At 41.2% G+C, this 246,858-nt stretch overlaps 1 protein-coding gene and 1 long non-coding RNA gene across 8 annotated transcripts; one reads left to right on the plus strand and one right to left on the minus strand.

The window, feature by feature from the left end:
- Positions 1-4,488: 4,488 nt before the first annotated feature.
- Positions 4,489-10,758, minus strand: LOC119565744. 2 transcript variants are annotated; one of them, XR_005224578.2, is made up of 4 exons: positions 10,623-10,758; positions 9,755-9,869; positions 8,380-8,483; positions 4,491-7,726 (listed from the first exon to the last, which is right to left on the minus strand). It is a non-coding gene; the product is annotated as an uncharacterized LOC119565744 (long non-coding RNA). The 2 variants fall into 2 exon arrangements; XR_005224577.2 differs by having other exon boundaries at positions 4,489-8,483.
- A 21-nt stretch (positions 10,759-10,779) lies between these two features.
- Positions 10,780-225,043, plus strand: MBOAT2 (membrane bound O-acyltransferase domain containing 2). 6 transcript variants are annotated; one of them, XM_007053183.3, is made up of 13 exons: positions 10,780-11,149; positions 41,454-41,599; positions 49,695-49,772; positions 136,689-136,784; positions 142,528-142,583; positions 164,762-164,816; positions 173,883-174,066; positions 191,290-191,482; positions 198,608-198,711; positions 199,121-199,185; positions 201,340-201,472; positions 215,571-215,722; positions 217,613-225,043. In XM_007053183.3, exons 1-13 carry the CDS (start codon positions 11,078-11,080, stop codon positions 217,836-217,838), a joined length of 1,560 nt encoding a protein of 519 aa, XP_007053245.2. In that variant the 5' UTR covers positions 10,780-11,077; the 3' UTR covers positions 217,839-225,043. The 6 variants fall into 6 exon arrangements, with proteins under 6 accessions (XP_007053245.2, XP_037750036.1, XP_037750038.1 ...); XM_043542276.1 differs by lacking the exon at positions 10,780-11,149 and adding an exon at positions 38,154-40,114; XM_037894108.2 differs by lacking the exon at positions 215,571-215,722 and having other exon boundaries at positions 10,886-11,149.
- The last annotated feature ends 21,815 nt before the right edge of the window (positions 225,044-246,858 follow it).

The raw sequence follows: 246,858 nt of genomic DNA on the forward strand, positions 1-246,858 counted from the left end.
CAAAAAAATTAATCACGATTAATCACACTGTTAAACAATAGAATACCAACTGAACTTTAATAAATATTTTTGGATGTTTTTCTACATTTTCAAATATGTTGATTTCAATTACAACATAGTCTACAGTGCTCACTTTATATTATTTTGATTTCAAATATTTGCACTGTAAAAATGATAAAACAATAGTATTTTTCAATTTATCTCATACAAGTACCGGAGTGCAATCTCTTTACTGTGAAAGTGTAACTTCCAAATGTAGATTTTTTTTGTTACATAACTGCACTCAAAAACAAAACAATGTAAAACTTCAGAGCCTACAAGGCCGCTCAGTCCTACTTCTTGTTCAGCCAATCGCCTACTTCTTATTTACAATGTCACCAGAAAGTGAGAACAGGCATTTGCATGGCACTTTTATAGCCAGCATTGCAAGGTATTTACGTGCCAGACATGCTAAACATTTGTATGCCCCTTCATGCTTCGGCCAGCATTCCAAAGGACATGCTTCCATACTGATGATGCTTGTTAAAAAAAAAGTGTTAATTAAATTTGTGACTGAACTCCTTGGGGGATAATTGTATGTCTCCTGTTTTATTGTACCATTCTGCTATATATTTCATGTTATTGCAGTCTCGGATGATGACCCAGCACACGTTCGTTTTAAGATCACTTTCACAGCAGATTTGACAAAACACAAAGAAGGTACCAACATGCGATTTCTAAAAATAGCTACAGCACTCAAGGTTTAAGAATCTGAAGTGCTTCCAAAATCTGAGACGGACAAGGTGTGGAGCATGTTTTCAAAATTCTTGAAAGAGCAACACTCAAATGCCAAAACTATAGAACCTGAACCACCAAAAAAGAAGAATCAACCTTCTGCTGGTGGCATATGACTCAGATGCGTAAAATGAACATGTGTCAGTCCGCTCTGCTTTAGATCGTTATCGAGCAGAACCCAGCATCAGCATGGACGCATGTCCTCTGGAATGGGACATATGAATCTTTAGCGTATCTAGCATGTAAATATCTTGTGACGCCGGCTACAACAGTGCAATGTGAATGCCTGTTCTCACTTTCAGGTGACATTGTAAACAAGTTTCAGAGTAGCAGCCGTGTTAGTCTGTATTTGCAAAAAGAAAAGGAGTACTTGTGGCACTTTAGAGACTAACCAATTTATTTGAGCATAAGCTTTTGTGAGCTACAGCTCACTTCATCGGATGCATTCAGTGAAAAATACTGTGAGGAGATTTATATACACACAGAACATGAAAAAATGGGTGTTATCATACACACTGTAAGGAGAGTGATCACTTAAGATGAGCTATTACCAGCAGGAGAGCGGGGGGGGGGGGGGGGGGGGCGGGAGGGAAATGTTGGTGTAGAGGGCTTCTACATCCATAGTGGCCAAAAAGCCATTACCCTCTGATCCCACTGAGAGTTACCAAAAGAAACTACACCATTTGCTCAAAAAACTCTCTGAAAAAGCACAAGAACAAATCCGCACAGACACACCCCTGGAACCCTGACCTGGGGTATTCTATCTACTACCCAAGATCCATAAACCTGGAAATCCTGGACGCCCCATCATCTCAGGCATTGGCACCCTGACAGCAGGATTGTCGGGCTATGTAGACTCCCTCCTCAGGCCCGATGCTACCAGCACTCCCACCTTTTTCGAGATACCACTGACTTCCTGAGGAAACTACAATCCATCGGTGATCTTCCTGAAAACACCATCCTGGCCACTATGGATGTAGAAGCCCTCTACACCAACATTCCACACAAAGATGGACTACAAGGCATCAGGAACAGTATCCTCGATAATGTCACGGCAAACCTGGTGGCTGAACTTTGTGACTTTGTCCCCAACTGTGAAATAGTTATGGGTGAGGACAATGTATAACTTCAAATCAGCGGCACTGCTATGGGTACCCACATGGCCCCACAGTATGCCAACATTTTTATGGCTGACTTAGAACAACACTTCCTCAGCTCTCGTCCCCTAATGCCCCTACTCTACTTGCGCTATATTGATGACATCTTCATCATCTGGACCCATGGAAAAGAAGCCCTTGAGGAATTGCACCATGATTTCAACAATTTCCATCCCACCATCAACCTCAGCCTGGACCAGTCCACACAAGAGATCCACTTCCTGGACACTACAGTGCTAATAAGCGATGGTTACATAAACACCACCCTATACCGGAAACCTACTGACTGCTATTCCTACCATGCCTCCAGCTTTCACCCAGACCACACCGCACGATCCATCGTCTACAGCCAAGCTCTACGATACAACCGCATTTGCTCCAACCCCTCAGACAAAGACAAACACCTACAAGATCTCTATCAAGCATTCTTACAACTACAATACCCACCTGCTGAAGTGAAGAAACAAATTGACAGAGCCAGAAGAGTACCCAGAAGTCACCTACTACAGGACAGGCCCAACAAAGAAAATAACAGAATGCCACTAGCCATCACCTTCAGCCCCCAACTAAAACATCTCCAATGCATCATCAAGGATCTACAACCTATCCTGAAGGATGACCCATCACTCTCACAAATCTTGGGAGACAGGCCAGTCCTTGCCTACAGACAGTCCCCCAACCTGAAGCAAATACTCACCAGCAACCACACACCACACAACAGAACCACTAACCCAGGAACCTATCCTTGCAACAAAGCCCGTTTCCAACTGTGTCCACATATCTATTCAGGGGACACCATCATAGGGCCTAATCACATCAGCCACACTATCAGAGGCTCGTTCACTTGCACATCTACCAATGTGATATATGCCATCATGTGCCAGCAATGTCCCTCTGCCATGTGCATTGGTCAAACTGGACAGTCTCTACGTAAAAGAATAAATGGACACAATCAGATGTCAAGAATTATAACATTCATAAACCATTCGGAGAACACTTCAATCTCTCTGGTCACTCGATTACAGACCTAAAAGTTGCAATATTACAACAAAAAGACTTCAAAAACAGACTCCAATGAGAGACTGCTGAATTGGAATTAAGTTGCAAACTGGATACAATTAACTTAGGCTTGAATAGAGACTGGTAGTGGATGGGTCATTACACAAAGTAAAACTATTTCCCCATGTTTATTTCCCCCCCACCGTTCCTCAGACGTTCCTGTTAACGGCTGGAAATGGCCCACCTTGATTATCACTACAAAAGGTTTTCTCCCCCCCCCCCGCCCCCGCTCTCCTGCTGGTAATAGCTCATCTTAAGTGATCACTCTCCTTACAGTGTGTATGATAACACCCATTTTTTCATGTTCTGTGTGTATATAAATCTCCTCACTGTATTTTCCACTGCATGCATCCGATGAAGTGAGCTGTAGCGCACGAAAGCTTATGCTCAAATAAACTGGTTAGTCTCTAAGGTGCCACAAGTACTCCTTTTCTTATTGTAAACAAGAAGCGGGCAGCATTATCTGCTGCAAATTGTAACCAAACTTATTTGTCTGAGCGATTGCCTGAAGTAGGACTGAGTGGACTTGTAGGCTCTAAAGTTTACATTGTTTTATTTTTGAATGCAGTTATTTTTTTGTACATAATTCTACATTTGAGTTCAACTTTCATGATAAAGAGATTGCACTACAGTACTTGTATTAGGTGAATTAAAAATACTATTTCTTTTGTTTTTTACAGTGCAGATATTTGTAATCAAAAATAAATATAAAGTGAGCACCGTACACTTTGTAGTCTCTGTTGTAATTGAAATAAATATATTTGAAAATGTAGAAAACACCCACAAATATTTAAATAAATGGTATTCTATTATTGTTTAACAGCATGATTAATCGCACGATTAATTGCAATTCATTTTTTTAATCGCTTGACAGCCCTGATTAAAATATGTGCATGTAATATAAACAGAGGAACAAGATGTGTATATGATAAAGCATGTCATAATCTTTCAAGTTGTAACCCTTCTCCTCACCATATCCTTTCCTTGTTATCCTATCCTGTCTAATTTAAGGATTGTTCCTGCAAAGTGACGAGCATCCTCAACTGTCACTGAACTAAATGCAATTTTCAGGAAGCACTCAAAACCTTCTTGGATTGGGCCCACAGGGTGATTGTAATCTCTTTAGGGTTGGTACTTGCTGTTAGGGTTCGGATCACAGAAACCCCCTGGGAGCTGCCAACTGGTGTGCCAAGACTACTTCTGCCCCTGCTTTCCTGCCCAGTCAGCTTAGGACTTCGGTGCCCTGCCTGGTTTGAGCCTGCTGCAAACCCAGACCCAGGTCTGAACCTAACAGCTGTAGGCTTAACTGAAAGCAGCTCACAGAAGTGTTCCTGTCCTTGACACTCAGATACCCAACTCCCAATGGGGCCCAAACCCTGAATAAATCCATTTTATACAGGGTAAATTCATAAATTGTTCGCCCTCTGTAACACTGATAGAGAGATATGCACAGCTGTTTGCCTCCCCTCCCCCCCAGGTATTAATATATACTCTGGGTTAATTAATAAGTAAAAAGTAATTTTATTAAATACAGAAAGTAGGATTTAAGTGTTTCCAAGTACTAACAGACAGAAGAAAGTGAATTATCAAGCAAAATAAAATAAAACCCGCAAGTCTATGTCTAATAAAACTGAATACAGACAAAATCTCACCAGTTCCAGTAAGCTTCCTTTTACAGACTGATCTCCTTCTAGTCCGGGTCCAGCAATCACTCACACCCCCTGTAGTTATTGCCCTTCGTTCCAGTTTCTTTCTTGGGGGTGGAGAGGCTCTCTCTTTAGCCAGCTGAAGACAAAATGGAGGGGTCTCCCACGGGCTTAAATAGACTTTCTCTTGTGAGTGGAGACCCCCTCCTCTCTCCTGTGCGAAGTCCAGCTCCAATATGGAGTTCTGGAGTCACCTGGGCAAGTCACATGTCCATGCATGACTCACAGTTTTTGCAGGTAGAAGCCATTGCCCACATGGTATCTTGAATGTCTCCAGGAAGACTTCTTATGTGGATTGGAGCATTCCAAGATGCATTGTTCCTTAAGTGCTTCTTGATTGGGCACTTAACTTTGCCAATTCCTTTCTCCAGGAACTGACCAAATACTCTACTAAGGTTATTTAGAAATCAAGCCAGTACACGGCCAATATTCATAACTTTGCATACAAAAATGCTACACGCATACAAATAGGATCAATAGATTCAGTAGATCATAACCTTTACATAGATATGTTACATGGCATATGTAGCATAGAACATATTCTAGTTATGTCATATATATTCATAAGCATATTTCGACAAAGCCTTATGGGGAACACCGTCACACTTGCCTTTATATTTTTCTGTAAAATGCTAATAAACACCTATGGCATGGTAGAAAGTTAAATAATAATAGTAGCACACTGGCAGAGGTTTGTGTTATACATAGTTATTTTCCTGGAATTAATCAATCAGCATAAATCTCTCTATGCACGACACAGCTTTTTATCAAAGAGGGCTTTTGGTGCACAGATCTTTTCCCTAACTGGACATATAACTGTTATAAACAATTAAATAAAATATACCCTTTTCCCCAATTTGAGAGTGAATGTAATGCTTGTGGAATCGATTGAAAGCAAAAGCCAAATTTCCCAGGCTTATCACTCTGACCACATCAGTCTGCTCTTTTCAGGAGTCCACTGGTTTCCCCTTGTTCCCTAAATCAAACGCACAATTTGTTTATGTCTTTAAGTCCCTTCAGGATTTAGCCTTGCCATACCTACTTGCTCTACTGATTTTTTGTGATGTCAACTACCACCTTTGCTCTACCAAGGTTCTCAGCTTCTCCCTCAGATACGTTGCTGCCCCCTCCCCCCTGGAAACTCCTCAAAAACATCCTAAAGCCATCTTCTTTCAAATCCCACCTTAAGACTCATTTCTGCTGTGATGTCTGCAAAAACTCTGTCCACTGACAATGGGTAGACAAGTAGAAAATTGTTACTTCTCTTTCTCATTCAAAATGTGCTTGTTTCGCTGTAAACCTTGTGGGCCACTCACACCTGGTGTGTCTTATTATGAACCTAGAATGTAAGTTATTTGGGGAAGGGATTATCTTTTTACTTCACGTAAACAGAACAACCAGTTTCTCTGGTTAGGTGCAAGGCACTATTGTTCTGAGACTTGTAATACACATTCCTGTAACTCCTGTCATAAGATCCCAGCCCAATTTGGTGCTGAAACATACTTTTCATACTTTCTGAGTACAGATAGAGCACATATACTGACAGAAGAGTATAAACTTATTTTTATATTAAAATTACAGGCTATTAAGGTACCTCTCAAAATGGCACTTTTTGCTGTGGCATGGTGAGTTTTCTCAAAGAAAATTTGAGAGTAAGAAATAAGGGCTACATTCATTGGGTAAATTATTTGCTATGAATAGTTTATGCATCATGTAATAACTATCAACACTTCTGTAGGTTTTCATGTACTGGAATAAACACTGACTGCCACTAGACAATGACTCAGAGTTAGCGAAAACTGTCTCTAAAGCAGTCCTTCTGAAACTTTACCCCAAAATCTAACTAAGATTTCTAAAGAGTTGTGTTTTAAATAGCTTGATCCCAGTAAAAAATAGAAACTAAGGTCTCAATCCTGTAGACACTTACACCTGTGCTCCCTTTGACTTTAATGGGATAATTCACATTTATAAAGTTTAGGTGGGATTAGAATGTAGGTGTTCTTGGCTTCTAAACCTGTACTCATTTCTGTAAACCACACTGCATCTGCCTCACACTTTATGTAACTTGTTTCAAAGTTCAGAATTTTTATCATCACTAATTTATAGCAGTAATAACCAGGCATCAGACCTAGTTTGTATGACAAAGGTACATTTGGGTCTACAATGAGTGATTGTACTTTGTTACCCGATACAGTTGAAAGCTATGAGTTTAAAACCAAATGAATTTCTCAATAGAATCTGCCTTAGGCTGCAGGAGAAATTAAGTAAAATATGAATGCAAAACCCAGGGAGGCATGTTGGGTCAATTCATCCTTGGTATAACTCCAATAAAATTCATGGAGTTACATCAGGGATTAAGTTTTACAAATTTTTCCCTAAGTGTTAAAGGTTAGCAGTTGGCACTTTTGTCCATATGGTATATGTGTCAGTGAATATTATGATGCTTAAACAGTCTCATTACTTGTTAATACTTTTTAGAAGAACTAATCTCTGTGCAATATGATGTCATGGAGTATATTTTTGCAGTAATTGTGCGTGTGGCCTGAAGTCATGTTTCCAGATATACAACCAGCAGCACAAAACACAAAGGAACATGCTTGAAAGAGCGAAGTATTCTGGTACTAGCAAAATTATATACCTTTTAAAAAGTCTTGTTGCTACTCTAAAAAACGTGTAATTTGGCTCTGAAATTAGATACTCAGATACTATATTGATGAGTGGTATAGAAATAAATGGATTCTCTTATTATGGATCAAATTATGCTCATCCTACTAATGCACGTACTCCCAAAGACTTCAGACTAACTACTTTTATGAATATGGTAAACATAATTATAGTATTTTTTGAATAACATGCAACCATCACTAGCTTACTTGATTATAGCTCCCAGAAGGAGAGATAGTACCTCCGAAAATCAGGACAATCACACTTTTTGAGTGGTTCTTTTTCACTGGTCCTCACTTCTTATCCAGCTTTTACCCATGGCTCCAAATAGTTGCTAGTATGCAGTAGCGGCCACGTATTGGGACACTGGTGAATTAAACCAGGTAGACATGAGAGGAAATGCCTATTCCCAGCATACTACGTCTGCTTTGGCAGATGAGGTGAGGGATACCTCTTGGACCAACAGATGGAAAGGTATTGCAACACCATACTGTAGAATAAATAATGCCTGACAAGGCACAAAAGATATCAACAGCTATCCACTGCAGCTAATGATGTTCTCAGTCATTGTGACCTTACATGCCACTGGCCTTTGACTCCAGCAGGTAAGAGAGTGAGATTGTCCTTGTGCAATGGTGGTCTTACTTAAAACAAACCCCTCACACCCAGGCATTCATGCATCATTAAGAAAGTCCTGCAGCAATGGTCGAGTGGTGTACATCACGGGTTCTCAACCTTTTTCCTTTTGAGGCCCCCCTAACATGCTGTAAAAGCTGGCATTAGGGGGTAACAAACAGGGCAATTGCCTTCGGCCCCAGACCACAGGGCCCCCCCCAAAGCTACATTGCTCAGGGCCCCAGGCTTCAGTCCCAGCGGTGGGGCTTGGGCTTTCTGCCCTGGACCCTAGTGAGTCTAACACTGACCCTGCTTGGCAGACCCCTTGAAACCCACTCACGCCCCCCAGACCTCTGGCTGAGAACCACTGGGGTAGATCAACACTGGGGGTCACACTCACAAACCTGCACATAGGTAACCTGAGACTCTGGTTGCTCATCTTTGAATCATGGGCAGCAAGGATGCCTGACAACAGCCCAGGTGACTGAGTAGCTATTTTTCAACGTTTCTAGAAAGGAAAGAGGATAGAAAAGGTGCCCTAAATATTGCCTATTTTAATCAGCCATATTCACCATGACTCATGTGCAGTCAGGTGGTGACATCAGTTGCCACTGCAAACCATTAGCTGATGTGGGGCGTAACACCTTGTGCCTTACTCCAATTGTTTGCACTGGTCATTGACTATGTCATGAGGAACATAATTGCACAGGGCAACTGAGGAATTTTATGGACAAATGATAAAGCACAACTAGATTACTTCTGTCATAAATATAAAGCAAAGGGTAACCACCTTTCTGTATACAGTGCTATAAAATCCCTCCTGGCCAGAGGCAAGACCTTAAGACACAAAAACAGGAATATACATTTCATCCAGCACAGCTTATTTTACCAGCCATTGAACGAAAGGAAATCTAACGCATTTCTAGCTAGATTACTTACTAACTTAACAGGAGTTGTAAGGCTGCATTCCTGATCTGTTCCCGGCAAAAGCGTCACACAGATCGACAAACCCTTTGTTCCACGCCCCCCTTCAGATTTGAAAGCATCTTGTCCCCTCATTGGTCATTTTGGGTCAGGCGCCAGCGAGGTTATCTTAGCTTCTTAACCCTTTACAGGTGAAAGGGTTTTGCCTCTGGCCAGGAGGGATTTTATAGCACTGTATACAGAAAGGTGGTTACCCTTCCCTTTATATTTATGACAACCTCATTTTTGCTGATGACACTGTCCTGCTTAGTTCTACATATTGCTTTGGGGGGGGGGGGGGGGAGGAGACCAAGCTTTTGGCAGATGCACCCAGAACAAGTTGGTTTGTTTTCAAAAAGGGAAAGACAAAATATATGCCTATCAATGTCCCAAACGCAACCACCAGAGTAGATGGAGAAATACTAGAAGAATCAAGTCATGTTACCGATCTAAGGAACGAGATGTTCAATGATGGTGACACCATACTATATGTCAAGCAACAAATATCAAAAGCAGCAAACAACTTTTATAAACTTGAAAAAAGATTTAGAAAAGTAGTATGATTGGCACCAATACAAAAATATGAATTTCAAACATCAGCATCATATCTGTACTCCTTTATGTAAACCTACAACAGAAATTCCCCTAGGCTCTGGGGTGGTGCTGGGGCCAAGGGGTTTGAAGTGTGGGAATATCAGTGTTGTTCAATGGGAACAGAGTCCCCTTTGCCATCTTTTTACAAGTCTTTTTCTGAAAATTCTGTTACAATGCACTTTGCTCGGCCATCGTATAACATGTAAACGTCCAAAATCTTACCACAATGATCCACTAATGTCTGCTTAACCATCGAGTAATATTCCTTCCTGTGGAGCGCATAAACTCTTGGGTGTTTGAGAGAAGTTAGGAGAAGAAGAGGCACATTGCTCCTGCACTGTTGGAAAAAGCCAATTGTTTATATTCCTTAATTATCTCTGGTACCTTGTCCACCTTTATCACATCCACATGCTCCTACAACAAACAGTTTTGTAAACCTCCACCATAGTAGCACCCACTGTGATTTTCCTAGCCCAAACTAGGCCAATAGCTATCAGGGTAGCAGTTAGGTTCCTCAGGCAACTGCCATTCCCTTTTCAGTGAGGACCAATACTCTCAACCTTTCTAATGCTCTGGCTCCCCAGCTTTTCCCATCCCATTTTGTCAAGGTGCAAACTCCTGGCAAGTGCTGATACCAAAGTAATCTTTAGGGTAGGTACTACCCTCTATCTAGTGCTGCTGCCCCAGCACTCCCAGACTTGAACCCCTCAATTGGCCCCATCAAGTGCTGATATCCTCCACACTTCAACACTACCAAGCACTCTCCTTAATTTACTGTCCCTTCCACCCAGTGCTGGTGACCCTCATTAACTTTGCTATTGCTGGTAGAGGCCCATTAACCCCACCATTGCCAGTACCACTCCCAATGCACAAGCTTCCCCATAACCAGCCCTCTCCATTACCGGTACCCTCCTCCAATGCTGAGGCATCCTCATTAACCCCTCCCCCCATAGCCAGCACCCCCCCTCCCCAAATGCTGGGGTCTCCTCATTACCTCCCCATTGTCAGTGCCCCCTCTCCAGTGCTGGGGTGAGGCCCCCATTAACCCCCCATTGCCACGCCCCCCCCAATGCTGGGGTCTCCTCATTACCCTTCCCCAGGCATTGCCGTGGCCCCCTGTTCTGTTGACCCTTCTCCATTGGGAGTCCCGCAGCCACTCCCCAACAGCAGGCGAAGGGGAGTCACCATAGCGACAGTCCCTAACCCAGCCCAACGGCCCCTGACCCGGTCCTGCGGCCCCCATCGGAGCCGAAGGGGAGGTGACGACTGTCGGCTTTGTCCCGCCCTCCTGCTGGGCGGGGATTGGGAGCCGCCGCCTGTCACTCAACCGCTTGGCCGCGTGTGGAGTGGGCAGCGGGACTGTCACTCCGCGGTGGGCCGCTCCCGCCACCTCCTCCGGCCTCTTGTTGTCACGACGTCGCTCGGGCTCTTCGCGCTGCTGCCGCTGGTGTGGGGAGACGGGAGGGAAAAGCGGCTTCTCCTCCTCCTCCTCCTCCTCCCCCCGACCAGTCTCCGTTCTCCCGGGCCGGGGGCGGCGCCCTCGCCATGGCCACCAGCACCACAGGCTGCACGCTGCTGGAGCCCCTCAGCAACGCCGTGCGGCTGCCCATAGACCAGGTGAGGATGGGGAGGCGCCCACCCTGCTCGGCTTCCTGTGGGGAGAGGGGGCTGGCTGGGTTTAGCCCCCTCCACGCCATCCCATCCCCCACCCCTTCCCTCCTCATCCTAGCCGTGGCACCTCTCCCTGCATGCACCCCGCACCCCCCGGCACGTCTCTGTGTGTGTCTGGGGACAGCCCCCGGCACCTTCCCCCGTGCGTGCCCAGGCAGCGGGGTGCCTGTGTGCATAATCCAGCCCTTTGTGTGTGCAGGAACGCTTGTGCCTGCATCCACCCATCTCTGACACTAGTGTGTGTGCAAGATGTGATGAACATGAGTATGCATCTGGTATGAGAATAGGCGACAACAATGCTATTTGTGCAGGTGCACATGGTGTACCTCAGTGTTTTGATAAATGCAAAAGCATACATCAGATGGTATTTTTAATTGCAACGCTTGTTCTAAATTGTATTACAGAAGTGTAATAAAATTGTGTACATAATATAGTTATATGTGTATTTACAAATAGTTATGGTGGTGGTTGACCCCTGTGCGTGTGGGTCAGTCGTTATACCAGGGGACTGGTAGAAGCCATACGTTCTTTTCCTGGCATTGTAATTACCTCTGTATGGCCTCGGGGAAGACATTTAATCTCTTTTTTTTTTTTTTTTTTTTTTTTTTTTCAGCTGGAAAGGGGGGATAATATTGACTTGACCTCCCAGGGGTGTCATGAGTGTAGTTAATTTCTGCAATTCATGGAACACACTTACTCTGCATTTATGTATTATTTGTTTTGTGCATATATGTATCTGTTTATATAAACAAAATGTTTAATAATTAATATATACCTGTGGGCACTGCACTTCCCTAGTGCCTTTTATCTCAGGATGTGTAAATACCTGATGCCTTATGTCTCTCACTACATGTAAAGTAGAAAGTGTTATCCCTAGCTTACAGATGGGGAAACTGCGATGTACAGGTTGAGTGTCTTACCCAAGGTCATATAGTATGTTTGTGAAAGAAAAGGAAATAAAACTTTTACAAATATATATGTAATGTTCATAAAAAATGTAGTGATACTGTGATGTATGGGCAGAGAGACAATTTTAGAAGGAAGAATAACAAGAAAAACCATGTGTAAATGTGTAAAGGCTGATTTGGGGCAGAGCATCTAAGTTTCTAAGGTGATAGTATGCAAATAAAGGAAGCAAGGTAAAGAAAATAGAAGAACTCCTATTATATGTACATAGAGGGAGTTTTGCATTTAAGGGGTGTAACTAAACCAAACTTCACAAGTAAAAATCAGTGGGGACTAAATATTGAGGAAAGGAAACTCTCTAGAAAAAAGAGTTTTAGTTTTAAAATTTTCTACTCCACTAATACAAGAGGCTAAAAATATCCTAATTCTGTGGCTTCTAAACATATATGGCTGTTATAGAAGCTCCCAAAAGCAGGCAATTCTAGTGAATTCTGACACCAGGAGCTAGATACTATGTAGAACTTCAGTTGATTCAGTATGCATCTCATACTGGTAGCAAGGGGAGTATATGGCCTAGTATCTGAACTCTCTTATTTCTAGATTTTAAACTCTTAAAGCAGGAACCACGCCTTCTCTATTTCTGTAAAGCACCTAGAACTCACTTGGATGTTGTAAAACAAATAATAGATAACTCCTCATTTATGGCATGATTCCAGGATGTTGGCATTCATTATAACTTTCATCACTTTGTGGCATATGGTCACTTGTTCAAACTCGTTTTTATAAATATTGCTGACACATCATTTAAAATGATTTATCCAAGAGACTGGAAGGCCTCCATCTAGAATCTTAATCAATATACGGATTATAACCTGTATTGTTCTAGTGTTCTGCAACAGATGCTTCTGTAAGATAGGTGCTTTATGAAAAATACCTTGCCCTTATCTAGCAAGCTACATGGAAGCTTCCAGGGCAATTTTGATGAAAACTGTGTGTGTAGTTTAGAAGGTCTGTAACAAGAACATTAAAATACTTCCCCCTCCGCTCATTTTTATATTGCCCTGCCCTATGGACTATTAATGTTGATACATAGATGTGTACAAAGGAAAGTTGCTGTGAATTTTCATTAGCCATGATTTAAGCAATAGTAATGTTGATTAGAGTATGGTCAAGGCTTTGTGAAATTATACAACTCTGTAAGAAGTTGTATTTATTGGAGTACTTTAAAAAAAACCTTTAAAGCTGAGATTTTTGTATAACAAGTCTCATCACAAGACAGATGTATAAAGAAATGTTTAATTAGGGAGAGAACATTGGTGTTGGATGTAATCAAATGGGATGAAGCAGTGGAGGGAAAAGACTAAAAGGAAACAGAAAGTGTTCAGATAAATTGGTGTATGTGCAAAGGTTATGTATGCCTTTCAATAATATTGTACAAACACTAGGGATTATAAAAAGCAGATCTGGCTGAACAAGGAAGTACAAAAGGAGTAACTATACTGTTACAGTTAAAGCTACACAAATCCCTTTTGTGGGAGTTGTACCAGTTTGGCTGTGTCTTCACTGCCAAGAAAGGTGGGTTTTTACAGTGAGATAGGTAATGTGTGTTTGCTGTAAAAATCATAGTGGAGACAAGGCTCTGTAGTTTTTACAGTGATGTAGCTAGGTGAGATTAAACTCAGATGGGGGATATAATGTTGACTTCGTCTAACTATACTTTAGTAAAAACCTCTTGTGTTTTGTCTCCACTAGAATGTTACAGAAGTATGGCTAACACCTGTTGCTGTTTAAAATAAATGTAAATAAAAATATTTTTTGTCTGTGAAGACAGCCTAAAACTTTGATTAAGGGTATGATTTTTTACAGACATAGTTATATGAAAATAGGCATGTAGACCAGGCTTTAAAATGGCTTTAGAGATACTACTTAGAAGAACACTCAGTACAGCCAAGGCTTGAAAAATTAACCAAGTACCTACTAGCCAGAGTTATATCTGAAAGACAGGAAAGGATGGATCCACCTGAGAGTTTCAAAGTCAACCACTTAATGAGAGGACCAGTCCCCCTATTTTCCTCAGCTGTGGTGAAAGGGGGGAAAGCTGTTGTGACAGACATGGCAATTTCCTGCAAAATCCTTGGGAGACTTTATTGAATGAAGTTTATTTGGGGTCCATTTTATTAAATTAATGGTTTACGTATAGGGCCCCACCAAATTCAGGGCCATGAAAAATATGTCACGGACCATGAAATCTGGTGTGTCCCCGTCGTCCCGGCCACCCGGTGAAATTGGGTCTTTTGTGTGCTTTTACCCTATACGTTACAGATTTCATGGGGGGAGACCAGCATTTCTCAAACTGGGGGTCCTGACCCAAAAGAAGGTTGGGGGGGGGGTTGTTTGCAAGGTTATTTTAGCAAGGGTTGTGGTATTGCCACCCTTATTTCTGCACTGCCTTCAGAGCTGGGTGGCCAAGGAGCATCAGCTGCTGGCCAGGTGCCCAGCTCTGAAGGCAGTGCTCTGCCAGCAGCAGCCCAGAAGTAAGGGTGGCAAGACCATACCATGCCATCCTTACTTCTGTGCTACTGCTGGTGGCGGTATTGCCTTCAGAACTGGACTCCCAGCCAGCAGCTGCCGCTCTTCAGCCATCCAGCTATGAAGGCAGCACCACCGCCAGCAGGAGCGCAGAAGTAAGGGTAGCAGTACTGCAGCCCCCCCTACAATAACCTTGCAACCCTACCCGCAACTTCTTTTTGGGTCAGGACCCCTACAATTACAACACTGTGAAATTTCAAATTTAAATTTCTGAAGTCATGAAATTTATGATTTTTAAAATCCTATGACCATGAAATTGACCAAAATGGACCATGAATTTGGTAGGGCCCTATTTATGTATTACTGTGGGCCAGGATTGTATGGACCCGCTCAAGGGTGGGAGATGTGACAACTGTCAGACCTGGGGTTTCAAAAAACTACATTGAACAATGTGCCAGACAAGAATGGACTCGTGGAACAAAAAGTGTTTTTTTCCTGAGGAATATCTAGTGGGAGGTGATTGCAAATTCCCCACCGCTGGTTATGCAAAAACACAGCCTTATGAAGCTATGCCCTGTGGAGTGGACTGTTGTTTGCTGATCCTCTTACTTGAGGCCAACATCAAAGACCCAAGCCGTATAAAGGAAAGCCTGAATTATTCATGGGTGTTCTGGTTCTGAATCTGAAACAGTTACAAACTTGTAACCATGATGAAAACCCTATTGTGGCTTTTAAGAACTGACACCTACCAGAACCCAAGGTTGGAGTTGGGGTCTCTAGTAAGCTTTTTAACATGCGTGTAGGTTCTTCTGTTGTCTTTAATATTTTTTCTCTGTGGTACTTTCACCTTATGAATAAATGTACTTGCTTATAAAGAGCTGTGTGGTAAAGTTTGTGTCTGGCAGTTACAGTTGTTCATAGTCTTTGGAGAGAAAGTAAAGAGCAGCCTCTGACCTATTAAGGCATTCTGGCTTTCTGGGGAACTCACAGTGTAGGCAGAGAATTGTGCACCCTGAAAAAACCCTGATCAAGAGGGAGAGAGATGCGGGTCTCCTCCCAAAATGGATGACTGAGGGGCTGGGAGCCTAGACTGGGTGCCCTTGTTGGACCATGTGGGTGAAATACAGATGCATTACCCCTGAACTGTGACAGCTGGGATTTTTATAAATTTGAAGTTCCAACTTCTCTGGTTGTTGGAAGGGTCAGCTTTCTGTTTCTTTTCCCCCAATCCCATACATAGCCCCCTGATATCAAGGAGGGGGGATTTCTACTGCGCTACCTCTCCCTAAGGCTCTGTTTTTAAGTCCTCCTGCTCTGATTTACTGAAGTTGCTACTTCAGAATGCTAATGTGTTTCTTGATAGTTGCACAGCTCCGCAAAGGGTTTTGGGTATCAGAAGAGAACCTGAGCAGAGTTTTTTCTAATTTCACTCTGGTGGTGCTTGGCAAAGTTCTGAGCAGTGGGAAAATCACCAGAGCTTTCTCTCTACAGATTTGGGAAGACAATTCGACATAAGTCATATATGAAATAAGGCATAAGGATCTGCATGTAGAAAGTTATAATTGCAGTCTAGGAACTAGAAATGTAACTATTAAAAATAAAAACTTAAATTCTGCAGAAATTGATAGTGGAAGTTCCCATATTCGTCTGGGAGAGCTTCTCATTGGCCACTGTTGAGTGAACTTTCAAGTCTTGAAAATTTACAGAATTAATTTGAATACATAAAGATACCAGGGCTTTATTTTAACTTTTGTTCAGAGGGTTTTTGCAGCCATCTCTGATAGACCTGCAAATAGGTGTGGGAAGGGTGAGAATTTAAAAAAAAAAATCTGGGAGAGAATTTAATATTTGAGGGGATCCAATTTTCAGTACAGTAACTCCTCACTTAACATCATCCTGGTTAACGTTGTTTCTTTGTTACGTCTCTGATCTATTGGAGAACATACTCATTTAAAGTTGCGCAATGTTTGCCTATAACATTTGGCGGTAGGGGCTTGGAACCAGGGTGGGCCACCAGCCCTCCATCGGACTCCCCTCCACCGCGTCCCCCCCCCCCCCAGTGCCACCCGCCTGCTGGCAGCCCTGAGGATCAGCAACTTCCTCCTCCCTCCCCACGCCTCCCGCCAGCAGTTATCAGCTGTTTTGTGGCCTTCAGGAAGTTCTGGGGAGGAGAAAGGACGCAGTGCGCATCCTCCCTCTTCCCCCCCCAAGAGCCTTCTGAATGCCGAGAAACAGCTGATTGCTGTGGGTGGGAGGTGCACAGCCTCCCTTTCTGCACCGCCCGCCCGCAGCAGTCAGCTGTTTCGCAGCATTCAGGAGGCTGGGGGAAGGGGGTGGAGCAGTGGTGGGAAGAGGTGGGGTGGGGCCTTGGGGGAAGGGGTGGAGTGGGGGAGGGCCTGGGGCAGAGCCGGGGGTTGAGCACACCCCGGCACTTGGAAAAGAACAGCAAGAGGAACAGCTGGATGATCTACCCTCTTTCACCCTCTGACTCCACCACCTCAACCAAGCTTCACAATCATCATTGCTGAGTACAGTATTACATTGTTTGTTTAAAATTGTGTAAAACTTATTCTGTATATGTATATAATGTCTTTTGTCTGGTGAAAATAATTTCCCTGGAACCTAACCCCCCCATTTACATTAATTCTTATGGGGAACTTGGATTCGCTTAACATCATTTCGCTTAAAGTCGCATTTTCAAGAACATAACTACAATGTTAAGCGTGGACTTACTGTATTTACCTTCTTTCTCCTACAAGTCTGTGTTCCCTTTTTCATTGGCCTTGCCTCCACTGTGCCATCCATACCCTTTCCCCTTGTCTTTGCTCATGGAAGGAGCTCCTGTATTGATTCTAGGTCTCTATAGGATGACACTTTGTCTATTCAAGGCATAGTGCCTGCTCCCTCTGCCTCCCCCAGTGGCAGATAAAGATGACTTGTGGCATTTTTGCCTTTGTTGCTATAGAAACAGGCAGCAGTGGCAGAGGAGATGGCAGGAAATATGGAGATGAGCTATGTGGTAGTTGGGAAGGTCAGTGGGGCAGTGGAGGCAGAAGGAGAAGCCACTGGGCCTCACATGGATTTAGCTACCCAGAAGGACTCATGAGTCCAGCACAAACTGGGTATGAATGGACAAAAGTTCCTCTGAGGATCATGGAAACAGAGTAATGTAGGGCTTGAAGGGACCTCAAAAGGGCCTCAAATCTAGCTCTCTGTACTGAAGCAGGATAAAGTAAACCTGAACTATCAAGTGTTTGTCCAGCCTGTTTGTAAAAACCTCCAATGGTGGGAATTCAACAGCCTTTCTTGGAGGAATATTTTGGAGCTAACTATGCCTTCACTTATCTTGAATGTGGGTATGTGGGTCTTATGACCTCTTATGAACTTCAGTCCTCTCAAGGAGAGGAGAGCTCTTCTGACTGGCTGCCTCCCTCGCAGCCCTGCCGCCTGGGGAAAAGCAGCTGATCAGTACTGCTGCAGAAAGCCTGAAGAACTTTCTCCCCTCCTTCCTCCTCTCAGGAGCCCAGACTGTTCTAATAGGAAAGGTGGGTAGGGAGGGAGAAGAGAGAGAGCCCAGCAGCTCTGCTCCATCCTCCCCTTCTTATTCAAAAATTTGTAGATTCTAAGGCCAGAAGGGGCCACTATGATCATCCAGTCTGACCTCCTGTATAACACAGGGCAGAGGATTTTCGTGAATTAATTCCTGTGTGAACTCGAACAAATCTTTTAGAAAGACATCCAATCTTGATTTTAAAATTTCCAGTGATGCAGAATCCACCATAGCCTTTGGTAAATTGTTTCAATGGCTGATTATCTTGTTTCCGGTCTGAATTTGTCTAGCTTCAACTTCCAGCCACTGGATCTTGTTACACCTTTTGTCTGCTAAACTGAAGATCCCATTATCAAATGTTGGTTCCCCAAGCAGCTACTTATAAATTCATCAAATCACCCTTAAACCTATTCTTTGATAAACTGAATAGATTGAGCTCCTTGTGTCTCTTACTATAATGCTTGTTCTTTAATCATTCTTGTGGCTCTTCTCTGAACCCTCTCCAATTTATCAGTATCCCTCTTAAATTGTGAACACCAGAGCTGGACACAGTATCCTAGCATTAGCTGCATCAGTGCCAAATACAGAGGCAATATAATCTCTCTGCTCCTATTTGAGATTCCACTATGTATGCATCTAAGGATTGCGTTAGACCTCTTGGCTCTAGCATTGGGAGGGGAAGTCTCGGAGTTCATGTGCAGCTGATGATGCACCACAACCTCCAAATCTGGTTGAGTCACTGCTTCCCAGGATAGAGTCCCCCATCCTGTGAGTATGGCCTGTGTTCTTTATTCTTTGGCCATATTAAAATGCATATTGTTTGCTTGAGTCCAGCTTACCAAGCCATCCAGATCGCTCTGTATCTGTGACCTGGCTTCATTATTTACTACTCCTTCAATCTTTGTGTCCTCTGAAAACTTTATCAGTGATGATTTTATATTTTCTTCCAGGTCACCGACAAAAATGTTAAATAGTGTGGAATCAAGAATTGATCTCTTCACGATGCCTGTGACCAAAGGGATGGCTTCTCTTCCACTCCTCTCTCCCTCCCTGCAACATCATGACTAGTAAAGAGCAGGGAGAGAGGAGTGAAGAGCTCCAGAAGGAGTGGAAGTGAGGTGGTGGGGAGCAGAACTGATGAGGGTAGAATTGATGGAGAGTTAGGGGCAGAATTAATTGCTGGGTAGGAGGAAGGACTGATGTAGGGGTGAGAAGTTTGCAGCAGGAGCCAGTCACCTTAATAAACTTGCAAGCATTGGCAACACAAATTGTCACTGTCATATGCATTGGAGGGAGGTGAGGGGTTCAAAAATCAAGAAAACCAAAACCAGGATATAATTTTTATTTGGCCCAAAAATCATGGTGTGTGGTGGTGGTTTTTTTTTTTTTGTTTTTGTTGTTGTTTTTTTTTTTTTGTAAAAATCTCATGATTTTTGGAGGTCTGACTTGAGCTTTTTGAAACTTAAGGTTGACAATACTGAGTTACAATGCTACGGCTATCCCGGTGTAATTATACAGCTATATTTCTGCCAGTCGGTTTTCCCAAGTAGACAAGTCCTTCAGGTGCTTTTTTTCTGGTTTTATTTAGGCAGCATAAACTAAACCAGAAAAAGGCACTCTTATTCTGGAAGAAGTGTGTCCACACAGGGAGCAATAGCAGAATACTCCTAGTGATAAGATGCCAGTAAATTTCCCTGTATAGACATGTCTCTGGTCTCTCTGACCCACCTGTTTGCTGAGTCTTGATCTTAAGGCTTCCTGTCTCTCTGTTAAAAGAAGCAGTAAGGATTAAGAGTGGCACCTGTAAAAGGGGGGCTGAAGATCTGAGTACAGCTTGTAGGTTTGCCAGAATCTATGGTAATGTGCAGGAAAGGTGATGTGTATGGCCCCTTGCCAGTTGTGGCATCAAGTTGTATAAAGGGTCTAGCCTTAAACTACAGGGACAAGTATGTGTCATTAAAGGTATGGACATAGATTAAGAATCATATTCAAAAATACTGTTACTAAAACCTTGGATTATGAAAATTGAATTCATTGTGTGTGAAGGTTATGCGGGGAGAAACAACCTAAATAATTTTCTGTTGCTTCTGTGGTTTGATTTGTTTTTTTCATTTCACTAGGATGATGGTAATAAACTATTTATTGCAGGGATATTGTGTGTGACTGATTAACAAACAGATCTCATCCCCAGGGAACAAATACTTCAGCAAGATCATTTTAAAAGGATAAATAGAAGGATGCTATTTTACAATAGAATAGATGGGGTCTGTGTTGGGGGCAGAGCAGTGGAGCAGGCTCTTATGGACAAGCCTGAGTAAACTGTCTGAGTGTGGGCATGTCAGGCATAGTCTTAAGTGAATTTCTGAAGCTAGTCTATTCAGCACACTTCATTCTATGGCTTCTTAGCATTAGCACAGTTGTTCAGTACTTGAATCATAGAATATCAGGGTTGGAAGGGACCTCAGGAGGTCATCTAGTCCAACCCCCTGCTCAAAGCATGACCAATCCCCAATCAAATCATCCCAGCCAGGGCTTTGTCAAGCCTGACCTTAAAAACTTCCAAGGAAGGAGACTTGGATTGCAAACACTTTTATATGGAATGTTGAAATGATAAAAACAACAAATGCTCTTTTTCATTGAAAGTGTAAAAACCCATTTCCATTTGATTTTTTGTAAAACCACTTTTCTTTTGCCTAGACCACTTAACATCATGTCCTTTTAATTTAGCTGTTAGAGAGCTTCCCTATTTTTTTCTTGAGACAACAAACCTGTTGAGAATTACAAGGACAAAATGAATAATTAAAAAAATATATAAATGACTCGGTATGGAAAGGATAAAAGCTTTATAGGAAAATCTTCATATAATTACAGCTCTCACAGAACTGGATTTTTTTTTTCAATATAAACTAAGAACTATATCACTACATAACTCAGTAAGTAGTGCCATCTATAAAACTTGCCAGGTGTTAAATTAATTATTGGAAGGGCTCCTTGGCTGCAGCTGCAGTAAATGTATAATTACAGGTAAGCAAAGTATAAACATGTAACAAAGCATTTAATATAAGTACAAATAAGTATATTAAGAGAATGTAGATGCAGAATGGTTAAGTACCCGAAAGACAGGAAATTGCAAAGTTAGGGTTGCATATAGAACAATAACTTTCCCTTTTGTGCAGTTAATTTACATGTAGAGCTTCACTGTTGACATTGCTTGCCTCTTGGGTCTTGCCTCTTAACTATTCAAATGTAAGATTATTAATGTAGCTTTCATACTGATTCTCATAATTTGTTGGAGGCTTATACATAATCTGAAGGTGGAAGAAGGCATTTCTTGCCACTGTTACTTCCTAGATGTCCAGAGCTAGCAAAGAGTCCACCAGAAAGTAGGAGACAACTGAGGTAGATGGAAAGTGGGTGGGCTGGGAAAAACAGGAGGTGAAGAGAGATGAGGGGATGGCAGCAATGGGGAAGAGCAGTAGTCAGTCAAGGGAGGGGAATAATTAAAATGCCTCTCTGTAATGGAGTAGGGAAAAGGAGAAGTCAGGTTCTGCATTTTAGGATCAGGATTGTGTCGAACACCTTTTTGCTGCTACACGTATCTTGTATGAGTTTGACTTTCAGGTTCTCATGCATTAGTAGTGTGTGGCAATATTCACATCGCAAACATTGAAGGAGGAATGTTAATTTATTACAGGATTTAAAAAGGATAAAAGAATATTTCTGTAAATACTAAATTTTGTATAAACTTATTTTACAAAACCTAAATTTTGGGCCAAATTTGATCTGACAGTTTTCTTTAATTCTAAATTTCTTCCTTTTTTGGATTTGTTAGAATTTTGTGCACTTTAAAATAATAGGTTCTGATCCTGAAAATGGATACTTGAGTGACTTTTCACATCAGTGGCATACCTATGTTGAAGTGTTTGCAGGATCAGGGTCCAAGTAGGTACTTCTTTGGTAGACTTATTCAGGTCTGCTAGACTTGTTCATGTAGATTGTCCCATAGAAGCTGTTGGGGCAGCTTGCTTGAAAAGTTCACTTGTAGGATATGGCCCAATGTAAACACATAACTAAGCCTTTTTTAAAAACTGCAATGTTAACCAGGTAGCATAAATCTATATTTATGGAGTTCATGTATAGTACAAAGTATCTGGACAAACTGCTACATCAAGGCCTAGTCTAAGAAGGAAAAGAGACTATGAAATAAACATCATTGATATTTTTTTCATGATACATTTTATCTCTGTTTCATACTTAGTGTTTAATGTAGTCACTGATGAAATTGTGGGCTGAGGAAATAGAATAAGAAGTAATCTATGAACTACAGGGAATAAGAAATGTAACTGTCAACTGGCTATGTGCCACTTCATACTCTGGACATATACAGTCAATTATGTTGAGGAGTATTGAAAATATAACTTTATTTCTCTAGCTTTCAGTAATTAACTTCTAGTTGTATATGTTTCTGCCCACTAGTCAATAACTGCCCACAAATGTCACTGTCTGATTTACACTGGTAGTTGTAGGTTTTGCATGTGGAAATAGATTTGCCTGACATAGAGGCTTGTTGAACACTTTGCCCTTAATGTAAGCTGATGTAGCTTTTTTATAATCTAATTGATGGGGTTTAGTCAAATCATGGTTTACACTTTACACTGCAGTAGTGGTTGATGCAGGTTTGTGCTCTCAATTGGCTACAGTATGAAGAGCCATAAGGTCAGAATCACCCACAGGACTATCATTAGAGCGAGGCTATGTCTACATTACAGACCGTACAGTGGTACTGCTGCAGCTGCACCACTGTAAGGTCTCTCTTGTAGCTGCTCTATGCCAATGGGAACGTTCTCCTGCCAGCATAATTAACCCCCCCCTTCCCCCCGCAATGAGCAGCAGTAGTTTTGTCGGTGGGAGAGCATCTCCCACCTGACATGGCGCTGTCCGCACAACTCCTGACCAACAAAAGTTTTACCGACAAAAGTGCTATTGTAGGCATAGCTTGAGAGACTCTAGGAACACCTCAGGAAAGACACATCCACTTAGTAATAATTTTATTAAGCAGATAATGAATGTGACAGTCAGCGAATCCTAACAGAAGAAAGTGAGATAATAATGAACGTCCAGCATTAATACTTGCATTACACATTTCCATTTTGGGAACCCCAGAGCCTGGGTGATCATCAGGTGATGGTCAGTTGAGCGTCTCCTTATGTTTCTTCCCCCTCCCCCGCTCACAGGCCGAGGGACACCTTTTATGAGGTATACTAATACCCACTGAGGTTCATATCTCTGCATAAAGATTTCCACCTCTTTTCCTTGTTTGTACTTCTAGTTTAATGTTAATTCACGGATGCCCTGTTTTTACATAGGCTAAGTCATCAATTCCTTTATGTTCGTTAACATTTACATCAATTAATCACCATAGCAACTTGCAGTTAGCATATTGCTAACACCCTATTTTTACAAAAATCCCCCAAATGATACAGCTGGCTTTATTATGATTTGGACTGGTACATTGCAGTACATTTTTCCTAAACATCAGCACTCAACACATCTGTTTACTGCAACAGCATATTTTATGGTACAAGGTTTTTCATTGGTCATTGAATCATGTCGACCTATTCTCAGGCCTGAGCCCTTATTTGGCTAAGCTAAATATCACATAGGAAGAACAGAGTTGGTAGGTGGCTCAGTTGTATGCAAGAATTAAAAGACGTTACCTGGCTGAACAGTAGTCCAGTATAAACTGCTGATACTTGTTTTGGTTCTTGACAAACTGAAACTTTAAATCACTTTGGGAAGCCTGCACTTGTTAATATCTGTACCCTATTAGACTTTACAGTCTTTCTTGTGGTTAATGCAAATAGCCTTCCAAATGCTGCATGTGCATCTAAGGTTATAGAAAATGGTGCCGTTCCTTTGTATATAATATTGTAGTATTTTATCAAATACTATGTCACACAACAACTGTTGTGTGATAATGCAATCAGTGTGTTGATGGGACCTCAGAAGATTCAAAGGTTAATTTTCTTTTTTTGATGTGGTCGCACGCTCAGATGAGCACAACTGGTATGAGCTTCCCCTTCCCCACTTGATACTGTATTAACAATCTTTGTAAGTGAGTAAAACAGGTCTGTCAGCCTGCTGTGTACAAGAATCTTTTTGGTGGAAAGGCCTCTTTTGGACAGCAAGGTTCCCTATGCTGCCTCATCAGTTTGCCTAAACTCTAGCAGGAAGAGAAAAGAGTCAGCTGCTATGGATTGGGGCCTTCCATTGTCCATTGCAAATAAGGATTGGGAAAGATGGGCCAATTGTACTCAAGGTTATGAACAGTAGCAGTTAGTAGGAGACTTGAGCTAGGAATAAAATCATAGTTTTCTTGGACTAAGTTTTAAAAAAGGGACAGTTTTTTTTATTGGAAGCAAAACAAAACAAAAAAGTAGTCTCCCCCCCCTCTATCCCCACTCCCAGCAGCCGGAGTCTGGGGAAAGTTTTGACGCACTTCTGTCAGCATGTGGTAGGGTTGGGCCTGCTACATTTTGAAATTAGAATGCTCTTGGGCCTGTCTGGCAGTGATTTTACAAGGTACATGGGGCTTGGATAATCCCAGAAAAGATACATTTTCGGCTGTTGTGCCATTCTCTTCTTGCCTCCCCTGAAACTGTGGATTGTGTGCCATTTGGAGCTTTTCAGACTCTGTATATTCAAATGGGTCTCTCAAAGGATATACCTAAAGGGGAGCTGTGTTGACAGGAAGCGGAGGTTGCTTCTTTCCTTTGTAACTCTTGCCTTTACTCCCCCTGTCATAAATATAAAGGGAAGGCTAAACACCTTTAAAATCCCTCCTGGCCAGAGGAAAAACCCTTTCACCTGTAAAGGGTTAAGAAGCTAGGATAACCTCGCTGGCACCTGACCAAAATGACCAATGAGGAGACAAGATACTTTCAAAAGCTGGGGGGAGGGAGAAACAAAGCCTCTCTCTCTCTCTGTCTGTGTGATGCTTTTGCCAGGGACAGAACAGGAATGGAGTCTTAGAACTTAGTAAGTAATCTAGCTAGATATGCGTTAGATTCTGATTTCTTTAAATGGCTGAGAAAATAAGCTGTGCTGAATGGGATGTAGATTCCTGTCTTTTTGTAACTTAAGGTTTTGCCTAGAGGGATTCTCTATGTTTTGAATCTGATTACCCTGTAAGGTATTTACCATCCTGATTTTTACAGAGGTGATTCTTTTTACTTCTATTAAAATTCTTCTTGTAAGAAACTGAATGTTTCTTTTATTGTTCTTAAGATCCAAGGGTTTGGGTGTGTGTTCACCTATGCAAATTGGTGAGGATTTTTATCAAACCTTCCCCAGGAAAGGGGGTGTAAGGTTTGGGAGGATTTTTGGGGGAAAAATGTTTCCAAACGGTCTCTTTCCCAATTATATACCTGTTAGACATTTGGTGGTGGCAGCGATAAAGTCCAAGGGCAGAAGATCAGATAGTTTGTACCTTGGGGAAGTTTTAACCTAAGCTGGTAAAAGTAAGCTTAGGAGGTTTTCATGCAGGTCCCCACATCTGTACCCTACAGTTCAGAGTGGGGAAGGAACCTTGACACCCCCCTCCCAAAAGTAGTACATAACATCCACATGATGCATGACATCTATGTGCAGCTCCCATTCCCTTCTTAGACTGGTTAGTGTACTGTATGTGCCAACCACATGTTGGCCAGCAACTCTTTTGGGTCTCCCCATTGCTCTTCTCTGCCTTACTCTTCTGCCGTGCCCACTGCTCCTTTCTTTTCTTCTAACTCCCTCAGGTACCTCTGATTAACTAAACCAAAGCCTGATAAGGAAAGAAGGGGTTATGCTTGATGCATAAGTGTAAGAGTTTAAACAAGCTCTGAACTTTCTTTATACCAAGTTGGTAAGTTTAGTTGTCTTAATACTGTGTTAATAAGGTTTTCACAGGGAATTTCCTTGGGTTTAAATAAAAGTAACAACTGCCCAACATCCTCCTCCCTCCCCCTCTAACAAATTGCCTGTATCTCTATGCTAAACCTCCCAATATGAACAATAGAGATGAGGCAATAATGTAGCCGGAGCTGCAGGGAAGTGTTCTGTCAGAGAGGGAAATAATTGCTGCAATCAGTTTTTAAGATAGGATCTGTGGAAGGCATCTTTTGGAAGTTTCCCATCCATGACAGATGCTTTTTGTTAATGTGTTTTCAGGATCTGGCAGCAACAGGATTGTTCACTTTGGGATTTGTGTGTGGTGGGCTACTTTGTTCATGGATCTCCCCCTGCTGGTATAGAGAAGGAGGGAGTGCAATCTTCATGGCACAGTCCATCATCGACTTTAAGGTCAGAAGGGACCACGATGATCATCTAGTCTGACCTCCTGCACATTGCAGGCCACAGAACCTCACCCACCCATTTATTCTTCATTGCAGAAGTCCGTTTGCTGAGACCCTTGGAAGGTTTAGAGCAGAGGAACAGTCATGTTTTGTGGCACTGCTACCTGCAATCTCACTGGATTTCTGTGTTCAAATCAAATTGGGGCTGAATGCTGGTCAGAGCTTAATTTCCCCTGTGTCCCCTCCCAAGGCTGCTATCCCTTCTCCTCAGAGGGATAATTTGCAGAGACTTCTGGGAGATGCTTCTTACTAAGTTGTCCTGCCGTGTCCTGTGCAGAATGGGGCTATCTGGCCTAATGTACTGTGTATTTTCTCCTTGCCTTTGTGGAGAAAATTTCTAGTGGACTCCATTGATGGATTAGCATGGGCATATCAAGCAGTGAATTTCAGAGGCAGAAGAGCTGACATCTTTTGGTGTTGTGCAGGGCTTCCTTCATACTCCCCAAGACAGTAAAATCAAATGTCTTTCTATCCTTTTATTTTCTACACCCATGATTTGTCATCAGTAAAACTGTCCTTTTTAAACTTAGTCCAAGAAGAGCATTTTTTTTTATTCCTGGCTCAAATCTCCTTCTTGCGGGGGGCCTGGAATATATTTTATCAACTCTCTACCTGCCTCTCCATTCAAGTAATGATAGAAATTCTAACAAACATTTTCTTCCAAGTGTTCATCAAGCATAGAAGTAAAGTGCATGTTGATGTGTTTTTTTTTTTTTTTAAATCACTTCCCATCTCAGTTGCTCCCCTTTACGTCTCTTGTATTTACCCCAACATCTCTATTTTGGAAGACTATAGTTCTATTTTGAGAACTAGTGAAGATTTACATTTCTAATGTTAATTTTGTTTTAATGAACCTTTATGTATAAAATGGCAAAAAAGTCACAAGTTCATCTCCCCCCCTCCTTCAAGTCACCCTTGTAAAAAAACAGGTTAATATGGATACAGTGAGTCTGTATTTCATGCCTAAATCTTTTTAAAGTTATGGTATAGTTAGGCTTGGCAGAATTTAATTTTTAATAATTTTTATGAATATCAGTGTTTAAGCATTTTTTTAATTTTTTTATTTACATTTTCAAAGTTGCAGGAAATTTATGGGTGAAAGGGGGAATCAGACAATAATTATTTAATGACAGTAGCCATTGAGGTTCAAAAAACCTTTATAAGTATTAAAACACACATTGTATATTTTGACATGATAATGATAAAGTAAATATCCTTAAATCAAATTCTAATAAAAGTTCTCAAGCAGTGTTTTCCTCACTTTTCCTATCTGTAAACTTCTGTTACTATAGAGGGAAATATTTTTTTGTTGGTTTGTGTGTGTGCAGTGATATTAGATGTTTACTGAAATTTTATTTACTAATTCTTCCAAGCCTAAAATGGCTGGGAGCTGATTTATGCCATGTTATATTAGATAGACAAAGTAGGACCAATTTCTGTTGGTGAGAGGAAACAAACTTTTGAGCTACACAGAGCTCTTTTCAGATCTGGGAAATGTACTCAGAATGATCTTGCATTTAGCTGTGACGAACAGATAGTTTAGCATAAGTAGTTAGCACATATTATAGGGGATCGTTCGAGATGATGTGGCCCCTTAATACCCCTGTAGTCATAGGACAAAAAACAGGGTTAGTGGGTTACAGATTGTTGTAATAAGCCGTAAATCCAGATTCTTTATTAAGACTCATGATTTTTAGTGTCTAGCAGAATTGTGAATTTAAGCTCCCAGGCTCGTCTTCTGAAAGTGCTGTGCAGGTTTTCTTTGAGGATGAGGATTAATAGGTCAGATATAGAGTGATCACTTTGTAAAAAGTGTTCACCCACAGGTGATACAGTGTTTTTAATCTTTTCCTGTGCGAGTTCATTCGAAAGCATAGTGATTGTTAGGTTTCACCCACAAAGTTGTTGTCGGGGCATTTAATGCACTAGATGAGGTGCGCTACATGCTGTGAGAGACATGTAGGACACAGGGATCTTGAAAAGTATGCCATGTGGGATATTGATCATTGTAGTAGTGGAGATACGTCTGCAGGTTTTGCATCTGTTGTTCTGGCAGGGTCTGGTGCTGCTTTGAGTTGGTGTGTCCTGGTCTGTGGAGAGCTTGCTTCTGATGATGAGGTTGTAGGGTTGTTTTGAAGGCCAGAAGTGGGGGTTCAGGAAAGATTTCTTTCAAGATAGGGTCCCCATCGAATATAGGTTGTAATTGTTTGATACCCTGTATGGGTTCCAGTGTGGGGTAGTAGGTGACAACTAGGGGTGTGCGGTCGGAAGGGGTTTTATGTCTGTATATCTCATGTTCTTTTGGGGTATTTGGGTGCTGACTTAGCAATTATTACTACTTATTATCATTAGTTTACCTCCCTCCTCATTGCCTGCCCAAAACCCCCACAACAGGTAGAAAAGTGTTTGGCAAAGGGTTTAAGTGATATTAATCAGTTGTTTAAAGAATCCTAATATATAGGCTGCTAAGCAAGGATAAAATGGAAAAAAAAGCAGTGAATGTTAATTAAAAATTACTAAGTACAGTATGTCTGCATTGCAGCTAGGAAGCTGCTTTCCAGAGCCAGTAGACAGATGTGCTAGCTGTACTTGAGCTAGCACACTAAAAATAGCAGTATGGCTGTGGTGGCATTGCCAATGGCTTAAGCTAGCCACCGAAGTACAAACTTGCCTGACCTCCTGGGTACACCTACTTGGGTGTCTAACCTGAGCCACTGTGGCCACAGACATTGCTATTTTTAGTGTGCATCTATTACTGTGCCAAAAAATAAAAAATTCTGCGCACAGTATTTTAAAATTCTGCGTATTTTGTCAAAATAACACCATATAATCACATCGGTTTCAATTATTTTGGTAATTAATTTATTTCAAAATACCTGTCAACAAGTATGTCCGTGACAATATGGACAATGAAAAAGATTCAGGAAATGGTTTTTGACAAATAGATTCCTTACTAGGTATATTAATACAGAACTCTGAGTAATTCATTTAAACTACAATACAGAACCGTATTTCCCGCATCACTCAGAAACAGTGTAAAGGCTTGGGGGAGTCGGGGGTAATGAAGGAGCTGAGGGAGAGGGATGTAATTGCTGGGAAGGAGCCAGGGTGTGAACTTGAGGGTTGTTGGGTGTGGGTGGGAGAAGTATGGAACAGGTTTTTTTGGGGAGTGGGGAGGGATTGTTAGGGAGCCTCTCCCATGCAGATCCTGTCTGACTCCTAGCCTCTCCTATTCAGTTAGGCTCATCTGCCCCCTCATCCCCATGTGGCTCTGCACCCCCCACTCAGCCATCCCTCCTCCCCTCATCCCAATGTGTCCCTGCATCCTCACTCAGACATCCCATGTGTCCCTATGCACCCACTCAGCCACTCCCTGCACCCCATGTGGCTCTGCACCCCCATTCAGCCAACCCCCTCCCCTGCCCATCCCCTGTCTCCATTTGGCCCTGCACCCCCACTCCCATTCAGCCCCTGCCTCTGTCTGTCCTTCCCCAATAGCCCTTTTGAACCCCAGTCTGTGACACCCCCCCCCGCAGCAGCCCCATGTGCCCCACACTGTCTATCCCCCATACCCCCAGCTTCCTGACCTGGCCCCACTGGCAGGGTGTTGCCTTCTTTTTCCTATCAGCAGCTGGGGCTGGCTCGGGAATGTCTGCTCTGTTCTAGTCCCACCGCAGCCCCTAGTGGGCAAAAGACATAACCGCAGCACCTTTCCAGCAGAAGTTATTTTCTGGGGGAGGGGAGTGTGGAAATCTGCTCAGCACATGAATTCTGCACTTGCGCAATAGTGTAGAATTCCCCCAGGAGTAATCCGTCTATCCTATGCTGGAAAGCATGGTCTCACTTACTTTGCAGACATACCCTCAAAGTCTTTCTTTGTATCATACTCTTGACTATCAAAATGAGTTTGGGTTAGGCTTCTGTACTAGAAAGTTCATTTGTATCACAGTATTAAGGAATCCTAAAAAAACATGTCTTTCAGTTACTATAAGTTAATATCTATAAGGCCTAATAGTGAGTGAGTTGTTAAATACATAATTTTTTCCGTGGCCATTTGACTATTCTGATCAAAATGTAAAATAACAATTTTCAGTATATTGTTTCTCAGTGAAATTCCATAACTTGTTTCTGTAGGTGACGGAACACATTTCTGTCTGTGAATTCAGTAGTTAAATTTCGTTTTGCTTGGAAATGCATCTTGACCGTTTAAACCCAGACTCGTTTGTGTATTGAAGTTGTAAATGTTTTTCATTTGCAGTTTGAGTTACCGAGCCCTTAACTGGCCAAACCAGTTTCCTTTCAGAAAAAGCTCTACCATAGGTCATGTTTTTCTTCTGTCTCGTTATTGTTTTTAAAAAAGCATCAGCATTCTTATTCCAATTCCACTTTTAAACCAAATCGATTTCCTAGAGTTTGGCTGTTCCTGTGCATAGGTAGCTGCATGGAGCCACAAATGATTGCTGAGAACCAATGATGCTGAGTCACTGAGAGAATGGCTTACTGATCAGAGTTATTACCTTCTGCTTGAATCTCATCTCCCCCAGTGAGTCTGAATATTGACTTGTTCTCACTCTGAAAATCTTTAAACCTACTTTTACTCAAAATGACACAACATTTTAAATCCTTAGTTATACATTTTTTCTTTCCTTGCAGTGATTTTGAATAAAGACTTAGGAAGCCCTATTTAAAAGGCTCATTGGATTTGATGCTCATTTATTGCACCAACCAGATTATTAGCGCCTAGATCGTATTCTTCATTACTTGTTCCCAGCATAATTAAATAATTATTTGCAAAAATTGAAAAAGTTAACTAGAAATATATAGTTAACAAATTGTCTGTTTTTGCCGTATACTGTTTTGGCCTAAAATCAGCAAATACTGGAAAAGAAGCATTCAGAATGTGAATGAGAATGGCTAGTGGTCCTGATGACTGTCAACACATTTATTTTAAAATGATGGGGTTTATTATTAGTTGGACAAAAGAAGCTGCTGCCAGTCTTGGTAAAGTTGAGCAAGACTAATGGTGACTGCAGATCTTAAAATAAAAATAAATAAAATAATAGCTTTTTAATGATTAAAGTAGGGCTCCAAACCCAAACTGAAATCGAGGGGGGTTTCCCATCATGCTGGGCGCTGCACAGATACCTGGCAAGATAGTCTTTATCTGCAAAGAATTTAGTCTAAATAATTGGTTCAATCTCTTCCACATCTGGACCCCCACAATCTAGGAAAGGCAGGGTATTTGCAACCCACTGGCATCTGTTTGTGACCCTCCAGATTGAGAACCTACACCATATATTTCATCCTTGGAGAGAACCTTTCAGAGCAAGCCAGTGATGATCAATGAAGTGTTCTGCAAGGACAGAGACATGTACAGTAAGGAAAATCCTTGCTTCATCTCTGAGCTTGATCACATGACTTTAAAATTTGCCTAATTAAATCCAATGAATTCTATTTTGGAAGGACTGCTGACTTACACAGTGAGTGTAAATACCAATACAGTGATTGCAGACACCTTTCTTCAAGAGCCAGTTGTTATAAAGCTTCAAATATCTTTTTTTCCTATAGCGTGTTCTATCAATCAGACCTCATGTATGGCTCCTTCCAACTCATGCTGGACAAATGTAAAACATTGAGTGGAATAAGACATACTCATGGTTTTGTCCCATTCTGTGGAAAACTAGTGGTTCTCCTGATTTTTAAACATCTGTTCACAAATATCTGCAGCCATGTCATGAATTCATCAACTGACTACTTGATTGGAGAGGAAAATTGCATTGACTTAAATGACAGCAAGAGATCCCAATCTAACACTGATATTTGAGAGAAAAGTCAATGTTTCCTGAATTATAATGTGGCTTGGCAGTTTTTGTTATTTACAGTGTCACTAAATATGATGCCATTAATGAATTGGTTTCATGGGTTTACATCATTGGAAGTTTTTGTTTGAAGAATTCAGTGGCTTTCTTCAGAAAGACTGCTTGCTCTACAAATGGCTTAGTGCCTCCTTCCTTTTAGTGGCCATGTGCGTGCCACGTAATTCTTCATCAGCTGCTTCAGAAAAGTTGTTTTGATATCAAGGCAGCTGATAAGTATTCTGAGGCATGTTTTGATGAAGTTTACCGAGAGGAAAGGCAGGCTGCAAGCAGGGGATCCACAAAAGAGAAATCAAGGGTGTGTGCCTGGCCAGCGGCAACCCACATAAATGCCCAGCACCAGAGGGCACGAGAGCTGGCCCAGCGGATACCACTGAGGGAGAAATCTCCAGCAACGGTGCACGCGACGTGCACGCACCTAATGTGGAATGGACATGAGCAACACCTCTCGAACAACAGTTAGGAAAGGTTAGTAACCTTTTTTTCTGCTGTTACTGCCAAGCTGTTAACTACAGTTTTGCTGCTGTGATATTGCAGGTCCCATGAGAAATGTACCCTCTACAGTCTGGGACCCTTAATCTGTACCATCCAATTAACAACCATGTGTACCAGTAAATTTACTTTATTTTATTTTTCTCAGTTGGGCAGATGCCCCAATGGTGATTCCTCCATTCTGAAATAGTATGGGAGATTGGATGGGTTTCCAGTATCTCCTGGCTACAGACACACTGGGTAGCTACTGTTGAGAGGATAATGAGTCTAAACTCTTAGGCTTGGTCTACACGACAGAGTTAGGTCGATGTAAGGCAACTTATGTCAACCTAGCTCCATCAGTGTCTAAACTACAATGTTGCTCCCACTGATGTAAGTTGCCCGCTATACCAATCTAATAACTTCACTTCCGCAAGAGGTGTAGTGCTTAGGTTGATGTAGTTAGGGTGATGTGGTGTCTGTGTAGACACTGTGTTACTTACTTTGCCTGTTTGGAGTCTGGCCACCCTGCTCAGGCTGTCAGCCCCGGGGCAGGAAGCGGAGGGGGTCCAGTTGTCAGTACCCCACACTTAAGTTGGAGGAAGTACTCCTGGTAAGGACACAAACCACCAACTGAGGTGCCGTAATGTGGACGTGAACCACCGCAGTAATTACTGCAGTGGCTGTACGTCGACTTTACTTAGGTCAACTTAATTTTGTAGTGTAGATGAGGCCTTAGTTAAATGAAAAAATTAAATATAAAGTACTTAATTCTCCTACATCTTTGTTTTTAATAATTATAAGGCTTTCCTCCTTATTGGTCTTTTAACACATGGAACATTTAGTTTTTCCTTCTTGGACTGATAAGGATCTAGTTTGTTGGAGGATGTGTGGAGACTTTTAGCTGAACTCAGATTTCTTCATGAAATTCTTTCCAGGTGGTGAGAAAATCTTCAAAGCAAAAGGTGCCTTTTTTTCTTGTTCTCCTAGGATTTAGACAGCAAAATGTTAAAAGTGAATGCTTCCTCAAGGATCGTAATATTTAGTTGATAAGAATCTTCATATTTTTCATTAAGAATAAAAAAAAATTAGATGTGACACAAAGAAAACTAAATGGTCTATTAGACTTTTATGCTAAACCTCCTACAATTTGTGCAAATGGCACATTGATTTTTATATAACCGCAATGTATTCTATAGCAAGACAAGTTTGCTGGCGTAGAAGCATTTGTAGATCTAACATTAAACTGTAAATCAGCGTTTCACTCTTTAGGGTTCCATTTACCACAAAAATCTGTTTCTAAATTAGATTGGGATGCTTCCAACTCTGCACCGAAAAGTAAGTGTGTGTGTGTGTGTGTGAGAGAGACACATACACATACACACACATATATATATATATATATATACACACACACACACACACAGAGGCAATCCTTTTTTTTTTTTTTTTTTTGACAAATGGGTAAATCATGGTTCAGGTATCCTTATGCTATACCATCACCTTAAACATGGGCTGAAATTACCCTATACAGAAATAATTCTAAACTAACAAATTATCTACATACAGTATATGTGGTGTTGCATATATATTTGTATGTATGTATGTGTAAGTATATCTAATACAGTTAAAGTACCTCTTAGTGTGCACTCACTCATTCAGTAACCATAAATGTACTAAACATTTAGCTTTGTGATTGTAAGTTTTTTAGTGGAGTGACTGTCTTTTACTATGTGTATGTACTAGGGCTACCAAGCAATTAAAAAAATTAATCGCGCTATTAATTGCACAATTAAACAATAATAGAATATTATTATTTAAATATTTTTGGATGTTTTCTGTGTTTTCAAATATACTGATTTCAATTACAACACAGAATAAAAAGTGTACCATTGCTCACTTTATACTTATTTTTGATGACAAGTATTTGCACTGTAAAAAAAAAAAAAAAAAAAAAAAAAAAAAGAAATAGTATTTTTCAGTTCACCTAATACGAGTACTGTAGTGCAATCTCTTTATCATGAAAGTTGAACTTACAAATGTAGAATTAGGTAAAAAAAAACCTGCATTCAAAAATAAAACAATCTAAAATTTTAGAGCCTGCAAGTCCACTCAGTCCTACTTCTTATTCAGCCAATCGCTAAGACAAACAAGCTTGTTAACATTGGCAGGAGATAATGCTGCCCGCTTTCTAGTCACAGTGTGACCTGAAAGTGAGAACAGGTGTTCGCATGGCATTGTTGTAGCCGGTGTCACAAGGTATTTATGTGCTGGATGCTCTAAAGATTCATATGTCCCTTCATGCTTCAACCACCATTCCAGAGGACATGCATCCATGCTGATGACGGGTTCTGCTCGATAACAATCCAGAGCAGACCGGCGCATGTTCATTTTCATTATCTGAGTCAGATCCCACCAGCAGACGGTTGATTTTCTTTTTTGGTGGTTTGGGTTCTGTAGTTTCGGCATCGGAGTGTTGCTCTTGTAAGACTTCTGAAAGCATGCTCCACACGTCGTCCCACTCAGATTTTGGAAGGCACTTCAGATTCTTACATCTTGGGTTGAGTGCTGTAGATCTCTTTAGAAATCTCACATTTGTACCTTCTTTGCATTTTGTGAAATATCCAGTGAAAATGTTCTTAAAACGAACGTGTGCTGGGTCATCATCCGAGACTGCTATAACATGAAATATAAGGGAGAATGCGGGAAAAACAGAGCAGGGGACATACACTTCTCCCCCAAGGAGTTCAGTGCAAATTTAATTAACACAGTAATGTTTTTAATAAGTGTCATCAGAATGGAAGCATGTCCTCTGGAATGGTGGCCGAAGCATGAAGGGTCATACGATGTTTAGCATATCTGGCACGTAAATACCTTGTAATGCCGGCTACAAAAGTGCCATGCAAATGCCTGTTCTCACTTTCTCTTGACATTGTAAATAACAGGAGGGCAGTTTTATCTCCTGTAAACAAACTTGTTTGTCTTAACAATTGGCTGAACAAGAAATAGGACTGAGTGGACTTGTAGGCTCTGAAATTTTACAGTGTTTTGGTTTTGAGTAGAGTTGTGTAACAAAAAAAAATCTACATTTGTAAATTGCACTTTCACGACAAAGAGATTGTACTATGGTACTTGTATGCGGTGAATTGAAAAATACTATTTTATAAATTTTTACAGTGCAAATATTTGTAATAAAAATAATATACACTTTGATTTGAATTACAATGCAGAATACAATATATATGAAAACATAGAAAAACATCCAAAATATTTAATAAATTTCAATTGGTATTCTATTGTTTAACAGTACAATTAAAACTGCGATTAATGGTGATTAATTTATTTGAGTTAATCGTGTGAGTTAACTGTGATTAATCCACAGCCCTAGTATGTACACTGCCTTGCACAACAGAACCTTAATATCTGTTGGGACCTCTAAGTGCCACTGTAATTATAGAGGGAGATGTTCGTGCTGCCTATAGTTAGGGTTGCTTGTTGCTTCCCAGTATAAGGCCCTGTTTTAGTTGCTTATAACCTTGCCAAACTTTAATCAGTTTAATCAAACTTTAACCATGCTAGATGTGAGCCTCAGGCAGATTTTTTTTATTTCCAGAATGTTTCAGCTAAAATAGTTTGTGTGCGTGTGTGTGTGTGTGTGAATCTGCAACTGTTTCATTGAGACAGTAGAGTTTGTGCATGCTTTGAAGTGGGGACTCAAAATTTTCTGGGCTGTTGGGGGTGGAGTAAGAGCAGGAGGTCTCCATGGTGCCGATTTAAAAAAAAAAAAAAAAAATCATCCACCCAAATTTGGCCAAGTTACTGGCATCCATTAAAAAATTTCTGTGCTCACATTCTCATTGAGCCTTATTAGTTTGGCAGCTAAATTCTCCAAAGATAGTCTTTACTGAGCATACTGCATTCCCACACAGTTCGTATATACCAACTGGGCACATGGGTCATTCCCGCAGAGCAATTGGAATTGTGCTTTGACATATAAAGTGTTAATAAAAATGCTAAGTACTCTGAAAAAATCAGGTCCTAGGTGTCTCAAGTTGGGCACCCAAAATTAGTAGACACTTTGGTCTTAATCACTCTGTACTTCAGATGCCCATCTGTAAAATTGGGATAGTAGCACCTAATTTTACAGTGGTGCTATGAAGGTGAATTCATTGTTTGTGCAGCACTCAGTCTGGTGAGAGCTCCATGGAAATGAGGGTTGAGTGATGTGTATTTAAATAAGGCCTGAGGACACACAGAAAGAGAAGGAAGAAACAGTAAATCAACTAATTGTTCACTGAATGAGGCACAGGTTTGGGGAGGGGGAAGTATTTGGTTGTGTAGTTAAAGACAATATCATAATGTGTATGCCCAAGAAGGGTGAATTAAGGTTGCACAGGCAACCTTAATTCTGGCATTTCCTAACTTTTGATTGCTGCATTTTGAAAACTTAAGGTTCTTTTTAACACAGACATGCTATAATTAACTACAGGTACCTTAAAAACACAGTCTCTGCCCAGGAGAGCTTGTAATCTAACCAATCCCTGCAACAAACCTGGTCACCAACACTGTCTGCATATCTATTCAAGGGACACCATCATAGGACCTAACCACATCAGCTACACCAGCAGGGGTTCGTTCACCTGCACATCTACCAATGTGATACATGCCATGATGTGCCAGCAGTGCCCCTCTGCCATGTACATTGGCCAAACAGGGCATTCTCTATGCAAAAGAATAAATGGACACAAATCAGACATCTAGAATTATAACATTCAAAAACCAGTCGGAGAACACTTCAATCTCCCTGGACACTCAATAACAGACTTAAAAGTGGCAATTCTTCAACAAAAAAACTTCAAAAACAGACTCCAGCGAGAAACTGCAGAACTGGAATTAATTTGCAAACTTGACACCATCAAATCAGGCCTGAATAAAGACTGGGAGTGGATGGGTCACCACAAAAACAAATTTCCCTCTGCTGATACTCACACCTTCTTGTCAACTGTTTGAAATGGTCCACCTTGATTGCATTGACCTCATTAGCATTACAAAAGCGATTTCCCCTCCCTCAACTGTTGAGAATACGCCACTTCCACCTTAATTGAATTGGCTCGTTAGTACTGACCCCCACTTGGTAAGGCAACTCCCATCTTTTCATGTGCTGTGTATTTATACCTGCCTACTGAATTTTCCACTCCATGCATGTGATGAAGTGCGTTTTAGCCCACAAAAGCTTATGCCCAAATAAATTTGTTAGTCTCTAAGGTGCCACAAGGACTCCTTGTTGTTTCTACTGATACAGACTAACAGGGCTACCACTCTGAAACCTGTAATCTAAGTGTCAGATAAGATGCAGTGAGGTATGTGTAATGAACAGTTCAAAGGAAACACAAGGTTGTGTACACATCTTGATTCCATTTTTGGGTGCATATATGTGAATGTTTGTGAACTTTAGGACATATACAGCTAAATATGCTTACTGTGAATTTGACTAATTTTGGGTAGTTTTTAAGGAATAAGTTGAACAATGTAACATTGGTAACAGGCCTACAACTCTGCGCTTGGAACTTAATTGGCACCCTGTGCAACATCATTGTCTTCATTTAGGGTTGTGCAGGTGTTGCTGATAACATAATTTAGGGCTGTGGGGGTTGCACAGCTTTATATGAGCACTTAATTTAAAAAGACTGATCCTGGCAATTTACAATCCCATAACTCCTAACTACTTTCTCTACTAACATTGTGTTCCCCTGCCATTTTCTATTTTATTATATCTGCAGGATAACGTTAAATGGTTTTATAAAGAACATATTATGGCAGTCAAGTTTTGTGTGACTTTGTTCAGTTAAAAATTAATTGAAGGAAAGCAATAGATGTAAATTCAAATTTTATAACATCTTAGCGATAATAAACTTTGCACTTACATAAGGTCTCAGTGTGTCTTACAAAGGTGGGCATTGACATTTGTAAAAATGGAGAATCTGTGATACAGATTAAATGAGGGTTACAGAGGAAGCTGGTGGTATTCAATTTCTACTTGAAAAACTAATCCAAATTAATTTAATAAATGCACTGTCATAAATTGAAAACTAGCTGAATGGCCATAAGTACAGGGTCCTTACAAACTTTATATTTTGTTGTCAGAGGTGTTTAGTGTGGTATTCCAGGCGTCCATGTTAGGCCTGTTTTTATGAAACATTTTTAATCTGTTTTATCTGGATTGATCTTGAGTCAACTAGATTTAATTCAAGTATTTTTCTGTGCCAGACTGAAAAAACTGAGCAACTCTCCGTCTGGGTCTGGAGAAACAGAGATGTAGAGAAAGTGTCATCAAAAATACAGATGGTTTTGCAACCCACCCACTCTTATGTATTAATAATATTTGCACATGTATATTATCATGGTGCCAAGTGGCTTCAACCAGGTTAGTGGCCCATTGTGCTATGTACTGTACAAACATATAGTACGACAGTCCCTTCCCCGAAGAGCTTAGAGTCTAAAGACATTGCAGGTGGAGGAAACAAAGACATGGTGATGAGGAAGGGGGTGGACAGAGGGAATAGGGTACAAAAATAATAGAACGTTTTAGCAAAAACTAGCTTTGACCATGAATTGTGTAAAATTGGTAGCAGTAATGACTACTCACTGCTTTGCTAGCTGTCGTCAGATGGCACTTTTGAAATGAGTTTTACTGGGGTACTTGAAGATGGATGTGGGGTTGGCTTCCCCTGTTTAATGGGAGAATGCATGGAGGCACTTATGGGTGAAATAGACAAGCTGGTGATTGAGGCTGGCACTGATGTTGGAGTGGAGGCTGGGTAGCTGTTGAAAAGTTAAAATGCAGTATTTTGAAATAAGATAAGAGAATGGATAAATGTGGATCAGACTTTCTTTTGTTGGCTGATTGTTGAGAGGAGGGTGATGCACCTGAACCCTTCAGTACCACTCTTGAGAGAAACTTTGGGGCAAATGGACAGACTCTCAATGCTGTCTTCTGCGGCTTCCCAGAGAGGAAGAAATGAGCCAATCCAATGCCACCCTGTCATTTCCTGCCAGGAAATATCGACAAGACTTCCATGTTCAGTTGAGTCTCAGGTTTCTGGAAGACCTGAAAGTCTGCATGGATATTTGATCTGTGTATGTCACCAGGAGATTGTCTAGCAACAAGACCAGAGCAAATTAAAAGGTATTAAGGAAGTTTTGAGGACTCTGGGTACACAGTTGCTGTGTTGTGCTGTAACGTGTTCCATAAATTTCCCAAAAAAGGAAGACTACAGAATGTCAACAACAAGTGAAATGGCTTAACAATTTCTCATGTGTCTGATGTTGGTACCATGTTTTCTTGAAGGAAAGAACAATAGTCTCCACCATTAAGAGCAGTGAATCAATGTAAACTTCAACAATTTTTATGAAAAGGAGGGGCATGTGTCCAAATTTCAGGTTGCAGATTGAAGCTACCCAAACACCTACAGAAATAGTGAATAACTTGTGTGGAAATGTAAATAGAGAAGAGACTACAGTTCTCCCCAGCCTGAAAATGTTCAGCTGATATAAAAATAGATTTGGAATAATCTGGTCTGCAAAATAGACGGAAAATTTTGTGACGGTTAGAAACATTCTATTCTGAGTAAAGAGAACTCAGTTTATCAGGCTATCCATAGCCCAAGACAGTTCTGCTGGCAAGACTCCGTGATTGCTATGTTAGAGGAAGAGAACCACTTCATCACAGCCTTGGCATAAGACTTTGAAAACTCTTCTTGCCACAATCAGTTTGACTCAGAATGTAACTTCTGTTTCCAGTGCTATAGCCGCCTTCCTAATCATTTCACCTACAGCAGAATGGCAGGTCACCTGTATTATAAGTCAAGATGCCAGTGAGGACAGCACAGTAAAAGGAAAGGGGTCTTTAGGATGTCAAAGAACATAAGATAAACACAGTATCCCGCCATGATTTTGATGTGAGGATCTGGCTGCACAACAGTCTGCCTCCTGTTCAGTTCCAAAGCTTCCGTTGAAATGAGCTGTAGTTCATGAAAGCTTATGCTCAAATAAATTTGTTAGTCTCTAAGGTGCCACAAGTCCTCCTTTTCTTTTTGCGGATACAGACTAACATGACTGCTACTCTGAAAACTTCCACTGGTTCTTTTAGATCTGAGGACAGACTATCAAACTAGGTTCTCTGCCCTGATGGGAGCAGAGGTCAGCTCTAGTCTCAGACTAAAGAAGGCCACATTCTAAAAATGATCTCTCAATTCAAAAACAAAGTTAACAGACATGGAGGAATGGCTTTGTGGTTAAGGCACTGGTCTGGGACTTATGTTATTTTGGTTCAGTTTCTGGATCTGTCACAGACTTCCTCTGTAATCTTCATGAATCAGCCTCTCTGTTCCTTTTAGTTTTCCATCTGTAAAATGGATATAGACTTTCCTACCTTAGGAATGTGGTGTGAAGATTAATTCTTTAAAATTGTGAGATGCTTCAGTGTATGATGATTGTGTAGGATAACCGCTGTCTTTTCTCTGCAGGTCAACTTTGTAGTGTGCCAACTCTTTGCCTTGCTTGCGGCTATTTGGTTTCGAACGTACCTTCATTCAAGCAAAACTAGCTCATTTGTAAGACATGTTGTTGCCACGCTTTTAGGCCTTTATCTTGCACTTTTTTGTTTTGGATGGTAAGTAACATTTTATCTTCTTTTTCAACTGTTTCATGTGTTTTGTTACATACATTTTGGTATTTAGTGCTACTGAAGTTTATTACAGTTAAATTTACTACTTTCTGTGTTCTCTTTTGGTTGCTGTACACAAATGTACAGAAAGAAACAAAGTAATATAGGCTCCACCCAGTGTAACTGAGATGGAAAGTACTCCAAATGCCCCATTATTTAATTCTCTGAAAGTCTTTTCAAAGGATTGTGTCTTGCAGCTGTTTTTGGGAGGAGAGGTGGGAAGAGCTAAAATAAAAACTAATTTTGTGACTTGTACAACTTGTGACAAATTTGTGTAACATACTGCTCTGAGTAGGTGTTGCAGAAAGTATATATTTTTTTATAGCTTCAATGGATAATATCTGTGTCTATTTTTTCTGTTTTTATTGATTTAAATTTTCACAATTGCAGGAAATTATTTAATGACAGACTTTGAGACTAAAAAATTAAAGCTCTATAACTGTTAAAGTGCAAACTGTCACTATTACAGGTCAAAGTATACAAAATAAGTATCCTGAAATCAAACTCTGATAAATTCTCAAGCTGTATTTTTCTTTCTTTGCTTGTCTATAAATTTTGATTATCATTTATGGACATAATTTGTGTGTGTGTGTGTGTGTACAATGAAATCAACATTAACCAACACTTCTCAATAAAACTAGTATGTCCAAGCCGAGCTATAAGGCAATACTAAATTAATCACATGCCTAGATACCACTTCTTAATCTCAAATTAGCTTGCTCAATTAGCTTGCATTGTTTTTTGTTGAATACTGAATACAGATTTGAATACCAGGGAGAGGGGAGGTGAACAGAATTGTTGATTGTTTCTCTGGCACCAGGGAGGGTCTGGAAGGAAGGTAGACTCCGGCAGGTGTCATTTTAAGATTCAGTTGTGACTGCTCTTAGAATATCCCAATATATGATATTCTATATAGGTTCTTCTGCCATATACTCTTCACCATTGTATATACTCAAGCTGTAACTGGCCAGAACAGCAGTAGGGGCAATACAAGAAATGCATTTACTTTTATGTAGGTAAATTACACTACAGACTGAATAATGTAGTTTTTTCAGTGCAGTGTGGCTCAGTACTTATCAGGCTAGTTCAGGATGAAATAAGAGGGAGTTGTCTTAGTTGGTGTGTGGCACAACAACGAGTCCAACTTTCTCTTGAGGCACCGGTATATATTGGCCAAGGCATTTTCTTAATTGACTAAAATATTCTGGCAATGTTTTAAAAACAGTAAGAAGATAGGTTGAGCTAATGCCACTCCCCCTTCCCTTTCATAGTTCTTGGATTCTGAACTACAATTGTGGCCCCTATATTCAGTTTAGCCACACAGATGCCCGAACGTCTGCTTGCTGCAGACATTGCTTATAGATTCAGGAAATCAGAAAGTTAGGCTTATTCTTAATTAATGTTATCTTTCAGTTTTATGTGTATAAGTTTGCAGTTTATTATTTATACACATGCACATAATCATGGAAGTCTGGAAGGGACCTCGAGAGGTGATCTAGTCCAGTCCCCTTCACTTAAAGCAGGGCTAAGTATTATCTAGACCATCCCTGAAAGGCATTTGTCTAACCTGTTCTTAAAAATCTCCAATGATGGAGATTCCACAACTGCCCTTGTTACTCGTAGGGTTCTTTCAACCCAAAGCTCTTGGTAGCTTTATTCTGTGCCAGGTGGTGTCAGGAAATAAATCAATGGAGACATGGCTGTCTGACCGATAGATGACTGGCACAAACAGGACAATACAAGAATGCTCTCACTTAAAGCTATACTTAACTTAGTGTCAGGCACTTACACATGTCCACAACAGATTAGTAAAACACCCCCAACCCTCAATAATTACTGAAGTTGGGTGTGGCTCTCCAGTGGCACAGCGGCAGCCTTCTGATGGCCAATCTTGTGTCTGCCGGTGAGACCCTCAAGATGTGTCCAGAAGAAGAGTCCCTGAAGAATCCAGCTACCCCAAACTTTCTTCCCTTATTTATTCATTAGTATTACAATAACACATCACTCAAATAAAACTTGTTAAGCAAGCAATTTCAAAGGTTAAGCAAGAGAATTCCCTCTGATTACTAATTAGCCAGATGTGTTTTTGCAGAGTTTGCGTGCCTTGAGGGCTTGACAGACACATCCCTGAGGGCACATATAGATAAGCTTCTTGCTTTTTCTTAAACGCATACCTCAGCAGTTTCAACAGAGATGTTATCAGGAAGGACTCTGGGTCAAGCTGTCCTTTGTGGTAGTTCAAAACCCCTCCCCTCCTGACTCGGTCATGCTAAGGCTGCAGCATAGGCTCACTTACGGCCTGCTGGCTTGGTTAACGTTGGCAATAAGCAGTAGTGGTCTGTGCACTTTACCGGTCTGCCAAGATCTCCTATGCAATCTGTTCCAGTGCTTAACCACTCTGACAGTTAGGAGGGCTTTCCTAATGTACAATCTAAACTGTCCTTGCTGAATTGAAGCCCATTGCTTCTTGTCCTATCCTCAGAGGTTAACGAAAACAATTTTTCTCCCTCCTCCTTGTAATAACCTTTTATGTACTTGAAAATTATTATCATGTCCCCTCTCAGTCTTCCCTTTTCCAGACTAAACAAACCCAGTTTTTTCAGTCTTCCCTCATAGGTCATATTTTCTACACCATTAATAATTTTTGTTGCTCTTCTCTGGACTTTCTCCAATTTATCCACAAATGAAATGTGGCACCCAGAATAATTCTCCAATTGAGGCCTAATCAGTGAAGAGTAGAGCAGAAGAATTACTTCTTGTGTCTTGCTTACAATACTCCTGCTAATACATCCCAGAATGATGATTGCTTTTTTTGCAACAGTGTTATAATGTTGACTCATATTTAGCTTTTGATCCACTATGTCTCCCAGATCCCTTTCCTCAGTACTCCTTCCAAGGCAGTCATTTTCTGTTTTGTATGTGTGCAACTGATTGTTCCTTCCTAAATGGAGTACTCTTCCAGCTTGGCTGTGAACCACTGATAACTACTGTCTGGGAAAAGTTTTCCAACCAGGTATGCACCCACCTTATAGTAGCTCCATCTAGGTTGTATTTCCCTAGATTGTTTATGAGAACTGTTTTTCCTCTAAGACTTGCTTCCCATGGAATCTTACCTAACAATTCCGTGAGTTTATCTGCCTTCTGCCAATCTGCCTTCTTGAAATCCATTATTTTTATTGGGCTGTTTTCCCTCCTACCATTCCTTAGAATTGTGAACTCTACTATTTCATGATCACTTTCACCTAAACTGCCTTCCGTTTTCAAATTCTCAACCAGTTCCTCCCTATTTGCCAAAATAAAATCTAAAACAGCCACTCCTCTAGTAGCTTTCTCCACCTTCTGAAATTTAAAAAAAGTCTTCAATACAGTCCAAGAACTTGTTGGATAATCTGTGTCCTGCTCTGTTGTTTTCCCAACAGATGTTTGGGTAGTTGAAGTCCTCCACCAAGTCCTGTGCTTTGGAAGATTTTGTTAGTTGTTCAAAAAAAAGCCTTCTCCACCTCTTCTTCCTGATTTAGGTGGACTGTAGTAGACCCCTACCATGACATCACCCTTGGTTTTTTTTTTGTTTTTTTTTACCCCTTTTATCCTTACCCAGAGACTTTCAAGAAGTCTGTCTCCTTTTTCAATCTCAACCAAACTCCAAGTGTATACATTTTTAATATATAAGGCAACACTGTCTCCCTTTTTACACTGCCTGTAATTCCTTAGCAAGCTGTACCCTTCTCTACCAATACTCCAGTAATGTGGAATATGCTGTACACTTAGGGTTGCCAACCCTCCAGGATTGTCCCAGAGTCTCCAGGAAGATTATGTTTTGAAATCTCCAGGAATTTGTCCAACCAAAGTTGGCAACCCTACACTTACTCTCCTTTTATCAAATACGGCAAACATATAGTGCAGTGATATGGTGTTTTTATAACAAAAAGATAATTCACACCTCTCCTTCGAGGAAAAGTAACAAGATTATTTCAAAATAAATGAAAATATATTGTTCCTTCTAAATTTGGATTTCTAAAATTTACTGTTAGACAGAAAACTACACAATAAGTACAGAACTGAAGATTTGTGGAAACCCTTCATTGGCAATTTCATCCAGACTGATGAATTAGGGTGTCATTGGTTTTGACTTGACTTTACTGAATGTGGTCCTAAGTAATTATCTCTTGATTTAGAAAATAAAAGTTTTATAAAGGAAGCCAAAAAAAAAAAGCCTAATAAAATAGAAAAAAACAATATCTCCTCCGTAATTCAGAGATTTTTAAATAATTTGCAATCTGAAATGCTGGATATGAGGTTTGTCTTATGCATATCCTGATAGTTTCCAATAGTTAAATATGAATAAAATAACTTCATCTTTTTCCAAGGCAATATGTAAGCATATTAGATTACAAATTTCTGCTGCCTCGCATCTCAGTCAAAAACATTAGTCCTCTCTTAGTTTAGGAGAAAAAAGCAACTTTTTCTTCTGTCTTTGATCTTTTCTGTCAATCCACATGGTTTGGTATCATTCCTGCCTGCAAATGGAGACAGTACAGAAAATCTCTTTGCTTATGTCATCACCTATATACAGATTAGAGAGAACCTTACATATTATCTTCTACAGTGTTTTTACAGTAAAATTCAAAGACTCTCAAAAAACCAAATTACATTTTAAAATGAATACAATTCCAATACACTCAAATTTCACTTTAATAAAATCTACCAACCTCCTCTCCAGCTACTCAGTTGTCTGATTAGATGGCAGTGTATAGTAAATCCAGCTCCAGACGGAGTAACTCTTCTTTTTTCTGTCCTGAATCCCCAATTTCACTCTGAGACTCCAAATGCAGGGAATAGTTTGGAATCTACCATCCTCCGCGAATGTACTTAACTAATAATATAACCTGCTTGCCTCAAGTGAACTCCACAGAGTATTAAATCACCTTTATCACACTGGCATGGTGATTTGGGGCACAAAGAAAGGTCATAGTGTCCTCTTTGAAAGTAAATATTGAAGCACCCTTAGAATGTACCTAGCACATAATGGGTTAATTTAAAATATTTAGGTTTTTTGTTTTCTATTCATTTGAATGCTCTTGTAATTGAATTGCATATGACTCAAAGATCAATCACTTTGCTAGTATTACGTTTCTGTTCTTGTATAAAAGAATTAATACTTTTAGAGACTGAGTGTTAACTTGCTAATATGGATTGCAATTCCACCACAAAGCATGCTTTTTACAGTAAAGTATTTGTGGGGTTTCTTGAAGATGCATAATCTTGTTCCTGATCTTTAGCTTTTGAATTAAAAAAAAATATATAGTTACGGAATTCATTGTAACTAATAAGGACTTGAAATAGAAAATAGTATTGATAATTTTAGCTTTCTTAAAAATAAATGCTTTTCCTTCTTAGTATTAATTGCCATAAAATGAGATGGATAAGTGGATAAAACATCTTTACAATACTCTTAAAATATTCAGTGTAGCATTTATTTCTTTAAAAAAAGTTGAAACAGTGTTACATCAAAGCCAATATGAATATTAGCCTTCTTATATCTTTAATAGGCTAGCTTCTGCTGATGCAAGGATCTTTTTGTAATCATGAAGATCCATGTGAATTGGACCTGCTTTTATATCAAAAAGACCAGGCAGTTTTTGAAAGAAATGAATGACCAAGGTTTATAGGAAAACCTGCCTTATAAATGTCTGTGATAACTGAGCTGAAGGTGACTAGCAACAGCAGCTGATTTTTAGGCTGTATTTGTATGGGAAAGAAAATTTCCAAATAAATTAGTGGTATTTTAACCATTTGATCTCTTTTGATTAAGACGGTCCCAAAATGAGAGTTTGCCTAGTGAAGATCAAACACATTTTCCTCATAGATAACCTGTTGCCCCCACTTCAGGGAGCCACCTGATGTACTGGGGTCCCACTGAGCCCACCCATTCTACCAGCCTGGGTTCCCTCACCCTGCCTTGCTGTTCCAGGCCCTCAAGCCTCCTCTAATACACACACAGAGATAGGACCACACTCAGCTGCAAAAGGACACAGACACTGAAATCAGCACCGCATGGGAAAGCTTTGGCTAGAGAGTTGCCCAGCACCCAAGTGCACACCGTGTCTGGAGTGTAAGCCCCAAATTGTGTCATCTTGTGCTGCACAGAAATCTGTACAGCATAAGCTCATGAAAATCACCCCCTCCCTCAATGTGGAGGAAGATATGCACAGCTTTTTGCCCCTCCCCCCCCCCCCAGTTATGAATTGCACAAACTGGTTTATAAAAAACAAAAACAAGTTTTATTAACTACAAAGAACAGATTTTAAGTGATTATAAGGGATAGCAAACAGATCAAAGTAGATTACTGAGCAAATAAAGCAAACACGTAAACTAAACTTAATGTACTACTGGCTACAAGTAGTAATTTCTCACCCTAAATGTCATTTTAAGCAGGTTGCAGAGAATCTTGAAGACAAACTTTTCTTGCTTGCAGCTTAGAATTCCACATATTCCTTTCATGGGCCAGACACCTTATAGCCTTGGTCCAGTTCTTCTCTTCCTGAGATCAGTCTTAGGTGTTTCCAGCAGTCATCTTGGGTGGGGATTCAGTAAAGAACCCACCCTGGTTACCTCACTTCACTGCCTTAAAAAGAATTTATATATGGTGGGAATCCTTTTCTCTGAGTGTCATTCTCCCTCCCCTCCCCCAGTGAAAAAATACTAGTAGTCCAAGATGGAATCCAGTACCAGGTGACATGATCACACGACTCTGCAGTCTCACAGCAACATCCCAGGAAACTTCTCAGGAAGGTGAGGGATTAGCATGTTTAAAGTCCTATTGTTCTCCCTAATGGCCCATCCAGACTGATTGCTTTCTGTCTGGTGGGCGTTCCCCAGAACACTTTTATAATTGATACATAGTTAATATTCCTAACTTCAGATACAGAAATGATACATGCATACAAATAAGATAATCACATTCAGTAAATCATAACATTTCCAATATCTCACATGACCCATCTTGCATAAACTACATCTTAGTTATGCCATATTCATATCATAAACATATTTCTTTGAAGAATATGGGGTGTAGTGTCACAAATACTATTAAGAGGGAAATTTGTTACCAATATCCTACTTTCCTGTTGGAAAAATGACTTTCTACCACCATGTTATGTAAAAACAATGAAGAAAATGTACAGATCGTCAAAACTGTTTTAATCACTGAATCTTCACCAACTGATGGTGATTTGGTTGCCAGTTTGAAATAATTTGATGGGAGTGGCCCGGTCCTCACCACTTCCCGCAGCTCCTATTGGCCAGGAATGGCGAACCGCGGCCACTGGGAGCTGCGAGCGGCCATACCTGCGGACACTCGGGTAAACAAAGCATCTAGCGTCCCACCAGGGGCTTACCCTGAACAAGCCGTGAACCCCCTGTCCTGATGGGCTGCGTGCCGAAGGTTGTCGACCCCTGGTCTAGGAAAACATCATTGTTCTTGCCATGCTGCACCTCTTCTTTGGATAAGTAGAACATTAGTCTCCACGACTGTTGGTGTGGAACTTCAGTTGTCATATTTGCCCTTTATGTGACAAGTGAACTGCAAAATGTGAACTTTACTTTCATCCTCTACTGTTTGTGTATGATGTGCGAAGACTAATTCTCACAACTCAAGCTGCCAGCATGCTCTTCTTCCTCAGATAAGGGACAGCTCCACTCGGGTTATAGGCTTGTGTGAGACGACTGCTCAGATAATTTAAAGATGTCAAGGGCCTCTGTAAAAGAGAGTGGATAAGGGACCTGATATTTTGAATGCAAAAAACATTGAAACAGATACTTCTATAAGAAAATACTAAAGGGCAAAAGTTGGTGGGTTTTTTGCTTTTCAGTTACCTACCTTAAAGTAAATTTAAAGGTGATCTTGTTAAGCATGTAACAACAACTGATGGATTAAAAAATCTAACTATCTTTTCATTTCAAGTAAGGAAAACATATGTATGTGCTAGACTGTTGGTAGTGGAAAATGATTGCCTGGAGTGACTATTATAATTTTTTCTAGGTATGCCTTACATTTTGTTGTACAAAGTGGAATTTCCTACTATATCATGATCATAATAGGAGTGGAAAATATGCACAAGTAAGTATTAGGTTTCTTTATTTAAATTTAAAGTTATTTAAATGAAGACTATATAAACAGTTATTTAGAAAGTTGCTGTATAGCTGTTTATAAGAACAAATAAGGTTTATATCTGCGTACATTTCTCTTACTGACACGCTTTATTCTTGTAACTGTGCCTAGTATGTCATGTTGCTATTGGCATTAGAATATCAAAACATTTCAGTATTTGAATTACGCTAAAGATGACTTGTTTATATGGAAAAACACCACCTTTTTTATCTGTTTGAAATGCCAAGCACTTATCTCACTGTCTGCAGGAAGAAATGCTAAGGCAGCATTGTAATTCTCAATGTACAGCTATTAATACGTTTCTCATTGCTTCATCATAAATTGTCTTAGATTGCAAATACCTGATTAATCCATATTAATACAATTTTGTAGCTCTCAATACTAATGGAAGGAAAAGATCCTGGGATGAGAAGAGGGTTTGTGTGATGAAAGTGAATATTAATTCATTTAAAATGCCATCATTTTTTGTTTGCTCTGTTTTAAAAAAGGAAAAGAAACATGAAAAGGTATTCACATTAGGACACAATTTTAGTCTGATAATAATAGAATCATAAAAATGTAGGATTGGAAGGGACCTTGAAAGGTCATGTAGTCCAAACCCTTGCACTGAGGCAGTACTAAGTATTATCTATATCATCTCTGACCGATATTTATCTACGCTGTTCTTAACATGCTCCAGTGACAGAGATTCCACAACCTCCTTAAGTGATTTATTTCAGTGCTTAGCTACTCTTACAGTTAGGAAGTTTTGCCAGTGTCTAACCTGAATCTCCTTTGCTGCAATTTAAAGCTAAAATAGAGACCTAACTATGTAATAGCATTTACATGGTTTTTTTGGTTTTTTTTTTTTCCTTTAAAGGAAACAAACAAAAAAGGATATTTTAAAAATGAATTATATGTATACATTAGATAAAGGCCCCAACTGAGTTTAGGGCTCCATTGTACTAGGCCCATACAAATGCATACCAAGAGACTTAATTCCCTGAAGAGGTTACTTAAAAAAACAACACAGGCAAAGCAAGGGAGGGGAAACAAAAAGGAGATGTAATTTTGGTTTTGTACTGCTGATGTGTCTCAGTTGCCCCAGATTATCTCTGAGGGAGTGGGAGAGTCTAAGTGTTCAATTCCCTAGGGAGGGGGTGTGTGTGTGTGTGTGTCTCTCTCTCTCTCACAGGCAGACACAGACAGACACACACACACACGCACACCTGCATGTGCACTTTATATTCCTGTGTTGGAGTCAATGGAATCCACCTAGTTCGATTTAGCAGCAAAAACTCTCTGCAAGATTTTAGAATCTGGCATCCTGTTAACCTATTACACCTTCTTATTCCTGACCCTCACACAGGAAGGGGGTTCCTCTGTCAGAGCTCCAAGGTTCCTCAAAGTTCAACTCTCTGGTTTCTTGCCCCAACTCATTGTCAAAAGGATGGAATGGAGATCCCTGGAGAGCCAATCAATAACGTGTCCAAAACAGTTGCCATGTCATGCAGCACAAGAATCTCCCTTCCACTGTGGGCTGCATACATGTACCCTGTACCATTTACTGCCACTGCCGTAGTGGGAGGGAGAAACCCATATTTGATTTAGCGGTCTTGATCTCGATCTCCTGCATGACAGGTGCAGGTGTTTACTAGATTACAATTTAGATAACACCGGGCAGCTTTTATCTTTTAATTTAAAAATATTAATTTCTGCATATGAAATCCTTTTTTTTTTTCAAAGCTGATGCCAAAGGACAAAAGAAATATGCAGTTAATGTTTCATCTTAATATTTTTTGTTCATAAAAAGCTGTCAATTGAAATAAATCCCAAAGAGAATAAATTTGAAATAAATAAATGGAAACATAAATTATTTTAGTATTGAAACATAGCTTCCTTTAGTTAGCACAAATGCTGAAGGATTAAAGGAAAAATATTCAATCAGTATTTTTGTTTCAGCACCCTCTTATTTTAATTACCATGATTAATTTAATTGTATGCACCCTAGTGAATCAAGTTCATCCCTAGCATAAGGAGGCACAACTCCCTTGAAATCAGCAGAGTTGTGATAAATTAAAACCGGGATAAATTTGACCCAGTGCGATGGAATACCTTCACTGTATTAGGGCAATAAACTACATCAGTCTGCATGTGGAAATCAGTATTTGGACCTTAGAGTCGGTAGCCTTTAAGTGTACTAAAACAGCAGTACTATAACAGATTTAAAGCTAAAACCTGAAACATACTTGCACATCTTGTTTAGTGTCTAGAATTATTGAAATGGTTAAGCTTCTGCTAAAAGTAAAAGACTATTAATGAAACACCATGGTTGAGATTTTAAACACTCAGGAGTGTGGAAGTTCAGTTATGGGGTTTCCTGCAAGAGGAAGTTGTGTTTTATTCTGTAATGCTCGATAGGGGAGAAAAGGAGTTGCTTCTGTCACCAATGCTTTCAGCCTTTAATGCACATAAGATGCCCTTGTATTTAAAAAAATGCCCCTGGGTGTTGTACAGCTGTTTTCAATACTGGTCCAAGTTTATCTTCTCAGGGTAAGCCTGCTTCCTCTGCCTGCTGGTGGTTGTCTATGCTAGTGTAACACCAATATGGATGGCGAAACACAGGTGTTGAAGCCACACCTTGTGGTCCTCCCCAGTGCAGTCCAACAATGCTGCTTCCCATGCTTCACTTTAATGGTCATTCTGTTAGTGAACTGGAGCAGCATCTGCAAGAGGTATCATATTACATAAATAGATTACAAATGAAGCCTCTGGCAAATCCCTATTTTTCACCTTTTCTGGTAGAAGTACAGCTACAATCAGCACCTGAGAAATCTGTACAAATAGGCTTGGTATTGAATGAAATCGGAGTCCTGCAACATCAATTTCTTATTGTGGATATTGTGTGGGTGGGGTGGGGTGAAACATGTGGGCTGTTAAATTTTTTTAAGTGGACAAAGGCACAGAAAGACAAGGAGAAGGAGGCTGGAGATAGTGGTCTAGATGGACACACTTCTGTAGGTAGGTCAGAATAAAAATATTTTTCCTAGGTTTGTTTCTTGTAATCTTTTTTTTTAAAATTTGGCATTAGAATATTATATTACCCAGCTCAAAGAGCAAAATTACAGTCAGTGAAAGATTTTTAAAAGTCTTGGAGTACACAGAAAAAAATAATTGTTTAATGCCTAAAGTCAGGTTAAGCTGAAATAAGCAAAAGCCTTGTTCCTCAATTTGAATGAGCTCACTTAGTAAGCTAAATGAGGTGTTTATTGAACATTTGACTGACAAATTTCACTAAATGTCATGGGCTCAATGACAGACAAGTTTAACTGTAGGATAGAATATAATTTGAATTGCTGTGAAAGCTAAGATGGGAGTGAAATTTCTTTTTTCCTAGGTCATACTTGGAGTGAAATATAGAATGGGCCAAGCAAACATTCCCAGCTTTGATTAAGGAAGTGATAAGATGCCAAAAAAAAAAAAAAATCCCAACAGCTGCAGGAGGAGAAAAACATTAGAAATCTTGGCCTCTTAGAGCATGTTAAACAAAACAAAACCTTTTTGTGTAAAGCAGATACTGTGCAGTTAGGGTCAAATCGTGATCATATATAGGTGGGAAAAGTTCACTGCCTTATAAAGCTCCTAAGGAATCTCACAAAGATAACTGGGGAACGTGACTAAGATGACACGGGCTATAAATCTCTGGCTGCCAGGAAGAAGATGGAGATACTTTCTAAAAAAACAAGATTATTTTTCCCATGAACATCAGGAATTTGATCTGTGTTAAATGTGCAGGAGCTTTTACCAGTTAACTGTACTTTACTGGAAAAAAGATCTGAAATAGCCTTGCTGTGCCCCCCCAAGTTGCAGTTATTTTCCTCCTCCTATGACCCTCAGGTATTTGGATCAATTTGCAAGTCAAGATTTTGGTGCTCCCTGGAGCAACATACTGGCACAGGCATCAGTGTTCCTTCTGTTCTTCCTCTTTTAAGATTCAGATTTCTCTGTCACCTGGACTCTTTAAAAAAAAAAAAAAAAAAAAGCAGCCATAATGTTTGAAAGTATTGACACTGAATTGGGTCTCTGCTTAGCAGTTTTTCTTTTGTCATTATGACCCTCTGACATCTGTCAGCAGTCTTTGATACCATTGACCAGATGCCAATCTCATTTTCCCCTAAAAAGGTAGAAACGCTCTTGGTGTACCTTTAACAGATCAACAGCAAGACTATCTCAACGACTATCTCTTGCCTTTAGAATTTACTTCCCTTGTAGCTGGCCAAATCTTATATGTGGTTCCTTCAGGGCATGATGCAAGGCATTATCATTGGATTGTGGGTGTGCATGTTTATTAATACTTAATGTTTTCATCTTCAAAGCTCTTTATTAACATACTAATTGATTGTCAGTTAGTTCTTTATCCCTTATTCCTGACAACATAATTGCTTCTACTTGAATAGCTGGCAGTAGAAGTTGGCAATTGGGGCTCTTAAATGAGGCTCCACATGGGTTAGTTCTGTCTAGTTGATGGTTTTTAATTTAGTATAAGTACCTGATTACTGTGGCAGTACATACACTACAAAGTAATACTATGTTAGTGTACTAAGCAAGTATAGCAGTTGGGAATGTTTGTGTTTATTGCTGAATAATTTTTTTGTTTTTTTAACTTGACTCTATTATATAGAGTTCAGTCTTTAGGATTGTAAAGTATGAAAAATATATTTTTCTGTTAGGAAAAGGACTTATGTGTATTGTTGTAGCACCTAGAAGCCCTAGTCATGTACCAGGAACATTGTGCTAAGCACTGTACAAATGAAGAACAAAAACGATTTGTCCCTGCCCCAAAGAACTTAGTATAATACTAGAGGCAACTGCTGATGGATACAGACAGATGGAGTAGGACAAGGAAACAATAACACAATGCTGGTCAACTTGATCAGAAGTGGTCTTAGCATACCAGCAGTCTAGCTGCTGTCCAGCTTTCATGGAAAAGGAGAGAGTTAAGAAGAGTTTAGAAGGAGGATAATGAGGTAGCTTTGCAGATGTTTACTAGGCACTCCTTCCAAGTGTGAGGGGAGCACAGGAGAAAGCACAAGGGTACTTTTTTGAAAATTTAACATGTGGATGATGGAGGCTGGTATCCTTGGCTGTTTGGCAACAGGAGTCAACATCTCAAAAGTGATTTGAGAGACTGTGAAGGGTGTAGAAAGTGAAGACAAGTTATTTATTAGATGTGATAGTGAAGGGGGAACCGGTGGAGAGATTTGAAGAAACAGGTGACATGGTCAAAGTGATGGCCTAGGAAAATGATCTTTGCAGCAGCATGCTGAATGCACATGAGTGGGGCAAGATAGCATTTGTCAAGGCCAGAAAGAAGAAGGTTGCAATAATTGAGATAAGAGTCTGGAGAAGATTTTTAGTTGTGTGGGTGAATAAGAAAGACCATCTCTTAGAGATGTTACACAGAAAGAATCAGTAAGATTTAAACATAGCCTGGATATGAGGGCAGAAAGAGAGGTCTGAATTGAAGATGACATCCAGGTTACATGTCTGAGTGATGAGAAGGATGGTGCAGTTTTGTTGATGATGGCAGAGAAAGGAGGTAGTAGGAGCAGAGAGGAACATGAGACAGTCTGTTTTTAGCCACGCTGAGCTTGAGCTGATGACCAGACATTCATGAGGAGGCGTCTGAGAGTCAGGCTTATATTTTATTTTGGAGAAGTAAGGAAGTAAATCTCTAAATTGTCAGCATAGAGATGGTAGTTGAATTTGTGCTTGTGCATGAGGTTCCCCACAGGTAAGATATAAAGGGAGAAGAAAAGTGGATCCAGGATAGCTCTGAGAAATCCCTTCTCCCAAAAAGTTGAGGGGGGGAGGAAGATCTTCCAAAAGATGTGCTGAAGTAGCAATTAGAGAGATGGGAGGAAAACCAGAGGACAGTCATTGAAGCCAAGGGAGGACAAGATTTCAAGAAGAGCAGCTGACAGGTCACAGAGGATGAGGATGGAGTACTGGTTCTGAGCTTTGGCTAGAAAGAGGTTATGACGGGTTCCCCTTCCGGGGAACCACCTGGAACTGGGGCACCACTGAGCCCCTGACCTACCACGCTGGGCTCCCTCTCAAACCGTGCTGCTGAGACAAGCTGCAAAGTCCTCTAGCTTTCACTTTTACCAGCATATATGCAGGTAGGGACACCCCCAGCTTCAGTTACATGGAGACTTTCTGACCAGCCCTTGCATCGGAAGGCTACAGCTAAGGCTACTCTCAGCTCCCCAGGTACACATCCCTTCTGGAGTATAAACCGAAAATTATATAGTCTTCCACTGTACAGCGTAAGCTCATAAAATTTGCCCCCTCCCTCAATGTGGAGAGGAAAATGCAACAGTCTTTACCCCTGAGTTATGATTCCCACACACTTCGCTCCAACTCACTGCTTAAATAAAGCAAAAACCAAGTTTATTAACTACAAAAGATAGATTGTAAGTGATTCTAAGTGATAGCAAACAGATAACAGATTAACTAGCAAATAACCAAAAAACACAAACTAAGTATTAATATACTAAATAGATTGGATATGAATAACAGATTCTCACCCTAAGAGATGATATAAGCAGGCTGCAGATTCTTAAGGGGCAAGCTGCACTTGCTTTACTGCTTTAAATCCCCATGTGTTTCATTCACAGGCTAGAAATTCCTTTAGCACTTCCCCCCCGTTCAGTCTTTGTTCCTCAGGTGTTTCCAGGAGCCCGCTTGTGTGGGGAATGAAGAACACGAGATTGTCACTCCCTGCCTTATATAACTTTTGCATATGGCGGGAACCGTTTGTTTCAAAGCTCGGTTTCCAGATTAGTCGGTGGAAAAATACTGACATCCCAAGATGGAGTCCAGCATCATGTGGTCTGATCACATGTCCTTGTAGAGTTATAGCAGCTATTACTCAGAGACTGTTTGGAGTGTTCTCAGGAAGGCACACCAGCTAGGAGATAAGCTTTTCCTAAGGCCTATTGTTTTTACCTAATGGCCCGTTGCCCCGAATAGGCTCTTCCCCACCCACTATCTACATTGAAAGCATTTTGTCTAATGGGCGTCTATGGGTGTAACTGTATTTGAAATACAGATACATAGTCAATATTCATAACTTTCTGTACAAAAATGATACATGCATACAAATAGGATAATCTTATTCAGCAAATCATAACTTTTCCAATGACATCTCAATTGACTTATTTTTTTAAATATATCATAATTATGTCATAATCCTAATAATATCACTGTGAAGAATATGGGGTGCAGTGTCATAGAGGTCATTCGAGACCTTGGTGAGAGGGGCTTCAGTGAGGTGCAAGCAGGGAAAAGCTAGATTGGAGGGGGTCTGGAATGGAACTGGAGGAGAGGAACTCTGCACAGGGATTGTAAACAGCATGTTCAAGGAGTGTAGAGATGAAAGGGAGATGAGGTGGTAGCTGAAAGGCAAGTGGGGTCAACTATAGGTTTTTTAAGATGAGAGAGACTAGAGCAGTGGTTCTCAAACTAGGGCCACCGCTTGTTCAGGGAAAGCCCCTAGCGGGCCGGGCCGGTTTGTGTACCTGCCGCGTCCACGGGTTCAGCTGATCGCGGCTCCCACTGGCCGCGGTTCGACGCTCCAGGCCAATGGGGGCTGCGGGAAGCGGCACGGGCCAAGGGATGTGCTGGCCGCCCTTCCCGCAGCCCCTGTTGGCCTGGAGCGGCAAACCGTGGCCAGTGGGAGCCATGATCGGCTGAACCCGTGGACGTGGCAGGTACACAAACTGGCCCGGCTCGCCAGGGGCTTTCCCTGAACAAGCAGTGGCCCTAGTTTGAGAACCACTGGACTAGAGCATACTTGTGAAGGAAGAGAGGTTAAGGAGAAGGTAGGGAATGGGAGTGAACATGAGAGACATCAGGAGATGAGATGGGGTCACTGGGGTAAGTGGAGGGTTACAGGTGGAAAGAAGATGAGAGACTTTGTGTCTGTGACAGGGGAGAAGGAGACCTAGAGAGTTGTCGGAAGGGAAGGGACACTGAGGGGAGGGGGAAGATCGCACCATATTTTGTCAATGTTCTCTTGGAAGAATTTGGGGTGGTCCTGTGTGGGGAGAAAAGTGGAGTCAGAAAGTAGAAGAGGGTTTAAGGAGTGAGTCAAAGGTGGGAGTAAGATTCAACTAATTTAGAGAAATGGAGTTGTTAGCTAGGAAGATAACAAATTTGTAGTGGAGGAAGTCAGTCTAGTCATGGGATATCTGCCGAAGAAGCTCGGCAGCATGAGAGGAAGCTAATGCTAGCAGTGAACCAGGGCTGGGGGTTGGCAAGACAGATCTTGTGATGGGAAAGCGGGGCAAGAGAAGGACAAAGGGAAGAAGAGTGGAGGAGAGTTTTCATAGGAATGAGTAGCTGTACTCACTTTTCCCATCTCTACTCATCCAACAAACAGAAACTTTGTTCTTATGTATTACTGATTAGAAAGGCTCTGACGTTCAGCTGGAACTAGCTATGGAAATGCCTTTGGGCTTGTGGCCAGTGGAAGGAGGGAAAGTGTTACATTCCAGGGACTTTCTGCTATCTAAGAAGGTGCAATGGTGGGGAATCGTGCCTCCAAGGACCTGAGACATCAACTAATGGGTTTCAGAAGAAAAGCTCAAAATAGAATGTCTGAGAGAGATTTTCTGCCTCTGCGAAAAAAATTGTCAGGATTGCAGGAGAATGGAGCCATTTAATCTGTCTGCATGCAGTTAATTATCAAGAGTTAGTGGCTCAGCAGGAGTTCCTGTGGGGGAAGGCTAATGACAACAATCCTGTTCTCCCCTGGGAAGGCTTTTAACTAACAGCGGTGAGGTGTTTTAGATAAAGAAATCTTGAAAAACAAACAGGTAATCCTTTTGCTCTCTCAACACACCCTGGCTGAAGAAAGAGTGGGATGCTCTAGTGGGATGTCCGAAGATGTCTCTTTAAGGTCCCCCTTCCTCCCAGTTATACGTATGTGGTATATTAAAATGACACAATCAATTTAGAAGCTGAATCAGTTTTAAAAAAGGAGGAAGTAGTAGTTTCAGCTGCTACACCTACTCCTGAATCCCCTGGCTAGTTTTTGTGTATCTTCCATAGTTTCCTATTTTAAATTGATATTTCTCTGTGTTGCTAGGTAAACTACTTGCACAAACAGAAGAAACTGATTGCACAGAATTGTTGTAAACTACACATACTAGAAATATGGAAAATAAACCGTCTTTGATCTTTCAATTAAAGTAATCTTGGATGTTACTAGTTTTATACACACGTTTTATACATAAGTGATGTTTGTTATAATGTTGAAAGCATTCCCTTATTAAACTGCACTGCCCTAGTTAAGTAGATTCTTTTATCTCGCTGTCATCATTTCAGCAGACCTGTCTGTCAGTTTTCAAAATATTTCTCAAAGCTAAGGCTGACTCTCCATCTTTATCTTAAAATATTGTGCTCTCTCATATACCTGCCCAATGGCATGAGTTAAGGACAAGTATCAGCCTCAGCTTTTGAGTTGCATACATTTTGAAAAGAAGAGTTAGGTGTGTGAGTAGAGGTATTAAACTTTCAGTCCCCACATGGTTGGCTAAATAAATACACTAGTCATACATGTAAATGTTCTTGAGTAAATAAGGGTTGCAACTCTGTTCTTTGTATTTGTGATAAGTCAGTAGTTGTAAGTATAGTGTGGGTGTGTGGCAAAAGTGAAATGCTTATTGATTGACTCAACTATAGGAAATATTCTGATGAGCTGCAGATTCAGTCCAGCTAAATTTTTAAAAAGAAAAGGAGTACTCTTGGCACCTTAGAGACTAACAAATTTATTTGAGCATAAGATTTCGTGAGCTACAGCTCACTTCATCGGATGCATGCAGTGGAAAATACAGTAGGGAGATTCTATATACACAGAGAACATGAAACAATGGGTGTTACCCCATCACTCTCGTTACAATGTGTATGGTAAAGTGAGCTATTACCAGCAGGAGAGAAAAAAAAACCTTTTTGTACAGGTTCTTGTCAACTGCTGGAAATGGCCCACCTTGATTATCACTACAAAAGGTTTTTTTTTTTCTCTCCTGCTGGTAATAGCTCACCTTACCCGATCGCTCTCGTTACAATGTGTATGGTAACACCCATTGTTTCATGTTTTCTGTGTATATAAAATCTCCCTACTGTATTTTCCACTGCATGCATCCGATGAAGTGAGCTGTAGCTCATGAGAGCTTATGCTCAAATACATTTTTTAGTCGCTAAGGTGCCAAGAGTACTCCTTTTCTTTTTGTGGCTACAGACTGACACGGCTGCTACTCTGAAACCTAAATTTTTAAACTTCTTAACCCTAATAAGTCATAATTCAACTGTTATGGATTTGTATTTTCATTTTAAATGTTTTCCCTTACTGTTACCTTTCCCCCCAATTCTATCCTACTTTCTCCACACTCAGTTATCTCTCCTTTATCTCTCTGTTCTATCTATCCAGTTTCCCCTCTTGTCATTTCCTCAGCCTCTTGCCTTCTCCTTTTTGCAGATCCTTTCTCTCTTCCCCCTGGCTTTTTCTCCACCAGCTTATTCCTCTGGTTTTGTTTCTTTGTTTTTGTTTGTTTTTTTTTCCCCCCAGTCTACAAATGGTTAGTTGGCAGCCTGTGAAAAATTTTGCTAGGGGTAGGTCATATAATAATGAGGGCGGATGGGACTCAGAGGATCCCAACAAATGGACAATTCTTTTGGTAGTTTGGTGTTTTTAGGCTATTTTCTTACAAGATACCTGGAAAAGTCAGAAAGAAATCAACCCAGATTGATGCAAGTACACCTAAAATCTCTCCAGTTGTCACCAGAACATTTGCTGGCTTGAAACTTATCTCTTGAAAATAGTATTGCTTTCCTTACTACCTTGTTACAAGAGAGACAAGATGGGTATAGTAATATCTTTTATTGGACCAACTTCTGTTGGTGAGAGAGACAAGCTTTTGAGATTACACAGAGCTCTTCAGGTCTGGAAAACTTAGGCTGCGTCCACACTACACTACTTAGAGTGGTGCAGCTGGCCCAGTGTAGCACTTGTGGTGCAGATGCCCTAAGGCGACGGGAGAGTTGGTTATCTACTTTGGTGTAATTACTCCACCTGCCATGAGAGGTGTTATCTGTGTTGGCAGGAGAAGGTCTCCTGCTGACATAGCACTTTTGACACTGGCGTGTAGGTCGGTATAACTTAAGTCACTCAGGGTGTGAATTATTTACACCCCTGAGCAATGTAAGTTAAACTGAAATAAGTTGTAGTGTAGGCAATGTCTTAAAGTATCACAGCTAAATACAAGGGGGAACAGATTGTTTTGCATAAGTAGTTAACACATATTTCAGAGGACCATTCAAGATGAAGTGGCTCTAGTCATAGGGAGGAAAGGAAGGAAGGAGGCGGAAGCATGTCTTGGGGTTGTTGTATTAAACCATAAGTGTCTATTCAGTCCATGATTTTAGTGTCTAGCAAAGTTATGAATTTAAGCTCCCAGGTGTGTTTTGAAAGTGTTGTACAGGTTTCCTTTGAGGATGAGGACTGATAGGTCACATATAGAGTGATTGCTTTATGAAAAGTGTTCACCCACAGATGATGTGGTGTTTTTGTTTATCATTTTCTTGTGGGAGTTCATTCAAGAGCATAGTGATTGACTGGTTTCACCCAAATAGTTGCTACTGGGGCATGTAGTACACTGGATGAGGTACACCCCATGTTGTGATAGGGATATGTAGGATAAGGGATCTTGAAAAGTATGGTGTGGGGGTGGGGTGGGGTGGGGGTCATTGTAGCAGTGGAGATACAGCTGCAGGTTTTTCATCTGTTGTTCTAGCAAGATTGGTGCCACTTTGAGTTGGTGTGTCCTGGTCTGCAGGGAGCTTGCTTCTGATGCTGATGTGACCAGGGTCCTAGTGGGGGCCAGCTCTGGTCACTCAATTTGGGTAAACTTCAAAGAATGGGGCAGCCAAAACCCCCAAAAACTGGTGGATATTCCAATACTTAGATTCACCAAGCCAGCATAAAACAGCTTCTTTAATACCTTACTGGTTACTCAGAAGTCCAAACAGCACAGTTCCCTTAACGTGATCCAGCGTCAGGCTTCCATCCAGGTACTCATGACAGATATGATGAAAATTTTTGTAAATCTTATTTCATCATATAAAAGAAAAGGTTCTACGAGTCCCAAAGGATCGGAAACAAAGGTTTCAGATCTTACCCAAATACACACGACAGCCCATTCTTATTAACTAAACTAAAATTTATTAAAAAACGAGAGGGAGAGAGAGTATGGTTAAAAGATCAATATACATACAGACATGAGTTCATTTCATTGAGGTTCAGATTCACAGCAGAGATGGTGAGCTTTGTAGTTGCAAAGAGTTCCTTTAGCATTCAGTTCACAGGTCATAGTCCAATGTCCAAATCTCGTATTCAGGGTATAACAGCGTAACTGGGACCTTATACTTGACTCAAACTTCCCCTGATAAAGTCTAAGCAGATCTGAGATGACGGAATCAGGACCCAAGGATCTTTTATACAATTTCATGTCTTTTGACAAGTTGGGATTTTCTCGGGGAACAAAAGGTAATTAGGATGACTTTGAAGGAGGTCCATCACTGGTACTTAGCTATACGAATTAACAATAGGCCATTTGCTTTTTCCTCCACCATTCACAGTACATTTCAAAGAGAGATGAATACCGACACATCCCGTGTTTACAATTCATTTAAATACTAGGATCTTCTTTTGACCTCTGAATTATCAGAATACAGCATAGACAGGGACTGTTGATTACATTGTTCACTCTACTCATACATATGTAAATACACAAGAACACAAACATTATCTCCCCACATGTCTTTTGAGGGATATTTATTTTGCAGGATTTTTAACACTTTCTAGCCATGTGTCACACCCCCAGGGCGAGACTAGTGTGGAAGGGCAAAATGTGAGCTCCTGCATACACCTTAAGGACCTTCCAACATTGATATGAGCTGTATTTATATTGAATTCTTTGTAAGGCCAAATTATTGATGCATGCTTTAGCCCTAGCCAAAAACTTCGTCCATACTTTGTGAAACATTTTAGTGATTCCAGGGTTTAGTCTGTGTTAACTTAACATAGCCATTAATGTTCTTCAGAGAGCACTTACTCTGGTATTCAGGCATGAAGGCTGTGAGGTTTCCCTTTGTGCACAGCAATTCAAGGTTGTAGTGATTTTTCTGCTGTGGGAAGTTTTAGAAATAGTGTATGCATTAGCTGTGAAACCTCAATTATTATGCTTTTTAACACAAAGTGTGTTCTTGTTGAACCCAACAACATAATCCTAAGGGTTTCTGTTATGTACCACTCTTAACATGTTCAAGGGCTTTTCCAAAAGACCATGCATATTGTACATTTTTACAGTTCTTAATATCAGTAACAAGTTAGTTACAGTCATTAGCAATAACATCAGTTTTATCACAAGTGTACATTTACAGTTATTTTTGTCATGCCAAGCCTTTGGTTTAGACAAATCGTTCCTTAGATTCAATATCCCTTTTCTTGACCTCAGGGTCTTCCTTAACATAGGCTTTCAGTTTAACCACTTCCTTGGGGTTTTAGGGTTAACCTGTGGCTTTTGTCTGCAAGGTTTAATCCTTCCCTTCGTCCCTGTCCAGTAGGGTCAAAATATGAACTCTTTTTTGTGTAACAGAATCCGTTGGCTGGTTGGGTGCGTCCTCTTCGCTATAGTCAAGTCTTTCTCCCCCCATTCTGTCAGGTAATTTGCATCAACACAGACACTAGCTTGTTTACTAGTTTTCAAATCCTCAACCTTTACCAATTCCAAGGCTGGACTCTGTCTTAAAGAGATTCCATCCATTTTCACTAGCATGTTGAACTCAAGGTTATTTTGTGCTTCCCTTACCAACCTCTGTTTCCACATGGAATCAGATGTCAAGTACACTAAGAGGTCGTCTACACTGGCAATCTTAAAGCGCTTTAACATGGCTTGTGTAGTTGCAGCAGAGTGCTGGGAGAGAGCTCTCCCCGTGCTCTAAAAAAACCCACCTCCACAAGGGGCGTAGCTACGAGTGCTGGGAGTGTGGCTTCCAGCGCTGGTGCACTGTCTACACTGGCATGTTACAGCGCTGAAACTTGGTGCGGTCAGGGGAGTGCTTTTTCATACCCCTGAGCGAGAAAGTTGCAGTACTGTAAAATGCCAGTGTAGACAAGCCCTGAGAGACTACAAGACCTATCCAGAATATCTAGAGATGAGTTTGTCTGCTCTCCCCTGCATCCTTGTAACCCAATCTTTCCTCAGTACCTGAGTCACAGACTGCTTACTTAAAGAATCAGCATGGAAACATTCATGTTCCAACAACATTGTCTCCCCAACAAGCTGGTTAAACTTATAGGGCTGTTTAAATTCCTTAACAATTTTTATTTAATTTGAAACCCTTTCAAAGTTATACACACTGAGTCTTTCTAAAGCAAAGTCAGTGGATTGATACACCTCACAAAGACCGGCAATTAGGAACCGGAACAAGTCTCCCAAACAAACAGTTGCTTTCTCAGTGATTCACCCTGAGTTAACTTAATCAAATCACTTCCACACCCATCAGTTGCAGCAAACTGCTTGCAAAAACTACCCTGAAGATTTTTCTCTTCAGGAATCTTTCTAAGCAACAACCCATTTTTCACAGAAATTCTGCCCTTACCCTTTTCACCTAGGGCTTGCTTTAAAGGAACATTTTCCTGAGCAACAACAGACTCTTTCTGGGTTTCTGGGTTTAAATCCAGAATCACCTCTTTCCCATCAGGAGGATTTTCACAAAACCCCCATTCAGCTAAACTGCTAGACTTCATAGTCACAAAATTAGAAGCATTCTCTTCCTTGTTACAAGTTTCCACACTGTCAGTGGGTAACAGAGTCAGATCATCTTCATGCTTTCCTTGTGCCCTGGCTACGATATCACCCTGATCAGACAAGGTTGTCATATCTTTACCCAGCAACATACTAGAAACAGGCCAAATAGAAGCACCAGAATCGCTTGGTCTCTGGGAGCTATTTATGACATTAATTGGATATAACCTAGTTACAATGTCGTCATCCCTAGCAGACACAAATTCAGGACCACTTCCTTCCTGTGCTTTAGTTGTATCCAGAATCAACTCTGGATCAATCGAAAATTTTTAAACCATCATAGGCTGACAGGCTTTTTCTGTCTGCTTTAGACAGAAAAGAGCTGGAGAAACATTCCCCTTTAACAGAGAAACAGCTTGTGATATCCTTCCTTTGTCCCTGCACACATGGCTGTTCATTGACAATTGCTTGAAGATTGGGATACCTCTCTTCACAGGCTAGTCATTATCCCTAACAGACACAGGAACGTATCCTTCACTGTCCCAGTTCTCCACACTGGTAACAGGTAAGGTGTAGGGATACTCATGTTCCACTAACCTTGCCTTCCCAAACTTCTGATTAGACAAGGCCATCAGCTCAGAAGGCTGCCTATGGTCATCTAAACTTTCCTTGCCTTCCCCTCCCTTAACAGATAAGCTGCTGTTTTCCACAAAGAGTGTCTTATTACGATGAGCTACTTTAAGCACATCACTTTTACCTGGGTCAGGCTTACTTTCCCAAGCTTTACTAGCCAACATTCCATCACCCGTAAAAAATTTACCCTTTTCTTCATCAATTAGGGCTTTAACCTGATCACCAATTTTAATTTGCTGTAGAGAAACATCTTTCTGAGCCTTATCTATTGCCAGATTCACTTCTGAGATACCAGACAGACAATTAGGAATTTTTTCCACATATGCATTGCTTCTTTGCACAGATAAAGAGCTATCTTCCTCATACAAACATTTGGAGAAACCCTCCACAGGCAAATCCTTGTTCCTAGTAGACACAGGTTCAGGACTATTTCTTTCCTGTGACTGGCTTATGTCATCAACTTGACTGAACAAAATTTTAATACCATCCCCAATCAAAAGATCTTAGGTGATAACTTCCTTGTACCAGCTATAACTTCATGTTAAACACCATTCCGTTCAAGAGGGATTCTGGCTAAATGCACACTTACAGTAAACTCAAAGGATTACAATATTCACACTCTGATTTGGTAAATAATCTTCCTCTTTGACAAAATCTGTTTTAACAAGACTGATGTTAGAAGCTGTAATTTGCCCTAAACAGCTTTTACCATTGACTTTTACATTCTCTGCACAAGTTATGGGGTTACCTTCACCTGAGCTCACAGTAAAAGTATTTGCTTAAAAGGTGGCAGTGTTGGGGTAAATTTGGTTACACACAGGCAACTGCTTAGAGTCAAACAACATACCAACGTTGTTACAAACTGGATAGATTCTACCCCCATCTTTGCTGTTGTGAGGAACTGGTTTTTCAGAATGGTACAGTTCCTGTTATTCCTTTATTCTTCTGAGTTGGAGCTTAAGTCTGTCCAGTTTTGCCTTAGTTTCTAGTTCCTGCAATCAAATATATGCCATTTTTTTGTTCTTGTTCAAAACACAGGTGTTCTCTGTCAGCCGCTTCTCCTTCCATATCAGCAATTTTTTGCTTTTGTTCAAGTTCTAGCTGCTGGTTTCTCACTGCAAGCATTTTCGCTGGGTCTGCTTCCTTATCACTGGCAATTAACAGATTTTTCAGTTCCTGCTCTGGGGCCTTTTGCTTAAAATACAACCACCTCTGTAAGCACAATTCTTCCAGGCTTTTTCTGTCAGGATCTTGATCATGAGTCACTCACTGTAACTGATTTTTAACCCTTAAACTCTCCAATATCAAAATTAAATTTTGACAAGCACGTGGTTCTGATCCAAAAGCCCAATTAACCTGTGGTAATGTGTATCCAAGCATGACTACACCACTGTGACCGGGGTCCTAGTTGGGGCCAGCTGTGGTCACTCAGTTAGGGTGAACCCCAAAGAATGGGGCAGCCAAACCCCCCAAAAACTGGTGGATATTCCAATACTTAGATTCACCAAGCCAGCATAAAACAGCTTCTTTAATACCTTACTGGTTACTCAGAAGTCCAAACAGCACAGTTCCCTTAACGTGATCCAGCGTCAGGCTTCCATCCAGGTACTCATGACAGATATGATGAAAATTTTTGTAAATCTTATTTCATCATATAAAAGAAAAGGTTCTACCAGTCCCAAAGGATCGGAAACAAAGGTTTCAGATCTTACCCAAATACACACGACAGCCCATTCTTATTAACTAAACTAAAATTTATTAAAAAACGAGAGGGAGAGAGAGTATGGTTAAAAGATCAATATACATACAGACATGAGTTCATTTCATTGAGGTTCAGATTCACAGCAGAGATGGTGAGCTTTGTAGTTGCAAAGAGTTCCTTTAGCATTTAGTTCATAGATCATAGTCCAATGCCCAAATCTCATATTCAGGGTGTAGCAGCGTAAATGGGACCTCATACTTGTGACTCAAACTTCCCCTGATAAAGTCTAAGCAGATCTGAGATGACGGAATCAGGACCCAAGGATCTTTTATACAATTTCATGTCTTTTGACAAGTTGGGATTTTCTCGGGGAACAAAAGGTAATTAGGATGACTTTGAAGGAGGTCCATCACTGGTACTTAGCTATACGAATTAACAATAGGCCATTTGCTTTTTCCTCCACCATTCACAGTACATTTCAAAGAGAGATGAATACCGACACATCCCGTGTTTACAATTCATTTAAATACTAGGATCTTCTTTTGACCTCTGAATTATCAGAATACAGCATAGACAGGGACTGTTGATTACATTGTCGATCCTACTCATACATATGTAAATACACAAGAACACAAACATCATCTCCCCACATGTCTTTTGAGGGTTATTTATTTTGCAGTATTTTTAACCCTTTCTAGCTGAGCTTGGTGAGGTTGGGGGTTGTTTGAAGGCCAGAAAAGGGGGTTCAGGAAAGACTTATTTCAGGATGGGGTCCCAATCAGGTATGGGTTGTAGTTGTTTGATGATACCTGGTATGGATTCCAGTGGGAAGTGACAAGAGAGGTGTGTGGTCAGAGGGGGTTTTATTTCTATATTGAAGCAGGTTCTCTCAGGATATTTGGTTGTGACTTGTAACAAGATAGGAGAAATGAGTGTGTCTACTCTTTTAAACCTTTGCACCTTGTTTCAATCAAATCACTCCTTAAAACCGACTTACAATTTAACTTTCAACACTGACCCCACCCACTCCTGCACAAATTTTAAAACAAGTAGCATGTTTCATATATTATGCATACAGCTAAGTATTTTGTGACCTTCATCCATCTTTGTTCTCCCCTGTGACTGTTATCTCTCTAAGCCATTGCTATCTTGATCTGTATGATGAACAGGATAGGGACATTTCATGTTCTATTGCAAAGTGTCATGCATATCTATGGTGCTGTGTAAATACAATCCTTGTAGAAATGTTAGCTTCCTGCATATTCCTATGTAATATAAAGTACACCTCCCTTTCAAAGGCATAAGACATTTTAGGACCTTTCTGTTCCAAAGGCCTACCTCTAAAATTCATTTTGGTCCAGTTGCTACTTGTTCATTGTTTTCAATCTCCTAGTCTCTAGAAATAAATCTGTCTCTGGGGTTTATTTATATACCCAACTGTTTGACTTCTCTCATAATTTTTTCTATATCTTTATTATCTTTTGCATCATATAATTCTACCAGACTCCCCTGTTTACTCCTACTGTTATGAATGGAAGTGCTCCCTAGCAACAGGCAGAGCTCCCCTGTACCCTGCACGTGAATAATCATGTGAATACACAGGTGGTCTTGATATGAAATAAAGCACATGATCCAGTAAATAGCTATGCAGTAGTTTCCTGATAATCTTCAGTAATTTCTCTTGAAACAAGTGAGGTATCAGAAATATCTGTTACAGGTTTCAGCCACTTTGTTCACTTCCTTTAACTCTTCTGAATGTATTCTGGTGATTGGACTTGGTGCTTTGTATAGATTCACAGATTCCAAGGCCAGAAGTGGTCATCTAGTCTGACCTCCTGTATAACACAGGCCATAGAACTTCCCCAAAATAATTCCTAGAGCAGATCTTTTAGAAGAATATCCTGTCTTGATGTAAACATTGTCAGTGATGGAGAGTCCACTATGACCCTTGGTAAATTGCGCCAATGGTTAATTACTCTCACTGTTAAATTTATGCCCTCTTTTCAGTCTGAATTTGTCTTGCTTCATTTTCCAGCCATTGGATCATGTTATATCTTTCTTTGCTAGTTGCAAGAGCCCATTATTAAAAATGTATTCCACATGTAGGTGCTTGCAGACTGTGACCAGGACCCCCTTTATTCTTCTCCTTTTTGTTAAGCTAAATAGATGGAGTTCTTTGAGTCCATTGCTGTAAGGCATGTTTTCTAATCATTTAATCATTCTCATGGCTCTTCTCTGAACCGTCCCCAGTTTATCAGCATTCTCCTTGAATTGTGGACTCCAAAACTGGACACAGTATTCCAGCAATAGTCGCACCAGTGTCAAATAGAGATGAAATAACCTCTTGAGATTCCTGTGTTTATGCATCCCAGGATCACATTAGCTCTTTTGACCACAGGATCACACTGTTTAAATTAAATGCATGTAGCCATTTGTTATCTGTGGCACTTAGTTATCATTCTTGTCCAAATTGAACTGACTTGGATATCTGCCCCATTTCTCCATAATGACAGGAATAAAGTAGTGGAACAACTTGATTTCCTTATTCACTGGTATAAAATCACTCTGCTCTCAATTTTCAGTGGTTAAATAGATATATTTTTGAACACATGAAAAAAAATATGGAAAAAAATCCTTATTGGTTGAAACTTTCTTCTATTTCGCAATCATTTCATCTGTTTTTCTATGCATTCTTGTAAAATTGGCCTTTTTGTTCCCAGCTCTTATATTTTAAGTGTCCTATATCGCTATTTATATTTGGTTTTATATTTATCGTTCCTTTTTCTATTCATTTTCATGTGGCTGGAATGAATTTTGGTTGTTGTATCTTCTAAAATACTCTAAATTTGTTAGGTGTTTCCTCTCTTTCTTTCTTAACCTTAAATTGATACCATTCAAGCCAAGTAATCCCCAGAAGGATACTCATCTTCATAACATTGCAGGCAAAATCCAGAAATACAGTATAATATCCTATAGGCATCCTTGAGAGAATGCAAGTGACAGTTACTAGATTTCTTTTTATGATGTGGGTGTAAATTAAAGGTATCTAAAATGTTAACTTAAAATGGGTTTTCGTAGTTCTCTAAACTCTAAGCAGGTAGTTTTCTTCCTACCTTTTCAGAAATTTTAAATAGTGCTCAACTTGTATGTGTATTTAGACTGTGTTCCTCCATGAACAGAAACACTTTTTGGAATGAAATGAAAAGTGGCAATGAAAAGTGGCTGTACTGAAATCCATCTGATCTACTGTACTGAGTGCATATCACTCTTTAGTCTTTGGTGCATCATCTTCACAGTACTTCTTTTGGCACAGTACCCAGAAATGCGACCAACCGGCCTCAACAGGGCCTGGTGCTGAAAGGGGACAGCCCCAGCAGGAGGGAGGGAGATCCTCTCTGAGGGACACCAGATAGCTCCTCTCCTCTCCCCACTCCTCACCCCCATCGTATTGGAGTATCCGGCATCCATTGGCCAGATAGGGTGAGGGGTGCTGATTGGCCAGCATTACCCAGCTCAAAGAATTTAGCCTGGAGTTGGGGTGGTATGGAGCCTCTTTTGGTTCCATTCCAACAGAGGCAGAAGATCTGGGATTTTGGTGATGGTCCTTGGGCTTGTGGGGTAGGGTAAGAGCTGGTGGCCCTTGCAGGCTGAGATTATCACCTTTCTGCACCCTCTGTCCCCTTCATAGGGTAGTGATGGTGGTAGGACTCATTGAGCCGAGTCCTTGGGTTGGGGAGCAGCCTGAGGAGAACCTACTCTGAATCACGGGTTATATGGTAGAAGATGCCTTGTAACCCCCAATTTAATAAAAATTGCAGCCTGCTGCTTAAAATCCATCCATGTGTCTGTCCTCATTTTGCTTCTGTGTCTGGATCAATAAAGCTGTGCTTTTAATCAAGCAAGAGAAAACTGCAAGCAACTTTAGAAGAGAAAAGTCATGTTTTCTGGACACTGTTTATTCAGTAATCCTTGAAAGCCAGAACATCCACTGATACTTCAGCAAGGCACATTACTTCTCCTGTCATGTTGCCAAACAACTTGACTGCAAGCAAATGAGCTCTGAGTCATGGTATCACTATTGCATGCTTTATTACTCCAACAAACTATTGCTGTCAAATAAATCAGACACCCTACAAAACGAAGTGGCAGCATAAGTTGCACCTAGGAGAATTCAATAAAACTTTTATTCCTCTTCAGCATCCTTATGGCATAGTAGTACTGCTAATAAGATTTGATTAAAAATTCTGGTCGTACACCATTGTGAATGAACTAAATCAGTGCTACTGTTAGGAATGGTGGGGGTAATACACTTACTGTTTTGATTAAAAGACTTGACTTTGTTTGAGTTTGACAGTGTCAGCTAATATTTGCTAAGTGGGTGTTAAACACTTTTTATATTCTTTTGTAGAGTAACTTTTAGTTGAGACAAGCTTCGTTTGACTTACTGAGTTGGTCATCAGGAGGCATCATTTCAGTTTCTGTAGTAAAGCGGCTGAATGGGAACTATAACTACTTTCTGCGACTGTTGTGTGTGTTGCATACAAAATATCTGGCTGGAGAGTAGGGGACTCTATGTGCGTAAATCTCATTTTGTGTCTAAGCTGCTGGTTTGCAGAGAATAGTATATTTAGATGTAGAATATATTTAATTTTAAATGTGTATTAATTGTCTGACATTAAACTACTAAAACAAAAAAAAATCAACTCATCCTGTTGCTATCCATCTTTATCTTCTATGTGTTGTCCTTAGGAATGGCAGGATTCTCAGATATATATGTTGCTTTATATTGTGTGTGGCAAGTACCTTGCCTTGATATTCTATACTAAGGGTGGTGTTGTGCCCTTCATTTAGAATTTCCTGTGACTTTAAATTAATCAAGCTGTGTTTTGAAAATTGTATTTAATAATTATTGTAAGGTTAAACTTTCAAAATTCTAGTTCTAAGTTGCACCACACACACACGTGTACAAATCAAACCCTAGTGCACCACTAATTCTGCAGACTCCAGATTTTCTCTCAGGAGCAATGTTCTTCAGTTGCGTGGAAAATTAATTTGCACTTTCCCAGAATCTCAACTAATTAAAAGGCAGCTAATATGTGTAGAATATCTTCCTGATATTGTTGTGGTTACCAGATGGATGTTATAATTGTGCAGACTATTGCTGTTCCCATTCACAATCATGGATAGAAGCCGAGGTGGTTCATGAGCCATTCATTCTGTTAAGATGGGATCTACATTACAATAAGTATGAGCAGTGGTGCTGAACAATTTTTATAGCAGGGGTGCTGAAGGCCAGATCCATGTATTTTGGTGGTTGTTACTACTTCAAGCCAGGGGCTGTGGCAGCACCACCAGCACTCCTAGTTCCAGCACCTGTGAGTACGAGAGCTCCTGTTCTAGGAGGAGGTACTTTATTCCTCCAAGAAGAAAATTGGATGACTTTGTAAATCTCTTTGAACCGTTATTACAGTTGTATCACCAGCCCCACAGACAATAAAATCTAGACACTAATAATAAATTATATATTTATAAATTTATATAAATCATATATTATAATAAAGCACTCTGCACAGAAAATTTGCAAAGGACAAAATATTGAAATATTTATATTTAACATCTCTCTAGGTTAACTGAACCTTTTAGTGTGACATAGATTGGGTACTGAATACTAAAACACTTTTATCAACAGGTTTTGTTTTTGGGAATATTGTTACAATATCCCATTTTTTTCCCCTGATATAATAATAAACAAAAATTTACTCCTAAAAAATCTTGGGTGAAATCCTGACTCCATTGAAGTCAGTAAGAGTTTTGCCTTTGACTTCAATAGGCCCAGCATTTTACCTTTGATAGAAAAGCTTTGGATTCAGCACACAATCCTTAGAGTACTGAACAAATTTTTGTCATTTTATAAAATCTAGAAAATATCAAAGGATCCCTTTACATGACCTTTTTTCCATATCAAATCAAGAAAAACATAAAGTTCTGCAAGCCTTACAATTAAACTTACATTAACCACCTACCAGCATACATACAAATAAATTAACTCCATAAGCCTTGGGTATTTAAATTAAGATGGTGATTTGCTTTAGCCAGCAGATGGTAAAAATGAAAAACTCCAGAAAAGCCTTTCTTCGCTCAAATGACACCTAGGAATGTCCCCTTATCCTACCCTCAAAACCCTGTCAAACAAATGGCTTTTGCATTATGCCCAGAAGGCCAGATTCAATAGGCTTGGATTTAGTGACTAAGTGGGAGGGAGCAAGTTCCAGAAAATGTAAGGGCCATGCTGGTAGATTCCTTTCTTTTATACTAAAATTGATTCAGTTTGAACACTTCCACTGACTGCAGTTGTGGCAAGTCTCTCATTAAGAAAGGGAACAAAATAAATAAGGTGCTGGGAAAGCTTGGGTTTTTAAAATGCAATTTAAGTGGGAGCAAACAAACAAAAACCATGTTTTGATGCTCTTAAGTGTTTTTAAAAGAAATAAAAAGCTTGATACTTTTCTTTTCAAAATGTTATTTATGTTCCCTTGGACTAAGATCATGTATCAAGTCACAGTTAAGCACACACTAAAATGGAGTAGTAATAAAAGCCTCAAATAGTGTTTTTATTGAAAATGACAACAAACCCTTACGGATGGTCAGTTGAAATATTTTGCAGATAAAATAGCTTTGTGGAGGAGCAAAGCTGAAACTTTAGACCTCCTTACTATTGCTATCTTGAAAACATAATTCAAGTGCAGTACATATACTGCACAATAGACAGTGGATAACAGAGGAAGTGTCTAATGGCTTGGAATGCTGCCACCCACGTTGGTGGGCGGATGTTATATGGGGTAGTGATGGGCAAGTATTTTTGAAAATGATTAGAACGCTATGGTGTCAATTCAGAAAAGCACTTACAATGTAAACTAAGCACATACTTGTGCTTAAGTACTGTCCTGAACAGAGATGCTTTCCTGAATTGGGAATCATAGCACTGGAAGGGACCTTGAGAGGTCATCTAGTCCAGTCCCATGCACTCACAGCAGGACTAAGTACTGAAGGAATAAACAGAAATATTAGAACCACTGAAAACTATTTTTAAGTAGTAATTGGAAAAAAAGTATGGTTCAGGAGCGGGTCTTTCCCGGGTCTATCCCCTTAGGATACTCTTCAGCCTCAGGTCCACATCCCGTATCTTAGCACCTGGCAGACAGCACACCCTTCTGTTCTCTGGATTAGTTCTTGTTACAGGCCTGTCTGTCCTTCTCAGTAAGGAGTCCCCAGTCACATAGACCTGCCTTTTCCTGGCGATGGTGCAATTCTCCAGTCTATGCCCTGTTCCCTCTGGCCGCAAGTCCTCTCGATTCTTATTGTCCCTTGCAATCCTCTGCAACCTATCCCATATCCTCCTGGGGCTCATATTTGGTGGTGTTACCACCATTGACTCTTGCCCTCTTCCTATGGGACTAGCTGCTCTTCTCTTCTTCCTTGCCCTCTCACCTTGAGTGACCACCTGCTGTGCCCCTTCTTCATTTTCCAACTCCGCAAACCTGTTCCTGAGCTCTGTTTCTCCTTCACTAGCCTGTCTTTTCCCCTGCCTGGTTCTGTTTAGTCACATGCTTCCACTGTCCACTTTCCTCACACAGCAGCATTACCTCAGAGTTCTTCAGTCCTGCTTCCATCTGCAAGTCTGAGCTTTTCCCTTCAGCCTCCTCATATATACAAATACCTTGGAGGATAGGTTTAAAATATACTGTGATCTTGAATTGCAGAAATGGGTTGAAATCAATAAACGAGAGTCAATAAATAGTTATAACATTGTTTGCATAGTAAGTGCTAATCAGATACACCTATTAATAAAGCATTATGATATTTACCCATTTAGTTATCACACATTAGAATACCCACAGCTTCCTTAGTAATTCTATTCTTTAGTTGTGTATCACATTGTCAAGGTTCCTTCCCCACTCTGAACTGTAGGGTACAGATGTGGGGACCTGCATGAAAACCTCCTAAGCTTACTTTTACCAGCTTAGGTTAAAACTTCCCCAAGGTACAAACTATTTTACCTTTTGCCCTTGGACTTTCGCTACCACCACCAAACGTCTAACCGGGTTTATTATTGGGAAAGAGTCGTTTGGAAACATCTTTCCCCCCCGAAATCCTTACCAAAACCTTGCACCCCCCTTCCTGGGAAGGTTTGATAAAAATCCTCACCAATTTGCATAGGTGACCACAGACCCAAACCCTTGGATCTTAAGAAAAATAAAAGAAACATTCAGTTTCTTACAAGGAGAATTTTAATAGAAGAAAAAGTAAAAAGAATCACCTCTGTAAAATCAGGATGGTAAATACCTTACAGGGTAATTAGATTCAAAACATAGAGAGTCCCTCTAGGCAAAACCTTAAGTTACAAAAAGACAGGAATATCCATACCATTCAGCACAGCTTATTTTCTCAGCCATTTAAAGAATTCAGAATCTAACGCATATCTAGCTAGATTGCTTACTAAGTTCTAAGACTCCATTCCTGTTCTGTCCCTGGCAAAAGCATCACACAGACAGACCCAGACCCTTTGTTTCTCCCCCCCTCCAGCTTTGAAAGTATCTTGTCTCCTCATTGGTCATTTTGGTCAGGTGCCAGCGAGGTTATCCTAGCTTCTTAACCCTTTACAGGTGAAAGGGCTTTTCCTCTGGCCAGGAGGGATTTTAAAGGTGTTTACCCTTCCCTTTATATTTTTGACATACATGCAAATTCACTATGTAAATATATCAAATATAATTGAACAACAAGCTCATGAATCACTCTCCCTCCCTGTTGTGTTGCTCATTTTGGGATTGGCTGGGTTGTTTTCTTTGAGCTACGTCTGGCACAGTCTACTTCCTCAGGGAGTCTTCAGGCTTAATGTCTGATCAAGTTTGTTTCTCTTGGATCAGTTTATTTTTCCTCATGTCACTTGATTGCTGGTATCAATGTGCATTAAGGAAAGGAAACAAGACTGCCAAACTCTGAAAATATAGCTAATGCAGTGAATTATTTTGTAGGATGATATTTAATAGACTGAGTCCTATGCTGGACAGAATAGTGAGCCACAGGGATTACTTCAGGACATTCTGCCATATAAGAATGTACAAGGATTTTAATTTGGGGGGCATTTTTTTATGAATAACATTACCATAATACAAACTTGATAAAATAGCTGTACCTAACACACTTGTAGTGCTTCAGTCCAACATAAGTGAAACGTGTCAACTTTAAATGGAACAAGGATAAGTATTTTAGGAAGCTTGTAAATGCCTCCTATTGTGTTAGGTCAGGTTTACACCTATGTTCCCTGTAAGCTGCGCAGCAACCTTCTTTGCGCCACACAGGCGCTCAGGGAACCCGCCTGGGGACCTGCTGTGGCCAGGGGAAGGGCACATCTCCCCCGCCCCCAACCTAGCCTGGCCCCCAACCTAGCGGCCATGTGGCCTGGACCTGCCGTGGCTGGGGCGCCCCTCCCCCAGCCATGACTCTGTCACGGCCGAGGCGCCCGGACTGGCCAGGGTGCACCTACCCCAGCCTGAACCCAGCTGCAGCTGGGGCACCCTTACCTTGACCTGAACCCAGCCGGGGTGGCCCTGCTAGGCCTGGACCCAGCCGCAGCTGGGGTGACCCGAACTGAGCCCCGGCCTAGACCTGCTGTGGTGCCCCTCCCCCGGCATGAACCCAGCTCCGGCCCAGACCTGCCAGGGGAGGGGCGCCTATCCTGTGGCCCCAGCCCTGGATCTGCCATGGCGGGGAGAGGCGCCACCGCTCCCCTCCCCCCCAGCCCAGGTGCTGCTGCAGGGAGAGAGAGCTACTGGGAGTCCCCTCTCCTTGCTGTAGCCCTGGAGCACCCTCCTGTACCCCAAACACCTCATCCTGGGCCCCACCCCAGAGCCCACACCCCCAGCTGGAACCCTCACGCTCTGCACTCAACCCTCTGGCCCAGCCCTGAGCCCCCGCCCACATTCCAAACCGCTCGGCCCCACCCCACCACATCAATTTTACATGCACCAATATGAAGCTGATGTGTCACACATCACCTCCATATTTGGTGCACATGACAAAATTCATTCCGCACATGGGTGGAAAAAATTAGAGGGAACACTGGTCTACACTACCATTTACTTTGGTATAACTTACCGTCGCTCAGGGGTGTGAGCGACGTAAGTTACACTGACCTAAGTGCCAATCTGGACAGCGCTATGTCAGCAGGAGAGCTTCTCCCACCGACATAGCTACCGCCTCTCGCGGAGGTGGATTTATTATGTCAACGGGAGACCTCTCTCCCGTCAGCTAAGATCATCTTCACCACATGTGCTACAGCTGCATCGGTGCAGCTGCGCTGATAGAGAGCACTTCTAACGTAGACTAGTCCCTAGTGCTAAATGGGGAAAGACAGCTTGTCCTACATCATAGTTGCTAGGTGAGATGATGATCCATTCACTGTGGTAACTTTCCCACATAATTGCTGAGCTTGAATACTTTTGGGTAATTGTATGTAGCATAGTTATAGCCATGTTGGTTCCAGGACATTAGAGACAAGGTGAGTGAAGTAATATCTTTTATTGGACCAACTTCCGTTTATGAGAGTGACAAGCTTTTGAGCCACGCAGAACTATTCTTGGGGTTTTGAAAAGGTATTCTGGGAGTCCTAGCTAAATGCAAGGTGGGACAAATTGTTTAGCATAAGTTGTTAGCGCATGTTCTAAGGGACCGTTCAAGGTGAAGTGGGCAGTTAACAGCTCTGCAGTCATAAGACAAAAAGAGGGGTTTAGTGAGTTCCAGATTGTTGTAATAACATAAATCCAGTGTCTTTTATTAAGACCATGATTTTTAGTGTCCAATAAAGTTATGAATGTAAGCTCACAGGCTCATATCTTTTCAAAGTGTTGTACAGATTTCCTTTGAGAATGAGGAATGAAAAGTCAGATACAGAATGACTGCAATCTCCTGGCGCCCTTACGTCTGTCCTCGGTTCCTCCCTAGAACATCTGGTCCGGTGATGGCCTTCACACTTAACTTCTAACACACACATTCCTCATTCACACACAAAACAGGATTGATTTACACAGAGCATTTGAACAGAAACATTAAATTACAATGCAGGTGAAAACAATCATAAAATCAGCATTCTTTTACTTATTTTAAAATGCTAAACCTACAACAAAGTGGTGACCCTAAAGGTCTGTCACTGCCTTAAAATCAGCTCCAGACACAAATTCTGGCTAATGCATCTTTACCAATGGCCCATTAGGCCATTCCTTTCTGCTTTCAGAAAGGGTAGCTGGCAAAATATGTTCAAACCTTACACTAATACACTTAATACATGTTACATTATTATTATTTATTCTTCATTTTAAATTATACAAAACACACACACAAAATCCTACTACTACAGTTGTGGTGGAAATCTATGAGGATGTTTAAGTTGTCTGTCCAGAGGATGAAAATATCATCAGTGTATCTCAAGTATATCATTGGTTTCATGGTCCATTTGTTCAGAAATTCCTCTTCTAGGTGGCCCATGAAGAGGCTGGCATATTGGGGGGCTGTACCCATGGTTTGGGCAAAGTGTTTGTTGAATGTAAAATTGTTATAGGTGAGGAAGAAATGGATGAGTTTGGCAATGTGTTGGGGCTAGATATCTGTTCATCGTCTTGTAAATATTTGAGACAAGTATCTGATCAGACACCCTAGTTTTATGATTTACTACAACAATCTGCAATCCACTAAACACCTCTGCAGTCAGAGGACAAAAAAAAGCGGTAACAGGCCACTCTACTGTATCTTCAATGGTCCCTTAGTATATATGCTAGCTACTTACGCTAAACAATCTGTTCCACCTTGGAGTTAGCTGTGACACTGAGTACCTTTCCCAGACTGAAGAAGAGCTCTGTACGACTCGAAAGCTTGTCTCTCTGACCAACAGAAGTTGGTCCAATAAAAGATATTGCCTCACCCACCTTGTCTCTCTGGATAGTTGGTCAGTCTCTGTGTAGGATAGGTTTGTTTATAGAAATATTGGTCTGTTGAATTTCAGAATGTAGCGTATTGTAGAATTTCCTCTGTATCTTAATTCTTTGCTTGACTGTTGCCAATGTTAGTTTTTTCTCACCTTAATAAAATCCAGAACTACAAAATTAACAAATGTTTGAAAGCTTATTATGTTGTTACTGTGGATAGCTTGTTTTGTGATGTGATAGATCCTATTACTGTAGCACCATAACATGCAAAAATTCACTGTCTGCTGCTATTTTATTAAACTCATTTATGTCAGTTGTCAGGATTTTCATGATTAATATCAATGTTACTTTTGTGTTTTCATTTCAAAGTTCTTTATAATTTACTGAACCTTTTAAATGCCTCTTGTAAGACAGGGATGAATAGTTTGATAAAATGAGAACTGGCCTAAAACCTTGCCCATCTAAGAACTGCCATTTTAATGGGAATTGGGATTTTTGGTAATGCTTAGTAGTCTGAATAAGAATATCTGACAAAATCAGGCAAAGGCACATTCCACTTGTGCATGTTGTGACCAGTTGCACCCTTTTTTGTTTTGTGTTGTTTAGTGATATTAATCAGTTTTTTTATTCAGTTGGAGACAGAGCCCCAACAGTTCTGGCTTTCAAAAGATCTTTTCTGGAGACATGAGCAAGAATTATCCTGAGCTCATTCCTGTGTTTTGAAATGGGCTATTCATGTAAAGTTTCAGCTTTACAAGTCTGATTTAAAATGTTCTATATTGTTGCAGTGACTTCTGCAACTTTATTGGAGAAATCTCATGTAGTGCTTGAATATAAAGGAGCTATCCAAGGACAACCCTGGGAGATACTCACCTGACTAATGTAGATTCAGTTGCCCCAGAAACAAGCAGCTAAGAATTTTACTGTCCACACAGTGGCAAAATTATTTTGGTCAATGCAAAGCTGAAGTGATAGAGGCAATCCCCTGTTGTTAGGGTCTAAAGAATTTACAAGACTGGCCTCACCGGAAAGATCCAGGGACAAAGTTTTAGTGAGAAGTCCAGCCCCCGCACCCTCATTACCACTAGCTGCTGGGAGGTAAGGGTGACATTAGCACACATTTTGTAGATAATATAGCAAAACCATTATCTGATTCAACACCACCCACATCATGTCATATCCTCCAAGTATGATGCATCCTAACTTAAGTATGTGAGATGGTATTACCTCTTGTTCAGAGGGGCAATCCCTCCTCACTCCACAGGCTTAAATCACAGCTACCTTCTGATAAGCAAGTTGGAACAAACACTTTGAATTAAACTTGAGTTCTGATTCTGGCTTTGCATTGACTTCATGGCCTTGGGCAACTCAATTAACTTCTCTGGCGCTTTTCCCCACCTGTGCAATTGAAAAGATTAGTTAATGTTTCTACAGTACTCTTACGATGTAAAGCACTGTATATGTGCTAATTAATCAATAAAAACATTATCTAAGCAAAAAAGATGCTAAGGCACCCTGTAGTTAAACTACCACTAGGAACAAATTGATCACCAAAAAAATAAAATAAAATACAATTTTAAATCAGTAGTTGGCATCACGTGTTATTACTCAATGCATACTTTTATAGATCCTGACAGGGTCTGTTCTAGGTATGTATACTCTCAGCATCCCCATCCTATAAAATGGAAGCTGAGATACAGTGTGTAACAGACTTGCCCAAAAACTCACAGGAAGCTGGACACAGGACTTTCAATCCAAGTGTAGTGTGTTTAACATAGAACAATCAATTTCCAAAATCCTATGAGAGTAATAAATATTGATGTTCTGTATCATGAAGCAGATGTCTTTTTATGAATATTAACTTCTTCCTCCAAAGGTACACAGCATGGGCAGTTGTAGAAGTAATTGTAGGTGCTGGGATGTTAATTTCATCCCTGTTACAAAGGGAAGACGAGCACCACAAACTAGTGTTTTTTAAAAGAAACAAAACAAAAAACCCACATGGACTCTACTTTAAATAGAACTCTTCTGCTTGTTCTGTTCATTCCCGTTCCTCATTTTAGTTCAGTTCATCTCCACAGGAACAAGAGCATCTTATATGTCCTTGGAGTGTTTCCCAGAAAGTTGTTCTTGAACTATGCACTCAGCATCCATTGTTTGGAATAGCTTATCAGAGCAGTAATGCTGTGTCATGAAGTTTGTTTGTTATAAAATGCAAACATATAGGAAGACAAGGAAGGAAATAGTTATCTGGTTAGCTATAATGATACCTCTTCACGAACATCCTAATCAAATACTTGATTCTGTTTCTTCAGGTGACAGATTCTCCTACTGCCAATGGTGAAGTGAAGACATATGAACAATCAACAAACCATTTCATATCTGTTAACAGTTGTACTTCCTCCATCACAGACATTGAGCAGACATTTCTATAAACATACGTAATAGAGAAAAGTGAGGTGAATGACTGCATAAATATTGGTATTGTTTCACAGGGTTTCTCAAACAGCATGGGAATTCAAGGAGGTAGCATGTAATTGTCTATACATCCGATGAAGTGGGTTTTAGCCCATGAAAGCTTATGCTCAAATTAATTTGTTAGTTTCTAAGGTGCCACAGGTACTCCCTGTTCTTTTTGTCTATAATTGAGTTTCATCAGGACACCCAGGCAGATACCTGCCTGACCCATGTGGCTTAAAATTAACATCTTTGTCTAACCAAGAAGTCACCTCCTGCAGGCTGTGTCTAGCAGTGTAAGAAGTCTGCCGTTGATATTTTCATAAAGATCAATGGTTATTCATAATTCTATTCCATGAATATAGGGTTGGCCCCTGGAATCCCTTGGTGGCTCTTCAAGAGATTTTCCTCATGGATTCCACTCTTGGTGAACATGCGCGCTATGGTCACAAGATCAGATTCTTTTGGCCATAAGTATCCACTGGGATTGTGCCTAGATGTCCTCATGACTCCACACTTGAGGGCATAAAGGGCAGAGTGAGCCCAAATGTCCCTCAGTTCCCTCTTGTCACCAGTGACAGCAAGACAGAAGTCTTACAGTGTCTGCCTGCTTCTCTGTGACTCTGTTGTGATTAGCATTAGTGATTAGGTAGTTAACTTTTAGTTTGCCTGTTGGCTTACAATATTTTTTTAATTTGTTTTTACTAGGGCTGTCTATTAATCACAGTTAACTCACACAATTAAATAAAAAAATTTAATTGCAATTAAAAAAATGAATCACGATTAATTGCACTGTTAAACAATAGAATACCAATTGAAATTTATTAAATATTTTTGGATGTTTTTCTACATTTTCAAATATATTGATTTCAAGTACAACATAGAATACAAAGTTTACCCTGTTGATTTTATATTATTATTTTTGGTTAAAAATATTTATACCATAAAAAAATAAACAAAAGAAACAGTATTTTTCAATTCACCTCATACAAGTTCTGTGGAGCAATCTCTTCATCATGAAAGTGCAACTTACAAATATAGATTTTTTTTTTGTTACATAACTGCACCCCCCCCCCCCCCAAAAGTAAAACTTTAGAGCCTACGAGTTCACCCAGTTCTACTTCTCGTTCAGCCAATCGTTAAGTCAAACAAGTTTGTTTACATTTACAGGAGATAATGCTGCCCAATTCTTATTTACAATGTCATCAGAAGTGAGAACAGACATTTACATGTGACTTTTGTAGCTGGCATTGCAAGATATCTACATGCCAGATATGTTAAACATTCATATGCCCCGTTCGTGCTTTGGCTACCATTCCAAATGACATGCTTCCATGCTGATGACACTCATTAAAAAAGTAATGCATTAATTAATGCATTGTTACTGAACTCCTAGGGGGAGAACTGTATGTCTCTGGCTCTATTTTACCTGCATTCTGCCATATATTTCATGTTATGGTAGTCTCAAATGATGACTCAGTACATGTTGTTCATTTTAAGAACATTTTCACTGCAGATTTGGCAAAAAGCAAAGAAGGTATCAATGTGAGATTTCTCAAGATAGCTACAACACTTGACCCAAGGTTTCGGGTTGGATCACAGAAACCCCCTGGGAGCTGCCAATTGATGTGCCAAGACTATTTCTGCCCCTACTTTCCCTGCCAGTTTGGGACTCCAGCACCCTGTCTTGCTGAGCCAGTCTGCTCCAACATAGACCCAAGGTCTGAACCATGTGCCCCACAGTGGCAAACTTAACTAAAAGCAACTTAAGAAGTGTTCCTGTCTTTAATGCTCAGATGCCCAACTCCCAGTACAGTCCAACCCCCAAATAAATCAGTTTTACCCTGTATAAAGCTTATACAGGGTATAAGAGATTGCACTATAGTACTTGTATAGTACTATAGTACTTGTATTAGGTGAATTGAAAAATACTATTTTGTTTTTTACAGTGCAAATATTTGTGATCAAAAATAAATATAAAGTGAGCAGTGCACACTTTGTATTCTATAAAAAGAAAAGGAGTACTTGTGGCACCTTAGAGACTAACAAATTTATTTGAGCATAAGCTTTCGTGAGCTACAGCTCACTTCATCGGATGCATTCAGTGGAAAATACAGTGGGGAGATTTATATACATAGAGAACATGAAACAATGGGTGTTACACAGTTGGCAACGGGCTTTGTTGCAAAGATAGGTTCCTGGGTTAGTGGTTCTGTTGTGTGGTGTGTGGTTGCTGGTGAGTATTTGCTTCAGGTTGACAGAGCCAGAAGAGTACCCGGAAGTCACCTACTATAGGACAGGCCCAACAAAGAAAATAACAGAATGCCACTAGCCATCACCTTCAGCCCCCAACTAAAACCTCTCCAACACATCATCAAGGATCTACAAACTATCCTGAAGGACGACCCATCACGCTCACAGATCTTGAGAGACAGGCCAGTCCTTGCTTCCAGACAGCCCCCCAACCTGAAGCAAATACTCACCAGCAACCACACACCACACAACAAAAACACTAACCCAGGAACCTATCCTTGCAACAAAGCCCGATGCCAACTCTGTCCACATATCTACTCAAGGGACACCATCATAGGACCTAATCACATCAGCCACATCATCAGGGGCTTGTTCACTTGCACATCTAGCAATGTGATATATGCCATCATGTGCTAGCAATGCCCCTCTGCCATGTACATTGGTCAGACCAGACAGTCTCTACGCAAAAGAATAAATGGACACAAATCAGACGCCAAGAATTATAACATTCAAAAACCAGTCGGAGAACACTTCAATCTCTTTGGTCACTCGATTACAGACCTAAAAGTGGCAATTCTTCAACAAAAAAACTTCAAAAACAGACTCCAACGAGAGACTGCTGAATTGGAATTAATTTGCAAACTGAATACAATTAACTTAGGCTTGAATAGAGACTGGGAGTGGATGTGTCATTACACAAAGTAAAACTATTTCCCCATGTTTATTCCACCCCCCCCACTCCCCACTGTTCCTCAGACTTTCTTGTCAACTGCTGGAAATGGCCCACCTTGATTATCACTACAAAAGGTTTCCCCCCTCCCCCCCACTCTCCTGCTGGTAATAGCTCACCTTAAGTGATCACTCTCGTTACAGTGTGTATGGTAACAACCATTGTTTCATGTTCTCTATGTATATAAATCTCTCCACTGTATTTTCCACTGAATGCGTCTGATGAAGTGAGCTGTAGCTGACGAAAGCTTATGCTCAAATAAATTTGTTAGTCTCCAAGGTGCCACAAGTACTCCTTTTCTTTTTGCAAATACAGACTAACACGGCTGCTACTCTGAAACCTTTGTATTCTGTGTTATAATTGAAATCAATATATTTGAAAATGTGGAAAACATCCAAAATATGTAAATAAATGGTATTCTATTATTAACAGTGCGATTAATCGCAATTCATTTTTTTAATCACTTGACAGCCCTAGTTTTTATTCTTATAAGCTTGGTCTTCCAGGTACAGAACTCAAGTCTTGATGGTGGAAGCTAAATCTTCAAGTTTTCATACTTTGCCACTCGACGATGGGCATTCTAAGTGCCTTGTAGTTCAGATGAAGGGCATATCCCTGACCATGGCTCTGTCTGCCACTCTTTTTCCAAGTGGACTCAGAAGAATAATGACGCCTACTTAAAATTAATTCTTCTGGAATGCTATATGAAAGCCTCCTTGGACACAGAGAACAAGGGAAGTAGCTAAGACTCAGTCCTTCCTCCAGTCCCTCTCAGTTAGTCGCCATGAGTCCATCATGAGGTCCAGAGCTGAGATGTGTAAAAGACCCCACTTGTCAATATCAAAACATGTGCTGATCCTTCAAGAAAGAGTAGAAACCATTGCACCAGAGATGAGACATAGATCTCCCTCCTCTGGGATGCTCAGAAACTTTGACGCAAGAGTTGCCATGTGTTACACTCTTCTCAAGCTCCACCACGGAAGGGCAGCTGTTGGTCTTAGATGGAATCCCTCTGGTGCCTTGATACTGGCTATGATGAGAGTTCCTGTGGTGCCAGCTAAATCTGCTGACTACCTTTTCCTCTGGCACTGATTCTCAAGTACAGACTCTTTCAGTACTCAGTACCTAGGGTGCCCAGCACCTTGGTAGTTATTTGTAGGGTCACTTGTTGTAGCAGCTGTTCAGGAAAGAGCCAAGAACCAAGGACCTCCTAAAACAAAAGTAAGGAAAAAGGATCCTAAGGCCTTGTCTAGAAAACTTAAGTCAACCTAGCTACATCGCTCAGGGATGTGAAAAATTTCACAGCATAGATTGGTCAACCTAACCCCCACGTGTACACGCATAGGTCAGCAAAAGAGTTCTTCTGCTTACCAGCTCTCGGAGAGGGGGATTTGCTACAGTGACAGAAAACCCCCTACTGTCCCAGTTGTTAGCATCTGTGCTACAGCGGCATAGCTGCAGCACTGCAGCTGTGCTGTTGTAGTATTTACAGTGTAGACATACACTAAGAGTGGATCTGTTTTGCAGAAAAGTCTATGCCTCTGCCAGTCTCCGTACGCACATTGCCAGCTAACGCACACTTCTGGCAAAGTGTGATTATCTGCACCTGGGACAAAGTGTATCAGTTTATGGAAAGATTCCCACAAGAGCATAGGGAATTTAAAAGCCCTAATGCTAAAGGGAAAGCTCAGAGCTAGAATTTCCTGCAGGCTGCTTTGGATGCATCTGATACTTCTGTATGTACCCAGGACATATTGGTGTTGGTGTTTTCTCTGGTCATTGGGCTTAGACCTCTTCAACTAAAAAACCAACAAGACCCTCCACTCATTAAAAGACGGTTGAGCCACTTTGTGTCCCCTGGGCTTGAACACTCCAGCCCTCAGGATGAAGCAAACCAGACTTCAAACCTCCTTCAGACAGTGTGTGTCTCTTTCAGACCATTATAGCTACAGATAGTATCCAAGCCACTGAGTGAGAAGCAGAGGTTTTTAACCCAGGCAACCCAGCACCTCTTCTTCAGTTATGGTACACTCAGTGTCTTCCTCTCAACAACAAGCTTTGCACAACAGTCAAGAGCTGACAGAACCATTGCGGGATCTGTTCCCTTTCCCTCCCACACTTTTGACAATTGCCTTTCTTATTTTCTCTTTTCCCCCTTGAAGCCAGGATTGGGATCACTGTGGACCACCGGGTTTTGGAGATTGTCACAATGGGTACTTCACACAATGCCAGTCCCTTCTTGCCTCCCACCCACTTTTCTCATCCCTCTTCAATGATCCCGCTCACAAAATACTTCTGTAGCAAGAGGTGGACTCTTACCTACATCTCAGCAAACTGGAAGATGCACCTTTAGAGAAAGGGGACAAGGGGTTTTAGTCCTAATATTTCATTTCAAGGAAGGAGAGGGGCTGCTGTCCTATTCTGGACCTTTGACATCTCGACAGCATAGTTCTGGCTTATAGAAACTGCCTCAGGTTCCTAATAGGAACATCTTATTTACCAGTACAGGGTCCTGCTCTTTGGTCATTCCACACTGAGGATGTTCACCAAGTACTTGACAGTCATAGGAGCTCATTTAAGAAGCCAAGAGTTCCAGGACTACTCTTATCCTGCCAACAAGTTAATGTGAGGAAAATCACCCCAACAGCAGATCAACTTGGTTCAAGTAATCTTAAAGCTTTCATCACACTGGACCTCAAAGTCATCAGAGAAGAATCTGTACTTATTCTGACTCAAAGCATAGAGTGGAGATCATTGGATGTCCAGATCAGTGAGAGCTTATCTTCAATGAGAAAGATTCCAAACTATAGTGGACTTGATCCACCCTCTTCAAGGGTGTTCACCCAAAGACCTCACTAAGAGCATGCCTTAAACTTCTGGGATACATGGGTTCATCCATCTGTGTGGCGGTTTGCCAGACTTCACCTCCACTTCATGCAAGGTTAGTTGAAATCAAACTGTATCTATCCAGCAGACATCACATAGACATGAGATCATAGTCTCACAAAAAGTCCCCTGCCTGCTTCTTTGCACTTCTGGCTACCAAGACTCTGATGAACATCTCTGCTCAAGGATAGGAAGGTTGTTTATATCAACACGGGGCCTATGGAAACTAGTCTGCACATAAATGTCCTAAATTTCACAACCATTTACCCAAGCATGCAAAACTTTTCTGCCTCTGTTCCAGTGACTGACAATTTAAGTGCTAGCAGACAACTCCAACTATACATTATGTCAACAGGTAAGGAGGCGACCAGGTCATCTCAGCTTTGTCAGGAGGCATTTGCCTCTGGACTCACTGTATTTGTCACAGTATCATGCTGCTGGCCCTGCATCTTCTGTGTTCAGAACTCATTAGCGGATAAATTCATCAGACAGTTCCCAGTTCTAGAACTCTGCCTGGTGCTTCATTTGCCGTTTTATACATGTGAACTGATGTTTCCTGAGTTAATTTTTTCTGCACAAGAATATTGTACTTTGTAGTTTCATAATTGTTTTAGAGATTACTGTCTCTAGTACATATCCTTAGGTAAGCCAGAAATTGCCTTGGATCCACCTGTTGAACCGAATAGTTGTACTTGGGTAATTCTTTTTAATATCCCCATTACAGTTTTGAAGAGAGAATCCTTGGAAATAGCCATTTATAAACCCAAGGATTTTGTTTGAATACAGATCTGGGAAACTTAAAGCTGTAACCTTTTAATGATTTTTATTTATAAATAGAAATATTAGTAATATATACAGTTATTCAGCAACTCTCTGAGTAGAAAAATCCATCTAATCAGTTCACTTAGGTAGTGTGCATCCTTAACCAGGTGTCCCCATGACCTTGAAAACATCACAAATCATTTGAGCACTGTCCTGGTTTGAACAATCTTTAGCTACCAGTATCCCTGACAGGATTAAGATACAGGAAATATTGCAGCTTCTAACTGGGCAGTTGGTACAGTACAAATTGTTCAAGAGGTCAATAAATAAAGAATAAGGTGGCTGTAAATGGTGGCTAGTTTCAGTGTTTACACAGTTGTAATAATTGTTTTCTCCGTCCCTTTGTTTATTTTTAACATGTTAAAAACATTAGATTTTATTTTTAGGGGCAAAAGTTATGGGCCAGGTCTTACTAAGGTAAAGAATTGCAGGGATGGTGGAAGGGGCATAAGTGGATTATTACTATTATTTATTATTTATTTTTTATAGCAAGAAACTTGTCTCTAGAGTAAGTTTGTAAAACGTAATCACTGGAAGTTGCTTTCTCCATGCTTTCTCTGTTGAGTTTTGATAAAAAGTTGGAGGGAATGATAAAAATCTAGGTTAAGTAATTTTTTTTAGATTTTAAAATGAAGGTAATGGTTGTTCAGAGAAACTGGGAAAAACAAATTTTCTGTTTAACATTTTTCTAATCTTGTTCTGAGTTTCCTGAACTATTGTTCTGGATGATCTTCAGAGTACTGATACAGTGATTGAAGAAACAAGTGAGGCTGTGACTTTTTTGTCATTGTAAAAAGCATATAATAATTGCATATTTTCCAGTCTTTAAAGTCTAACTTTTTCTTGAGCCTGCAGAACTTCTCAGGGCAGTTACTCATGGCCTGAATCTCAGCAGTATTAGAAGAAAACCAGTCCCAGATGCATGAATCCGCATGTGCATGTGTGTCATGGAGTGTTTTTGGTTGCATGGCAGCTTATCAAGTATTTGGAGTAATCCATCAGAGGTTACTCAGTAGTTCAGTGCTGTACAAAAAAGATAACTTTTTATAACTGCTTACAAATGCTCAATTCTACATGCTTGAAGACTCATACTGTGAATAGTCCCATTGTCTTCAATAAGACTTATCACAGTGCAGAAAGTTTAAACGTGGAAATACTACTTGACAGGAGGGGCCCAAGTTGTGCCTGATAAATGTGGTACTGATCATATTCAGCACAAAATTATTTAATTCAATTTAAAAAATCTGCTATGTAACATTTTTTTCAAATTTAAATATAAAAAACTCATGATATTCAAAGCTATTGTGCCCACCGCCACCATAACATGCTTCCCCAAAGCATTTATTGAAATGTCATGTTTTTTAATCAATACTTATGTTTACTGCAGAGTAGGTTTTTTAAGGAATGGAGGTGGTTGTGAGAACTGTATTTCTGTGTATTGTGAGTCTGCATATCTAATTGAAACAAATGTGGCTGCGTATTTTTGTCGGTAGACTACACCTAATGGTAGTGAAATTGATAAAGAAAATGAAATGAGCCACATGCATAGTGTACTACTAACAATGTACTGTCACTATTCTACTAAATCCATTTTCAGTCTTAGTAATGCTTGCATTCCTCTTGGAGGTCCTGTATATGGCATGTGCCACATTTTTGAAGCTTAGAACAAAGCTGTATTTTATGTAATATATAAAATCTGTTTTTGGGGAAGCAGACAAGTATTACTATATCTCAATAATTACAAGGAGCTCAAATCCCAAACTCAGGTGAAAAGTCCACTAAACCACCATAAGGATAAAAAGGAAAAACTCTAAGCAATTTAAAGACCAGATCAAAAGGTTCTTATTTATTTTATATGCTAAAATGAATATATTAAATCAGTTTACCATTAATGGTGACAAATATCCATAGTCAGGTTACATAACTATCCAAAATTTCTTTCTCAGAATATACATCTTCCTTTCAGTCTAATTATTTTAATAGGAAGACTTTGACATTGTTTCAGAGTAACAGCCGTGTTAGTCTGTATTCGCAAAAAGAAAAGGAGTACTTGTGGCACCTTAGAGACTAACCAATTTATCTGAGCATGAGCTTTCGTGAGCTACAGCTCACTTCATCGGATGCATACTGTAGAAACTGCAGAAGACATTATATACACAGAGACCATGAAACAATACCTCCTCCCACCCCACTCTCCTGCTGGTAATAGCTTATCTAAAGTGATCATCAAGTTGGGCCATTTCCAGCACAAATCCAGGTTTTCTCACCCTCCGCCCCCCCCCCCCCCCAAACTCACTCTCCTGCTGGTAATAGCCCATCCAAAGTGACCACTCTCTTCACAATGTGTATGATAATCAAGGTGGGCCATTTCCTGCACAAATCCAGGTTCTCTCACCCCTTCACCCCCCTCCAAAAACCACACACACAAACTCACTCTCCTGCTGGTAATAGCCTATCCAAAGTGACCCTTTTGGATAGGCTATTACCAGCAGGAGAGTGGGGTGGGAGGAGGTATTGTTTCATGGTCTCTGTGTATATAATGTCTTCTGCAGTTTCCACAGTATGCATCCGATGAAGTGAGCTGTAGCTCACGAAAGCTCATGCTCAAATAAATTGGTTAGTCTCTAAGGTGCCACAAGTACTCCTTTTCTTTTTGACATTGTTGTATTTTAAAAAAAGAAAACAAAAAAAGGGGGGTGGGGAATGGTGTCTTCTCCCCCCCTGTTTAATAAATGTCTGTTTTTGCATACACCTCTAGGAAGCTTGAAAATCAGTAACAAAAATTTGAGGACTAGTACCAGTCTTTTTGTTAGACTAAGTTGCTAATTGCAGAAAAAATAGGTATTTTAACCTAAAATATTTGTCTTGCTATGCCTCATTAATTATTATAGTCATGTTTTTGGTCCCAATGATGCATGAGTCATTGTAACTATTTCAGTTGAGATAGATGAGGCAAACAACTATTTAACTGGGCTAAAGTTCTGAGGTATACAAAATACCTCTAGAACATGTAGCAAGACAAGGTGGGTGAGATAATACCTTTTATTGGACCAGCTTCTATTACCTCACCCACCTTGTCTTGCTACATGTTCTAAAGCAGGGGTCTCAAAGTCCCAGCCCGGGGCCATCTGTGGTCTGAGAACCTCCCCACTGTGGCCTGCGGAGGAGAGACGCATGCAGACATGCTGTCCAATGTCTTCTGCAGGAGCCGCCCCCCACAGCTCCCATTGGCTGGGGGAGAGGGATAGCAATACCATCACTAGTTGCCGGGCAGAGTCAGGCATGGAGGCAGCGTTACTTTTTTCCACAATGAATATAAACAAGTCAAAATACCAAACACAACTATTTGATGCACACCTTGCTGCAATCCTGAAGGTTTCAACTGCTCAGTCACTAAGGCCAAACATCAACAAACAGACAGAACTGAAACGTTGCCAGGTGTCTGGCAAACACTAAAAACTCTTTGGCAGATGAAGAATTGTATAAAGTTGTATGATAGTTTTATTATTTCTAAGATATTCAAAATAAAAAATACAATATAAACATTTTCTTTTCTGAACGCCATCTTCAGTGACATTATTGGCCTGCTGGGAGGATTTGGGGACTGGTCCTGGCCCTAAGGTAAATTGAGTTTGAGACCCCTGTTCTAAAAGTATTTTGTGTACCTTGGAATTGTAACCCAGTTAAATAATTGTTTGCCTCATCTATCTCAACTGCAGTAGTTACAATGACTTGTGCGTCTCTATGATAAAAAACATGACTATAATAGGTGATGTGAAGAAGAGCGCTGTGTAAACTTGAAAGCTTGTCTCTCACCAACAGAAGTTGGTCCAATAAAAGATATTTCCTCACCCACCTTGTCTCCCACCTTGTCTCCTGGGACCAACACTACATATTTAGGATATGTAGTATAGGTCACGTTTTGTAAGAGAATACAATAAACAGGTAACTTACATTAATATTTCTTCCCCTGCCAGAGTTATCAGATGATAGGATCTACTAAGAATTGTAGGTAAAGCTTTTCATAAACTTAATTTTCCAATGTACAAAAGCATTGTCTTTAAATAAAACTTCTTCTAGAGATTTAGTACTCCCATTTTGCTCCTGTACATCATTAATGTTTTCTTAAGGTATGTCTGCATTGCAGTTAAAAACCTGCAGTTGGCCTGTGCTGGCTGTGGGGTTCAGGCTAAGGGGCTGCTTAATTGCAGTGTAGACGTTTGGGCTTGGTCTGGGGTCTAGGAACCTGTGAGGTGGGAGGGTCCCAAAGCTCAGGCTGCAACCTGAGCCCAAACATCTACACAACAATTAAGCAGTCCCTTAGCCTGAGCCCAGCAAGCCTGAGTCAGCTGGCATGGGCAAGCTATGGTGTCTAACAGCTGCAGTGTGGACATACACTTTTTGATTTGATCAAAATTAGATCCATTTTAATCAAATCAGCTATAGAATGTGTGGTTGGAATAGCTGCCAAATTGTTTCTAGTGAAGGCAACAGTTCTTTCAGTTTTAGGGTGTAGGTCTCTGAAAAGCAGTAATGCCTAGCACAGGCCATGGAGAGAAATGGGAAAGCACAAAAAATGTCTTCCATCATTAGTTCCTTTTGGTGTTGTGATTAAGTTAGCTAACATGAATTTTTCTATTGCTCCTCCCTCCTTGACTCTCTGATTTCTTGAAAGAAACCTAGTGGGGTGAGAGAGCAAAGTCTTCTGGTGCACAAGAATGCATAGTAAAGGAGAAAAATTCCCCATAGACACTAGGAAAATCTTATGGTGGGATCCACTGGAAAATTGGCCCTCAAACATAAACAAGGAAAGAGGGAATTTTATGAATACACGACTAGTGACTTACAATCAGAGAAAACTGGTGCAGCAACAGTGTACCAAAGTTTTGCCCCCCTTTCCACTTTCTTGAAATCTTTTCCAGATTCTCACAGGATAAGATCAATGAAAATAAAACAAATGATATGACTGCATTAAAAGAAGGAAGAGAGTCAGCTCCAGCATAACCAGACAAGAACAAGGCTTCCATGAGCTTTTGATGCTCTGTGGTCACAGTCAGAAGAGGCCACGTGGAAAGAGCTTTGCTTCCTGCAGCAGCTGTGAAAAGTAGTTACTGAAACTTATTATCTGTGCAGAAAACAGTTATGGAGAACATCATTCTAAAGGAAAAGTTTTCTGAAAGTTAAAACTGCCTGAAAAACAGTGCTGAAATAGAAAAGCCCCTTTAACCACAATTATAGTAGTCCTATAAAAAAGATGTTTATTGAGAACAGCCACATACCTGGTAACTTTCTACAGATTTTGTACCAAAGTTGTTACTTCATAAGAACAGCCATACTGGGTCAGACCAGTGGTCCATCTAGCCCAGTATCCTGTCTTCCAACAGTGGCCAGTGCCAGGTGCTTCAGAGGGAATGAACAGAACGTGCAGTTGTTAAGTGGTCCATCTGCTGTTGTACAGTCGCAGCATCTGGCAGTCAGAGGCTAGGGACACCCAGAACATGGGATTGCATCTCTGACCATCTTGGCTAATAGTCATTGATGGGTCTATCTCCCACAAACTTAACTGATTTCTTTTTTGAACCCTGTTTATAGTTTTGGCCTTCACAACATCCCCTGGCAATGAGTTCCACAGGTTAACTGTGCATTGTGTGTTCTTATGTTTGTTTTAAACCTACTGCCTGTTAATTTAATTGGGTGATCCCTGGTTCTTGTGTTATGAATTGGAGTAAATAACGCTTCCTTATTCACTTTCTCCACACCATTCATGATTTTATAGACTTCTATCGCATGCCCCCTTAGTCACCTCTTTTCCAAACTGAAAAGTCCTACTCTTTTTAATCTCTCCTTATATGGAAGCTGTTCCATACCCTTAACCGTTTTTGTTGCCCTTCTCTGTACCTTTTCCAATTCTAATGTGTCTTTTTTGAGATGGGGCAACCAGAACTGCACACAACATTCAAGGTGTGGGAGTGCCATGGATTTATATAGTGGCCTTATAATAGTTTCTGTCTTACTGTCTATCCCTTTCCTAATGATTCCTAACATTCTGTTAGCCTTTTGGACTGCTGCTGCACATTGAGCAGATGTGTTTAGAGAACTATTCACAGTGACGTCAAGATCTTTCTTGAGTGGTAACAACTCATCCCATCATTTTTTATGCATAGTTGGCATTATGTTTTCTGATGTGCATTACTTTGCATTTACCAACACTGAATTTCATCTGCCATTTTGTTGCCTAGTCACTCAATTTTGTACGATCCCTTTATAGCTCTTCACAGTCTGCTTTGGACTTAACTATCTTGAGTAATTTTGTATCATCTGCAAATTTTACCATCTCACTGTTTACCCCTTTTTCCAGATCATTTATGAATATGTTGAACAGTACTGGTCTCAGTACAGATCAATGGGGAACACCACTTTTTGCCTCTCTCCATTCTGAAAAACTGACCATGTATTCCTACTCTTTGTTTCCTATCTTTTAACCAGTTACTAATCCATGAGAGTCCCTCTTATCCCATGACTGCTTACTTTGCTTAAGGTCCTTTGGTGAAGGACCTTGTCAAAGGCTTTCTGAAAGTCCAAATACACTGTACCCACTGGATCACCCTTGTCCAGGTTTGCTGACCCCCTCAAAGAATGCGAATAGATTGGTGAGGCATGATTTCCCTTTACTTCTGCGTATTCTGAATGAGTAAGGAGAAGCACATCTTAATCTTGGTGTTAACCTTGCTACTGAACTTCTCACTTCTTCATCTGTGTTCAGTAGAGTAGGTCATGTTGTAAATAACTGATTACAGTGAATAGATACAAAACCTTAGTTTTTTCACAATTAAGATTTAACTTGGGAGGACTTTATTTCCTTAAAATCTCGTATTTTCATGAACTTTAAAAAATAAATATTTTGGATTCTCCCTAAATGTTCAACGAATTTAGTAAAAGTTTCTTTTTGATAAATATTAGATTTGAGTTTCTAGAAGAATAAAATGAACTGCAATGAGAGATAATCCATTACCTTTTTTAGGCCAATATTTCTTAGTGGGAAGATGAGTCAGATGTACGTGGAGATTGCTTCAGATAAAAGGCTTTATTTTAAATAGATTCCTGCAGTTCTAAGTCTAGAGTACAGTGAAGTGGAACAAAGTTATTCTTCATATACAACCAATGCTAGCAGTTATACCAGAAAGACTTCATTTCATGATGCAATCAAAGATAATGTTCTGGAAGAATTCATAATTCTGAAATTTCTCAGCTAGTTGCTGTTTGTTCAGACAAGCCCTAGGATATTCTAAACTGCCTATTTATGTTGCCTGTATCATTGATATACTGACCACATTAGTAGGCATATTTATTTTGGGGGGAGAAGGAGGATGAAGGTCGTTCTGTCTGCTCCTCCCATTTTAGCTTGGCAGACATTTCTGGGTTCTTCTGACTGTCCTCTCTCATCACACTCACATTGGGGATTTTCTTGAATTGTAGCTCTTTGAAAGTACAGCAGCTTGTTTTCAGCAACAAGTTCTGCTTTTTCCCTGTTGAGATTATTTCTTATGATCTCAACAGGGGACAGTGGATAGTAGGAGTGGTACTAAGGATGCCATTAAAATATCTGATGTAAATAAACCAAGATCATGTGAACATTCATTCTGATGTTCCCTTCTTCAGAGTGAGGATCAAAAATACATTGCATTAAACAGCTTTACTTTCAGCGTTTGAAGCAGTTAACCACTTTAGGATTGTAGTTGCAGGGTTCCAATAAATGTCTGGCAAGAAATTATTGGCTAAATCTTGTTGATGGACCATAGCTGTGGCCGGAAAAGTGTTCATTTCTAATCATACTACTTTTGTGTTAACACTTCTCTCAAAGAGAAAATATAATTTAAGAAATATAAGGAATGATTTTCTCTGAAGACTGGACTCAAATAATCTTTTGCATTTTTTAAAATTGCTTTCCATTTAGCTACCTGTACTTGAATTTCTTACATTTTAAAGGTTACAGGAATAAAATTTTCTAGGATTATCTTCACAATGAGGAGAAAAGTAATATATACACTTTAAAAATTAACATATGCTAGAATATCGCTGGTGACTGAGAGACACATTATGAATGTGAGTGACTAAATTTTGCCAATTAATGTAGACTCCAGTTGTGCAAGGTACTAAGTGTCCCGCAAATTCTGACATCAACTGGAGTTCAGTGTTCTACATCTTGCAAAATCAAACCAAGGCATAACAAAGTGTTTTGTTCACTTACTGTTGTAATTATACCTTTTAGTCTTAATGTGATATTTCATAACGTGCTAATAAATATTTAATATGAATTATAAAATTAGTCTTAGAGACACCACTAAATTGGGACTCCTCTTAAACGTTTGCAGCAAAATGGGGACAATGCCTCATTTTTGTGAAGATTATAAATTGTACAGATTAGCAAAATACAGATTAGAGAAATTCTACTGTATTTGACCCACATTTCAAAATAAACCCTTTCTATAATCACAGACACTTTAAAATAAATTTTTTGCATATTGTGCACCCTCTGTGTTATGATAAATGAGTATCTCCCCTTGTGAAACTAGCTTGCTGCAGGTAATCCTGACCTAGAATATTGGTATAATTAATGGACTTCCTTCTTTGTGATATGCCTTAGGGAAAGAAAAGGACAGGAAGAGTTCAAATATATACATGAACTGTTGTGTGCTTCTCTTAAAAACAAATAAGTGATTAGATCAGACTGTTTCCTCTAAAGGCTAATCTCTATTCAGACATGAATAGGGGTTCTGAGAAAGCAATAGTGGGAAGTTTATACTTTTTTGAAAAAAATTGAATCTCCGCATCTAATCTTACCTACCATCCTTCTGCAATGAAATCAAGGAGATTTAGTCCAATTTGATGGATAAATAATATCAAGCTCTAGTCTTATTTTTGACATGGGGTCTCTCTTCTGCTAGAGATCTGAATGTTTCCAACCACATAAATGTATAATTCTCATTAACATTGAGATTTATGTGCATCTGTCCATTATTTTGATTTACAAGCAACTGAAGCTTACTGCCTTCAATGCCCTATGAGATGCTAATCTCCCTCCATAATGCCTACATTAGAGTACCACTTTATCACAAAATGATTTTTAAAAATACATTTTGAAAGGGCTGTTTAATAGTTACATAACAAGCTTTCAAATAACATTTAATTGAATGAAGTAACTGTAGTAAGAAGCTGTAATCTGAAGTGTGCCTTTCCAAAATAAATAAATAAAAGACACTATGGACAGTAACCACTAACTTTCTCCCACTGTTTTTATTGAGCTAACTTCCCCTAATATCTTTAAATATTAGCCTTTAAAATAAAGAGTTAGCCAAAGCTTCTAGCTGTGTCTGTAGTTACATGGATTCTGTTTATTCTCCTGTGAGCTCTTCGTCAATGCTGGTCTTGTCACAGCTTTCATGAATACCTCTGGAACAATTCATGCTTTTTTTTTTTTTTTAAAGTTTTCCAATTTAAAGACAACAACACCTTTAACATAGTCATTTATGGATTCTGTTCAGCAATGTAAACCAGCAACTTTGTCCCTATAAACGTTGTAGTGATTTGCTTTTTTAGTAAAGAAAGCAATCTTATACAAGTGGCTCAGATTACACTTCATGCCATGTGTCATAGGGAGAAAACTGAAAGAGCAAATTTAAGTCCCGTGGGCAGACCTCCATTGACTTCAGTGAGGCTCTGCACAGCGGTCCACTTGGAATGAGATCATCTTGTCTTAATTCATTTTCTTTTTTAAAAAACATCTAAGATTTCAGAAAGGGAAACGTATTCGGAATATTTAAAGCAAATTAATCATAATATGTTCCTGCTCTGAAATTTGCAGCTAAGAGACTGACAGTAGAAAATCTGCTCAGTATGTAGCTATATTTTGTAAAACATATACATTGAAAGGTTTTTGTTAGACAGGCCCCTAGTTACTGACATTGTCCCTCTAAGTTTCAGCAGCCTCCCTGGGTTGCCCAGTGGATCACAGCGCTGCTTGGAATGTCCACACTGTTGTCTGTATCAAGCATGCTATCTGAATCTCCACGTGCTATGGCCGGCCTGTGGCACATTTCTCCCACCCTTAGCATGCTATCTTTGCCAGGACTTGATGGAGTTCTCAGAAGGCAGCCTTAAGTTTGTCTTCTTCAGCAGCTGCACCAGGGAATCCTCCTCCAGCTAGAAAGTGGGGTTTTTAGAGCTTCTTTATGTGCTGCTCTTATGCAGCATAAAGGGACCTGTGTCAGGGTGAAAATCTCACCCATTGTGTTGCCTTTGTACCATCTGGAACTTCCCTTGTTCTCACTTCCTGTTTTCTGTTTTGACTGCAGTGGTTCAGAGTAGGCTTTTGGCGGATAAAATATCTTTTGAGAGTGCCATGACACTGACAGACAGAGAGATTTCCAATGTAGCGGGGTTCTACCTGCTTGTTGCAAGAGCTTACCTCCCGCAAAGAAAAGTTCAGCTACCAGCTTCCCACTAGAGTTTTCACCTCTCCAAACAGGACAGTATCATTGCAGAATCTAAGAGAATGGCATGGCAGCTGGTGGGTTGAAGATGGTTTCATCCCAAACCCCTCCTCCAGCAGGCATCACGAGAATGCAGCCTAAGCTTAACTCCAGCATTATCAAAATATTTTTTTCATTGGAGACTCAGTGTAATGAATCTCACCCTTCCGGATGGGAATATATGTAGGATTGTTGTCCCTCTCTTCTTCAAATTGTCTGAATGGGGGAAACTCTCAAAATCCTTTTATGTCTAAAGAATTAGTCAAACACCGCTTTATTATACGGAATTCTTTTCTCTCCTCAAATTAGTTGTTGATAGAAGGGAGTGTTACCAGATGTGCCCGTTACTTTGGGGTATGCTTATTTATTAGGGTTACTTTTCTGGGGTGGGGAGGTCTGTAATTCTATCAATGTACTGATTGTGTCACTTGTGTTTTCTTGTGGAGCTCTATTTCTCCCTTCTGCAAGTCCCCTCCCAATGGAGCTATCCTGCAGGACATAAATTCCCCAGGGCTGGGTTCCTCCAGCCCCAAAACCGGATGAATGGACACACACACACACACACACACACACACACACACACACATACGTTAACAGAGCAAGTCTGAGTGGACTGGGTCAGTCAGCACTTTCGAGCTGACCCCTTATATGTCCCTGGACTCAGTGGGCTGGGTCAAGCAGCACTTTTAACCTGCCACTCTTATGGGCCACAGGTACCGCACCGGAATAGAGTAAGCCTGAGCACTTTCAGGCTGCCACCCTTATGTGCCCCTGGACTCAGCAGACTGAGTCAAGCAGCACTTTCAAGCTGCCATCCTTATATGCCCCTGGATTTAGTAGTCTGGGTTGAGCAGCACTTCCCCGCTGTCACCCTCGTATGTCACAGGTTCAGCACATCCCTATCCCCACTTTCACGTTACAATTGTACTGGTAGTAACCCATTTGATGAGCAAACCCTGCAGTATTTTGGGGCGCTACAGGGATCTTCAGCTTAGGTAAGAGAAGCATTGCTGCAGAGTGAATGGGGAAGCTAAAAACACGAAAGAGTAAAGTTTGGAGAGAAGACACCAGCTTCACCATAAAAGTTACTTATTGAATAATAGTGATAACTACACAAGGAGAGCCTAAACCAACATAACAGTTACATTATTAAAGGTTACAAAAGTAATGTATAGAAAACTATACCTGATCAAACAAGTCAGGGTTAGAAAGTTATACCTGAGGTAGAAAAGAAAACAGAGAGAGAGAGAGATCTCACCACTTCCATGAAGTTGCACTGGTCAGGGTTCCCAGGTGATGGTGGTAGCTCAGGGTCCTGAGTGCTGGAGACGGGCAGAGCCCCCAGCACGATCAGTCAGGAGAAGATGAAATCCCAATGGAACTGATACAGAGTTTGGATCCATGCATCAGAACACTTACTGGAGTGTGGGTAGGGTCTTTTTTTGTAGGGAAACAACAATGGTTCAAGGGAAAACACAAGATTTGTTTATGGGTAAACTGATGACTCTAGGGTTTTCTTTAGGCTAGATAATAGGAGCTGATCACTCTTGGCTATGGGTGGTGTTCCTTCCAGGGAACTCACAATGCAATTAGGCAGCTTCAGTATTTTGGAATAGAATTGATCTGATAACTGCTGGGCTGGGTGTGTGCAGGCGTAGGTTCGTTAACATCTGGAGCAGAGATCCCCCAGGATGCAGTGCTTCCCTGCTTTTCTGGTCCCAGAGTTCAGTGCAATTCTTGCCTTGGAATCTCCGTTCTTCATTCTGTATGCTAATGGAGATGCCTCCCTGTCCCATCTTTGATACAGATGAGGCTAGGGGAGTTGCCTTAATCCTATCACCCTTTTCAGGAGGTGTCTAGGTGTGTCTCCCACCGCCTTTCACTGCTCTCTGCAAGGCTTTTCTCTGATCGATTTTGGTTCAAGCAGAGGCTGGGGTGCCCTTCATGAGTTAGGCAGGCTGGATACTGCACCCTGGTTTCCCAAAAACACAGAGCTGACTGGTATCAGGAGGAGGAGTCTATCTTACAGTATCCATTATAGGACAAGGCTTTTTCTCTTAAGAATATTGACTTTCTTCACGTAATATATCTCAACCCCAATATAACGCAGTCCTCGGGAACCAATAAATCTTACCACGTTATAGGTGAAACCGCGTTATATCGAACTTGTTTTGGCATCGAACATTTCCGTTATTAATAGTCAGCAAATCATTTTTGTTAGAACTAACAGTGTATGCAGTAAATAAATCTGTTCTACAATGGTTAAATTGTATCTCCTTTCTTTAATTACAACAATTATTTTATAAGCTTACTTAGAAGATACAGTGTATTAACAATACAGGTACTAAACACTGCTAAATGCAACCATGTGAGCTAGGTTTCATCATACATCAATCGTTTGGTCTGCGTGTAATGCTTAGGAAAATGCAAAATTCACATAAAATATCAAAAAATGCTTTTAATTACACATCCTTACAAATTGTTGTAAAAAGGATTTTGGTATTTTAGCAAATAGGAGCTGGGCCACTTTGTCACTTAGCCAACTGTGTTAAATGTAGATTGTTAAGTAATATGAACTGTTAACTATTAAATAGTTTGAAAACATTTTGGAGATGGGAGTTTTTACTTATAGAAAAGGTTAAAATGAAGCTGCTCACGAAAGCTCATGCGCAAATAAATTGGTTAGTCTCTAAGGTGCCACAAGTACTCCTTTTCTTTTTTTAAAAAAGGTAAAGTAATCAAGTTTTAGAGACCTTGATAAAATGGTAAATACCTTTTTTTTGGTGTACAAGATGTTTTCTTATTTAAGATGCATCCCTTAATTTTTTTTTAATTTTAAAAAAAACTTGTTATACTTTGTTGCTTCATGCTAATGCAAGCCGCCTTCTTCACCAGGTCAGTTATGGATTTTAACTGCAGTATTTGCAGTCTATCCACATCCTGGCTTTCTAGCCACTTATGACCAATCTCTAACCCTACAACTGCATCAGCAACTTTGGGGGGAGGTTCCAAGGGTTCTTCATCAGGGTTAGACGCATTTTCTGAGGCACCAGGTGGTTGAGGGGCAACATTATGAATTATATCTACATCTGTAAGTCATTCATAGGCTGGACACATAGCATCCACCTCCATCCACTCTTGAACATCAGCTATCCCACTTTGAGCCATAAGTTCCCTGTAGACTCATTCTGCCTCCATGGCCTCTTCTTCTGTAAAACCTTCAAAGTTGTTTTCATCTTCGTCTTCTTCCTCATCTTGGTTGTCGTCACTTTCAGTGATAAAAGCACTTTTGAGACCATGATGCCAACATTTTGCTATCATTGACGGAGTGATTCCTAGCCAGGCTCTCGCCTAAGTTAAATACATCCAGCAAATTCAATTTGTTGATTACATCCGTTATGCTACTGTTGTCCTCAACAATTTTCTTTACTAAGGCTTTATGATAGTTCATTTTAAATGTGTCTATAATGCCTTGATCGAGGGGCTGTATTTTGGACGTCATGTTCTTAGGAAGGTAGCTCACCTTTATCTTCCCGTCTTTGCTGGTTAAGGTCTCAACTCTGGTTTGGCGGGACAGTTGTCAAGTAGGAGTAATGCCTTTGGCTCCAGGTTTTGTCTATGTAGGTGGCTCCAGACAGCTGGTACAAAATATTTATTAAACTATTCCTTGAAAATATCCGATGTCATCCAAGCATTTTCTGAATGGCGATAAATTAATGAAAGCAAATCCATGTTCTTATGGTGGAAAGCCCTAGGTGACCTGGATTTGCCTATGCACAGAGCTTTAAGTTTATGTGAACCGGTTTTATTCACACAGAAAAGTATTGTCACTCTCTCTTTTATCACCTTAAAACCTTCGGCCTTTTGTTCTTTGGTCCTAGAAGCAAGTGTTCTATCCGGCAGCATATGGTAGCATAAGCCGGTTTCATCAGCGTTATAGATTTGCTCTGGAGCATAGCCACCCTCAATGATGATCTCTTGTAACTTTAACGGGTATTCGTTGCAAGCTTTTATATCTGTGGAGTGCATCTCTCCTGAAATTGTGACTTGCCGAATGCCATGATGTTTTAAAAAACGATTAAGCCATCCACTGCTAGCTTTAAATTAGTTACCTTGATGTGCAGAAGCGTCCTTGCTCGAGTGTCTAAAATCAAGATCCTTCTTCTATTTCTCCGCTTGTTTCCTTATAATGTCACTGAAAATTGGCGTGCCGTCAGAGCGTTCTTGGGTAAACCACGTAAATACTGCTCTATCTAGTTGGTTATCCTGGGCAGTTTTTAGGCGCTTCCTTTCCAGGCTTTCACTTTCATCCAGTTCAGCTAGCATTGATCATAATTTTTCCTCATCTTTGATCCACCCTCTTAATGTTGATTCCCCCACTCCTAGTTCTTTTGAGACCTTCGCTTGGCTCATTCCTGATTTCAGTCTGTCCAAAGCTTCCCATTTTTATTTGACTGTCCATGCCTTTCGTTTCCATGGCTGTGAACTGCTTGCCATCACGTCAATGGTATTTTAATATTAATGCTAACAATTTTTTTTAATTGTTCAGCAAATGTCAGCGCAGAGTTACAATGTTTCCAAAATACAACTAGTGAGACAATTTAAGCTTAGTCTATACTGCACACAATTTAGAAATGAGATTAAAATAGTCAGGAGAGATGAGAACGCCTAATGGGGCCATGGGCAGGCAACATACGTTTACCCCTGCCTTCTCATTGTTGCACATTCGTCTCACCACTTTGATACATGCACATTTGCACAGACAATGTACTGTATGTATGTAATTTGATACAAGCCACATTTTAAGAACCGAAGCGCCGACCATGGATGGTTTTGTAACAACTTTAAACTGGCAAGGCGGCAGCAGGTTAGTCAACGTCGAAGTTAGACTGAACTCTCCTTTTGGATAAATTAGTCATGATTATAAATACAAAGGCCGGTTTTGTTATAACAGCCGTTGAAAATTAGCTACCACCTCGCACATGGTTTTGTTTTCCACAGAACAAATTTAAACTTTCAATGGTTTTAAACTATCAACAGATTTAAACTGTCAATGTTATAAATTTAATTAAGACTTACAGACAGGACTGTTTTTTATGCAATGAAGATCAGAGTGAAAGTTTAAAAATGCTGTAAATGCGCTCGGCTTTGTGTTTCGACTTTCGATCCAAGGCAGGCTTGTAAAAACATACATACTGAATATGTATGCGGTAATCATTAAATGTATAAACTGGGGTTAAACAGAATAGAAGTGCTGTGTGTTGTAGACGAGACAGAAAACCATTTTTGCTTTACTGCGTTATATCCAAATTCATGTTATATCAGATCGTGTTATATCGGGGTCGAGGTGTCCAGTAAAAATGTTGTAGATAAGTACAAAAACAATAAAACACAACTATTTTGCATAATTTCATATTTGACAGTTTTAAAGGTCCCAAAGGCTGCGGTGGAGACCAAAAGATTGGGGTGTGGGGTTTTTTTTGTTTTTTGTTTACTTTACTAAACTGTATAGAGGATGGGGATGCTTTGGCCAGACATGCCTAGGGCCTGGTACCATACCAGCCACTTCTGTGGCTCTATTTGATGCACTGGGGGATGCCCCCATCAGTCAGATCTTCTCACTGACATGTTGTATGGGTAGATCCCCTCTGGCGGAGCTTTCTCTTGCCAGTACCGAGAAACGTGTGACAGTTGGTACTGGGCTCACCCCAACCTGCTCTGGAGCTGGAGCTGGTCCTGGTATTGCAAGAACAGCCTTGGAAGCTGTCTCCTTTGCTTCTGCTTCATGCTTCCCCCTCATTTCCTGATGAGGCTGTGATACTGGAGGCATCATCCCCGGTACCAGATGACTTTAAGGCATATCAAGAACTTCTCAGGAGAATGGCACCTTCTTGGAACATTCAAATGGAACTAGTGGAAGAGAATATCCTCAAGCTCATTGACGTTCTCCATTCTACTGTGACAGAAAAGGTAGTGTTGCCTATAAATGAGACTTTTATGCAGCTGGCCAAAACACTCTGGCAAAGCCCTTCCTATGTTCCACCTGTGGCAAAACGAACAGAATGTAAATATCTAATTCTGTTCCAGGTGTTTGAGCAATTTTATTTGTTCCCCATGTTTAGCTTATTAGTTGTGGCGGTGGTGAATGAGAGAAGCCCTAAGGGTCGGACTAAGACTACCCCCGAAGACAAAGCACTCAAAGAAGAAAATACACTTACTCACCTTCTTGTAAGTGGTGTTCTTCAAGATGTATTGCCTATGTCCATACATGACCCACCCTTCTTCCCTGATGTACCATCAGCTTTTGGTGTGAAGGAACTGAAGTGTGTGTGTTGCGGGGGGGGAGAGGGTGGCTCTGCCCATGATACCCTCTGTTCGGAGCATGAGGAGCCAGGGTGTGAGGGGGGCTTCCCTGACAGCTACTATTAGGGAAAACTCTCTGGCACCAGTGCATAGGACATGGGTATAATGGGAATATGCAGCACATCTCGAAGAACCGTAGTTATGAGAAGATGAATAATTCTTTTTGAATCACACCTGCCTAAATTTCACTTGTAGAAAAACCCATTAAGTTACAGAATGACCATGTTTGTTGGAGAAATACATTTCACAGGCAAGAAACTGGCTTTTTCTTGTCACAGACTTTAACTTTGTGATGGCCACAGATATAGAAGAGACAAATAATAGTTACCACAGAAAGGAGAAAAGCACCTGAAGTACTTTTTTTTTCCTCCAAGTGAGTGGCAGCTGTTTCTACGTTAAGGGCTGTGTGGCAGTGGGTATTGGATTAGACCTTTCTTACCTGTGCACCAAATCTCTCCTTCCTTGATTTTTTTCAAAATCAGAAGTTATAATACACACCAGTATCTATCTGGCCAGTGATTATCAGATCACTTCAGTTGATCTGACCTGACTTTCTAAATTAGCAAAATAGTCCTTTGGAAAGTAGCTTCAAGATAAACAACTTGTGTCCTTCAGTGTAATAGAATTACAGAACGTTATGAAACCAAAGCTATTTTCACTTTGAAGGACTGATTTAGAGCATGGGAAGTCTGAACTCTGGAAACTAAACTTTTCTGTTTTGGGCTTTAAAATGATTCAGAACTTTTATTTTAATTGCCTTATCAAAAAAAGTTCATTTTTTTTTACTTCAGATTTCTCACAGAAATTGTGTTTTTATCCTGAGGTTAATAATGAAATTGAAGACTAAAGGAATTTTTTTATGAAGATCAGGTGGTGGTATTGCTATTTAAATATATGCCCACATAAGGGAAGCCAGCTTGTACTCTTGTGGCTTGTCTATATGAATGCTTAGTTTGTGGTGAGCTGGGATGTAAATCTACCTCTCATTAGCATGCCACCCACTCACTATCCATGTTGAACTTGGTGCCATGCCTAAAATTTCACTAGTACACTTTGATCTACCCTGCTTTGAAATGGAGTAGATTAAAGCATATTAGGGACATTTTAACACACAGTACTAGGGTCCACACAGACAGTTAATGCGTAGTGGGCTAGTGTCAGATAGATTTCCTCCCCAGCTTGCTCCAAACTAAGTATTTGTATAGACAAACACTTATGCTGGGGACCATTACTGTGGTCCCATAATATGAAACATTCTACTGTTATAGGAACATAAGATAAAAACCCTTTTAGGAGAAGAAGCCATCATAATCCAGTGTAGGCATGCTGTAGATAGATATGAAGATGCTGACAAGGATGTAGCTAGCTTTTGAAATGAGTGTGCAGACCTATTTTATGTTGCCATCCAGCTTTTCTTCAGTGCCATGATATTTCTTCCTTCCCTCAAGAGCTCCTTCTCTAGGCCCTATCCTGTTGCCAGTTAGAAGGGAAGTGCTCTCTCTAACTGGATGAAATGTGAGTGCCATAGCATATGCTTTGCTACACCCTGTATACTTGGCTAAATGGACCATTGATGTGTTATAATATGGCACTTAGTATTTTAAAACTACTGTACACTTGTCACACGCACACAGAGCTTGGTAGAGCTCTGTCTTGTTTGACACTCACCAAGGTGTTGTTTATAGGCCCCACCTCAATGGTTCCCCTGTGCTTTAAACCTCCTGAGTCTCATCTGTACAAGTGCTGTTGCTGATTGGTGTCTCTAGGCATGCTCTCAGGGTGCAGATTGACTGTCCTAATTATCCCCTTCTGAAAGTTCAGACCCTGTGTTCTTGCTGCCTAGCTATTAGGACTAGTGCTGACCCCTCCGAATTTCCCATGGCTCCAGCCATGTGGGTTAACTGGGTTTATAATTTACCACTTCAGGTATATGTGATAGGGAAGGAAATAGACACAGAGACAGGATTCCAAACATAGTTACTCTTTAGTTATCATCAGAAATACACAGTTGTAGACAAAGTAATCACACACCTGTATACATTTCCCTGCCTCAGTTTCCACACCACTCTGGAGAGTTCTTTGGTCTTAGGACAGAGTCCTCTGGGGAGTCCAGATTTCCTCTTCTGCACATGGCTTCTCTTCAAAATTATGGTTGCTCTCTCCCTCTTTTTCACATTTGGGTCAGTTTCCTTACTTTCTACCTTGGCTGGTCCTTCAGTTAACAGAACACCCCTGCTATGAAAGCTTGCACCTCTCTCCTGCCCAAGCTTTATCCTTGTTTCCTTGAGTATTCACTGACTCACACAGCCGCTGTAGTTTTTAAACACTGGCATCAACACATAGATTTCTTTGATCAGCTGCTAAGAATTTTCCACTTTCCACTTCACGAGCCTCCTGCAGAGGATGAACTGGTTTCCCTAGGCTTCAGCCAGCCCATTACCCAAAGGTTCTTCCATCTTAATAGGTGACCAATAAAGGTCTAACTACCCATTGTTGTACCTGGTCTGAGATTGGTTTGCTAGAGCTGTTACAGCATAACTCCATATGCACATTGACACATTCCATGATACAAGAATTTCATAACGTCATAACATCAACCACAATTTGTAAGCTGTACATAGACAGATTCAGTAGGTTGTGACAGCACAGGAAAAAATAGAATATTTAAACAGTGACTTTGAAATAGAGAACAAACTGTCTGCATTAAAAGAAGGATCAGGAGGGAAGAAGATAACTTCTATGCTTTCTGGTACGATTTGGGAAGTAAGATTAGGGAAATATACATATGGATACAGTTAAAGTTGGGATTTTATCTGGCGTGATGTTCCCAGTCTACCATATTGCTGTTTAACGTTCAGCTGAGCATTGGGCCTCATGAGGGGCTTTAGGTTGTATGGTTACTTCCGAAGAATCATACACATTTTGTTTTTTATTGCTGAAATAATTTCCTGTAAACAAGAATTTTAATTAATACTACTTATTAATAACTGTTACTGCCAAGCAGATGTCAGTGCTAAGATCATACATTTTTATACACAAACACACATTCAGACTCAGCATTAGACAGATTGTCTAGTAATAACAGAATATTAATGACTGCTATGTCCTTTTTTCAAATTACATAACATTAATTAAAATGCACATTAATATACATGAAAATGGTTCCCCTGTTTGTTCCTTTACATTCTGTATTCCTTTTATTGTCTTTGGTTTCTGGGATTTATTGCAAAGGATCTTGTCCAATACTGGTTTCTATATTAATCTGTGAACTAAAGGGGTCATGGGTAATCTCCCTTCTTCGTACTAGCATTTTTGCATATCACTAGTGCCACAGTCTCATTCTCACTTGCGTTCTAAAATGAAGTAATCTTTAAAATAGAAAATTCAGCCACTGATTACCTGCCTTCACAATGTGACTGACCCTTGCTACTCTTATCTATAGCAAACACTAATAACTTTTACTGTTAGTACGTAAAATAGTTGGTTAAATATAAATGACTACTTAGTGCAATATGCAAAGACTTTGCAGGATATTAGGCCCTCAGATTGAAATGATGATTAAAAACAAATCTGAGTTGTCTGAAGATCTGGTTCTTTCTCTGCGGTGTAAGATCCAACTGTTCTTTATTGCATGGCCTGTGTTTTTTATTCCCATCAATTTTCTTCAGCGTTGTTCTGCCAGTTTCCACAGTTTGGTCATCTTAATTGCCCTTCACTGTAGCTTCTCCATCTTAATAATATATAAAAAGCTAAATTAAAAATTTTTTTTTTCCAGATGTTACCTCACCTACATACTGTATTGAAATATCATTGCTGACTCAATTTCAAGTTGGGCCATACTTAGCCGAATGTGTACTGGTTGACTAAGGACACTTAAACATTGCTCTCATTTTCTGCTGTGGCCATTTGCTCCAAGTTACAGTGTCACCTTTAAGAAGTGCTCAGATACCGCTGTGATGGATGTGGTATAAAATCGAGGTGGTTCTGTTACTGCGTTGGACTCTTCAACTGAAACATTAGCATATAATCTGAGTCACCGGAAAAGATGCCCCCATAAGTATCATTCATCTGAGAAGTTGAAATAGTAAACAGTTTTGAATATGTGCACAACTGTAATGAAGATAAATTCAGTACATTTCAGTTTAATTTTCTCACTTTTTCTCAGGGGGAACTGCCCCGGATGGCCTTCTGATAGAACTGTTGCTATCTAAAATATTTTTCTTTTCTGTGCTTTGTTTACTCGTTCTAAGAATTGTGTTAAACTTTTTGTTAGGATTCTCTGCAATGAACTAGAACAGTTATCTGGTCTTTTGGCATTTATAGAATGACTTTTGAGGATATATTCTCTTCTTGGTCATGGGGTTTTTTTGGGAAGAGGTGTCCCCAGTTACCTGCACATTTGTTGTTCTAACTTCTCCATATCATTCTGCATTTAGTTGCTCTCTTTAATATTAACTAACCTTCTTTCTGGTGGTTTTTTTGCTGTTCAGAGTTCACTTCTTACTGCATGGATCCTTCTGTTTTGTTAGTGTATGCAGCAAACAAAATTAGAACTAACACTAATACTAGTTGCACTCCTCTTGATACCTCTGTATGGCTACAACTTAGTATAATGTTCTTTCGTGATTGGGTAGTTCTTCATACCTCTTTGCTGTGTGTATTGACTTTACAGATACTATTTTGGTTCTTACCCTAACTAGAATGATGTCTGCAAAGAGAAATGGTCTCACTAATGTACTAGAAATCTTTTAATATATCATTATAGTAATTAATAAAAGGTGAAATGGTGAATCATAATTTATATAGACTTTTGAAAGGCCTTTGACAGAGTCCCTCACAAATGGCTACCCCAAAATATCAGCAGTCATAGAGTGAGGCAAAGTGTCGTCATGGACTCAAAAGCATATGAGAGATGGGAAACAAATTGAGAGAGCCTAATTTTCTTCATGGCAAAAGATTAGTAGTGGGGTGCCTTCATGATTCATACTAAGTCCAGTGTTATTAAATATATTCATGATCTAGAAAAGGGGCTTAGTGGCCAGGCAACAAAAACTGTAGATGCAACGAAGTTGTTGGGTTAGTCAAGACTAGGGAAGCCTGTGAAGAACTTCAGAAGGACTTAATCAAGCTCGGTAAATGAGCAGCATGATAGCCGATGAAGTTCAGCTTTGATAAATGCTAAGGAATGTGCATGGGAGAGAAAATTTGAACTACTCTTATAACCTACAGGCTTCTAAATTAACTGGATTAACTGAGGAAAGGATGCTCTGAGCATCACTGTGGACAGCTCAGGGAAGACTTGTAAAAACAAACAGGATGCTAGGATGCATAAGTATGGATTGGAGAATAAGATGGAAAATATTACAATGCAGTTACACAAATGGATGGTGTGGCCTCTTCTAGAATACTGTGTGCAGTACTGGTCATCCCATCTCAGAAAGGATATTGTAGAATGAAAGGGGATTTAGAAAAAGCCACTGAGAATGAATGATTAGGCAAGGAAAAACTTTCATGTGAAGAGAATTTGAAAAGATTTAGAATCTTTATGTTGAAAAGGAGACTATTAAGAGGGTTAAAGAGAAAAAGAGACTTTTAAGACTTTTAAAATATATATAATGAATGAATGGTATAGAGAAGGTAGTTTGAGCTCTTTTATTCTCCCTTTGACACAACAAAAGAACAAGGGGACATTAAATTAAATTGAAAGCTAGTAAATTCAAAACTGATAAAAGGAAATACTTCTTAATTCATGCATTTGGGTCACAAAATCATTGCCACATTGAGTCCAAGAATTTGAATTCAAAGAAGGAATTTATGTTTGGATTTTCTTGATATCCATGTACTGTTACAACAGGTAATAAAAACAAAGAGTTTTAGAAGTTACATAAACATCATGTTCGATGCTTTAAACCCCTCTCTAACTATTCAGGATTAGGATGAAACCTTCATGGAGGCAGGTTGGATTAATGGATTTTAACACAAGAGGGACCATTAGATCATCTAGTCTGACTTCTGTATAACAAAGACCATAGAGCTTCACCCCAAATACCTCTCATAATGAGCCCAGTAACTTATGTTTGGCTAAATCATATCCTCCAGAAAAGCATTCAGTCTTGATTTGAAAACATTAAGACATACCAAGGGAAGTGGTGGATTAGTTACTTTGTTCCAGTTGTTAATTAGCCTCATTGTTTCAAAAATGTGCCTTACTTCCAACTTAAATTTGTCTCATTTTAAATTCTAGCCATTGTTTCTTCTTACACCTTTTCCTGATAGATTAAATAGCCCTTTGGTACCTGGTATTTTCTCCCCATAAATTATTTATACACTGTGATCAAGTCACCTTTTGATCTTGATTATCCCAGATCTACCTACCCGTGGGGTTCTTTCACTTACCTCTGTGTCATTCCACGCTGGCAGTTGTCAGACAGCAGATAGGACTACATGAACAACGGGTCTGATCCAGTACGGAAAATAGGAATTGGTTAAATAGTTCCAGAATATCTTTTGGGATTTTAAGATTTTAGACATAAATTTACCTTGATTAGGTGTCTACTTTTTTTTATGTTTTCCTCAACAGAAGCTTAGTGAATATTTCGAGCATAACTTGTCTTTCTGAGAACCAGCGCAAACCATCTTTTATCTGTATTCATTTCTCTCAAGAGCTCCTCTGTCACATCTCTAATTAGAATTTCCAGTATCATCTTTTTATGAATCTGTGACATCTTTAATCACATTTTATGTAAGTGTTTTTGCACGTTCTCTAATCTGTCTTCACTGCAATGCTATAGTTAAGGATGAGATGACACTCTCTCATTTTCACCTCTATTTTTCAAATGTTCCTTTAGGGCTGAAATATCTCAAGACTGTGTTCTGGGGAGCAAGAAAACAAGCCTAAGACTTAGAACTGTGCTTGTAGAGCAGTGGTCTCCAACCTTTTTATGCACAAGATCACTTTTTGAATTTAAGTGCAACCCAGAATTTATCCTGCCCCTTCCCCAAGGCCCTGCCTCTACCCCAAAGCCCTGCTTCCTGCTCCCTCCATCCCTCTCTCCCTCCATTGCTTTCTCTCCCCTACTCTCACTGACTTTCACCGGTCTGCAGCAGAGGGTTGGGGTTCAGGAGGGGGTGTGGGCTCTGGGCTGGGGCCGAGGGGTTCGGAGTGTGGGAGGGGGCTCCGGGCTGAGTCTGGGGCAGGGGTTGGGGTGCAGGAGAGGGTGAGGGGTGCAAGCTCTGGGAGGGAGTTTGGTTGAAGGAGGGGGCTCTGGGCTGGCGCAGAGTGTTGAGGTGCAGGAGAGGGTGAGGGATGCAAGCTCTGGGAGGGAGTTTGGGTGAAGGAGGGGGCTCCAGTCAGGGGCAGAGTGTTGGGGTGTAGGAGGGAGGTAGGGGGTGCTGGCTCCGGGAGGGGGCTCAGGGCTGGGGGTTGGGGTGTGGGCTCCCGCCGGGTGGCACTTACCTCGGGTGGCTCCCGGGCGGCAGCACAGTGGGACTAAGGCAGGCTGCAGTTTCCTGTTCCTGGCCAATGGGATCTGCGGTGGCGGTGCTTGCAGGCAGGAGCATCACATGGAGACCCCTGCCCACCTCCAGGGGCTTCAGGGGTATGTTGGCTGCTTCTTGGAGCAGCGTGGGGCTGGGGCAGGCAGGGAGCTTGCCTTAGCCCTGCAGCACCACCGGACTTTTAGCATCCGGAGATATGTGATCGACTGGCAGAGGCTCCAGGATGAATCAGTTGATCGTGATCTATGGTGACCACTGTTGGTGACCACTGTTGCAGAGTATGTCTCACAATCTCTTTTGCATCGTCTGTCCTTTCCAGAAGCAAATTTGCTTGAGAAATTATAAATAATCCATTCAGCCTTTCTTGACGATTTATGTTTGTAGTTAAAATTGGTTTGGATTTAAAAGTTCACAATAGATACGTATGTACTGTTCTATAAACATGGTGTGCTTTATCACATTTACACAAAATTATCTGGGGAAAATGTCTACTGTTGGATAAAATTACCTGTTCAGGCCTCACTGTTCTTATTTGTATATAAAACTACACCCCTCCTGATACTACACCATAACTCCTACCAATATAACCCAGGTTTCAGAGTGGTAGACATGTAGTCTGTATCAGCAAAAAACAACGAGGAATCCTTGTGGCATCTTAGAGACTAACAAATATATTTGGACATAAGCTTTCGTGGGCTAAAACCCAATATAACTCTCTTCACCTTGGAACCTATTTTCCTCCAGACAGAGAGAGCTTTCAGTTTATTCTTATTGAACTCTTGGCCGTTTGGAATCTAGGACAGAAAGATGAGGCTCCTGAGGAGGGTTGTCATAAACATACAGCTAAGGCTAGCATAAAATCCCTCCTGGGTAGCTGTACTGAATCTTTACCTGTAAGGGGCAAGAAACTCAAATAACCTAGTTGGCACCTAACCAAAAGGGCCAATGAGAAAAGAAGATACTTTCAAATCCGGGGGGAGAGGGAAGGGGGAGAGAAGGGGCGGGTTTGTTTGTTCCCTCTCTGGATGGAGAAAGAGACCAGGCTGGAAAAACATCTCCTGAAAACATACCTGAAATGAGCACCTAAGATTACAAAAATTATTAGTAATGGCAAGGAAATGCATTAGATTATTTTTTGTTTTAGCTTTTGAATTTTCCCTATGCTAAGAGTGAGTTTTATTCCTGGTTTGTTTGTTTTTTTGTAACTTTGAAGCTGAGCTAGAGGGGAATCCTCTGTGTTTTAAATCTTTTTATTACTCTGTAAAAAGTACCTTCCATCCTGATTTTTGCAGGTGTGATTATTTTACTTTTTTTTTTTAAATAAAATTCTTCTGTTAAGAACCTGATTGATTTTCAGTGTCCTAAAAACCAAGGGGTTTGTTCTTTGCTCGCAATTGGTTAGGATATTATTCTCAAGCCTCCCCAGGAAAGGGAGTGAGGGGACTTGGGGGAATATTTGGGGGAAATGGGGACTCCAAGTGGCCCTTTTCCTGAATTTTTGTCTAAATCACTTGGTGGTGGCAGCAATACCGTCCAAGGACAAGGAAAGTATTTGTGCCTTGGGGAAGTTTTTAACCTAAGCTGGTAGAAATAAGCTTAGGGGGTCTTTCATGCGGGTCCCCACATCTGTACCCCAGAGTTCAGAGTGGGGAGGGAACCCTGACAAGGGTTAATTCCTTTTTTAAAAGAAATGTGTAGACATAGACTCAAGACATTTTGTCTGTCTTTTCTTTTATATATAACCTCAGTTTTTGTTCACTTTGACAGATGCAACCCAAAGCTTATTCTGTAGTTTCTCGAACTTCATACCTCCAGCAAAACACAACTCTCAGTTCATAGATTCCCAGGCCAGAAGGGACCATTTTCATCATCTAGTCTGACCTCCTGTGTAACACAGGCCATAGAACTTCCCAAAAATAATTCCTAGAGCACATCTTCTAGAAAAACATCCAATCTTGATTTAAAACTTGTCAGCGATGGAGATGCCACCATGTTTGTTGTTAGTATGTTTTAATTAAATTTATTTTAAAAATTTTTCATGTCATGCTTCTAACGCTGTTCCTTATTGCTTTCTCTCAGCATTAACCCTGTTCCAAATGTAACACTTGCTTTCCCCTCAGCCAGACAGTCTCATGTCCATTTGGGAGCAATCTTCAGTTGGAGTCTTTTAGTTTGGTTCTTCCAGAGAAGGGAACACACCCTCTTACCATATATGAAAAGGAGCACTGGCTTTAAGGCTCTAGGTTTGCCTATGAATATATAAGAACGTCACTCAAGTATCTCTTAATGCTTTTGTGCTGGAAGTAGCTGCCTTACATGTCAGTCAGATACTGTTTTCAATAATTAGCTTTTCTTGCTACATTTGCCCTAATACTATTAACTGGATGTCCACCAATGTGCAATAGCCTACAAGTAACCCACTGAGAGAACTGGCAGAGAGGAAAATCTTGGCCCTTTCTATTCGATTATATGTGGCTTTGTGCCTTGAAAAAGAAACACAAACAACCCTTTAGTTTTTTAGTATTCAAAAAACATTTATTTAAATTATTTATTTTATTACCATTATATTAAATACAACTTTTTAGTTCAGCAGGTCAGCAAAAGAAACCACAAAGCAATGGGTTTTGCTGTGGTAATTCTGATAGTCGAAATCACTTCCCCAGCCATAGCTCTAGCTTACCAGTGCTTTTTGCAGTAGTTTCATGATGATCTGGACAGTGATGAGTAATTGTTTTTTATAGATATAATCTGCACTCTGTCCTCTACCTTGCAATCACTGCTTTCAGCAGAAGCGCCAACAGCTTATTCCTGCTTATTTTGCTTATGTCAGTGGAGATTTTTTGCTTTCAAAGGTTTTATTGCCTCATTGTTGAAGTCATTCCAGAAAGGGAAGTTAGTGGTAGAGGTGGAGCTCATCCATATCTAGTCTCAACAGTGAACTTGGTCCCAACGACATACTGTAACATGTCATAATTCCCTAATGGTGTCTCTTGCTTTTTTGGCATAAGTAAAAATAAGTAAAGAGAATGCTGCTATTTTTTGGCAGTGGCACAGTTTTTAATTTATTAGTGGCTAAAGCTGCCATAGCTGCTGCTTCTATTATTATAATACAGATTCTGATGATATGACTAATATAGCATAGCTTCCTTGTAGGTTGTGTGCAGTACTTCTACAAATACTACAGTAAACACAGTTGAAAAATTTAGGATTGTTACAGCTAAATTCCTGTCACGGAGAGTGGCAAAGGTAGTGCCCTGTTATCTTTACTATTAGCTTTGGGTGGTGCTGTCTTCTAAACTGCCTCTCGTAACCTTGAAAGTGGTATCTTGGGCGTTGAACTTGTTCTCTTCTCTCCTGCTTGTCTTCCCCAAGATGGATCTTATTCACTTTCTCTTCTCCCTCCACTCACCACTCTTTCTACCCTATTTGTTGTATCTTTGTCTTCAGAAGCAGAGAACAATATAGTTGTGTTAAGTCATAAAGGAAGTTGTGCATAGCCATGAGGTGGTGAATACGTCCTTGATTCCATGCGCTAAATATTTCTCTCTTATGTCTGAAATATATAATTGATTTGAAGGGATTGGAAAACATGCCTTATAGAAAGACTCAGGAGCTCAAATCTGTTTAACAGAGAAGCTTAAGGGTTGATTTGATCACAGGAGTAAAGATAAATTTCCCCTTGACACCAGGCATCTACAATTAGTAGCATAGCTAGTCCTAAAACATTATATTACAGACAAGGTTGGTCATGTGATTAATGAGGTTAATAAGCAGAATCTAAACATTAATTTTAAAATAATTATGGTTGCGAAGAGAGTATTCCACACATCAAGTAAATATATGAATTAATTTAATGAATGGGAATGGGAACTTGATGCGATGGGAATCAACTCAGTTTCTTGATGTGGAAGAATTTAATTGATTTGATTTAAGGGAGAATGAAATGGAGGTGGGAGGAGGAGTTTGTGATAGAACAGTTATAGGAAATGGGTGAGGGAGAAGAAAGAAGAGACTTGGAGAGTCATAAGCAAGTTTGAAATTCAGTGATTGGGGTTGGTGTATGCATATTGACAGGATGAGGTGTGAAAAGAGAATCCCTGTGGGACAATAATGAAAGTGGATAACAGGAGTGAATGATAGCAGGAGAGAGGGAAAAGTAAAAGTGTGGAGGGGGAGAGAGGGAGTGAGAGAGAAGCTTCAGTGTGTAGAATTGAAACTTATTTTCTTCATATACGGAATGGCAGCCTCTTCCATGAGGGCCTGGCTCAGCAGGAAAGTGTAAGGGAACCCAGACTGGTGGCATAGGTGGGTTCAGTGGTACCCCAGTATATTATCAGGTGGCACCCTGTGGGGGGGGGGGCAACCCGTTACAACATCTACTTAAGATTTTCTGATAGTAGGCATTATGTTTGGTGAATTGTTTTAAAAATTGTTTCAATTGCTGCTTCAGTGTAAAGGGACAGTGTTGTGGTTATGGGGTGTGGCTTCTCTACAGAGTTGACTTGGGTGATTGGCATTTGGTTGTGGGAAGCCACACTGCAAAGCCTTACCCAAGTTCCTGTGACCTCACCGGCAATGCATAGTGGTCTGGGGGGAAAAAAAAGCAGTGAGGGGGATTATATCCCCAGACAAAGTAAAACTTTTTGCACTTAATATAGATAATTCATAATGCTTTATACATATATTACATAATCACATTAAATTTTTATCTCATTAAGCTATTTATACTTATTTATTATTGTTTTTAAATGAAGCAACAGGCCTCATTCACATTATTAAAAGAAAATACATCCTGTGAGTTGGGGGGATGGGAGTGTTTGGGGGCTTAGTAAAGTTCAGTATGGTTGGGGTTTCTCTAGGAACAGGGGGCTGAGGTGTACTGAGATTCAGTGGGGTTGAGTGGGAGTGTCTCTGGCATTCAGAATTTCTGGGATTAGGGGTGTCTCTCTGAGGATATGGGATCAAGAGGATGGTGATATTCAGTGGGACTGGGGGTCCCTCAGGCTGGAGAAGAAGTGACAGTGGTGTTGGGGTACCTTTGGAGCCAGGGTGAAGTGATAGTGGGGTTGGGAGACTCTTGGGAATTGGGGAATGAAGTGACAGTCAGTGAGGTTGGGAAAGTCTCTCTGGTGGTGCAGTGAGTTCCTGGGGCCCATCACTGTGGTGCTGCTTCTCTTTCCACCCTACCTCATCCCTGTTGCTCCCTGCCCCTCATACAGACACTTTAAATGCACCTCACTGGTGCTGCACACACCCACATTTGTTGTTATGACTCATGAGGGCATCTCCCATTGTTGTTTGTCCTGCAATTCTTTCCCAGTGAAATGTGGAAGAACTTGTATGTCCTTGTGGGTACACAGGGAAACTATGGGAAAAGTATTGGAGGACCATCAGCACTCAGTGATTTAGTCTACATTCTCACTGCAAAGTGGGCTGTTTACCAGCCTATGTGAAAGAAGCACTGGGTTTTACTCTACAGCCCCAGATGAGCCAGCTAGTTAAGGGGAGGAGGATTAGGGGCAACACCTGAATAAAAATCTGAGTTAACTCTGCAGTGAATATATATGTTTACTGATGAATTTCTAGGGAAGTTAAATGTTGCTTTGAATCATTTCGTGCGTACTTGTGTTTAATGTGTGATGCTTGTGTGACTGTGGGTGTGTCTACACTGCAAACCACCCCACCCCACAAAACAACTTGCAGAGCTCACATATACAGACTCAGACTCACAGGGCTTGCACTACAGGACTAAAAATAGCCATGCAGATGTTCCCGCTCAGGCTGGAGCTTGGTCTTCGAAGCCTGGGGTGGGGAAGGGGTGTTACAAAGCCTACGCTCTGGACTAAGCGGCTATGTCTACATGGCTATTTTTAGTGCCGTAGCATGAATCTGAGGTTATAGACCTGCGCTCTGAGACTTGGTGGTGGTGGTAGATTTTTTGCAGTATAAACTAACCCTGTAAGCCACATGATTTTTGATTGTCATATTAGTCTTGATGGGCAAATTGATGAGGGCTTGTTACATTGACTATAGGAATGAAAAATGTTTGTGTTCTTTCTTTATTTTGTTTCTCATCTATATACTGGGGAGGGGGAACGGTTGTCCTGCCTACTCGTGCCTCCACAGACTTTTCTTATTCTTCCTCTGAAAATTAGTAAGACTACTACTGACCACAAACGACTGTTTTGTCAGAGGCTCACCATAGAGTTATTCCTCTCTGATCCTCACCAGTCCCTGTATGGAATCTTTCAAACCTGGGCACTTAGCCAATTGATGCTTTTTCTTCTGTCTCAGAAAAAAAAATGTTATGATATAGGAAGGGGGATTCTCAAAATGAGACTTGTTCTGTCAGGGACTGGTAGTGTCATTTAAGACCAGCTTGCAGGATGGAGTCACTGACGGTTTTCTTCCCTCTCATTGGAATCCCTGGCTAAGAGGCTGAGACCGCTCACTTCCTACGACTAAGTGTGACTCCATACTTGCCCAGCATAGATTGATATTCCTATGTCACAGACATCTCCCTTGAATAGAGAATATTTTGTCTCTGCAAATACGCAGTTTAAGGGAAAATGCAACTGTGTTAACACAAATGGTACAGATACCACAAATGGTATTAAAAGAATACATCATTTAACATTCATATAACAGAGGAGCTAAGTGGTGCATGTGGATGTTTCAGACTTTGTTACTGTAAGTAGCTCTGATCTTCCATTTTGTAACATCCATTTTGCAGTATGTAGGATGTCTTTTAATCTTTTCACTTCCCTCAATGCACTTTTCTGACCACAAACCCACTCAACCTCAGCAGGTCAAATTCCATACATTTCACAGCTGCTGCCCTCCTCCACACATGCAAAAAATGTCTCTCCTGTTGCCTGAAGTTGAATTCCAGCTGACTTCATCCCTGGCTTTTGGTAAATCTTCCCCCTCACTCCTAACATTGCAGCAGCAGTCTCCCTCTGTCCCAAAAGGGCTGCTGTGTATCTGTGTAGAGGGAAGAGTGTGGGTAGTACTAGAATTCAGGAGTGGAGTCAGCTGGGATTCCTATTCAAGCAGCAGGAGAGAGAATCCCAGCCTGAGTCAGAAAAAGGCAACAGCTGTGATAAGTGGAATGTGTCTGGGTGTGAACGTGGGTGTGTGGCCAGAGCACAGTGAGGAGCAGGTGAAGGAAAAGTATCAGCTCGCTTTGACTTTAGTCCTACAGGCTGGTACTTGTTAAAAAGATTTTGGCTTTTTAATGTGAATGCTTGATTTTGGTGGAGTTTTGCTATCAGAGAATTTATTCCACTGTATTTATATAAGATCTTATGGCATGTTGGGCCAAAATTATGTTTAAAAATTAACTTTGTTACTCTTCACTCATACACCTTTTTGATATTGTGCCCCATACCAGTTTCAGATCAGATTTGCTGAGTCAGTAGGGGTGATAGAGCTTTGATACATTTTTTTAAAATGCTTTCTTTATGCAAGCATGGTGTTGTCTTTGTAGGTAAGGTAGCATGTACATAATGAATTTTGTGTTAAGTTTTTAAATTCCTGCAGAATACGTGTTTTCTGTTTTGTTTTTCATTGACCAATATACTGAGGTCCCAAAAGGAGAGGGCTAATATATCTGACTTGCTCTCCAGCTGTGCAGTGTTCCTCAACACTCTGCTAGTTTGCAATGGAGAATGTTCCTGCGTAACTGTTTGACTACTACATTTTTCTGTTTGTGCCACTCAAATGTCATGTGACTAAAGAAAAGGGAGAATAAAGCACTTGGCTGTTATGGTGCTGGCGGTGCTGCGTAAGTAGGTAGGCAGATACTGTAGGTAGAAATATGGTGTGAGCAAAATGCTTCGGAATTCTAGGATTATTTCACACACCAGTGTGAGCAGATTTTTGTGAATTACAAAATGGCAGATTCCAATTCTCCATTATGATACTTCACCTCCGTTGGAACAGTTGAAAACATCTGCCATTCAAAAGCAATCTCTGAAGTCAGTAGAGAATAATGCCTCAGAAATGCTACACACTGTAAAATGAATAGGGGATTTGTGTGTGTGTGTAGGGTGATTTAAGTACTGCTGAAGTACTAAAATACAGCAATTATTATTTTTTAAAAATTCTAAGATCAAATTTTATGCTAATATAGGCATGGCTGTTTATGCTGTTTCAAGTGATCTGAGAGATAATGGTTATATTTACACATAGTAATGTTTTAATTAATAAGCTCTTTCTGTTGCTGTTCTGAACCTTGGAAAAAGCCTTATCCTGGCCGAGGCTGAGAGCCCGACCCTGACCTAGACTGATCTCTCAGCCCTCCACCCCAGCCAGGGCCATGTGCGGGAGGGGCCGAGCTCTCAGCCGCCCTCCTCCACCCTGGCTGGGGCCACAATATGGGGCTGAGAGCAGAGGGCTGGGGTGGGGCCTTGACCAGAAGAGGCAGGGCCTCAGATGGAAGAGGTGGGGGAGGGTTAGCCTCCCCAAGGGGAAACTTCACCCGCTGCCTATGAAGATGAATATTTTCCTCAATTCAGAGACTGATCAATTGAAACACAAAAAGGCTTGTGATTTGCCCGAGATCACAAGTTCTTTTCTTGACTCTGCTGCTGATTCACTCTGCTCTCCAGAATTCTTGTTTCCTGCTTCAGTGGCTACAGTTGCTGCATCTCAATATTGTATCCATGGTAGAATTTATGGCATTTTAAAAGGTGTCTCCCAGAAGTGTAGCCAGCATTGGTTGGTGCTAGTTGACTCATGGCATGAAAACAAAATATTAGTCAAAATTATAAATATTTATTGGAATATGTATTGATTTATGCTTGAAGACTGTCATTACAGTTTAGGGTGAGTAATGACAAATTATTAGCCTCACTGGTTGTCTTGAGTACATAGGGTGTTTTCTCCTTTAGGTAGGGTGAAGACAAATATGTGACAAATAAAGTACTCAAAACATTTTTCAAATATCTTTTATTAATAATCTGAACCATGAAATTTAGTTATGATAATTAGAATTAACACAGTTCATGTGTATGCATATTACTACATATTCAGTTCTGCCCTTGGAGACAAGAATTTGTTTTCTAATAAATGTGCATTGGCACACACACTAGAAGAAGCAGCAGCATTTTGGGCACTGAAGTGGAGCATCAGGGGTACTGGCATGAGCAAATTATGCTGAGGCCATTCAGCCTCATTTTCTAAAAAATTCAAAGCAATTTCATGTTACACTGTGGTAGAGGCTGCCTTTTTAAGTAGAATAACTTAATATACATAGACATTAAGATTCATGCTGTGGCCTTTATATAACAGAAGAAGGGGCTCTTAATACATAGATGTGAAATCCACTTTCAAATACAAATTCTGTAGAACTATGCCCACCATTCTTCAGGCAGAATATTATACAGTTGTCCTGCCATTACACAAAATATGTAGCCACCCCTACCCCCTACAAGAAAAGTAAGTTACTTAGTTGCAATGTTTATAGTTTGGTAGAGCTCAGGTGCCCTGATTGGGTTTGGAGCCCCATTTTGCTAGGTGCTGTCCATAGACATAGATGTGGTCCTTGCCCTGAAGAATGCACAATCAAAGAAGGTGAGCAATACATGAAGAGTGGTGGAAGAGCAGGAATCCCACAAGTTGTTCATAATTTACATATATATTTTTATAAAGCAAATAACACCCCCCACTCCCTAAGCGGTGTAGAGTCAGGGTCGACGTAGTTAGGTAGACGCTGCCTTACTTACGTCAACCATTACTGGCCTCTGGTAACTGTCACACAATGGCCCATGCTGACCGCTTTAGTCACCATTGTGAACTCTGCTGCCCAAGGGCTACATAGACTGAAAGCCCTCCCCCTCCCCCTTAGAAGCCCCTTGTATTTTTGAAATTCCCTTTCCAGCTTGGCAAGCAGACCTAGCAGCTCTCTGTGGTTGAGTGCAACTGCTCAGGTGACCATGCCAGCTACATGTTCCAGACGTGCTCCTGCCTGGACTAGATGGGAGATATTGGATCTCCTGGGCCTGTGGGGAGAAGAGACTGTGCAGACACCACTTTGAACCAGCTATAGAAACATGGACAGCTATGTGCAGATTGCTCATGGGATGCAGGAGAAGAGCTATGATGGGGACCAGCAGCAGTGGTGTGTCAAAGCAAAGGATCTGCGGCAGGCATACCGGAAGGCCAGAGGGGCCAACAATCAATCTGGTGCCAAGCTGCATGCCTGTCGCTTTTACAAAGAGCTGCATGCCATCCTTGGCAGAGACCCCCCCAACCCCCGCAAGAGCACCGTGGATTCTTCCAAGGAGTCCGAGTCACAGGACCCTGCTGTGAACAGTGAGGATGAGGAGGTGGATGAGGAAGAGGAAGAGGAGTAGGAGTAGGGGAACAGACGACTGGGAGATCCAGCTGCACAGTGAGCCAAGACCTGTTTTCGACTTCACCGCAGTCCTGCCATTCCTACTCATTGAGCACGTGTGAACCCGGTGCAGGGGAAGGAATCTTGTCTAAGTATGTGGTTTGCTTTGAAATTATAGGGATGGAACCCCCAGTTAGCAGGACACATATTTCGATTACTCTTTTATACTTGTGCTAAAAGAAGTAGTGGCACAACCAAGAGAGGTTTTCATTCCTATCTGGCGTTGCAAGTTTCCACAATGCAATCACCACTCACTTCTCCGCTGTCAGTGTAGCTCTCGTGTTGGTGTCCCTGCGTTGGAAGGCTGGGGTGAGTTTGGCATGCAGATCCAAGAATGTAGCTTTGCACATCCAAAAATTCTGCAGCCACTGTTTGTCATCCCAAACCTTCATTACAATGGAATCCCACCAGTCAGTGCTTGTTTCTTGGGCCCAGAACCGGCACTCCACCATCTCCAGCTGCTTTGTGAACACCACCAATAACCTTGAATTACTTCTTTCTATGTCCCACGGCAATCTGGCCTCCAAGGAATCATCATGTTCCCGATGGCTGCTCTTACAGCTGTGAAAATACTGCAGGATCATGCGCCCTGTGCTTGCAACGCTCATGACAATAGTGCAGAACTGAGCAGGCTCCATGCTTCTTTCAGAGATGGCAGACACCGAGGAGGGACATGCGGGTTTGTGGGATTTTGAAAAGAAGGCACAAAAAGTATGTGATGCAGATGGAATTATGGGATGGAAAACAATGCATTATGGGAAATTGACCCCATGCTCTCAGTCACCTCTGCACAACTTCACCAAGCATGCAAAAACTTCGCAAAAGATGCTGCACTGGATGGTGGCAAGTTGCACAGTGGGATACCTACCCATGGTGCAGTGCACTCTGCATTGATACAAGCACTCCTGGTGAGTACATGCACTGCCAACACAAGGAGCAAAGTATGCATGCACACAAGTGATGTACTAACTGCGGCAGCTGTATGCCAATGTAACTTGAGTTGACATACGTTTGTAGTGTAGACATGGCCTAATAGGTGGAGGGGATTCCTAGGCACAACCCACTAATTTGTCAGTAAGAAGGAAGTATATTCAAATGGCTTTATGGAGAGGCTTTTATGGTATGGAAGTGCATTGCAGCATCTCTCTTGGGATGGGAGCAAAAGGCCAGGTTGCCTCTACTAAGAAGGATGTGGTTTGTGTTTATTTTTCTCCCCGTTATGAGGGCAGACTAAAAAGATTTATTGTCCCTTCCACCAAATCTGCTCTTGCCCCGCCCCTTTCAATGTTTGGGTCCCTGAATCAATCATTGGAGTCCTCCAATGATGGTTACCCAAACACACATTTTCCAAAGACAATACAATACTATAGTAAAATTAAGCAAATGGTCTTGACTTTTTGGTGCTAGCCTGGAAGGATTGTGTACCCATTTGAACTCCAAAGTGATCCAGGAAAAAACCGCATCCATTTCCCAAATGTGCAGCAGTATGTTATGTTTGAAGGGAAAACCTTTTCCTGGTCAGAACAAAGCATATTCTATTATGCTTGGCAACGCCTCTACTGTGGCATACTTTAACAAAAATTTGGGTTGAAATCTGCCTCACTGAAAAAAGAAGCCAGTCTTCTGTTTTCATGAGTGTAGATGCATCTTTTATCCATCAGGGCAAGATTAATAGCTTACAGACTTGGGAGCTTGTCTACATGGTGGGGTAAAGCGCCCTAACGTGTTACACATTAATTGGTCTGTGTAGGCACTTCTGTTGTGCATTAAAGTCTCCTTAGTGTGTTTTAACTTACACCATCAGGGGCTCGTTCACCTGCACATCTACCAATGTGATATATACCATCACGTGCCAGCTGTTTTCAGGCGTCATCAGTGTGGTGCTTTGCTCTGTTCAATGTTGATAACAGTCATCTGCATGCATGTGTGTTCTCCCTGTGTGCTGTCCCTGCTCTGCACAGATAGCTGGCACAGCAGATCTCGAGCAAACCGCCCAATGACCACAGATTCCGATAAGGTACGAAGGCACCCGGCCAGGCTTATTGCCAAACAAAACACAGTCTCTAACTCCCCGGATCAGATGTCTACAGTTCTGCTAGTACATATATGCTCCCTGACAATGGACCAGCTCAGTCAGTGGTGGGATTCTCCACTGCCCCCTAGGCCAGACAAAGATATCCACTCAGGGATGCATTCTTATACACAAGTACAAACAAGTTACACATCACTCCTGACATATTGAGGTACAACCCCTCTACGTAGTAAGGTGCCGCCTCTCACCTTGCACATGTTGGTTCGAACAAAACAACTCTATTCATCATATTACCTTTTTGCCCCTGTCTTTAGGATGGATCCGCCTGTTCTTTATTATCTGTGTGTAATGTGCAAGTATTGGAGTGTTCTGGTATCATCCTGGCATATGTTTATATCTCTAGAGTCTAGTACCTTTTAGGTACATGTATTTTTGCAACATCAGCCCTTTCTTTGCCAGCTTCTGTGAGCAGGGCCTGCCTCTGGCTCACAGTTTAACTTTGCTTTATGTTAGCAAAGTCTTGAGCATTACTTTAGTTCAGGCCTCATACCGGGCCTCTGATACCAAGGGTTTATGTTTCAGGGCCTCATCTTACTACACCAGCAATGCCCCTCTGCCATGTACATTGGACAAACCGGACAGTCTCTATGCAAAAGAATGAATGGATACAAATCAGACATCAAGAATTGTAAAATAGTAGGAGAACACTTCAATCTCCCTGGTCACTCAGTAACAGACTTTAAAAGTGTCCATTCTTCAACAAAAAAACCTTCAAGAACAGACTTCAATGAGAAACTGCAGAACTGGAATTAATTTGCAAACTTGACACCATCAAATTAGGCCTGAATAAAGACTGGGAGTGGCTGGATCACTACAAAAAATAATTTTCCCTCTGTTGATACTCACTCCTTCTTGTCAACTGTTGGGAATAGGCTACATCCACCCTAATTGAATTGGCCTTGTTAGCACTGACCCCCACTCTTGGTAAGGCAACTCGTATCTTTTCATGTGCTGTATATTTATACCTGCTTACTGTATTTTTCATTCCATGCATGTGATGAAGTGGGTTATAGCCCACGAAAGTTTATGCCCAAATAAATTTGTTAGTCTCTAAGGTGCCACAAGGACTCCTCATTGTTTTAACTTAGTACTGTTTCAAACAGCACTACCAGCAGGGTCTACATGGACTAATTAATGCACAACACTTCAGTCTGATTTAGAAATCACACCCCATTGCGCACATTTCCACACTGTGTAGAGCAACCCTTAACAGGCCATAAAACAGTCAAAGTAAAATCTGTATAGGTGAATATTCTTCATTATGAGAGAGAGGATAAACTGGTGATAGATCTGTTCGCATCAAAACTTAGCAACGAGATTCGTGTGTTTTTCACATGGCTGGGGGGGAGAATATCAAGATGCATCGAGGGATGCTTCTCCTGTCCCAACCATGGTTGAGGATTGTGCTTATATATTGTTCCTCTTGCCTCCACCCTCAGTTTCACCTTGTCAGGTGCTGTTCAGATGGTGAGGAAAGAAGAAACAGGCTTACGCTCTATAGCACCACATTGGCCAAGAAACCCAAGTCTCAGAATATTGCAGCACCTCCCCTTACCCTTCTTCTGAACAGACAGGATATTTTGTCTCAGGGGCTCAGTGTTTCATCCATGTTAAAACAGATTGATTTTTCACTGCCTGGTATATGAACAGGGAAAATTAATAAAACAGAGCTACTCAAAAAAGGTAATATATCTAGAACTGTGTGGGAACTGGAATTTTCGTTTTACTGGGAATTCTGTGATTTTGAAATTTTTTATTCCAAATAAAAACAAAAGGAAAAAAATTGAAACTTTCTGCAAAATGAAATTTTTGAAAAACCTTCATTTGGGGTCAATTGAAACATTATATTGTGTTAATATCAAAACATTTTCTGATTTTGACTTTATTTTATATAACATATATTATAAAATTAATTTCAAAACTGTCTGATCCATGAAAGAAAAATTACAGATAACAAAGGGTGAGTGAAAATCTGGTCCCGTTAAAGTCCATGGCAAAACTATTTACTTCAGTTGGGCTAGGATTTCACTGAAAATATTTGTTGTTAAAAATATCAGTTCTTCATTCCTTTCTGTTTGCTAAAGGATATTCCACTTCTCCTTTAACCCTAACATATGCTCTTCATTGCATTGATGCACCTGCATTCTCCAGGGTGCACAAGAGTTACCAGTGTTAATTTAGTTCTGCCTGATGAGGTGTGACATACGCCTTTTTACCAATACAAAGGAAAAGTTGAATGGAAAAATATGCATAGATTTCTGTTCAGGTGGCCAGAAAGAAAAAAGAAAAAATCATGTCATTTGAAAGGATTGGAGCTTTTTTGTGGAAAAATCTGTAGATCAAAAACTCAAAGATATTTTTTCAACCAATGTAACTTGGCAAATGAATTGTTAACCAGCAATGATATCGTAATGCAATACGTATGTGTAGCAATGAGAAAAGAAGTCTTAGTTTCTTTTCTAGTCCCTGTAAAATTAATTGCCTTGATGATCAACTAATGTGTAGTAGAATATTGCTGAGGGTTACAGATTGGCCAAAGTTTATGCTTTTAAAAAACTTGTAATAATGCAATTTAAAAACTTTGGATGGTGTATTGACTTGATAACCTTGCTTTGGGAAATACAAACTTTGGAAGGCACTAAAACCTAATATGAGAGACTAGTACAAAAATATCAGCAAACTTATAGGAGAATTAATAAAATATATATCACAGCTTCTTAAATTATTTATGTCCCTGCTGATATACAGTACCTTCTATTTAAATATACTGTTGCACATGTCAATTCTATCTTTGCTTTACTGTGCTGTATGATTGGAACTTCACCTGGACTAGATTGACTAATATATGTAGATGCACTCAGTTGACAGATAAAACCGGGTTATCTTGACAAAAAAGTTTTGTGAAATAATCCTAGATGTGTTTGCCCAGATATATTCTAAATTAATATGCCTCTTAACTGTTTGTTATAAAAGATTTAATTTGTAGAACTGTTGAATAAGTAGTCACATGCCAGTTTTTTCTTGAAATTTATCTGTAAAATAAATATTGACTTTACCTTCTGGTAGCCCACATTTAGCAGTTATAGATGAGAAGGTAATTTCAGTTCTGAGTAGGGTTGCCAACTTTCTAATCACACAAAACCGAACACCGTTGCCCTGCCACTTCTTTGAGGCTCCGCCCTACTCACTCCATCCTCCCTCCCTCCGTCACTCGCTGTCCCCCACCCTCATTCACTTGCTCATTTTCACCATGCTGGGGAGGGTCCCTTTTCAACCAGGTGTTCCGGTGCTGGGAGGGAGGGGAAGGAGTTGATCGGCAGGGGCTGTAGGTGCATGGGAGTGGGGGGAGGGAAGGGAGCTTGGCTGTCGGTGCGTGCTGAGCACCAGCTAATTTTTTTCCCTGGGTGCTCCAGCCCTAGAGCACCCATGGAGTCAGTGCCTATGGTTTTAAAAAAAAAGATTTTAACTACTAAGAAAGATAATGCTTCTAGGTACTTATACAGCACTTTTCATCTTCAGAGTGATCTATTCGGCCTCAACTAAGTGCCATCACATCCTTCATTAATGAGCCAATTTTCATTTAACCAGAAAGTTCAAGATTATCACATGTTTCTCTCAGTGCAGTTTTAACGAGCTCACTAGAGTTTGGGCCACTTCCTCATGTACAGTGATCAGATACTTTGATGCAACTTTCTGATGGTTTGTTTGAATTCTTATGCAAGTCCATTTTAGAGCAGCTTTATTTTAACAAGTTAAAAGCCAGTATCAGAAATGTTTTTCACACACTCCAACAACTAAATTAACTCTTTAGATCTGTCCAAAAATTTACCATCTTCAGCACAAAGTCCCCTTATCCACCCTTTGTCATAACTGATTAAAATATTTTCATCTATCAAAATTACTCCTTGCATTAGGAGAGTAGAGTTTTTTAGAGCTGAACTACATGAAGTTTAATTAAACTATGACAAAATTCAACTATGAACTGCAGAGAAAAAATGTGAGCCAAATGACATTTTCCCTCCAGCCAAGTGAATTTGAAAGCAGGGTCTAAAAACAGCAGCATTCAGGAGGGTTGGGAGGGTGGGGGAGGAGCAGTGTGCAGGAGGTGTTGCAAGGGAGGGGGAGGAGCAGGGATGGGGCGTGCTTGGAGTAAGGGGAGGAAAGAGGCAGGGAAGAGGTGGGGCGGAGCAGGGGTGAGAGGAGGCGGAGTGGGTGCGGCCTTGCAGGAAGGGAGGGGTGGGGCAGGAAGAGGTGGGCAGGGTGGAAGCTTGGGGGAAGGGGGCGGGGCCTGGGGTGGAACAGGGGTTGAGCACCCCCAGGGAAAATTAGAAGCCTGCGCCTGTGTTTTGAACTATTTTCCTATTAATGTACAGTTTAGAATTACTCAGTAATTTAGTGGGGAAAATAGGTACGTACAGTAACTCCTCACTTAACGTCCTGCTGGTTAACGTTGTTTTGTTGTTACGTCGCTGATCTGTTGGGGAACATGCTCGTTTAAAATTGAGCAATGCTCCCTTATAACATTGTTTGGCAGCCGCCTGCTTTGTCCACTGCTTGCAGGAAGAGCAGCCCGTTGGAGCTAGCTGGTGGGGGCTTGGAACCAGGGTAGGCCGGCAGCCCCCCATCTGCTCCCCTAAGTTCCCTGTGCAGTAGCCGCCCAGCTGGCTATCAATTGCTGGGCAGTTCAGGTGTCCCTCCCCCACAGCCTTGTGCTGCTCCCGCCCCCTGCCTTGGAGCTGCTCCCAGGAATTGCTGTGCAGGGGTGGGAGAAAGGGGGGTGCTGATACCTGGGTGTTTCCCCCTTTCCCCCCGTTCCTGCCCCCCCACTCCTGTACCCCATCTCCACAGAGCGGGGGGAGGGGGGAACACACGACAGGACTCAGGATGGAGGGAGCTTGCTGGCAGCAGCTGCTATCTCAACTTTCTGATCTACTTAAAAAGGCAGTGTACTTAGAGTGGGATCAGCATATGTAAAGGGGCAATGTGCCTCTCTCTCTCTCAGACACATACACACACACAGTGTGTGTCTCACACACACACACACACATGCACCCCCCCCCCCCCCGGCACTTTGGAAAGCGGAGGGAGTAGTGCGCTCCAGTGGGATAGCATGGGTTCATCATCACTTTCAGTTTCCGCAGGGAATGTTTGTAGCCACTGCCATGCATTTATTGTCTCCTCCCTCCATTTGTTCTGCCTTGTAGAGTGTGAGGGTACATTAACAACAATGTTAATTGCGATAACATGCAATAACAACAACGTTAATTGAGGGCTCAGCCGAATGCTTTTTCATCATTTAGCAGCAAGGCATTCCCTGGGAAATATCCCACCCTCTGACTCCACTACCTCAACCAAGCTTCACAATCCTCATCGCTGTGTACAGTATTAAATTGTTTGTTTAAAACTTATACTGTGTGTGTGTGTGTGTGTGTGTATATATATATATATATATATATATTTCCCTGGAACATAACTCCCCATTTACATTAATTCTTATGGGGAAATTGGATTTGCTTAACATCGTTTCACTTAAAGTTGCATTTTTCAGGAACATAACTACAACGTTAAGTGAGGACTTACTGTACTGAGTTTTCAGGTAATATAAACAATATTGAGGCAAGATCAGTACTATATGTATGAAGGTAAGTTTTGTTTTAGACCATTGTTTACAAAATTTAGACATTATTTTGCTATACTCATACAGTCTAATTACCAATAGGTGTCATTTAAGATTTTAAAATGCATACAGATATTTGCACAAGAAATGTTATCACACAGGTTATGATGGTTAGCATGTGTCCAGTTGGTTAGCCAAAAATACTTTTCTTGCCTGAGCAGATTGTTCTGGTACATCAAAACTAAGAATACTGTGCTCTGTTAGCATGAAACTGGGAAATGGTGGAACGTGTAGTTATCTGTTTTAATATAGGAGTTTCATACAAGAGAGTTGTATGCAGTGTAGTTGTAGCCGTGTCAGCCTCAGGATATTGGTGCAACAAGGTGGGTGAGGTGAGGTAATATTTTTTATTGGACCAACTTCTGTTGGTGAGAGAGACAAGCTTTTGCACTTACACACAGCTCTGCTTCAGGTCTGGGAAAGGTATTCCGAGCATCAGAGCTAACTCCAAGGTGGAACAGATTGTTTAGCATAAGTACTTAGCACATATTCAAGATAGACTGGCCCGTTAACACCTCTCCAGTCACAGGACAAAAAAAGGGGGTTAGTGGGTTACAGTAAGCCATAAATCCAGTGTCTCTGTTCAGTTGATGATTTTTAGTGTCTAGCAGAATTATAAATTTAGGTGTCCAGGCTCGTCTTTTGAAAGTGTTCTGCAGGTTTCCTTTGAGGATGAGGACTGATAGACAAAGCCCTGGCTGGGATAATATAGTTGGGGTTGGTCTTGCTCTGAGCAGGGGGTTGGACTAGATGACCTCCTGGGGTCTCTTCCAACCCTAATATTCTATGATTCAGATATAGAGTGGTCGCTTGTCTCTCTCACCAACTGAAGTTGGTCCAATAAAAGATATTATCTCATCCATCTTGTCTCTAATACAACAAAGCTGTGAGATGAAACTCTGCCCCTTGTGGCTGGTGAAATCAAGAGGGATGGGAGCGAGGAATGTTGAGACCAGCTTCGATAGAGATTAGTATCTTCCTTGAGGTCACTGTGCCAGGAAGGCATCTGTTTTAGAATCTATTTCTAGACATTGACAGTCTAGGCAATGAACATTCTAACCTGCTCTTTAGAAGAAGATGATTGAGCTAAGTTGTGGCAAAGCAGTGCCATCTGGTGTCTTGTAATTTACTTGACCTTTTAATCAGGCACCTGTTCTAGACATGGAGATTGCAATAATTTCACTGGTGGTTGATCAATGACTTGGTGTTGCCAAGAGATCAAGTGTGTATGCTTATCCTCCCCAAATCTCTGAGATGACTTCTGTACCATTGACTGTGAGGTTTTGTTGAGCTGCTTGTGGACCCTGACAGGCTGCAAAGGCGTTTCACAACAGTTTCTCAGATTTTTCCTTTCTGTGGGATCTGAAAATGTGGTGTTGGACAGTTGCTTACATGCTCTCAGGGCTGAAGTGACATCAATATTTAAAATTCCATTTCTTTTGTCTCCTTGTATCTGGATGGTGTCATTTATTTGCCTTACCAGGGTTTGGTTGGCATGTTGAGACTTGAGTGACTGCTTTTGGGCGGGTAGCATCTAGAGTGTGTAATATTGTGATTATATCGATCACTGAAGGAGGGGTTACACCAAGCTTTGTTAGTGAGATTCTTGACCGCTCATGAATGCTCAGGTAATGTGATGACCAGCAGTTCTTATTTCCATCTGTCTTTGACCAGGAGGTTGAATAATCTTGGATGGTTTTGGTGACTTCGTTACATACAGACAAGGCTTCCTTTGAAGAACACTTGCAAGCTTGTCTTCATGCACATTCTGCAGGGGAGCATGTGATGACCTCTTTGCTGGGGGGAAATGTTACTCTATTCTTTCCCACTTATAACAATTGGCTTACTACAAAACTTGCAAACTAACCATAGGATCATAATATTTCCTGACAAACTTAAATTAAGAATTTCCAAACCTTTACATATTTAAGAGTTGTACAGTAACTAAGATGTTCTATTGCTGATTAGAAAGTGGGAGACAAAGTTAGTATCTTTACCTCCTTGAAATTAACAATTTTTCTTCATTAATTATGTTTTCAGGAATGACCTTAAAGAGAGAGAAATGAAGGGACAGGTGATAATGAACTACATAAGAACTCTCAGTTTTTTTGGTGATTTCTCTTAAAGCATCCAGGAAAGGGTATAGGCAAAAGTCTTCCCTTACTGATGCTATTAAGTGTTACTCTCTGCCAAATAATTTTATTTTTACATATTGTAGCCTTTTATTCTATTTAATGTTAATTATACTCCAGTGGATTCTGCTCTGGCAGCTACAGTCTTAAGTTCAACAAAGTTATCTCTGTTCTAGATCTAGAGCCCATAGGAACACATGAAACCATAGGCAAATAACATACAATTACAAGAGCATTTATCTTTAGTAGTTTTATTAAAGTTACCAACAAAGTTATAAATGTCACAGCATATACATTTCCTAAAGATAAGTACAATGTACCAGTTATACCTACAGACATATTCACATCCTCCTAGATGGTGTTAGAGTCTGTTGGCCCTCTCATGGATTGATCATCAATATGGGAGTGGTTCCTACTGGAGTTTCCCATAGGAAGCTCAATTTTCCTGCTCTGGGTACCTTTTCTACACTGTGAGTCTGTCTATACCTACATTCTGCACATGTACATGGAAGTGTCAAGCCTCTCTTTCATATTGGTCTGTGTCCCTTAGAAACACAAGTGACACCAAATTTTATAGGCTGTATAGGTTCTCGTTGACGGACCACCTTTATCTTACTGTTAAGGCACATGTTAGAGACAATATTTGTTGTTGCAGCATTTTATAATTTAACTTTCCGAGCTACACTTTCACGATATTACCAGTTGGTATTTCTTTTCCCATAATTTTTCGGGTTATTTCTCGGTCATTAATTTATGCCAACATTTCATGTCTCCAAGGTCTAAAATAGCTAAGCCAAAGTCTTACATACCTCGGCCCATGGTTTCTTGTGTTTCAGCTTCTCTTACTCATGTCTACTACATAATTCCTCTAAATACCGATCAATCTTATTCTTTTGTAATCCTATAAATCAACTCTAATTAACATACAATGAATATATATGGCATAACATATTGATTAATCATAACATCACACAATAAATGGATAAACTAAAATCATTGGCTACAATATAATTCCTCTAACTACTTGACATATGTTTAAATTTTGGTACATGCAGCCAACCTTAAATACTAGATAGTGCTTAATTTTATAAAAATCTCTATATGGTTTAAATATTTCTGTCATGTTGCTACCTATTTGTTTTAAGTCAATTAATTGGTCTCTTCATACCATTTATTATCTTAGTTCAGGGGTGGGCAAACTGTGGCCCGTGGACCACATCCAGCCCATCAGATCTTTTAATCTGGCCCTCGAGCTCCCGCTGGGGTTTGCCCCGCTCCGGTGCTCCAGCCAGGGAGCAGGGTCGGGGGGTTTGCCCCGCTCCGTGCATGCTGTGGCGCCGTGCGGCTCCCGGAAGCAGCGACATGTCCCCCCTCCAGCTCCTACACTTAGGGGCAGCCAGGGGGCTTTGCATGCTGCCCCTGCCCCAAACGCTGCCCCCACAGCTCCCATTGGCTGGGAACCGTGGCCAGTGGGAGCTGCAGGGGCAGCGCCTGTGGATGGGGCAGTGTGCAGAGCCACCTGGCCAGCGCCGCGCCTCTGTGGAGGAGCTGGAGAGGGGACATGCCACTGCTTCTGGGAGCTGCGGGGACCGGGCAGTGCACAGAGCCACGTGGCCGTGCCTCCGCATAGGAGCTGGAGGAGGGACATGCCATTGCTTCCGGGAGCTGCTTCAGGTAAGCACCGCCCAGAGCCTGCACCCCTGACCTCCTCCCACGCCCCAACCCCCTTCCCCAGCCCTGATCCCCCTCCTGCCCTCTGAAACCCTCCGTCTCAGCCTGGAGCACCCTCCTGCACACCAAACCCCTCATCCCCAGACCCCGCACTCCCAGCCAGAGCCCTCACACCTCCAACCCCCCACACCCATGCCCCAGCCCAGAGCCCTCCCTGCACCCTGAACTCCTCATTTCAGGCCTCACCCCAGAGCCCGCACCCCCAGACGGAGCCCTAACCTGCAATTTTGTGTGCATTCATGGCCTGCCATACAATTTCCATACCCAGATGTGGCCCTCAGGCCAAAAAGTTTGCCCACCCCATCTTAGTTGCTCTGTGTCATGTTGTCTCCAACTTTACTAATAGAAACAACCCATAAAATACACAATTTCTATATCAGCTTAGGTATGTAACACTTTACAATTCAAAGAAAAAAATGCTGAATTATTTAATTTATCCTGTTTGTGATCATAACATAATTTAACTATATATACAAATAATTCAACATTTTTCGTTGAATTGTAAGGTGTTGGGTACCTAAAATGATAGAATCCCTTTAGTTAATCTAATCTATTAACTTGAAATCTTGTCACTTTAAAATATTGGTTAAGCGTTTCAAGTACTATGTGTTCCCCTGATTTTTATTGCCTCTTTAAAAAAAAAAAATTGTTTTTTCTCTTTAATCCCATCCCCCCCCCCCCCCCCCCCCCAAGTCTTGCAGCACAATATTTTTGTCTTTTCTTGTAGGTTGTCACCTTAGGTGTTGTAACAATAGTGGGTAATATTTTCAGACAAGAGTGTGAACTTTAAGTTTACAGAGTGCATTATGTAATTTTTTTAACCCATTTTTTCCTTGTTACCTATTATGTGTAATCTGTGTACATTCTATCTAAGGATTTACTATAATGTCCATTACTCTGGTATCTAATCGCTACCCTATTTCTTCTATTCTCTCCCTTCTGTTTTGAATTTCCTGGTTATGCTGTGTATGATTTTGATTTCAGTTAGACCCCTATGTCTATCAAGAACCTGTGTCACGACCTACAGCCCTGATCTTGCAAACGTTTATGTGCATGCTTAACTTTACTCCTGTGATTGTAACAATGGGACTACTCATGGCAGTGAAATATATGCTTAAGTGTTTGAAGGATCAAGGCTTAAGATTGTAAGCTGTTGGTGGTCCTCCTGAGGGCATTCTGCACCAAAAAAATTAAAATTCTGCACCAATAAAATAAAAATTCTGAGCACAATATTTTAAAATTCTGAAAAATTCTGCAAATTTTATTTGTCAAATAAATGTGGAGACTCCAGCATGGCATTGGGGAGCACAGGGCATGCTGCACAGAGGTGGGAGATCACTGTGCAGCTCACCCCCCAACCCTACTATAAAAGATGTTCTAATGCCGCCACATGCAATGTGTCAACATTTATGTAAAATGTGTTTGTTATACATCTGTGGTTTCTTATATCTCAATTCTAACTTGAGACATAAATGCACTGTTTTTCAATAAATGCACTAATGTGCTTGTTTGAAACAGAAGTTAATTACCTGTTCTAATCCCTGCCAGAACAGCTGCAGTGGATGTACAGTGCTCAGGTTTTGCGTGTAGTAGAATCAAGGAATCTCACTGAGAAGGAGTTTAATATATGAATTAACAGAATGTTTGTGTATCACTTTTTTTTTTGTTAAACTTTAAGGGAGATGAAAAGGGTAAATGTTGTTGACTGGATTCTTTCCATTGTTATAGCACTTGCAGATTTTATAACAGCAGTTTGAATTACGGTTGCATGTATGTATATGAAGGTACCTACACTCTCTATAAATTGCCACAATAGATGCTTTCTGTGATATGTTTTGCACACCTATGGAAAATGAACCAATGTTTGTCATAGGGTAGCAAATTTTTAATGGTATTGTGGTACTATATATAGAATTTGGGTGCATTAAAACTTGAAATTGTGTAATACTTGCCAAAAATGTATGAAAAAATGAATCTATTTAACTAACTGCTCTGCCATAATAGATAAAATGTGAATGTTTTTAGTCCAAATACAAACTGCAAGTGACTTGGAACATTGGAGCAATATGTTTTCATTGATTGATAGCCTTTTTGGAGTAACTAAATAAAATATAATTGTTTTTCCTTTTCAGATATTGCTTTGTTTTTGCTTTGGGATACCTCACTATGTGCCAAATTACTAGAGTCTATATCTTTGATTATGGACAATATTCTGCTGATTTTTCTGGGTAAGAAAAAATTATATACTCCATTTCCCCCCACCCCAACAACAACATGTAGTAGAGCTTGTCTGTCTGATGTGAAACTGTATTTACTCTTACAGTAAATTGTTGGATGATACAATAACTCGAATTTCAATTACTAAGTTTCTGTCACTACCTGCAATGTTTGGGCAACAAAAAAATCCAATAAGTGGTTTTACAGCAAATCTATTTTTGAAAGGCACAGCTTTAAAAAGCACTAATTCAATGGTATTTACATACTAATTTGATTTAAAAGTGGAAGTTTAAAAGTCGAAGGCCATATTCCCTAGTGGAGCCCTGGATTGGAACTCAGGAGATGTGGGTTCTGTTCCTGGTTCTGTTGGTGGCCTCTTGGGTGACCTTGAGCAAGCCACTTACCTGCTGTGTGCCTCAGTTTCCCCATCTGAGAATTGGAATTATGATACTGGCCTCCTTTAATTGCTTTGAGATCTACTGCTGAAAAGCACTATATAAGAGCTAGCTGATATTATTTATTATGCTATTTTTCATACCAGACTTCTGGACTTGAAGTCAGAAAGCAAAAGGGAGCACACAGTGTATTAATATTAAAAAATTATGTCAGGAAATATAGAATTTATACTAAATAGTTCAAATAGTGCCATTTGCCCACCATGAATAACTAACTAACTTCCTTCAGGTATATAAATGCTCATCCAAAGCTCATTGAACTCAATGAAAGCCTCCCATGGAAGTGAACGGGTTTTGGATCAAATCCATAGAGTAATGGTTTGGGAATACTAGTGGAATCTGAAAAGTGACAAGCATTTTTTGGCATAATTTGAATTATTTACAGTAGCTTCTGATTAAAATGTGAAAACTTATCAAGAGCTTCAGTAGTATCTGAAGTGCTGGAGACTACTGTTGTATCCTGTATTCTACTGTGATAACTGTTGGAATTTGAAGCACATTGATTTCAAACTCAAGATTTACTGAGTTTTACCAGATTCACAAATGTATATAGTTCAACATACGTTTTCTGGGAACTGGTAAGTTGGTGGAATGTTCCATCAGAAAAACATAGCGAAAAGCACGTCTTTTATTTCAAGAAATAGCACTAAAACAAAAAATGAAAAGAAGTTATCATAAGCAGGACAGGAAACAAAACTTTGCAACTTGGGGTCCACCCTAGTCCAATGATTCCGGATGTAGAGCGTGACCTTCCCAAAGGCATCCTCCTCTTCTTCAGCAACCAATTTATAAAACGTCCATGAGCATCTGTGGAAGCTGAATTGAGACCCCTTGTTCACCAGCAAGTGCCTCAGTGCTCTGTCATGTGAATTTTATAGACTAAGAAATAAGATTTTGGGGTGCTAAAGCAAAGGATCTGTTTCAGCGTTGAGAGTGGCAAAGACAAAGACTGTTTCTTGGGAGGAAATGTTGAGGTTGTTACAGTGTTCTTCCTCCTTATCAGATCTGTGATATCCTGTTGGTATCTGCTTTGCATAGACTCTTCTGCCAGATCAATGGTTGTGGGTATAACAGAAGATGAGAATGAGAGGGACTTGTATTTCGCAAGACACAGCTGAAAAAATTCTTAGTAGAAGACTGATTTAAACATTAATTGTTATGAGGGGAGGTAAAAGTAGAAAGACGATGAAGAATGGGATCTAGTGATATAGCTATGGAGCTCTTGCAGGGGGCTGCTGCTAGAGTCATCCAATTTAAGGTAGAGATGGGACCAGTATATCATATAGGAACTGTAGAGTTAGTTTCCAAAGAAGCAGAGTCTCGCAATAATAGGTGTTTTTTCCCCTTAAAGTCCCAGCTCCTGGTGAGAGGTGATTACATGATCATCTTAGTTTACTTTTTTTAAGACTGAAAGCTTCTGGCTCTCATGACTATGGAGAAAAGCTTAAAAATGTGAATTCTAAAGGCTCACAAGGCTCAAAACTCACAAAGGCAAATATAAAATTTATTATATTTCAGATCTTATTATTTTAAAGCCAGGCTTATAACTTCAGGGGATCTGACTTGTGTTATGAATGCTCGGGTTGGCAATACTGAGATTCATGTACAGGCAAAAAACATACTAAGCCATTGGTTAGTTGCAGTCCCATAATTTTTTTTTTGTCATCAATTATTTAGTCTCCAAAGCAGATGTTGATGTTACTTGGTACAACGAATAAGAGTTTCAAATAGAGTTTGAAGTGTGATAGAACAGAATAGGCCAAATTTATTTCAGATTTAACTCCACTGAAATCGGTGAATTTATATCGGAAATTAATTTAGGCGCAGTATATTTGGTTGAAACAAGTAGAAATTCCACTTATAGTTGGACATAGGCCCAGATGTATTGTAGTCTGTGTCTTTTAAAAATACATACTTAATAGAAGGGAATTGCCCAGTCCAATTATTTCTTCCAACTCTTTCTTAACTCAGGTGGTGCTTTCCTGTTCCTGTGCAATTATTGTATTTTGTCACTTGAAGGCCAGGGACTTTAACCAATTGCTCATATTCCTGTTCTGTAAACTGTTACCTTTTGTGTGTCTGTGAATTTCCAAACCTGTTCTAGCTGCACAGACTTTTTAAAAAGAAAAGTAATAAAAAAATTCACACAGTAAACACTTGGACCTACTAAAACATAAGAATTACTGGCAGGGCTACACAGTGATGGATAGGGCCAATGAACTGCCGACTAAGCTGCCTTGAACAGGGGCACAACTCTGTAAAAAGTGGAACTGGCAGTTGCAGGAAAATACCCATATATATTGCAACATTAATTTGACATGTGGTTTACCTTCCAGACTCTTAGTTGTTTGGGGATTGGTGGCATAATCATGTAGGCATCTAGCTACCATGTGATGGGCATACTAGAAATGCTCAGTAGATATTCAGTACCAACAGAATACAGTATAAGAAAAATACTACAGTTCAGAACACACAGATTAAAAAATATTACAGACTGGGCATAATGTAGAAGATGAGTAGGTTGCAAGTTACTATTACTAAGATTGCGACTGTATACTAAATCTTAAGTCACCATGACCTAAGCAGCAGCTAACTTCACATTCCTACTGCTCTTTGAAAGGGCATTCCTGGGCATATAACAGCTAAAAGTCAAATGATTCAAGTATATAAACAGAGGAGGAATAATCACCAGTAGTGCTTTAACTCATGGAGCAGGTCCTCAAGGAATCAATTCTGAAGCACTTAGAGGAGATGAAGGTGATCAGGAACAGTCAGCATGGATTCACCAAGGGCAAGTCATGCCTGACTAATCTAATTGCCTTCTATGATGAGATAACTGGCTCTGTGGATGAGGGGAAAGCAGTGGACATGTTGTTCCTTGACTTTAGCAAAGCTTTTGACACGGTCTCCCACAGTATTCTTGCCAGCAAGATAAAGAAGTATGGGCTGGATGAATGGACTATAAGGTGGATAGAAAGTTGGCTAGATTTTCGGGCTCAACGGGTAGTGATCAATGGCTCCATGTCTAGTTGGCAGCCGGTATCAAGGGGAGTGCCCCAAGGGTCGGTCCTGGGGCCGGTTTTGTTAAATATCTTCATTAATGATTTGGAGGATGGTGTGGATTGCAGCCTCAGCAAGTTTGCAGATGACACTAAACTGGGAGGAGAGGTAGATATGCTGGAGGGTAGGGATAGGATACAGAGGGCCCTAGACAAATTGGAGGATTGGGCCAAAAGAAATCTGATGAGGTTCAACAAGGACAAGTGCAGAGTCCTGCACTTAGGACGGAAGAATCCCATGCACCGCTACAGACTAGGGACTGAATGGCTCGGCAGCAGTTCTGCAGAAAAGGATCTAGTGGTTACAGTGGACGAGAAGCTGGATATGAGTCAACAGTGTGCCGTTGTTGCCAAGAAGGCCAATGGCATTTTGGGACGTATAAGTAGGGGCATTGCCAGCAAATCGAGGGACGTGATCGTTCCCCTCTATTCGACATTGGTGAGGCCTCATCTGGAGTACTGTGTCCAGTTTTGGGCCCCACACTACAAGAAGGATGTGGAAAAATTGGAAAGAGTCCAGCGGAGGGCAACAAAAATGATTAGGGGACTGGAACACATGACTTATGAGGAGAGGCTGAGGGAACTGGGATTGTTTAGTCTGTGGAAGAAAAGACTGAGGGGGGATTTGATAGCTGCTTTCAACTACCTGAAAGGGGGTTCCAAAGAGGATGGATCTAGAATGTTCTCAGTGGCAGCAGATGATGGAACAAGGAGTAATGGTCTCAAGTTGCAGTGGGGGAGGTTTAGGTTGGATATTAGGAAAAACTTTTACACTAGGAGGGTGATGAAACACTGGAATGCGTTACCTAGGGAGGTGGTGGAATCTCCTTCCTTAGAATTTTTTAAGGTCAGGCTTGACAAAGCCCTGGCTGGGATGATTTAGTTGGGGATTGGTCCTGCTTTGAGCAGGGGGTTGGACTAGATGACCTCCTGAGGTCCCTTCCAACCCTGATATTCTATGAACTCTGAATTTCCTGGGTTTGTAACGTTTTTTTGGGACAGCTGCAACATCTCTGTAACTTGCTTTTCTAAATCTGTAACGGTATGTCTACACTGCAGTCCGAGGTGTGTTTGTGGAAGCATGTGCTACTACACTGCTATTTTTGGCTGTGCTAACGTGAGTAAAACTAGTGCAGGCATATGTACTAATGCTGCCGTTACACCTTGAACTGCAGTGTGGACATACCCTAAATTATCGATATGTACTTTCAACCTTCACTCTATATTAATAAAAGGATAAATAACCAAAGTAAAAACAAAATAAAAATAGTAACGATAAGGTCAAGAACAACATAGTTTATGTAACATGCCTGCAATATGACTTCAGAAATCATATCAGCATGAACTATTGCAAACTTCTTTAGTAATGTGATCATCTTTGAAAGCGTAGTGTACATACTTCTGATTTTTGGTTTCTAAACATTAGACACCCGTGAAAATGAAAGGTGGTTTATTAAGTTAAAAGTTCCAGCTTGTTGTATTTTCTTTTGAATATGGGAAGAAAAGCTTTACAGCTAGTCAATAGAATATATTTACAGTAAAATCTTTATATAGAAAAATTAGATGTACCAAGATATCCTTAGATAGCCAAAATACATAGTTCTCTGTTTCATATCTTGTTACTTCTTTATTACATCCAAATAAATTACTTGTTTTTGTTGTGAATATGTGGCCAAATTAATTCTTGAGATCTGCTGTCCTGGATTTTGATTTCAGCTGAGCTTCTTAAGGGAATTATAGCCATCTATTCACTTCAGGGATTGCTATTGTCCTATGCATACTGCTGCTGTTGCTAATTTATAACAACGAAATAGTCTTCTGTGCTTTTCGCCCCTTACTCCTCCCTCTTAAAATATATAAATAACAGCCCCCCCATTCTCTCTCCCCCCCCAGTGAATTTATATTTTCTTCAGTTAAATTTCTGGAAATTTTCTCTTATTTATTTAAACATTTAGGGCCCAATTCAGAAAAATATATGCATTGCTTTACCAAACTGTTTAAATCCTGGATAGTTATAGATCTTGACTCTTCGGTGGACTGACCTGCTGTATGTAAGGAATATTTTCTCCTCACTGTGTAAACGTAAGACCAAGAAACTTTTACAGATCTAAGCTCCAGTGGTTAGACATTTTGTCCTCTTCCAGTGGGGATTGCTAGTTTAACCTATTCCCAATTTTAAATGTGAAATTAAAACGTGGATATTCTTATTTAAAATGTCTTTATTTTTTCCCTTGTAACAGCCCAATGATGATAATTACACAGAAGATCACTAGTCTGGCTTATGAGATTCATGATGGTAAGACTTTTTGCACTGCATTCTTTGACTTTAATTCTTCACAAGTATATTTTTTATAATTTCCCTTCAGTTTATTTTTTCAGAAAATTAAACCATGAGTTTGTGCTGTGAATTTTATTATCCCACTACACATTTTGGCGGGGGCTGGTGGGAGAGATTTGTTTTGGTAACTCAATTGTTGGTTCTTTAAATATTTGCTAAGGGACCAATTCAGCAAAAATCATGGTAGCCTGCACAGAATGCAAGCTCTGAAAACAAGTCTCATTGTTCAGAAGATACCACGTCACCAAAAGATTGGCCTGCCGTGCTCTCGGCCCCTTTTGGGCTGGGGCATGGATCCCTAATGAGTTAGCAAAACAGAATCTCCAAATTCAGAGATCAGCGTTGGATTCACAAATTTGTAGAACAGGCACTAGTTGCTGTGACTTTACATGACATAAATACCACTTTTACTAAAAAGGGAGTAAGTAGAGAAGAAAGACTTTATACTTTTTTCTCCTTTTCCTAATCTTGTTCTATGCTATGTTTAATTATTTTGTATAAGACTCTGTGAATTTTAATTTTTTAGTGGATATAATATGAACAGAACTATAATATGTCAATTGTATATTACTAACATGTTTAGGCATGAACAAAGAGGCTGCGTAGTTATATATGACAGGTTTCAGAGTAACAGCCGTGTTAGTCTGTATTCGCAAAAAGAAAAGGAGTACTTGTGGCACCTTAGAGACTAACCAATTTATTTGAGCATGAGCTTTCGTGAGCTACAGCTCACTTCATCGGATGCATACTGTGGAAATTGCAGAATACATTATTATATACACAGAGATATACATGGTATACATATATTATATATACAGAGATATACATGATATACATATACATATACATGGTCTCTGTGTATATAATAATGTATTCTGCAATTTCCACAGTATGCATCCGATGAAGTGAGCTGTAGCTCACGAAAGCTCATGCTCAAATAAATTGGTTAGTCTCTAAGGTGCCACAAGTACTCCTTTTGTTGTAGTTATATATATATCTCAAAAGGTTAGAGAAAAGTTGACAGGAGGTGAATTGTCCCAGTGTGTGACAATATATATAAGTGAATCTTAAGGGTGGGACTGAAAGAAACGATTGGTATCAGGTTATTTTATGAGCTAGTTTGATTTCTTGTTTCAGAGTAGCAGCCGTGTTAGTGTACTGCAAAAAGAAAAGGAGGACTTGTGGCACCTTAGAGACTAAATTTGTTAGTCTCTAAGGTGCCACAAGTCTTCTTTTTCTTTTTGATTTCTTGGTCACTTTGAGAAGTAAGAATGATAGTGTGGACCATGAAAAAGACTGACAATGTACCTTCCACTCAAACTACTTTAATCAATTTTAAAGTGCTTAGAGACCAGATTAAATAATGAAAGGATGACTTCTGGGATTATAGCCACAAGCAGCTGGGGTAAATTTACCTGTTCCATTGAAACAGGTTTAAGAAACTTCTGATCCACTGTTTTTAAAAGCCGTGTTTGTGTAAAATGAACTGAAATGGTGGCTAGACAATCCTCTGTTATTTCAACTGTTGTGCATTATATTGTTTGTGTCGCACTGAAGTATGCTTGAATAAGCTCTGTGATTGTTTCCCCTTGGAAAATTCATGAAAATGTGATGTATATCTCATGAGACTAGTCCAGTGAGAAAATTTTTAAATAAATGCATTTGTTGTAAAATAATTGGGGTTTGTTTTACAAATATATAAGTCAAATTTTCCAACTGTCTATAATGGTGTCTTCCAGTCTCTGTTGTCTGGATCCATTTTATTTATTGAATTGTAGAATATCAGGCTACAGGAATTAAATGTTATTGCTTCAACCCCCTCGATTTGCATGTCTCTTTACATGCATAAGGATGGGCCTCTACTCTAAGGGTATGTCTACACTTACAGAGTTTTTGCACTGTAAAGTTCACCGGTGATAGGGAACTGGTGAAAGTAAAACGCTGGTTTGTGTACTCACTCAATTCCTCAGGCATCAGAGAGTGTTTACACTACCAGCACTTCCATCGCCCGATGAGAGCAGCGTTGTAGGGCAGCTATCCCACAGTGCAGCTCTCTGGATAGGTCTTGTGGGAAGGCGGGCTGAGTGGAAGGCATTCTGGGTCCCTGCTCAGTGCCCCGTGCTGCCCTGCTTCATGTCTCAGGAGCCCCATTACTTCCTGGTTTCTTCTGTGGCATTTTTTTTTAAAACCTCCTGCTCTCTGGCTGCTTTCCCCACCACATCTACAAACAAAGGGAAAGGGAGCTTCAAACTTCCCGGGGCTTACAGAGGGAGGGGTGGGCATCAGAGCAGCGGAGATGCTGGCCAAAGTGGTCGCTTTTGGAACTGTGGGATATCCTCTGGAGGCCAAAGGGTGTTTACACTGCTAGAACGTGTCTTCACTTTCACAGCAGCGCAAAAAGGACAGAGCTGTATGCCTCTTGTGAAGGTGGTTTTCTTTTTGCGGTGAAACTTCTTAGTTTTACTGCAAAAAGTCATTAACAAGTGTAGATGCTCCCACAGTTTTAGCACAAAAAAAGGGACTTTTTGCACTTTAAATGGTAAATGTAGACATACCCTAAGTATCTGGCAATCTATATTGAACACAGCTAATGTTGACAATGTAGGAGGGAGAGGAAAGAATGACAATGACTAACTGGGCCTCTCTTCCGTTAGTTCTGTGCCTTTGCCCCTCCCATTCACTCAGTCGTAACTGGTGTCACACCTATTACTGTTTCACTTCAGAGTCTCTCAGATTTCAAAGAGACTAATTCAAAGAGATGATTGTGTAAACTATTCTTACATCTATTACAGCCCTTACAACAAGTCAGTACCTTTTAAAATGTCTATTTTAAAGATTACAGTTTGAAATTCCAAAGTTCCACAGATTTGTTTTAGAAGATTCAAGTTAAGATATTCACTGAATTCCCCTGCATCTTAAACCGTGCTGTGTCACTCTGTCAGTGACTTTCTCTCACTCTGTCTTTGGCCTCTCTTTGCGCAAAGGTTAATTTTTTAAATGGTCCCCACTGTAGCAGTATCGGGTTTGCACTGGTGTGTCGAGATTAGCTTGTCACACTTTCCTCTTCTCCTTGCCTCTAAATTTTAAAATTTATAAAATAGTCAAACATTTGCTCCAGGCTGAGATATGACACAGAATATCTCAACTCACTACACTTTCTTTCAATACCATGTTTTTATAGGGGAAAAGAGAAGTTGAGCTCTATTCAGTCAAGGGGAAAGAATGCAAAGTATATACAATAGATCAGAGAGGGTGGTGGTTAGTTGAACTGTTTCAGAGGAAAATACGTTCAAAAGTACAGATTTCACAGACTATAATAATGATTACTAAATACCCAGGGTTTTGGAGTCACTTATTACTCTAAAAAAATTGTTGTGATCCAGGGACCCTTTGTTGCCAACTGGCTGAGGGCACAGTGGGTGCATAGGGTTTTACAGGGATCTTTTGGATTGGATATTTGCACAATAGTTGACTGAACGGTGGCATGTGAAGTCTCTACTGAGAGCCAGTATTCCACTGGTTATTGTAACCGTTGCAAAATGTATGGATGGATAATATTAAAAAAGTTATGTATCAATACTGAAAATTATGTTCTTAATGTTTTGGAATTAAGGCAGGCCACCGGAGGTGACATACCTTGGAAATGTTCCTTCCAGGCAGGAGGTAACAGGCATTATATGCCTGACAGTGCATGCTTATTTGTGTACTTAGCCAGGGGCTAAATAAGAGATCACAAAATATATAAGAGAGGAAATCTATCGGAATAAATAAACAGCAGGAGGGTGTTCTGTTTATGAATAAAGACAAGGGATTGTTCCAGTATATCTTGGCATGCAGAGGAACACATGGAATCCTTAACCTAGGATGCAAGCTAACATTGTGCTTGTCTCAGAAAAGGAGAGCCATAGCCAGCCAAGCTGCAAAGCGTTGCAAGGATTTTGGGTGAGCAATACTTGGTTAGAGATGAGAGAGTCTTGTTAATTAAGTCTAGGCTCTAGAATTCCCGTTATGATTTTATTTTATATGTAACCATTTGTTTCCAATATGTTCACTTGCTACTGTTTGAATCTGTATGCTTTGCAAAAAAAAAAGTATACATGATTTCACTATAAACATATCTAAGTGTTGTGTGTTAAGTGGAGCTGTGATCTGAGGTGGAACTGGTAAACTGGAATGTGCTATTTCTTTGAAAGCAGCAAATCTGTGAATACTGCGAGTGTCTCATGGAGCAGGGTCTGGATGCTCCAGGGAGAAGCTCAGAGGTCTTGAGGTTTGGAGTGTGCCACTCGTTAATCTATAGAATGACAGCGGGTCCTGCAAGGCCTAGAGGGAAGTGCATGTGTTGCCTATAGCTGGTGGAGTTGGGGAGCTGACCCCCGGCAGATACAGACAAGGCTTCCTCATGCTAAGGGCAGGTGGTAGCGAGGTGCCTCACAACCCTGGGTACCTTGGGAAGCCTCACACTGATCATTTTAGTATCAAGGTTAGCAGCAAGTGAAAGTCTTATTTACTAACTTTATCTTGCTAAAGAAATGAGGTGTTTTGAATTCATCTGCATAATGCACAAATGGTGGGGTACATTATGCAATAAACATGGGAGTGCTGATTAAGTGTGATGGCAAGCATGAAAATTTCTCACTGAGTGTTCATTAAGGTGTACAGTTCTTTGCAGTTAAATAAGTAATGTAAAAATATCTGGTGAACATGTGTCACAATTATGGGGTTAGCTGCACCTTTGTCCCCTATCTGGTCTCAGGTGGAATGTTGTGATCCTTCTGCTCTTGTACTGGGACCTGAGTACACTATTGAGCAGTACTATGGCAACAAAAATGATTAGGGGACTGGAACACATGGTTATGAGGAGAGGCTGAGGGAACTGGGATTGTTTAGTCTACGGAAGAGAAGAATGAGGGGGGATTTGATAGCTGCTTTTAACTACCTGAAAGGTGGATCCAAAGAGGATGGATCTAGACTATTCTCAGTGATAGCAGATGACAGGACAAGGAGTAATGGTCTCAAGTTGCAGTGGGGGAGGTTTAGGTTGGATATTAGGAAAAACTTTTTCACTAGAAGGGTGGTGAAACACTGGAATGCGTTACCTAGGGAGGCGGTGGAATCCCCTTCCTTAGAAGTTTTTAAGGTCAGGCTTGACAAAGCCCTGGCCGGGATGATTTAGTTGGGATTGGTCCTGCTCTGGGCAGGGAGTTGGACTACATGGCCTCCAGGGGTCCCTTCCAACCCTGATATTCTATGATTCTATGATTTATCAACTGCTTATTGTGGCAGAATATACCCATGTTCACACCCTACACACTTTTGTAATAATGTACATATAAGGTATGCCTTGTAAGGTATAATTTGAAAACGCATACTTTGCTAGCCAGTATTATCCTGATTAAATATGTGTGGCAACGCACTATGTGGAGATTCCCCTGTATGATGATGTTAATGCAAGTTCCAAACCAACAGCCCTGCCCAGGCAGAAGTCAGGTCTGTCCTAAACAGAGGAAGGAATGTGTGCTTGCCTTATTTGCATTTAAGAGGTAAATGGAGTCATAAAGAAGTGGGGCTGGGGCGGGTGGGCAAAGGAAATTCAAACAGGTGAAAAAAACAGCAGAGAATATCCTTTCACATAGACTTTCTGTCTCCTGGGTCTCAGTTGGAAATGTTTTTCAAGAGTGGGACTGGAACCATAAAAAGGAGGGACAAATACCCCAGGTACCTGCCCCACCCTCATCCATCACATTCATTATAGCTGAAGAGACAAAGGAAACAGCCTTTGGACTCCTGGGAGAAATCCTCCTGACCTAAAGGGTTTGGTCATTAAAACTGCTGAAAGCATGTGGTGAGAAAACTTTGCTATGAATCTAATGTAGTTTCAGTTAAGCATTAGTAAGTGTTTGTTTTATTTTTACTTTCCTGGTAACCATTTCTGACTTTTATGCTTTGTTACTTGTACTCACTTAAAATCTCTCCCTTTGTAGTTAATAAACTTGTTTTATGGTTTTATCAAATCCAGTGTGTTCAAGATGAAGTGTCTGCGTAACTCCATTTAGAGTAGCAAGTTGTGTGCATATTATTCCCTTAAAGGAATAACAGACTCAGTATATTTGTGCTGTCCAAGATTCTGAGGCAAAATCTGGGACGGGGAGTGTGTTGGGGTGATTCTGAGGTAGTCTTTAAAGCTGGTAAGCTGCAGCACACACGGACAAAGTTGGGAGTGACTTACATGCTGGAGGCTGTTTGTGAGCATTCCAGGCTCATGGCTACAGCAGCAAGGTTACAGGGCAGGGGTGACACAGCTACTCATTACTTTGGATTGCACCTGGTATGTCACACTTATCACCATGCAGGTGCAACTGGGTTTTGGACGCCTGCGCTTCCTCCCTTTAGGGACCTATGACCAGTGATATTGGCCAATAACTTTCTTCAAACAAAGTATTTTTATGTAGTAGTTGGAACAAAGTACTAGAGGGGAAAGGTATTTAAAACAAGTAACGTTAACTCTCATCTGATCTGATGCTTCACTACAATATAAGTTAGATAGGCTTTTCTTTTAAGTCATCAGAACAGAACAGAACTAGCTTCTCCTAATGAATCCAGATCCTCCTATTTATCTCCCAGCTTCTTGGAGAAGTCATCATGATAGAACTTTGAATTCTGGATTTTCGTCTTGAAATCCTGTTCCTTTCTACCCGGAACCAAGGTGTCAGGCCCTGGCCATCTGGTAGTATCCTGGGGATATGTCTTCCTGGCCACATTCCAATCAAGCAGAGTTCTGTACTAGAGCAGTACAAATGCAGCTGCTGGAAGCACTGTGTTAATGTGAGTTCCAAAACACTAAATTGACCTATATGAACTGGTAAGTGACTTCCAGATCGGAAATAAAGAATAGGTAGATGGCAAGAGAATATGGTCCCAGGGAATTGTGGGAAGACATCGGAGAATTGGTCATATTTGAGTGGCACTAGCCACTCCTCCTTAGAATGCCATATTAGAGATGACTAATTGTGTTAGCTCAAGCTTTAGCCTATGCCACCTCTCAGGGCAGCCAACTTGAGTTAAAAGCACCACCACCACTGAACTGGAGTTGAAGGGTTTCTGTGTGTTGACAGGACTTGAGTTATAACTCAGGTTACCTTTGCAGTGAAGACAAGCTCTTTGGGATTCTCAGTCGGGATCTGTCAGTCTGCCTGTCTTGTTCAAACTGCTTTCATTATTCCCCACCACCACCACCAGGGACAGCAAGTTAGAATCACTCAGGCTACTCATTCTAGCATTATCTCTGAACAATCCTTCAGTGTAAGTTATATGATTATTAGAAAAGGCCTTTTTCCCTAGATAGTTAGGTTCTGCTATCCTGTCATACCCTGAGGGTGAAATATCCATTCCCATATACAGTACAGAAACATCACACCAGTGACAGAGACAGATACCATATTAATGATTATTAAAGAACATTGCTACATTTGTTACAATCTATATTTCCTTTCTGTGGGCCTAGTGTGCATTGTTTTAAAATGAAGACTCTGTGTGCTAATTTTGTAGGGGCAAATTCTAACCTGGCTCCCATTCTATGCTTCTCTGATTTCAGTAATATTGCATGTTGTGACGGGTTGGATCACAGAAACCCCCTTGGGGCTGCCAACTGATGTGCCAAGACTACTTCTGCCCCTGCTTTCCCTGCCAGCTTGGGACTCCAGCACCCTGTCTTGCTGAGCCAGACACACCAGTCTTCTCCAACACAGACCCAGGATCTGAACCACGTGCCCCAAAGCTGCAGACTTAACTGAAAGCAGCTTAAGAAATGTTCCTGTCTTTGACACTCAGATGCCCAACTCCCAGTGGGGTCCAAACCCAAATAAATCCGTTTTACCCTGTATAAAGCTTATACAGGGTAAACTCATAAATTGTTCGCCCTCTATAACACTGATAGAGAGAGATGCACAGCTGTTTCTCCCCTCCCCCCCAGGTAATACATACTCTGGGTTAATTAATAAGTAAAAAGTGATTTTATTAAATAAGGAAAGTAGGATTTAAGTGGTTCCAAGTAATAGCAGACAAAGTGAATTACCAAGCAAAATAAAATAGAACATGCAAGTCTATGTCTAATACAGTAAGAACTCTGAATACAGATAAAAACCTCACCCTTGGAGGAATTCAAGTAAGCTTCCTTTTACAGACTGATCTCCTTCTAGTCCAGGTCCAGCAATCACTCACACCCCCTGTAGTTATTGCCCTTTGTTCCAGTTTCTTTCTTGGGGGTGGAGAGGCTCTCTAGCGAGCTGAAGACAAAATGGAGGAGTCTCCCACGGGCTTAAATAGACTTTCTTTTGTGGATGGAGACCCCCTCCTCTCTCCTATGCAAAGTCCAGATCCAAGATGGAGTTTTGGAGTCACCTGGGCAGGTCACATGTCCATGCATGACTCAGTTTTTTACAGGCAGCAGCCATTGCCCACATGGTATTGTGAATGTCTCCAGGAAGACTTCTTATGTGGATTGGAGCCTTCCAACATCCGTTGCTTGTTAAATGCTTCTTGATTGGGCACTTAATTTTGCAAATTCCTTTCTAAAGAAGCTGACCAAATGCCTTACTAAGGTTATTTAAAATCAGACAAGTATACAGTCAATATTCATAACTCCGAATACAACAATGACACATGCATACAAGTAGGATGAATATATTCAGTAGATCATAACCTTTACAGAGATATATTACATGGCATATGTAGCATAAAACATATTCCAGCTATGTCATATATACATTCATAAGCATATTTCCATAAAGCTTTATGGGGGGCACCATCACACATATATTGTAAATTAGCATAGAACTTTGCACATTATGATTAAGTCTTAAACTTCATTCTGTTGCACCTTGGGTATGACGCACTTCCCTATTTAAAAGTTTGAGTACCTTGGGAAACTGTGTTCCCATTCATACTTATTCTTTGTTGCTTGAGGAAGACTTAGATGAACCGTGTGGCGGGTTTTTGTGTGCTTGGGAAGAAAAGGGCAGCGCAGCCTTAAGGGCAGAGTTTGTGTGTGGGAACAGGTGACTGTATAAATGGACTGACATCACAAACACAAAAATAGGAAATCTGGCTTGTACAGTGTCACAGACCTGAGTTATATCAAATGATTTATTTTGGTAATATGCAAAACAATCAATACATTGAATAAATGAATTACAATTGCTTTTTGGTAACACAAGGCCCATTATGAGGGAGACAGAAGAATGTTTTCATTTTCATAAAGTGGCTACAAAAAATGGCAGAGATTTAATTTTTTAAAAAGCATCTCCTATATAAAGTAAATGGTAGAATGGAGGATTAAAATTCTTTAGGGGTGAGTGTAAGTTCTAAGAGAATAATTGGTAACACAATCTAGAAATGAATAAGTAACAGACTGGGCTGAGTGAGACACTGTGAGTGGATATGTGGGTGGCTAGCTGCATAGATGGATGAATGTTAGCATGGGTTAAAGTTGATTCTTCTTTATGCCAAAATGTTTCTCATTTTGCTGTGTAATTTTATATGATACATCAAATATATGTAAAAAAAAAAAAAGGTTCTCTCTCTCTCTGCTCCTAAAATGAAAACAAACATCTATCATTGACAAACAAACATAATACCATTGACATTAAGGTTTTTATAAGTTGGGAACCCTGGATATTTGCAAAGCACTCCTTAGTGTGGATGCAGCCATACTGGTGAAGCTGTGCTTTGTACCAATGTCATAAAATCACCCCCACGAGTGAAATAAACTGTTTGCACAGTGTCTAGCACAATGGGGTCATGGTCTATGACTTCACTGCCCTCCAAGTTCAGGAAAAGTGCTGCAAGCAACATCCACCTCTGTACATGGCCTTCATCGACCTCAAGAAAGCATTCGATTTCATCAGTGGTGGAGTGGTGGTCTTCAGGCTCTGGGGAGAATTCTTTAATTTGGATGCCTGCCAAAATTTGTTGCCATCCTCTTACTCCTCCATGACAACATGCCTGTGATGGTCACCAGCAATGGATCTGAAATGGAGCCCTTCCGAGTACAGACAGGATTTAAGCAAGGCTGTGTCATTGCTCCAACCCTTTTCTCCATCTTTCTTACTGTCACCCTCCTTCTCATGGCTGACAAGCTCCCCTCCAGACTTGACATTCAATATAGAATGGACAGCAAGCTCTTTAACCTCATTTGTCTCCAATCCATGATAAAGACTATCACCAAATCAGTCATTTAACTCCAACATGTGGATGACTGTGCTTTGTGTGCCCACTCAGAAGAAGATCTTCAAAAAATAGTGGACATTTTCTCTGGGGCCTACAACCAACTCGGCCTCAGACTCAACAACAAGAAAACTAAAGTACTCCACCAACAGGTTCCAGATCACCACGATCCTGCTCCTGTAATTCAGATCAATAAAAAGACCCTGGAGAATGTTGAGCACTTCCTTTACCTCAGCAGCTCTCTGTCACAGAAAGCTGACATTGACGAGGAAATTCAACACTGCCTTCAATGTGCCAGTGCAGCTTTCGGATGCTTGAGAAAACATGTCTTCGAAGATCATGGCATCAAGAATCAAACCAAGCTTCCTGTGTACCAAGCTGTTGTTATCGCTGCCCTGTTGTACAGTGCCGAAACCTGTGTCATGTACAGTAGATGCCTCAAGATTCTTGAACAGTAGAATTAACGCTACCTCTGCAGGATCTTCCAAATCAAGTGGGACACACCAACATCAGTGTTCTGTTCCAAGCCTAAACCTCTAGCATTGAAACTATGATTATCTACCACCAACTCTGTTGGGCTGGTTATGTTCTTTGAATGCCAGAAAATTGATTCCCAAAGCAGGTCATGTTCTCACAACTGAGCCATGGTCAATAGACAAAGGTCAGGCAAAAAAGGCGCTTCAAAGACATCCTCAAAGACAACATGAAGAAGTGCAATATTGACATAAACTCATGGGAAACCCAAGCCCTTGACTGACCAAAATGGAAAAGGATCTTGTGGCAAGGATCCCAGTATTTCGAGAGACAACAGGAAATGGAGAACAAGGAAAAGCAGAAAGAACACGCTGCTGTCCAACTCAACAATCCAGCTCTACCCTTTCCATTGGGAAATATCTGCCTCAATTGTGACAAGATCTGTGGATCCCAGGTCTCATTAGCCACCTGCGGATCCCCCAGTGGTCATTTTATGGAAGACAATCAATCGAGCTGCAAGGAATCGCCTATGACAAGCACAATGGGGTCCTGATCTATGACTGGGGCCTTGGTCTATGACTAAGGCTTCTAGGTGCCATGGTAATATAAGTAATTAATAATATACTTGTAAACTTGTGGTTGTCCTTGGATAACTGCATCTCCACTAGGGGGTTTTGCTAACATGACTAAGTTGGTCAAGAATCACACCTCTTCACAGCCCTGACTGACATAGCAAAACTGGCAGAAGTCTGTAGTGTAGACATGGCCTAACAAAACTGGGTGTACAGGAGCACAACGGCAGAGAAATGTATTGTTGACAAATAAAAGGTAATGCACATGGGGAAGAATAATTATGGAGTTGTGGTTGGATAAATACCGGTGCAGAGATACAGAGATACTCAGTGGTGTGTAAATAGGGTAACCAGGCCTTTCTATTTACCCTCTGTCATAATACAGGAACCTCCAACATACAAAGGAATGTGCAATGAAAGTGAAAGGCAGTGGCTCAAAAGCTGGTAGACAAATATTTTTCAATACAATGCAATGCCGTTAAACTGTGGAACTCATTGCTATATGACATCATTGAGGCACGGAGTTTACAGAAATTTGAGAATGGATTAGACATTTATATAGGTTACAGCCATATTTATCAATCCTGGACAGTCTAATGGCATCTTCTAAAGACGAGTTGCACAATAAAAACTATGGAGATAGCTCAAAGGGAAAAAACAAATCATAAACATAGTACAGTTCACATTGGTTGGTAGCAGCCGGAAATTTGACTAGCTGCCCACCCAGATTGTGGTGCATAGTACCATATCAGATGTACTTGTAGCAGTAGTTCTGGCAGTCATTATTAATTCTCATAAACTTAAGTTCTGACGAATGTTTCTTTCCATATTGGTATAAATAATTCCCTCTATTTTTGTTTATCTTGAGCCTTTCTTCACCCTCTTCTTTTCCCAACTGCAAACACTCTTTGTGTTTAGTAAAAGAACTCTAGCACATCATTCAAAACCTTCAAATACTTTTATCACTAGTTTAGCATGTCTTAAAACCCAGGAATCCTATAAGTAGCCCTCCATCCATTCACTTGCTTTTTAAAATATAGGTATTTTTTAAAAAAATTTAAAGATCATAATGAAAATTTTAGAAATTACATTTTGTTTTCCAAGTCTACTATTTATTACATCTCTTTTGTTCATGGACCATCATGACAAGATGAGTTCCCATTTAATAAATGTTAGCAGGTTCACAACAAAAAGTAGCAGCTGTTTTCCCAGGACTGTGTTTCTCAAATGCACCTGCTCTATTTCGTTTGGCTTTAAATAAGTCAGTGAACCTAGATTATTTTTTAGTAACTTGACACTTCCTCCTCTTGGAAACTAGGGATTATTTCCTTTCTTTTAGTGCTTCTTGATCTATAACTTATTTTGTAACTCTCATGCAACTTTTGCTCTATCGATGACAACATTTTGGTTAATGCCTTAGTATCACTTTCAAAAGAGTAACTTCATGATTACAATACATGCCTGTGCTATTTTATTCAACTGACATCTGTGTTCTGTTTGCTTTTGTTGCTGCCAATGCCAGACTGACAACAAAAACTGTTATCTCCTGTCTTTTCTTTTGGACTATAATGTATAATATTTTACAAACAGTAAGGATTTGAGATTACAGTAAACTCCCCATTATCTACATAGCAAGGGCAGAGGTGGATTAAGGTTTCCTGGGACCCTGGACCAGAGCAAGTGGGGGGGCCCCTCCTCACCCCTTCCGCCTGCGATCCCACCCCTCATTCTGCCCCTTCTGCCTGCGGCCCCACCCCTTTTTGTCCCTTCCCTGGGGCCTGCCCCTGTTCCAACCAGGGTCCCCCCATTCTGCCCTCACTGCAGCCCCTGCAACTTGTTTTCTCCTTTCTGCTCCTCCCCTCCTCCGGGCCCCCAAGACTGGAGAAGCTCTGTTCCCGCACCATGGCCTTTCGGCCACAACGGGGAGTGAGAGCTCCTCCAGTCCCGGGGCCGCAGTGGGGGTCTGGGTGTTGGGGCTTCCCCCCGGCATCCTCTACGCTTCTGCAGGGGACCACGGTTGGGGCGCTGAGGCTTCTCCCACCACCCCGTGGCTTCTGCTGCAGATGAGCCACATGGCTTCTGACAGGGTTCGGGGGTGCTGGTGGCTTCCCCTCACCACCCAGCGGCTTCTGCCTGGGTCAGGGAGTGCTGGGGTCTTTCCCCACCCCGTCTGCCCAGCGTTGCTGATGGGGAGCAGGGTCGGAGTGCCAGGTCTTCCCCTACCTCACCCGCTGCTGCTGCCAGGATGTGGGAGCTTCCCCCCATCCCGCCCGCCCAGCACTGCTGCCAGGGCTTCCCCTGCCCGCCCAGCACTGCTGCGGGGGAACAGGGTTGGGGCACGGGGGCTTCCCCTGCCCTGCCTGCCTGCCCGGCAGCCAGTGCTTCAAGCTTCCACCACCCAGCATCAGATTTTTTCCAGGCCTTCCAGTTGACTGGGGCCTCTGGGCAGGCCCCATTGGCCCAGTGGCTAATCCACCATTGAGCATGGGAGACCTGGGTTTGATTCAGATAACTGGGAGTTCGAATAATTCTGAGGGCAGGACCCGCAGCACAGGGAGTCCTCTGTAGCTCCTCTGTCACAGCCCTCTCTCACTCACTCCCATGACATCAGAGCTGCATAGGGCTCCCTGGGCTGCCACAGGAGTCATTTAGCAACAGGATGGACTCCCCCATGGCTGGGGATCTCTGCTCTGTTATCCGAACTTCTGCATTATCCAAGCATGGGGGAGAAAGAAAGGATTCACATAATGCAGAGGTTTGGATAATAGGATTTTGGAAAATCAGAAGTAGACTGTAGTTGGAGACCCATTTGAGCACCTCAAACTGAAATCCTTTTTAGGTCCAGCTCAGCCTGTGATATGCTCCCCACACTTCCTCATGCTTAACTGTTTTTCAGAAATGTGACTATTCTGAATGACTGTATCACCAGATTTCCTTGAACACATAAAGGTGAAAACTTTCAAGCAGGCTAAATGGGAGGCTGGTAAGTATCTCTTTGTGCTGCAGTGAGGGGAACTCAAAGACCAGAAAACAATCCTGATTAGAAGTTTGGTTTCCTACCCTAGCAGTGTCATGGAAGTGAAGCTGACTGCTCCATAGAGGATAGGAGTGCTTAATGCGGCTGCTGTTGCTGTGCTTTGTTCACGGGTTTAGAAGAAGCTGCTTTGTGTGAATCAGCTGCAACAGCTGCACGTTGGAGAGGGACAAGGTTGCTCACATTGGATCTGTCAGTGATGGCTTCACTGTCATGCTGATGTGAACCCCTGTAGGGGATCAAAATATTTTCAGAACCCAAATATGCATTATGAAATGACCACATTAAAATTTAGTAATAGTTATAATATCCATTTACAAAGAAGGGTAAGTATTATCCTCACTTTACTAATGGAAAAACTCAGGCACAGAAGAGTGAAATGATTTGCCTAAAGTCACATAGCGGGTCTCTGCCAGACATGGGAATAGAAGCAAGTTTTCCTGACTTTCAGACTAATGCTCTGTGTTTATATCCCAACTATTCTGGGACCAGGATGATAATTCCTGAATGACCCTAACCTTTCGAACGTTGATGAAACCACAGGAGGTAGCCACACAGTCTTCGTACAGTCAATAAGGTGTATAAGTGAAAAGGGGTCGGGTCTTGATCCTGCAAGCACTTATGCACTTGCATAACTTCGTGCTACGTGTAGCCACAGTGAGTTTAATGAGACGATTCCTGAGCATAAAGCTAGGCACATGTGTAAAACCTTGCAGGACTGAGCCCTAAACTATTTATATCTCTGTTCCTGGGCTGAGGTTGCTGTTGAGGGTCTTTTACTGAATGAATAAGATCACTTTGGTACAAACATGAATGTTATATTAGGAGCCATGCAACGAACAGAAAAAGGCCAAAACAGGCAGTGTGTGGGAATTCATAACATTGTGAGATAGCATTTGTACTTCTGTGAGACATATGCACCACACTTCTATTAGCAGTGTTTGAATGCAAAAATAAATGTGGTTGTTAAATATATTGCAATTTCTATATAACATACAAAATTGCACAATAAACCCAAACTCATCAGAAATGTGTAGGAGCTAAAGAGAAACAGAAGTGTGGACATGGATTTTAGATTTATTTATATTGCAATAGTGCATAGGATCCCCAGTCATGGAACAGGACCCCATTGTGCTAAGCGCTGTGCAAATGCAGATTAAAAAACGAGTGTTACTGCCTTAGAGTTTACAGTCTAAGGCAAGAGAGAACTGGTGGATACAGACAAACAGATAGGGAAGCACAAAGAAACATGAGATGGTAGTGGTAATTGAGATAGGCAGCAGCCTCCACATAGCAACTGCCTAACTGGGAAGAGAAACTATTTGAGGTAAGTGGTAGGTCCTTTGTTTTGTCACTTGACCAAATGTGGGGACAGAACAGACCAGGAGTGCATGAGTAGGTGAGGTAAGCTCAAGACCACTGAAGTAGAGCTGTGTAAATAGTTTGCATAGATCAGGGAATTCATCTGAGAGCATGGTTATTAGCATGTGTTCCCTCCTTCTGCTGCTGTATTGTGTGTGTTGGTTGGGAGGCACTTCCTGTCCCCTTCCTCCACCACAGATCTTTTTTCAGACTGAAGGAGACACTCGATGGCTCCCTGAAAGATTGTGACATGTAAGACGTGATTGGGGAGGAAAGGCCGTCTGACGCTCCCTCAGCATGTAAAGAAGGTAGTGGATGGGGCTGCCAAACCCCATTAGGCCTGACTAGGGGAAAAGAGAAAAGTCAGTAACCCTTCTGAAGACCAAAGATAACAGGGAAGTCCAGTGGGAGAGGGTGGGTGGAGGAATGTCTTTTTGAAGATGGAAGTGGGAATTCTTGAAGGGCTGTTGTATGTAGTATATCTGAGGAAATAGGCATCCTGCCCTATCAGTCATCCAGGCCATGATTAAGTCACTGCTAATAAATATACAGTTAAAGCCCTGTTTAACATGCATGGACTACCCCAAGAGGAGGTCCTTATAGCAGTGTGTTTATTTCCTTCTCATTTTGGTTTTGATTGTTGACTTGTTGCTCACTGTGTAATCAGATTCGTTCATTGACCAGCCGTAGCCTTTTTCCCCCCTTAGTTAGTCCTGTGCTGTACTAGCCCATTATGACAGACCTAGCTGCTGCTGCTGCTTTCTGTTGTTCTATCTTGAAGAAAAATGAGTCAGACCAAAAGTACAGTATGTAATATTTCAGAGACCAGTATTCTCATAAAAGAGTCTGACGTGTGTGTTTTTAAGGGTTCAATCTAAGGCAGTGGTTCTCAAACTTTTTTTTCACGGACCACTTGACAATTGCTGAGGGTCTCGGTGGACCACTTAATGATTTTCCCAAACATTGTTTGTACCATTAGCTAACTGTTGTAAAATGCTTTGGATAAAAACACTATATAAAAAAAAAAAATAATAAACTATTTTGTCCTACAAATAAAAGCACACAACGTATATTTTACTATCAGTACTCTTACCTTTCTAATGCAATGGATGTGCCCTCTCTCCCTCACTGCGGCAGCCCCCGAGCTGGGGCTGGGAAGGTGTGGGAGGGTCTCTTCCCTGCCACAACAGCCACAGAGCTGAGGCTGGGAAGGAGGGCCATTTCTCCCCAGCAGCCACAGCCCTGGAGTTGGGGAAAGTCGCCTCTTTCTCTGGCCACCGCAGCCCTGCATGTCCCAAATTCCCTCCATCCCCTCTTCTCACCCCACTGCCCCCTCCCACATACCCCCTATTCTCCCCAAGGCCACCACCTCATCTTACTTGTGCATCTTCTCCAGGTCCAGGCACCTAATTAGTGGAGCCACGCCTGCATGGCTCCACTAATTAGGTGGGTGACTCTTCATTTTCTCGTGTGTGGCCGCCCAGGCGCGCACCTTAGAGGGAACTATCCATGGACCACCTGAATGGAGCTCACGGACCACAGTGTGAGAACCTCTGATCTAAGGGTTCAATTTTAAGGGTTCAGTCAGTTGCATACATACAAAATGGGAAGGAGTACTGCGGAAAGGGATCTGGGGGTCATGGTGGACCACAAGCTAAATATTAGTCAACAGTGTAACGGTGTTGCAAAAAAAGCAAACATAATTATGGGATGTATTAGTAGGAGTATTGTAAGCAAGACACGAGAAGCAATTCTTCAGCTCTATTCCGCGCTGATTAGGCCTCAACTGGAGTCAGGGCCAACCCTAGCCATTTTGATGCCCTACGCAGCCCGCCGGGGCTGTGTGGGGCCCCAGGCCTTCTCGGGGGAGCGGGGGGAGCTGGACCTAGGCCTCCAGCGGGGGGAAACTGGCTCCTTCCTGCGGGAAGTGGAGTGACCTGGCTGGGAGCGGCGCGGCTGGGAGCCAGGGGAGCAGAGCAGGCTGGGGCTGGATCGCTCTACTTACCGCCACCAGTGAGTGCAGGGAGCCCAACCCCTGCTGCAATACTCAGGGGAAGGGCTGGCTGGAGTGGGGGCAGGGCTGCATTGGAGCAGGGGCAGGGGCCACGTGGAAGAGGCGGAGCAGGGGCTGGAGCAGCATTCAACTGCATAGGGCACCAGGAAATTTGGTGCCCTGAATTTCCTGGTGCCCTACGCAGCTGCGTACTTTGCGTATGGGTTGGGATGGCCCTGACTGGAGTGATGTGTCGAGTTCTGGGTACCACATTTCAGGAAATTAGAGAAATTAGTGGACAAATTAGAGAAAGTCCAGAGAAGAACAACAAAAATGATTAAAGGTCTAGAAAACATGACCTATGAGGGAAGATTGAAAAAAATGTGTTTGTTTAGTCTGGAGAAGAGAAGACTGAGACGGGACCTGATAACAGTTTTCAAGTACATAAAAGGTTTTTACAAGGAGGAGGGAGAAAAATTGTTCTTCTTAACCTCTGAGGATAGGACAAGAAGCAATGGGCTTAAATTGCAGCAAGGGTGGCTTAGGTTGGACATTAGGAAAATCTTCCTAACTGTCAGAGTTCTTAAGCACTGGAATAAATTGCCTAGGGAGGTTGTGGAATCTCCATTATTAGGGATTTTTAAGAACAGGTTGGAAAAACACCTGTCAGGGATAGTCTAGATAATATTTAGGCCTTGAGTGCAGGGGACTGGACTAGATGACCTCTTGAGGTCCCTTCCAGTTCTATGATTCTATAACCGTACAGGCTACTCTCTTATGTACATACGATAGGTACTATAAGTATAAAAGTCTTTCCACATCAAATTTTTATTTTGGTTTGGTTGTGGTGAATTCAAATTAGGTTCAGTTCCTTGTGTGGGATTGGAAGTCACTTTTGAAAGTTCAGAGTCACTTTTGAAAGTTCACTCCTCCTATGGCTGTGTTCCAGTGTGGGTCTGTGTGATGCAGCACCTGTGTCTCTGCTAAAGTGTCGGGACAGAGGTGAGGTGAGATTGTGATGGTGGGAAAGAGGAGGTGCCACCTGGCTGGTTCCCCTATTTAGTGGTGATGTGAGGACTGTGGGATGCCATCTACTCCTTTCAGCTCTTCATTTGGATGTTGGAAGAAGTGACTTTTGGCAGCTTCCCATTCCAGTGTGAGGGTCAGGACCAAGATAAGGTATTCTCACAGGTCTGCTTAGAAGAAAGAAATGGGGCTGTGAGAGGCTGCCCCAGTCATGGTCTCTGCTTCATCAGAGATTGGTGGTGGAATTCACCATGCATATAAGTGGTTGTAAAGACCCTACTTTAAATAAAGCCGAAGTAAGGCATAGTCACTACAGACCTGTTCTTAGAACCCCTGCTCCTAGAGTCTCATGGAGACAACAGAATTTGATCTTTCATTTTAAAAAAATAAGTGTCCAGCTCTCATAATTTCAAAGAAGAGTTTGAAAATGTGAACTAAGTTTGTTATGCAACAATATCTGTCTGAGTCTGCAGACAGTCTGAGCTCACAGCCCAGAGATTTGTGAACTGGCCTTGCTTCTTAGTGGGATGTTAAAGCCAAGATCCATTACTCAAGGAGCCCCCTGCCAACATCACCAGTAAAGGGAACCGTGCGTGGCAGGAGGGTATGAGCACTCATACAGATATATGTTGGCTCCTGAGGTAGGATTAGAGGGTCCCTGAATTGCCGACTCTGCTTCTTCAAAGGGCTGGGGACACCTGTTGTTGCTCCTAAAAGAGATTAAATGGATCTATGATGCTGCCCGTCTCACTGCCACTTTAAGTTGGAGTGAGACCGTAGTGCAAGGGTGGTACTGCACTAGGCCCCAGTCATGCCTTAATCTGTCTCTGACTGTACAATTTTGTGCTTCAAATGTGTAATGAATAGCAGTCTTGAGCAGTGTAATGGCATGATAATGTACTTCTGGATGTGGATCAGAGTTTAGGTCTGATCTCTCTGGTTAGCAAGATTTTTGAGGAACTGAGAAACTATAAAAAAGAAAAGGAGTACTTGTGGCACCTTAGAGACTAACAAATTTATTTGAGCATAAGCTTTCGTGAGCTACAGCTCACTTCATCGGATGCTCACGAAAGCTTATGCTCAAATAAATTTGTTAGTCTCTAAGGTGCCACAAGTACTCCTTTTCTTTTTGCGGATACAGACTAACACAGCTGCTACTCCGAAACCTGAGAAACTACATTGGATCACCAAGGAGTGACAGATGTGGCAGTTTGTCAAGGTTCCTCCCCCACTCTGAACTCTAGGGTACAGATGTGGGGACCTGCATGAAAAACCTCCTAAGCTTATCTTTACCAGCTTAGGTCAAAAGTTCCCCAAGGTACAAAATATTCCACTCTTTGTCCTTGGATTGGCCGCTACCACCACCAAACTAATACTGGTTACTGGGGAAGAGCTGTTTGGACACATCTTTCCCCCCAAAATACTTCCCAAAACCTTGCACCCCACTTCCTGGACAAGGTTTGGTAAAAAGCCTCACCAATTTGCCTAGGTGACTACAGACCCAGACCCTTGGATCTTAAGAACAATGAACAATCCTCCCAACGCTTGCACCCCCCCTTTCCTGGGAAATGTTGGATAAAAAGCCTCACCAATTTGCATAGGTGACCACAGACCCAAACTCTTGGATCTGAGAACAATGAAAAAGCATTCAGTTTTCTTACAAGAAGACTTTTAATAAAAATAGAAGTAAATAGAAATAAAGAAATCCCCCCTGTAAAATCAGGATGGTAGATACCTTACAGGGTAATTAGATTCAAAACACAGAGAACCCCTCTAGGCAAAACCTTAAGTTACAAAAAAGATACACAGACAGAAATAGTTATTCTATTCAGCACAGTTCTTTTCTCAGCCATTTAAAGAAATCATAATCTAACACGTACCTAGCTAGATTACTTACTAAAAGTTCTAAGACTCCATTCCTGGTCTATCCCCGGCAAAGACAGAATGTAGACAGACACACAGACCCTTTGTTTCTCTCCCTCCTCCCAGCTTTTGAAAGTATCTTGTCTCCTCATTGGTCATTTTGGTCAGGTGCCAGCGAGGTTACCTTTAGCTTCTTAACCCTTTACAGGTGAGAGGAGCTTTCCCCTGGCCAGGAGGGATTTCAAAGGGGTTTACCCTTCCCTTTATATTTATGACACAGTTTCCTGCAGTATTTTTGGGAGGCCTTATTGAATTAAGTTTAAGTGTGTTATGGGGCCCATTGTATTAAATCAGTGGTTTTCAACTGTTTTTAATTTGCAACCCCTAAAAAATTTTGCATGGAGGTGCAGACCCCTTTGAAAATCTTAGACAACATCTATGGACCCCTAGGGATCCGCAGACCACAGGTTAAAACCCACTGTTCTATGGTAACAACACCCTTTCATGGACTCCTTAGACATAGTCTGCAGACACTGACCCCCCTGGGGTCCACAGACCATAGGTTGAAAACCACTGTATTCAATGAATAGTTTATGTATGATTGTGGGCCAGGATTGTATGTAACTTCTCTTCGGGGAGGGATGGGCTGTGAACCCTGGGAAGTGTTATGAAATTCAAAGGACTATATTGAACAATGTGCTAGACAAGAATGGACTTTTGGGACTAACAGCGGCAAATGGTTTGCTTGGGGAATCTCTCAGGGGAGGTGAATGCAAATTCCCCATTTCCAGTTATGTAAAACCCAGCCTTTTGAAGGTACACCCTGAAAAGGGGACCATTGTCTACTGATTACATGTTCCCAGCATTTCAAGATCAAAAGCTCAAGCTGTAATAAAGGAAAGACTAGCCTATGCATAGGTGGACTAATTCTGAGCTGAGGCTGTTATGAACTTGTAACCACAGAAAAACCCCGTTGTGAGGGTTGAAGGACTGACTCATACCAGAGCCCTTTTTGGAGTTGTGGGAGGGGTGATCTCTGGTAAACTTATTAGCATGAGTGTAGGTTCTTGTATTGTTTTTAATATGTTTACTCTGTAATGTTTTCACCGTAAAAATAAAGAAGCTCGCTTAGAAAAGAGCTGCATGGTAACTTGTAACTGCAGGCCCTTAGAGAGAAAGCAAAGTGCAGATGCTGGCCTGTTTAGGCAGTCTGGCTTGCTGGGAATATCATGATGTGGGCAGGAAATGGTGCAGCCTGGTAAGCTCCCGGTCAGGAGGCAGAGGAACGTGAGTGTCTGCCTAAGAGAGCAGAGGTGCTGGAGCAGTTTTAATAGTGGGAGTGCTGATGATGGAAACCATGTATGTGGCGTTTGTTATTATTACTTCAAGCAGCACTCCTAGTTTCAGCCCTACTGCAAAAGAGCTGATGGCTGGGCAGCCGGGAGCATAGAGTGGGTGCCCTCGAGGGACCACAAAAGGAGGGGGGGCGGAATACAGGTACAGTTGCCCTAAACTGTGACACAAGGAAACCCCATTCTCTCTGGTAAAGAAATGATTAAGTAGTGCTTATTTCTTCCCTCTTCTACAGGAATGTTTCGAAAGGAAGAAGAATTGACCCCATCACAGAGATGCTTGGCTGTAAGGTAGGCTTTCTTATGCTTATGAGTCTAGTTTCTGTTTTGGATGCTTTGCATGGATTATGAAGACTTTGTAGCTCTGATGCAGTTGATACATAAGATGTCCAGTTATCTAAAGCTGGCTCTAGTTTAGATTGCATGTACAGTATATTTGTAATTTAATTTCATGTGGGTTTTTTTGCACTTGGAAGATATCTACTGAAATAGACCTTACATTTTACTTCCGGGGCTTTTACTAAAACAGACAATTTCTCATTAAAGTTTTTTTTCTTGATAATGAAAAATAAAAGCATGTACTCTTTTGTCAGTGATTGGTAATTGCATAGTACATGTGAGTTACAGCCATCAAAGAAACAAAATGCTTTTCTCTGATTTCTCTTTTAAGACTTTTAGTTTGATTCTTTCCTCCTTTCTTTATTTGGAAGACTTTTTAATATATGTCAGTACCCTAGTTTATGCCACAGTGTCTGTCCAATCAAAGAAGTACACAAGTGCTTTGGATTACTCTATTTGACAGTGTAGTTATAGCTTTTGAAGGATTTAAGTATCTAACATCTGAAGTCGAGACCATTTTTGTGGTGGACAAATCAGCTAAGTGGAGAATTTTTGCTCTTCAGAAATCATTTTCTTTTTAGTACCTGTTATTTCAGAAATCTTAATGGCATGAAGATAATTGGACTAAAAAACCCCCAGCAACTTTAAAAAAAATTAATTTCAAATTCCTTATTATTTCCCTCACAGAAAATGAAATGAGACAAGAGAAATCCTCTTGTTATAGCATTATGGGAAGATGAGTCTTGGAACACTAAAAGGAAGGAGGGCATTCTATTGCAGCATATTCATGCTGACCACATTTGTCATTAGAATGGAGTATAAAACTTCTTCAAATGCTAGCACATATCCATTCCAATGTAGGTGTGTACACGCCCTGAGCCCAGTTGCCAGAAATTTTTCTCTCAGTGGTACCCGTTGGGGTGGCTTGGGTGCCCTCTGGTGCCACACACTCATAGCGCCGGTTTAAAGGGACCAGCCAACCCCGCGCCCCCTCAGTTCCTTCTTACCGGCCATGACGGTTGCCGGAACTGTGCTTCTTGCTACAGCAAGCCTTTTGAGTGGACTTCATTTTTCTGATAGTTTTTATAGTTAGTAGTTGTAAATACTGTAGTTAATTAGTCTTTGTTAGTATAGTTTGTGTTTCTCTGTTCGTTAGCAGAATTTCGTCTGTACTCGGTGCCAAGTCATGCCTCGGTCACCAGGCTTCCAGCCTTGTGCCTCCTGTAACAAGGCTATGCCCCTGAGCGACCAGCTTTCTAGTTGCCTAAAGTGCTTGGGTGGAGACTCACGTCGGGGATCGTTGTCAGATTTGCAGGGACTTTAAACCTCGTATGAAGAAGGATCGGGAGGCCAGGTTGAAGTTCCTGCTTATAGAGGTGGTGCTGAGACCTTCCTCCAAGCCAGTCGGACTTGGCACCAAGCACCTTGGCGTCGGTGAGGAGCACTCCTTTCACCAGGCAAGATTCCTAGCACCGTTCACCATCCCCAGTGCCGAGGAAGAGGCATGAGAAACTGAGGGGATGTTCCCTGATGCCAAAGGCCAGACACAGGGAGCAGAGCGGAGTTCGACCTAAGTCAGGCCACTCCTCTGCCTCAGCATCACAGCAGTCAGCACCATAGTCTAGTACCGGATGAACCATTAGCACCTGAGGGACAGTGTGATACGTGTGCTATTGCAGTGCCATCCACACCGGAGGTATTTGCTGCAGCCAGAGACCTGCTATCGCTGTCGGTACTGGCATCACCGGCAGTACAGGAGTCGGTTGTATTGGTGCTGGAAGGCAGGAGGGAGCACATGGCCCCTAATTACGGTTTGGTTCCAGGGCCCACTGTACCAGCTAATGGGAAACTGACCACGCTGGCCCAAATGCAGGCTTTCCCACCTTGGCACTCGTCTCCAGCACTGGTGGGAACTGCACTTCCCTGGTCACTAGAGGGAGGCTCATTGTCGCTGGAATCAGAGGTTGAGTCAACACTCCTCTCGTCCGAGGAGCCGCCCCCGCTATTCTTTCAGTCATACCTATCCTGCCATGGACCTGGGCACAGTAATGCCATTGAGTGCTTGGCCTAGTGGGCCATGACCCTTTTGGAACCAGTGGACCCCATTCGAGACACTCTTATTCGGTGGCCTCCAAGAGAATGGCACCTCCGTCTCATTGGGCAGCATCTGACCAGGATTCCAGTACCAAATCCAGTGCCAACTTTCAGGAACCAGCTTTGGGGGAATCCTGTCAGCACAGAAGGAGAAGAGGAGTGCCCTCAGCCAGTGCTGGCCTCCTCTCCAGACAAGGCTATGTTGGGGAGGGCATGTCGCCTTACCACTGTGATTATAAGGCACACCAGAATTTACTGATGAGGGTGGCCTTAAATTTGTGCTTACAGGTGGAGGTAGTAAAGGAGTCCTCCCATAGTCAGGTTGACATTCTGACCATGGCGGGTCCGTCAAAAGTAGCCCTGTCTCTCTATGAGGCTAACATGGACCCTGTGAAAGCCTCTTTGCAGACCCCCATATCTCTTCCCCCTACGTCAAGGAGAGCCAAGAGGAAATACTTTGTTCTTTCCCAGGGTTATGAGTTCCTGTACACTCTTTCCCATCCAGCCCCCAGGATCTCTGTTGGAATCTGCTGCCAATGAAAGGGAAAGGCAGTGTCTGCATGGTGCAACACCTAAAGCAAAGGACTCCAAAAAATTGGACTTATTCAGTAGAAAAGCCTACGCTACTGGGGGTCTGCAGTTCAGGACTGCTAACCAGCAGGTGCTTCTGTGCAGATATGACTTAAACATGTGTGACTCCATGTTGATGTTCAGAGATTTGCTGCTGCAAGAGGCCAGGCTGGAGTACTTCTTGCTGGTAGATATGGGGAAATGCATAATGAGGGCTTCCCCACAAGCTGCCTTAGATGCAGCAGATTTGGCGGTCAGGTCCAGGCTTCCACAGTAGCCAAGCATAGTAGTTTTTGGCTGTTGTCCTCTAGCCTCCTGCAGGAGGTTCCAGCAAACCCTCCAAGACCTTTCCTTCTAGGGAGCTTAGCTCTTTTCGGAGCAGACCGACGTGAAAATGGACTGATGGACTCCAGAGTGACCCTTATGTCCCTGGGATTGTATACCCCTAGCAACTTCTAGGAAGCACTACAGACCTCAGCAGTTCTCCCAGTACTCCACCCCATGGCCCCATCAAGACCCACAGAGGAAAAGGAGCAGGGGCTTTAGGAATAGATCACCACCCCCTTCTACCTCAGAGTCAATGTCTGTCCCATCCAGACACCCAGGAGGTTCCAAAAAGGCCTTTTGATGGGATGCTCGAGGATGCTGTACCAGGTTCCATGTTTCTGGATCCTGTTTTCCCTTTATTTGCAGACTGCCTATCCCACTTCATCCGTGCATAGTCTCTTGTATCACTACAGACCATTGGGTGCCGAACATGGTGGAAGTGGGATATATTCTCCAGTTCATTTCTACCCCTCCTTCACACCCTCCCTCCCTGTCCCTCTTCAGGGACCCCTCTCGAGCAACTTCTGGCTGAGAAAGTTCAATGTCTTCTTCAGGTGGGAGTGGTGAAAGAGGGTCCACAAAATCTAATGGAGAAGAGGTTCTACTCCCATTATTTCTTAATCCCAAAAGCCAAGGACGGTCTCAGACCTATTCTAGACCTGTGCCAGTTTAACAGCTATCTCAAGAAATTAAAGCTCCTCATAGTCTCCCTGGCTTCTATTATTCCCTCCCTGGATCCCGGGGATTGGTATGCTGCCCTCGATTTAAGAGACACTCACTTTCATATATCGATCTTCCAAGGCCACAGAAGGTTCTTTACATTCGTCATGAACCACACGGACTACCAATTCATGATACTCCCATTCGGCCTGTTAGCAGCTCCACAGGTTTTTACAAAATGTATGGGGGTAATGGCGCCCTTCCTGAGGAGGTGAGGGGTGCAAGTTTACCCGTACCTGGATGACTGGCTAGTCAGAGGCCGGTCTAGGGATCAGGTAAAGTCCAGCATCCTCCTCATCCAGTCGACATTCCAGGCCCTGGGCTTGCTAATAAATGAACAGAAGTCTACCCTCACTCCGCTACAGAGGATAGAGTTTATTGTAGTGGTGCTTGATTCTACCCAGGCCAGAGCTTTCCTCCCAGATAGTCAGTTTCAGACAATCACATCCCTGATAGTACACCTCAAGGGCCACCCAATTACAACAGCCCTGGACTATCTGATGCTTTTGGGCCACATGGCTTTATGTACGTATGTAGTGCAGCATGCAAGACTACACCACAGACCCTTTCAGACATGACTGGCCTTGGTGTACTCACCAAACTGCCACCATCTGGACTCTGATCTCACAATACCTTCCCCGGTCCTCACCTCCCTCAACTAGTGGCTGGACCCGCTGGTAGTTTGTGTGGGCATTCCCTTTTCAGGGCTTCAACCATCGATATCCCTGATCTCAGACGCATCAGTGCTAGGCTGGGGAGCTCACCTGGCTCCCCTCAGGACTGAAGGCCTTTGGTCTCTGGAAGAGCTCTCACTAAAAAGTCAGAGAGCTTAGGGCAGTTCACCTGGCCTATCAGACATTCCTGCCTCACATTATGGGGAAGAGCTTGTTGGTTCTTACAGACAACACTGCAGCCATGTTCTATCTCAACAGGCAGGGAGGAGCTTGCTCTCCCCCCCCCATGTCGAGAAGCAGTTCAGCTATGTGAGTGCTGCATGGCTCACTCAATCCACCTCGAGGCTTCTCACCTTTCAGGAATGCAGAACGAGTGGGCAAATCACTGCAGCAGGTCTTTCTCCAGTCATACAAGTGGTCTCTTCGCCTGGACATTGCAAGAGACATTTTCCAGCAGTCGGGAACTCCCTGGGTAGGTCTGTTTGCAACCAGGCACAGCAGGAAGTGTCACCAGTTCTGCTCCCTGCGAGGTCTCAGCCTGGGATTGCTCACGGATGTCTTCCTACTCCTGTGGACAGGTCACCTATATTACGCTTTCCCTCCTATCCCACTCATGCACAAGTTTCTGCTCAAGATCAACTGGGACCGGGCATGGGTCATTCTAATATCTCCAGCTTGGCCACATCAGCATTGGTTAGCCACACTGCTAGGATTCTCCATGGTGACTATGATCCTGCTTTCTCTACATCTGGACCTGATCTCTCAGCATCATGGTCGTCTGCTCCACCCGACAGCCTGGAATAAATGCCATGGCTAAATCACAGAGAGCTGGCTTGCTTGGCGCAGGTTTGTTAGGTCCTATTGTTACTGTGATTCTAAAAACCAAAAGCTCTTGGTAACTATTACTCTTGATGAGGTAGTGGCAGGAAATAAATCACTGAAGACAACAGCCATCTGACCGATAGGTGGCTGGCACAAACAGTATAATACAAGAGTTCTTTCACTTAAAGCTGTGCTTTATTTTAGTCTCAAGCACTTAAACACATTCGCAACAGGTTAGTAAGACACCCCCAAAATCAATTATTACTGAAGTCTGGAGGGCTCATTGAGTGGTACAATGACAGCTGTCCAATGGCCAGTTTTTCAGCTGCTGTTGGGGACCCTAAGCTGTGTCCATGAAGTGTCTCTGAAGAGTTCATCTCCCCCATATTTTCACTCATTATTTATTTGGGTTAGTGTAACAATAACATGTCAATAAAAAAAATCTTAAGCAAACAATTTCAAAGTTTAAGCAAGAGGTTTCCTCAAACCATTAATTAGACAGATGTGTATTTGCAGAATCCACATGTCTTGAGGGCCCTGACAAATGCATCCCAAAGGGCAGATATAGATAAGTTTCCTGTTTTTCTAAAACACATACCTCAGCAATTTCAATAGAGATCTTATCAGAAAGGACACAGGGCCCTCTCCCCTCCTGGCTTCTTGCTAGATATGGTAAAGCCATTGCAGAAGCCTGCTAAGACCTGCTGATTTAGCTGCTTTTGGCAATAAGCGTGACAATCAATATTCCAGTTATTGATAGTGGTACAGACATTTTGCTGGTCCGCTAAAATCTCCCTGTACACTAGTAGGTAGCAGGAAGCCATCCACCAGGGCTACTTAACTTTCAAAGTGGAAGCAGTTCTCCATCTGGGCTTCCCAACACAGAGTCTCGCCCATGCAGTCGTCACTTCAGGACATTCTCGAGTTCTTGTTACATCTGAAACAGGAAGGTTTAGCGATCTCCTCAATCAAGGTTCACCTTGCAGTAATATCTGTTTTCTCAAGGGCCTCGAAAGACTGTATCCCCAAGTGCAAGAACCTGTCCCTCCGTGGGACCTAAACCCGATCTTATCAACGTATGAGTCCCCGATTTGAACCTTTGGCAACGTGACCCTTGTTATACCTTTCACGGAAGGTGGCTTTCTTAGTGGCCATTGCTTCTGCTAGAATGGTCTCAGAGATCTGCACCCTCACATCAGACCATCCGTACACAGTCTTCTTTAAGGACAAGGTGCAGCTACACCTCACCCTAGTTTCCTCCCAAAGGTGGTTTCCGAGTTTCATAGCAATCAGACAACCTTCCTACCCGTTTTCTGTCTGAAACCACATGCAAGTAGAGAATTACAGCAGCTTCACTCATTGGATGTTAGACATGCCCTAGCATTCTACATAGAAAGTACCAAACCATTCCATAAATCCACCCAATTGTTCATTGCGATAGCTGACAGGATGAGGTCTTCTCGTCTCTGGTCAGAAAATTTAGTCTTGGATCGCATTGTGCATTTGCACGTGTTATGAGCAGATGGTGTTCTACCACCAGCTATCCTGACTGCCCACTCCACGAAAGCACAAGCATCATCAACTGCATTCTTAGCTCACATCCCTATTCAGGACATTTGCAGAGCAGCGACTTGGTCATCAGTACATATGTTCTCTTTTCAGTACGCCCACAGTCTAGGGACGATGCCAGATTCGTTTGAGCTGTTTTGCAGTCAGCATGTCCATGAGCTCCAATCCCACATTCTATGCAACTGCTTGGGAGTCACCTACAGTGGAATGGACATGTACAAGCACTCGAAGAAGAAAAAACGGTTACTAACCTTCCTGTAACTGTTGTTCTTTGAAATGTGTTGCACATGTCCATTCCATGACCCACCCCCCTCTATGTCGGAGTTACCCGGAAAGCAGAAACTGGTGATACAGGGTCACTGGGCCCTTCATACTGGCACCATGAGCATGCAGCACCAGAGGGCGCCCAAGCTGCCCTGATGGGTATCATCGAGGGAAAAATTTCCATCGACTGTGCTTGGGGCACACACACACACACACACACACCTACAGTGGAGTGGACGTGTGCAATACATCTCGAAAAACAGTTACGGAAAGATTAGTAACTTTTTTTTTTTTTTAACTCTTTCTGGTACCTGTTCTGAGATTGAGGCCAGGGGCAGATCCTCAGCTGCATCTTCTGTAAAAGAAGAGTATGCTATATTATGTTTAAACTCTTCAGAATTCTCTGTTTTGATCAGCTGACTACTCCAACTCTTGAGTTATGCACTAAGGGAATTTGAACTGGTTAAAAATATAGAGATTACTTTTCTGTGGCATAAATGAAATAGTCGCAGGTGGAAAACTGTCTTTGGGAAATTTGGTCACGGATTCCAGTGAGAATTGAACTGCAGGTGACAGTGTGTCTCATTTTGGATAAGGTTTTAGTATTCCTATCTTACCTTCGTTGGTGATAGCCACAACATGTTTGCTGTAAGAATAATTTAAAAATATGTAGATTGTGTTTGTGCATGAAGTTAATGAAGTTGGGAATTGAATTTAAGTCTAAATGCAAGATGTTCTGTGACCTAAACTCTAGTAGACCAAGAAGTCAACATATCCTGGTGTTTATTACACTGGAAAAATCATACTGATGAAGTATATAGGGAAAGTGTGAAGTAGTACATTCATTTGAATGCATTGATTTTAGGCTTCCTGTTATCATAAATTTGAGTCCTGATTGAACTGAAATCTTCAAAATGACTTGAGTGTGGAGTAGAAATCATTCTCAGCACTTTAAGTTACTGAAAGATTACGTTAGCAGTTCTTAGGGAAAGTAGTTGGTATATAGTGTGATTTTCAAAAACTGAATAAGGGAACATCACAATTCTTTTTGATACTCATTTTATTATCACTGAAATAATGGTTCAGTGACTGCTACTGAAGAATTGAGTGCCTCCCTTCTCTTTTAAAAAAAAAATCAGGGGAGAAATAAATATCAACTTACAGAATGGGAGGACCTATAATTTATGTGAGGTGTTGACATTTATGCTTGTAACTATGTCCTTTCGAAAAGAAATCCCAAGTGGGGGTTTTACAGGCAGTTCTTATTTATTTAAATATAATTTTTGTACCATCTATTAGGACATGCAGGTAGAAAATGTACTCCTTTATTCAGTATTTTTCTATTCTTCATGTCACTTCCATAAGATAAACCATTTGGAATTCTTTGTCAATTTCAGAAATTTTTACCACAATTTTGACAGAGGACCAAAGCTGTTCTATTTTTTTAAGTATGCTTTTTTGTCTGTATTATTGTACTTCGGGTGGTGCAGAAGGGTGTATGTGCGCCTGTACACATACATACGTATATACTATATATATATAAAAAACCTGTGCTACCGTGAAAGATCCTTCAGTCTCTCACTCCAGTGAACTTCAGCTGATAGTACCCTAGAGACAAACTGAATTTAGACTGACAAGAGCCCTTTATCTAATTGCACAGTTATATTATATCACTGATTTTTAAGCAAAGTTTCTCATTGATCACAGTGGGGAGATCTACTTAAAAACTGATGGTATGATTTTGGGCTTTGAGAAAGTCCCTGTGGGTAGGCAAATCAGTCTGGAAACACTCAATATAGACTGATGAAGAAACATTCATTTATATTTTAAATTATCGTTATAAAATGTAACTAGACTGCTTCACTGTATGTGTTTTAATTGGAATTAGAATAAGTAATAAAATAAATGATTATTCCTACAGTGGACTGTTTTAAAAGCATAGAGTACCTCTCACAAGTTGCTTGTCTTTGAATTACAGACGCATGCCAAGTCTACTGGAGTATTTAAGTTACAACTGTAATTTCATGGGTATCCTGGCAGGCCCATTATGCTCTTATAAAGACTATATTACTTTCATTGAAGGCAGATCATACCAACTGACACAGTCTGATGCAAATGGGAAAGAAGATGTAAAATATGAACAAACAGATCCCTCACCAAATGTAAGAACTATGATTTTTTGCAGTGCTGCTATATATATATATATATAGTCATTGCATGAAAAGCTTGGTTTGCATTATTCATTTACAGGCATAACTTCTCAGATATATCTGGAGTTTATTCAATGGTACAGTTCTCTCTTTAAAAAAAAAAAAAAAAAAAAAGTCTTTTTTCCTGAAAGGTAGGTGTTCTGCATAGATTCCCACTGTTGGGTCTTCTGAACAAAAGAAAATAATCTTGGAGCTGCCTAATAAGCTTATATGGTAAAATACCACCTTCAGATGAAGCAGTTCATGTGCACTTCCTTACAAGCATATTAGTCTGTATGAACTGCTTCTGAAAATGAGCGGGAAATAATGGGAAAAACTGCACGCATTTTGTCCATGGAAATTGAATGGAAGATTTATAGGCTACTTCAAAGTCTCTTAATTTTTTTTGTTAGCTTCTTTCTGTATTTCAGGCTAAAACTGCACATTTACATGTAACAAGCCTCTCTGATCAGGTCTTTCTTAGGGGAGAGAGAGCTTTAACATGTTTATAGGAACTTTTTCCAGTCTTAATTTTTTTTCATTTCTTTATTCAAATGAAGGACAAGTAAACAGATTGTTTGTTGTACAGATGCAATTCCAGTGACATACTTGTAATCATTATCATACCACACTGCACCCAGAATCCATGCACATTAGGGTATGCTAATTTTATTTGCTCCCTTATCAGAGTGGAGGTCCAGACACATATGAATGAAAGGCCTGTTGATCATCTGTTGCAAAAGATGCACATATGATTTGAATTAAGACCAATGACTACTGACATTTTGTACATTACCCTTTTTAAAAACTGATCAGTTTCACATTAAGGATGCTAAACATATTTTTCCATCCTCCTACACATGAATTGGTCTGACTATATATATGTACACATTTGAATTTTAGTCCAAGATACAGTTATCACCTCAAACAGATAACAGACTTAAGTTATTGTGAAAGAACTGGAGATCTCCAAATATATTGCCTCCCCAAATCCACCTCCAACTTACCTTTTCCCTGCTTAACTTTGAATCTTATTTCTGAGCAGGTAGTTGGGAAGTGAGGGTGAGGCCTGTGTGCTTGCCTCATGTAGATATGCTTGTGCATATGCCTCAAAGTGGTACTAAACTTTACCACATAAACTTGCTAGTACGCTCTCAAGCATCTGAAGGTCACAAGGCCAATATATGTGTGAATCTATAAAGGATTCTACCCTCAAAATACTCTAGCTGCAGGTAAGCAATTTCCCTTAAATTGTGTTGCTCATACAGTGCTTGATTTTTTTATTTATTTTTATTTTTTTGTAATTTATGCTGCATTAGCTTTTTGACATTAAGATTAAGATAAACTGTCTGTGCTCCTGATACTTCATGTCCCAACTGGTGTTAGACAAATTTGGCTGCATTTTATAACACCAGTGAGTATTGCGTGCTTTTGAAAAAAATGTGGATTATATATTTGTTTACTGCATTTGCTGTATCAGTTACAACCTTGATTGTTTTGTTATGACTCATGTTCCAGTCCTGTTATATTACTAAAACACTTAGCTTTTCTTAGATTCTCATATTAATTTTATTTTTTAAAGAAAATAAAATTAGGTAACTCATCAAAATAAGAAACTTAATGAGGATCAGCAAATGTTAATATCTTAGATGAAAGAATCTTTCAGCTAAATTTACTATAAGCTTCTTTTCATGTCAAATTTTATTTCTATAACATCAAATATTCATGCCAATCTCCTCCTGTACACTTGTGTTAAGTGCATGACATGAATCTAGTCTAGTATTTTACTGTGTTAATTGCATGTTAACTGAATCTAGTCAACATTTTTAAATGATTTATTTCATATCTCCCTCCTGTTATGCCTTTTTACAAGCTATCATTTGTTGGTGCTCAAAGTGGTGTCAACAGTCAGAAATTAATATCTATCTTCGTAAGTTTACTTTTATTATAGCTATTAGTTATCCTTAAAATACAGGATTCCTGTGGAAAAAAGTCCCCCTGCTTTGGCTTTTTCTTAGACTGACTATTTTTAGATGTTGAAGCTCTTGCTAATTGCCTGTAGTTTTTAACTAACTGATTGTTTAGTAATCTCACATGTAGTAAGCTTTGTTATAGTTCATTAGTTTACTGAATGAATTTTTGTTTGTGTAGCACTCAAGAAGATTTAAACACGAATCCATTCCAATAGAAGTCTAAAAGTTTGCCTGGAAGTTTTAATTGCTTAAGGCCTGATCCAAAACTCAATGAAGTCAGCAAGATTCTTCCTATAGACATCAGTGGGCTTTGGATCAAGCCCTAGGTGCTGAAAGGATAACAAGATTGCCCAACAGAATTTTTTTGTCAGGCTTGGTGATCTCATTTTTCCAAATTCATAATGAAATAGAATTGTGAGATCCCGCTTGGTTGGTCCATTACTTAGTATGACAGTTATCAGTCGGGTACTGGAGCTGTAAAGACCATAGCAAACTGAAACTTTGTGGAGATCAGGGCCAAGGACTACAAAATTGACTGGAATGACTGAACATCTTTCAAGTATGATATTGATACTTATGTAATGTTGTGTCACCATGAAGTTATGGCAGTGTCTGACCAGCAAATACGGTCTCTTAAACTGCTTTGTGTTTGGGTAACGAATAGATCAGATAAATGTTTTTAGATAAGGGTATTTCTGGTTTATGCTGGAAAAAAAGCAGCTTTCCTGTTATATAGAGACTTTTTAAAGTGGAAGGTTTGACAAACATTTGTAAATGGCAGAAGCTAATAGCAACATCTCATCAGCCCTCCTCTAAATCAGAATTATAAGTTTTAGAAAGGACTTTACTTGTTATATGCTTTGACAGGCTACCTGGATAACATGAACTGGTTATTCTGATACTCTTAAGTGAAGTCACATTTTTCAAAAGCACACTTATATAGGAAATTGAGTTGCAGCTTTTGTGATCTTGGGTGAGGATCAATATTCTTCTCACACAAACTAATTCAAAATCTATGTGCTATGAGTTAACCTCAGATTCTGTTAGAGGCAGGGACTGTCTGCTCCTGTGTTTGTAAAGTGCTAGAATAATGGGTCACTGAACCTGACTGGATCTCTGGGGTTTACTGTCATACAAGTAATCATAGAATCATAGAATATCAGGGTTGGAAGGGACCCCAGAAGGTCATCTAGTCCAACCCCCTGCTCAAAGCAGGACCAAGTCCCAGTTAAATCATCCCAGCCAGGGCTTTGTCAAGCCTGACCTTAAAAACCTCTAAGGAAGGAGATTCTACCACCTCCCTAGGTAACGCATTCCAGTGTTTCACCACCCTCTTAGTGAAAAAGTTGTTCCTAATATCCAATCTAAACCTCCCCCATTGCAACTTGAGACCATTACTCCTCGTTCTGTCATCTGCTACCATTGAGAACAGTCTAGAGCCATCCTCTTTGGAACCCCCTTTCAGGTAGTTGAAAGCAGCTATCAAATCCCCCCTCATTCTTCTCTTCTGCAGACTAAACAATCCCAGCTCCCTCAGCCTCTCCTCATAAGTCATGTGCTCTAGACCCCTAATCATTTTTGTTGCCCTTCGCTGGACTCTTTCCAATTTATCCACATCCTTCTTGTAGTGTGGGGCCCAAAACTGGACACAGTACTCCAGATGAGGCCTCACCAGTGTCGAATAGAGGGGAACGATCACGTCCCTCGATCTGCTCGCTATGCCCCTACTTATACATCCCAAAATGCCATTGGCCTTCTTGGCAACAAGGGCACACTGCTGACTCATATCCAGCTTCTCGTCTACTGTCACCCCTAGGTCCTTTTCCGCAGAACTGCTGCCTAGCCATTCGGTCCCTAGTCTGTAGCGGTGCATTGGATTCTTCCATCCTAAGTGCAGGACCCTGCACTTATCCTTATTGAACCTCATCAGATTTCTTTTGGCCCAATCCTCCAATTTGTCTAGGTCCTTCTGTATCCTATCCCTCCCCTCCAGCGTATCTACCACTCCTCCCAGTTTAGTATCATCCGCAAATTTGCTGAGAGTGCAATCCACACCATCCTCCAGATCATTTATGAAGATATTGAACAAAACGGGCCCCAGGACCGACCCCTGGGGCACGCCACTTGACACCGGCTGCCAACTAGACATGGAGCCATTGATCACTACCCGTTGAGCCTGACAATCTAGCCAGCTTTCTACCCACCTTATAGTGCATTCATCCAGCCCATACTTCCTTAACTTGCTGACAAGAATGCTGTGGGAGACCGTGTCAAAAGCTTTGCTAAAGTCAAGAAACAATACATCCACTGCTTTCCCTTCATCCACAGAACCAGTAATCTCATCATAAAAGGCGATTAGATTAGTCAGGCATGACCTTCCCTTGGTGAATCCATGCTGACTGTTCCTGATCACTTTCCTCTCCTCTAAGTGCTTCAGGATTGATTCTTTGAGGACCTGCTCCATGATTTTTCCAGGGACTGAGGTGAGGCTGACTGGCCTGTAGTTCCCAGGATCCTCCTTCTTCCCTTTTTTAAAGATGGGCACTACATTAGCCTTTTTCCAGTCATCCGGGACTTCCCCCGTTCGCCACGAGTTTTCAAAGATAATGGCCAAGGGCTCTGCAATCTCAGCAGCCAATTCCTTCAGCACTCTCGGATGCAACTCGTCCGGCCCCATGGACTTGTGCACGTCCAGCTTTTCTAAATAGTCCCTAACCACCTCTATCTCTACAGAGGGCTGGCCATCTCTTCCCCATTTTGTGATGCCCAGCACAGCAGTCTGGGAGCTGACCTTGTTAGTGAAAACAGAGGCAAAAAAAGCATTGAGTACATTAGCTTTTTCCACATCCTCTGTCACTAGGTTGCCTCCCTCATTCAGTAAGGGGCCCACACTTTCCTTGGCTTTCTTCTTGTTGCCAACATACCTGAAGAAACCCTTCTTGTTACTCTTGACATCTCTTGCTAGCTGCAGCTCCAGGTGCGATTTGGCCCTCCTGATATCTTTCCTACATGCCCGAGCAATATTTTTATACTCTTCCCTGGTCATATGTCCAACCTTCCACTTCTTGTAAGCTTCTTTTTTATGTTTAAGATCCGCTAGGATTTCACCATTAAGCCAAGCTGGTCGCCTGCCATATTTACTATTCTTTCGACTCATCGGGATGGTTTGTCCCTGTAACCTCAACAGGGATTCCTTGAAATACAGCCAGCTCTCCTGGACTCCCTTCCCCTTCCCCTTAATACATAAGAACAATAATGAAACAGTATTATTAACATAAAAATCAACATAATAAGCAAAAACATAATAAAATTATGACAAGTTGTCTTCTTACTGAGACATTTATCCTAAAACGTACAGTGTAAATGTAATAAAATATTTAAACAGAATAATTTTTGGACACATTATTTTCTCACAATTGTAGATCAAAATCACCAGCTTCCTAGTTTTATGCTTTGGATTTTAAGAAGTGAACTTAGTTCCAGCAAAACTCCCAATGTTATCTACATTTCACATTAGACAGCATCTACTACATAGCAGTCACATCTTGAAATAGGAACTTTTGTTTTCCTTGAAGGAGTCACTACACTTCTTCTATGACAAGGACTCCCCACTCATCCAGAAGAAAAAAAGTTAAAATTCTCCATAGAGAAACCAAGTATTGCTTAGAGTAAGAAAGACAGAGTCCAGCCTATAAGAGAGAAAAATATTCATTTGATTTGAGAAGTAAGGTTACTTAGCTCAGAAGGATGTTGAAGCTTAATTAATGTTGTGAGAGCACTTTGAGATCTTGAATGAAAAACACTATACAAATGTAAAGGATTAATATTGTTACCAATTCATAAATTATAGCTACTGTCTCTTACAGTAAAGAGTGAATGCCCGTTTTTCAATTATAGATTGGATTTTCAAAGTTAAGTGATCACAACTGTCCATAAATTTGTGTGAGTACAAATGCCTTGGATTTGTGCCCATGTATTTGCACTAACTGTGTGCACATGCAAATAAATGGTTTGTGTGTAGAGATTAGGTATTTGTTTATGTAAATTACACATGTACCAACATTTGTGAGTAACTTGTGGAAATTCAGCCCTTTGTTTACATCCCCAGAGAACAAGGGATTAATGCTGTTCAGCTTTTCCCTTCCCTTGAACAGGAACTCAGGGGAAGGACTAGAAGAGTGGCTGAATGGGAGACAATGGGAAGAATACTTTTGGGAAATTAAGGCTCCTCACCGAGAAGTCTCAGGATGGAGTTGAACATTAAAAAGGTTTTTTTTGCTGCTTACTTTCTGATAATTATTTTACTTTCGTGATAAACACCAACCCTTAAGGAAGAAACCTTGCTGACTCCAACTGCTTTTCTGCTGAATTATCCAAGCAGTTTATTTAATTCTGTTGAATCATTTCATTATCTTGCTTTAAAACCTTTTTTGAGACAATTCTCTCACACAGTTCTGTGATATGTAAAAGTCACTAACCACACCCCCTCAGTGCTCCCTCTGCTTACCATCTCCCTCACCACCAGAAAGCGCAAGAGCTCATGTGAAACACTTAACATTTATGCAGATATGCCAATATCTTCAGTAATCTAATCTTAAATCTTTGACAACATGAAGGATGTAAGAGTCACTTAGAGGAAAGGGATCACATGGCAGTTTTGCAGGTTTGGTTACTTAACATTTTTTTAAGGATTATAAATTTGAAATATTGAAAGTCTGAAGTATTTAACCGGTATTCTTGGCCACTGTTCTACATAGGTTTTTATACTACCTTCATCACCATGGTATCTGAGCTTACCTTCCAGTAGCACATTAAGCAACATAACTAATTTCTGACACGTTTGTTCTTTCATCCTCTCCCCAGAAGGAGGTGTATGCGTGCAGTGGAATGTATTGTTTTGGTAGGGTTTATTATTATTATTATTATAATTATATAAACATACCTGATGCTATGTGTTTTTGTTAAAGAAAGCAAGGTGGCTTGTAGTTGGAGTGAAAGGTAGTGAGGTTTGTGAAGTTCCTTAATTCCTGGGGGAGTTCGTAACACAGTCTTGGACAGTCCTGGAGAAGGTTTTGTCTCCCACATAGACAAGCTTTACTTTTATTGTTGAGAGTTCCATCGCTCCACAGGAGCAAAGTTGTCAACCACGGTCTTTGACCTGGTGGTTATGTGGCCTTTTAGGTATCCTGGACCCAAGACATGGAGCATTTTGAAGATAAGGACCGAGACCTTGAAATTGATTCTAAATTCAATGGGAAGCCAGTGTAGAGAGCGGAGGACAGATATGATTTGTTCACAAATATTTGAGTAGCCTGTTTTGCACTGCAACATTTTGTAGTTGTTGGAGTTTTCTGAGTGCTGGCGGTTTCAGGCCCAAGTATGTAGCACTGCTGTAGGCCAGCCAAAAAGTGAAGAAGGCATGAATAACTGAGGCTCAGTCTCTGTTCACCAGGATGGGAAGGAGACTCCTAGCCAACCAGTGCTTAGAGTCAGTGAGGAGTCCAAGCGTACTCCTAGACTACAGACTGAATTGACCAATGGTGGATGTGAACATTCTGCCAAAGGAGACAGCATCATGGCTGAAAATTTTTCAGAATACTTTCCTTTCTGCCCACCATCACCTCGGCTTTCCTTTGGCCAACTGTTCTTCATTCATGAGCTGGTCTCATTCAAGCACGGCCATCTTGGTTGTAGTGATGCAATCACATGTGGTGAAGGGAAGGTAGAGTGGTGTGTCATCTGCATATTGGTGACACTGGAGTCCATGTTGTCTGACCAGTTCAGCTAGTGGTTGCATATAGATCTTGGAAAGGACCAGAGAGAGAACTGATCCTTGTAGAATTCTACAGATGAGGGGGTCTAGTAATGGAGGTGCAATTTCCTGTCACTACTTGTTGGATATGCCTGTAGGAAGAACCCAAATAATTTTAGTGCATCACCTTGGATCCCTGCCACCTCTCAGATGATACAGCCATATCTCATGGTCAAAAATATGAAGCACTGCTTCTGTCTGTTGACAGGAGGAGATATCCATCAGTGCCACTAAAGCAATTTCATTTTCATGTCCTGGCCTGAATCCAGAATGCATCATGTCTAGAATGTTAGCTTCAATTATATCTGCTTGTAGTTAGACTTTTGCTAGCTATGAGCTTGTAAGGAATCAGAAGTTTGACACTGGTTGGGAATTGGGTAGGACTGAAGTATCCATGATGGGTTTCTTCAGTGTTGGTCAGATTTCTGCTTGTTTGAAAGAGGAAGAGAAGATTCCTTCTCTGAATGATGCACTGACCTCATGGCGGAGGAGACTTTAAGAAGGGTTTTGAAGGAGTGACTTTGCAGATGTTTGCAGATGTTTACAGGGAGCTCATCTCATGTATTAGGAGCAGCATACGAAGGAGCATGAAAGTACTTATTTGAGAACGTAGTAAATGCGTGAAGGCCAGCTGGCAAGAACAGGAGCAGCAGTCAGCATCTCAGTAGTGTATAAGATATGAATAGGTTGGGATAGGCCATGAAGGACCTTAAAAGCAAAGATCAGTAGTGTATTTAATATGCTAAAGAAGAGGTGGGCAAACTACGGCCCGCGGACCACATCCAGCCCATGGGACCATCCTGCCTGGCCCTTGAGCTCCTGGCCGGGGAGGCTAGCCCTCGGCCCCTCCCTCGCAGCCTCAGGTTGCCATGCCATCAGCGCTCTGGGCGGCATGTCTGGCTCCTGCCAGGTAGCACAGTGGTGCAGCTGCTAGTCCTGCCACTCTGAGTGACATGGTAAGGGGTGCGGAGCGGGGGGGTTGGATAAGAGGCAGGGGTCCCAGGGGGCAGTCAGGGAGCAGGGGGTGGTTGGATGGGGTGGCGGTTCTGGGGGGGTGGTCAGGGGATGGGGAACGGGGCGGGGGGGTTGGATAGGCATGGGAATCCCCAGGAGCCTGTCAGGCAGCGGGAGTGTAGATAGGGGTCGGAGCAGTCAGGGGACACGGAGCTGGGGGGGTTGGATGGGGGTAGGGTCCTGGGGGGGCGGTCAGGGGACAAGGAGCAAGGGGGGGTTGGATGGGTTCGGGGTTCTGAGGTGGGCAGTCAGGGGGCGGGGGCCAGGCTGTTTGGGGAGGCACAGCCTTCCCTACCCGGCCCTGCACACACAGTTTCGCAACCCCGATGTGGCCCTCAGGACAAAAAGTTTGCTCACCCCTGTGCTAAAGGGTGGAGAACACAGAGAGGGTGATGTGGTAAAAACAACAAGCCAGGAAAATATTTGCAGCAGCATTTTGAATGGATATGTATGGGACAAAATGGGATGTGTCAAAGCCAGAGAGTAGGATGCAGTAGTTGAGATGAGTGCTTGGGAGAAGAGATCTAGCTATGTGGTCAGAAAGGAAAGGCTAGATCTTAGAGATATTAGTTAAGAAATACAGAATTCGTACATGACCTGGATATGAGGCTCTAGAAGAGACCAAAATGAATAGAATGCCCAGATTACATGCCTGAGTGACAGGCAGGGTTGTGGTGATATCCGTGGGGTCTGAGAGGGAGGGAGTGGTGACTGTTCTGGAGTGGGAGGAAAGATTAAGAGCTCTGTTCTGCTCATGTTGAACGTAACAATGACGTACCCTAAAATCTCTCTTTCTGAGATTTCCTTGTGTATGTCTACCCTGCCCATGTTACAGCGCGGCTGTGGCCACGTCACAGCACTGCAGCAATAGCATTGACAGTTTAGATACGCTTTATCATGTGGGGGAGAGCACTCCCAGCCATAAAAAACTCCACCCTGAATGAGCGGTGGTAGTTTTATCACCGGGAGTGCAGCTCCTGGCGATAAAGCACTGTCTGTACTGGTGCTTTTCAGCGCTAAAACTTTTGTTGTTCAGGGGTGTGTTTTTTTCACACCTGTGAACGACAGAAGTTTTAGCACTGAAAGTGACAGTGTAGACACAGCCTTAGTCTGGGCAGAAGGAGATAGGTCCAGAGTAGAGAGAGAGAGAGAGAGATCTGAGAGAGATATCAGCATAGAGTTGATAGTTGAAATGTTTGCAAATGAGACTGCCTAGAGATGAAGTGCAGATGGACAAGAAGAGGGGGGCAAGAATGGAGAAATGTGGAACCTCCTAGAAAGTTGGAGGGTGGATGAAAAGGAACCTTCTAGCGAAATGAGAGATTAGAGGAGAGAGTAGGTGGATGAGCAGAAAAGGACAGGATCCGGGAAGACAACATTTCATGAAGAGCCTGGTCAACTTGTGTCAAAGACAGACGACAACTTGAGGAGGAAGAGGGTGGAGCACCTATTCATCTTTAAGTGGCTGCACACATGTATTCCATTCAGAGATGTCCATGCCCAGTGTGCCAGAGCCAGAGAGTTTTCTGAAGCTGTACGTTTTGGGGCAGTGCACATGCCCTGCACCTCCTTGTGGCCCCTCCTGAAAATTATATAAAGGCACTGCCACCTTGTTCCCCTTCAGTTTCTTCTCTCACCACCCATGGCCTGAATCAGAGCTCTCCGGTAGCTTACCTTAGTCTTTTTTTTAAAATGTGCAGTCAGCATGTTCAGCTCTCCTCTTTTCCTGTGAATAACTAGTTAGCAGTTAGTACCCAGTAGTTAGGCTTCTTTTATTGTTTTAATTTTTTTTTAGTTAGTTAATAATTAGTTTTTGGTGCGAGGCACTGTTGGCATGCAGCGGTCACTGGGCTTTAAGTACTGCCCATCATATGAAGTGTTTATTCCAGTAGTAACACCCACCCACTCACATGCTGCCTTTTGTGACTCGACAAGGGGCACATTAAAAAGAGAGGTGAAGTATCTGCCGTTCTTTCAAGAAAAGAATGCAGATTTCCAGGGATCTGCACCTCAAGCAATACCTCCTGGAACAGGCTATGAGACCCACCTCAGCTCCAGGGCATTTGACTGAATGCTTTGCCTTCTGCAAACACTAGGCCAGAGAGACTGCAGTGGTGTCATGCCAGACCCTTAGTTTCACACTCTTCTCAGAGAAAAAAGGGGTTGGGCTTCCTCTGCAGGGCTTCCTCAAAGGAGGACCCATTAAACAGACCAAAGAAGCATTCTTTTTTTTTTCAAAGGACTCAGAACCTCACCAGCACTCCTTGAGTACTCATGGTAGAGGTGGGCCATTGACCTGTGTCTCCCAGTACTACAGAGGGAAGATACTAGTACCATGCTGTTGACTCCGGTACCATCTGTGAGACAGCTATTGAGTCCAGTACCAACAGACACTGTTTCAGCACCAGCATTATGAGTACTGATGACCTCACAAGCTTATGAGGCTGCAAAGGCCATTGCGTTGGTGGCGCCTCCTGCTCTTCCCATCCTGTCCCAATCTTTGGCTCAGATACAGAGACTGTGAGTTGTACCAGAGTCAGTACCTGCTAAGCAATACAATAAAGTCTTTATCCTGGCATCTATGCACACCAGTCGGAACTGGTATGATCTTCTGCCTCTGCACCTGTGGCTTCAGTACCATGATACTGAGATGGTAGTCAGAATGGCCACTGACCATAGCTTACCCTTTGGCACTGACTACAAAAATATTTCCTGGTATCAAGTCTCAATGCAATATCCTCCACATCTTGGAGCACATTTGTGGTACGACTACCATGCCAGCATTGGTTCTGATACTGACCTCTTCACAATGGACTACAGATAAATCAGATCACCTAAGGCCTCATCAGGATTGGCATACTCGATGCCTACTGATCATTATTCAGGTGGTTCCTCATAGTTGGGTTCAGAGTATCCACCATTGACATCCCTACCCAGGCACGGTTGGTCTAGCAAGTCTTCTACACCACTCCCAGAAGGAGAGCATTGGTACAGGGAACAGGACCATTCATATAGCTGGTCCCCAATGTCTTGATCACTGGTCCACTCAAAAGGGACTATTTGCTATGCACCTTCCAAAGCCAGAACTGATTCGGGATGAATCAGAGGAGCTGGTTCTGCCACAAGTGATCTGTCATCTTCCTTGCCTCCTGACTCAGTGACCCTGGATGACTCCTCTCCAGTTCTGGAGGATTTTAAATCTTATTGGATCTGCTGAGGAGAATGGCTGCGGCCTTGGGTATGCAAGTTGAGCTTGTGCAAGAGAACACTCACAAGGTTTTGGACATTCTCCAGGCGGTGGCCCCTGGACGGGTAGCCCGTCCTATTAATGAGGCTCTTTTAGAACCTGCAAAGACCTTATGTCACACACCAGCCTCCTTAGCTCTTGCAGCTAAGTGCATAGACAAATGATACCATGTTCCAGTGCAAGGCTTCAAGTGTTTTTATTCCCATACTGCCCCAAATTCCGATGTGGTCCCTGCTGCCAATGAGAGGTCACATGATAGAATCATAGAAATGTAGTGCCAGAAGGGACTTTGAGAGGTTATCAAATGCAGCCCCCTGTGCTGAGGCAGGACCAAGTAAATCTAGACCATCCCTTCCAGGTGTTTTGTTCAACGCTTTCATAGAAACCTCCAATTATGGGGATTCCACAACCTCCCTTGGAAGCCTGATCCAGGGCTTAATTACCCTTATAGTTAAAAAGCTTCCCTAATATCTAATCTTAATGTCCCTTGCTGCAGTTTGTCCTACTTTCAGTGGACATGGAGAACAATTGATCCATGTCCTCTTTATAGCAGACCTTAAGGTATATGAAGATTGTCATCAGGTCCTCGTTTAGTCTTCCTTTCTCAAGACTAAACATGGTTTTAACCTTCCCTCATAGGTCTGGTTTTCTAAATGTTTTATAATTTTTGTTGCCCTCCTCTGGACTCTCTCCAGTTTGTCCACTTTTTTCCTAAAGTTTGGAGCCTAGAACTGGACACAGCTGTACAGCTGAGTTCTCATAGTGCCAAGTAGAGTGGGACAATTACCTCCCTTGTCTTACATATGATACTCGTGTTAATACGCCCCAGAATGATATTAGTTTTTTTGCAACTGCATCACGTTGTTAACTCATATTCAATTTGTGATCCACTATAACCCCCAGATCTTTTTCAGCATTTCTACCACCAGCCCAGTTAGTCCCCATTTTGTAGATGAGCATTTGATTTTTCCTTCCTAAGTACTTTACACTTATCTTTATTTTTCATCTTGTTGATTTCATAGCAATTTCTCCAATTTGTCAAGGTCATTTTAAATTCTAATCCTGCCTCCAACCTCCAGCTTGGTGTCTTCTGCAAATTTTATAAAAACACACTGCTCCATTATCCATGTCATTAATGAAAATATTGACTTGTAGTGGATCCATGACTGACCCCCTGAGGAATCCCACGAAATGCACGCTCCCATTTTGATAGTGAACCGTTAATAACTACTCTTTTAGTATAGTCTTTCAACCAGTTGTACATCCACCTTATAGTAATTTCATTTAGACCATATTTCCCTATTTTCCTTATGAGGATGTCATGTAGGATTGTATCAAAAACCTTACTAAAAATCAAGATATATCATGTCTGCTGCTACCTCCTGTCCATTAGTAACCCTGTCAAAAAAGGAAATTAGGTTGGTTTGGTATGATTTGTTTTTGATAAATCCTTTGGCTATTCCTTATGAACCTATTATCCTCTAGTTGCTTACAAACTGATTAGTTAATAATTTGGGGAGGGGAGATTCAAATCAACTCCGAAAGAAAAAGAGTCCAAGAGACTTGATTTGTTAGGAAGTGGAACATATTTTTCTCCCTTTCTCCTGGTGCGTAGCTTACCAACAGGCGCTGTTAACTAAATATGATTTTGTATATCTGAATTTACTGACAAGCTGCTGGAAGATGCTTGGGAAGAATTTAGGACTTCTTCCTGGTAGACGACCACTTGGTGGCCACTCCAGTGTGCGCTTGATGTGGCAGATACTTCTTGGGTGATAGCCTCTGCAATAAAAATGAGGAGAGCTTCCTGGTTACAGAACTCTGGTATAACCTCTGACAGCCAGCAAGTCTTAGATGATCTCCCTTTTGATGGACAGTTTTTGTTTTCGTACAAAACTGATGAGACTTTGCATTCATTTAAAGGCTCCATTTGTTGGGGGCATATTTTTCAGCCCCCAAAGGTGTCAGTATAGGGCACTGCAACAGTGCTCCCAGCAATATTGTAGACAACCTGGATATCCACAAAGGCAACAAGACTTTGAGGAGGAAGCAGAAATCACAGAGAAGGATTCCTCCAACTCCAACTAAAATCAGCCAGCCTCTCTTCACTCAGCGGTGTAGAAGCAGCACATTTGGCTTCCCCCTCGAGGACAGTGATACCGTCACCAGTGATCATTCTGCTATTTCTTCCCCATTTTGGGAGAGATTGTCCCCTTCCTGAGTGCTTAGGAAGCCATAATGATGGCCAAATGGGTCCTGAGCACTGTGAGAATGGGATATTCTATCCAATTCCTCTCCATCCACTTCTTCTTCACCACCTACCCCATTCCTTTTCAGGGATCCATCTTACAAGGCAATGCTCTTTCAAGAAGTTCAGACTCTATTCCCACAAGGGAACATAGAAGAAGTCCCCCTTCAACATCAGGAAAGGGGTTTTATTCATAGTACTTTGATCACCAGGTCCAAGAGTAGTCTGAGACCCATATTCTATCTTCAAAATCTCTACAAGTATCTCAAATATATAAGATTTCATATACTTTTCCTAGCATCCATCCTTCCCTCACTAGATTACAATTGTTGTACTGCCCTCGATCTCCAGGACAGCTACTTCCATGTGGCAGTATTGCCAAGTCACAAGAAGTTTCTGAGATTCATAGTGGCAGGCCAACATTATCAATATACAGTGCTTCCTTTTGCCTGTTGTCAGCCCCATGAGTATTCACCAAGTGCATGGCAGCAATAATGGTGGCCTACCTGAGGATGTAAAGGATTCACATCTTCCCTTACGTAGATGATTGGTTAGTGGGAGGCAGATCTGAGCATCAGGTTCTCTGACACGTCCAGTTTATAGTTTGTCTCTTCAGTCGTCTGGGACTCATGCTGAACAAGGGAAACTCCATGTTATTCCTGACACAGAAAACATTGTTTTTCATAAATTCATAGATTCTAAGGCCAGAAGGGACCATTGTGATCATTTAATATGACCTCCTTTATAACACAGGCCATAGAACTTCCCCAGAATAATTCCTAGAGCATATCTTTAAAAAAGAAAAAAATCCACTCTTGATTTTAAAAATTGCCAGTGATGATGATGAATCCACCAGGACCCGTAATCAGTTGTTCCAGTGGTTAGTTACGATCCAATGGCTGGAAGTAGAAGCTAACCAAATTCAGTTTGGAAATAAGACATAGATTTTTAACAGTGAGATTAATTAAGTTTGGAAATAAGGCATAGATTTTTAACAGTGATATTAATTTCTTGTAAAGGTAAAGGTCTACAAATTGTTGTATCAAATAAGATTTTTTTGTCTTTCGAACATTGTTGGGTGTTATCAATAGTTTCCATTATATTCTCCATTGCACTAGTTCTTTCCATCTCCTGGAAGCAGCATTACTTGTGGATTATTGGATGTGATGAATTCTTCATCAGGCCTCTTAATACACTTTAGTTAGGCCAGCGAAATAAAGCTTGCTAAAATCTTGATCTCTGAAGTGCTGCCTGTTGACATGTGAAATATCAGGATTATAGCGATCTTTCACTCTGCACATCACACAAGAAGGTACACAACAACTTGAACAGAGGGCACAGGAGAGAACAGCATGGTTGAATGGGAAGAAGGAGAGACAGTATTATCTAAGCTGGGAAAACAATATTAATCATTTCATTACAGTATTTTCTGAAGTATTTTCATTCATGGTGGTGGTGAAGTTACCTTGTTATCTTAGATCTTTATATGTATAATTACTAATAATTATAATATTTGAAATAGGACATTGTTTCTGAAAGTACTGGAAAATATTGGAAGTATGGTGGAGAGAACAAGGAACTAGCTACCTCTTACCTGTTCTAACACTTTTTTTGCCAAAATTAGGCCACATTGAATTATTTTCCTGGCAAGTTTAATATTAATAGAATTATAATGGTAAATGTATATCTGTATTTTAGTCTCAATTAAACTATTGAGAGAAACGGAGAATTTTGAATACAAGTAGAGCCTAAATGACTGCAGCTCTGTCAATGATTAACTTGCGCATGGACACTTCAGGTGCTTCTTTAGTATATGAAAGATACTTCAGCAACTTACACATCATATGGGACCTTTTGTCCTTGGAAAATAGAGCAGACTATGTATTTAAAACAGCAAACGTTTTGTGTTACTCGTTATGTACAGGGGTGCTGAGAGTCACTGAACCCAACTGTAAACCCTGTATATGATAGAGATCACTTCAAGTCAGGGGGTGCTGCTGCACCCCCAGCAGCCCTAGTTTCAGCACCTATACTTATGTGCATTTTATAATGGAACCCGCTCTACTTTTTAAAAAAATAGCAAGAGCAAAAGGACTGGGCTTCGAGGGATACTGGGTCAGAATCTGTATGTCCTTGGGTGAGTTACTTGACCACCTTCTGCCTTGGTCATTCTAGCTGGAAAACAAGGCCTCATAAAACCAAAGGGAAGGATTCCATTGTAAATCTCTGTTATATACATTTAGAAATTGTTATAATTTCAACATTTCAAATCTTGTATATAATACTATGAAACATCCTCAGCAGAGGTACTTAATATATTGACTTAGACAACATGTTACATCTTCTTTCTAAGAATTACTGAAAAGGAACTGAAAACAAGGAGATACTAGTACTTATAGGCTTGAATAAACTCCAACTGATGTTTGAGTGGTATGTCATTAAAAGTGGAGAAGGGGACTCTTTGCCCTTGTCTGTCTGTGGGTTTTGTGAAGAAGATGCACTAACCTCAAATGACGTATAGTATATTGATTATCTTGATGACGACATCTTAATTTTTTATCTGTTTAGATAATTCTTGATACCATTATGAAAAGCAGTATGAACAGTGTTTCCATTTATTCGAGGGATTTTTCAAGGTTCTTAATTGCTGTCAGACTTTGATTTAACAATTCTTACTTTAAGATGGGATGGTCATAGCATAATCCAGGCAGGAATATTTCCTTTTCCTCTTATCCTTTTAGCTTGTAAAAGTCATTAAAAATTTAAATGTCATAGCATGTGTTTATTGGGAAGTGACATACATTTGTACACCTATTTAGGGAAGATCATCAATTACTTTTGTTTCAGGAAGCTTAATAAAAAAAGATGAAACTCACAAACTCTCCTCTATTGCACTTTTCAGATAGCTGTGACACAAAAACTCTTAATCTGTGGGCTCTCCTTATTATTTCATATGACTGTCACAAAAACTTTACCTGTGGAATACAACATTGATGATAACTTCAGAGCTACAGTATCTTTGCCTGTGAGGATTATCTACCTGTACGTGTCTCTAATGGCTGCCAGACCCAAATACTATTTTGCATGGACTTTAGGTAAGCAACTAAAAATGCGTGTACTTTTCTTTACAGTTAAAAGTACTGTATGTTGGGTACGAATTTAAAAGAGAGAGTGCCCTCTTGGGGTCTTATAAGTAATTTTAGAACTGAGACTTTAGGCAAGGGACAATGAATGAATGGGTTTATTTTATAGTTGCCCATTAACATAAACTTAAGGATAGAAGTGTATTTTGCAAACTAGATTCCAGGGCCTGATGAATAGATACCTCAATAAAACATGTATTTGATATCTTTTAAAGAGAAATGGTATTTTTATCCCTTTAAAATTGCCTTAAAACTAGTTTAATTACATAGTGCATTTTAGTTTAAGACTTCTGTACTTTACTTTTCACACCCATTTATATCCATTTATAAACCTCTTCCTTGCAGTCAGTTAAAAAAAAATTCTATTTAGAATAGCCCAACTGCAAGAACAAACTGCATAACTCAATATGGATATATTGTAGTGTATAGGAATATGATCAGCAATAACTGCAACGTAAAGTGCAGTTGTCGTAAATATAAAGGGAAGGGTAACATCCTTTCTGTATACAGTGCTATAAAATCCCTCCTGGCCAGAGGCAAAACCCTTTCACCTGTAAAGGGTTAAGAAGCTAAGATAACCTCACTGGCACCTGACCAAAATGACCAATGAGGAGACAAGATACTTTCAAAGCTGGAGGGGGGAAAACAAAAGGTTTGTCTGTCTGTGTGATGCTTTTGCCGGGAACAGATCAGGAAGGCAGTCTCAGAACTTCTGTTAGTAAGTAATCTAGCTAGAATGCGTTAGATTTCCTTTTGTTAAATGGCTGGTAAAATAGCTGTGCTGGATGGAATGTATATGCCTGTTTTTGTGTCTTTTTGTAACTTAAGGTTTTGCCTAGAGGGATTCTCTATGTTTTGAATCTGATTACCCTATAAGGTATTTACCATTCTGATTTTACAGAGATGATTCTTTTACCTTTTCTTTAATTAAAATTCTTCTTTTAAGAACTGGATTGATTTTTCATTGTTCTTAAGATCCAAGGGTTTGGGTCTGTGTTCACCTATGCAAATTGGTGAGGATTTTTATCAAGCCTTCCCCTGGAAAGGGGGTGTAGGGCTTGGGGGCGAAGACATCTCCAAATGGTCTCTTTCCCTGTTTTTTAACACGCTTGGTGGTGGCAGCATACGGTTCAAGGACAAGGCAAAGTTTGTACCTTGGGGAAGTTTTTAACCTAAGCTGGTAAGAATAAGCTGAGGGGGTCTTTCATGCAGGTCCCCACATCTGTACCCTAGAGTTCAGAGTGGGGAAGGAACCTTGACAGCAGTTGTTTCCTATATTGATGGTAAACGTTTCACCTTGTTTTTAGTAAAAACTTTAATGACCTGCTAAAAGCAGAATACGTATATATTGCCCTTGTTTGAGGCACTAAATGGATGTTGTATTTTAAACAATATTTTTCCTTTCCAAGTCATATAGGGAAAAAATATTCAACTTCCAGAAGTTTGTGCCATAGAAATATTTATTATATTTTTGATTATATATTATATATTTTGTTTGTTATATATTTGTTGCATAACTCTGCATGAAAACTGAGGGGAAACCAATGCAGTAAAGAGTTTTGTAGAATAGCATGACTCACTTTCAGCTGCTAGTTTAATTCCTGTTCAGTAAATGAAGTATTTTCAGCCTGTCTGGGTACAGAATAATTCTAGGTTTTGTTGAAGAATGACATACTTTGGAATATTGTGCCTAAAAACACCAGTATTATCATCTGTCAAGGATGGAAGCCAGCTGAAAAGTGCCTAAACTTGCACTGTTGGAGTATCTCCTCAGAGAGAGTTCTGTCTGTACTACTTTTGCTAGCAGAGTTGAACCAGCATGGCTTTGATAAAATATGGAAGGCCATAAACTTTATTGTATCAGTGCTTCATTTAGTTCTTGCCCTCTTTTGCTGCTGCTTTATTGTAACTGCTCTAAGGGCCTGAGCAGAATGCATGATGACACGGGTGTTTTGCTGAATGCAATGCTTTGGGGTTTTTAATCTATTTTTATTCCTTCCAAATGCTAAAGCTCTTTTACAAATATGTTAAAATGAATACTGATGTGTATGCTATCAGCACTGTTTCCTCCTTTAGTTAGGAAGTTGTTATGGAATTGGTGTTACTTTCTGGTATTTCTAACTTGACCCTAAAAAAGTGTGGCAAGCTGATATTTCTTATGCATGGCCTCAAATAGAGTAGCAGGTGTTCTCCTTATTTACAAAAAAAATAATTTAATAAATGTTCATTGGTGGTGCAATAGAATGAGAAATTAGGTTATTTTTAAAATATCATAAATTTTGTCTTGTGGGCCAGTAGAGGTCAGAAAAATCTTTTAGATAAGCGGTGTCAGACTTCCTTGACAGCTGAATAACTGAGTGAAATGTAAAAACAATGAGGATTCCTTGTGGCACCTTAGAGACTAAACAAATTTATTTGGGCATAAGCTTTCATGCGCTAGAACCCACTTCATCAGATGCATGAAGTGGAAAATATAGGAGCGGGTATAAATACATGAAAAGATGGAAGTTGCCTTACCAAGTGTGAGGTCAGTCTAACGAGACAATTCAATTAATAGTAGGATACCAAGGGAGGAAAAATAGCCTCTTCCTGGTGGAGGAAATATGTTGTGCAAATGATGGCAATAGATATAAAAAGGGAAAGTTTTAATATGTGGCCTCTGAGAAAAAGGAGAAAAAGGGAAAAAAATTTATCCCACAGACTTGCCTGACACCATGGGTATGGATTAGAGAGCAAAGGAAGTTAAGTTGCCTTAGAGCAGCTGTTAGGAAAAGGGGAATAAAAAGGTTAAGGATTTCAGGCATATTCCACTATCATGTAAAGTACACTTACTTTAGCCCAGTAGTATACATCCAGTGTTCCGTCTTCTACATTTGTTTTTCCTATTGCAACTTAAATATATTGTTTTTATTTGTATAATATTTGTTTTATTCTAGACTCCTACTGAACTAACACAAGTTAAGGGCAATTTTTCAAAGAAGAAAGGAAGGTTATTCCACTGTAACTAATCTTCTTTTCCTTTACCTTGTCCTGTCAATCGGGTCGGCGGTTCTTGTTCTTCATCTCTAAGCTTTCTTGTCAAATGTGCCATCCAAGATGACGCCAACCTCCTTCATGTTTTCCTTCAGCATCTAGGTCTTCGGCTTGTGATTGCTAGTTCTTGTACTCTCTGGCCAATGTATCTCACATCTTGCCAGGTCATGTGACCCGGCCATCTCAGCCTGTACTCCCTCAGCTTTTCCATAATGGAGGCTGCCTGTATCATAGCTCATACCATTTAATTGCATAGCTTAGCAGCTGTTGTCTTACTCAGTGTCCAACTGAACATTCTTGTTTTGGCAGTATGAAGTAGTGTTCTTCTCTCTTCCTCATTGACCGTGTTCCAGCCTATGTATCATGGCTGGCCTAATCATGATCTTCTACACTTTGCTCTTTAGTGTACTTGGCACATATAATCCCCATCAACTCCCTACATTTACACCACCCACTCTGCATGCAGCTTCTAACATCTGCATCCACATTCTCATCATGGCTCAACACTGAACTGAGGTTCAGAGTTTAACTTTATACCATCTAATTTTATTGATTTCTCATTGTTCCTCTCAATTAAACTTTATATGTAGTCTGTCTTTTGTAAGCCATTTTCTTCTATTGTAGCCCTCCATTGTTCTAGGTCCCTTTCCAGTTTGTATTAATCTTCATGGCACAACATGTCAGCAAAAACCATGCTCCATGGAGCCTCTCTCCTAATCTCCTGTGTCAATGTGTCTATTATAATCGGAACTAGGAATGGGCTGATCCTTGATGTAGACCTATCCCCACAGTGAATGATTCACTGTAGCCACTGCGGCTTCTCACTACTGTTGTGCTACTCTCATACATATCCATGATAGTTTTAACATATGTTTCTTGCAGATTGCATGACCACAGGCATCACCATAACAGTTCTCTAGGAATTCTGTCATAAGCCTTTTCTGAATCCACAAACACTAAGTGCAATCCCTTGCATTTCTCTCTGTACTTCTGTAATATTTGGGCTGAAAACACTGTGTCCTGTGATGACCTTCCTTGCATAAACCTGAATTGGTTGTTGCTTATTTGATGTTCCAGCTCCTCCCGAAGTCTTTTCTCGTTGATTCTTACCAGTCATTTCAAAGTGTGACTCATTAATTTGATGGGTTGCTAAGTGCTACTTTCTTGCACATCTCCTTTACACTTAAAGATAGGAAACAATATTGGCCTTTTTCCAGTGCAGAAAAATAAGTTGAAAAAGTTCATCACTGTCACCATTCCCTCAATTGGTATGTTGGCCAATCCCACTGCCTTACCGGTTTTGTAACCTTGAACCCTATCTGAGTCTCCACCATGATGAAAGGTCTTGTGAGGCTGTTTCTTGCACATACTTCCTTCGGTGGTTTCTTCACATTGTCTTCACTGAGCAGCTTCTCATAAAATAGCTGCCACCTCCTAGTGATATCACCATCTTCCACCAGTACTCTTCCATTTTCATCTTTGACACACTTTACAGTTCCCAAGTTCTGTGCTTCTATGCCTATTCTTGGCTAATTTATACATTCCTTTTCCCCCTTCCTTCATCAGTAGTACTGCTTACAAGTCTTTAAATATCCGACCCTTAGTTTCTGCAACTGCTCTTTGTGTTGTTATCTTTACAAGCTTGCATTCCTTATAACTTTCTACCATTTTTACTTTCTGCCGTTGCTTACACCTTTCTTTCTCACTGCCTCTGGCACATTGTTGGATCATCACCATGTCTCATTGCCATGACATTTCCCTCTTTTCATTTGGCCACACATTTGCACATTTTCTATAATATGTTTTGATATTTTCTCCCAAACTTCACTGGTATCAGTGTGGTCGATTTGGTCATTGTCCAACCTCCAAGTATCTCATCCTTAATCTCAGACTAACTTCCCTATCTGTGAGCCTCCACTGCTTTATCCTTTGTTTCACAACTTGTCTTTTGTCCCCCACTGGCCTTTTCAATCAGAAGTCCATTACAAGCAATCTGTGTTGCCCTCAATCTGTTTTCCCAGGATCACTTTACAGTCTCATGTTTTTCTATCACTTCCTCTTGTCAGGAAGTAATCAATCTGGGGCTGGTGGCACCACTCTTGTACATAATTAAGTGCTTCTCCTTTTTACAAAGTATATATTGGCATCAATCAGGCCATGGGCTCTGGTTAACTCTAAGTTACCCTCACCAGTTTCATTTCTGGTTACAAACCGTGACAATTATTGTACCTATCCCTGTGTTCTCCCACACGCCTGTTGCGATCTGCTCCCATGATCAAGCACTCAGCTTGTGGTATTTCACCTATCACTTGGTCCAGCACTATGTGGAATTCCTCCTTCTCCTCAATCATACAACCAACCTGCACATATATTCACATACAACATTAAATATTCTCTACTCAGTGCTATTCTAAATTCCATCAGCTGGTCACTCTTCCTTTGGATGTCCATACCTTATCCTGCAATATTTCTGCTGCGATTATTACTACTCCATTTCTCCTTGCTGCTGAACAGTGATACATTATCTTGTAGCCCTCCCCTGATGGTCATGGATATTAATCCCTTTCATTTTTTCTCTTGTATACAGGTAATATGCACTCCCCTTCTTTTCAACATCTCAGTTATTTCTCTTGATTTCCCAGGCACTGTTCCCGTATTCAGGGAAGCCAAACATAGTCTCACTATGGCCTCATTTCTTTAGCCACATGTGCCCAGAATGTGGTAGCCTTTCCCCATTTTCCACAGGCATCAGGCAAAGCGGTTGTGAGTCACTTACAGGGGTGTAAGTGTTGTACTAGCATGGTACTGGTATACTCCCTGAAGACCAAGGCCCATAGAGTATGTGTGATAGGCACAACGTTTACAAACTGGCTTTCAGGACTGACATTTTTGGTTTGAAATCAGCATCCCTTCTTGTAGGTGGACTGCATGTCACAGCAAATGAGTCCCATCTGCCTGGAGCAATTTTGTTATAAGGCAACAGATGCCTGCCTTTCATGCCCCCACTTTCAGTGAAAAACACCTGCACCATGACAAGGCAAGTGGTAAGAATTTAGCTGTCAGAGGCTATATATTACATTTGCTGCATGAAGCATTTTCTAGGCAGCGAGAGCTTATCCTCAAATCCACCACAGCCACGCCAGTTCTATTAGAGTACTTGGATTATATTGCCTCTTCAGAGCCACCTTTGCTTCCCCTACTTTTTCTTCAGGGGCCCCTGAATCATCAGAAAGGAACTGTGGGCTGTCCTGATATCAGGACTTGTACTATTAGAAGAAATTTTGAGTACACATTAGAAATCATGTCTTTCTCAGTAGTTCATTTTTCCCCATTGATTTTTAACAGGCACATATTTAGAGCATCAGACTTTGGTATGCTATCTGAAACATCATGAAGTGAGACATTTTTATTTTTATGTTTACACATTCAGCTTGTGTATCCCTCACAAAGTGAAGGAAGGCATCTGAACACTGGGATACTTTCTCAAACCACTGCAACCAGTGGATATGCCTGTGCTTTCTAATCTTAAATTGAGTTCAGTTTATATTCAAAATAGAACTGATCGAATTCCAATTTTTCTCTTCTCTTTGGGTGGTAGTTAATACCATGCATCACAGTGAGCTTGAATGGGTTCCTCTGTCAGTTTGATCAAACAGGCATATTGGAAGGCAAAGATACCCTCTCTCAAGTAGAAAGAAAGGACCAAATAGAAATAAATGGACTGATAGGAGAAGATGCCTACATTGTGAAATTGATGGTATATTATATTCCTGTTTGCTTTTCTTTTTTTATAAAAAATTATTTTAAGATTGAAAATAACTTGGTTTGCAAACATATATCCTTATTTGTCTTATTCTTTTCTCTTGATAGTTAAGGTCCTAATCCAGTGACTCTAGGCGCTTCTAAACATTTAAAAATACAGCCAAAAAGTACATTAATACAACAGATCATGTGTACAAAGTACTTGTCATAGGATGCACAATATTTGTAATGTAGGCAATTTGTAACTACTTACATCAATTGTTTTCTCTTGTTTCATTGCAGCAGATGCAATTAATAATGCAGCAGGGTTTGGTTTTAGAGGATATGACAAAAATGGAGCATCACGCTGGGATTTAATATCAAATCTGAGAATCCAGCATATAGAGGTTTGTTCATGGCTCTTTCAAATAAAATTGTCCTCATGTAGAAAATTTTAAAGGCATTAAATTGTCTTACACTTTTTCTATTCTCAGGATTGCAAAGGTGTCACAAATCAGAGGTGACAATCAGTGTCTAGGGGAAGGAGTGACAAATCAGATACATTTTGGATATCTTCTGCAAGCCAACTAGCTTGTGGAATTTTTTTGTGTTTATGAATACTCTAAATGTAGAGTTACAAATGAAGGAATAAAAGCAGGCTTATAATAGAGCGGTTAAGTAAATTCCTGCTGTCCTTATTCAGCTCATCCCCAAAGAATACTTGGTTTGTGTTTCACACTATTCTGAAATACAGCATGACTCTTTAATGTGGTGTCTTTACGTTTTGCAGAAATAATTAATGTTTTGGTTTTACAGTTTTCAACGAGTTTCAAGATGTTTCTTGATAACTGGAATATTCAAACAGCTCTTTGGCTTAAAAGGTACTGTATTTCTTAAAAGAAAGCTTTTCTGCTTTGAAGTTTCTTTATTACTTATCTTTAAAAATAATCTATGAATACTTGTTGTTAGAAATCCTAAACCAGTGCAGCTGCATAATCGATGATATGCTTTAATTATAGCGTTATCTGCCTCTGGCTGCTGGCCTGTGGAGGACCCTATGAGCTTCTTTAACTACCCAGTCACAGAATCTTCCCTCTATTATGAATGGGAACTGTCTATACCCTCTCCCTTCCTAGAAACTACACTGCAAGCTCTAAACCACATGGGAATGCTGTTGGGAGAGTATGCTGTGTGCACATTGTTTTCTTCAGTTCCCTCATGTAAATGGCAGATTCGTTGTTTCCTGGCTTGGCCAGAAATAAGAGATGGTTTCTAATGGGCTAATGCTTCCCCGCTGTTCCCCCTTGAAATGGTTGTGAGGGTGGATGAATATAGAGCCAAATGAAACATCCCACTTCAGCTAGGTGAATAGAAGGCAGAAAACGGCCATCCTTCTTGGCAATTATATTGAGGCAGGTCCATTTTCCCCTCAGCAGAAAAACTTTATTAATAGCCGGCAGTCTGGGTAGACCCCATCTTGGAGCCTTACATATGCCTTTACTAAACACTTCGGACTGCAGAAGCTTAATAGCCACAGGTCTAGGAAATAGGATGTTGGTAATCAGAAGAAGCTAATTTATATAAGATTCCTGTTCTATGAAGTAACTTCTAGTTGTGAAGAGGTCTTTCCTAAGTTTTGGCACTATTCAAAAGATGACTAGCATCTTTGAATAGACAACCTGTGTAAAGACAGTAACTACAGTCTTCTGCAACCTGTGGTTGATTCATATGTATTCTGCTGGATTGGCCTCTTGAATTAGCAGTGCCTTTCCAATGGTATGGTGGAAATATAGAATAAAGCCTGTAGAGTAGATTGATACTCATTCTCAATGCAAGTATTACAATCTTGCTGTGATACCAGATCTAGTGCAGTGATTAGGGAAGGCATACATGCTACTAGGAGCTCTTTGGCTTTGTAGTTGTTCTGTCTAATCAGACTCCTCCCTCCAAGTCCAACACTGCTCATAACAGGAAAAGGGCTCCCAGCAAATGTAAACCTGCTCTTCACATAGTGGAACAACCCGCAACTGCCTCCTCCAGAGAGTAAGGTGTATCCCTCAAATTTTCTCTCCTTACAAGAGGGGTATGTGTAGGGGTGTACGCCTTCCTCCCCAAACATTTGTTCTATCCTTGAAAAGCGGAAATGGTTTTAATAATTTAAATTTTATTGCAGGGAAGATCAAATTATGTCTGCTAATGTAAACACCTATTTGCAAGCCAAAACTCATGTCGTCATAGAATTTATTGTCAGAGAAGTCAGCATGAAGGTGCAGTTGCACACATAGCTCAGGGTCTAGAGACGTACTCCCTACTAGGGCTGGTTGGGAATTTTTCAACAAAACCTTTTTTAATCAAAAAATGCCAGTTTGTCAAACCAAAACTGTTTTCTGCAAAGGGTCGGTTTTAATAAGTTTCCCATTTTGAAAAAAAAAATTGAAATTGTTGAGATGTCCCATTTCTGTGTTTTCCTATTTCTGGAAAAGCTCCAGTTTTGGGGTCCTAATGACTTCATTTCAAAATTAAGTTAATTCATAGTGAAGAAAAAAGGCTTAAAGAAACAAAAGGTCAGTATTGAAACTAAATGTTTTGAAATTATTGCAATGAAACATTTCAATTGATGCAATCAGAATTTGTTCAGATTTTTGGTACATGAACATTTTCATCCCAGTTTGGGATGGGAACTTTTTTTTTTTGAAATCTCAAAAATTCTCATCGGACAGGTAATGCATTTCCCATCCCACTATAGTAGCTAGCCAGTAGAGTTCTGCCTTTGAGGAGTGGTGTCATGTCATTGTGAAGGAGCATACATGGTAGCACTGAGATCTGGTATCAAAGCTGAGAGTAAAGTTTCAGCATTTTCTGTAAATCATAATATGTTAATGGTTAAGTCCAAGATTCAATAGAACTATGTAACCAAATAGCAGCTGCTATTTAATCTATGGCTTGCTAGGTTTTAAAATGGTTATTGGCACTATTGTTGATCATCTTCCCTCCCTTATACCCTTTGCCTTTAATATGTTTACTTTACTTCTTAGAGTATGCTATGAGCGAGCTTCCTTCAGTCCTACGATCCAGACCTTCATCCTTTCAGCCATTTGGCATGGTGTGTACCCAGGATATTATTTAACATTTTTAACAGGAGTACTAATGACATTAGCAGCACGAGCCGTAAGTACCAACCATGTATTTTAATGAGTAATTAGTTTTGTAAAAGCAAAGTGACTATGCTGCAGTGCCCACAGGTGTGTGCATCACAAGGGAAACTCAGACACAATCTGGGCCCAAAAAGTATAATCTATATTTTAGATGTAACAGCAGTGGGAGTGATGAATAGAAGGGAGGGATGGGAGGAAAGACAAGAGAGGAAGGACTGCATTGCTGTTAGTGCTTTTGTAGCACATCTTTCATGTGAAGTTCTCAAGCTGCACTGACTATCTCGTTCAGTATTACTGTGATATGAACAGAGATCGTTAAAGTGATAGTAAAAAGTCATTTACTTGCCAGTGAGGAGGAGGAATCTTTCCTTAGGGTTTGGAGGCCTAAGCTAACAATTTCTGTAGAATTTAATAATAATTTTAAAATAAACTTGTGTTTGGTACTTTTGTAAAGCTATTAAAGTAAAGCAGTGTTCTCCTCAGCCAGCAGACAAACATCTCTAGTACATTTGCTGCTGAGAGTTCTGCCAAGCAACAGCAGAGTGACGTTAATAAGATTTTGGTCAGTTTTACTGCTGCTATTCAGAACCCTGTGGATCCAGAAAAATAAACCCAGAAATTAAAGAGTAAACCTGTCAAGAAATTGGTCAGTGTCACAGTGCTGCTTGGGAAAGTAGGTATTAGAGTTAATCAAGGAGGAAGAGGACCCCAAAAATGGAGGCTGAGCTGGGAGGGATACAGTAACAGAGACCTCTTTGCCATCAGAGCAGGCGGGAGACTGTGAAGGGGAGAGAGAGAGATGGAACAGAAGATTCTTTGCACCTTCCAACTGCCGGTGGGAGCTGGAGCTTCAGTTGATCAGACTCCTCCTACTAATAAAACATATAATACTTTCCTCCATATATCTCAAAGCATTTTACAAACATGGGTTAGCATTATTGTCCCATTTTACAGCTGTGACCCCTTTCCTAACAACAGCCTCTGGAGCCGCAGTATATAGACATAAATTCCCTTCCCCTTTCCTGCCACTAGAGGGGTGGATCTTCGCACTTTTCAGCCAGGCTGATACAAAAGCTAGAGCCCCAGGCAAGGCCCATGAACAGTTCCCTGGCACAAATCGCAACACTCCACTCTCCGGTGGAGCACTCCTCACTGTCGTATTTCATCTCTCTCACGGGTATGTTTAGCTCTCTAGTTTTCAGAATTTGGGTTTGTCTGCAAGTATTTTAGTAGTACTGACTGACTATCCAAAACAGGTTGAAGTGTTTTATCATGTCAGTTCTTCACTGACTTAACAAGGGACAGTAAATATCAGATTCTGTGTGATCACCACCTTCCTCTCAATTCCTTATTAATGAGATTTACTGATTAAAATCTAATCCTTTCAAGTGTAAATAACCTAGATTTCTATTCAGCTAATTCTGTAGAATTTGGATGATAAATCTTAACTGGGCTGATTTTTTAAACTGCATATGCAATTATACTAATTTACTTCAATTTACTACAGATTGGCACAAATGGCCATGTAGATGCATAACTGACCATTTCCTTGAACAACTAAAGCAGAAGGATGGCCCAGTGGATAGGATGCTAATTTAGGATTTGGAGAGACCTGGGTTTAATTCCCTGCTCTACCACAAACTTCCTGTGTGACGTTGGTCAAGTCACTTAGCCTCTGTGTGCCTCCATTCCCTTCTGTAAAATGGAATAATAGCACTTCCTGCCTCACAGTGGGGTTGTGAGGATAAAAACTTAAGATTGTGAGGCACTCAGGTATTATGTTGATGGGAGCCATATAAGTAACTTGGTTACTTGAATTTTTCACATGCAGTTGTAGTTGTGCATACAAATTAAAGGTACAATTGTTTATGTATAATATATACTTTTTTTTAAAAAAAGCCCTTATTTTTTATTGCATCATTAAAACATGGCATCTTTGGAGAGTGGGAGAGGAAGTGGACCATATCTTCCTGTTCTACACAGGCTCCACACTCCAGGACAATTCTGTGATGGGTGCGATGTTAGGAGGAAACATGCTGAGGCATTTCATTGAACAAGATATGACAATCATGCTAATCATATGTAGTAATTGTATAGCACTTTTTCATCTTCAACAATCTTCATAATCCTGTGAGATAGGAAAGCCTTAATCTCATTTCAGTATTGACTGAAACAGAGCGGCATGACTTTTCGAAGACCATGGAAGAAATGTATATAATCCCAAGATTTGGGTTTAGGAGTTCTTTTGAGTCATGTGCACAGGACATTATGCCTACGGCCAGATTATCCACTATGATGTGACACTGTTGCACTGCTCAGTGGCACAAAGGGGCAGGATTCTGGTGATAAGTAATACCCCTTGTGAAGGGAAACTCTTTTGGTGGAGACTCACTTGGAGGCAGCCTCCTGTCTCAGCCTCCAACCAAGGGTAAGAGGTGTGACAGGGGAGTGGGGTAGGATGGAATGAAAGTACACTGATCTTCCACTCTTGTGAGGTCCTTAAGGGACTGTAACTGACCCTGCAGCTGGGCCAACTCAGCTGTAATAAGCTCTCTCATGCTCTCTGCCATAGGCGCCAACTCCATGAGTGCTCCAGGGCTGGAGCACACACAGGAAAAAATTAGCAGGTGCTTAGCACCTAACGGCAGCTAGCTTCCCTCCTCCTCCCCCACCCCAGCACCTCCCACCTGCCGGCGGCCCCACTGATCAACTCCTCCCCCTCCCTCCCAGCAGCTGTGATCAGCTGTTTCAAGGCGTGCAAGAGGCACTGAGCGGGAAGGGGAAGAGAGGGGATGGGGCGCGCTCGGGGGAGGGGGCGGAACTGGGTGGGAAAAGGCAGGATGGAAAGAGGCAGGGTGGGGTGGGGCCTTGGGGAGGGGGCGGAACTGGGTGGGAAGAGGCAGGGCGGAGGTGGGGGCTTGGGGGAAGGGGTGGAGTGGGTGTGAGGCCTGGGGCTGAGCAGGAGATGAGCACCTCCAGGCAAAGGAAAAAGCCGGAGCCTGTGCCATGCATCCCTCCCTTCCTCCCTCCTTCAAGGGATGTCTCTGTCATTAAGAAGCAGCTCTTTGGCCAATGAAAGAATGATCATTTAAAATATACTTTGTGTGCTTTTTCTCTCTCTTTGTGCATTTAGACCTTAGTATGTGTTACAATTGCCACAATAGTATGCTGCAGGTACAATTTATAACCACACACTTTTTTATGGGAATTGTAACTGAAATATGAATTTTTAACCTTAGCTTAAAATGACACTCAAGATCTCAGGCTGTAAAGTAATTTACAAATTCACCAGAGTATGTTTTGTTGCAGCTGTTTTTTGAGATATGACAGGGAAGCAAATAAGGCCACTTCATACCTGCATAAGGCTACCTTTCTAAAAAATTAAATTTTTGCTTCTGCCTAGCGCTTTCAAAATTATTTTTTTAAAAACACTGTAAAATGGCAGAGTGATTAACATTTGACAATTGAATCAAATTTTTTGATTTGTAAAACTCTGCTCCATTTATTTTTATGGGTGTTGGATCAGGCCCACATTGAACAATAAAATAAAAAACAAAAAACAAAAAAACCACACACACACACACAGAGAAATAATTTTGACCCCAAAAGAACTTGTCCCTAACCACAGAAAACTCCACTTAATCAGGTCATTCCTCAAGCAAAAGCCTGGGTAAGTAGATAGTCCTTATCTCATACCTTGAAAGTACAAAATAAACAGGCTGTGTTGGACCAGTGGAGGATGTGGCTTTCCGTGGAGGATACTCCAGTGAGAGAGCTTAGCCTAAGAGGTCAAATCTAGTATATATAACAGAAGGATCCTCACTGATCTCAGCTCTTTAGATGGAGCATAAAGACAGAGGTGATCCTAGGGAAAACCAGGTCACTAAGCAGTGTAGGAATTTATAGATAATGGCTTGAGTCTCAGCCAGAAACAAGTTGGTAGCTAGTGTAGGTGTAATTTGTTGTACTCAAGAAGCACCACTAAGCAAGCCAGTTCTACCAAAATTTCTGAGTAGTTTTTAAGGTTAGCTCCCAAGTTGAATACAAAAAAAAAATCACAAAGGCATGGATAATTCTGGCATGGACACCAGTAAGGAAAGACCACGACCTCCTAGACAGACTCAACTGGAATTGAAAGAACTCTTGACAACTGCTGCTGTCTGAGAATTCAAGATTAGTCAGAAGTCCAAAAGGAGTCTTCTAGATTGTAACCCTTGTACAAAGCACAAACTTATCTTCTTCCTTAAGACACTCCACCATCTAGCCATGCCTTAATAAAAAATCAGATTTGAAATTCTGTTTTCAATCCCACCTTCATTCCACCAACGGTACCAGGATCGCAGAGCTTCTCAAGCATGATTCTGTCAGTTACTTCCAAGGTTCACTGAGTCAGGAACACATAATTATGCTCCTCCATCAGCAGCCTTTCATAACGATACCAGAATCTGCATGGACACTTGATCTTGTCCTTCACAGGACAGACAGTCTCTTAAGAAATCAGCACAAAAACTGACTGTACCTAGATTCAAAGCCAGTTTGAAAGGGGTCTGTAAGAAGGCTGCAGATGATAGAAGAACTGCTTTATCACCACCACCCCTCCAAAAAACCACAAACATACAAAATCTGACGGTACAGGTCGGTAATTGGCAAAATGATCTAAGTGAAGACAAAGGACAAACAACTATTCATTAGAGGGAAGCGGGCATCTTGCCCTTCCATAAGAAAGTGTTAACAGTATTTGTCAATAATAATCCTAACCCTTCCACTCTGCTTGTGTTTAATAACCACGAGGGGCATGACTGCATATTGCTTATTGTAGGTCACTGATCCTCAGTAGGTAAAAACAGTCAATACTCAACCATATGGAGAAAAGGAGTACTTGTGGCACCTTAGAGACTAACAAATTTATTAGATCATAAGCTTTCGTGAGCTACAGCTCACTTCATTGAATGCATACAGTGGAAAATATAGTGGGGAGATTTTACATACACAGAGAACATGAAACAATGGGTGTTACCATACAGACTGTAACAAGAGTGATCAAGAAAGGTAAGCTATTACCAGCAGGAGAGCGGGGGTGGGGGGGGGGACCTTTTGTAATGATAATCAAGGTGGGCCATTTCCAGCACTTTACAAGAACAGTACGAGGGGAAATAGTTTTACTTTGTGTAATGACACATCCACTCCCAGTCTTTATTCAAGCCTAAGTTAATTGTATCCAGTTTGCAAATTAATTCCAATTCAGCAGTCTCTCGTTGGAGTCTGTTTTTAAAGTTTTAGTTGTTGAAGTATTGCCACTTTTAGGTCTGTAATCGAGTGACCAAAGAGATTGAAGTGTTCTCCGACTGGTTTTTGAATGTTATAATTTTTGACGTCTGATTTGTGTCCATTTATTCTTTTACGTAGAGACTGTCCAGTTTGGCCAATGTACATGGCAGAGGGGCATTGCTGGCACATGATGGCATATATCACATTGGTAGATGTGCAGGTGAATGAGCCTCTGATGGTGTGGCTGATGTGATTAGGCCCTATGATCGTGTCCCCTGAATAGATATGTGGACGCAGTTGGCAATGGGCTTTGTTGCAAGGATAGGTTCCTGGGTTAGTGGTTCTGTTGTGTGGTGTGTGGTTGCTGGTGAGCATTTGCTTCAGGTTGGGGGGATGTCTGTAAGCAAGGACTGGCCTGTCTCCCAAGATCTGTGAGAGTGATGGATCATCCAGTGATTGTTTCATCCAGCCACAAGTCAACCATTTTCCGGACAATACTGTCCAAATACTGAGAGAATTTATCCCCAAATAGGTAGAAAAATCTCCTAAAATACGTAAAAGTCTTTCCCAATTAGAGAGATAAGGTAGGTGAGGTAATATCTTTTATTGGACCAGCTTCAGCTTTCCAATTTACACAGAGCTCTTCTACAGGTCTGGGCTAATATGAGGCAGCCAGATTGTTCTAAGTGGTGAGCAGCCTGATTAGTTTTGTTAACTGTGACTTTGTGGACATTACAGGAAGAAATAATTTTTCTGCCCTTTCCCATAGCTATGGCTCAAGACTTCAGACATGCTCCATCTTCCATTCTCTCAACACGCTGTGCAATTTCTGGCCCTACAGACTTCTACTTTTAGCCCAAAAAATGAGAACCCAAATATATCCTTCCACCTATGTGTTGAACTAGAAACCTCCTGAATCAGTCCCCATTGCTGTCAGCTTAACCTTGTGGCCCTGAGTAAACTTATGAGAGTCATCCAGTGCTGACAAGGTCTTGGAATCAAAAAGTTTTTAATATGACTAATTTTTTTCATAGTACTTATTGCATATTTCTTTAAATGTGATAAATTTATACTATGAATTAATACAGTGTTTAAATATTTAACAGTGGCTGTTACAATCTGTAGCCTGTAGGGCAAGCTTGCCTATTATTCCCTGACTTGCCTTCATTATATTTAGCTGCTTTCATTATATTCAGTTGTAATGCAAGAAACCTACAGGTCTGTATCCTGTAAAACATTAGTTTAAGCATGAATTAGCATAAGGGTGGTTAAATATCCCATAACCCTTGGCTTAGATAAATGGCTTAGCAGTTATGTAATTGTGCCGACTCACCACCATGGTGCCTCCTGCTGGTCGTTCTGGGAATTAGCTCAGTCTCACCACCTTCGCTTCTGCACTGGACTCGCATCGCCTCAAGGATCACGGCATCCTCTTCAGGACACAGCCCTTCCACCATGCCCCATTCCATTCTCCCCTCTCCCCCCATTCCGGGGGAACAACTGCCCTCTGTCCAGCCACTCACCTCCGTGGCTGACCGCAGCCCAAGGTTCTAGCCACTTGCCTCAGTCGCAAACTGCAGCCTTTCACTGGCCACTCCCTTCAGTGGCAAGTGGGGGCAATGGAACGGGGAAGGAGACCTGGGCACTCCCACTACTCTAAGTCCCAACCCAGAGACCCTCTAGGCAGCAGCCACGTGCTGCGTCTCCTTCAGCCCCCGCCGTCCGTTTCCCTGGGCCACTTCCCCATAGCCCTATCTGGGCTACTTCCCCATAGCCCTGTCTGGGCTTTAGTCTTTCAGCCAGTCAGGCTGGAGCTCCCTGTCGCTCCCCTGACCCGACCCGACCCAGCCCAGCCCAGCCCAGCATTGCATTGCTCTGTCCAGGGTGCTGGTGGTTCCCTTAGCCCTTCAGGGACCCAGTCCTTTCTCCCTGGGCTTCCAAGAGGGAACTGCCCACTCTGCCCTATAGCTCTCTTTATATATGGGCCTGCTCTGCCCTAATTGGCTGCTCATTGCAGCCCCTCTCTGATTGGCTGTCTGCTGCACAGCCTCCTCAGGGCTGCTTTTAACCCTTTCTCCACCAGTGTGGGGCAGACGCCCCATCACAGGTTACCTTTACCTTTTGGGAAGTTAGGAGAGCTTGCTCAATGGTAGGAGTTACAGTGTACCAGTAGATGCTACCATAAAGAACATGGAAGTAATAATCATAAATCTGCTTAAGCAAGGGATGATGTGTATGATAATGAGCTAAGATGGCAGTTACACGTATCAATATGTTAACCTACAGAGTAAGTACACCTCAATATAATGTGGGTGAAAAGGCTAAATTTAGGTATGGAAGACTGAGCGTGAGCAGATGATGTTCAAGCCTTATAACAGGGCAGCAACCGTGTGGTCTGGAGCTTGTTCTTTTCTGGGCTTCTTCCATCCCTGTCTACTTTCCACTACTTGATCCTTCAATTCATTGAGGAACTTGGACCATCAGACACTATGGCATACCAGAGTCAGGGCTGACCCCTTTGTCTCTTACCACCAAGTCCTCAAGGAAGGGTTTGAGTATGCAATTCTAAAGAGCTTATGCAAAGAATGCTACCACAGATAACCCCAATATTGTATTATTTCTACCTTTTTATGAGACTTGGGTCCTTTCTGTCTTTGTTCATTATTTCAATAAAGATATCTAAGGTTTTACTTTGCCCTCAGTGTGGGTGTCCTGGTCATCCACATTGAGATTCTCCACAAGATATTGAACTCTGTAGTGTTACTTCTCTGTAGCCTGATTCTGGGGTAAGAACTTTGTCATAGATCAATTGGCTATCAATCCAAACATCAATAACCTCAAAAAGGGTCAGGCAACAAATCTAGTATGTTATACATTCGTTTGCAGAGTACTTAAGTAGGTAATCAACAAATAGCATCCACAAAAAATTGTCCAAAATACTTGCATAGACACGTAAAAGATTGCAGTAGCTTATTGGTATGTCTATAATTATTCATATGCTTCCAGTGGAAGCAGTGAGTGATTTTTATAAACTGTACCAGGCTGGCAGGATTAATTTATGAGGAAAGATTGAAAGAACTAAATTTCTTTAATTTGCCTAAACTGCTAAAGGAGGAAGTAATAACCTACAAATGTTGGGAAGGAGAAACTGGAATAATTATCTTCGAAAGGAAGTGGTGAAAGCCTAATCCATAGAAAAATGTAAAACTATGCTGTTCAAAGCACAAGATGTATGTACAGGACAATTGTGCTTGGACAGGTTCTGGACTATATGATCTAATGGGTACTTTATATCTGACTTATGGTACTAGAATTTTGTTTTACTAAAAATCGCATACTTTTTTCCAGACTGTGTTTTAAATGTCATCCACAGTACTCATTTGTTTTCTAGTGATCCATAGGGGCCCCAGAGATCAAGCCTCCACTGTGTGCTAGCTAGGCACTCACTATCCATCCATAATGAAAGAGGGAAAAGGAAAAAAAAAACACATTCTTGCTGCAGAGATTTTACAATCTAAGCAATAACAAAACACAGCAAGTGCATACAACAGAGAAACAAAGAACATACAACAGGGAGCATGGGGAGGACAAAGCAACAGTGACATTGTTTGGTATAGTAAGTAGTAGTTTCAGGACACCAACTGTAGTTGTCAAGTGTTTAATTGACATCATGTCTGAGGTAATGAGTCTTGAGGAAGGATGTGAAGGATGACCGCATAGTTACCTTATGGTATTTTAAAAGGAGCTCCTCCTGTCATGCTGAAGGAGCCACATTGGAAGAAACACAAAAGTTCTTGAGAGAAAACTGGACTAAGTGATGGGGGCTGGGATCGTTGGCACAGCTGAGATGTAAATCAGTGGCTCCATTCTTTATTAGAATTGCAGGGTTAAACAATGAAGGGCTTTAAAGGTTGTTGTGGGTTTTTTTGAGTAGTTGGTGTGTGGTTGCTGTGGAGAACAGGAAGACACTGGAGGTAAGCCAGGATGGCTTAGTCACAACAAGAATCCAGGAATGTGATCTTGGCAGCAGAGTTTTGAATGGGCTTGAGAAGGGCAAGATGGCATTTGTCAGAGTGGGGGGAGAGGGGGAATGCCACGATTTGAGGTTCAACCCAGACCAGTGAGAGGTTGTGTCATGGCTTGTCTTGTAACCCTCAGTGCCTTAAAATGCTCTGCTGCTGTAGCTCCCTGTCTGGATGCTCCCAGTCAGCATACAAGCATGCGCTCTAATTGTGTGTGTGTTGAGCAGCCCTGTTCAGCAACTCTGACTCCAGAAGACTGTTTGTTACACTACAGCTACACTCTGGTCTCCAGTACCCTTGGTTATTACTAGTCCAGCACACACCCAGTCCTGAATTTCCACAAAATTATCTGCCCTGAAATGTCCAGCCCTCACCTGGAACACTCAGAGGAGTAATAAGGTACATTGCTCCTGTAAAGAGAAATTATGATGGTTAAGGTCAGAAATAGCTACCAACAAATAAAAGTGAAAAACACGTTCCAATGACTAAGACTTACCTTGAACCAAGACCATAGTTTTGTTAAGATTCTTACCACACTTCCTTCCAGCAAGATGGCTGACCACCCCCTTACTCAGGATGTTCCACAAAGTCCTAAGTGCTCAGTTCCTTTGTCTTCTGAGGTGAACAGTCACTAGGAGTTCTTTGCCCCTCTCTTTTATAGTCCAGTGAATTTTTAAAATGTATCCTTCTCAAAGTTCAAGTGCCCCTGCTGTAGGGAAAGGTGCCAGGGAATATGATGGAGAAGGTTCCATGTTTCTTTTTCACTGCTAGTGCTTTCTACAATGCAAATTGACTTGTCCTTGCAGCCTCTGATGTACCAGTGAATGACTCTGATTGCCAATTGTCTGTAATTGCACCTGGATGGAGGTATTGGTCTTTTCTTTGTCTGGAAAAACTTATTTACCCACTCCCCAGACTTATCTGGTTCAGACACATTTAGTACCATATTTCCTTCACATTTGTACAGTCCTTTGGGGATTTACCATATACACACAATGCAATAGTAATGATCATTAATTTATTGGTTTTCCAATTACACCTTACACAACACCTGTTAGATACAGATTATGACATAAGTGAACTTGGATACACTAAACTGGTCAGGCCAGCTGAAACTCACTGTCTGATACCAGTGAGCCTCTTGCCTCCCAACCACTGGGGTGCTCTTAGAGAGGAGGTTCCCGTAGTCAAGGTGAGAGATGAGGGCCTGGATGAGAGTTAAGGTGTGTGGAAAGAAGAAAGGTTGGATCTTAGATATTCTGTAGAAAAATCTGCAATGTTTACACAGAGTTTGAATGGATGGTGTAGAGAGAAGACAGTCAAAACGACCCTTAGTTTAAGTGCCTGTGTGACTAGGAGGTGGGTGATGTGAAAAATGATGGAGAAGGGGAAGGCTTGAGAGGAAAGAGCAAAGCTCAGTTTGGGCCACGTTCAAATTAAGATGACAATTGGACATCCATAGAGAAATATTAGAAAGGCAGACCGATATGCTGTCTTAGGCAGAGGAGTACAGCTCATCTGTAGAAAGGTAGATTTGTGAGTTAGTAGCATAAAACTGATAGAGCCAGACTTGTGGATTAATGATAGAGTTGTGGGATGCCTCCTCAGAATAGGAGAGGGGAGAAGGAAGAGAACCCAACAGGTGAGACCCTGAAGGACTGATTGGAGAGGTGGAAGAATTATGAGAGTGAGAGCTACGAAAGTCAATGGAGGACAAAATTTCAAGAAGTCAGGACTGGTTGACAGTGACTGAATGATCCATGCAAGCTGTGGATGTGTTCCAGAGGGACTTTCAAGCCAGCAAACTCACCAATATTGCTAGGAACCTGAAATATGGACTTTGAAGTCTTTGTATGTATGTGACTGCTTTACCATTTAACATCTCTCTTCTTGTGCTTTTTTTCCCTTTTTTTTTTTTTTTTTAAAACAACAAACCTTTAGTTTTAGACACTAAAGGATTGGCTGGCAGCATGGTATTTTGGGTAAGATCCAAACCTGTGCTGACCTGGCAAAGTGGCTGACCCTTTGGGGTCAGAAGAACATTTTGTATATGTGAGCAGAGTTTTTTAAATAACTTCTCACTGTACTGCACCTAGGTGCTGACTGGGAGTCAGAGAACTGGAATGCAATAAGGGGGCTGTGTGATTTCTTTTTTTGCTTCTTGATAACCAGTGTGGGGAAATCAGAAGCACAGTTTGTGACTTTAAATTCAGTGTTACCCAGCAGTCTTGGGAGTATCTGCTCTCCCTTTCACAGTCTGCCCTAACCTTGGCATTTCCAGTGAGGGCTGCCCTAGGCACACTGGGTCACATCTCAACTGGTGTCCTTTTCAGCAGCCCTCCCTGGGCTCAGTCTGCTACCAGACCAGCAGTGCCCAACCCTTGTCTGGCTAGGTTTTATGCTCAGTCCCCCAGGCTCAGCCTGCCCACACTGACCTTTTGACGGCTTTGCTGCTATTCTATCTATCCAGCCAGCCAGCCAGCCAGCCAAACACCTGGTCTTTGGCAGCCTCTGCTGCACTCAGTTCTGTCTGGTGAGCTAGCTATAGTCCTACTGTTTGTCTAATCAGCCAGGCTCTCGTTCCTCCCTTGTCAAGCTCCACCCAGTCACTGAAGGCTTTGCTCTGCTGTTTGCCTTTTATCTGGCCTTTCTGGCCCCTTATTGGTTGCTCCAGCAGCCCCTCCGATTGGCCTCTCTTCTGCAGCCACTCTAGACTGCCTGGAGGACTTCTCGCTGCTTTGTTCTGGGACAGGGTGATACAGGGCCACGAGGTCTCCAGCAGGGTGCCTCCAGACCTAGTCCACCCTGCCACACTCACAAACATGATTTCTCTGAAATTTGTTATACATGCACAACACTAAACATAATTACTCTATAATTTTACACATGCACAGTTCTACTTATGTTTATGCTGTTAAACGTGATCAGAACAGACACTTAAAATTCACAGCAGGTTTCTCTCAAGCCTAAATATACTTTTGCTCCCAAAACCCCATAACCCTTGTGCACCCCTGTGAACTCTGTCAGTTGGCACCAAATACGGTTGCCAGGTATCTGGTTTTCCACCGGAACGCCTGGTCGAAAAGGGACCCTGGCTGCTCTGGTCAGCACCACTGACTGGGTTGTTACAAGTCCAGTCGACAGAGCAGTGGGGCTAAGGCAGGCTCCCTGCCCGCCATGGCTCTGCATGGCTCTTGGAAGCAATGGCATGTCCCCCTTCTGACTCCTACTTATAGGGACAGCCAGGGGGCCACAAGCTCCAGCTCTGCAGCTCCCATTGGCCAGGAACTACGGCCAACGGGAGCTGCGGGGGTGACGCCTGCGGATGGGGCAGCGCACAGAGCTGCCTGGCTGCACCATCACGTAGAAGTCGAAGGGGGGGCATGCCGCTGCTTCCGGGAGCTGCCTGAGGTAAGCGCCAGCGAGAGCCTGCACCCGTGACCCCCTTCCGTTCCCCAGCCCTGATCCCCCCTCCCACCCTCTGAACCCCTCGGTCCCAGCCCAGAGCACACTCCTACACCCCAAAGCCCTCATGCCCAGCCCCACCCCAGAGCCTGCACCCCAAGTTGGAGCCCTCACACATCCCTGTACCCCAACTCCCTGCCCCAGCCCGGAGCCCCCTCCTGCACCTCAAATTCTTCATCCCTGGCCCCACACAGGAGCCTGCATACCCAGCCAGAATCCTCACCCCTCACCCCCCACCCCGCACCCCAACCTCTTGACCCAGCCAGGAGCCCCCTCCTGCACCCTGAACCCCTCATTTCTGGCCCCACCCTGGAACCCGCACCCCCAGCCCAGAGCCCCTCCCATACTCTGAACCCCTCGGCTCCACTCCAGAGCACCCTCTCATACCATGGACTCCTCATTTCTGGCCCCACCCTGGAGCCCACACCCCTAGCCAGAGCCCTCACCTCCTCCCACATCTCAACCCCCTGCCCCAGCCCAGTGAAAATGAGCGAGTGAGTTAGGGTGGGGAGAGTGAGCGATGGTGGAGGAGGGGGGGTGGTAAATGGAGTAAGCAGGGTGCGGGGCCTCGGAGAAGGCAAATAGAAAGTTGGCAATCCTAGCACCAAGAGATCCCTGGGTTACACAAGGTTCTCAAAGAAACATACAGGAGCTGTGTGTGAATGTGTTATGTACGCATTTTGTTATATTAACTACTACATTATTGAGACTTCTGAAATACCCAATTAAAATTTCTTACATTTAGATCAAACAGGATGCTTTTTAATGCTTTGGACTGTAATCCTGTCAATGAGTGTATGGGAATGGCTTTCCGTAAGGAGACTTTTGTTGAAGTATTCTATTTTCATATTATTCACAAATGTATATTTACAGAAAATTAGATGTCACTTACTGTAAAACAAGGCTGTTTCAATCAGACAAGAAGTCTCAATTTAGATTGGATATATTGAAAATACTAAATTCTAATACTAAATTCTTAGGCCAGATAATGCATGGTAAACTGAAGGCCAGGGTGTGCAAGCTATCTGTACCCTAGGCCAGTGGATGCTGAGTATGGTTTGGATGCACATGTACCAGCTGCAGTGTTCTTGGATGAATCCTTTGACTTACATATAGAGTGGCATTGGAATCTTCTTTCCAACAGGTTCCTTGTCTCAGCATAAAGTATGTGAAACCCTTTCCACATCAGGTGTACTTGAGGACAAAGTGAGAAGAGGAAAGAGACTGGACATAAGATCAAGTCTTTAGTGCCTGAGGGCTTTCATGGCAATGGAACAAATAAAATACAATAAAACTAGCTCTCAATAACAATGTTTTAGTTACTAATACTGTTTACTGTTATCTGGTTTTTTTTAGATGAGAAACAACATTAGACACTACTTTGTTGAATCTCCTCCTGTTAAATTATGTTACGATGTCATCACATGGATAGCAACTCAAGTAGCAATAAGTTACACAGTTGTGCCATTTGTGCTGCTCTCTGTAAAACCCTCTTTCATGTTTTACAGGTAAGTACACTTCACGGGTTTTTTAAAAATCACTGAACTCAGAGGCAAGTTAAATTATTCTTTTGGCAGGAGATCTCCTTTGAGTGGTGATAAAAATTTAGAATTTGGATCACTACCTTGCCAGCTAAGTGAGTTGTCATCCAGTTTGGACAAACAAAATAAGTAACAATTTTCCTAGTTTCTTAAGCACACAGAGCACAAGTGCACTATTGAATTTCCTGGAATAGGAGCCATTCAGAGCACACATCTGAGATTAGAAAATGGGTCAAGGGGCACAGAGCAACAGCAATAAGTGACCACTGCCTAAAGTAACTCTCATGAATAACCAGCGATAAAAGGGTAAATAGGCATATATTTCTCAAAAGAGAGAAAGTGCTTCACAGAAGGCTCTTAAATGTAGCAGGAAAACCATTCTTTTTCTTTGCATTATTTGTTTGCAGTTTTAAAGTGACACAGATGTTTAACATGCTATACAGTGTGTGAAAAGAACAAGGAGTACTTGTGACACCTTCGAGACTAACAAATTTATTTGAGCATAAGTTTCATGGGCTAAAACCCACTTCATCAGATGCATGCAGTGGAAAATACAGTAAGAAGATATACATATACAGAGAATATGAAAAAATGGGTGTTGCCATACCAACCCTAATGAGACTCATCAATTAAGGTGGGCTATTATCAACAGGAGAAAAAAACTTTTGTAGTGATAATCAGGATGGCCCATTTCAAACAGTTGACAAGAAGGTGTGAGTAACAGTAGGGGGAAAATTAGCATGAGGAAATAGTTTTTAGTTTGTGTAATGACTCATCCACTCCCAGTCTTTATTCAAGCCTAATTTAATGGTGTCCAGTTTGCAAATTAATTCTAGTTCTTCAGTTTCTCGTTGGAGTCTGTTTTTGCAGTTTTTTTGTTGAAGGATTGCGAGTTTTACGTCCGTAATTGAGTGTCCAGGGAGGTTGAAGTATTCTCCGACTGGTTTTTGAATGTTATAATTCTTGACGTCTGATTTATGTCCATTTATTCTTTTGCGTAGAGACTGTCTGGTCTGGCCAATGTATATGGCAGAGGGGCATTGCTGGCACATGATGGCATATATCACATTGGTAGATGTGCAAGTGAACAAGCCCCTGATGATGTGGCTCATGTGATTAGGTCCTATGATGGTGTCCCTTGAGTAGATATGTGGACAGAGTTGGCATCAGGCTTTGTTGCAAGGATAGGTTCCTGGGTTAGTGTTTTTGTTGTGTGGTGTGTGGTTGCTGGTGAGTATTTGCTTCAGGCTGGGGGGCTGTCTATAAGCGAGGACTGGCCTGTCTCCCAAGATCTGCGAGAGTGAGGGATCGTCCTTCAGGATAGGTTGTAGATCCTTGATGATGCGCTGGAGAGGTTTTAGTTGGGGGCTGAAGGTGATGGCTAGTGACATTCTGTTACTTTCTTTGTTGTTACTCTCACAGATCTTGGGAGACAGGCCAGAGAATGGAATACATCAAAATATATCATACTTCCAAAATACCCAATGGCATGTGTGACTACAAAGCTGGGTTATGTCCATTACAGCTTATAGCAGAGTGCGGGGGTCACCAAAAAATTAAATTTTGCTATGGTAAATGTGGCATTTTACCTTGGAGCTGTTTATAGTCCAGAATTGTCTATTTTACATTCTAGCAGTAAATATACTGGGAGAGAGTTCACTTCTTGTTGATTCCCACTCTACTCTCCAGTACAATAAAAGATATTTGAAAGAATGCTAGTGGAAATGTTGATGCCTTGCTGCTAAAGATCATATATGCGGCAAACTGCCTATGTAAGGGCAGTCAGGTATTTAAAGTAGCTATAATAGTGGCTAAAGTTCTGATTAATGATTTTTTTTCTTCTTCTTCTTTGTTTAGCTCCTGGTATTTCTGTCTTCACATTGCCTGCATCTTAGTGTTGTTGATATTGCCATTGAAAAGAACTCAAAAAGGAAGTATAGAACAGGAAAGCATCAAGTCCTCATGGCCCAAAAAACTAGAAGAAGAAGAAAATGTTTTGGGACAGAACAGTTATTCCACAACAAATAATAGTTTCAATCAGAAACGAGAAATAACCTGCAGATATCCAGCACTAAAGCAATGATTGGGAAATACTATGATGAATATATTTTGTATGTTTTCAAAACCCATTTTTAGCACCTTTTAAAGGGGTTTGTATTTGTTTGCAAAGGTGTTTAGTAAGAAAAGAATGCTGTTGCCTAGGGAATATCATATACAATAGTAAGACTGGAAACAAAGCAAATTAACCCCTCCTATGCCATGTCCCTGTGGGTCATGCCTTATATGAAAATATTACCATTATTTCAATGGGCACTCAGGACTTACAACGTATGTCCATAGGGTCAGGTGTGTGCCCCTTTGCTGAATGTACGTTGTGTATCCCAAGGCACTGATAGGGTGGAAAACAGCTGTGTCAATCTAAATTAACACATGGAAATTAACTTTTCCAAATGAATGACTTGCCTTAAACCCTCTATCTACTGAAATATTGTTTCTAAGTGGTAATTTCATGTTTAATATTATGTGGAAACTGTATAATGTTGGGTGCTGTTTTAAAAAAAGACAGGACTATGAAATGGGAAACTGTTGAAAGGTTATGAATCTTTTAAAAGGTATTGCAATAAACATGTCAGTATTTGGAGGGTTTTCTTAGATCTCAAACTATTACAGTATGTTGCGGAACTGTAAACGTTACCAATGCCAAATTATAGCTTAGTTTGATAAAGAGAGTCTAATTACAAAGAGCCCTTCTGAAAGGATTTTTTTAAAACTAAAGATTCACCTTTTTTGCCAGGGCTAATAGCTCTGTTCTAGGTTTATTTTATTTTGTTGTTTTTAAAAACACTAAGTGGACTTCGAAGCTAGAGACAAAATGGCAGCCATAGTAGAATACAGATGAAGACACTGTGTAAGCCACCAGGCTTTCAGTGAAAGTGCTTCTTACCCTCAGCTACCGGAGTTCCTTATTCTAGCACTTAAACATTTTACAAATAGTGACTTTTTAATCTTTAAGAAGCCCCTCTGAAGTTTCTCAAACATAAAACGGTTAGTTGAAGGTGCTTACCATATCAAATAAATATAACAAGATTATCTTGAGGTTGTAACGCAAGTTAATAGAAACAAAAGATGAAATCATATGTCAGCCGGGCACTGTATGCTTTATCTTGATAATCCGTGGCCCTTCACCCCAAAATGCCTGCGGGCTTTAAGAAAAGCTTTTTTTTTTTTTAATTAAGATTTCAGATGCAGAATTCACACTACACTTTTAGGTAAGATTGTGGGAGAAAGCAATGTTTGGGAATGTGAGACTGATATTTCATTTTGAAATTATATCAAGGAAGTAATGTGATAATATCTGTAACAGACCATTTATTGTGGTAATGGCCTCTGCTAGAGAAAAAATGTGTTTAAAGGGCTATGTTTTTATTTGCTTATATTCTGTATTATTTTCATATGATTTTTAGTAAATGCAAACTGTGTTTATCCACATGTTGTTTTAACTTTGAAACTTGTACAAAAAATGCCAGAGCAACAGTAATGAAACTTATTATCAAACAACAGGCAAATGAGGTGAGTAATAAATTTCTTGATTTATATTTTGGATCCTAAAAACTTCCTGGTTGTGCATCTTCCAACATTAGTTGACTGAATATTGTGAATGAGTACAAAAAAGGCAGTTTTCAGCTTTTAGGGACACTAACAAGAAAAAATATAGTCTTCTCATCATCTAAATGTCAGAAGGCTTCTTCAGCTCAGTTTCCACAGAACCTACTCTTGAGCTGGGTCAGAATTATGTTTTTCTTGCTTGGAAAGTTCAGCATCTAGGTTTTGGCACTCTTCCCAAAATGCCAAGGAAGATGAAGACAAGCTTCTCTTATATGTGGATATTAGCACAAATCTATCAATCCACACAGCTAGGCAGAACTGAATATACCCTGGATATGTCTACACTACGTTAAAAACCCCATGGCACCGAGTCTGAGCCCAGATCAGCTGACTCAGACTCCTGGGGCTCAGGCTACAGGGCTAAAAATAGCAGTGTGGGTGTTCGAGCTTGGACTGGAGTGCAGGCTCTGAGACCCTCCCCCCTTGCAGCGTCTCAGGGTATATCAACACTGCAATATAAGACCCGTGGCTGGCATGGGTCAGGTGACTCCAACTCAGGGGGCTCACGCTGTGGGCTATAAAATTGCAGTGTAGACATTCGGAGTCAGGCTGGAGCCTGGGCTCTGAGACCCCTTCACGGGTGAGGATGCCAAAGCCTGAACATGTGCACTGCAATTTTATAGTCCTGCAGCCTGAGACCTGCAAGCCTGAGTGAGCTGATCTGAGCCAGCCAGAGCTAACCCATGGGTCGTATTGCAGTATAGACATACCCTGAGAGAGCAGTTAACTCTGCACTTCAAAAATGGCTTGGATACTGGCAGTCCGTGTAATTGAAAATGATCACCCTTAAAAGAAAATGAACAGATTTGTAAACTCCTACCATGGTTATGCAAACAGACCACTCCATCCACTGGGCTGTGGTTATCATACCTTGTTTTTCCCAAACACATCTATCTTTTCACATTGTATATGGCTAAAGGCAGGTTGATCTATCTTATTCCACACAAAAGCAGGTACGGATCTTACCCATAAATCTGTAACATCGCTTGCATTTTTTCTTTCTGAAAGGATATCAGACTAAACAGGAGACTAGTCAACATTGTACACACTTCTCAGCTTCTTTTGGTTTGTCCCTTTCTGTTGTTATTGAGCTGGGTCCTCTCCTTCAGAACCCGGGCCCCCTCTCAAATGGCATAGAGTCTAATCTGGCACTTCATATACATATCTACATGTATAAGCACTACATATGCAAACAGATTTGCCAGGATGCCAATGCAATACAATCTTTATTTGGTAGCCTCAAACCAAAATGTCTCCTTCTCCCTTAGTAATCTGGTATTTTCTTTTGGTATGCACGCCAGTAGACATCATTACATTTAAAAAGACATTTGCCATTAGTTGTGCATTTGCAGTAACAAGAGTGAATATCCTGTAGAAGAAAGCACTCACAGAATTAAGCAGGCTTCTGATGCAAATACAATTTGTGCTGGCCCTTACCTTCCTGGGGAATTGGCATAGATACAGTATCATTTAATACTTGGATATGAGGGAGTATAGATAGTTAAGCAACTATGTACATGCACCAGTTGAGCACTATCTGCAAGATTCCTAGCTTTAAATTGGATATAGCTGTCGGCTTCTGCATTTAATGTCATATTTATCACTCTTGATTCCAATTTGGAATTTTGAAATTCCACAAATGTTACCATTGCTGCATAAGAAACAAAAGATAATGAATCTCATTAGTCTTGGGTAGAATTAGTACCCTCAGAATTTTATCTCTTTGTAATATGCTCATTTGTGAACATGAAAATACATAGGGCCAAATTCTGCTCTTAGATGAGAATACCTCCTATTGATTACAATGGGAGTTGTGTATGTTTATCTCAGGGCAGCCTTCAGCCTTCATGCTTTATACTGTTGCTTTCTCTGCGTTTTGTTATTTACTTTGCTATAACAAATTAAAAATACTGCACCAAATTCTGTTTGTGAATTAAGTTCAAGACCAGCCTTCAGTAAATTTAATTATTTAAAGATTATTCAGATAAGAAATATTTAAGTACAGGATTTCACTTTAAAGGCTTATGTAATCATTTTAGATGACTATTTTAGTGATATTTTAATCTTTAAGAAGAAATTTGAAGTTTATCAGATACAAAAGTCACCTGCTTTTAAATATTCAGTCTCATTTTATTTACCGCCTCCTATATATATTAGATGAAGGATTATATTGGATTCCAATTAAACATTTTTATGAGGGCTAAATATAACTCATCCTTGTTTGTAATGTTATGGTGCTTTGTAGACAGTTGCATATTGAGGACAGTTCTTCTGGGCACTTAATGAAGAGCTAATGCTCATTTTTAAATGTAGTATCCCTCATAGTAACTGTTCACTAATTATTTTTAATATTTTACACTTTTTATGCATTCATTGAAGAAAAGAAATATAAAGAAGAATACTTTGAGTGGTGCCTACTACTGTCACTAGAGTGAAAGATCTGTTAGTTTTAAAAATGTATATAAATCCTGTTTTATTCAGCCATAGACATTCCTTCAACGGACACTTATCATACAAGATTTCTGCACAGGTAAAGTTTTTTTAAAGGGACATGTGAAAAGATATTTTCTTTAAAAAATAGTCTTGTCTGTTTCATATACATCTTAAGAGAGAAGATGTTCAAAGAGAGGTACATATAAATAATTGCATGTGCCCTGGTCTACACACAGATTTTGTATAAGCATTTTGGTTAAGAGTGTGGCTATTTTACCAAAATACATATATGGTAACACCTAGTGTGAACTCCATTATACTGCTAGTTTATATAAAAGTGCTTATAACACAGTAGTTTATTCCTCTGCCCTTAGGCGAATAAGCCATACCAGTATAAAATCCTTTATATCAATTGAAGTGCATCCATACTGGGGAGAGAATTATACCATATTAATAATACTGGTATAGTTACAGTGGTACAACTGTTAAGTAAAGACAAACCTAGGTACTAAGATATCATGGGTGAAATCCTGGTCTCTTTGAAGTCAATGGCAAAACTCCCATTGACTTTATTGGGGCCAAAATTTTACCCCATGTGTGCAAACTGTATATCAGCATACACATATGGCTACCTCTTCTCCATGTGTGCATGCAAGTATCTGAATATGGGCCTACATCTAACTTTAAAAACCTGGCCTTAGATTAAAACATAAAGAAGTTTAAAAGTATAATGTAATTTCCTCATCAACAATTACAATGTTTGTTAAACTTTGCTTTGTAACTACCCTGGTCTGTTTAATGTGTCTAATTCTCATTGGGGTTATGTGAAATCAGCTTTGAAAACTTCAAAGTTTTTCCTAAAAATAGATGTGTTTTCAAATGAAAAATTGAAATGTTGCCTTTTTTATTGAAAATTAACCAATTTTACAAAATCACAATGAAATGTGAAGTTTTCAGATTTAATGGAAAATATTTTACATCCATAGTTCTCATGCATTAATATTCCAGTTGAATACAGCATTTAAGTACATGTTTAGCCTCAGATATGTCCTTAACCCCATCCTTATTCAGCACAGCACTTAGGTATGTGCTTAAATCCAACTGAAGTCAATGGGACTTAATAACTGTTTGTTTGAGATGAAGAATGTGCATAAGTTCTGTGCTGAATAAGGATGAACTTAAGTAGGTACTTAAGTACACGGCTAAATTGGGGCCTTCCCCAATGATGTGGTGTTTCAAACAAAGAAACTGAAGGGGATGATTAATAAAGTAAATTAAAATTACTTTTTAATACTTTAATTTCATAGATTTCAGATTAGATTTTTGTATTTCTTTGGTTACCAAAACCTGCATTTCAAGCCTATTTGTATTCCCTTTAACAATATTTTAAAAATTCTTTTGGAAGCATTTTGGTTACAGAAGTGTGCAAAAGTAAGCAAATAAATGTACCAGTATGTTGGCCAGTTCATCCTCTTGTATCTTTCTCCAGGCTATTAGTCTTCAATGGATTAGGCCTGGTTTAGTATTTTAAAAATTAAAAAATGACATGTTTTCATAATTTATTATGTATATCCTTATAAAATTGTGAAAATGCAACACTCTGGACCGAGAAACTGTTATGATCTGTGGTGTGCATAACCATATGTAAGTGTCTGTATAACTATTTACACAAAACTAGTCTGTCCCCTCGGATCATATATCATACACCACTGAATTAAGTTCTGTTTTTATTCTGTTACTTCAAAGAAAAGATAAATTAAACCTCAGAATGTCAGTCACATTAAGGTCTGAATAAAATGTATGAAAGGACTCGACTGGTCTGTGGCAAAAATGATCTCCTGACCAGTATCCTAAAGTGAAAATATAACTGTTAAGCCAGAATCCAAATGCAAAGTAAAGGTCTCAGCTGAAGTTTCAAAACAATCTCCACTTAAAGATTGCCTGCAGCCAGTCTTTGAACACAAAATTTGACTTCCCATTGCCAAATTATTTGAATGGAAAACAACGTAGGGCTGCTTTCAGATGGACCTTTTCCAATTGCTCCATCAGAGAAGGGAAGTGAATAAGGAAAGGAGATTTTGGAGAAATAGGTTTCATTCACTGAGATATTGACCTGGCATGGGAACTAGACTGAGTCAGGAAGAATCACCCAACTTGGATTCATGGTAGAGTTCTTACGAAAATTTACAATGTGAGCAGACACCGTTGGTTCATCCAGGGTTATGATTTTAATTCTCTTTCCTCCAAACCCTGAAAAGGGCTTGTATGTCCAACTAATTACAATCACAGCTTAATGAAACAGAGTGCCCAGTACTGGAAATCTCTAAACAGTATGGCATTGCATATCAATGGTGCAGCAACATTTTGTCACAATGGGTTAAAGAAAAGGATATTTGCCTACACGTTTCTTTTTTGCCTTTTTATGTGTTTCAGTTCTCTTAACTTTTTTTAATTAACAAGTTTCTCATTTCATACACATTTTCTTGTCCAGTGATATTGACTGTTTCTATGAAGAGTCTTCTGACATGTCTTAGAGTGACAAATGGTGTAATATGATTTAGTAGTGACTAGGTAGTTATTTTTAAATTCCAGACCTCAAGAGTATTCTAGATCAGTTAGAAAAGAAAATTCCAAATGTTTTGAATGGAAACTAGTTTAAGTCAAGATGGGTGAACATAGCATTATTCAAACAATATAAGATGTTGTAATAAATTATTCAATTTAAGAATCTAAAATATGAAATTTAGTTCTTTCCTGTCTTGGTTACACATTCAAAGGTATATTATTTACCTCAGTGCAGACGTAGTTATGCACCCAAATACCTAAACATAGAGTTGAGAAAATAGGCCTAAAAGTGGATAGTTACGAGTATTCCTCAACTTGCCTTTTCTGGTTCAGAATATAATGCATTGTCCGTGAATTTCATTTTTATTATTCCAAAATATATATTTTTAAAAAATTGTTATTTTTCAACAGATCCATAAACCTAGATCTTGGTGTATGGTAAATTAAAATACCACTGTGTTAGTTACACTGTGATGTGATATTTTAATAATTACTCATTTCTAATTTGTCTCAGCATTGCTGCACAGGTAGCAAGCTGTTATGTTTTAAAGATGTTTTTAACTTGCATATAAATGTTTTCTAATTTGTGTCTTTAAAATCTGATTAAACAGTAGTTTAAAGAAACCTTGAATCTGTTCTACTAATTTCATTGGTGTCTTAAATAACTGCTAAGTAGTAAAATTATTCAGTGCATTGCAGCAAACCATGAGATCTAAGAAGCTAAGTAGACCCTTTGCTAAAAAAGAAATGTTTTCTTCACCAGAGGATCAGACCTCTGATACCTGAACTATTCAACACTACAATTAGACTATCTAACAATGTTAAAAATAATAATTAAGGAATAGTAGGGATGGATGAAGAGCCTCCAAATAATTTAATTCAAACTGAATATTAAGGGTTATCGATTTTAGGAATATGGGATAGGGAAAAAAACTATAACGGAACTAATAGGGGGTAAAATGTGAGCTATGATGGCCAGTGTAGTTAGGATGGCATCAACACCAGCCTCACAGTAATAGTGAGAAAGAACTGAGTTTTTTCACCGAGTGAATGTATCCTTCAAGAGGAGGTAATGGCAAAGTGATTCAGGCAGCACTGACTGGACATGGTACATGACTAGATCCTGGTAGCAGGATCACAGTAACAGGCAGAGAAGAAAGGAACGCTGTGTGTGTATATATAATATTTATATATAAAAATTTTGTTTTTATGGTGTCTGTGTAAATTTCACAATAGTGAAATACCCCAAATGAGTTAGGGATGACTTCTAAATACTTGAGCTACATGACTGAGCCTAAATCGACTTTGCAAAGCTGTTATGAAAATTTACTAGGCACAAAATCAACTGACCAGTCATCTGCTGTGTGGGGATTAGTGAAAATGACCCCACAAAAAATTGTATTGTTGTAGGTATGTTGGACCCATAGTAAAGTGAAATATCCTTCACATGTGGGTGAAATAAGACAATCACTGTGCTCTTGAATTAACTCACTGGATTTATGGCTCATTACAACAATCTGTAACACACTAGCCTCCTCCCCTGTGACTGCAGAGGTGTTAACTGGTCACTTCACCTAGAATGGTCTCTTACAGTATTTGAGAGACAAGGTGGGTGAGGTAATATATTTTATTGAACCAACTTCTGTAGGGAGAGAGAAGTTTTCGAGCTTACACAGAACTATTCTTCAGATGTGGGAAACTTACCTGAAGAAGAGCTCTGTGTAAACTTGAAAAAAAGCTTCTCTTTCTCATGAACAGAAATTAGTCCAATAAAAGATATTACTTCACCCACTTTGTGATTTAATATCCTGGGATCAACACAGCTACAACAACACTGCATCTTACAATGTGTTAACTACTTGTGCTAAATAACTTGTTCCGTAAGTTAGCTGTGACACCAAGTAAGTTTCCCAGACGTGAGGAAGAGCTCTGTGTAAGCTTGAAAGCTTGTCTCTCACCAGCAGAAGTTGGTCCAATAAAAGATATTACCTCACCCACCTTCTCTCTCTAAACCAGGGGTGGGCAAACTTTTTGGCCTGAGGGCCACATCGGGGTTCCGAAACTGTATGGAGGGCTGGGTAGGGAAGTCTGTCCCTCCCCAAACAGACTGGCCCCTGCCCCCTATCTGCCCCCTCCCACTTCCCACCACCTGACTGCCCCCCTCAGAACCCCAGACCCATCCACCCCCCAGCTCCTTGTCCCCTGACCGCCCCCCCCCATGACCCCACCACCTATCCAACCCCCCCTGCTCCCTGTCCCCTGACTGCCCTGACCCCTATCCACACCCCTGCCCGACCCCCTGGATTCCCACACCTATCCAATCCCCCTGTTCCCTGACAGGGCCCCTGGGACTCCCACACCTATCCAACCTCCCTGTCCCCTGACCGCCCCCCAACCTCCACCCCATCCAACTGCCCCCTGTTCTCTGAATGCCCCCCAGAACCTCCTGCCCCTTATCCAACCCCCTGGCTCCTTGCCCCCTTACCATGCCACTCAGAGCAGCAGGACTGGCAGCTGCGCTACCTGGCCGGAGCAGCCACACCGCCGCACTGCCTGGCAGGAGCTCGCAGCCCTGCCACCCAGCGCGTTGGCGGCATGGTGAGCTGAGGCTGCGGGGGAGGGAGGACAGCAGGGGAGGGGCCAGGGGCTAGTCTCCCCAGCCGGGAGCTCAAGGGCCAGGCAGGATGGTCCAACAGGCCAGATGTGGCCCACAGGCCGTAGTTCACCCACCTCTGCTCTAAAAAATAATTTTACAGACATGTAAATATATTTGTGTGTGTGTATAGTAATTACCCCAAACAATGAGTGGGTGAGCAGAATTTTGTAAGGCTGCTCCAAATCCAGCCAGTGACTAGTTGGATGACACTCTCACAAAACTTTGAAATCTCCCTCTCAACCCACCTAGGTGGATACATTCCTGAATATGCAACAACCCAAATATCTTCAGCTTGATATTTTGAAATAGCCTCACTCAAATGGCTCAACATTCATATTGTTTAACAAACTATTTATTTGGTTCACCCACCCCAAAGAAATAGGATTGTTAAAATGCATCTCAAATGCATCAGAGCTTCAGCAGTTTTTGCTCTGGTATCAGGACTTACCTTGTCCTTGTTGGCTAACAATAATATTTAAAGCAGATTTGGACAAATGTTGGTCTTTGCCAATATATATTGTTGTACAAAATGAGCAGAACCACTGATACTCCCCAAAGGCATACTGTTTCCAACTTAGACATAATGAAGTCCAACTACAGGCATAGGAACACAGGACTTAGCTTATATATTTGTAGGCAGACCTATTTGTTTAATTTGTGAACACCTAGGGGGTAATAGGATTATAAGGAATAGCCAGCATGGATTTGTCAAAAACCAGTCTTGCTAAACCAATCTAATGTCCTTCCTTCACAGGGTTCCTGGACGAGTGGATAGGAGGGAAACAGTAGACATGAAGAAGTATCTTGATTTTTTTTAGTAGGCTTTTGACACAGTCGCATAACATTCTTGTAAACAAACTTGGGAAGTATGGTCTAAATGAAATTATTATAAGGTATGTGCAAAACTGGTCAAAAGACTACTTCAAAGAGTAGTTATCAATCATTTGCTGTCAAATTGGGGGCACATGTCAGGTCTTCCAGTCCTGGGTCCAGTAGTATTCAGTATTTTCATTAATAACTTGGTAATGGAGTGGGGAGTATTTGCACATGACACCAAGCTTGAAGGGTTTGCAAGCACTTTGGAGGATGGGAATAGAATTTGAAGTGACCTTTACAAATTGGAGAATTTATATGAAATTGACCAGATGAAATTCAGTAAAGACAAGTGCAAAATATATTTCATTAGGAAGGAAAAATCAAATGCACAACTACAAAATGGGGAATAACTGGCTAGGCAGTAGTACTGCTAAACAGGATCTGAGGTTATAATGGATCATAAACTGAAAATGAGCCAACAATGTGATGCAGTTGCAAAAAAGGCTAATATCATTCTGCAATGTATTAACAGGAGTGTCATACACATGGGACATGGGAGGTTATTGTTCCACACTACTTCACACTGATAAGGCCTGAGGTGCAGAACTGTGGACAAAAATTGGAGAGTCCAGAAGAGAACAACAAAAATTATAAAAAAGTTACAAAAAATCTGAGCTGTAGCTTTTATTTGTTTTGGAAATGCCTCATCCACCTCTACCTGATTTGGTGATCTGTGGTAGATCCTTACCATGACATCATGTTTATTTTTCCCCCTTTTGTCTTCACCTGGAGACTTTCAACTGGTTTGTTTCATCTCTTTCCGGCCCTCAAAACAATTGTGTACATTTTTGATGTAAAATGGAACACCTCCCTCCCCCCCCCCCCCCATGTCCTTTAGGAATAAGCTATATCCCTCTATACCAATACTCCAGTCATGAGATTTATCCCACTAAGTATGGCATCTGTGATGTCAATTAAGTAATAATTTAGCTTATAGACTAATACTTCCAGTTGTTTCTGTTTAGTCCCCATATGCCTTGCATTTATGTACAGATATTTAAGATGTTGAGCAGATCCCCACTGTTATCCCCATCGTTGCTCCTATGATTCTATTGTAATTTTCCACTCCCTCTCCATCCCCAGCATTTATAGAATTGTAGGATTGGAACGGACATCAAGGAGTTTTCTAGTCCAGGCCCCTGTACTCATGGCAGGACTAAGTATTATCTAGACCATCCTTGGCAGGTGTTTGTCTCTAACCTACTCTTAAAAATTTCCAGTGGTGGAGATTCCACTGTCACAAGAGATTTTTACCTGCTTTGATCCTGAAAGAAGATTGCAGCACCCAGGACAGGGAAAGGCATAAAGATACTGACAGTCAGAGGTGGGGGTGAGAGACATCCTGAACAATTCATCTCTCCCAATTAGCATAACAAAGGTAGTGACAGCATCATAATGCTTTAGTTTGCAGAGAACAGTAGTTAGTTTTAGATTTGAGGCTTTAGATCAGTTATAATTAATGGTAGTTTTACTAAAAATCCAAAATGGAGGCCACACTGATTTTATATTAGAAAACATCAAAAATGGAGGACACAGACTAAATTGACCAATAGCAGATCAGAAAGAAGGGTAAAATCAAGTTCAAACAGGGATGACCCAACTCACTCCAAAATACCTGAAGGGAGAGGTTAAGAGCAGGAGTAGCTAGAGTGACAGGCGGAGCTGATTGGTTGAACAGTTGCCACCCACACAGGGAGGATCAAGGGGAGGATCCATGCTAATTACCAACCAATCAGAGAAGGCCGGAAACTGAATATAAGGACAGCTGACAGGTTGGTGTATCTGAGAAGAAGAAGAAGAAGTAGCAGAAGAAGAAGACAGCAAAAGGAGAACAGAGAGTAGAGAAAAGCAGCAGCAGAGGGAGAAGATCGCAGGCAGCAGTAGCAATAGACAGAACAGAAGCACTGAAACGATACGGCAGGATTATAGAAGAAGCGTAAGTCTGATTTTTATGATGATTCTTAAGGAAAGACTGGGTATGCCTGAAAATAAAGCTGAATGCCTGTTTCTGAGTGTGATCCGTTTGATCACTGTTCACAGAATGGTAATCTTAACTACTCAGTGTTTCTTTAATGTTATATTGTAATGTTATTTTATACATGTGCATAGGGTATTTGTATGCTACATTGTAATGAGTCTAATGTTATTGTATTAAAGGCCTTATGCATATGTCTGAAAGGGTCAGTATGCACCAATAATGCAACATTGTATTTGTCATACAGTTGGTGTAGTCTTCTGTGCCATTTGAATATATGATCTTTAAGTGGAATGTAATTGTCTTACTGCCTATTATATGCTGTAATGCTTGCTTTCTTGCTTATTGAATATACTGTAATTGCCTAATTGTCTCTTAATAAATAAGACTTTTCAGAGAATTGCTGCTTGTATGTCAATCCTTTGAGCAGAAGGCTATATCCGTGTCCTCCCAAGGGTCAGCAGAACTAGTGTGCTCTGGGGCGTCCTCTGCAGGTCAGAGACAAACCCCCTGGTAATACCCTGGCAATTCCTCTAAGGCAGTTCACTTTCTTATTACCCCTCTGGGCAGAATAAGTTGACAATCAATTTAGGGTTATAGGCAGTCCAGTGTTGGGATGCCTTAAGTTCAAATTTTGGGGTAGCAAATTGGCGTCCCTGGGTGGGCTTGAGGTGTTAGTTTAAGATAAAAATGCCTCCTATTGGATAGAAGGATGATTGACACCAAGCAGTACATTTTCTTTTCTCCCTTCTTTCTCATTCTTTTCACCTTTTTCTGCTGTTTATCTTAAAAACCAGTTTTTCATGAAGCATGCTAAGGGTAAGTAACTAAAGGTAAGTGAAAGTTTAGATCTAAAAGGTACCTGGCTAGGAATTGTTGTTTATACTGCTGCTGGAGCCATAATCCTAGTAGAATTAGGAAGCCCAGGTAAATGTTTAGGGACTGGTGGAAGGGTCAGTATAGTTGTGATCAGGCTATTCATTAGTTCAGGCCGTCATACCCAAGTGTAGGGGTCATTATGTGCCGGTGAATAGCTAAGGTCGGGCCACTCATTAATTCAGGCCGTCATACCTTAGCACAGGGGTCGTCATGCCCCGGTGAGTGGCTAAGGCTGAGCTGTTTATTAGTTTGAGCCATCAAACTCAGAACGCAGGGGTTGTCATAACTCAGTAAACAGCTGCCGTCAAGATCAAGATCACAGCACGTATAGTGTTGTAGGTTAGATTTAGAAGATACAATTGTAGGTGCAAAGCAAGGATCGCAACTCAAATTTTCACCTAGTAAGTCATTTGAGTCAAAGTGAAAAAGCCTAGGTAAATGTTTTCAGGCCGGAAAAAGGGCAATCAGACCCACGGGAAACAGAATCGGGCACATAAGGCCTAAGGAAGGCAGATTCTGGGGTCAGACACCGAGGATAGGAAGGCCTTGGAAGAACATAAGAACGGCCATATTGGGTCAGACCAAAGGTCAATCTAGCTCAGTATCCTGTCTTCCAACATAGCCAATGCCAGGGGGCCCAGAGGGAATGAACAGAACAGGTAATCATCAGGTGATGCATTCCCTGTCTCCCATTCCCAGCTTCTGGCAAACAGAGGCTAGGGAGGCAGACTTTATCCCGCAAACTCAGAGAACAGGGTGAAGCACCTACAGCAGAAGGTTTGAGGGAGGCAGGCTTTATTCCAAGAGTTGAAAAAGTGAAATGAGTAGAGTATTAGAGATTAAGGATTAATAGTAAAGTTTTTAAATTAAAAAAAGAGGATAGGGTGATCATATAGAAGTGAGATTTTGAAGGGCTAGCAGCAGTTTGTAGGTTTTGAGGAAAATTACCAACTCAGGTGTGGCTGGGGTTGTAATCATACCCGGAGACCACTACCTGGCCAAGCAAGTAACCTCAAAAATGACAGCAAAAGGGAAACTGAGGCACCATAGCATTTCAGAAATAATGTTAGGAAACAATTTGGAAGATTTTGCTAGAAAGGTAGGATGTGGTCCTTGGAAGGAAAATGTGTTCATTGGGCCTGGTGCTTATTAGCAACTCTGCAGGCTATGGGACCAATGGGTTCAGCCTAAGAAAAAAGGCTTTTTCTCAGGAGAACCAAGTAAGAAAGAGAAAAAACAAGCTGCCTTGCAAGGGCTCCAGCTTATAGCGGGAACTCTAGATGCAGAAATGGATACATTATTAAAAGAAATACAAGAATTAAAAAAGAAAAAAAAAACTTAAGGATGAAGAGTTAGCTAATTTAAAAACAGAAACTGATACATAGTTGCTCTCAATGTTGACTCAAACAGTACAAATTGTGGAGTCCCAAAAATGAGCTAAATAAAATAAAAGAAGAACAGGAAAAGTCAATGAAAGAAGTTGCGGAATGGAAGCATAAAGCAATGGGTAGGCAAGCTGCAATGAGAGTAATACTCTCGGATGCAGGTGAAAAGAAAGAAAGAAACCATGCAGCTTGTATAAATTTGCTTTTACATTCCAAGGATGACCGTTTGTTTCACTCGGACTCCACCGAGTTTTCAAAATTCACCAACTATTTGTCATATACATGTAAATAAGATGTGGGATAAAATGCCTAATAAGGATAGCATCATATCATACATAAATGATATCCTTATTGTACAAAAACTAGGGAAGAAAACTTAGAAATATTAGATCAGATTTTACAAAAGATAAAGGAAACAGGGTTTAAGGTTAGTCCGGAGAAGGTTCAAATATGCCAGCAGCAAGTACATCATTTAGGAATAATGTTGGGACAAGAAGGACGATCACCAGATAAGCAAAGGGTGGAATTATTGCAGAAGTTACCAGCCCAGACAGATATATCTACCTTAAGGTCATTTTTAGGGATGGCAAATTTCTCAAGAGATTTTATAGAAAATTATGCAGAAAAAGCCAGTCCATTGTATAACTTATTAAAGAAAGGTAAAAATTGGGAATGGGGATTAGAACAGCAGAAAGCTTTACTCATCTTAAAAAAGGATTAGTACAAGCCCCAGCTTTAGCATATGCAAAGGTAGGACAACTTTTTGTGCTCCAATTCGCTACCATTAGCACTGGAATGAGTGCTGTGTTAAGCCAAGATCATGGTACAGGTCTTCGACCAGTAGCATATGCCTCTAAGATCCTGAATGGAGTAGAACAAGGATTCACTCCTTGTGAAAAAGAGGTATTAGCCTTAGTTTGGGCTTTACAACTTTGGGAATATTTAGTAGGACTATCCCTAGTGCTTCTTAAAACATCCCATTCTCCTGTGAGATATGTATTAACAGGAAAGATTCATGATGGACATGTTTCTAGCCTTAGATTAGCAAAATGGATGTTAGCTTTATTGAAGGTCCCAAGTTTATCACCAGTTCCTTATGGTCTTATAACTGAAGGGGAAGAACATGAGTGTCCCTTACCAGAAATTCCTCCCAAAGGACCTATATTGTTCCAAGGTGGAGCAATCTTAAACGAAGTCATAGATACAGTAGATGTAATTTGGTTTGTGGATGGTTCTAGCTTTTACAAGAATGGTAAACCATATACTAGATATGCAGTGTAAGAATATCCGATTAAAATTTTTTCAGGGACAATGCTCACCTCATTCGGCACAAGCTGCTGAAATTGTAGCAGTGGCATTGGAAAATACATCAATGGATGAAACTGTGGCTATTTTTACAGATTCTGAATGGGTATTGAGAGCTGGATGCCTCAGTGGCCAGAGGGGCATGAAATCAGCAGATTGTAAACCCATCACTCATGTTGAAAAGTTAGCTTATTTTTGGGATTTAGCACAACAAAGAACACAGCCTGTATTAATGGGCAAGGTAAAAGCCCACTGGAAGAATGCTGAAGGAGCTCAATGGAATGAGAAGGCAGATGAACAGGCTAAAGAAAGAGCCAAGGAGGGGATAGCATGGCAGCCAAAATTCCAATTGGTCCCAATAGCTAAAATAGAAGAAAAGAAAATAGAACAGATCAATTTAGTAGCATTACAAAAAAAAGATCCAGAGATAAAAAAAAATTGGTGTAGAAAGGAAAACACCAGGGATAGAAAATTTGGTAGCATGAAACAAGATTGGCATTAGCTACTAAAACACATGACTTGGGTGAGTTAGAATTTAATATTGCTAATACATTACCAACATGGTTAGAAGTGCAAGAAATGGACCACCTTGAGATTATAGGAGCACTGGACAAACTGCAGTCTAATCTAACAGAGGCACTATGCAAGTACAGCAGTTGCTTCTCGATATTGCAAAGGCTATACTCAAGAATGGTTATAATGCTATAGTGCCACAGGAAATTAAATACATTATCTGGTCTAATGCCACCAAATTTGAAAAAGAAAAGCAGCAATGGTGGAAAATGGTGAATTTCACCTATGACCATGCTAATGAGACTATTGTGGCATACGTAGTTAATTTAAAGAATTCCAAGGAGGAAAGGATTCACTCCCTGATTCCTTTGCGAATGTTTGTGATCAATTCCCTAATGATGCCTATGGAAAATACCAAATGGGTACACGGAAGAGGAGAGCAATATTATTCTTTAAATTTACAAGCTTGTGTGGAGCAAGACAAATTGGGTTTTACCTGTACCACTGGAGTATGGAAGGAAACTCGTATATGTTTAGATCCCCATGAAGGAAAATGTAATTACCAGCTCCACCATCCTATGTATTTTCAAAATTCCGCTAGAATGGTTGTTAATTGTCACCGTCTGTGTGTAAGAATTTTATGTAAAAATGTGTTAGTTAATGGTTTTTATCACATAGAACACGATGCAGGAGATAATATATGTTTATGTGCAGTCTTTTCTGTGATGGGCTGTGATATAAATATTACCCTGTCAGAAGTGGAAGTGCAGAACACAATGGCATCTTACTCGATCTATGACCATCTTCCACCTATTCATATATGAGCAAACTTCCAAGCATTACAACATTTAATGCACCATAAGGATATCGTTTATCACCTAAAGCAGCTTCAGGCTCAAGGAGTTCACACCTTACTCACTGTACATCATTCTGTGGGTCAAATCACAAAGGTGTTAAAAAGAATTGGTGATAAAGCCAAATCGTTCTATTGGTGGGAAGATCTTTTTACAGCTAGATTGGGTGAATATAAAAAGGCTTGGGAAATCATGTTCCATCCAATTGTAATAATATTACTCATGCAGCTGGTTATAATTGTATACCTAGTAATTATATCTGTGTATGTGTGTAAAAAGAAATCTAAAGATTCTACAGTAATGCCTTTTGTAATATGTCAACCTGCATAACCACATTATGGGGGGGATGTTCAATGGTATGATGTAACAATAATGTCAGATGCTTATTAAAGGTGGTCACATCTGTCAAGGAGGGGATATGTAAGGTGTTATTGGTGTATGGTTATACTTTTGTCATGTACTATAATAAATGTTGCTGCAATTCAAAATGGAGTCTAAGAATTCAAGATGGTGCATGTGGCAAGAAAGGTTTGAACTCCATCTTGGTATCCTATATTCATGGCATTTTCCCTCCAAAACTCTGTTTCTCGCCATAACTTGAGGGACTGAGAGCTGGCTGGAACCAGTTGGGATCAGTGTCTGACAGAATGTGCCTCAGGAATTCACATGACAGAGAGCATATAAGGAACTGTCAGTGATGACACAGGGGTTGTCCACCATCTAGACAGCCAAGTCCAGTTTCTTTGCGTGGGCATCAGATCAAGACTTCAGCTACTAACACCTGCCAAGGACTTTGATACTTACCTGATATCTGATTCCTGTATTCCATCAAAGGATCCAGTGAAGACTTTGCCATCAGCCCAGATCTGTTTATTTCCTGCTTTGGTGGTAGACAGCCAGATCCTCTGATGTTCCTGAGATTCTGAGAGGGTCCATCAGTTGCTGGTGATCTCCATCTGCAGTGAAAGAGACACAGTAATTGTTTTTTGGGCACTTAATAGTTTAACCAAGGGATGGTTTAAGGGTCTGGGCTTTATGCCCTTGCTGGAATCTGTTCTTCGATATTTGTAATAATCCCCTTAGTGGTTCTTCCTCCCCAGTTGTAACTACCCCTTAATAAATCTTCTTTCTGTTTAAGGTTATATTCTCTCTATCCTTTATTTCAATGCAGCACGGGTGGGAGGCACACAGATTTCTAACGCTCCCAGTTGATAGATGCTGGTAGCAGTCGAACCTGTTATTTATATGTCACCTCCTTATTATTCTATAACAGAGATTTTGGGGTAACACCATTAATAGTTAAGGTGGGAAATGTGACAGTATATGGTATATGTTCTGGAGTCAAAAATCTAGGAGATAATCTTGGAATAATGGGAATGGTTATTCTTACGGCACTACAATGCTCAATAGACTTAGAAAGAAATATTTTATGGGCAGTAGTATAAAAATAGGTAAAATAAAAATGTATAGGTATATATGTACAAAGTATTTTTTTTTTATTTTTATTACTTGATAGAGAAAGAAAAGGGAAGAATAGAACAGATAAATAAAATGGCAGCATGGTTTGGGGAAATGCCAGATATGAATGAAGAGGAAATGGGAAATCTGATGGATTACAAAGAGATCTAGATATGCCAGTAGATGAATTTATAAAACTAGCATAGGCAGATGCAACAGATGATGAAGAAAGTGGCATCCATAAGCCCAGAGAGGAAGGAATCTCTCCATTAATTGTATCTGTGATATATCTGGACCATTTGACCCCATTCAAGTAATTGAAGGAGAAATTGTAACACTTTGTTATATGGATATTAGGTCATTAATTTCATTAATACAGTGATAGATATAGATATTACACGATATATGTCAGGAGACATGTATATGCTTACAGGACTATTGGGAGAACAGATATCCATTCCTTTAAGTATTCTTCTATCTATCAACCTAGGTATTAGATGGAAAGAGAATGTAAGATTTGGCAAACATGGGAGTCAGCAATAGAAGGCTTATGGGAATAGATATAATAAAAAAATTGAATTGTATGATTGATATAAATGTGAAAGTACTGTGGAATGCAGGTAAGTAGAACAATACTTTTAAGAGAAATGAGTAAATAAGCATGTAGTACACTGTTTCTCAAATTGGCATCCATGGACACCTGGGGGTCCCTGAGGATTCCCCAGGGGCCCTGCTGATCAACTCCTCCCCTCCCTCCCTCAACTCCTGCGTGCTAAAAGTCCAGCGGCGCAATGGAGCTAAGGCAGGCTTCCTACCTGCCCTGGCTCCATGCCACTCCCGGCAGTGGCTGGCACATCCCTGCAGCCTTGGGCGGGGGGGGGGGGTGGCAGGAGGTCTCTGCATGCTGCCCCTGCAACTAGTGCCAACTCCACAGATCCCATTGGCCACAGTTCCTGGCCAATGGGAGATGCGAGGGCAGTTCTTGTGTGCAGGGGAAGCGCACGGAGACCCCCCGGACCCCTGCCTAGGAGACGCAGCCAGAGGGATGTGCCAGTCGCTTTCGGGAGCTGCCAGAGGTTAGTGCCACCCGGTGGGAGCCCACCCCCCTCACTCCCTCCTGCACCCCAACCAACCCCCCTGCCTCAGCCCAGACTCCGCACCCCAAACTCCCAGAGCCCGCACCCCAAACCCCCTCCTGCACCCAAATTCTGTCCCAGAGCCCGCACCCACCTCCTGCACCCCAACCCCTGCCCCAGCCTGTGAAAGTGAGTGAGGGTGGGGGACAGTGAGCCACATAGGAGGGGGGATAGAGTGAGCACAGGTGGGGCCTCAGAGAAGGGGCAGAGCAAGGACTGGGTGGGGGGAGGATTGAGTGTCCCCAAAATTTTAAAATAAAAATGGGAGTCCTTGGGTTGTTAAACCTTGAGAACAGCTGATGTAGTAGATAAAGTTTGTAAGTATTAAGTTTTGCAATAATAATAGTAACTATAAAGATGGAATAAGTTTAATGATAGCAGTAAGAATAGAAAAAGATTATGTAGACAATACGACAAGTGATAGTAATGGAAAAAATTATAACAAGTAATAGTATAATTACATAAATTAAAAATAATAAGAATACTTTTTGTTTCACATAAATAGGGAAAAAGGAAAGCAACAAGTAAAAAAGAGAGAGAGGTAGAAAAGAAAGAAAGAAAAGAAGTGAGAAAGACAGGAGAAAATGGTGGGCAATTGGTTCCAGAATCTCCCAGAGGCAAATGAAGAGGAAATATTGGACTTACTTGAAATGGAAAAAGAAGAATTATTAGATTTAATGGAAGAAGAAGGGAAAACAGCGAGGATAGTGGCATAGATACAGACAAGGGAGAGGAAGAGAATCTAGGCCAGGCATTGATTTCTCGACTGTATCTTAACCCATCTGGAAGACCCTTAGTTCAATTGTTTTCAATGCAGCAGAGACAGGTGTCGGAATGTTACGTTACCTGGACACAGGGTCAAGCATTTCTATATTGAACACCACAATAAACTTTGATTTAAGGCACTATGCATCTCAGGATATATACATGATCCTGGGGACAATAAGAGAACAAGTCCCCATGATTTTGACCCAGCCCATCTCGATCACCATAGGAGCATGGCAATTAACTAATGTCCACCTCAGTCTGATGGACCATGGAGTGGCGTCCTATGGGATCATAGAAATAGATGTGATAAGGATGTTAAATTGTTGTATTGACGTGGGACACAGGGCGCTGTGGAATACAGCTGTTTTTGCTTTTGTTTTTTTAAATTACAAAGTTGTATGTTATAATATGTATGTTGTCTGTATTAGTCAGTAATGTGTATTAAGATAGTATAATGTGATTAGTTAAGATGTGCTTTAATACATATTAGAATTAGAATAACATAATTAATAATCGGATTAAAATAGATATAGGTAGGATAAGTATAATGTAAATAATAGATTTTAAGAAAAGCGACTGTTATTAAAAGTTATTTTTGAAAAGTTTGTTATTACAATAGTGGGCCAAGTCCCATCTCAATAATGAAGCTGTTGCCAATAATATTGAGGAATGTGTTTTTACGATTCCAAGAATAGAAAATAAGCCAAGGGTGATAAAAGTGGTAATGGGACCTGTCCAAATTATAGAATTCATTGCACAAAATCATATTGGTAGAACGCTTATTACTGATGATGCCCATAAGTACAATATTTTATTTGATGCTCAAGGCAAAGGAAATGTAATGGCCCAAAGATGTGACAAAAATTTACCACAACCCTCAGAATGTACATAGAAATCTCAGGAAGGGATAGGTACAATACACGGTAGAGCATTAAGAGTTGGACTGTGGGAGTGTGCACTAATAGAAGGATTAAAAATGATTGCAAGCTCACCAAATCTCTTGATAGGTTCAAAAAAGAACAGTAGATTCAGATACGAAAACTATACGTTGGATCAAATCCAATAAAATGGCTAATGTCAATAGTATTCAAGAGTATGCTTTTACAATTCAAAAAAATAAGCTCAGAGTAATAATGATTATAATAAGAACAGGACTACTTGTGGCACCTTAGAGATGAACAAATTTATTAGAGCATAAGCTTTTATGGGCTACAGCCCACTTCATCGGATGCATAGAATGGAACATATAGTAAGAAGATTATATATATATATATATATACACATACAGAGAAGGTGGAAGTTGCCATACAAACTGTAAGAGGCTAATTAAGTAAGATGCGCTATTATCAGTAGGAGAAAAAATCTTTTGGAGTGATAATCAAGATGGCCCATTTAGACAGTTGACAAGAAGATGTCAGGATACTTAACATAGGGAAATAGATTCAATATGTGTAATGACCCAGCCACTCCCAGTCTCTATTCAAACCCAAGTTAATGGTATCTAGTGTGCATATTAATTCAAGCTCAGCCATTTCTCATTGGAGTCTGTTTCTGAAGGTTTTCTGTTGCAAAATTGCCACCCTTAAATCTTTTACTGAGTGGCCACAGAGGCTGAAGTGTTCTCCTACCAGTTTTTGAATGTTATGATTCCTGATGTCAGATTTGTGTCTATTTATTCTTTTGCGTAGAGACTGTCCGGTTTGGCCAATGTACATGGCAGAGGGGCATTGCTGGCACTTGATGGCATATATCATATTGGTAGATGTGCAGGTGAATGAGCCCCTGATGGCATGGCTAATGTGATTAGGTCCTATGATGGTGTCACTTGAATAAATATGTGGTCAGATATGGCATCAGGTTTTGTTGCAAGGATAGGTTCCTGGGTTAGTGTTTTTGTTGTGTGGTGTGTGGTTGCTGGTGAGTATTTGCTTCAGGTTGGGGGGTTGTCTGTAAGCGAGGATTGATCTGTCTCTCAAGATCTGTGAGAGTGAGGGATCATTTTTTAGGATAGGTTGTGTGACAGGTGTCGGTCGGTCCTTCGAGCCCCTAGGGGCGATGGAGAGCTATGGTCTCCGTGGCAGGTCTCAGCCACACCTTCCGGGCGTTGGGGAATTAGCGGGGAAGGTGTGCCGGCCGGAGTCCGTAGCGCGCCCCCTCAGGCCGGGGAGCGCCGGCAAGAGTCCGTAGCGCGCCCCCTCAGGCCGGGGAGCGCCGGCAAGAGTCCGTAGCGCGCCCCCTCAGGCCGGGGAGCGCCGGCAAGAGTCCGTAGCGCGCCCCCTCAGGCCGGGGAGCGCCGGCAAGAGTCCGTAGCGCGCCCCCTCAGGCCGGGGAGCGCCGGCAAGAGTCCGTAGCGCGCCCCCTCAGGCCGGGGAGCGCCGGCAAGAGTCAGTAGCGCGCCCCTCAGGCAGGGGAGCGCCGGCAAGAGTCAGTAGCGCGCCCCTCAGGCAGGGGAGCGCCGGCAAGAGTCAGTAGCGCGCCCCTCAGGCAGGGGAGCGCTGGGGTAGGGGAACGCAGGCCCACCCAACTCCACTGTGTTCCAGCCCAGGGCCCTGACAGTGGCGGGAGGCGAAAGTCCCGCCGCTGGGTCAGCGGGGCCGTCCGCGCCCGCTGACCAAACACACCCACCCCATGGTGTAGTTCGGCCCCTGGGCTACTTCCTACCCGGTCTCTCAGGCGGGTCGCTCCGGTCCTTCCATCTCCTCCGGGTATTCCGCTGCGGGCAGCTCCGGTCCCTCTATCTCGTCCGAGTATTCAGCTGCGGGCCACTCCCGCTCCTTCTCGGTATCGGACTCACGCTGGCCCGGGCTGCAGTCAGGCCCCTCCAGGTCCTCTGGGTATTCAGCGGCTGGCAGCCCTGGTTGCCACAGGCCTTCCTCCCGGTCAGGCTCCTCCTTGCCCAGGGCTTCGCCTGGGTCAGCAGCAGGATCGCGAGGGAGCAGCCAGCAGCCTATGTCTGTCTCCCTCCCTGGTGTTCTCTTCACTGGGCAGAGGGCCCCGCCCTTTGTACTTCCTGTCCCACCCTTCCCCTTCGGGGATTGGCAGAAGCTTGGCCTGGCCCCGCCCACTCAGGCTGAAAGGGTGGCTCTTTACCCTCTGGTTCGGAGGGGAGCCACCCTGGCTCCCTACAGGTTGTAAATCTTTGATGATGCGCTGGAGAGGTTTTAGTTGGGGGCTGAAGGTGACAGCTAGTGGCATTCTGTTATTTTCTTTGTTGGACCTGTCCTGTAGTAGGTGACTTCTGGGTACTCTTCTGGCTCTGTCAATCTGTTTTTTCAGGTGCGTATTGTAGTTTTAAGAATGCTTGATAGAGATCTTGTAGGTGTTTGTCTCTGTCTGAGGGATTGGAGCAAATGCGGTTGTATCTTACAGCTTGGCCGTAGACAATGGATCGTATGGTGTGTCCTGGATGGAAGCTGGAGGCATGTAGGTAAGTATAGCAGTCAGTAAGTTTCCGGTATAGGGTGGTGTTTATGTGACCATTGCTTATTAGCACAGTAGTGTCCAGGAAATGGACCACTTGTGTGGATTAGTCGAGGCTGAGGTTGATGGTGGGATGGAAATTGTTGAAATCATGGTGGAATTCCTCAAGGGCTTCTTTTCCATGGCTCCAAATGATGAAGATGTCATCAATGTAGAGTAAGTAGAGTAGGGGTGTTAGGGGACAAGAGCTAAGGAAGCGTTGTTCTAAGTCAGCCATAAAAATGTTGGCATACTGTGGGGCCATGTGGGTACCCATAGCAGTGCCGCTGACTTGAAGGTATATATTGTCCCCAAATGTGAAATAGTTGTGGGTGAGGACAAAGTCACAAAGTTCAGCCACCAGCTTTGCCATGACATTATCGGGGATACTGTTCCTGATAGCTTGTAGTCCATCTTTGTGTGGAATGTTGGTGTAGAGGGCTTCTACATCCGTAGTGGCCAGGATGGTGTTTTCCGGAAGATCACCGATGGACTGTAGTTTCCTCAGGAAGTCAGTGGTGTCCCGAAGATAGCTGGGAGTGATGGTAGCGTTGGGCCTGAGGAGAGAGTCCACATAGCCAGACAATCCTGCTGTTAGGGTGCCAATGCCTGAGATGATGGGGTGTCCAGAATTTCCAGGTTTATGGATCTTGGATAGCAAACAGAATACCCCTGGTCGGGGTTCTAGGCACGTGTCAGCACAGATCTGTTCCCGTGCTTTTTCGGGGAGTTTCTTGAGCAGATGGTGTAGTTTCTTTTGGTAATCCTTAGCGGGTTCAGAGGATAATGGCCTGTAGAATGTGTAGAGCTGCCTAGCAGCCTCTTGTTCATATTCCAACTTATTCATGATGACAACAGCACTTCCTTTGTCAGCCTTTTTGATTATGATGTCAGAGTTGTTCCTGAGGCTGTTGATGGCATTGTGTTCAGCACGGCTGAGGTTATGAGGCAAGTGATGCTGCTTTTCCACAATTTCAGCCCATGCATGTCGACAGAAGCACTCTATGTACAAGTCCAGTCTGTTGTTTGACCTTCAGGAGGAGTCCGAATCCTCCTTTTTGTAGAGTTGGTAGGAAGGATTCTGTAGGTTAGTTTGTTCAGTTGGAAATATTCTTTGAGTCGGAGATGTCGAAAGTAGGATTCTAGGTCACCACAGAACTGTATCATGTTTGTGGCCCTGGAGGGACAAAAGGAGAGGCCCCAAGATAGGACAGTCTCTTCTGCCGGGCTAAGAGTAACAATATTAGCTGGAAAGATTAACAATATTGTTGGTTGGGTTAAGGGAACTACTCTTGTGGCTTCTTGTGGCTTGTAACAGTTTAGATAGTTTAGTGTCCTTTTTCCTTTGTAGAGAAGCAAAGTTTGTGTTGTAAATGGCTTGTCTAGTTTGTATAAAATCTATCCATGAGGAAGTTTGTGTGGAAGGTTGTTTTTTTATGAGAGTATCCAGTTTTGAGAGCTCATTCTTAATCTTTTTCTGTTTGCTGTATAGGATGTTGATCAGGTGGTTTCGCAGTTTCTTTGAGAGTGTGTGGCACAATCTCTCAGCATAGTCTATGTGATATGTAGATTGTAATGGATTTTTTACCTTTAGTCCTTTTGGTATGACATCCATCTGTTTGCATTTGGAAAGGAAGATGATGACTGTCTGTCTGTATCGATTATAATGGGGACCATGGGGATTATAAAGTCTGGTGCACAGAATCAGAAAGGTAAAACACTTATTATGTATTATGATGCTCATAAATGTTCTATTACCTATGCCTTTCAAGGACAAGGACATTTAATGACCCACTCGGTTTACCATACTTTGCCATCAAAATCCTCAAGATGCAATTGAGACGCTACTGATAATGTAGGTAAAATATGGGGAAAACTGGGCAATGGCAAAGTGCAGTGATAGGTGGATCTATAAAAATCGCATGCTCATATAATCTTACAATACCTCCAGACCAGAATTCTTCATGTGCTATTATAGCATGGTATGTACCTACATGGATTGCAAAAAGTAAAAAAACAGTGATATCATACACAATGGTATCATAATATACAATGGTATCATAATCTTATTAATGATATCAATCATACAATGGTATAACCTTATTAATAAAATGGAAACTAAATTTCAGATCATTGATCCATGAGAAGGAATTAGTAAAATAGATATTCAATGTAAATTACAAACCGAAGTTACATTTCGGAAGCAATTAAAGTTTCAGGTACCTTGGTATATGCATATAATAAAAACCAGTAAATATACGGAAGAAAGTAGAGGCCAACTTTTAATTCACTATTGGTGTGAAGGTAACATGAACATAACAAAAAAGTGTGAAGTGGAACATAGAGAATTATGGGCCTTCAAATTAATTATATTTTTACTGTTCTTTGGATATCTAAACCTGAATCAATTGATGTTGGCCCATATGTAGTAAAGGAAAATATCAAGAAACAATTGATAATAGACCCCACTTACTCCTCAAAGAAAGTAATGGTAGATTTAGCTCCTTATAGGCAGTCCAGTGTTGGGATGCCTTAAATTCAAATTTTGGGGTAACACCAGAGCCTCTCTAGGCAATTAATTCCAGTGCTTAATCACCCTGACAGTTAGGAAGGTTTTCCTAATGTCCAACCCAAACCTCCTTTGCTGTAATTTAAGCCCATTGCTTCTTGTCCTATCCTTAATGGTTAAGGAGAACAATTTTTCTCCCTTCTCCTTATAACAATCTTTTATGTACTTGAAAACTGTTATGTTCCCTTTAAGTCTTCTCTTCTTCAGACTAAACAAATCCAGTTTTTTCAATCTCCCCTCATAGGTTATGTTTTCTAGACCTTTGATAATTTTTGTTGCTCTTCTCCGGACTTTCTCCTATTTGTTCACATCTTTCCTGAAATGTGGCAGCAGAACTGAACACAATACTCCAGCTGAGACCTAATCAGCACGCAGTAGAGCAGAAGAATTACTTCTTGTGTCTTGCTTACAACACTCCTGTTAATACATCCTAGAATGCTGGGTTTTTTTGCAACAATGTTATACTGTTGACTCATATATAGCTTGTGATCCGCTATGACCCCCAGATCCCTTTCTGCAGTACTCCTTCCTAGGCAATCATTTCCTATTTTGTATGTGTGCAATTGATTGTTCCTTCCTAAGTGGAGTACTTTGCAGCCCCTGCCGTCGTTGATCCCTTGAGGTTGAGGATGATCTCTTTCACAGATTTTATTTTTTATGGGTCCTTTGCTGACTGAGGAGTCCGATCCTCGAGCCGCAGGCTCATTGGCAGACATTGCAGGTGATGTTGGAAGTCAGGGTTGGGCCACGATTGCTGTGACAGTCTTCTGTACCCCCTTTTTTTTCCTAAGCATTCTTCTGCGACCAGGACAAGGTGATTTTCCTCAAAGGTGGGCGTTCCTTCTCTGACGTCTTCACCAGTTATCCCTATATTGGGCTACTGTCTCCCAGTGTGTGGTTTTGAAGGCAAATCTCTTGTTTTTTTTTCTTGAGGGTGTCTTTAAGGTCTTTCTTTTGGCCTCCCCGTTTCCTTCCTCCCTTTGGTGAGTTGGACATACAACAATTGTTTTGAGAAGCGTACATCAGGCACTGAATTTAACCCTCTGTTAAGGTTACCTTTTTATAAGTACCTGTGGGCTTTTGACACCTGCCTGCTCTGAACCTAGTTTAAAGCCCTCCTCACTAGGTTGGTGAGTTGGTGTGTGTGATAAATGGGGGGGGGGGGGGGTGCGAAGCTCCCTTTTATGGACACCCAGCCAGTAGCTATAAAATCCCTCTTAGTAGCTGTTCTCTAATTGCTCTACTGCAAACGGTTAAAAAGTCTCACTGCTATGCATAGGTAAAAGGAAGTGAGTGGGCACCTGGCCAAAAGAGCCAATGGGAAGGCTAGAACTTTTTAAAATTGAAACAAGAATCCCCTTTTGTCTGTCTGTTGTTGTTCTTGAGGAGAGGCAGACAGGGAGCAGTTATGCTGAGAAGCTCAGCCAGGTATGAAAAATCATCAGTATCATACCTAGAAACTACTCATCTAAAACCTCAGATATGTAAGTAGATCAGGAAATGTCTAGAAAGACACGATTAGGTTTATTCCTTTTATTTCTTTATGGCTTGTGGATTCCTCTGTGCTAACCCCAGGTGCTTCTGTTTTGCTTGTCACATCTAAGCTGGTCCTCAAGAGAGCTATTATTGATGTTTAATCCTTGTAATTGTTTTTTTTTAAATCTAGCAAAAAGCCTAAATTCCCAGCTGTATTTTCTTCTTTTTTTATTAATAAAACTTACTTTTTTAAAGAACGGAATTGGAGTTTTGTGTCTTAAGAGGTTTGTGCACTTGTTGTTTAATTAACTGGTGGCAACAGCTGAATTCCTTCTTTTTTTCTCTCTCTCAGCTATTCCCCGGAGAGGGGGTGAAAGGCCTTGAGGGTATCCCACAGGATGGAATTACCAAGTAAGCCCTTCCTGGTCTCTCAAAGGGTTTCTGCACTTGAGTGGTGGCAGCATCTACCAATCCAAGGTTAGAGAAAAGCTGTAACCTTGGGAGTTTAATACAGGCGTGGAGTGGCAAGTATTAATTTTTTAGAGTCCTTGTGGGCCCCCCACCTTCTGCACTCAAAGTGTCAGAGTGGGGAATCAGCCTTAAGTATGAGAAGATGCTCTTCCCATTCTTAGTTAGGTGGACCCCATCTCTTGCCAGCAATCCTCATTGCCAGAACAGCATCTGTGGTCAAGGAAGCCAAAGCCCTCCTGCTGACACCATCTGTGCAACCATGTATTCATCTCCAGGATGCGTGTGTGAGCAAGATGACAGTTCCAAACTGAGACAAAGCAAATGCATCTCAAGGAGAGGGGTAAGAAATGAAACCACACATTTTTGTTTGTGAGATTCATGAGATTAATTGATTGATTTTGTTGCCACTGTTTCTGCTCTCGGATTTTCCTGCCAGCCGCTGCGTAGTTTGCTTGTGTTGTAAGGGTTATTTTACTGGATCCAACCATTTATCAGCTCTGGTTGGGACTGGAGAGAGGTGTTTGGTTTCTTTAATATTGTTTTCTTAAGTATTTAACATCTTGGCCTCTTGTTTGAAGGGACTAGATAGATGCCAAACATTTAAACTAATGTTTAATTTTCAAGCTCTGAAAAGGATTGGGGTCTTTTTTAGTTTTTTT

The sequence above is a fragment of the Chelonia mydas genome, chromosome 3, assembly GCF_015237465.2.
Source record: "Chelonia mydas isolate rCheMyd1 chromosome 3, rCheMyd1.pri.v2, whole genome shotgun sequence".
Lineage (NCBI taxonomy): Eukaryota > Metazoa > Chordata > Testudines > Cheloniidae > Chelonia > Chelonia mydas.

Bases quoted from the DNA above. Each gene is read 5' to 3' on its own strand.
- MBOAT2 (XM_007053183.3), top strand. From the start codon at position 11,078: ATGGCCACCAGCACCACAGGCTGCACGCTGCTGGAGCCCCTCAGCAAC. The intron at 198,712-199,120 runs GTTTGTTCATGG...TTGGTTTTACAG, and splicing joins TGAGAATCCAGCATATAGAG to TTTTCAACGAGTTTCAAGAT. The intron at 199,186-201,339 runs GTACTGTATTTC...TTTACTTCTTAG, and splicing joins ACAGCTCTTTGGCTTAAAAG to AGTATGCTATGAGCGAGCTT.